Here is a 255,180-nt window from a genome sequence, read left to right on the forward strand (position 1 = left end):
TCACGAGGTCAAGAGATCAAGACCATCCTGGCCAACATGGTGAAACCCTGTCTCTACTAAAAATACAAAAATTAGCTGGGCATGGTGGCACATGCCTGTAATCCCAGCTACTCAGGAGGCTGAGGCAGGAGAATCGCTTGAACTTGAAAGGCAGATGTTGCAGTGACCCAAGATCACGTCAGTGCACTCCAGCCTGGGTGACAAAAGCAAAACTCTGTCTCAAAAAAGGAAGGGAGGGAGGGAGGGAATGTGTGGCCACAGATTGTAAATAGGATCGATAAGACAGACCTCCATTTTCAAAAGCTGAATTATGGCAGACATAAGGTTGCTGGGGGACCCACATCAAAGAAGACACTTGGAGCCTTTGGAGAACTGTGGGAGGCAAAACCCCCAAACGTGCCTGAAAGCAAGAAGGGGAACTCAATACATGTGCTGAGGGGTCCTTGTAGAGAAGACCTCTTCAGAGGCTGCAGTTCTTAGGTCTCGCCAGCCCCTCCCTGCTGCCCACCTATAAGGTCCCAGGCTCCCTGAATCCTCAGACAGTAACTACAGGGGTACCTTCTCATCCTTGTCCAGAGCAGGGTTTCTGGGGGACACGGCCATAGATATTACCGTGAGTCCTCCTGCACCTCAATTTGGGTGCTTTCAAATGGAAAGAGCAGGGCAGTTCCCCACCACCCTCCAAGCACTGTACTCTAGCCTGTGAATGCTGCTGGGGAGGAAGGCCACTTCTGGTCATGCCTTGGTGAGTTAGTCCATCTCTGCAGGTGTGGCTCTTCTGTTCGCAGTGGTCTACCAGTGTCCTAACTGCTGTTCGGGCATGTGGACCCTTTGATTGCACTGAGAATGCTGTTCCCTTATGAGACTGTGTAACTGGATTAGATGCTTTAGGGTTCTGCAGCCTAAGGCAAGGCGCTGACTTGCTGGTTTTACGTGCTTAGGGTGACCTCTGCTGGTGGCTTCTCTAAATATTGGCTGACTGCTCAGCCAGGAACTGCCTGTACCTTCTCACACCAGCAGGTAGTTGGAGCCACATTGCTTCCAAGAGAAAAAGAGAGTGCTCTTCTCCTGTAAGAATTATTAGAACAAAGTGATGCCCAATACTATTCAAGAATGAACAACCTGGTCTGGTTAGTAACAAAGGATTCTGTAACTTGGCAACTCCTTGTGATTTAGCAAGGGTTAAATAACAAAGTGGGTATTTTAGCGTCATGAGAATCCATCACAATAACTGAAAGAATTGCTGCCAGTACTGGCACCAGGTGTACAGCCCTGGGCATTGCTAATTTTTTTTGGTGGGGGGAGGGATGCAGAGTCTTGCTCTTGCCCAGGGCGGAGTGCAGTGGTGCCATCTCAGCTCACTGAAACCTCTGCTCCCTGCCTCCCCTTCTGGGTTCAAGCTATTCTCCTGTCCCAGCCTCCCAAGTAGCTGGGATTACAGGCATGCACCACCATGCCTGGCTGATTTTTGTTTCTTTTTTCTTTTTTTTTTTTTTTTTTTTTTTAGTATAGACAGGGTTTTCGCCATGTTGGCTAGGCTGGTCTCAAACTCCTGATCTCAGGTGATCCGGCTGCCTCAGCCTCCCGAAGTTCTGGGATTACAGGTGTGAGCCATCGTGCCCGGCCTGCACTGCTGATTCTTCATTCCTCAGCGTCACCAGACGAGGCATGTGGTGAGCCTCCACACCTCCCACAGGGACTTTCTGATTCTCTTGCAAATGTTGCCAGTCGATTAAACACATGCACAGCATGAACAACTGGTGGTGTCCTGACATCTCATTTCATTGATGATTTTCTGAGAATGGCTCCCACTGAGGCAACTGCCCACACTTCTCTGCATGCTTCTCAGACACAGGACAGAAGAGATGGTTGGGCCTTGAATGAAGACAAAATCCAGGGTTCTGTGGCCCCAGTCGCTTTCCTAGTGGACAACTGGGCAACTACTGAAGATAAAGCACCAGGCTGAGCACAGCAGCTCACTACTGTCATCCCAGCTATGTGGGAGGCTAAGGCAGGTGGATCACCTGAGGTCAGGAGTTCAAGACCAGCCTGTCCAACATGTTGAAATCTCGTTCCTAATAAACATACCAAAAAATTAGCCGGGTGTGGTGGCGCACGCCTATAGTCCCAGCTACTTGGGAGGCTGAGGCAGGAGAATTGCTTGAACCCAGAGGTAGAGGCTGCAGTGAGCCAAGATTGTACCACTGCACTACAGCTTGGCTGACAAGAGCAAGACTCCATCTCTAAATAAATAAATGGAAAAATAAAACCAAATAAAAAGAAAACGTGCACATGGAATTCAGACAATGGTTACCTTGAGTGGGGCAGCAGAGAATGGGACAGGAGGGCAGGATGCCAGGTGGAGTATGTTGCTTGGGTTATTGTTAAAGTCCTAGCTTTATTTTGTGGTGGTGAGTTTGAAGCTGCTCGCATTATTAAAAATAACCAACTAAATATTTAATAATTCTTGATTTAATTTTTGATTGAAACGGAGTCTCACTGTGTTGCCCAGTGTGGCCTCAGACTCCTCAAGGGCTTCCTTCAGCCTCTCAAGATGCTAGGATTACAGGCATGGGCCACCATGCCTAGCTCCAATGTTTAAATATATGCCAGACACGGTGGCTCATGCTTGTAATCCCAGCACTTTAGGAGGCCAAGGCAGGTGGATCACCTGAGGTCAGGAGTTTGAGACCAGCCTGGTCAACATGCTGAAACCCTGTCTCTACTAAAAATATAAAAACTAGCCAGGCATGATGGTGGGTGCCTGTAATCCCAGCTACTCAGGAGGCTGAGGCCAGAGCATGGCTTGAACCCGGCAGGCAGAGGTTGCAGTGAGCTGAAATCGCACCACTGCCTTCCAGCCTGGTCAACAGGAGCAAGACTCTGTCTCAAAACAAACAAATAAATAAAATTTATAGGCCAAAACAGGAACCGTAAGAGAAATTAGAAAATATTCAAAACTAAACTATAATTAAAGTACTAGATACTTCATATACATCAGAATGCCTGCTAAGAAAAGAAAACAGCAAGTGTTGGCAAGGATGGGGGAAAACTGGAACTATTGGATGGGGAGGAACCGGGACCCTCTGATGGTAAGAAACGGAAACCCTCGGATGGGGAGAAACTGGTACCCTCAGATGGGGAGAAATTGGAACCCTCGGATGGGGAGAAACCGGGACCCTTGGAGGGGGAACCGGGATTCTTGATTGGAGAAACCGGAACCCTTGATTGGAGAAACTAGAACCCTCGGATGGGGAGAAACTGGTACCCTCAGATGGGGAGAAACCGGGACCCTTGTGCAGTGTTGGTGGGAATGTAAAACGGTGCAAGTGTTATGGAAAACAGAATGGCTATTCCTTAAAAAATTAAAAATAAAATATATGAGCTGGCAATTCCACTTCTGGGTGTATACCCAAATAAACTGAAAGCAGAGGGTCACAGAGATATGTGCACACCATGTTCATGGCAACACTATTCCAAACAGCCAAAAGGTGAGGCCACCCAAACATCTATCAGTGGACAAATGGGTAAACAAAGTGTGCTATATATGTGCAATGAATTTTTTAGCCTTAAAAAGAAAGTCTGACACATAACAACATGGATGAACCTTGAGGACATTACGCTAAGTGAAATAAGCCAGTCACAAAAAGACAAATACCAAGTGATGCCACTTATCTGAGGTAACTCAGAAACAGAAACCACAAGGGAGGGGTGCCAGGGTCTGAGGAGGGGCAAATGAGTTGTTGCGGATGGCATGAAAAGGCAATTCTGGACACTGGTTGCACAACACGAATATACTTAACATCACCTAACTGTACACTTACTTACAAAAAGGCTAAAATGATACATGTTATATTATGTGTATTTTACCACAGTTTTTTAAAAAAAAATACTGGCCCAGTGCAGTGGCTCATGCCTATAATCCCAGCAATTTGGGAGACAGATGCAGGCAGGTTGTTTGAGCCCCGCAACATGGCTACAAAAACAAAACAAAACAAAAATAACCAGGTATGGAGGTGCCTGCCTGTAGTCCTAGCTGCTTGGGATGCTTAGATGGGAGGTTGAGGCTTGGGAGGCTTAGATTGAGCCTAGGGAGGTCAAGGCTGCGGTGAGCTGTGTTTGCACCACTGCACTCCAGCCTGGCCAACAGAGCAAGACCCTGTCTCAAGAAAAACACTACAAAACAACAACCAGCCAACGAAACCAGCACTTAACAGTGCTGCATCAAGGGTAATTTTAGCCTTACAAGGTAGGACTAAAATTTTTCCTTCAAAATATGACTGAAAAACAGAACACCTGAGTAATCTATTGCCACTGACAATCTACTTCAAAACCTACCCACCCAGCCACCCAAGAAAATGCCAGGCATGGTTGGTTTTACAGCAAGTTTTACCAAAAAATTTAGAAACACAAAATTCCCCACAGATTACTCAGTAATGACAAAGGGAAAACAGCACTTTATAGGCTTTATGGGGAAACATCTAGAAGCATCCTTTTTTCTTTTTTTGAGACAAAGTCTCACTCTATTGCCCAGGCTGGAGTGCAGTGGCCCAGTCTCAGCTCACTGCAACCTCCATCTCCCGGGTTCAAGCGATTCTTGTGCCTCAGTCTCCCAAGTAACTGGGATTATAGGTGAGTGCCACCATGCCCGGCTAATTTTTGTTTTTTGGTTTTTGGTTTTTGTTTGAGACGGAGTTTCACTCGTTACCCAGGCTGGAGTGCAATGGCACGATCTCGGCTCACGGCAACCTCCACCTCCTGGGTTCGGGCAATTCTCCTGCCTCAGCCTCCTGAGTAGCTGGGAGTACAGGCACGCGCCACCATGCCCAGCTAATTTTTTGTATTTTTAGTAGAGACGCTGTTTCACCATGTTGACCAGGATGGTCTCGATCTCTTCACCTAGTGATCCACCCGCCTTGGCCTCCCAAAGTGCCGGGATTACAGGCTTGAGCCACTGCGCCCGGCCTAATTTTTGTATTTTAGTACAGATGGGGTTGGCCCGGCTGGTCTCCAACTCCTGACCTCAGGTAATCTCCCCACCTCGGCCTCCGAAAGTGCTGGGATTACAGGTGTGAACTACCACGCCCAGCCTAGAAGCATCCCTTTAATCAGGTGATTGACGTTATCGGCAGTTGGACATCCCATCATCATGCCTCCTAATAATGAAAAACATACCACTGCGTTTGTGCTAAAAGTGTTTAACCCAAATGTAGACATGCAAAACAACCACACAAATCCAAGGAGTCATTTTCATAAGATGACTGTCCTGAATGCATGAAAAAGTCAGTCTTATGGGAGGAGGGGAGAGTCTGTTGTATTAATAAATTAAAAATGGCCAAGGAGATGTAAGAATTAAGTGTAAAACCTGGCTGGGTACAGTGGCTTGCATTGGTAATCCCAGCACTTTGGAAAGTCAAGGCGGGTGGATCACCTGAAGTCAGGAGTTCAAGACAGCCTAGCCAACAGGTGAAACCCTGCCTCTACTAAAAATTTTAAAAAATTGGCCAGGTACAGTGGCTCATGCCTGTAATCCCAGCACTTTGGGAGGCCGAAATGGGCAGATCATGAGGTCAGGAGTTTGAGACCAGCCTGGCCAACATAGTGAAACCCCGTCTCTACTAAAAATATAAAAAACTAGCTGAGCATGGTGGCAGCCACCTGTAATCCCCGCTACTCAGAGGGCTGAGGCAGCATTGTTTGAATCCAGGAGACGGAGGTTGCAGTGAGCCGAGATCGCACCATTGCACTCCAGCCCAGGCGACAGTGTGAGACTATTTAAAAAAAAAAAAAAATTAGCTAGGCATGGTGGTGGGTGCTTGTGATCCCAGCTACTTGGGAGGTTAAGGCAGCAGAATCCCTTGAACCAGGAGGCAGAGGTTGCAGCAAGCTGAGATTGCACCACTGCACTCCAGCCTGGGCAAGAATTGGAAAACTCCATCTCAAAAAAACAAAAAAAGTAAAAACTCTATGTGTACATGTGTACAGAAATAGAATGCGGCAAAATGTTAAACTGGTGACCTTGTTGAAGGGCAAACAAGCACTTATTTTACAATTCTTTCACCTTTTCTTTAGGTTCGAAAATTCTCTAAATAGTTTGGGGTGAGGGAGGAGGTAAAGCTAAAAAGTAACCAAAAGGGTTAGAAAGAGAACTTCAGGGAGCAGACATGGTGGCTCACGCCTGTCATCCCAGCACTTTGGGAGGCCAAGGTGGGCGATCACCTGAGGTCAGGAGTTCGAGACCAGCCTGGCCAACATGGTGAAACACCATCTCTACTAAAAATATAAAAGCCCAGCATGGTGGTGCACGCCTGTATTCTCAGATACTCAGGAGGCTGAGACATGAGAATCGCTTGAACCCGGGAGGCAGAGGTCGCAGTGAGCTGAGATGGTGCCACTGCAGTCCAGCCTGGGCGTCAGGGCAAGATCCTATCTCAAAAATAAATAAATAGAAAATATGAAAATATGTTTCCTTGAAAATGTTCTGACTGAAAAACAGAACACCTGAGTAATCTACTACCACCGACAATCTAGTTCAAAACCTCACCCACCCAGCCACAAAAACGCCAGCACAGTTGGTTTTATAGCAAGTTTAACCAGAATTTTAGAAATGCAAAATTCCAACCTCATACAAACTCTCGTAATGAAAATAAAGGGAAAACACTTTCCAACTTATTTTATAAAGCTGGTGTAACCTTGATACAAAACAAAGGGTGGGAGAAGTACAGGAAAGGAAAAGCTTAAACCATTTTACCTATAAACCTGCATGCCAAAATATTAGAGAACCAAATCTGGCAATATAGTAACAAATCCATCAGGACTGTCTTCTTCCAGGAATGCAAGGATATTTTAACGGGAGAGAATGTCATGATACTCCACCACATTCACAGATTAGAGGAAAGCCATGTGGTGAGCTCAGAGTGCCATCTGTGCTCCCTGGCACACACACAGGGGTGGCTGGGTGGCAAGGGAGGAAAGCGCGCTGGGCCGCATGGGGAAGCCCTGCTGAAAATGACATGGCTGTAGAGGCTAGTCCTGAAGTGACAGAGGTGCAGAGTCTGAAGGGCCAGAAAGTCTCAAGCGTAACTGCCAGAGAAGCCAGTAAGTACTATTAGGAGCCAGTCACATGGACTCATCATGGCATCAAGGACAAGGGGCTCTTACTTCAGATCTCACTCAGCTCACTCTGGGAGATCTATTCATACATGGTTGGATCCCACCTTTAACTTGGGAGAACAGAGGTGAAATCCAGCTGCAGAGAATGACAAAGGAAAGTAGCGTGCAGAATGCAAGGACCCTACCTCCATCAGGACCCTTAGCTACAGCCCACAGAAGCTGAATGACTGGCAAGAGATGAAGAAGTAGAAACGAAAAGGTTTTAGGGGAAAAAAAGATGTTACTAGGTAGATCACAGTATTGCTGAGAGCTGGAGAAAAACGTAAGACCAACCTTACAGATACAACGCAAAACACACACACACACACACACACACACACACACACACAGTGGGGAACAGAGGACTACTTAGAGAAAATGTATAGCCCCGACTATATTAGAAAACAAACTGAAATTAGCTAAGCATACATCTCAAGAATTCAGAATGAGCAAATAAACCCAAAGAAACAAAAGGAAAAGGCCAGTAAGGAAGACCTCTTGCAGAGCTAAGCCAAATAAAATAAAATACACAGAATATAAACATATGTTTGTTGATTTCACCTGGCCTCACCCCTTGTCCCATTTTTTCTGGTAATAGAACCTCTCTATTCCATGGGAAACACATCATAAGAATCAACTGTAGCTCATCCTGCCCCACCCTAGTCCTCCACACCCTCCCACTCCAGCCCTGGCCGTAGTGACTGCTCAAGCACAGCAAGTAACCTGAGCAAGACTGACTGTCTTCACTGAAATATAGGGATCCTCAAGAAGGGGCTCTGTCTACAAGGACTGTGTATAATCTCAAGCTTCCTATAGAAAACATCTGTAGGAGGGAAAAAGATTGATCAGCTGCGAGCTGAGATGACAGAGACAAATGAGGAGAGAGCCTGAGGAATCATGCTGGCACGGGCTCAGCCCTGTGTGAAGCGCGCAACTCAGAGACCTCAGGTCAATGAGCCTTATTTACTTCTCCTAACTTGAGTTCAATTTTGTCATTTATAAGAAAGTCCCATATGGGTCAGGTATGGTGGCTCGCACCTGTAATCCCAGCACTTTGAGAGGCCAGGGCAGGAGCCTCACTTGAGCCCAGGTATTTGACACCAGCCTGGGCAACATAGGGAGATCCTATCTCTACTTTAAAAAAAAAAAAAAAAAAAAATTAGCCGGGTGTGGTGGCAGGCACCTGTGATCTCAGCTACTCAAGAGGCTGAGGCAGGAGAGTCACTTGAACCTGGGGGGGCGGAGGCTACAGTGAGACGATACAGCACCACTGCACTCCAGCCTGGGCAACAGAGCAAGACACGGCTTCAAAAATAAAACAAAAACAAATGAACAAAAAAAGCAAGTTCCAAATAATACAAATATTATGCATGACCTTTGGCCCACAAAATTTAAATACATATGAAATATGATCCTAGAATGATACAAATTATCAAAATTGACTCAAAGATAGAAAACTTTAGACAGAACACAACTGAATAAACTAAAAGGCAGTCAAAGATCAATGCCTCAAAAAGGTACCCAGCACAGATGTTTTTGTAAACATTCTATGCCTATTTTTTTTTAATTCCTTAATTTCTTTTCCCTTGAAAGACTCAGACAAATGCCTGTTTTATAAACTATCCAAGCCTGAAGAAAAAGACATCTTCAAAGCCATTTGCAAGGCTAGCATAAAGCTAATATCAAAATAGAACAGGAAGTTTTTTTTTTTTTTTTTTTTTTTTTTTTGAGACGGAGTCTTGCTCTGTCACCCAGGCTGGAGTGCAATGGGGAATCTCAACTCACCAAAACCACTGCCTCCCAGGATCAAGTGATTCTCCTGTCTCAGCCGCCCAAGTATCTGGGATTACAAGCACACGCGACCACACCCAGCTAATTTTTGTATTTTTAGTAGAGACGGCGTTTCATCATATTGGTCAGGCTGGTCTTGAACTCCTGACCTCAGGTGATCTGCTCACCTCGGCCTCCCAAAGTGCTGGGATTACAGGCATGACCCATCATGCCCGGCCAGGAAGGTCATTAAAAAAAAAAAAAAAAAAAAACGAGGGGATTGGCCCAAGGAGAGAGATAAAACTCCTAATAAATAATATACTGTAAAACTAAGCAAGGTCTATATCAGAATGCAAGGTGTGTTCAATGTTAGGAAAGCTATTAATATAACTCAGTACAATAATAAAACAAAATCTGTTGATTTTTTCCATAGATGTCAATATTCATCACTGTTAAACAAAAGGGAAGGAAAAAAAAAAAAAACCCAGTAAGCTAGAACAGAAGGAAACATCTTCAGCCTAATGAAGATCATCTACTGTAAGCCCAGAGCAAGTGCCCTACTTCAGGATGCAACGTGAGAACCGTTCCCACTGAAAAAGGGGCAATCAAGGGTGCTATGCAGCACCACGCTGGACATCCTGGCTTCTGAGATTTACAAGAAATAGACATGAGTGTAGAGGAGACAAAGCTGCCACTAGTGGGATATGATTTGCTATCTAGAAAGCGGCGAGATCAACTAAGAACTCTGAGCATTCGACAAGGTGAGCGACACAAAGATGGACAAGCAGATGGAAGCCAGCGACCAGGGCAAGATGATTTCCACAGATCCCTTCTCTACCAGTAATGAGGACTTTCATAAACTCCTAAGACTAAACCAAACTGGAAATAAAGGCCTATTTGAAGATCACACCACCTTACCAAAGAAAATACCTCATTTCTAGATAGGAAGATTAAAACCTGTTAATTTTTCTACAATATTTATTTTAAAAAATTAAAATAGGTGGGGGGAATTGGCTCATACCTGCAATCCTAGCACTTTGGGAGGCTGAGGTGGGAGGATCACTTGAGATAAGGACTTCAAGACTAGCCTGACCAACATGGAGAAACCCCGTCTCTACTAAAAACACAAAATTAGCTGGGTGTGGTGGTGCGTGCCTGTAATCCCAGCTACTCGGGAGGCTGAGGCAGGAGAACTGCTTGAACCCGGGAGGCGGAGGTTGCAGTGAGCCAAGATCATGCCATTGCACTCCAGCCTGGCAACAAGAGCGAAAGGCCATCTCAAACATAAATAACAATTAAAAAAATAAAAAATAAACTTTTAAGATACCACTTCTTAACTAGGCATAGTGGTTCACACCTGGAATCCCAGCCCTTTGGGAGGCCAAGGTGGGAGGATGGCTTGCCCAGGAGTTTGAGATCAGCCTGAGCAACCTAAGACTGTCTCAAAAAATAAAAATAAATAAAAATAACAAAAAGTAGCTGGACGTGGTGGTGCACACCTGTGGTCCCAACTACTCAATAAGCTGAGGTAGAGGGATCACTTGACCCCAGGAAGTGGAGGCTACAATGAGCCGTGATTGCACTACTGTGCTCCAGCCTGGGCGACAGGAGTGAAACCCTGTCTCAAAAAAATAAATTAAATGTTGAAACCCTGTCTCTACTAAAATTACAAAAATTAGCCAGGAATAGTGGCAAGCACCTGTAATTTCAGCTACTTGGGAGACTGAGGCAGAAGAACTGCTTGAAACTGGGAGGCAGAGGTTGCAGTGTGCTGAGATTGCACCACTGCAATCTGGGCAACAAAACGAGACTGTCTCAAAAGAAAAAAAAAAAAAAGGCTGGACATGGTGGCTCACTCCTGTAATCCCAGCACTTTGGGAGGCTGAGGCAGGCAGATCACAAGGTCAGGAGTTCGAGACCAGCCTGACCAACATGTTGAAACACTATCTCTACCAAAAATACAAAAAAAATAGCTGGGTGTGGTGTTGCACACCTGTAATCCCAGCTACTCAGGAGGCCAAGACAGGAGAATAGCTTGAACCTGGGAGGCAGAGATAGCAGTGAGCTGAGATCACGCCACTGCACTCCAGCTTGGGCAACAAGAGCAAAACTCCGTCTCAAAAAAAAAGGCAGCACGGACACATAGATCAATAGGACAGATTAGAAATTCCCAAAAAGATCCACATATGTGCAGAAATTTATGTTTTAAAAGATTATTTCCCGTGAGCAAAGAATGAACAATTCAATAAATATTAGAGACAACTGGCTTTCCCTTTAGGAAACGTTAGCTTGCTACCTCTCAGAAAAAACAAACCTCAGATGAATTAAAGATAGATAAGCACACATACATATCTTTAACCCATCTTATTTTTTGTATATACATCTACATACACTTTGTACCTGTGCATTCATACATACATATATACAAATGTATATATGTTTAAAGCCACACTGTAAGAGGAAGTGAATGAGAAACAGATAAATGAACTGGTAGCTGGAGAAGATGTGGGTATCAGCACAAGTTTTTACAGTAATTTCAGAAATGGGAGATTCTACAGCACAACTCGACACTAACACATCACATTCATAACACATCATATCCGGTAGACAGGACAACCAAAAACAAAACAACAACAAAAAGCAAACAAATCAAACGCCCAGACAGAACAAAATCCAACAACACAAAAACACAACCAAAGTCTTTAAGAACACAAAAGAGGCCAGGTGGCTCACGCCTGTAATCCTAGCACTTTGGGAGGCCAAGGTGGGCGGATCACGAGGTCAAGAGATTGAGACCATCCTGGCCAACATGGTGAAACCCCGTCTGAACTAAAAATACAAAAATTAGCCAGGTGTGGCGGCACGCGCCTGTTGTCCCAGGTACTTGGGAGGCTAGGCAGAAGAATCACTTGAACCGAGGAGGCAGAGGTTGCAGTAAGCCAAGACTGCGCCACTGCACTCCAGCCTGGCAACAGGTCAAGACTCCGTCTCAAAAAAAAAAAAAAGCAGCAGATGGATGGACCATTCAAAACAAGGTTAAAGATAGAGAAATTTGCCAGCCAGCTTCTGGAGGTAACAGATGGTTAAGATTGGGAGAGATGAAGTTGCACATGGGGATGGACAAGGTCACTGGAGGTGAGCACTCCTGTCCACAGGGTGACTAGAAAGGCAGGGAGAGCAGCAGGAGGCACCATGGGCTTGGTCCTGAGTGTCTCTGAGAGGCAGGTGGCGGTTAGGTCCTAGGGCTGTCATCCCGAATGCTTGAGTCAATATGAACTGCAAGCAGGTAATGAAGCAGGAGTGATCCCAGTTGTTAAACACAGGCAGGGAGGCCCAGTACAGGGCCTGGCATGTTCTAACTGTCCAGTAAGAAAGAACAAACCACCCAGGAAAGACTCCAGCCATTTCCCATTTCCTTCCATTCAGCCCACCCGCCCACAAGGTCTCTGCCAGGGAACAGTTTTTCACTTCACCACCAGTTTCCCTCCTCTGAGAGAGCCACTCAGACACCAGAACAAGTCACCACCCACCAGGGGTTTAATTTTCCTAATCAGAAGATCAGTTCAAAGAGGGGCCCTGCTTTGTCTCCATCCAGGGGTGAAGATCTGCAGAGCACCCTGGGAATGTCCAAGCCCAAAAGAGCCAGGGGCCAGTCCCTGAGCAAGTGGAAAAGTGGGTCCTGGGGTCTCAGGCCTCCTCCTCCTCTTCGCTTTCCTCCTCACTCTCATGATATTGTCTGCGGTTTGTGTTAACAAACAGGTCAGAATCATCTTCTGAGCTGGACTCCTCTCCTGATAACTGTGGCTCAGCTGGGAGTTCTGGTTGAGTTTGTCTGCACCGGGGAAAGAGAGCAGTTAGCCCAGCACCTTCTGGAAAAACCTGATCTATAATCAAGGCGTTCCAAAAAAGGAGGATCATCTGGCCCAGCAATCAGGGCCCTACAGCACCCTTTAAAGACTAAAAGAAGGAACGGAGGCAGGGCAAACAGTGGAAAAACGTGGCTAAAGAAACATGCTAAAGACTGACCCCACTCCCCAAACGTGTGCTACAGCCATTTATGTTAGTTAGGAATAATGATTCTACGACCACCAACACTTAACGGACCCATACCACATACCAGATACTACACTAAACAATTTTATAAGCCACCCACTCCTTTAATCCTCACGAAGCTCCCATTTTATACATAAGGGAAATAGAGTTGGAAAGAATTAAATAACATGCTTAAAGTCACTCAGCAAAGTCAGGATTTTAAGCAAGAGCATCTGACCTTCAAGCCATATTCGTAACTGTATTATAGCACTTATCTATGAGCTCTCAACAGATACCCTACGTAAGGAGGAAAGAAGGCTCTATTTTTCCCTCAAGGCATCAAAGCATGAACCCCCTATTTTCCATGTACCCCACCCCAAGGCTTGTTCCTCACCTGTTCATGTTGTTGTGTTTCTCCGCCACTTCAGAGAAGGCCTCAGGCCTATGCCAAGAGATGAGCCAGAGTCAGAGAAGACAAAGACATTTCTCACAAAAGAGCTGTTTCCAGCTGTCTCTGCCTGGGATGCCATGACCTTTCCTCCCCTATTTCCCAAGCTAGGAAGGCAATGCCTCCAGAAGCCAGAAAACCAATGATCAAGGGGACCACCCTACCAAAGCCCCTGCTTCTGCAGTGAGCGCATGTGGTCCTTGCAGAGCACAAAGGAGATCTCAGCCTTCACCTTTTCTCCCTCTTCAATGGGGTCAACAATGAGAAAGTCCCCTGTAGGTAAGAAGAGAAAAGGGAAAGTCAGGCCTGCTTGCAATAAGGAAAGCCAAAGCTATAGGAAATGGTTTTATCGCCTAGAGAGGGCTGCCTCTCTCACCTCTCTCTCTTTTTTTTTTTTTTTTCTTTTTTGAGACAGGGTTTTGCTCTTTTGCCCAGGCTGGAATGCAATAGCATGATCATAGCTGACTGCAGCCTCCAACTCCCAGGCTCAAGTGATTCTCGGGCCTCAGCCTCCTGGGTAGCTGGGATCACAGACACGTGCCCAGCTAATTTATTTTTTTGTAGAGACAAGGTCTCATTATGCTGCCCAGGCTCAAGCGATCCTCCCACCTCAGCCTCTTAAAGTGCTTGGATTACAGGAGTGATCCTCTCACCTCTCTTGATCCAGATGTTCTTGCGGTATTTGGAGGGCATGCTCACAAGGAAGCGCTGCCCTTGGGCCGTCTCCACCTCATGCAGATTGTTCCCTGGAGTCCTGAGTACCTGGTTCAGGAAAGACCAAGAATCAGCCTCATCAGTCAGATCAAACACCCTCTCAACCACACGGCACCCTACCCCCTGCCCCAGGGGCCCTACAGGGGTTGGGGGAAGCAGAGCAGCTTGTGCCCAGAGCCACTCACCCGGACAATCTGCTGCCGGTCGGAGGGCACCATGTGCTCCCCCAGCACCTCCTTCACCACATGCTTCCTCTTGGTGGCCTGAGACATGCTGAAGTTGTCCCAGGGTGGTTAGGGACGCAGAGACTGTCAATTCCTCCTCCTGAGTTCCTTGGACGGCAGGCTCAGAACCCAGGACTGTTCTGAAGATTGGGGAGGAGCCTTTTACTGAGGAGTGACACAGTGTCTTGGTTAAGAACATGGGCTCTGAAGTCTTAACTGACTGGATTCAAATCCTACCTTGGTTTATTTCCTAACTATTCAACTTCTCTAGGTCCCAGAGAAAATAACAGCTAACTCAGCATTGTTGCAGAATGGGGCAATACAGTGCATGTTATATAAAAGTAACTCCTACAGTCATAACTACTGGTATAATATAAAACTATACACACGCTCCAGAGAAATCATCCTGGCAACCTCTCTGGAAGGCGTTTGAGATAAATCGCATCTTTCTCAACACGCTTGTAGACCCCAAGTCTAGCAGAGTCACACAACAGAGAAGTTCGGTCTGGCAACACACTACAGCCGGAGACAAATTAGGTGGCCACCGCGATGGTCCAAGCCAAGAACTAGTTAATTAAAGGTGGAGGTGAGCGGGCTTGCCTGTGACATTTACATATTTGACTTTCATACTTAGAAGACGAGGGCCAGTACCCTTGAGACTGACGGTTTTCGAAGGAAACTCCGATATGTCATATCTAGTTGCCGTCCTCTTTCCTCCTCCCCGTCTATCCCGGAGAAAAGACCCTCGGAAAAAAACCCACACTTAAGTCTCTGGCCCTCGGCTCCCAGGAACGCTGCTGGAGCAACCCCGCTGTCCAGGCCGGACGCTGAGAGAGAATCGTCCACGACTCACTTGAAGACTGAGCCAAGAAAACACAAACTTGCCGGCGGCCGCGACAGTAGCGTGAGCTTGAAATCTGGTCTCCAATGTTTTCAGTTCCCACCAGTCCTACTGCTAAGAGGGTGACGTGAGTCTGAATCGGACCGCTCCGAAAACTGTACTTCCGGCGCTGTCCCGGAAGCCTATCGGCCACCCGTCCCTTCCCTTGTCCTGTCTTCCAACTCTTCCCCACGCCAGGTCGGTCAAGCTTAAGTCCTTGAGTTCCGGATCCGGGCAGCAGAGAGAGGAAGTCTTTCTCTGGAGGCCTGTCTCCCTCGAACTGCTCAAGTAGCGAGACCTTGCAAGGCAGCAGGGCTTTCCGCGAAGGACCGGAAAGGCGGGCCTACCACGGAGGCCGTTGAGGTCCGGGGCGTCTCAACTCTATAGCCCTAACTGGCTAGAAGTGCCCAACGTGGAGGGTTTTTTTTTTTTTTTTAAAGGAGGCTCTTGAGGCGACCCGGAAGCGGAAGTGGAAGAAAGTTCTAGTGGCTTGAGGTATCGGCGGGAGCGGCCGGGTGGCGGTAAGAACCGTTACGGGAACTGAAGCTGCTGGTGAGCGCCAGCCGCAGAGCAGGGCCCTGGCTAGAGGCCAGAGGGGTTGCGGGGAGAATGGGATGAGAGGCGCCGCAGGCGCTGGGGTGGGCCCTTGGGTAGAGCTTAGCCGCGCTGCGGGGAGGGGGCGGGGCGCGGCGCGTGTGAGCCGGCCCGCGGGAGGGGGGCGGAGCTGGGGCGCGGCTTGAACTCCGTGGGCGGGGAGCGAGTGTGCGGAGCGCTTGATTTGCGCTTTGCTCTGTGGGCAGAGAGACTCTTTGGTTAGCTTTCCTTGCCAAGTGGCCGGTCCAGGCAGGGTCAGTGCCTTCTTGGCTCAGCCAAGGTCACAGAGGGAGTGACAGCTTCCGGGCAGCCCTGGTTACTGACTCTGGGAATCTTTCCACTTACCCGTTTGCGCCACCTGTTAGCCAGGATCGTTTTTCCTCTGGGGCAAGATCAAAATCCAGATCCTGCAGGGAGAAACTTCTCTTCAGAATAGTAGGGAAGTATCCTGGACCTCAGTTTTCTCCTTTTTTGATGAGGGACATCGAGCAAGCCACCATAACGCCTGGCTTAGCTTCCTCTTACTATGAGATTGCTAGTGAGCCCTTAGGAGTTCCAGGTCTTCAGCCCTAACCTTCCTTTTTTTGGGATTTCTAGATTAAGCCTGATCAAGATGACAACCTCCCAAAAGCACCGAGACTTCGTGGCAGAGCCCATGGGGGAAAAGCCAGTGGGGAGCCTGGCCGGGATTGGTGAAGTCCTGGGCAAGAAGCTGGAGGAAAGGGGCTTTGACAAGGTGTGGGGTGGCTGCGTGTACCTGGCACAGGCTGAGGGTGGGAGGGAGGTGAGTCCATCTGCTGTGGGGTGGATGGTGGAGTATAATCTGAAGAGACTGCCAGAACCCGGGCACCTGGTAGAGAGGAGATGGGGGCAAAACCCGCCCTGCTTCCTGAGCTTGTGTGCTCTGAATGGCACAGGAATGGCCGACTTGCTCTTATCCCTCACTGAACACTGAGCAGTACATCCCTTCCTTTTCTCTGTCTCTCAGGCCTATGTTGTCCTTGGCCAGTTTTTGGTGCTAAAGAAAGATGAAGACCTCTTCCGAGAATGGCTGAAGGACACTTGCGGCGCCAACGCCAAGCAGTCCCGGGACTGCTTTGGATGCCTTCGAGAGTGGTGCGACGCCTTCTTGTGATGCTCTCTGGGAAGCTCTCAGTCCCCAGCCCTCATCCAGAGTTTGCAGCCGAGTGGGGACTCCTCCCCTGTCCGCTACAAAGGAAAAGATTGCTATTGTCGTCCTCACCTCCGACGTACTCCAGGGTCTTTGGGAGTCTCCTCCGCTAACCATTTCAACTTTTTTGGATTCTCGCTCTTGCATGCCTCCCTCTTCCTTTTTCCCTTGCCGGTTCCCTGGTGACAGTTACTGGCTGTCCTGAATGGATTCCTGGCCCTGTCCCTCACCCCCACCCTCACTTTCAGTCCGTTTGATACCATTTGGCTCCTTTTTTGGCAGAACAGTCACTGTCGTTGTAAAGTTTTTTAGATCAATAAAGTCAGTGGCTTTCATGACTGGGCTTTGTGCATTGAAAAGCAAGTGGGCTGGGAGTTGCCTCTCCTCCAGGGACTGACCACGTCTCCCTCAGTCCTTATCAGTGCAGACCGAAACTGGCAGCTTCCCTTCCACTCCCAGAGGGCAGCCACCCTAGCCATGTAGGCCTCAGGCAGGTGACTTGGAGTGTCTCAATCCCCAAGTGATGTGGGAGAGAGTGTGGGTGGATCTTTTCCTGGGAGCCATCTGGACTGTGCTCCAGATGTCAGTTAAGTCAACAGCTGGGCTAGGCAGCACCTGGTGGAAAAGTCAGTGGGAGTCAGAGGTACCAGACAGAGGGTGGATTGGATGTGGATGTGAGTTCACCTACCAGTCATCGTATCTGCTCTCCTGGCCTCTGGCAAGGGTAGGCAGGGGGCTTGCCATCTTCCCTGATCTCTTAGGAAGGAGAAAGAGCACAGGCATCACAGCTGGAAGCATGTGAAGGGATTACACCTCAGTACATTTTAGTCCTTTCTATTTGTTTACTTTTAAAATTAGTAGAGACAGGACCCTGTTTTATTGCCTAGGCTGGTCTTAAGCAATCCTTAAGCCTCCCAAAGCTCTGACTGTAGATGTGAGCCAGTCTACCTGGCCAGCCTTATTATTTCTTGAGCACTTAGTATGAACCAGACTTGAAGTTAAAATCTTTGCAAATATTTTTTTCTTTTACAATAATAAATCATTATATTCTCTTTTACAGGTGAGGAAATTGAGACTCAGAGAGGCTGATTTGCCCATGGACTTGCTGTTGGGAAGTAGACAGACTGGAGCTCAAACTAGCTTGGAAACCCTTGAACCTGGCCATGTCTCCCTTGGTCATGTGGCTTATCCTCTCTGAGCCTCAGTTTCCCCACTTGGAAAATGAGGCGGTTGTAGGGAAAGGATATTTGTAGCAATATAAACAACAAAGGACGATTTCCAAAGCATATACAGAACTGTAATCCAGAAAAAGGTGGACTGGCCGGGTGCAGTGGCTCACACCTGTAATGGAGCACTTTGGGCAAGCGGATCACCTGAGGTCAGAAGTGTGAGAACAGCCTGACCAACGTGGTGAAACCCCATCTCTACTAAAAATACAAAAATTAGCCAGTATGGTGGTGGACACCTGTAATCCCAGCTACTCAGGAGGCTGAGACAGGAGGATCACTTGAACTCAGGAGGCAGGGTTTGCAGTGAGCCAAGATCACGCCATTGCACTCCAGCCTGGGCGACAAGAGTGAAACTCCGTCTCAAAAGAGACAGACACAACAGAAAAATGAGAAAGACCCAGGACAGCCTCAGAAGAAGGTTCCCTCCCAGTAAACAAGGACAGGAAAGGTGTTCCATATTGCTGGTAATCAGATGTTGCATGCCATTAGCACCCACCTGACTGGCAAACACTTAAGTTGGACAATACCAAGTATTAATGAGATAATGAAGAAACAGGAACTGATACCCAGCTGGTGGGAGTATAAATTGGTCTAAACAGTTTGGGAAGACAGTTGGGTGTTATTTAGTAAAACCGACACACCCTGTGACCAAGCAGTTCCGCTCTCAGGACTGTGCCTTGAAGAAATCCCCGAACACCTGCACCAGGACCTAGATGAGTTCACAGCTGCATTGTTGGGAGCAACACTAGTGCTGTCAATACTTGAGTAAATAGGCATTCATGCCTAAGGACACTGCACGGAGGTGAAAATGAACAAATGGTAGCTGTGTACAACACAGGAATCTCAACAGCAAATGAAGCACATCAGATTCTTAGGAATTCCTACGTAGATGGTAAAACTAGAAAGCAAAGGAAATGATTATTGTAAATAGTAAAGGAAAAAAGTCTACAGCGACTATCTTTGGGGGAGGGTATGGAGGAGCTTGAGGGTAGGCTTGGCACTTTCTGACCTGTCGGGTGGTAGTACAGGCATTGACTGAATGTGGATGTTCTGCGCCCTGTTTTGTGTGTTAGTTACATCTCAGAACAGTAGGAAGATAAAAGGAAAACCAAAAATAAAGACCTGAACCTAGAACGATTGCGTGATAGGTCAGAAACTAAGTTGTTATTTGTAGGGATGAGAGTTTCATGCAAGGCTGGGGCTGGGAAGTCAAAGTGGCCCATCCTGAAGGGGACACCAGGTGGCTGCAGTAGGGCCCAGCTTGTGCTTCAGGCTGCTTTCTGGGAGGGTGCTGGTCTGAAGCTCGGCTGAGGTGATCACAAGGGCTCTCTCTGGAGTTTCAGACTGTTTCTTTTTCTTTTTCTTTTTTTTGAGACGGAGTCTTGCTGTTGCCAGGCTGGACTGCAGTGGTGCGATCTCAGCTCACTGCAACCTCTACCCACTGCAACCTCCACCTCCCAGGTTAAAGCGATTCTCTTGTATCAGCCTCCTGAGTAGCTGGGAATACAGGTGCATGCCACCATGCCCAGCTAATTTTATTTTTTTTTATTTCTGGTAGACAGGGGTTTCACTGTGTTGGCCAGGATGGTCTCCATCTCTTGACCTCATGAGCCACCTGCCTCGGCCCCCAAAAGTGCTGGGATTACAGGTGTGAGACACTGCCCAATCCAGACTGTTTCTGATGTCTTCCCGGATAAGTCCCCTCAGCCTTGATCCTTGTGCTGTGATGCTGTCGCAGGCCTGGCGTGCTTAGGTGGGGGCTTTGCAGGGCCCTGGCCTCGCCACACTTGCCCTGATGCTGCCAGATTGTTGCTGGTGCTCTGTGAGGTCATGGAGACCCCCTCCTCCACAGCCCTTCCCCGGGCTCCTGCTCACGATGGCCTCCTGGCTTGGCCTCGCCTGGCTCTGGCATTGGGGCCCTGCTGGAAGCCTGCAGCTCATGCTGTCTGCCTTATTTCCTTGTCCTCTGCCTTCCCTGGCTCACCCACAGACTTTGCCTCAGAAGCGGGTGGAACCCGCTTTCTCATCTCTCCCTTGGGGCGCAGGCAGTGTGTGTACTAGGTGGCTGACCACGAACCCTTTATCAGGACTCCAGATTGCATCCCACACAAGTTCTTGGCTCTGCTCTGGGACAGCAGTAGACAAAGGGCACCTAGAATGTAGCTTGTGACAGCCTCTCAGATCCAGCCTGACTCAGCCAGCAGGACAAAGGGACCATGGCTTGGAATGCTGACACAGAAAGCAGACCTGAGTGGTGAGGGGTAGGAGTCAGGTTGGCTAAATGTCAGCCCATGGTGACCAACGGGACATGCCTGACCACTGTGGAAAGGATGCGAGTGGGTCCAGAAATAAGCAAATACGCAGTGGCCCCAGCCCCACACCTAGCCAGAGCTTGACCCTCCCCAGCCGGTCTAGTCATGCATGCTCAGAGCCAGCCTAGAACTTGGTGTGAACCCGGCCCATGCACTCCAGGGTCCTGAAGGGCTCCTGCTGCCCCCGGAAAAGAAGTAGGGGTAGGCTACCTGGACCGCCACAAGCCCTGCCCTGCGGCAGCCTGGTGAGCATGGAAGGCTCCCAGTAGGTGCTTGTGACTGCTGATCCCCTTCCAGGACAGTCCTTCCCTGCAGGGACCAAGGCTCTTTCCTGTCACTCTCAACCTTGACTGGTGGCAGCCTTGAAGAGCCAGCCAGGCCCGATTCGGGGCCTTTGCTCCTCATGTGATCTGGAACAAGTTGCCTTACTGCTCTGAGCTACAGCCTCCTCTGCCAGCTGGTGCAGGGTTGTGAAGATCAAACAGTGAACCAGCGGCGCTTGGGAGCGCTGCTCCCCAGAGGGGAGCTTTCATCCCTGTTGGATTACAGGTTTCCTTGCTGAAAGATCTCCTTTCCAGAACATGGGGCTGCAGAGCCCTGGGGGAGGGAAATATCCTCTGCCCAATTGAAGGTTCCAGGAAGAGGGTTCTGGGGGAAGCAACAAGGCCTTGGAGGGCCTGATCCCAGGGTGAAGGAGATGTCAAGAGCCTGCCCTGGTTATCACCACCCATCAGGCCAGGGGCAAGAGAGGGGTGTTGTGGACAACCTGGGTTGGGGTGTCTGGGCCACTGCAAAACTGGAGGCTGTGCCCTGTGGCCAGTGCATTTGGCCAACCTCAAGCTCATGCTTGGCCCAAGCCTCCTGGAAGCCAGAATGGTCGAGAAGGGATGGAGTCAATCCCTGGGAAAGTGCTCAGGGACCTCCCACCTGCAAGAAGCAACCCCCACCCATGCACAGCAGACCTCATACCCCTGTAGAGCAGCCCAGGACTTGTGCACCAGGACTCACCACTAACCTTTTGACCTCCCATTTCCTCCTTGTAGGAAGAGGTAATAATCATTGCCTCTGCAGAGCCGCTATAGGAATGAAAGAACATATATTGAATCCCTGGGACAAGGCCTGTCACATAGCAAGTGCTCTTGTAATTGTTAATGCCCTCCTCCATCTTTTCTCACCAAGATACCACTTCTAGCTGTGTGACCTTAGACAAGTGTCCCGACCTCTCTGATTAACTTTTTCATCTGCAAAATGAGAATAATATGTACTACCTCAGGGTGCTTGTGAGAATTCATCAGTGGGTGAAAAGTGCTTGGAAATTGCTAGGTTGTAGTGCAAAAGAGTCCCTGGCATCAGCACAAAGCAGCGGCAGGTGGGGTGAGTGCCCTTGGAGAGTCGCAGACAGGCCTTGGCTAGTTTTTGAGAGTGCTGTTGGAGGTACCTGTGGCCATGGCTAAGCTCCAAGTGATGAGAAAGCAGGCCTAGGGGAGCTGCCACTCTCACCTTGCACCTGTGGCGCGATCCTGGGATTCTTCCTCTACCCCTCCCAGGCTCTTAGCTCAGAGTCCCGGCCAGGCTTCATCCTCCTCATCAACTCAAGCTCGGCCAGCACTTCCACAAACTGGAATCTGTCCCTTTAAGGCAAACACCTGAGCCCTCCAGGAACTTGTGACAGTTCCTTGGAATCCCAGGAAGACGGCAGAGTTGGTTTTCCACAGCTGGGCTGAGGAAGTGAGGGAGGTAGCAGGCTGGCAGCTGCCCTGGGTAGTGAGTGACTGCTCTGGTGTAGGTAGGTCTTGGTGTGAGAAGTCACCTCCTTTTGTGGTCCTGGGATTCTGAGGCCCAGAATCAGGAAGGGAGGGTGACACACTGGATGCCTACATGTGATGTTCATCACAGTCACGGCTGCCAGCTGCTTTTCAGGTACTGTGACCTAGCGCCTCTTCTAAGCCCCAGTGAAGCCCCTGGAGGCTGTAAGCATTTCAAGATCTTAGTGTCCCGGGACAGTGAGCCCCTACTCACTCCACCCAGCAACATGGAATGACAAGTACAAACTACACTGAACTCTAAAATGCAGACGAAGAATTCCAACAAAGCCTGCCTGTAATCCTAGTGCTTTGGGAAGCTGAGGTGGGAGGATCTTGTGATCTCTTGAGGCCAGGAATTTGAGACCCACCTGGGCACTACAGTGAGACCCCATCTCTACAAAAAAATTTTAAGAATTAGCCAGGTGTGAAAAAAAAAAATAACCAGGCATGGGGGCATGCTCCTGTGGTCCCAGCTACTTGGGAGGCTGAGATGGGAGGATCACTTGAAGCCAGGAAATCAAGGTATAGTGAGCTATGATAGTGCACTCCAGCCTGAGTGACAGAGCTCTGTCTCACACACACACACACACACACACACACACACACACAAAATAATAATAATCAACAAAATCCAGACTTTTCCTATGTTGAATACTTGAACACTGCTTTTCATCTGTTCCTTTTTTTTTTTTTTGGAGACAGGGTCTTGCTCTGTCACCCAGTTGAAGTGCAGTGGTACCATCATTGCTCACTGCAGTCTTGACCTCCCAGACTCTAGCAATCCTCCCACCTCAGCCTCCTGAGTAGCTGAGACCACAGGTGTGCACCACCATGCACAGCTAATTTATTTTAGATCTTTTGGTAGAGATGTGGGCTCATTATATTGCCCAGGCTGGTCTCAAACTCCTGGCCTCAAGTGATCCTTCCAAAGTCCTGTGATTACAAGTGTGAGCCACTATGCGATTAATAGATTACCACCCTGATCTATTAATTAATGATGAATGGAGTCTTTTTTTTTTTTTTTTTTTGAGATGGAGTCTCCCTCTGTCACCCAGGCTGGAGTGCAATGGCTTGATCTCAGCTCACTGCAACCTCTGCCTCCCAGATTCAAGTGATTCTCGTGCCTAAGCCTCCTGAATAACTGGGATTACAGGCACCCACCACCATGCCCAGCTAACTTTTGGTATTTTTAGTAGAGATGGGTTTCCACCATGTTGGCCAGGCTGGTCTTGAACTCCTGACCTCAAGTGATCCACACGCCTCAGCCTCCCAAAGTGCTGGGATTACAAGCGTGAGCCACCACGCCCAACCTTCTTTTTTTGAGTCAGGGTCTAGCTTTGTGGCCCAGGCTGGAGTACAGTGGTGAGATCACAATTCACTGCAGCCTCGAACTCCTGGGCTCAAGTGGTCCTCCCATCTTGGCCTCTCAAGTGCTGGGATTACAGGCATGGCTAGGCACATGAATCACTCACGCTTCAGGCTGGTTGTCAGGCAGCGCTGAGCTGGAGCATCTCCTACTCGCCTGCTGTTTATGCAGCACTAGGCCCCTTGTAAACACTTTACCTGCATCAGCTCACTGAATCCTCACAACACCCATTGTACAGAAGAGGAAACTGAGGCAGCGAGTGGTTAAGTGACTTCTCTGAGGTCACACAGCTGGGGAATGGTGGCAACAGTAAGAGCCTGTGAAGAGTTGTGGTTGGTAGTTCATTCTGGACAGCCCTCCAGACAGTTCCCATTCGGGAACCGTCCCTGTACTGGCACTTGTTGGGGACTGTCGCAGTCTTCTCCCTCCCTGGCCGGGTGTGTTCTGGTGGACAGGGAAGCGTCTTGGCACGCGGGTGCACGCCGCCCCCTCGGCCTCCTGGGCTCCCCGAGCCTCGCAGGACCCCGGACGCCCGCGACCTCGAGCCCCGCCCCAGCTCCGGGCCGCGGGGGCGAACCGCGGGCGTCGGGCGGGGCGGCGGAGCGGGTAAAAACGGCGCCGCCCCAGGCTCGGCACTGACGACTCCGACTACGACTCCGACAGCACTGACAGCTATGGCGCGTGCGAGCCTCCCGCTGGCGCTGGGCCTGGCCCTGGTAGCGTTCTGCCTCCTGGCGCTACCTCACGACGCCCGTGCCGGGCTACAGGGGCGCATGGTCGGAGAACGCCAGGACCTGTCGCCCGATGACCCTCAGGTGCAGAAGGCGGCGCAGACGGCCGTGGCCAACTACAACATGGGCAGCAACAGCGTCTACTACTTCCGAGACACGCACATCCTCAAGGCGCAGAGCCAGGTGCGGCGGGCCACGGGCGGGGGGCACCGGGCCCAGGCGGGGGAGGCCACAGGTGCTGCCCGAGCGTGTGTGAAAGGGGCCCGAAGGCGCAATCGGGATATTTTCATGCAATATCTAAAAAATCGAATTAATGCCAAAACTCCATGATGAACAACCATCTAAATTTCAAGGAAAGACAGAATCCAACCCTGTATCACACCACCTGCCTCCCTGGCTGACCTGGCCCTAGTCTCTGCCCTGATGGGGTGGACTGGGGAGGGGAGGCAGATGGGGACAGTGGGCAGCTCTCCAGGTGGGCCATGTCTGATGACTGCCCCGGCTGCCAGTGGGGCTCAGCCTCCAGGTCTCTCCACCCCGAATCCCCACCAGAACATCCACCCCCGCACCCAGGTCTGAATCATCCCCTCTCCCCTCCCGCAACCTGAGTGCCTGGGGGCAATGGGAGAATACCCCAGGAGGTGAGAGGTTGGGATCAAGGGTCAAGACCCCTGACCTGCCCCTACCCTATGTCCCCAGCTGGTGGCCGGCATCAAGTATTTCCTGACGGTGGAGATGGGGAGCACAAACTGCCGTAAGACCAGGGTCGCTGGAGACCACCTGGACCTCACCACCTGCCCCCTGGCGGCAGGGGCGCAGCAGGAGGTAACAGCGGGGCTCCTTCAGCCCCAGCCCTCCCCAGAGCCTCAGGCCCTCCCATTGTCCAGCCTGAACTGGTTTGGCTGAACACGCAGCTATCTAGATGTCTGGCTGAACCTGTTGGCCTCCTGGATGAGTCAGCCTCCGGGCCATGATGGGGTGCAGAAAGGAGGCTGGGGCTTCCCTCAGGAATGGGGAAGTTGGCTACCAAGATCTGGAGTCTAGCCCCAGCCATGTAGCTCAACATCCCTTGGGCCAGTAACTGCCCCTCTCTGCCCCGGAGCAGCATGGCAGGCAGAGGGCTGGCTGCTGGGAGAAGGTGGATGGAGGCTGGGCTTACCCCTCCTTCTCCCCATATTCTCTCTACAGAAGCTGCGCTGTGACTTTGAGGTCCTTGTGGTTCCCTGGCAGAACTCCTCTCAGCTCCTAAAGCACAACTGTGTGCAGATGTGATAATTGCCGGAGGGTGAATGCCATTGGGTTTGGAGCCACGGTGGAGGGCACTTCAGGTCCACGGGCCACAACTGTCACAATAAATGGCCAGTGCCGCTTCTTGCATTGGTTTCTTCTAAGTGCTTCACTTCTCCCCCCAGCCCCGACTCCTACTTCTGGCAGCTCCCAGCTCCCCGGCCCGAGCTGAAAGGGCACCCTGCCACCTGCAGCAAAGCTGCTGCTGTCCCAGTCCAGACAGTGCTGAAGGTGCAGGGCCGAGCCTCCAAATGTGGAGCCCCCTAAACACCCCAGCATCACAGGCATAGAGAAGCAAACCTCAGAGCCAAACACACAGCCAGAGACTCCCAATATTCTCAGAGGTAAGGGGTGGGGGCAGACTCACAGAGAAGGGGTGATGCTCTGAACAGGGCCAGCTGCCTGGGAGCATTCTGAGGAGTCGTCTGTGCTCTGCTCCCACTCAGCCCCAGGAGGGACTCATGGGTGGCATATAGGGCTTCAGCCAGGTGGTGTCCTCACTCAGGACACTGAGCTTCCAGCCTATAAAGATTCCTCCACCTGCATGTGGCCCAATGATGGCAGAACCCCTGCAGGCCAAGAGACCATGAAGGCCAGGACAGTGCCTCTCAAGTCCACGCTGTGGGCTCCACACCACAAAGATGCCTCTCATGCCTTGCCCTGGGCGTGACGCCTGGATGGGGCTGGACTGGGAGCCCTAGAGGGGCAGAGCTCGTTACCACCCACAGGAGGGATGAGGGGACAGATTCAACCTAATGTCATTTAAAGAAAACAGCATTGCAGGCGGGGTGCGGTGGCTCACGCCTGTAATCCCAGAACTTTGGGAGGCCAAGGCAGGTGGATCACGAGGTCAGGAGTTCAAGACCAGCCTGGCCAAGATAGTGAAACCCCAACTCTAAAAAAAAAAGAAAGAAAAAGAAAACAGCATTGTGGCCAGGTGTGGTGCCTCACGCCTGTAATCCCACCACTTTGGGAGGCCGAGGCGGCGGATCACGTGAGGTTCGAGACCAGCCTGGCCAACATGGCAAAACCCCGTCTCGACTAAAAATGCAAAAATTATCTGGATGTGGTGGTGGGTGCCTGTAATCTCAGCTACTCAGGAGGCTGAGGTAGGGGAATCACTTGAAGCTGGGAGGCAGAGGTTGCGGTGAGCTGAGATCTCGCCACTGCACTCCAGCCTGGGAGACAGAGCAAGACTCCATCTCAAGAAGGAGGAGGAGGAGGAGGAGGAGGAGGAGGAGGAGGAGGGGAGAAAAGAGAAGAAAAACAAAGAAGACAGCATTGCAACATTTGCACACCTGAATTTGCAGCTACAATTCATGCCCCCAACACATAGACACATGCACACACCCAAAGCACAGCACACCAGACATACACACACAGACACCCAGAGCACACACTCATGCTGGCAGATATCACACGCACTCCCAGAGAAACACAGCCTAGCAACTCATAAGCACAGAAGCAACACGCCCTAGAGAAACAACCTGGAGATGTACACACAAAACCTAAACACAACCCAAGGCCACACCCAGAGGTGTTCCTCAGAGGCACAAGCACACACCCACACCTGGGACAGGGGCCTTGGGGACGCTAAGTGTCGGCACCATCAGGCCCAGGCAGGCAGCACTATAGTGGCTGCGGAGAGCATCCGAACGTCCCTTCCCTTCTGACAAGGCCTCACACCCTGCTTGTGCCTGCCTGGTCCCCTGTCCAAGGCTGGGGCCTAATAAGCAGCAGCCCCAGCTCCCGGGCCCTGCCCTCTGCCTTCAGAGGCCATATTGGGGTGGGGATGGGGAAGTGGAAAGTAGGCACTGGCTCCCATCTGGGAGTCGGCAGCTGAGGGGGTGGCATTTGACAGGAGCTGGGGACCCAGGAGATGACATCCTGCTCTGCTGCTGCCCAAGCCTGTCAGATGGGGCAGCTCAGACAGCCCAGGGTGTGCAGCGGGGGGGCCTGCTGTTTGGAAGGTCTCCCCTGTGCCACCAAGCAGGGGCTCCCAGCATGGGGCGGGCACAGGGTAGGTGGCAGGAAATGCCTGTTGAATGAATGTGTGAGGTGGTGGGGAGAGGCAAGGCCCAGAGACGCCTGCCAGGTGACCTCTCCGCCCTGGAATCTGTGCCCAAATCCCAGATGGCATTTCCTCTGCACAGTTTATTCCAGAACCCTGGGTTGGGCCAGACCAGGGAGGGGGCATGCTTCTTCTGTCCTGGGGCCCTGGAAGCTCCAGCACTGACTGGCCCAGAGATGGGAGGGTTGGCAAAAAACAATTGCCCTTCAGCCCCTACTCCTGACTCCCTCCGGCCTGCAACACACCCTGGCTCTGCCTCTGCTAGAGGTGAGATGGCTGCTGTAGATCATGGAAAACCCTCCACCCAGGGAGAAACCCCCAGGGCCAGGGCTAGGCTTGAACTTGACTCAGTGCTAGATCTCCAGCACCCAGCATAGGCCAGTGTCCCACTGTCACCCCCAGGCATGGGGACAGGGGCTCTGGACATCAGCCTAGGCTCAGACTCTAAGTCGGGGAGCTCATCTAAGCCCTAAAGCAGGCAGTGGAGTGCAGTCTTCAACCTCATTCCCTGCTTCCCTCTCCCAGCAGCAAGATCCTCCCCACACCCCTGCCTGCCCCCTTTCCCTGAGGCCAGAGGACTTGAGCAGCCCCCACTCTACCACCCCTCAGTGCGGCTCTAGAGTCTGACTCCAGGAAGGGCAGGATGGCAGTGACCTCTGACCTCTGGGTTCCCGTTATCCCCATCCAGAAGGCGCTCTTCTCCAGGAGCTGAGGGTCCTGGCAGAATTGAGTTTCTGCGCTCTGGGCCCCCATTCCTGGGGCCCACTGGTCCCCCAGGCCCTAGCAACCCTCGGCTGTTCCAGCCCATTCTTTATTCTCCTGACTCTGGGCCAGATGGGCCTTCCTCCCCAAAGCAGGGTTACTGTGTCCTCAGCCCTCCCGGCACCACCGGTACCTGAGCCCAGACCACGTTCTACCTCAACCTTCCGGCTGCTGCTAATGTCCTGCTGGGCTGAGCTAGGATGTGGGCCCTGGTGGGGCTGGAGGGGATCCAAAAGCAGCCACTTTCACATACAACGCTGGCACACACACAATGCTGGCACACACGCAATGCTGGCACACACACGCAATGCCGACACACACGCAACGCTGGCACACACGCAACGCTGGCACCCGCTCGGGTGTGCGTGTTCGCCAATTCCTTCCCTGTGCCTAGGTCCAGTCAGTGAGGACATGGAGCCTCCTGGGGTTTAAAAACTCTGTTGGGGCCCCAACTCTGCAGGGCTCAATCATTCCAGCAGATCTGGGGATCTGCTCCAGCGCACCCAGGCGGGCAGACTGCCAGGACTGAAGTCTGTATCTGGTGTTCTTTTCCTGGGGTCAGTTCCTGAAGTCCTCATCTCCAACCTGTGGAGGTTGGTGGGGCACAGCTGGGTGAATGAGCCAGCACAGCCTCTGCCCTCCCAGATCCCCATGGGAATGTTACTCAAGGCCACTTCTGGCTACAAGCCCCTGGGTTCCCCTCGCTGGCCCCTTCCTGTTCCTGCCTGGTTCACCTCAAATGTGGTGTCCACAATCTCATCGACTATGGCTGCCTGGGAGCGGAACTTCTGCTGATGCTGCTCCACGCTCGCCACCAGCTGCAGGTAGAGGAACAGTAACTCCTGCTGCCTGTTGGTAGGGGGATGCAGAGGCAGGGGCTGGGCTGACCTGCCAGCTGGGCTTCCTGGGCCCCAAAGCCACCCAGAGGCTCTTCTTGCCTGCCTCCTCCCTGCACAATTTATGTGACCACCTCCTTTCCAGGAGGTCTCCTTTTCCACATACAAGAAAGCCCCACGTCTGCCTGCAGCACAGAGGCTTCCGGCTTTGTTTATCCTCCTAACTGCCCATCCCTCCATCCTCCCATTCATCTGCCCCGTACCTCTCCATGCACCCACTCGACCATCCACCCATCCATCCACCCACCTCCTGATCCAGTCGCTCACCCATCTGGCTCTCCAGCCACTCACAACTCACCGCCCCCTCCATCCACCTGCTCTTCCCTGTAGCCACCCTCGCAACCCATCGACACCTTCCATACTGTGTAGTCAGTTACCCACCTGTCCTTCCACCCACTCGTCCACACACCACATTACACATCCTTGACCCATTCACACCCTTGCTCCATCTTGTCAACCCATTCATCAAATAACACTGGAAACTAGAGGCACTGCAAGGGGCTTCAAGGAGATGCAGATGAACGAGAGACTTTGCCCTCAGAGCCGATAGCTGCTGACACTCTAAGGCAGGTGTCCCCAAACTACGGCCCTCGGGCCGCATGCGGCCCCCTGAGGCCATTTATCTGGCCCCCCGCCGCACTTCAGGAAGGGGCACCTCTTTCATTGGTGGTCAGTGAGAGGAGCACAGTATGTGGCGGCCCTCCAATGGTCTGAGGGACAGTGAACTGGCCCCCTGTGTAAAAAGTTTGGGGACGCCTGCTCTAAGGCATGAACTTGGGTGCTGAGGGTCCCGGAGGAGGGAAATCTTGCCCAGTGCTGGGGATCTGGAAAGGCTTCTGGAGGCAGTATCAATGAGCTGAGTTTGAACGATAAGTGAAAGGCTGGGCGCAGTGACTCACACCTGTAATCCCAACACTTTGGGAGGTTGAGGCAAGCAGATCATTTGAGGTCAGGAATTTGAGACCAGCCTGGCCAACATGGGGAAACCCCATCTCTACTAAAAAAGTCCAAAAAAAAACCAACAACAACAAAAAAATAACCAGGGGAGGTGGTGCATGCCTGTAATTCCAGCTACTCAGGAGGGTGAGGTGGGAGAATTGCTTGAACCCGGGAGGTGGAGGTTACAGTGAGCCTAGATTGTGCTACTGCACTCCGGCCTGGGTGACAGAGTGAGGCTGCCTCAAAAAAGAAAGAAAGAGGGAAGGAGGGAGGGAGGGAAGGAAGGAAGGAAAGAAGGAAGGAAGAAAGGAGAGAGAGAAGGGAGGGAGGGAAGGAAGGAAAAGAGGGAGGGAGGGAAAGAAAGAAAGAGAGAAAGGAAGGAAGGAAGGAAGGAAGGAAGGAAGAGAGAAAGAGAGAAAAAGAAGAGAGTTTGCCAGGCTTGGGCCGGGCTCCTGGTGCTCCAAGGCCTGGCTCCCCAGAGATCCTTCTCATGAGGACAGCATGAGTCCCCAGCTGTCCTGGTCTAGCTGGTCACTCAAGTAGACAGGAATGGAGGTTGAGCATCTGGGTTCCAGGCCTTGACCTAAGCTGTTCGTCCAATCGCCTCATCATCCCTCCACCCCAGCTGAAGTCCACTCATCCTCTGTGGCCCAACACAGGTCTTTAGATGTGGGGTCCTCATGAGCGGGGGCTGAGTCTGTGTCCTCTTTGGGTCCCCGGAGCACTCACAGGGACCACCCTGACAAAGGTTGGGGATGGTTCTGGGGTGAAGGAATGGGTGGAGTCCTTGCTGCTGGGATTACCCAGGTGGCATACACCCCTCTGGATGTGCAGGAGCCACTCCGGGTCTCCATGCTACACCCACAGTCTCATCCACAAGTCTCAGCACTCCATCCCCTTCCAGAGGGCCGGCCATGCCCCTTCTCCCCAGCCCTTCCAGCCAGGCCTTGCCCTTCGACACTGGCCTCGCTCCCTTCCTGTTTCCTCACTTCTGAGTCATGGTCCCAAACTTCTTCTCGATGAGTCGCTTCAGCATGGTGCCTTCACTCAACACCTCTTTGGGCTCTGGATGTAGAAAAAGAAGGGTGAGGTCAAGAAGATGCCTAGATGTGGAGAGGAGGCAGAGGAACCCCCTGTGTCAGGAAGATAACGGCTAACGGCGTTGCTGTCCAGGCTGCTCCAGGAGGCTGCTTTTCCAGGCGTGCAGCTCTATGCAGTTCTTTTTGTTTGTCTGCCTGTCCGGCACCCACCCCACTTCTTTCTGGTAGAAGTACCCCCATTTGCCTGAGGAACCAATCACTCCTACACCTTTTCAGTCCACATCTTTTGGCTGAGGTTAGCCCCACCCTCCAGCTTCAAAGACAGGTGACTTAACGCCTGGCCAATCAGAACCTTTTTTTTTTTTTTTTTTTTTTTTTTTGAGCTGGATTCTCGCTCTGTCTCCCAGGCTGGAATGTAACGGCGCAACCTCGGCTCACCGAAACCTCTGCCTCCCAGGTTCAAGTGATTTTCCCGCCTCAGCTTCCCAAGTAGCTGTGATTACAGGCACCCACCACCATACCCAGCTAAGTTTTGTATTTTTATTAGAGATGGGGTTTCACCATGTTGGCCAAGCTGGTCTTGAATGCCTGACCTCAAGTGATCCACCCACCTTGACCTCTCACAGTGCTGGGATTACAGGCGTGAGCCACCTCGCCCAGCCTCTTTTTTTTTTTTTTTTTTTTTTTTTTTTTTTTTTTTTTTTTTTTTGAGACGGAGTTTCGCTCTTGTTACCCAGGCTGGAGTGCAATGGCGCGACCTCGGCTCACTGCAACCTCCGCCTCCTGGGCTCAGGCAATTCTCCTGTCTCAGCCTCCTGAGTAGCTGGGATTACAGGCACGCGCCACCATGCCCAGCTAGTTTTTTGTATTTTTAGTAGAGACGGGGTTTCACCATGTTGACCAGGATGGTCTCGATCTCTCGACCTCGTGATCCACCCGCCTTAGCCTCCCAAAGTGCTGGGATTACAGGCTTGAGCCACCGCGCCCGGCCCAGCCTCTTTTTTAAAACAGAATCTCAATCTGTTGCCCAGGCTGGAGTGCAGTGGCACCATCTCGGCTTATTGCAACCTCTGCCTCCCAAGTTCAAGTGATTTTCCTGCCTCGGCCTCCCCAGTAGCTAGAATCACAAGCACACACCACTAAGCTGGGCTAATTTTTGTATTTTAGTAGAAACAGGGTTTCACCATGTTGGCCAGGCTGGACTTGAAGTCCTGACCTCAATCGATCTGCCTGTCTCAGCCTCCCAAAGTGCTAGGATGAAGGCGTGAGCCACTGCACTTGGCCCCAAGTGGTTTTAAGGTTAGACAAGCAGGGCTGGGTTCAGTGCTCACACCTGTAATCTCAGCACTTTGAGAGGCCAAGATGGGAGGATCATCTGAGGTCAGGAGTTCAAGTTTGAGACCAGCCTGGCCAATATGGTGAAACCCCATCTCTACTAAAATATACAAAAATTAGGTGGGCGTGGTAGCACATGCCTGTAGTCCCAGCTACTCAGGAGCTGAGATGGAAGGTTTGCTTGAGCCTGGGAGGCAGAGGCTTCGGGTGAGCAGAGATCCACTTTAGCCTGTGCGACAGAGCAAGACTCTGGAAAAAAAAAAAAAAAAAATTTTGACAAGCAGTTTAATTGGCTTTGGGAGGATTGTCCTAGAGTCCTCTGGACTAAAGTCCTCCTGAGTCTCAAATTCTAAAACTCTAAAACTGAGCCTGGGACTCTGTGTCTGACTGTGGAAGGTGGTTGGGGGCCTGGAGAGACTGGCCCCCACCGAGGTCGGGCAGATGGGGCCAGGGTAGGCCGAGCTGGTACCTGCAGCTTTGAGCTCTGTCAATGAGTCTTCCAGCAGATTCTTTTGGATCCGGGTAGCCTTCTGGGAAGAAGAGGCCTCAGATCTGCCAGGGTCCCAGGCCTGCGTATCCCTGGAGCCCTCTGGCCTCGCTCCTCCAGCTTCCTGATTGGGTCCACCCATCCCACCCCACTTGGTACCTCCTGCTTCACTTTCTCGGGGACTTTCAGCAGTGCCATCTGGAAGTTATCCACCAGGACAGCAATCAGCAGGCTGGGAGGGGGACAGGAGGGTGCCCTCAGCGAAGAGGCCAGAGGAGAGGGGCACCCTGTACTTCCTGTGGGTTCAGCGTGGCATGATCAGAGTGAGAGGGCTGGGGTAGGGGTCTCAGGGGTGATGAAGAGTGGGGGTGGCACTGGGCAGCAGAGCAGGGCTGGGTCCTCACTTGAGGAAGATGAAGTACTGGATGATGATGTAAACCATGAGGATGGGAATGATGTACCAGGCACCTGGGGGGAGCAGGTCAGAGGGAGCAGTCAAGCTGTGCTTAGGCCCCAACCAGGATCTGCCCCCCCACACCCCGACCCACAGGCATCAGAAGCCCCACTTTGCTGATGGGGTCACTGAGCCCTCAGGGCCAGTCCATCCGGCCAATCCCCTGCCATGCCCGCAGACTGGGGCCTGCCCTACCCTGGGCACGGCTGTCCATGTAGATGAGGGACCAGTCATCCAGCGTAAGCAAGGTGAAGAGGGTGAAGATGGTGGTGAAGATGTTCTGGAAGCGCTTGGGGTCTGATTTGCGGAACAGTGCTCGGAGGACCACGGAGAAGAGGACTGGCTGGTCAGGGCCAATCTCGGCTCTTGGGTCCTATCCCTGCCCCAGCGCCCTGCCCTATCCCCAACCCCCACACCCTTTCCACTGTAGCCCCTCGGCCCCGTCCCCAGCCCCTGCAGCACCAGGATACAGAGGCAGGTAAACATGAGGATGAGGATGGCTGTGATGGATGGCAAGGACTGGCCCAGGGTCCCTGTCACTTCCTGGACACTGTTCAGGAAGCTGTGGGCAGAAGAGCAGGGACTGAGTCATCAGGGTGGGGTGTCTGTACCCAGCAGCCAGAGCTAGTGCTGAAGGCAAGAGGCCCTTGACTTGGTGATTTGGGTGAGTCCCGGCCCCTCTCTGGAAGAATGAGGGGGCTGATTCCAGTGCATGGCAGGAGGCAGAAGCACGCTGGGGTCAGCAGCCTTCTGTGCCCCCAACCCTTGAGCAGGTTACAGTGGATTTCTTGGGGGCCCCGACCTGTGACCCCTCTTCCTTTGGAGCCATGGCCACGGACCTGAGCCTCCGCAAGACCCGGATGGCCCTCAGGACCCGAAGGCTCTTGAAGACCTTGATGATCCGGAAGAGGCTTTGGTGGTAGATGGCGAAGGAGTGGGTCAGCATCAGCACGAAGTCCAGCACAGCCATGGCCATGATGAAAAAGTCTGAGGGCGCAGGGGCACCTGAGCCTGGCAGGATCCCAATGACAGCGCCCACTTCCCCACCCCTCTCTCGATCTGAGCACCCCCCACCCCAGACTAAACACCGGCAGCCATCTGGAAGTTATCCACCAGGACAGCAATCAGCAGGCTGGGAGGGGGACAGGAGGGTGCCCTCAGCAAGGAGGCCAGAGGAGAGGGGCACCCTGTACTTTCTGTGGGTTCAGCCCCACCCACCCAGATTGTTCCAGAAGTCGTAGAAGTACGAGAGGCCCAGGGCGATGATCTTGAGCAGGGCTTCCAACACATAGATGCAGAAGAAGATGGAGTCCAAGACCATGAAGTACCACTCTGCAGGGACACAGGGTGCGCACAGGGCTGTCCCAGCACCCAGAACCCTCTCTCTCCTCAGCATGAGCCTCACACAAGCCCGGATTCCTAGGCTCTCCCCGGTTCTGCTTAAGCAGCTTTGTGACTTAACCACTGCTCTGTGCCTTGGTTTTCTTGTCTTTAAAATGGGGATAACTGTGGTTGTGCACAGTGGCTCATGCCTGTAATCCCAGCACTTTGGGAGGCCGAGGCAGGCGGATCACCTGAGATCAAGAGTTCGAGATCAGCCTGGCCAACATGGTGAAACTCCGTCTCTACCAAAAATACAAAAATTAGCCCGGTGTGGTGGCTCATGCCTGTAATCCCAGCTACTCGGGAGGCTGAGGCAGGAGAATCACTTGAACCCAAGAGGCGGAGGTTGCGGTGAGCTGAAATCACGCACTGCACTCCAGCCTGGGCAAAAGAGCGAGACTACGGCCAAAATAAAATAAAATGGGGATAATTGAAGTCCACTTGATAAGAGTTGTGAGCATTAAATGCATGAACACAAGCCAAGTGCTTAGAATGGAGCCTGAGGTAGCGAGCCGTGCGGCTCCCAGCCTCCACCCTGCTCCATGGCGTCGGAGGGCCCAGCCTTCCCCGGCCTTCCATCCTCTCCCTCCTGGGCCTTCTCCGCTCCCGGCACTTCCCGCGAAGCTCGGGCCCAGGCGCCCGCCGGCTCTCAGACGCACATTTCGAACAGACGCGTCCCCTCGTGGCTGCGGCGCGAACAGCACCGCCTCCCGCCCAGCTGGTCCTCCTGTCTCTGGCCGGCCAGCCGACCTCAGCGGGGTCTTTCTGAGCCGCTACCACCAGGCAATACCATCTACTTCCCAGGGGTGAGGATCAAGTGAGCCGAGTCCTATGAACCGCCCCGCACTGGATCAGGCCCACGGAGGCCCTGGAACAGCACAGTGGCTTCTCCATGGGAACAGGACTCCTTGGCTCTTACCAAGCCGGATCTCGACTTCTGCAAAGGTCTGGGCCAGCAGCATGATGGTGTTGAGACAGACGATGAAGAAGATGAAGGTTTCAAAGGCCAAGGATTGGGTCAGCGACCGGATCATTTCCCGGAAGCCCTGAATGAGATGGTTTAACTTTTCCCACAGCCACTGTAAGAGACTAGTAGACTGTCCCTTCTTGTGGGTCCGCTGGAACTGGCCAACTGAAAAGAAAAGGGCCGGGCGTGGTGGCTCAAGCCTGTAATCCCAGCACTTTGGGAGGCCGAGGCGGGTGGATCACGAGGTCAAGAGATCGAGACCATCCTGGTCAACATGGTGAAACCCCGTCTCTACTAAAAATACCAAAAATTAGCCGGGCATGGTGGTGCGTGCCTGTAATCCCAGCTACTCAGGAGGCTGAGGCAGGAGAATTGCCTGAACCCAGGAGGCGGGGGTTGCAGTGAGCCGAGATTGCACCATTGCACTCCAGCCTGGGTAACAAGAGTGAAACTCTGTCTCAAAAAAAAAAGAAAAGAAAAGAAAAGAAAAGGGATAGAAAGTCAAGTGTGTGCAGGCGTGGGACACAAGGTCCCAAGCACCCTCCCAGCCTGCATCAGCATCCATGATCACTCCCGCCTGCTTGCTGGCCCTCCGCTGGCTAAGCGGCTTCTGTGCTCGCCCTGTGCCTTCTGTAGCAGGACCCAGCCTGTTGGGGATTTGGAGTTGACTTCTGGGGATCCTGAGGGCTCCCACTTCTACGGAAGGTCAGTGTGGGGCCCAGGTCAGGTCTGGAACCTGCACCAGGCAGCGGGAGTTGGCATGAGGGGCCCAGCAAGGACTCACTTTTGCGTTTCCGAGATTGCCCCTCTCCTTTGCCCCAGCTTTCTGAGTCTTTGGCGGAGGTAATCTGGGGATGGAGTTTTTTGGACATCTGGTTAGCATGTGAGTGGATTGCAGTGACGGATGGACTCATGCTTCGGGCCAAACCCCTTGGGTGTGCCACATGAGAGGGGAAGGCTCCTGCATGAGAAGCACCAGGGCTGAGGGCATCCTGCTGTGGTATGGAGAGCTGGGAAAGGCTCTGGACGTAGTCCCTATACTGGTAGTCGCTGCGGAGGTGACTGGGATGATGTGCGCCATGGTGATGGTCTCGGTGGTCTCTGTGGTCTTGGTGCTGGTGGGTCCGGTGGTGGTGGCGCTGTGACTGGTGGGCGTGCTCATTGCGGTGGTGCTCGCCAGGGTGGCGATCACCTTGGCGGTACTCGCCGTGATAGTCAGGTATACCCACAAAGGAAGGTTGGGAAATGGCCTCTCCGTGATGAGGAGGCCTTCCATGCTGTTGGACTTGGCGATGGTGGGGCCCGCCACGTTGGTGGGCTTGGCGATGGTGGGTCCCATCAGGTTGGATCCCGCTAATATCGAAAGCCTCATTTTGGTGGAAGGACTCACTGTAGGCAACAGCTCCATGGGGCAGGTAGGACCCATCACGGTGGGAAGGCTTGTTGCGTTCGTGGGACATGCCAGAGGAAAAGCGGGACAAATTCTCACCGAGATGGTGCTGTCTGCCATGGCGGTGGGACCCCCTGTGGTAGCGGGAGTCACTCTGCTGTTGGGACCCACTGCGTTGGGACACGTCGGAAAGCCTCCTGTCATCAAGGTAGTCCTCAGCATAGGGATGCTGGGAGGGGCCGGCGCCTTGAGGTGGAGCCAGGCTGAAGCCTGTGGGGCTGTGGGCCCTGCCACGATTCCGTGCCTCGTTGTGGCGGTAAGACTGGGGGTCCTGGGAGGAGGAGGCACGGCCGTGGAAGTCTTGGAACTCCGGAGAGTGGCGAGATTCATCACGATGATGGGGCACGCCGTGATGTGACTTGTGACGGTGGTGAGATCCACGGTGGCCTGACCTGTGGCCCTGGCCTGGGGGTGATGAGTGGGAGTGGAAGAGCACGTCTGCGTTATTGGTGTCTGCCATATTCTGAGCCTTTTCAGGCCTTAAGTTTTGATCCATGACTGTGCTGGGAACTCTGGAGGGAAGAGGGCTCAAGACCTAGGCCCAACAGGCCCCACCTGGATTTCCCTTCCTTCCTGAGCCCAGCTCAATGCAAACTGTGGCATTGGGCATTCAGAAAGGCCTGACTATTCTTGCGGAACCCTCCCCTCTATGATGTCACCAGCAGGCCAGGACCTCTTTCCCAAATGCCTCTTCCTGGGCTACAGTTCAGAATCAAGAATGATTGTGTCTAACTCCTTCATTGTAAATGAGGAAGCCGAGATCAAGAAAAGGGAAGGCCTGGACCGAGGTGACTCCACAGGTCACTGGCAAAGTTGGACAAAGAAGTCCCTGGGGCCGGGCGCGGTGGCTCATGCCTGTAATCCCAGCACTTTGGGAGTCCGAGGTGGGTGGATCGCCTGAGCTCAGGGGTTCAAGACTATCCGGGACAACATGGTGAAACCCTGTCTCTACTTAAATACAAAAAATTAACCCGATTAGCCCGACGTGTGGCATGTCCCTGAAGTCCCAGCTACTCCAGAGGCTGAGGCACAAGAATTGCTTGAGCCCAGGAGGCGGAGGTTGCAGTGAGCCAAAATTGTGCCATTGTATTCCAGCTTGGGTGACAGAGTGAGACCCTATCTCGAATAAAAAAATAAAGAAAGAAAAAAGAAAAACAGGACTGTGTTCATTCAGTTGGGTCTTTCTCATTTTTTAACATGACATTGGGGAAGTCTGTTGATAATTTATGAGCATGCGTGGCCTGGGGAGGAGGTTAAGGCTGATGATACCATCCTTGGCCTCCTGAATTCCCTCCCCAGCCTCCCTTTATGTACCAGCAACTGACTTATGGGAGCAAAGAAAACTGAACTAGTGTAATAGAAAATCAGAGGAAAATTTCCTTCTAAAGAAAGAATTTCTAAGTGCTGTGACTCAGCTGCCTCCCTGCTATTTTGCTGTTGAAGTAAACATGATAAAACATGAATTACGCAAGTTAGTATTATGGTAAATTTCGTTTTCTTTTTTTTTTTTGATACAGAGTCTTGCTCTGTTGCCCAGGCTGGAGTCCAGCGGCACGATCTCGGCTCACTGCAACCTCCACCTCCCAGGCTGAAGCGATTCTCCTGCCTCAGCCTCCTGAGTAGCTGGGATTACAGGCGCCTACTACTGTGCCCTGCTAATTTTTGCATTTTTAGTAGAGACAGGGTTTCACCATGTTGGCCAGGCTGGTCTCAAACGCCTAATCTCAGGTGATCCTCCCATGTCGGCCTCCTAAAGCGCTGGCATTACAGGTGTGAGCCATCGTGCCCAGCCCAAATAGACTTTTTTTTTTTTTTTTTTTTTTTTTTTTTTTTTTTTTTCTGAGACGGAGTTTCGCTCTTGTTATACAGGCTGGAGTGCAATGGCACGATCTCGGCTCACCGCAACCTCTGCCTCCTGGGTTCAGGCAATTCTCCTGCCTCAGCCTCCCGAGTAGCTGGGATTACAGGCATGCGCCACGATGCCCAGCTAATTTTTTGTATTTTTAGTAGAGACGGGGTTTCACCATGTTGACCAGGATGGTCTCGATCTCTTGACCTCGTGATCCACCGACCTCGGCCTCCCAAAGTGCTGGGATTACAGGTTTGAGCCACCGTGCCCGGCTCAAATAGACTTTTTTAAAATGGCACATTTACTTGGCTCCAGCAAAATGGAAAAATAACCTAACTACAATTAAGTTGTAATTCTTTATCGATAACCAAGCTTACCAGATTTGTCCATAGACCTGGACCTAGAATTCTCCCCTTTCATTTCATACCCCATTTTTAAAAAGACCCCATATTGGTCTGTTAGACTCATTTGTAAAACACAGAGGCTAATAAGGTATAAAATAGAAGGGCACACAGATGACTAAACAAGAAACTTGCAAAAAGTATGAAATCCTCACAATGAAATTTACTATAGGCTGGGTGTGCTGACTCATGCCTGTAATCCCAGCACTTTTGGAAGCCAAAGTGGGGAGGATCACTTGAGGCTAGGAGTTCAACGCCAGCCTGGACAACAGAGAAAGACCCTCTGTATAAAACTTTTAAAAATTATTTGGGTATGGTGGCATGCTGTGGTCCCAGCTACTCCAGAGGCTGAGGCAGGAGGATCACTTGAGTCTAGGAGGCTGAGGCTACAGCGAGCCGTGATAACGCCACTGCCTGGGTGACAGAGCGAAATCTTGCCTGTTAAAAAAGAAAAAAAGAAAAAAGAAAAAAGGCCAAGTGCAGTGGCTCACACCTGTAAACACAGTACTTTGGAAGGCCAAGGTGGGTGGATCTCCTGAAGCCAGGAGTTCAAGACCAGCCTGGACAACATGGTGAAACCCTGTCTCTACTAAAAATAGAAAAATTAGCGAGGCATGGTGGCGGGCACCTGTAATCCCAGCTACTTTGGAGGCTGAGGCAGGAGAATTGCTTGAACTCAGGAGGCGGAGGTTGCAGTGAGCTGAGATCATGCCACTGCACTCCAGCCTGGGCAACAAGAGCCAAACTCACTGCTTTCTTTGCAGAGATGCTGGTGTCAGAAACTCTTGGAGATAAAAAGAAATGATGCAGCAAAATGTTTGGCTTTATTCAATAAAGACTAGCTCACTTGAAAGTGTTTTAAAAACTGGCCAGACAGGTGGGGTGCAGTGGCTCATGCCTGTAACCCCAACACTTTGGGAGGCCAAGGCAGGCAGATCATCTGAGGTCAGGAGTTCGAGACCAGCCTGGTCAACATGGTGAAACCTGGTCTCTACTAAAAATACAAAAATTAGCTGGGCGTGGTGGCACATGCCTCTAACCCCAACTACTCAGGAGACCAAGGTAGGAGAATCACTTAACTTGGGAAGTGAAGGTTGCAGTGAGCCAGCCTGGGTGACAGTGCTGGGATTATAGGTGTGAGTCACTATGCCCGGCAATATATTTCTTTTTAATTTTAAAAACTGAAAGAAAAAAAAAAAGCCAGCATGGTGGCTCATGCCTGTAATCCTAGAACTTTGGGAGGCCAAAGCGAGTGAATGACTTGAGGCCAGGAGTTCAAGACCAGCCTGGCCAACATAGCAAAACCCCATCTCTACTCAAAATACAAAAACAAAAACAAATGTAGCTGGGCATGGTGGTAGGAGCCTGTAATCACAGCTACTCAGGAGGCTGAGACTCGAGAATTGCTTAAGGTGGCAGTTACAGTGAGTCAAGATTGTGCCACTGCACTTCAGCCTGGATGACAGAGCACGACTCTGTCTTGAAAAAATAAATTTAAAAAAACAAAAACTAATTAAAAGCTCTATATAAAAAACATGGACAGGCCAGGTACAGTGGCTCATGCCTGTAATCCCAGCACTTTGGGAGGCCAAGGCAGGTGGATCACGAGGTCAGGAGATCGAGACCACCCTGGCTAACATGTTGAAACCCCGTCTCTACTAAAAATACAAAAATTAACTGGATGTGGTGACGCGTGCCTGTAGTCCCAGCTACTTGGGAGGCTGAGGCAAGAAAATCGCTTGAACCAGGGAGTCAGAGGTTGCAGTGAGCCAAGATCATGCCACTACACTGCAGCCTGGCAACAGAGTGAGACCGTGTCTCAAAAAACAAACAAACATGGACAAAGACATTCCTCTTTTTTTTTTTGAGATTGCGTTTCACGCTTGTTGCCCAGGCTAGAATGCAATGGCGTGATCTCGGCTCACTGCAACCTCCGCCTCTCAGGCTCAAGTGATTCTTCTGCCTCAACCTCCTGAGTAGCTGGGATTACAGGCATGCACCACCATGCCCAGACTGAGCACAGCCATTTTCTAGCACACACAGACATTTGGTGGCGAAGCATTCTGTATGGCACCATTGAGAAAGCACGGGGCTGGCTGGGGAAAGACGCTGACACAATCTACAGCATGAGTCATCCTATTTAACCACTGACGGCTCCTCCACCGATTGCTCTCTGATGGGCATTTATTTGACTATCTTCCCACCCTGTGACTATTTTGAGAAGCTGTCCACAGTCCTGTCTCCTAAACTATCAGATGGCCAGTTGTGCTCTTTCCAAGTGTCTGCAGCTGGCAGGTCTATCAGACACTGCTCATGCGTCCATATAAATCTGTTCCTTAGGCCACCTTTCCTTCCACAGAAAGCACCCACCGATGCATTGCCCCGAAGTTCCACCCACTGGGACAATTTTCCTTCACCACTGTCTGTAACCTCTAACTCCTGGGCTCAAGTGATCCTCCCGCTTCAGTCTCCCAAGTAGCTGGTACTACAGGTATGCACCATCACACCTGGTTAAATTTTTTTTTTTTTTTGTGAAGTCCAGGTCTCACTATGTTGACCAGGCTGGTTTGAAACTCCTGGGCTCAAGTGATCCTCCCACCTCAGCCTTCCAAAGTGCTGGGATTCCAGGCATAGGTGATCATGCCTGGCGTTTTTGTCTTATCTTTTTCCTTTCTTTTCCTTTTCTTTTTTCTCTCTCTCTTTCTTTCCCTTTCTTTTCTTTCTTTCTTTTTTTCTTTCTTTCTCTTCCTTTTTTTTTTTCTTTCTCTTTCTTTACTTTTCTTTTCTTTCTTTCTTTTCTTCCTTGATGGAGTTTTACTCTTGTTGTCCAGGCTGGAGTGCAATGCACAATCTCGGCTCACTGCAACCTCTGCCTCCTGGGTTCAACCAATTCTCCTACCTCAGCTTCCCAAGTAGCTGGGATTACAGGCAGCAGCCACCATGCCCAGCTAACTTTTGTGTTTTTAGTAGAGATGAGATTTCACTATGTTGGCCAGGCTGGTCTTGAACTGACCTCAGGTGATCCACCCACCTTGGCCTCTGAAAGTGCTGGGATTACAGGTGTGAGCCACCAACCCCAACCTTTTTTCTTTTTTCTTTTTCTTTTTTTTTTTTTGAGACAGAGTTTCACTCTTGTTACCCAGGCTGGAGTGCAATGGCACGATTTTGGCTCACCGCAACTTCCGCCTCCTGGGTTCAGGCAATTCTCCTGCCTCAGCCTCCTGAGTAGCTGGGATTACAGGCACGTGCCACCATGCCCAGCTAATTTTTTGTATTTTTAGTAGAGACGGGGTTTCACTATGTTGACCGGGATGGTCTCGATCTCTTGACCTCGTGATCCACCCGCCTCGGCCTCCCAAAGTGCTGGGATTACAGGCTTGAGCCACCGCGCCCGGCTTTTCTTTCTTTTTTTAAAGACTGAGTCTCACTATGTTGCCCAGGCTGAAATGCAGTGGCACAACCTTGGCTCACTGCAACCTCTGCCTCCTGGGTTCAAGTAATTCTCCTGCCTCAGCCTCCTGAATAGCTGGAATTACAGGCACCTGCCACTACAGCCAGCACATTTTTGTATTTTTAGTAGAGACAGGATTTCACCATGTTGGCCAGGCTGGTCTCAAACTCCTGACCTCAAGTGATCCGCCTTGCGTTGGCCTTCCAAAGTGCTGGAATTACAGGCATGAGCCACCATGCCTGGCCCCTCCTGTGTTTTCTTAAGTCCAGGCTAGCGGTCAGCGAACTCATTCCATGAAGTGGTAAAGTCTTAGGCTTGGGGAGCCATATGATCTTCTTGCAGTTACTCAACCTTGCCAGTGCATAAACAGCCTTAGACAATAAGTATATGCATGAGTGTGGCTGTGCTCTAATAAAACTTTATTTACACATTAGGTGGCAGGCCAGATTTGCTTGTAGTTTGCTTACCCTGGTCTAGACAGTCAACAAATCAATAAAACCATTGATAAATGATGCTTGTTGATTTGTGGTGTAAATACTCCCACCATGGCTGATTTCAGGCTACCAATGTAACACCACCAAGAGCTGTCCTGGAAGAGATAGGCAGTAAATAACACACCACTGGCTGGGTGCGATGGCTCACACCTGTAATCCCAGCACTTTGGGAGGCCAACACCAGCAGATCTCTTGAACTCAGGAAGTTTGAGACCAGCCTGGATAACAGTAAGACCCTGTCTATTAAAAAAGAAAAAAAAGCGCCGGGCACGGTGGCTCAAGCCTGTAATCCCAGCACTTTGGGAGGCCAAGGCGGGTGGATCACGAGGTCAAGAGATTGAGACCATCCTGGTCAACATGGTGAAACCCCGTCTCTACTAAAAGTGCAAAAAATTAGCTGGGCATGGTGGCACGTGCCTGTAATCCCAGCTACTCAGGAGGCTGAGGCAGGAGAATTGCCTGACCCCAGGAGGCGGAGGTTGCGGTGAGCCGAGATCGCGCCATTGCACTCCAGCCTGGGTAACAAGGGCGAAACTCCGTTTCAAAAAAAGAAAAAAAGAAAAAAATAACCTGACACAGTGGCGCTAGGGGTGCCAGGCTGAGGTGAGAGGAGGATCACCTGAGACCAGGGAGGTGGAGTCTGGAGTGAGCTGAGATCGTGACACTACTCATCTGAGTAACAGAAGTGAAACCTGCCTCAAAAAAAAAAAAAAAAAAAAAGTAAATTGTAGTGAACTTATTAGTAAGTGATAAGTTTTGAGTATTTATTCTTTATTATTAATATAATTTATTTAATTGTAATTGCATACAATTTAGTTTTTTAGGGGGTGGGGCAAAGTCTTGCTCTGTCACCCAGCCTGTGGTACAGTGGCAGGATCTTGGCTCACTGTAACCTCCGCCTCCTGCGTTCAAGCGATTCTCCTGCCTCGGCCTCCTGAGTACCTGGGATTACAGGCACACGCCACCACACCCAGCTAAAGTTTTGTATTTCTAGTAGAGATGGGATTTCACTGTGTTGGTCAGGCTAGTCTTAGACACCTGACCTAAAGTGATCTGCCTGCCTGGGCCTCCCCAAATGCTGGGATTACAGGCGTAAGCCACTGTGCCCAACCATAATTTAATTTTTAATAATGGTTGTGTTCAACAACTGGCTTACACAGTTCAGCTTTCAAGAGCCAATAAAAGGCTCACCTGGCATACTGCTGTGTTCAGGGATTGGAATGTAATCCAGTGTGGCTGGAATATGAAGGGGCAGGGGGCAATGGGAGATGTAGCTGGAAGGTTTTGGGGGTCAGACTAGGTTGACCCTCATGGGCCTGGTAAGGAGGGTGGCATGGGGAGAGGTGGTTTCAAACAGGGGAGTGAAAGGATCAGATTGATTTAACAAGGATCACTCTGAATGCAAAGTGGGAAGGTGTTTGGTGTGGAAACCTCGAGGCAGACCCACTAGGAGGCTGTTGCAGTGGAGACGCTGCTGGACTGAGGCAGATGTTATAGGGAGAGAGGTGTGCGGAGTCACAGTTACGCAGGAGTCGGAATCTACAGACATGGTGACAGGTGGCACTCGGGGAAGGGGGAAGGAGGCATTGGGAGGTGCCAAGGTTTAGGCTTGAGCATCGGCTTGAGTAGGGGTTGCCAGTCATGGAAACTGACAGACTGGAGATGGAGCCAGTTTGGATAAAAGATCAGATGTTTGATTGTGAGACTAGTGGCTTTGATCAAGCTGGGGTACCCCCAAAGAGGGAGCCCTGGGCTGGAAACAGAGTTGGGATGCAGGAGCCAGGGTGCTGCCCCTGTGGCGCCAGCTCATGGGATGTCTTCACTCTCAGAGGTCTGCCCTGGCTCTGGGGCACCTCTGGGAGTCACATTCCCTCTCTAGGTCTCAGTCTTCCCATTTGTTTTTTGTTTGTTTGTTTGTGTTTTGTTATTGAGATGGAGTCTCGCCCTGTTGTCCAGGCTGGAATGCTGTGGTGTGATTTCACCTCACTGCAATCTCTGCCTCCTGGGTTCAAACAATTCTGCTTCAGCCTCCCTAGTAGTTGGGATTACAGGCTTGTGCCACCACGCATGGCTAATTTTTGTGTGTGTGTATATATATATAGTGAAGGAGTTTCGCTCTTGTTACCCAGGCTGGAGTGCAATGGCGCGATCTTGGCTCACCGCAACCTCCGCCTCCTGGGTTCAGACAATTCTCCTGCCTCAGCCTCCTGAGTAGCTGGGATTACAGGCACATGCCACCATGCCCAGCTAATTTTGTGTGTGTGTGTGTGTGTGTGTGTGTTTTTTTTTTTTTTTTTTTTTTTTTAGTAGAGACGGGGCTTCACCATGTTGACCAGGATGGTCTCAATCTCTTGACCTCGTGATCCACCCGCCTTGGCCTCCCAAAGTGCTGGGATTACAGGCTTGAGCCACCGTGCCCGGCCAATTTTTGTATTTTTAGTAGATACAGGGTTTCACCATGTTGGCCAGACTGATCTCAAATTCCTGACTTGAAGTGATCCACCTGCCTTGGCCTCCCAAAGTGCTAGGATTACAGGCATGAGCCACAGCACCCGGTCTGAGTTTTCCCATGTGTAATGGGGTATGAGAGCCTGACTCCTTCGCCCTCTGTTGCCTGGGTGTTGTGGCAATCCCATGAGATCAGGATGAAGGTAGAGGATGAAGGTGGCGAAGGGCAATCCTGTCCTGTCCTTTGCCCACTGGAGGGCACCAGCGGAACTCTTGCTGGAGAGAAGAGGATTGGCTGGCAGGAATCCTCAGATTTCTGTATCCCTGCTGGCTCAGAGGAGCTAATCTAGAGTCTAGGAAGTTGAGAAAGGGGCCCCCCTTCCTCTCTTCCATGCCCTCCTCTGGCTGGAACTGTCTGGTCCCTTTCTTCAGGCATCCCTGCCCCACAGCCCCTCTCCATCCCTCTGGCACATTCTGGGAGGCTGCCTGGTTGTATTGGCGGAGCACCAGCTTCTCTCTCCGTACCCCACCTCACCTTGGGTTCACAAAGCATTTGGGCTCTCTGCCCCTCCCTCCCACTCAAACCTGCTCCCAGGAGGCTTTTATAATGAGGCTGTTTAATAAGGAGGCTGCAGGGATTGCTGGGAGTGTGTATCAGGGGGTCGGGTAGTGTATTGTGGTGGCAGGACCTGGGCTTTGAAGCATGAGCACTCTGGTTTCTGTCCTAGCTCAGCTTCTCCCAGCTGTATGAGCCTGGGCACTTCAACTTTTTGTATCTCAGTTTCCTCTTCTACAAGAGGGGATATACCTGGATGTTTAGTGGTATGTGCCTATAATTCCAGTTACTCGGAAGGCTGAGGAGGGAGGATTGCTTGAGCCTGAGAGTTTGAGGCTGCAGTGAGCCACGATCACACCACTGCCCTCTGAGTAGCTGAGACTTGTCACTTGGGTACAAGTGAGACCCTGTCTCTAAAATAAAGCAGGAAGAGGAGGAGCAGCTACCTCTCAGGGTGTTGTAAAAATCGAATAAGTTGGCCGGGCATGGTGGCTCATGCCTGTAACGCCAGCACTTTGAGGGCCCAAGACAGGTGGATTGCTTGAGGTCAGGAGTTTGAGACCAGGCTGGTCAACATGGTGAAACCCTGTATCTTCTAAAAGTATAAAAACTAGGTGGGTGTGGTGGCACAGGCCTATAATCCCAGCTATTTGGGTGGCTTAAGCAGGAAAATCACTTGAACCTGAGCAGCGGAAGTTGCAGTGAGCTAAGATTCCGCCACTGCACTCTGGCCAGGGTGACAGAGCAGGAAAAAAAACCCATCTCAAATAAAATCAATTAAATTAAAATACATAAAGTGCGAAGAAGAGCACCTAGCAGAGGGGTCCCCAACCCCTGAGCCACAGACATTACTGCCTGAGCTCTGCCTCCTGTCAGATCAGCATGAGATTCTCTTAGGAGCATGAACCCTATTGTGAACTGCATGTGCGAGGGATTTAGGTTGTGCACCCCTTATGAAAATCTAATGCCTGATGATCTGAGTTGGAATAGTTTCATCCCAAAACCATCCCCTTTAGCCCCTCACACCATGGACGAATTATCTTCCACAAAGCGAGTCCCTGGCGCCAACCGACCTAGCATATAGTAAGTGATATGGTTTGGTTGTGTGTCCCCCAACCAGATCTCATGTTGAAATGTGATTGCCAGTGTTGGGGCCTGGTGGGAGATGTTTGGATCATGGGGTGGGGCCCTCATGAGTGGCTTGGTGATCAGTGAGTTCTGGCTCTGAGTTCCATCCCCTTGGTGATCAGCGAGTTCTTGCTCTGAGTTCACAGTGATCTGGTTGTTTGAAAGTGTGTGGCACCTCCCCTCAGAAGGCAGTGACCTCCACACTGCAGCCTGGTTGACAGAGTGAGACTACGTCTCAACAAAAGAAAAAAGAAAAAAATGACAAGATGTCTATCCCTTAGCTCCCTTCCCTCCCTCCTCCTGCTGCTCCTCAGTCCCCAGATTGAACCCCTGAGAGGGGCAGATCAGCCCCCCTCAGATGAGGTCAGCAGCCTTGAGCCAGCTCCTCAGTGGAGGTGATGTACAAGGTCTTCGTGTCTAGAAGAGTCCCCCTGTCTTCTGCTATCACCGTGTTAAGAGCTACACCCTTATGGCCAAAACATCCACATGACTGATTCTATGAATATCATTTTTCCTGTTGGTGGGAAGGTCACAGCTGATGATTAAAGAAACCTGGCACATCCATGCTCTGCTAGAGCCAGAATGGATCTTCTCATGATCATAACTTGTTCCTTTTGGTTCATATCTCCATGCATGGCAGAAACAGTGGTCTCTGGCATGCATCTTCTCAGGGAACCAATCAACCTTCCTTTGGGTATTGGTGAAGATGACAGCCTGGATGATGATCAGGGTTCCATACAAGTCACACAGTGGGCGCAGCTTCCACTCCTCTTGTTCTATGCTGATGTAGAATTCAACATTGTTGTTCTAATTAACGTGCCTTCTCCCAGTGGCATTTGCAGCTTTTTTTTTTCCCCCCACAGAGGGGTGGGATGGAGTCTTGCTCTGTCGCCCAGGCTGGGGTGCAGTGGCACAATCTCGACTCTCTGCAGCCTCTACCTCCTGGCTTCAAGTCACTCTCTTGCCCTAGCCTCTTGAGTAGCTGAGACTATAGGCACACCTAACAACACCCAAAATCAGTCATGTGGACTTTTTCTTCTTGACAAGGATTCTGGCAGGGTCCTTCATGAATTTCTTGGTCACCTCAAGCACATCAGAAGGCACTATAGCTGACAGCAAAAGCATCTGAGTGTTGCTGTTGAGCTTTATTTATTATTGTTATGTTTTTAAAATTTTATTTATTTATTTAGAGATGGAGTCTTGCTCTGTCTCCCAGGCTGAAGTGCAATGGTGCAATCTCAGTTCACTGCCACCTCTGCCTCCCAGGTTCAAGCAATTCTGCCACCTCAGCCCCCAGAGTGGCTGGAATTACAGGTGCCTGCCACCACTCCTGGCTAATTTTTGTATTTTCAGTAGAGACGGGGTTTCACCATGTTGGCCAGGCTGTTGTCAAACTCCTGACCCCAAGTGATCCACCTGCCTTGGCTCCCAAAGTGCTGGAATTACAGGCATGAGCCACCATGCCCAGCCTATTATTATTATTTTAAGAGATAGGATCTCAGTCTGTCACACAGACTGGAATGCAGTGGCATGATCAGAGCTCACTGCAGCCACCAACTCCTGGGTTCAAGTGATCCTCATGCCTCAGCTTCCCAAGTAGCTGAGACTACAGGTGCATGCCACTATGACCAGCTAATTCGTGTATCTTTTTGTAATGGCTGTGGTCTCACTCTGCTGCCCAGGCTGGTCTCCAACTTCCGGGCTCAAGCAATTCTCCGTCCTTTGCCTCCCAAAGTGTTGGGATGTGAGCCACTGTGCCCGGCTGAGCTTTTGGTGTATGTCATAGATCTGGTTCTTGAATCTACGGCTTAACATTTTATCAGCTTCATCCAGTTCAAACTTCTTGCTGTATTTGAGAGACAGATATCTCCAGCGAAACACATCAAGTATGTGGCCAGGAGTACCACGATGATATGGGGAGCTTCCACTTCCAGCTTCTGCACTTCAGCATGCACGTGGGTGGCCCCAGTGCAAATGTGACAGGAGGCACACAGGTAATCTCCTTATGCCATGGCCACCTTCTACATCTACTGAACCAATTCTCAAGTGGGTGCCAGGACCATGGTCTGGGTGGCCTTAAGATTCAATTCAATCTGCTGCAGAATGGATATGGCAAATGTGGCCATATTCCCCCAGATTGGCTTGAGCAATCAATCACATCATAACCTTTGATAGAAGGAATACTGGTTTGAAGCTGGAAGGCAGAGGGCTTCCCAAAACCTTAGGTACAGAAGCCATGGAGGAGGAACTCCAAGAGGTCCCTGTCTGTGTGCCAGGCAGTGTGCCAGGGGCATTATCTCAGATACTGTTCACAAAGCCCATGCAGGAAACTATTTATTTCACAGTTGAGGAAAGCGAGACTCAAAGGCTAAGCTCAAAGTATGTAACTGGTATATGGCAAAGCCCGGGTTTCAACTCCAGTGCCCCAGTGGTTAACCACTAGGCAAGATCACACTGGTCTGGAACTTGAGTCATGTTTGGCCAGGTTTGCTGCCTCCACATCTTCACTAGACCTTAAAATGAGCTCCTTAAGGCAGGGACCACGTTTAACTCACTGCCAAAGCTCTGGGAACATTCAGAGTAGACATAGAGTGGGCAGAACCAAGTGTTTGTTGGTGGAAGGAGCCTCTTTGCAGGAGTCCTAGGGGCTGGGGTTTAAGGGGCTGAGGGCTGTTCCCCTGGATTGTGGCTGAAGCTGTAGCTGTTTCTGCCAAAGAGTTCCAGAACCCCTGCTCAGCTTTAGGATTTGTCCTTGTTCCTGAGTTAAACAGAGAGCCCTCTCCTAGTGCCTGATGATTCCATTTGCCCCTGATTCTGGATTTTTCTGAGGCCAGAGTTGTGCTCTATGCTGGAAATAGGGCAAGGTTTATAAAGGAAGGTCCACCTGCCTGAGGGTCAGGGAGGCCAGGAGAGGCCTATCGCAGTGGTTTGGTTGTCTTAAACCTCATGTTGACATTTGATCCCCAATGTTGGCATTGGGCCCAGTGGCAGGTGTTTGGGTCATGGGCATGGATTCCTCATGAAAAGATTATGCCCTCCCTGGGAGATAAGTGAGTTTTCTCACTCTTAGTTCCAAAAGCTGATTGTTAAAAACAGCCTGGCACCTTCTCTGACCCCCTCGCTTCCTCTCTCACCTTGTGGTCTCTGCATATTTGGGGTCCTGAGCGGAAGTAGCATGAGACTCTGGCCAGATACATATACCAATACTGAACTTTCCAGTAATCAGGATTGAGTCAAATAAACCTTTTTCTTTACCAGCCTCAGTCGTTCCTTTATGGCGACACAAAATGAACTAGGACACCTATCAAAGTAGACTTGGCCAGGCGCGGTGGCTCATGCTGGTAAGCCCAGCACTTTGGGAGGCCGAGGCAGGGGGATCACCTGAGGTCAGGAGTTTGAGACCAGCCAGGCCAACATGGTAAAACCCTCTCTACTAAAAATACAAAAATTAGCTGGGTGTGGTAGTGGGTGCCTGTAATCCTAGCTACTCAGGAGGCTGAGGCAGGAGAATCGCTTGAACCTGGGAGGTGGACGCTGCAGTGAGCCGAGATCACAGCACTGCACTTCAGACTGGGTGACAGGGTAAGACCCTGGACCCTGTCTCACAAAAAAAAAAAAAAAAAAAAAAAAACAAAAAAAAAAAAAACAGACTTAAAGGCATGTCTGAATTTTCCAGGCTAACTGAGGGCAAGGTGAAGGATGTTTCTGGGAGAGGTATGACCAGAGAATAGGGCTGGGGGTGCAGATGTAGACAGTGGCAAGCACCTTCTTGCCTGGGGGCCAAAGGACACCTGTTTTTGGATAGATCACTTTGAGTCTAGTACAATTCTTTACTGCTCCTTAATTTTAGAAACTTAATTATGCCTTTGCATGATTCTAATTATTGCCTTTTTCAGAGCTCTGCTGGCAAAAAGTGGGGTGCCAGACAATCGCCTTTCAAGCTGAGGGTGCGTCATGTAAACTGCCAACCAATCACTGCAATGTCCATTGTCCAAACAGGTCAACCGTTGTCTCCATGAAAAATAGGATAAAGAGATGCTGATGGCAGTGTCTTGGTTCTTCACTTTACATTCTTTTGGGGGAAGGTGCCGGGAGTCAGCCTAGCCTGTGGCATGTGATCTTTTTTATTTGAATGGCACTATAGACAGCACTTAAGAGCACAGACTCTGAAGCCACACTATCTTGGTTCGGATCCTAGTGGTTAGTTTCTGGCTGTGACCCTGACTTAATGTCCCCCAAGTTTCAGTTCCCTCACCTGGCAAACAGCACCTATCTCCAAAGTCAAGCCCTTTAATGGTGGCTGGCACATCGTAGACCATAACAGCTATTGTTTTTATTACTGTTACAGATACGTTGATCTAGCTCTGAAGAAAGGAACAGGAAAAGTCCTGATTCTCTGCTAGTCTTTTTTTTTCTTCTTTTTTCGTTACCTCCAGTAATGGCGATAGTCTCAACGGAGATTTCATCTGGAAGTGCTGGCTGTCTTGCTGTGTTAAGGCAAATTGGAGAAAGGGATTGGTCTTCATCTGAGTCCGAGTTGTCTTCTTGTGAGGAAAGCAGGCCATTAGAAGCAGTGACTCACAGCGGGAGGTAAAATTCTGAGTTAGGCAGCTCCTTACCTGAAAATGATCCTCCTTCCACCCAAGGAAGGGTTGTTTTGCTCAAACCCCTCCAGTCCTTCCTCTTTGCTTACCTGCCTTCCTGCCTTGCTCCTGTTACAATGTTTCCCCATGAGCGCCAGAAAATAAGGCCCTATCTGCCTGGTTCACCGGTATCCCGGAGTTACAGAGATGATGCTCAGTAAATGTTGCAGAATTTTATGAGAAAGAACGACTCGGAAAGTGAATGGGGCTGAGGTGGCCAGTCTGTGTTGGGGGCCCAGTCAGTCAAGCAACTGAAGAGGGTTGTGGGTCTATGTCGGGTGGCGGGGGACCTCGAGTCCACACCCCCATCCTCATGGCTCCAGCCACAGCTCCTCCTGGGCATCCACTTCATCCTCAAATGTGGGGAATCCGGCTTCTATGACTGACATATAACCCGCACATTTTAAAGATGTTTTATTTAAAAAAAAAAAAAAAAGAAAAACCAATCAAACAAAAATCCCAACCCAAGAACTTTTGGTTCCGGGAGACTGGGAGCAGCTTAGGTCTGTAGGGAGGGTAGAACCTGGAAGACAGCAAAGTACAGGGAGCCCCCAGCCCTGGGAGGAAGAGCAAGAGCAGCCTTTCCCCAGGGCTCAGCTCCTCTCCGCGGGGCCTGGGCCTATCCAATAGGAAAAGACAGGTGGGGAGGGGGCTCAGCCCCCAGAAAAAGGCAGGGTATGTAGTGCTGGACAGCCATCAGGCCTCTTGTCAAAATCACCAACCAGTTGGGAAAGACAGGGTGGCCCAGCGCTAGATCCAGCCTATCAGTGCCATGCCCGAAGGCGGGGTTCAGCCCACGATAGGGAGCGAGGCTCAGGGAGCTGCATCCCAAAGTTCAGAGAGGGGCTCAAGCCCCTCGAAAAGCAAGGGCTCTCACGGGGCGGGACATGGAGGCAGCCCCTGGCTGGACTCCTGGGAGGGCAGGGCAGGACCCAGACTCCTGGAGGCCTGCGGAGCTCAGGGACCCTGAGGGACGCGAGGCAGCACTCGAATGGGCCTCGGCGGGGGATTGTCCAGGACAGGCTCGGGCCGGGCCCGCGCACCGCCCCGACGCTTCTGCTTGCGTAGCAGGTAGTTCGAGTACTGGACCTCGGGCATGGCCAGCTTGAGGCAGGCCTCGGTGGCCGGGCCGGCGCCGCCGCCGGGCAGGTCGTAGCCCATGATGTCCACCTTGCGGCTGGGCTGCCACGGCTGCAGCTGCTTGGTGCGGATCTGCGCGGCTGGCCGCAGCACAGGCTCGTCGCCGAAGCAGCGCCGCAGCAGGCGCTGGCGGGCCTCGCGCAGCTCGCGCGCCTCGCGCTCCACGCACGCGCGGCCAGCGCGCGCTACGCGGCGCCAAAAGGTGGCGTTGAAGTGGTCGTAGAGGCCAGCGTCCAGGGCGTTCCAGGCGCGCGCCGCGCGCGCCAGCGCCGCGGGGATGGCGGCCAGGCGGGAGCTGGCGGCGCGCGCGTTGAGCTTGGCGTAGAGCACGTCGTCCAGGTCCCAGGCCAGCAGGCGCCGCAGCAGCACCAGCGACTCGTCGAAGTACTCGGCGATCATGACGAGCGAGAAGACCTCCTCCACCTGGCGGATGAGACCCGCCAGGTAGGCGGCGTCATCGCGCGGGCTGCGCTCGTTGTCGCCGCCCAGGTCGTAGGCCAGCGTGTTGTGCGCGAACATGGCGAAGTGCTCGCCGGCGCGGTAGTAGGCCTCGGGCGCGCGCAGGAAGGCCTCGAGCGAGGCGTTGGGCACGCGCCGGAAGGCCGGGCAGTACTGGTTGTAGTAGCTGAAGAGCGACTCAAACATGGCGGCCGGCTCGCGCAGAATGGTGACGTAGATGGTGCCGGGAGGCATGAGGCGCTCTAGCTCCGCGCGGTCGAAGCGTAAGTGGCTGGCCAGCACGTGCGGCGGCCGCGTGGCCGGGTGCACGAAGTGCGCAGAGAAGTTGCGCGGATAGCAGAACTGGTGCTCGCAGCTCGGGTGCGGCAGGGCCACCGTCAGGTTGTGGCGCTCGGCGAAGCGGAACAGGATGTTCTGCACCGTCGTGCCGGCTGTCTTGTGCGTCTTCAGGAAGGCGACGGTCATGTGCTTGGGGCGCGGCGGCGAGTTCCGCAGAGGAGGGCAGCTCAGAGGGAACAGCTTGGGGTACCTGCCAGGCCCAGGGGGTGTGCAGAGAGGAGGGTCTGAGGGGGCTGCCGCTTAACCCCAGCCCTTTCCCCAAGGACTGTGGGATGCCCCACAGAGGGGCCCCGCCCGGGCTGCACTCATGGAAATGTCAAGGGTGGTGCTGGGTAGCCTCTATGATGCCCCCTATGATCCCTGCTGGCCTCCTGGTGTTCACACCCTTGAGTATTCCCCTGCCCTGAGTGAGGCTGGACATACTGCATCTAAAGAATAGAAGAGAGGGCCGGGTGCGGTGGCTCAAGCCTGTGATCCCAGCACTTTGGGAGGCCGAGGTGGGTGGATCACGAGGTCGAGAGATCGAGTCCATCCTGGTCAACATGGTGAAACCCCGTCTCTACTAAAAATACAAAAAATTAGCTGGGCATGGTGGCTCGTGCCTGTAATCCCAGCTACTCAGGAGGCTGAGGCAGGAGAATTGCCTGAACCCAGGAGGCGGAGGTTGCGGTGAGCCGAGATCGCGCCATTGCACTCCAGCCTGGGTACCAAGAGCGAAACTCCGTCTCAAAAAAAAAAAAAAAAAAAAAAAAAGAATAGAAGAGAGCAGAAATAATGGGATGTCACTTCTTAAATTTCATCATAGAAAGAAGGTGGCCAGTATCTTGGTGTCTTTCTTGTAATCCCGGATGAGAGGTGCTGGGGGAAGCATGCTGCCATATAGTGGGCAGCCCTATAGGGAGCTACCACTAAGTAGGAAAAGCCAGCAAGGACCTGAGGCCCTCAGTCTACCAGCCCGCTTGAAGAACTGAAGCCTGTCAAAACCATGTGGAGCTTGGAAGCCGATCCCTTCCAACCAAGCCTTCAGATGAGACTGCATCCCCAGCAAACACCTTGGTTGCAAACCCATGAAAGACCTTGGTCCAGAAGTTCCCAGTAAGCCACACCTGGCTTCCTGACTCCCAAGAACAGATGCTTTCAGCTGCTAAGCTTTAAGGTAATTTGTTTATGCAGAAATTAATAAGGGACAAAGGCCCCTTGGAGATCTTTGAGGCATCCCACTTTGTAGATGTAGAAACTGAAGGCCAAATGGAGAAAATAACTTAACACAAATTCTGGAGACAATTCACATCATCTCTAGATCCTTTTGCTCTTTTTCATTTTCACTCTTTAACTGGCTCCTCACTTTGTAGATGGTTGGCACTGGGCTCTGCAGCAACCCATTTGTTAGGTTTCTCTTAAGGGGTCTAATGCCTCATTCATTCATTCATCAGATATGTTTTGGGTATCCACTATGTGCCAGGCATTATGCTAGGTTCAAGAAATACAGCAATATACAAAAACAATAATCCCAGCCCTCGTGAAGCTTTCATTGCTGTTGCTTCATTCTTAACACATGGGTGTTTGGGACTTCAAACCAGCAAATCATCTGGCAAGGGGGGTGGGCCCATTCACACCATTCTCAGGGGCAGACATTGTAGAAAATGGGGATGTCAAGTTCCCAAGAGGTGCAGGGATTTGTTGGGTTCACATAGTGAGTCAGGAATAGGGTCGGAGTTCCCATGAATCACATGGTATCCTGTATGAGAGTGACTGGCTGCGTCACACACATCATGTGTCACTTTATAGATGAGAAAAGTGGGTCTCAGAGAAGTGAGGGGACTTGGCCTTGCCCAGCACTAAGGAAGTCGTGAGTTGTTTCCATTGAGAAGATGCTTAGCTGCATGCAATAGGAAGGAGTCGAGCTGCATTCAGATCTCAACTGACTCTGTAACTTTGAGCAAGTCACTCAAGCCTTTCCTTGAAGATCAGGCCCTGTCCAGGAAGGCTGTGTGGCCCTAAAGGGAAAGCACTTTCAGAATAGAGGGAAGGAGCAAAGCGGCAGGTGGAAGAATGGACGGGGGAGTTCTGGGCCCCCGGAGCCCCGCCCCTTCGCCAAGGCCACGCCCCCTTACCAGCTGAGCTGCGCCCCCTGGTGGATGAGAAGGCTTACGGTGCTGCACCCTAGCACCAGCAGTAGGATTTTCCTGCGGCTCATCATCTTGGTGGCCTGCTGCAGGCGCTGGAGGATGGGTGGCATGGTGGAGTACCAACCCCTGGACCAGCCAGGGCCTCGCTATCCAGGACTCCCTTCACAGGCACTCATGGGGGATCCTGCGGCTCTGGTAGCAGGGCCAGTGTTCCCAAGAAGCCTGGCAGAAGAAGAAGGCAGATGGGTTTGCAGTGGGCAGAGGAGATGGGCTCTGGGCCCCAGCAGCTCTGATGCGAAGAGCTCCAAGAGGTGAGGTGAGCAGAGAGGCCAGGGCAGATCAGATTCCTACCTCCTGTTACCAAGACCCTATCTCCTTAGTGCTCCAGATAACCTAGTATTGGGTGGAATTACAGGGTCTGGGGTGTTGCCAGCCCTTCAGGCTGTAGCCACTCCCACCCCTCAGCCCTGTTTCTGTCTCTCTGCCTGCTGCTGACTTGTCTTTGTCTTATGGTCGTTTGTACATGTCTCCCAGTGGAGTGGCTTCAGCAGCAGGGCTTGGCTCAGAACATAGGGATCTTAACTCAGTTTTCCCTCCTCCAGGACTCCTGCCCAATTGCTTTAACCCAGGGTTGGTCTTGACTCCCCAGAGAAACTGAGCTCCTCAGAAACACTAATCAGGCCTTCACTTCCTTGGAGTGATATGGCTCTGAGTCAATACTGCAGGCTTACTCTATGTGGTATACTATACATACTTAATCCCATTTAGTCCTCACCACAGCACTGACATAGGTATTATTCCCACTGCACAGATGAGGAAACTGAGACTCTTAAGAGATTAATGTCACTTGTCCATGGCTACACAGCTGGTAACAGTAGAAATGAAATTCATACCTGCTGTTTCTGGCTCCAAAGTCCATGTCCTGAGATACCATATGTGCTATTTCCATGGAGAACTGATTTCCCCAACCTTGCCCTAGACTCTGGCAATTCTGCATGCCTCTGAGTCCTGCGTGCTCCTAGCTGGGCTCCTGCGCTGCGGGCCAGAGACTGAGAAATTCATGAGGGAAAGGAAGGTCTTGAAATCCTGGAGCCCTATCTGGATTCCATCCCCAGACACCTGAAATCCAGGTGACCCCATCAGCTGATTCTGCAGGGAAAAGTACCTGACCAAAGCAATGGGATGGCAACCTGGGCAGGGGTGCAGGTCGGGTAAGAGGTGGCTCCTGCATGTTGCCCTCCTGAGAATCTCCAGAAGGTAAGCTTCCATCCCAAGTGAGCCCAGGAGTGAGAGAAGGGAGGAGGGTTTGGTCTTGCACAAGTCTCCTTTCCCCACAGGAATGCCTCAGCTTAAGGGCAGCCCAATCCTGGGCAGTTTCGGTGGAAAGTTCAGCAGTGATACCTGTCCCCAAGCTAGGGTGGGGGGCCTCAGTCTCCAGGTTCAAGTATAGCTGCAGCCCTCACACATCTTCTTCTCCATGGAGGAGGGGGAGCCTGGAACCTTATGGGCATATGCATGTGTGTGGAACTAGGACACCTGGGTCCCAGGAGGGGTGAGGTAATGTGAAAACCCTTTTGATCATCACCTTCTCCGGGGGCCTTGGGCTTGGCTTCCAATCTCTCTTCTTGACCCTGCTCCCTTAATCCTGGATTACATTTAAACCTGTTTGGGTGGAAAGATGTCCTGCTTATGCCTCCCCTTTTCTCTAGGCCTCATCGCTGCCTCCCTCCACCTGCCTGCAGACAGACTTAATCCGCTGGGAGCCAAGGGTGAAGGGTCCAGCCACAGAGGGTAACCAAGGGCACCGCAGAAGAAGCCTAAAGTCCTCCCTGTCTTTTCAAGGATTGCTGGGGCAGAGAAGGGTTGGCCTGGCCTGGCTGGGGCTGCTTGCAGGAGGAAGGGAGAGCCTTGGGCCTTCTGAGAATACATACCTTCTTCCTCTGTCACTCTTTCTGCTTAGAGAACTTGGGGATTAGACAGAAGTGTCCCAAGATGAGAAGGGAAAGCCTGTATCCAGCTTTGCTAAACTTGTAGAAACCACCCTGTTTCTCAGAGGATTCAGGGTCAGCCAAGGAAGTCGAGCCTGGCTACGGGGATCTTTCCCGGGTGCAGAGCTTCAACTGGCCTCACAGAGAGAGTGACAGGTGCCTGGTATCCCCCTCCATCTTACTCCTGGGCCTTCCCCTACTTCCCCACATAGCTGAGCTCTGGAGAGCTAGTCAGGCCCCAGTCTGAGGCCTGCTTAGGGATAGGGGACAGGGCATCCTCAGAGCAGGAATTACCTAGACACCAGCCCCTGAAGGTGGGCACCAGCTTCTGTATGGCCACTATCAATGACAGGCTGCATCACCTCCCAATACAGCGTGATCCATTTCCAAGCAACTTAGAGCTCTTCAGGTCCTTTCTGAGACAGCTAGGATTATTATCCTGCCACTGGTAGCACCCATTTTGGCCTGCTCCTTCCACCTCCCACTCTGCACTCTTGGTAGAGCTGCCCTCCTAGAGCACACAGAACATTTTTCTCCATGACAGACCTTCAGGTATTTGGAAGCAGTAACCCTGTCTCCTCTGGGTGGGCACTTGGCCAGGCTAAACATTCCAGGTCCTGAGAGAGGGTGCTGCTCGGACATTGGAGGAGGCCTGCCTTCCCTTGGCAACTTTACTCCAAGATGCCTGTTTCAGAGATGGGGCCAAGGCAGTGCCTCTCAGGGAGGGGGCCACAGGGCTGAGTTTCCCTCTGGTTTTCTGGCTGGTGTGGCATGTGTGTCAGTGCTGCTGGAGCCGAGCTTTAGAGCGGTAGCCCTGGCTCCTGCCCTCAGATGCTTCACATGACTCCCCATTCTGCCTGATGTCTTCTCCATGGAGAGAGAGAGGTCTCCCAGCTATCCCAGGCAGGTCAGGGCACCCAGGCTAGTCAGAATGTCAGTGCTAATTTTAGTCAGAACAATCTACCTCACACTGCTGCCCAGTTTTGCAAATTGCTTGCTTTTCTCCAGGGAACCAAAGAAATAGTATAGCCGACCAGAGCTTTGAAAATGGGCCTGGGTACCCACCCACTCCTAAATGAGCCCTTTCTCCTGTCTTCTCTGAGCTCTAGAGCTGAGACTGATGCACTCAGAGGAAGGGGTGCCCTGGACTGGACCACTTGGACCTGACCGCTGAATGGCCCAGAGACTCCATCCTGTCCTGACTTGAGGGATGGCACAGCCCAGTGACCCAGGGCCCTCAAGAGGAAGGGGTAAAGGGCTGAGGGGGTCCGCAAATTACTGGCCCAGGAGAGCAAATCTTTCCACCTCTCTCTTTTTCCTCGCCCCCTCTCCCTCCAGCCTGCACCAGGTCTGTCCCTGCCCCCCCCCCAGCCTCCTCTTTCTCTCATCCACCCCCACGTCATCCTTGCCTCCGAATTCCCTCCATCCTCGTCTCCATTAGTGCCCACCCCCATCACACTTCCCATTCCCTCAATTTCATCCCGACATCCCCAGGGATCCTGCCAGTAGGATCTGGTTACCATAGGGGATAGGCCAGATTGGCCCGCTCACCCCATCTTCTCCTGCTTTCCTGGGGTAGAGCGCCCCCCTCCTCATGCTCTCCAGGCAATAGGCCCCCAAGACACTGTCCCGCCCGCCTCTCTCGGCCCCCTTCCCAATCTGGTCCACTCCCACTCCTCCAGCCCCAGGCCGGCCACTGCAGTACTCACACTGCGCGCCTGGGCTCTGCCTCCCACCTGGATAGGGGGCGGCCGCCGCTGTCTTTGGCCCCTTGTCTCGAAATCCGCACGGAGTCCGAGGGTGTCCAGGGCCCTGCGCGCTGAGTGCCGGTGGCTCGCCTCGCAGAGCCTGAATGGGATCAGGTGGCGGCGTCCGCTCAGCTCGCTCCTCCCGGTCTGCCCGCCCCCCGCCCCCAGTCGCACACCGGAGGAAGGCGAGGGGCGGGGCCGGCCTCGGGCAAGTAGGGGAGAAGGGAGAGGGGGGGAAAAGAAGCGGGAAGAGGGGTGGTCCCCCGGTTGCCCGCTGGCTGCCGTGAACAGTCTCTGGGTGGCATCTTCGGATGCAGTTGTCTTCCTCTGGCAACCTTGCAGAGTTGGACACTAATGTGGCCAGCTCCTTTCTCTCAGACAGGGAAACTGACACCGGGAAGATGTCTGGATAGTCCTGCATTGCTGGGTATTCCGGGGCCCCGCGGGTCATACTTGGGCTCTGGGTGAGCGAGAGGCAGGTATACTTGCAGGTATTCACATGCTCCCTACCTCCTCTCCTCTGTTCCCCTCCAACAGAGAAGCACTGCTTCAGCCTTGTCTGGTCCCATCTGTGCCCACACACACCCCCTTCCCTTCCAGCCTGTCCCCTGCACCCTCTGAGGTGGCTCCCAGCTGCTCACTCACTCTTCCTTCCTAGGACTCCAGACCCACCCACTCCTCATCAGAGCTATAGTGAGGCTGGGACCCCTGCCCAGGCACCTGGCACCAGGCATCAGAGAATCCAAGTTCAATCCTGGTTTTGCTCTTAAATCCCAGAGTCAAGAGGCAACTTGCTGGGCATGGTGGCTCACGCCTGTAATCCTAGCACTTTGGGAGGCCGAAGTGGGCAAATTGCCTAAGTTCAGGAGTTCAAGACCAGCCTGGGCAACACGGTAAATCCCCATCTCTACTGAAATGCAAAAAATTAGCTGGGCCTAGCGCATGTGCCTATAGTCCCAGCTACTTGGGAGGTTGGGGCAGGGGAATTGCTTGAGCCTGGGAGGCACAGGTTTGCAACAAACTGAGATCACACCACTGTACTCCAGCCTGGGCTGGAGACTGTCTCCAAAAAAAAAAAAAAAAAAAAAAAAAAAAAAAAAAAGAGCCCTGCTGTTTATAGCTCTAAAATGAAAAGCTGTTCTGAGCTAGCAGAGATAATACACACCACGACGGCTCCATGTGAACTTCTTGGTCCTCAGTTTCCATCACCCAGAAGCTGGGCAGCAGCACCTCCCAAAGCCATGCCAGACACGGAGAGCCCCACATTGAGTTCTGTGGCTGGCCTGGACACCTGCTTTCTCTCTTGCTCTGGGCCTGGTAAAGCAAGGATCCTGGAGCTGGGTAGCCACCCAAAGCTGGGACTGGAAGGGGCTGGATACACCCTTCTAGGCTTACATAGGCAATAGGTAATATTGTGTCAGGGTCCTTGTTATGGTTACAGGGACTCTGAGTCAGAAGGACTGCTGGTGGCCCCTTGGGTATGTCACCTGCTCTGCCCATCAATCTTCCATGCGTACAATGTCAGGGGGAAGGGGCCCTTGATACCTTGCCTCCTTCCCAGGGCTATTGTGATAAAATGAGACTCTATTATCAGCCTTTCTTTAGTTTATCCTGCCTGAGAGACCCCACAGGCTTCCCTAGCACCTACACATGCCTTGGGGCCTTCAGCCTCAGATTACCTGCCCTGGGCTCTCCAGTTACAGGGAGCAAAAGAGTCTTCCTTTGGCCTAGAAAGTTTCTGCCTGAGTGGCCTGACAAGCTGGAGTTAAGGGTGCCCTTGTTCTGCCTTCCTTACTGTCCTTTCTGGGTTTGGCTTCCCCTCTGGGAGTGGCAGCAGGAGCCTACCACAGTGTCATTAATGGAAAGGGGAAGGGTCAGGCTTTGGGTAAGAGGAAGAAGACTTTCCACCCAGTGCTAGGATGTGAGCCAACCTTTGACCCAGTCCTTTTCCCTTTCTCCCCCAAACCTCACCTTTCCTGGACCTGGTACCCCATTTTTCCCCCTGTTCCCAGCTACTTCTCCACTGGGGGCAGATGGCAAAATGGAGCTAGAGGAAAGATCTGAAGGGTATGTGTAGGGGAAATGAGACCATTCCACTTGAGTCTCCCCCTGCCTTACTCAACACAGAGTGAGCCTGGTCAGTGAGAGTGCAGAGCTAGTGGCAGAGGTGGGGAGTGAAACTGAATTGATGGTGTGGGACTAGGAGAGGTGGATGCTAGGCAGGCAAGAATCCCTGTCAGTCTCTGCCAATATCCCTAAAGGCCAGGGGGAGTTGGGGTGGGGAGTGGGAGGCAAGGTGGCCTCCAGTGCAGGTGCGGCTGAGGGAAAAGGACCTGAGTTTATTTTCGAGACTAAAAAAGACAAATGCTGTCACCAGAAAAATTATTCCTTTTTTCTAGTAATCATTTATTGGTCGCCTCTTGAACGCCAGGCGATGCGAGACTGAAAAAGATCAAGTACCTGCTCATACTTTTGGGTTGGAGGTAGGAAGAAAGGGCAAGAACGAACGGTGGAGATTCGAATGCATTATGGGAGCTCTAAGAAAGGAAAGGAAAGCGGGAGAAAGCTTAGTGGAGGAGACGACATTTGAGCCGGCCTGGACAGTGGAAAAGGGGGCCTTAGTGTCGCCCTTCCCCCAGGTCGGCAGCTGGAGCTCAGCCCGGGCGGTCCCGCTCCTCTCCCGGCTCGGATCCCCTTTCAGCCCATTCATCCGGGCCTGGGCCGGGGGTGGGCGGGCAAACAATCGGACACTGTTTTATCCCAGGCATCGGCTCCAGCCTCCCGCTGGACGCCCGCAACGCGGGGCCACCGGGGAAATAGGTCTCTCGGGACTCCCTGGGAGCGTAAGCGTCAGGGCTTCTGATCGGCGAGCCGGGCCGGAAGGCTTGACAGCCTGCGCTCCCGCAGGTGAGGCGCAGAAAACACTCCCTCGGGGAAGGGCCGGCCTTCTCCACAGCTCCGCCCACGGGCCCGCCGCCGGCCTTCTGGCAGTAGCCAGGCGCTGGGCCCGCGGAGACCGAGACCTGTGCACTACAACTCCCAGGAGGCCTCGCGACCAGGCCGCCGAGGGGTCGTTAGAGAAAGGTGCGTCAGCGGCGAATCCCGTGGCCCAGGCAACGGCAGCGGGCGCACAGCCTCCCAACCAGAGAGGACGTGGCGCACGGCGCTGCCGGAAGTTCCGGAAAGTGGGGCCGGCGGCTGGCCCGAGCTTCCGGGTTGGTCGCGCGCCTTCCCGCGGCTAAGATGGCGACCGAGCACCCGGAGCCTCCCAAAGCGGAGTTGCAGCTGCCGCCGCCGCCGCCACCTCCAGGCCACTATGGCGCCTGGGCTGCCCAGGAGCTTCAGGCCAAGTTGGCAGAGATCGGAGCTCCGATCCAGGGTGAGGAACACAGCAAGTCGAGAGGCCTTTACCGGCCTGCGGAGAAGCGGAGCCTGGTTACCCCGGAGACCCGAGCGCGAGGGGCGGAGGCGGGCCGCTGGGACCTGACCTGGCCGGGCTGGCCTGCCTTATTGATCATGTACTTTGCCCCGCAGGTAGTCGCGAGGAGCTGGTGGAGCGGCTGCAGACCTACACCCGCCAGGTGGGTGTTGGCGGCAGGACGTCAGGATAGGCCGAGTGTCTCCAGGAGACCTATACTCCTCACGGCTCGGTCTTCATTCTTTATCTCGGCACAGCAAGGCGGAGGCTTGCTCTCTTTGCCTTCTTCTTGCCTTTGCTAGCTCTGTTGTAATCTCTTGGATCTATCTTGGTCCTCTTCAGTGCCCAGCCGGAGCGCTGACAGACAGGCGTTAGGTACATTTTGTTGAATGAACTGGGCGAGAATGTCGTTTAGGTTAACAGCTAATTTTGCACTGACTTAGAGGCCTTTCTCTTTTGCAGACTGGCATCGTGCTGAATCGGCCCGTTTTGAGAGGGGAAGATGGGGACAAAGCCGCTCCACCTCCCATGTCGGCACAGGTAGGGAGGTTCTTCCATTTTTTAATATTCTATCTGCTGATCCTTTTGTAGTTCATGAGTGTAATGATTGGGTGTTCATGCGCATATGTGAGATGTGACACTCTTGCACGTTAATTACTAGCCTAACCTGAGGAGGGGAAGAAAAAAAAGATTCCATCTGTTCAGGGTAGCCCTTCCTCTCACTTGCAGTGTTCTTGGGATGCAACTAACAGTTTGGGCAGGGAGGTACTGCCGTGGCAGAACTGTGAGCTCTTCAGTTCTCTCTGATACTGATACTTGCCTCCTTCCCACTGTCTGCGTCTCCAAATTCTACCTGTCATTCAAGACTGAGCTTGTGGCCGGGTGCAGTGGCACATGCCTGTAATCCCACCACTTTCGGATGCCTAGATGGGAGAATCACTTGAGGCCAGGAGTTCAAGACCAGCCTGGGCAATGTAGTACGACTCTGTTACTACAAAAAAGTTTTAAAAATTATTTGGGCACGGCGGCAAGCGCCTATAAAGTCCCAGCTACTTGCAAAGCTGAGGCTTAAGGATTGCTTGAGCCCTGGAGTTCGAGGCTGCAGTGAGCTATGGTTGCACCATTGTACTCCATGTACTCCATCCTGGGTGACAGAATGAGACTTTGTTTCTTTTTTTTTTTTTTGAGACGGAGTTTCGCTCTTGTTACCCAGGCTGGAGTGCAATAGCACGATCTCGGCTCACCGCAACCTCCGCCTCCTGGGTTCAAGCAATTCTCCTGCCTCAGCCTCCTGAGTAGCTGGGATTACAGGCACGCGCCACTATGCCCAGCTAATTTTTTTGTATTTTTAGTAGAGACGGGGTTTCACCACGTTGACCAGGATGGTCTCGATCTCTCGACCTTGTGATCCACCCGCCTCGGCCTCCCAAAGTGCTGGGATTACAGGCTTGAGCCACCGCGCCCGGCGAGACTTTGTTTCTTAAACAAAAAAAAAAAAAAAAAAAAAAAAAGGAGAGGGTGGGGCAGGGGCTGGGAGAGTGTTGGGAAGAATAGCTAATGCATGCCAGACTTAATACCTAGGTGATGCGTTGGTAGGTGCAGCAAACCACCCTGGTGCATATTTACCTATGTAGCAAACCTGCATATCCTGCACATGTACACCAGAACTTACAATAAAATTAAATTAAGGAATTGGGAAAAAAAAAAAATCCGAGCACTTTGGGAGGCCAAGGCTTGTGGATCACCTGAGATTGGGAGTTCGAAACCAGCCTGGCCAGCATGGTGAAACCCCATTTCTTTCTTTTTTTTTTTTTTTTTTTTTTTGAGACAGAGTTTTTTGTTCTTGTTACCCAGGCTGGAGTGCAATGGCGCGATCTCGGCTCACCGCAACCTCCGCCTCCTGGGTTCAGGCAATTCTCCTGCCTCAGCCTCCTGAGTAGCTGGGATTACAGGCACGTGCCACCATGCCCAGCTAATGTTTTGTATTTTTAGTAGAGACGGGTTTTCACCATGTTGACCAGGATGGTCTCGATCTCTTGACCTCGTGATCCACCCGCCTCGGCTTTCCAAAGTGCTGGGATTACAGGTGTGAGCCACCGCGTCCGGCCCCCGTCTCTTATAAAAATACAAACTTAGCTGGGTGTGGTGGCACATGTCTGTAATCCCAACTACTCGGGAGGCTGAGGCAGGAGAATTGTTTGAACCGGGGAGGTGGAGGTTGCAGTGAGCCGAGATCTAGCCACTGCACTCCAGCCTAGGTGATAGAGGGAGACTCTGTCTCAAAAGAAAGGCAGGGCTTGGTGACTCACTGAGCACTTTGGGAGGCCGAGGTAGATGGATCACTTGAGGTCAGGAGTTTAAGACCAGCCTGGCCAACATGGTGAAATCCCCATCTCCACTAAAAATAAAAAATTAGCCAGGTGTGGTGGCAGTGCCTACAATCCCAGCTATTTGGGAGGCTGAGACATGAGAATTGCTTGAACCTGGAAAGCAGAGGTTGCAGTGAGCCGAGATTTTGCCACTGCACTCCCACCTGGGCAACAGAGCAAGACTCTGTCTCAAAAAAAAAAAAAAAAATGCTTGAATACAAGGAAGCCTAACTTGTCCCTACCCAGGTGGAAGCAATCATCGTCTTCTTTGCCTGCCTCAGGCACAGTTCCCATGTTCTTTTGTGAGACATCGAGGGCTCCCTGATTTGATTTCATACCCTTTGCATTTAGTAGTCATTGGGGTTTGTATTGCCCTGGCACAGTGGTTCCTGTTTATTTAAGTTGTCTCAATTTCCATGTTCCTTCTGATCTAGGATTTGCCTCTTTTACTCTAAAGCAGTGGCTCTGACCTGAGATCTGTTGATCTCTGTGTGCAGGATGAGGAGTCCCTAGATGACCTCAGAGGTGTCCTTGAGTCTCCTGGAATTGTATGCAGAATCTGTGGTCAGGATAGCTTCCTTTGGTTGATGCCAAAGGAAGTTAACATTCTTATATGTTCATAGTGCTGTGGAGCATTCTCTCTGAAGAAGTGGGAACTGTGTATCATATAACTTAGAATCCCAGGTCCTGACTCAAAGTAGATTCCCCCAAATGTTTGCAGAATGAATAAATGCTTCCTAATTTTATGATCATATATTTTCCATAGCTCCCTGGAATTCCTATGCCACCACCACCTATGGGACTCCCCCCTCTGCAGCCTCCTCCGCCACCCCCACCACCTCCACCAGGCCTTGGCCTTGGCTTTCCTATGGCCCATCCACCAAATTTGGGGCCCCCGCCTCCCCTCCGTGTGGGTGAGCCGGTGGCACTGTCAGAGGAGGAGCGGCTGAAGCTGGCTCAGCAGCAGGCGGCATTGCTGATGCAGCAGGAGGAGCGTGCCAAGCAGGTACGGCAGGTGGAAGCCCTGGCCTGGTGGGAGTGGAGCCTTAGAGAAAGTTAGATCCTAGACCTAAGGTTTCTGGGAAGGTCAGGATTAAAGACTCGATCATGGGCCCTTGCCTGGAAGAGGATCTCAAGAAGCAATAGCTGTGGAAGATTGGCCTGTGGAATATTGGTGTTGGTATGAGCTTGTTTTCTTTTTTAAGCAGGGAGATCATTCGCTGAAGGAACATGAGCTCTTGGAACAGCAGAAGCGGGTAATACTCCTCCCCTTAACCTTTGACCTCATGGTCCAGTTTGTTGGTAGCCATTTATAGTGCTTAGGGTGTACCATTCAAGTTTTCCCTGGAGGCTATTTTGTCCCCAGCTAAGTACCAGTGTCTTCCAAAGCATTCAATTTTTCTTAAAGTTCAGGAATTGAACAAACTGTGATCTGGGCCTGTGTTTGTATGGCCTGTAAGCTAAAAATAACTTGTAAATTTTTTAGGAGTTTTAAGAAAACGCAAACCAAAAATATGTAACAGAATCCATACAGCAGCCCATGAAGCCTAAAGTATTTACCTTCTGACCTGTTACACAAAGCATGTGCTGATCTCTGCTTGCCTTACACAACATCATTCTAGATAGGACACTGGGCAATTGAATTATTTGTATTGGATTTAGACAAAATATGACTGTAAGTCTGGGAATGTTCTGTAAGGTGTTTGGCCCCAGAGGTGTATTGCATTAGTCGTTACCCAGTGGATTACTCAGGAATATTAAAAAGTAAGTGTTAAAAGCAACAAGTATGAGCTGCGTGCAGCGGCTCACACCTGGAATCCCAGCACTTTGGGACGTTTGTGGATTGTTTGAGCTCAGGAGTTTGAGACCAGCCTGGCCAACATGATGAAACTCTGTCTCTATCAGAAATACAAAAGTTAGCCAGATGTGACGGCGCACACCTGTAGTCCCAGCTACTTGGTAGGCTGAGGTGGGAGGATGGCTTGAGCCTGGGAGGCAGAGGTTGCAGTGAGCTGAGATCATGCCACTGCACTCCAGACCCTGTCTCAAAAAAAAAAGCAACAAATCTGGACCTGTGGATAAACTACTGTCTTTACCCAGATTGTGCTGGATCTTGAGGGGTAGATACAAGAAAAGAGTTTAAAAGTTTCTTCTGTATAATATTTTGGGGAAGAAAACTCTCTGGAAAGTAGAAAGCAGTGTTTGGCTCAATATGAAATTCTCTGCTAGGAACGAGAAGTTTCCTGGGGTTTTCCTTGGTGTTATTTCTAGGGATTTCTGTTGTGATGAGAGGGCTCCTCCATTTGGATTAGTAGCCTGGAAATGTCGGGGTGGAGGGGATGTCAGCACCCAAGTGGTTCGTGATTGTTCTCCTTCGGCCCATTACCCGGCTGAAAGAATGCATTTGCCAGGGGCTGCTTGCCAAACGCCTTTTCAGGCTGTCTCTCTACTCCCACTTCCCTCCCATAGGCAGCTGTGTTACTGGAGCAGGAACGACAGCAGGAGATTGCCAAGATGGGCACCCCAGTCCCTCGGCCCCCACAAGACATGGGCCAAATTGGCGTGCGCACTCCTCTAGGTCCTCGAGGTAAGACCCTGGAATGGAGGGGAAGGGCAAGGAAGGTGTTTAAAAAAATTTTTTAAAGACTTTTAAAGTATCTGTCACATTTAAAAAGTACATATAGAGTAAATATACAGTTTAATGATTTTTTTTACTCACGGAGCACACCCATACAAGCAGCACCTGGACCAAGATCCAAAACATTACCAGAACCCCAGAACCTACCCTGCCTTGCCATGCCCTCCACTGCAGGGTAACCATCACCCTTTTAACAAGAGAAGTGGTTTTTTACGTGAGCGTTTTGTCTCTTCTGACATTGAATTACTTTCTCCCTTCTCTCAGTAACCGCTCCAGTTGGCCCAGTGGGCCCGACTCCCACAGTTTTGCCCATGGGAGCCCCTGTTCCCCGGCCTCGTGGTCCCCCACCTCCCCCTGGAGATGAAAACAGAGAGGTGAGACTGATGGTTTCTTCCTAGGGACAGGAGAGTGGTAGTTTAGAAGGGGACTATTTTTAGATGTTTAGAGAAGGGTTCTGTGAGGAGATGGGGGGACTTAAATTCCTGGGGGTAGTGGGGAGCCCTGCTTATTTAAACTATACTTAGGGTATAGCAGAGGGATTGGGGAGACATTACTGAGGCAGAGTCTTGGGGTCCCTCTGAGGGACACTAAACCTCACTGAGCCCAGTTGGTGTTGCCCGCTCTCTGCTGCTTACATCACCTGGCCAGCAGCCTTTCTAGTCCGAAAGGTGGAAGTAGGCAGAAAAAGGCCACTGTGATTCATCTCCTCTGACTGGTTGTCTCTGGCAGATGGATGACCCCTCTGTGGGCCCCAAGATCCCCCAGGCTTTGGAGAAGATCCTGCAGCTGAAGGAGAGCCGCCAGGAAGAGATGAACTCTCAACAGGGTGAGTGCCAGGTATCCTAAGGCTGCAGCCACAGAACCTGGAGAGGCCGAGGCTGAGTCCTCATTCCTGTGTCCCTTCCCCAAGGAGAGTTTAGAGAGAGTCAGGCTCTTGGTAAAGGCGGGTTACTGTGATGTGTGCAGGGCACTGGTACCATGAAGACTCATCACCACCTTCTTCCTTACAGAGGAAGAGGAAATGGAAACAGATGCTCGCTCGTCCCTGGGCCAGTCAGCATCAGAGACTGAGGAGGACACAGTGTCCATATCTAAAAAGGAGGTAGGGTTGGAGCTGAGTCTGGAAGGAAAGGCAGGAGATGGGACGTGGGTACAAAAATAGCACAATTTGTAAGTGTTCAGTAAGTAATCGCTTCTATTTTGTGCCAATTTCTGCCTAAGCATCTTATAGATATTTTTTATTTAATTGCTTTGAGTCCCAAGTACTATGCATGCCTGCATTTTACAGCTGAAAGAGCTGAGGTTCTGAGAGGCACAGTAATTCACCCAAAGGTACACAGCTTGTGAGCGGCAGAACTTTGGAGTGTGACTCCAAGGCCCCTTCACAACCACTTCATGAAATGGCCTCCTTGAAAAAAGCCTGAGCGTTGAACTGTGGGGGACACTGGGGGAGGAGTTCATGGGTTGGGGTGCTGCCACCATGCTTGGATTCTCTGACCCAGCTGGTTTTCCTCCTCTTGACAGAAAAACCGGAAGCGTAGGAACCGAAAGAAGAAGAAAAAGCCCCAGCGGGTACGAGGGGTGTCCTCTGAGAGCTCTGGGGACCGAGAGAAAGACTCAGCCCGGTCCCGTGGCTCTGACTCCCCAGCAGCTGATGTCGAGATTGAGTATGTTACTGAAGAACCAGAAATTTATGAGCCCAACTTTATCTTCTTTAAGAGGATCTTTGAAGCTTTTAAGGTACAAGGAGAACACACTTGGAAGGGGCAGTGCCAAACAGGGAAGGGGCTCAGAGATGGGTGAGAGGCAGGGAACAGGCATCTTTTCAGTGCTGGCTTTAGGAACTGGGAAGGGTCTCAGAGGGCAGGGGTTTCACTTTGTCTGCCTCCTCAGCTAACTGATGACGTGAAGAAGGAGAAGGAGAAGGAGCCAGAGAAACTTGACAAACTGGAGAACTCTGCAGCCCCCAAGAAGAAGGGCTTTGAGGAGGAGCACAAGGACAGTGATGATGACAGCAGTGATGACGAGCAGGTCAGGTCTGGCCCTCCTGCTGGAAAGCAGGGACTCTGTGCACAGGTGGCTGAGAGGCATCCAGAGAGGAACCATAGTGAACTCTTGAAGAGCTTTGGTGGCTTAAGTTTGGGGTGGGTTGGGCAGTTTCATTCACATCTGAGTCCTGCTCAAAAGAGGTGATTGTTCTGTTCTAGGAAAAGAAGCCAGAAGCCCCGAAGCTGTCCAAGAAGAAGTTGCGCCGAATGAACCGGTTCACTGTGGCTGAACTTAAGCAGGTGAGACCTGAGAGGATCCTGCAGGCCCTGGAGCCCAGCTGGGAGACAACCTGGGAAGCCAGGGAGGTGAAAACGTTGAAGGAAGTGTTGTGGGTGATTTGGGTATGAGTCCTTTGAGGAAGAGGAATGGGAAGAAGAGCTTCAAACCTGAGAAGTTGGAGCTTTCAACACACGCATTCCTGTGTGTTTTCCAGCTGGTGGCTCGGCCCGATGTCGTGGAGATGCACGATGTGACGGCGCAGGACCCTAAGCTCTTGGTCCACCTCAAAGCCACTCGAAACTCCGTGCCTGTGCCACGCCACTGGTGTTTTAAGCGCAAGTATCTGCAGGGCAAACGGGGCATTGAGAAGCCTCCCTTCGAGCTGCCAGACTTCATCAAACGCACGGGCATCCAGGAGATGCGAGAGGCCCTGCAAGAGAAGGTGAGGTCCTGGCAGGGCTCACACCTGCCCTTGGGTGTCCCCATCATTCACAGCAGAGTGCTTCAAAATGGGAACCTGGTTTGAAACCCACCTACCACCTACTTGTTACTTGTCTAATTATCCCTTTGTCTTCCTCCTCTGCTTTTTCTCTCCTCTGCCTTCACTTTGCCAGCTCACCTGGTGACTCGTTTCCCAGATGCACTTTGTGGCTACAGATTCATGGTGGTTGTGTAACTTCTTAAATTTTTCTTTTTTTAAGACGGGGTCTTGCTCTGTCACCCAGGCTGGAGTATAGTGGTGCGATCTCCGCTCACTGCAACCTCCGCCTCCTGGGTTCAAGCGATTCTCCTGCCTCAGCCTCCCAAGTAGCTGGGACTACAGGTGTGTGCCACCACGCTTGGCTAATTTTTTTGTATTTTTAGTAGAGATGGGGTTTCACCGTGTTAGGATGGTCTTGATCTCCTGACCTCGTGATCCGCCCGCCTCAGCCTCCCAAAGTGCTGGATTTACAGGTGTGAACCACTATGCCCAGCCATAACTTCTTAATTTTAAAGCTTTTAATTAAATGCTTTGAACTCAGGAGGTACAAAAGAACACGGGGAAGTCTCTGCCTTTCAGAGAACTGATGAGATTCATCTTTGATGAGATGGTTTAATAACTAGTTATTGATATACACAGCTGAGGCTGATATGGTGTAATCTGTTTTGTTCAGTATGGATTATGATTTGAAGGGTTTGAGCAGGAAGGATCTTGGTGACTTTCAGGGTGAGATAATTGAGGCTTCTCTTGATCTCTTTTGGAGCTGGAAGCTGCATTCTCTACACGAATTTGGTGAGTACTTGTTAAAGCTTGTCTTCTGCCATTCTCCACAGGAAGAACAGAAGACCATGAAGTCAAAAATGCGAGAGAAAGTTCGGCCTAAAATGGGCAAGATTGACATTGACTACCAGAAACTACATGATGCCTTCTTCAAGTGGCAGACCAAGCCAAAGCTGACCATCCATGGGGACCTGTACTATGAGGTTTGGGAGTGGGCTGGGAGAGGCCAGTCTGGGCCTTGGGGTTGAGACTGTCTAGGGCTTTTTTTTTTTTTTTTTTTTTTTTTGAGGTGGAGTTTCACTCTTGTTACCCAGGCTGGAGTGCAATGGCGCGATCTCGGCTCACCGCAACCTCCGCCTCCTGGATTCAGGCAATTCTCCTGCCTCAGCCTCCTGAGTAGCTGGGATTACAGGCACACGCCACCATGCCCAGCTAATTTTTTGTATTTTTAGTAGAGACGGGGTTTCACCATGTTGACCAGGATGGTCTCGATCTCTTGACCTCGTGATCCACCCGCCTCGGCCTCCCAAAGTGCTGGGATTACAGGCTTGAGCCACCGCGCCCGGCTTTTTTTTTTTTTTTTTTTTTTTTTTTAAGATGGGGTCTCACCTTGTTATACAGGCTGGAGTGTAGTGAAATGATCTGGGGTCACTGTAACCTCTGCCTTCTGGGCTCAAGCAGTTCTCCCATCTCAGCCCCTCAAGTAGCTGGGACCACAGGCACACCATGCTTGGCTAATTTTTTGTATTTTTGGTAGAGACAGAGTTTTGCTATGTTGTCCAGGCTGGTCTAGAACTCCTGAGCTCAAGCGATCTGCCTACCTCAGCCTCCCAAAGTGAACCACTGCACCTGACCCAGGAGGCCATTTGAAGTGACTACAGTAGTTCCTCAGCCTTAGAATTGCCCATTGACTACCCTCGGATGAGATGGACTTTTAAAATGAGGTCCTTTTTGAAGGAGAGGTGCAGACCTGGTGACTTCTTTCTCAGACTTTTCGTATCCTGTCTTTGAAATGGTAATAGTTGGTGGTGGTTGGTTTAGGGATAGAGGGGCCAAGGGGCAGATGCTTTTAGGAAATTTTAACACTGAGGGTGGTAGAAAAGTTGATATTATTTTCTGATCCTTGAAATCATAGTCACCATGGTATCATGGAATTTATGAGGTAGAAGAATTAAATGCAGATTACCCCATTGAGTACCCTCATTTTACAGATGAGAAGGCAGGTCCTAATGTTGGCTGTGTTCTCATAGTGGATTATTGACAGCACTGGGAGTCTGGGCTTTTCCCCTCCGCCCTGGTTTTTATTCCTTCCCCTACTTTGGCCAGGGAAGGAAGTGATGAGAATCAGAGTGGGAGCCAGGTAGCCCTCAGTGGGATTTTCTATCTGATGTGGGTTAGAACTTCTTGCCTTTGTTTTCACATCCTCTTGCCGTTGTGCTCCCACTGAGTGTCTGGGTCTACAATGCAGTATGCTCTGCTTTTCTCTCAGGGGAAGGAGTTCGAGACACGACTGAAGGAGAAGAAGCCAGGAGATCTGTCTGATGAACTAAGGATTTCCTTGGGGATGCCAGTAGGACCAGTGAGTGTCAGTTAGCGGGCTGGGGAAGCAGCGAAGAGGGTGGGGATTGGGGCAGAAGGTAGAGACAGGGATCGGGTTTGGCAGATGGTATCCTGTTCTCTTTTTCCTGCAGAATGCCCACAAGGTCCCTCCCCCATGGCTGATTGCCATGCAGCGATATGGACCACCCCCGTCGTATCCCAACCTGAAAATCCCTGGGCTGAACTCGCCCATCCCTGAGGTGAGTATTGTCCTTTTGTTCAGTCTCTGCTGTCTCTGCTTTTAAACTGGAAGGTAATTTTTTTGTTTTCCTTCTCTTGACTCCACCAGGTGTCTCTTTTTTTTGACACATCATATTTGTCATATACCATGTGTCTCTGTAGAAAAACAAAGAATAGTTTTTGTTTTTTAATAAACTGACATGCTCATCATAAAATAGAATTGACAAGTGCAAAGATGAAAGCAAATCACAATTTTAATACTCAGAAATAGTCAAATTGACTGTTTGGTGAATGTGTTTCCAGCTATGTCTCTGATGACTATAAGAATGAACGGAGAAATAATTTTATCTCAGCCAGATGTGGTGTCTCACACTTGTAATCCTAGCACTTTCGGAGGCTGAGGTGGGAGGATCACTTAGGGCCAGGAGTTCAAGACTAGCTTGGGGAACATAGTTCAGCCATATCTCTAGTGTTTAAAAAAAAAAGCTTGGTCGCGGTGGCTCACACCTGTAATCCCAGCACTTTAGGAGGCCAAGGAGACTGGATCACAAGGTCAGGAGATCGAGACCATCCTGGCCAATATAGTGAAAGCTTGTCTCTACTAAAAATACAAAAAAATTAGCTGGATGTGGTGTCACATGCCTGTTATCTCAGCTACTTGGGAGGCTGAGGCACGAGAATCGCTTGAACCCAGGAGGTTGAGGTTGCAGTCAGCTGAGATTGCGTCACTTCACTCCAGGGTGGTGAGAGAGTAAGACTTTGTCTCAAAAATAATAATAATAATTTTTTTTAACTTCACTTCAATTTGTCAGAAGTAATTTTATCTCAGAAATGTCTGCAGATTTATTCTTATTTTAAAATAAGCATTAAATTAAAAAGAAAACAGACAAGAATTGTTAAAGTAAAAAAGTAGTATTGTTAAATATTAGATAGAAATCTCTGCCCCTTAAGAGAAATAGATTCTGAACAAGCCAACTTTCCAAAGTTAGAAATTGAAGTCATTAAGAAACTCAATAAGAAATTGAAGTCATTCATATTTCACACAGATGAAAGAAAAAGAAACTGAAGTAATGCTTTCAGCGTACATATTTTGGTTTCAGACAGCAAAGGCTCTGCCATGACAGAAGAGTCTATTAACATACTTTCTGCCTCCTGTCTCCTCATCCTGTTGCCTCCAGAGTTTAGTCGTTCATTAGTTTTGCTTTCTAATGCTTTATAACATTTAATTTTATTCTGCAGTCATAATTTCCACAGTTCTCAAGTGTCAGTTCTATACTTTCGAGTGTGACTTTTCTCTAGGACTTCAGAATTTCCTTGGCAGCTAAGGAGTAAACCGATTGTGCTGTCTTGCAGAGCTGTTCCTTTGGGTACCATGCTGGTGGCTGGGGCAAACCTCCAGTGGATGAGACTGGGAAACCGCTCTATGGGGATGTATTTGGAACCAATGCTGCTGAATTTCAGGTATGGGCCATGTACTGGCCATCTGGTTTTGCTTGATGTCATGAAGGTTAGAAATTGTTTGTTTATAGCTTCATTATCAGGGAGTTGTGTGTGTTCTGAAATGTCAGTCTGAAAATGGGCATACATTTTCCTGAGATGTTAATGCAAGCTCCTCACTAGAATTTGAGCTCTAGGTAGGTAGGGATTATTGTCTGTGTGTTGACTCTTTCACTCCTTCAGCTTAAAACAGCCTGGCACATGATAGGTACTTAGTAAACATTTGTTTAATGAATAAGTGATCTCTTTCAGACCAAGACTGAGGAAGAAGAGATTGATCGGACCCCTTGGGGGGAACTGGAACCATCTGATGAAGAATCCTCAGAAGAAGAGGAAGAGGAGGAAAGTGATGAAGACAAACCAGATGAAACAGGCTTTATCACCCCTGCAGACAGGTGGGGAAAGCAGAGTGCCTCTTGGAAGTGGCCTATCTTTGGTGGCCTTCTCTTTACTCCAGAGCTTGTCCCTCTCTTCACAGTGGCCTCATCACTCCTGGTGGCTTCTCATCAGTGCCTGCTGGAATGGAGACCCCTGAACTCATTGAGCTGAGGAAGAAGAAGATTGAGGAGGCGATGGATGGGTGAGGGTTCCAGACAGGGCTGAGAGGGAAGACCTTCACTTCCTTTTGGCCGGCTGGCTGTTGTTCCTTTCTCCCCCACCCCTTTTTAAACAATTACTGAACCAACTCTGCCAGGCAATGAGGAGTCAGCAGTTGAGGTAAACTGGTAATTAGAGAACAAGATACTTTCAGATGTGGATAAGGATGTTGAAGCAGAGGAAACTGGGTAATGGGATGGGGTGGCAGGGAGGCCTTTGGAAAGGCCTCATTGAGGAGGTGGTGCTTGAACTGAGACCTGAATGAACATTAGGAAAACGCCAGCTACCGGATGATCTGGGTCGGAAGTAACAGTAAGTGCAAGTAAGTGCAAAGGCCCTGAGACAGGCATGGGCTCATATTCTGACGCTCCACTTTTAGGTACTTAAGTGTGTAGTGTTGTTAAGTCTTCCTAAATTGACCCTTTTATCATGAAATGCCCCTCTCTTTATCCATTCTTCATTCCCTTATTCTTGTTTTTCTACCTTCTTTTGGATTACTTGAACATTTTTTATGATTCCATTTTATCTCCAGTGTTGGCTTATTAGCGTGAGTTTTTGCTTTGTTATTTTAGTGGTTGCTCTGGGATTTATTGTAGATCATGTCTTTATCAAGAGATAAAGACCTTCTCTTAATGTTACACTGCTTCCAGGTAGTATTAAGAGCCTTTATAATATACTTCATTTTTCTTCTTCCAATTTCTGTACTATTTTGTCATATAGTTTACTTTTACATATGTTAGCAATCTGATACTATATAATTACTATTTTTGCTTAAATGGTCAATTATCTTTTAGGGAGGTTTAAATAAGAATCATGAATGAAACCATGTAGTTATCATTTTTGTTTCTTTCATTTCTTTGTGTATATTCAGGTTTCTATCTGGTATCATTTTACCTCTGTCTGAAGGGCATCCTTTAAATGTTTCTTACGTTAAGGGGTGTGGTGTCTTACACCTGTAATCTCAACACTTTGGGAGAAGGCTGAGGCGGTAGTATTGCTAGAGTTCAGGAGTTTGAGACCAGCCTGGGAAACATAATGAGACCCCACTTCTACAAAATATTAAAAAAGCATTTCTTGTATTGTGGGTCTGCTGGTTTTTATTCAGTTTGGGTAGTCTTAAAAATTCTTTATTTGGCCTTCATTTTTTAAAAGATCTTTGCCAGGTATAGAATTCTAGGTTGACAATTATTTTTCTTTCAGTACTTTTTCTTTTCTTTTTTGAAATGGAGTCTTGCTGTGTTGCCCAGGCTGAAGTGCAGTGGTGTGATCTTTGCTCACAGCAACCTCTGCCTCCTGGGTTCAAGTGATTCTCCTGCCTCAGCCTCCCAAGTAGTAGGGATTACATGCACATGCCACCACACCCAGCTAATTTTTATATTTTTAGTAGGGATGGCATTTTGCCATGTTGGCCAGGCTGGTCTTGAGCTCCTGACCTCAAGTGATCTGCCTGCCTCGGCCTCCTTAACTGTTGGGATTATAGGTGAATCAGCCTTTTATTAGTACTTTTAAGATGTTGCTCCAGTGTCGTCTTTCTTGCATTGTTTCTGGTGAGAAATCTGCTGTCATTCTTACCTTTGTTGCTGTGTACATAGTGTGTCATTTTCGTTTTCATTTGGCTATTTTTAAGATTGTATCGCTAGTTCTAACAATTTGACTACAATGTGCCTTGGTGTCGCTTCTGAATGTTTCTTTGCTTGAGGGTTTTTAAAGTATCTTAGATCTGGGTTTTTAGTTTTTATTAATTTGGGGAAAATTTTGATTATGATTTCTCCCAATATTTTCTCCGCTCCCTTCTCTTCTTTCCTTTGGGAACTCAAATTATTCCTCTGTTAGGTCTCTTGAAGTTGTCCCACTGCTCACTGATGCTCTTAATTTTTTAAAGAAATTCTTCTCTCTTTGTATTTCATTTTAGAAAATTTCTGTTGCTATATGTTCAAGTTTACTATTTTTTCTTCTGTAATTTCTGATCCAACAGTAATCCCAAACAATATAATTCTCCTTTCTAGACGTTTGATTTAGGGTTTTTAAAATCTATTCTTTCTCTCTTATTTAACTTTTTGAATGTGTGGAATGCAGTTATGATAATATTTAATTTTACTAATTTAATGTAATTTTAATTTTATTTTGAGATGGAGTCTTGCCCTGTTGCCCAGGCTGGAGTGCAGTGGTGTGATCTCGGCTCACTGCAACCTCTGCCTCCCAGGTTCAAGCAATTCTTGTGCCTCAGCCTCCAGAGTAGCTGGGACTACAGAAATGTGCCACCACACCTGGCTAATTATTTAGTATATTTAGTAGAGACAGAGTTTGCCATGTTGACCAGGCTATTCTTGAACTCCTGACCTCAGGTGATCTGCCTGCCTCATCCTCCCAAAGTGCTGGGATTACAGGCATGAGCCACCACACCTGGCTATAACAACATTTTAATGTATTGTCTGCTAACTCTAACATCTGTGCCAGTTCTGTGTTGATTGCCATTAGCTGATTATTTTCCTCATTATGGATTGTATTTTCTGACTCTTTTGCACGTCTGGACATTTTTTCTTCTTTTTTTTTGAGACAGGTTCTCACTGTGTTGCCCATGCTGGCCTTGAACTTCTGGGCTCAAGCAGTCCTCCTGCCTCAGCCTCCCAAAGTGCTGGGATTACAGGCAGAGCCACCGGGCATGTCCAGTGCCTAGTAATTTTTTATTGAATGCTAGGCTTTGTGAAATTTACCTTGTTGGGTCCATGGTATTTTTGTATTCCTGTACATTTTCTTCAACCTCATCCAAAAATAGTTATATGGAAATAGTTTGATCTTTTCAGGTCTTGTTTTTGGGGTTCCTGAGGCAGGACTGAAGCAGTCTTCCCCACTGTGAGAAACAAGTACCTGTGTGCTCTACCCACCATCCTGTGAATCAGGAGGTTTTTCTGTCTGGCTAGTGGGCGTTGCACTATTCCCAGTTCTGAGTGAGCAGCGGGTGTTGTTACGAATCCTTCTGGGTGCTGCTTTCCCTGTCCTTGGTAGGCAGGTGCTGCTTAGTGCTCCCCTGCATACTTGAGCACTTTCTGTAGGTCTCTTAAGTTCTTTCTCTGCTCTTTTCTCCAGTACGCTTTCCTGTGAACTCTTAATGCCTTCATCTCCGTGGACTTTCACCTTCATCCTCCCAACTCATGGAGTCCTCTGGGCTGTCGATGGGTCTCCTTTCTTTGTTCTGTGGCCTGGAAACTCTCAGTGCAGCATGCTGGGGCAGTTGAAGGGCTCATCACATTTGTTTCCTGTCTCACAGGACTCACTTAACGTTTTGTTGCCCCATGCCTGGTGTCTTGAAAACCACTGTGCCAGGCACGGTGACTCACACCTATAATCCCAGCACTTTCGGCGGGCCGATCACCTGGGGTTGGGAGTTTGAGACTAGCCTGACCAACATAGAGAAACCCCGTCTCTACTAAAAATACAAAAATTAGCCGGGCATGGTGGCACAGCTACTTGGGAGGCTGAGGCAGGGGAATCACTTGAACCTGGGAGTCAGAGGTCGTGGTGAGCTAAGATTGCACCATTGCACTCCGTGGGCAACAAAAGCAAAACTCTGTCTCAAAAAAAAAAAAACAGTTTCATATATTTTGCCCAGTTTGTTTGTTTGTTTCAGGCAGGAGGGCACATCTGATTCTTGTTGCTCCTTGTCAGGCAGCGGAAGTCTCAAACTTTGCATATTCAAAGAAGAAAAAGAAGGGTACTGTGGACAGGGTATAGTGAGGAGGGCTTGGATAAGGGGGCCAGACTATTAACCCTTTAGGTCATGGTAAGGAGTTTGGATTTTATTCATATAACGGTCAGAAGCCTCAGAGGGTTTTAAGCAAAAGTCTGACGAGACCCAACTTCCATTTTAAGGCATTTACTCTGGCTCCTGTGTGGCGAATAGATTGTCACCTCTTCCAGTGGGAGAGGTAGAGATGAGGGACATGGTCTGGGGTGATAGTGGTAGATTTGCTCTTGTTCTAGGGTAATTCTTGAAATTGGTGGTGAAACTGGCTGTGGATGGCTCTTGCATCAGAAGGCCTGGAAGTGTGAACTATGTATATTAGAACTCCAGGCATGACATTCTTTGGGTGGGAACTGTTGTAGCCTGTTCTCTTGCCAGCTTCTCTGTACCAAAGTTCTCTTGGAAACTTTCAGCCTCTCTGACCTTTTGACCCTTCTATGCATGTGGGAGTCCTGGTCTGTGATCCCCTAACTTGGTTCAGGGGGCTCCTTAGCTCCGTCTGTTCCCCGGAGTCAGCACTGTGCCACCCTCCCCCCTACCCAATTGTCATGGGCCTCCGTGAACTGCAGAGCCTGCATCCCTGGGGAGCTGAGAAGCTCTCTAAGGCGCTGAGTGGTGGTGCCACCTGTTTCTTTTGTTTCTGCTTCTGGAAACCCTTTTGTCTCTTCCTTTTTGGGCCTGATCCCATTGTCCTTTGCAGAAGTGAGACACCTCAGCTGTTCACTGTGTTGCCAGAGAAGAGAACAGCCACTGTTGGGGGAGCCATGATGGGATCAACCCACATTTATGACATGTCCACGGTGAGTACTTGAAGGACACTGCTTTTGGAGGCTGAGAAAGGCAGCAGAAGCTAGGGCCTCTGTGACCGTCTTTGGAGATGATAAAGCCCTGATCCCCTTTCCAGGTTATGAGCCGGAAGGGCCCGGCTCCTGAGCTGCAAGGTGTGGAAGTGGCCCTGGCGCCTGAAGAGTTGGAGCTGGATCCTATGGCCATGACCCAGAAGTATGAGGAGCATGTACGGGAGCAGCAGGCTCAAGTGGAGAAGGAGGACTTCAGCGACATGGTGGCTGAGCATGCTGCCAAACAGAAGGTAGGTGCTTCCAGGGGGCTGGGCTGGGTGAGAGCCAGGGACCCTGGCCTGCCGTTTTCCAGTGGCATGGTGCCCCCTAGTGGTCAGAGTGAGGGTGGCCTCTGCTTGCTGCCCTGCACTTCCATAGATTTGGAAATCTTAGAAATCTCCAGTGGGCTGCCCTTCTTAAGGACGATGATGGGGAGGGGCTCAGCCCAGTCTGAGAGGGATCTGGAAGAGAATCCGGATTCAGCACCTTTCCCACAGACTTCTATGTCTATGTCAGGCTGCCCACCCTTGTTTTGGGGGCCCAGGGGTGGCTCATCCTGTTGTAATGTCTCTTTCTCCCATACAGCAAAAGAAACGGAAAGCTCAGCCCCAGGACAGCCGTGGGGGCAGCAAGAAATACAAGGAGTTCAAGTTTTAGGTCCCCTCACGCTGGCCTTCCTTGTGGTCCTCCATCTGGATCCCTGAGCTTCACAGAAGAGCCACCTCTCCCGCAATTCCCAAGGACTTGTCATTTCATGTTCTTATTTTAGACCTGTTTTGTAAATAAAGCTGTTTCCCAAGGAAAGAGATGAATATGTAACACTCCTGATCCCCTCTCATCTCCTTTTAGCCCCTTCTGCAAAAGGACTAAAATAGCCTCTTTCTACAATCACTGGGCTGCCCCAGTAACCACGAACATGAACTGGGATCAGACGGTACAGTTGACTGGTGGTGACGCCAACCCCGCGCTGAGATCTGTTTCACCACCGCCCTGCTTTGTAGGAAGGCTTGGGGGATGTACCTCTAGGTCTGATTTGACCTTACTACTTTGTCCTTGGGGAATAAAAATAGCCAGCTTAGCGCGCACGGCTGAGGAAGTAACAGTGGGCTTGGGAAGTAGGCCAGGGCAGGCCTTCCCAACTGACCTTGTGGCTAGAAGTCCAAGTCCTTACCTGTTTGAACATCGCTTAAAAGCAAAATTGTCTTGAGTCCGTGTCAGCCCTTGAGTTCGCTGAGATTTGGGGTTTGTGTGTGTGGGATGGAGGGACTTTGCTTTCTCCAGGTTCGAATCCCCTGGTCCTGGACAGCCTTTCTGACACACTGGAGCAGACTGGACCACTGGCTCCCTTGGGCTTTTGCCAGCCTGTGGGGAGGGGAGTCTGGCGCTGCTGTGGTGCTACTGTTGGTGTAAGTGCACCAGCGAGGCGCTCACTTGCTGGAGGGTTCACGATGGTTTGGGGGGTGGTGGTGGTGATCCAGATAGGATGTTGCAGCTGTGCTAGGCCTTAGGAGGAATGGAATTTCAAAAATTTGGTAAGCAACAAAGCACTGGCACTCTGTAACGAAGGATTTTGGGGGTAGGGGAGCTGCAGGGAAAGAAGAGGAAGCTTGGCTCCAGATGGGCCCCGGCATAGCTTGAGAATTCACTGGTGCGAAGAACCTTATGGACTCCAGGTTCCTGAGCCCCTGACTGCTCTCAGGGCGGAAGCTTTCCGGATCACAGGCACCCGCGGTGGCGGCGGGCCCAGGGTCTCCGCCGATCGCTCCGTTTGCTGGCGCCGCAGGGCAGGGCCAGGTCGGCAGGCGGAGAGCAAGCTCCCCGGCGTCCGCAGGCTAGAGGGGCCGAGGCGCGCTCCCGCAGCAACCCCCTCCCTACCGGGACCGAGTCCCGGAAAAGCCGTGTTTCCGCTGACGGGGCCACGGTCGGCGGGGGCGGGGAGGGGAGGAGCGGGTGCCGACGGGCAGCGGATTTGAGGGCCTGGCCCGCGGGCGCGCGCCAGCCACAGACCCTCCCTCCTTCCCCCTTCCGCGGGAGCGAGGGGCACGGGCCTCCGCACGCAGGGCGCGAGCGCGCCCGGCTCGGCCCCTGGGCGCTGGGTGGGGCCGCGCGGGCCAGGCTCCCCGCCCCCTCCCGGACACGCCCACCCGTGTCGGCCGCGCGAGCCGCAACAGGCAGCGGCGGGCGAGCGCGAGGCCCGCGCGCCCAGAGGCCCCGCGCGTGCGTGCAGCCCGCTGGCGGCTCGCGCTAGGGCAGGCGGGCTGAGGAGCCAGCCGAGCCCCTGCCGCCGCCGCCGCCGCCGCGGGGGAAGCCTGGGAGCCCACTCGGCGTCGCCTCGGTCTCCGTAACCCCCGCACCCCCACCCCTGGCCCGGCCATGGCGGAACGCGGAGGGGCAGGCGGTGGTCCCGGAGGCGCCGGGGGCGGCAGCAGCCAGCGGGGCTCCGGGGTCACCCAGTCCCCTCAGCAGCCGCCGCCGCCGCCGCAGCAGCAGCAGCAGCCGCCGCAGCAGCCGACGCCCCCCAAGCTGGCTCAGGCCACCTCGTCGTCCTCGTCCACTTCGGCGGCGGCTGCCTCCTCCTCGTCCTCGTCTACATCCACCTCCATGGCCGTGGCGGTGGCTTCGGGCTCCGCGCCTCCCGGCGGCCCCGGGCCAGGCCGCACCCCCGCTCCGGTGCAGATGAACCTGTACGCCACCTGGGAGGTGGACCGGAGCTCGTCCAGCTGCGTGCCCAGGTGAGCGCCGGCGGGTGCGGCGGGGCGCCGGGGGAGCGGGGTGGCCGCCGGGCCCCAGCCCTCCCCGCCCCAGCGCCCAAGGGGTCTCCGCCCTCCATCCCCCCGACAGTCCCGCAGGCGGGCCTGGCTCCAGTCAGGCCTCCCGGGACTCCTGCCACGGGGACCCGCCCTCTCCTGGCAGCCCCACCTTCTGCCTAGGGCCGGGACCACCCTCCCGTCCTCCCCGAGGGACCTTTTGGCCCCGGCCCTGGGCTTTCTCCCGTTGGGATGACCGAATCCGGCCTTCCTGGCCCGGAGTCTCCCCGAATAAGTTACACTCCTGCCTCGCCGGCGCCGGGGGCTGTACATACATTACATGGATGTGGTATAGATCTGTTTTGATATTATTTCCCAATAGACTCAGCATGTGCCAAACTCGATTGTCACCTCTTGCAGGTAAAGCTCATATAGTCACCCTAGGGGCTTCTCGTTAGCCTTTGGCACACATGTTGGTTTGAACTTCATGTTTACACACGTTCTGTCCCAAGCGCTATGCTGTTAGTTTTGGGGCCCTATTTAATGTGTCCTCAAGTGTATTTTTACTTCCCCTCCCCCACTAAAACTGGTCCCAGACTCTCCCAGCTCTGCAGGGCTCTGTGAAATTACTGCCTTGTTCCTAAATTCAGTCCATTCCTCTGTCTGTTGGAACCATCTGGGGACTTTCCTTCCATTGGCAAAGTAGGCCTGAGTTTGGGGGTACTTTCTGTTTCTGTATTGGAAAGGCAGTCTGTCTCCAACTTTGGGGATAGTGTGCTGTGTTTTACAGTTTACCACTTGAATAAGGCAGCGTGTGGAGCTGGTTTCACCCAGAAAGCCCAGAGAAGTGCCTGGAGGTGTTCTTTGTTGTCACCTTACAGCTGAGTTGATTCTGTTGCCTTGAAGTCTTGGGCCCTCTCCTCACTGTTAGGCAGGCAGATGTGTAAGTCAGAGTTAGGGAGTGTTGCTGGCCTCCACCCTCGACTGTTTTCCTTTCCCCACTTTTATTCTGGAAAATGTTATTTTACGTATATCCTAGATAGGAAGGATGAAAGTACATCTTACTGTTTCGTTCAGCTTAAGGAACATTAACTTAAGGAGCATTATCAATTCTGTTGAAGATCTCAGGGTAACCCTTCCTGACCACCTCCCCCCTTCTCCGTACAAAGGTAAACACTATTTTGAGTGTTTATCATTTCTCTTTCTAGAAAAAAAAAAAGTCTTACTACATATATGCATCTCTAAACAATATTTTTTGTAGTTTTGAATGTTCTTGAAGTTTGTATAAATGCTGTCATTATGTGTTCTGTTTTTCTTTTTTAAAAAATCACCATTAGGTTTGTGAGAATCATCCATGTGGTATGTTAGCTGTAGTTTAAATATTTTCATGATGGATAGTATTCTGTTGTATAATGAATATACCATAATTCTCTTGATGAATATGTAGGTTATTTCCTGTTTAACACCCACAGTAATGCATACATTTCCCCCCAGGACTCCTAGTGCTCTTGTGCAGAAGTTTCTTTAGGTTGTCTTCATATGGAGGGGTGTGATTGCTGCTCACTCTAGGGTATAGATCTGGGACTTCACTGGGCAAAGGTAGATTGTTTCCACGTGCTCCTTCCACTATGTTTCTGCGTCACTTGACAGATTTACACATTGTTTTTTTTCTCTGTCCTTCAGGGAAGTCAGGAGCCACATTAGTTTGGTTTGCTGTGGCCAGATCCATAGCACAACACCAAGCTCAAACGAGAGTTGAATGTGTGATGGTGTTCCTTTCGTGATTCTAAGCAGGCCTCTTTCTTTCTATACAGGCCCATCTGTTGCTGAAGTATTCTAACCCACCTCTTTCACACATAGAAACACCGTGTCCCTTCCTACATGGGTCCAGACTTGCCCATTCTTCCTTCACTTCCATGCCTGTGTTTGGTGATGTTTGGAGAGCTGCCTTCTCCAGCTTGTTAGGTTGAAAAGGTTCGAGCTGACTGGCAAGAAGCTGCAACAGAGGGGCACAGATGAAATCACTGACTGCCGTTGATGTTTGGTTTGCCTCTAGGTCTCTTGTTCACTGTAAAGTCCATGTAATAAATTATTAGCCCAAGACACAGCCAGGCATCTTGATCAAATGTATAATTACTTTGCTAACTTGCTGTGAAAGGCTTAGGCGGGCTTGTTTTTTGCTTTCTGGGAGCATGGGGTTATGTCACGTTTACTGACCAGCCCTTGAGCTTGTCCACTGTCCTGCTCTGACCTTGTTTTCCACCCACCACCCTTGTACCTCCTTACTCCTTGTGGAACACGTGTGCTCTTCGAGCATGCTGCAGGCTGGAATAACACACTGTAGGGAGAAAATGGCCTGCCATTGGTCTTTCCAATTATTAGAGTCATGTGGTTAATTTGAGGTCTCCTGGGTATCTCTTGTTCATGTTGTTTAGAATATATTGGCGACGTGTAGCACTCTGTGGAGGGATTAATATTCTTGTCTCATGTAACTCAAATGGGACACAAATATATGAGATACATGCCCTTTAGAAATGTAAACATGATTGTGGATTTAAGGTTAGGTGTGTATAAGAATGTCCTGGGATTTGGTGTCTTAGGGCAGAGATGAGGGGCTTGAACAGTACAGCATTAGGAAAGTCCTGCTGCTTTTCTTGATGCCTGTCAAAATATAATTTGCTTTTGAAAAAAATACCATTTCCCGGCCAGGTGTGGTGGCTCATGCCTACAATCCCAGGACTTTGGGAGGCCGAGGCAGGCAGATCACAAGGTCAGGAGTTTGAGACCAGTCTGGCCAATACTGTGAAATCCCCCCACTCTATTAAACATATAAAAATTAACCAAGTGTGGTGGTGGGTGCCTGTAGTCCCAGCTACTTGGGAGGCTGAGGCAGGAGAATTGCCTAAACCTGGGAGGCGGAGGTTGCAATTAGCTGAGATCGTGCTATGACACTCCAGCAGTGGTGACAGAGCGAGACTACATCTCAAAAAAAAAAAAAAGGAAAAAAACGTTTTCTGATTAGATATTTAAATAAAGAGCATTGTAGTTGTTCCTCAGGTAAGTGTCTGCTCTTAATATCTATTAAATTCTCCCAGAATACATAGTACTTTTGAAAAATTTTTATAGATGAATAACTTACCCCACAGCTGATTTTAAAAGAATGAAATTGGGCCAGGCTTGGTGGCTCATGCCTGTAATCCCAACACTTTGGGAGGCTGAGGCAGGTGGATCACCTAAGGTCAGGAGTTCGAGACCAGCCTGACAAACAGGGTGAAACCCTGTCTCTACTAAGTACAAAAAGTTAGCTAGGCATGGTGCTGGGCACCTGTAGTCCCAGCTACTTGGGAGGCTGAGACAAGAGAAGTGCTTGAACCTGGGAGAGGGAGGTTGCAGTGAGCTGAGATTGCACTATTGCCCTCCAGCTTGGGCAAAGAGAGCAAAACTGTCATATGATTGCAGTGAGCAATCATAGCTTACCTCAGCCTCCAACTCCAGCTCAGTGATCCTCCAGACTCAGCCTCCCAAGTAGCGGGAACTGTAGGCATGTGCCACCACACGTGGCTAATTTTTTTGTAAAGACAGGGTCTCACTGTGTTGCCCAGGCTGGTCTTGAAATCCTTGCTTCAAGCTATCCTCCTACCTCAGACTCCCAAAATGCTGAGATTACAGGTGTGAGCCACTGTCCCCAGCCTTTTACCAGCATTTTTTTTTAAAGACTAAATAATTAATACATGTCCATGATTAGAAATTTGAGCAGTATAGAAAGATGGAAAGCACAAAGGAAAAGGCCCTCAGTCTGTCCATCTTCTCACTTCCCAGAGGTAATCACTATGAAATACAGTTGGCTTTTAAGATGCTGTTATAAGAAGGTAGATCTGCTATAGTACCTTTCTCCTTTATGAAATTCAAGCTTTAGAAGTTAGCATTGTTTTCCCTCCATGCTAAGTAGTACTTCCTCTGCTGTGGTCCAGTATGGCATGGACTGTGGTGCAGGGTTATAGGGATGAGGTGGCATGCTGCTTGATGTTAAAGGAAGGATTTTAGAGCCTCATTGTTGATCCCTTCCCTTCAGTCTTTGTATGGTGAGGTTTCCCTGATGTTGTTTTCTCTTTTTGTGTTGCTGTAAGTAAGAGAGACAGAAAAAATTATTAAATTTTACAAGCATTCAAAATTTCTTCAGTGGCATAAAAGTTATTATTATTATTATTTTTGAGACAGAGTCTTGTTCTGTTGCCCAGGCTGGGGTCAGTGGCGCAATCTCGGCTCACTGCAATCTCCACCTCCTGGGTTCAAGCAGTTCTCTGCCTCAGTAGCTGGGATTATAGGTGCCTGTCACCACACCCAGGTAATTTTTGTATTTTTAGTAGAGACAGCGTTTCACCATCTTGGCCAGGCTGGTCTTGAACTCTTGACCTTGTGATCCTCCCACCTCAGCCTCCCAAAGTGCTGGGATTACAGGTGTGAACCACCGTGCCTGGCCAAAAGTGATTATTAAGAAGTGAAATGTCCTCTGCTGTATCAGTTGCAAACTGTATCCAAAGCCCCTTTGCATACCCTTATGTATATGTGAACTTAGGGAAGGAGTTTGGCAGTTATCAGTCAGGTTTGTCATTAGGCTCCTTTTTTTTTTTTTTTTTTTTTTTGAGATGGAGTTTCCCTCTGTCACCCAGGCTGGAGTACAGTGGCGTGATCTTGGTTCACTGCAACCTCCGCTTCCTGGGTTCAGGTGATTCTCCTGCCTCAGCCTTACCGAGTAGCTGGGACTACAGATGCATACCACCACGCCCAGCTAATTTTTTTTTTGTCTTTTTAGTAGAGACAAGGTTTCGTTCTGTTGGCCAGGCTGGTCTGGAACATTTGACGTCAGGTGATCTGCCCGCCTTGGCCTGTCAGAGTACTGGGATTATAGACGTGAGCCACTGCACCCGGCCAGGCCACATTTTTTTAAAAGTGGGTGCTGAGGTCAAGTCTCAATGGACAAAAGTGTTGGAGCCAGAGGAGGTGGCTATAGCTGAGTCAGCATGACTGGCCTGCAGTAGAAGTGTTACTTTCATGAAAGCACTTGGGGGCAGTTGCCCCTTTAACTACAGAAGCACTAGACAAACCAAGATATACTACTCTGTCTTCTTACTATATCCTAGGACAAACTCTTCCATGTCTCAGTTTACTTTTGTTTTGTTGTTGTTGTTGTTGTTGTTGTTGTTGTTTGAGACATGGTCTCACTCCGTTACTCAGGTTGGAGCGTAGTGGCACAATCACACCTCATTGCAGCCTAGACCTCCTGAGCTCAAGCATTCCTTCCACCTCAGCCTCCCGAGTAGCTGGGTCCATAGGCACATGCCACCATGCCAGGATGATTTTAAATTTTTTTGTAGAGATGGGATCTCACTGTGTTGCTCAGGCTGGTCTCGAACTCCTGGGCTCAAGTGATCCTCCCAAAGTACTGGGATAGTGGCATGACCCACTGTGCCCAGCCCATGCTTAGTTTTTTCATCCTTATGGGAATACTTTTACTTACCATCCATTCTTAGATGTGGATGAAATAGATATAAAACAGGATCTGTAGAAGCAAGGGAGAAAGCACTCCTTAAATTATAGGTGTAAAGTAAATGTAATTGATCAAATAAGAGAGACCTGGTGAAATTTCTGTTACTACTCTACCATTAAAAGTCTTAAAAGCATGTTTGTACCTGAGGAGATTTGAATTTCACATTGCGAGTGTTGTAATAGAATATCCTCTCTATCAGGGTAATAGTATCCATCGTCCCTGTGGAAGCTCAGATTCCTTGGGTTAGAAAGATAATGACTTTCACAGAGTACATTTTACATGTATTGATTTACAGATCTTTTGGACACATTAGCAGTTATGTGATTTCTTTCTAAACTAGTTTTTCATTTTCTTAGCCAAGCCAGTAAGTTGTCACTGTTGTTGGTGGTGCTGGCATGAGGGCGGTGCAAGTAACAAAATGTTTGGGCTGTGTCTTTTCGCTACCTCACCTCAGGAGACTTGTCCAGTGTGGACCTGGACTTTTTTTTGCTTTTTTATTTTTTGAGACTGAGTCTTGCCACCCAGGCTGGAGTGCAGTGGCATGATCTCAGCTCACTGCAACCTCCACCTGCCGGGATTCTTGTGCCTCAGCTTCCTGAGTAGCTGGGACTGCAGGCGTGTGCCACGACACCCAGCTAATTTTTGTATTTTTGGTAGAGATGGGGTTTTCACCCTGTTGGCCAGGCTTGTTTCAAACTTCTGACCTCAAGTGATCCACCCGCCTTGGCCTCCCAACGTGCTGGGATAATAGGCATGAGCTACTGCATCTGGACTGGCCTGGACTTGAAGATGTTACTGCAGACGCCAGCGCCATCTACATGGTGTATCCGCTGAAATTTGGTGTTGGCCTGGCTTGCACCCGTGTTGTCACATTCCAGAAATTCTGTGGGAATCTAGGGTAGCTGTGGGAATGATTTGCCAGTGTTGGTCTTCTTCCAGCCTGGGGTTTGGGGTGATATTCAGGGCTCTTGAGGAAAGTCAGAGTTTGGAGTTAGCCTTAGAACTTCTTTCAGAGGGCCATTGAACAAGCTGGGCAGGCTCTAGGTTGGTGAGCACTGATACGGTCTTCTCTGTGGGCAGATTGAGGAATAACCAGCTTCCAGTGGTTTTAGAGACCAAGATATGCACCAGCTATACAGTGTTACCCCTTACAGACGTTCACAGGGCCGTTGACTGGACCTGTGTTCCCCTTTGCCTCATTAGAAACCGTGGCTTTGGTCACAGCTCAGGAATCACCACTTAGGCAGACCTGTACCCTGCCTCTTGGCCTTGGGAAACTCAGTAGAACAGACAACTACCCAATGAAACACATCTGGAAAACTTACGGAAAATAGTTTGTTAAAACATTTCAAGGCTGGGCATGGTGGCTCACTCCTATCCACTCAGCACTTTGGGAGGCTGAGGCGGAAGAATCACTTGACTCCAGGAGTTCCAGACCAGCCTGGACAACATGGCAACCCTGTCTCCACAAAAAATAAACAAAATTAGCCAGGTGAGGTGGTGTGCACCTGTGTTCCCAGCTACTCAGTAGGCTAAAGTAGGAGGATCGCTTGAGCTCAGGAGGTCGAGGCTTCAGTGAGCCCTGATCTCGCCCCTGCACTGTAGCCTGGGTGACAGAGCAAGACCCTGTCTCAAACAAAAAACAGTTGAATGGAGAATGTTCTAAACCATTACTTTTCTTGTGTTGAGGTAGATGGTGAGGCATAGATGATAATGGCAGGTTTGTTTAATTTTTTTGCAGATCCTTTTAGACTGTAGGGTGTATTTTTGTTTGTTTGTTTTTTTGGAGACAGTCTTGCTCTGTTGTCCAGGCTAGAATGCGGTGGCGAGATCTTGGCTCACTGCAACCTCCACCTCCCGGGTTCAAGCAATTCTCTTGCCTTAGCCTCCTGAGTAGCTGGGACTACAGGTGCACGCCACCACACCTGGCTAATTTTTTGTATTTTTTTTTTTTTTTTTTTTTTTTTTTTGTAGAGATGGGGTTTCACTGTGTTGCCCAGGCTGGTTGTGAACTCCTGAGCTCAGGTAATTCTCCTGCCTCGGCCTCTGAAGTACTGGGATTATAGACGTGCGCCACTGCACCTGGCCAGTATATTGTTTTTGTTGTTTGTTTGTTTTGAGTCAGAGTTTCACTTTTGTCACCCAGGCTGGAGTGCAATGGCATGGTCTTGGCTCACTGCAACCTCTGCCTCCCAGGTTCAAGCAGTTCTCCTGCCTCAGCCTCCAAAGTAGCTGGGATTACAGGTGTGTACCACCACGCCTGGCTAATTTTGTGTTTTTAGTAGAGACAAGGTTTCACCATGTTGGCCAGGCTGGTATCGAACTCCTGACCTCAGGTGATTTGCCTGTCTTGGCCTCCCAAAGTGCAGGGATTACAGGTGTGAGCCACCGTGCATGGCCAACTCTAAGGTTTTTCAGATACAACAAAGGTTAGAATATTTAGAATATTTGAGTTTAGTTCTAGCTTTCAACCATTTTTCTGAATCTCAAATATTATTCTTCCTCCTTTCTCCTTGTGAGTAATGATCTGTGTCAACTCCCAGATAAACCTGGGTTGCCTTCATACTTTTAGTACTTTTCGTTTTGTAAATATAGTGGTACCCACAAGTCATTTTGGCAAAAACACTTTTAAGAACTGTATGCGTCTTAGAAATTGCACTGTGGGTAATTTGCCTTGTCTGTTTTTTAGTGACCTGATGTAAATAGGTAGATGTGAAAGGAGTGACCCCTTAAAACTTGTTCCCTACTATGCCACCTGTTCCCTTCTTTGTAGTCTGTGTAACTCCTTCAAATAACTCTCAAAACCTTATTGTGTATAGGATTTCCCCCAGCTAACAATTTGGGTATGATTGGCATGTTAATTATATCTGAGGGATTTTAGACTGGTTATTTTGTTTTTGTTTCTCGGACAGGCTCTCACTCTGTTGCCCCAACTGGAGTGCAGTGACATGAGCACAGCTTGATCTGTAGCCTAACTTCCTGGGTTCAAGTCATCTTCCCGCCTTAGCCTCCCAAGTACCTGGGACCACAGGCACATGCCAACGTGCCCTGCTAACTTATTAATTTTTTGCAGAGACAAGGTCCCACTATGCTGCCTAGGCTGGTCTCCAACCCCTGGGCTCAAGAGATCCTCCTGCCTCTGCCTCCCATAGTGCTGGGATTACAGGCATAAGCCATTGCAGCCGGGCTAGACTGGTTATTGTGCTTAGATAGCGGATGGTGCTTTTTCTTTTCAGTTGTTTTCTTTTCTTTTCTTTTCTTTTCTTTTCTTTTCTTTTCTTTTCTTTTTGAGACAGAGTCTTGTTTTGTTGCCCAGGCTGGAGTGCAGTGGCGTGATCTTGGCTCACTGCAAGCTCTGCCTCCCAGGTTCAAGCAATTCTCCTGCCTCTGCCTCCCAAGTAGCTGGTATTATAGGTGCATACCACCAAGCCTGACTAATTTTTGTACTTTTAGTAGAGAGCAGATTTCACCATGATGGCCAGGCTGGTCTCGAACTCCTGACCTCCAGCCCACGTCAGCCTCCCAAAATCCTGGGATTATTGGCACTAGCCACCACACCAGCCTCTTTTCAGTTGTTTTCTGAAACTTTGTGTTTGTGTGTTTGTATGTGCACTTCTGTAAATGTGAGTTTTCTTTTGTTCCTCTTGGTAGGTGAGACATTCTTTATGGCAGTTTGGTTTTTTTTTAATAGTTTATTGCTGGGAAAAGATCTGGATTAAAAAACAAATGTTTGGGTAAAAAAAAAGTTTAGAACACACAAAGTCTAGGGGCATCAGTCATCATTTACTGATCCCTTCTCACCAGCCTTTTCCTTCCTCTTATTTACAAATGCCTAATGGCTTCGGGGTTTAGAGAGCAGCTTTTCCCTTCTGTTTTTCTGTTTTACAGTACCTCTGAAACACACTGCATTGTAATCCCTCCCAACTTGTGCCACCCTAGTCTTTCCCAGAAAGTAACCCCTAGTGGCAGTTTAGAGTGAAATAAAATCAGAACTTGTCACACCTCCTCTATAATCTTCCAGTTCATTCATTCAGCGAAAGCTTATAAACCAGCTGATGTGTGCCACAAACAAAATTCTTGATCTCATGAAGGCCGCATTCTGGTGGGTGAAGATAAGAGACACCATCCAATAACTTTCCATCATACTTTAAAAAGATCCCCTTTTCATGCCTCAGGAGATGCTAAACATGTCAGAAGCCCCTTCCCATGTCTTCGACCTCACCTCTGCATTCTCCCCTTGCTGCCAGGTGGTGGGTCACACCCACTTTAGGGCTTTTGCTCTTATTCATTGAGCATTTATAAAGTAACTAACTAAAAGTACAAGATTATTTGTGGTAATGGCGAGCAGTTGTGAAGCAGCTTTATAAACTCCCAGAAAGGGTTGAGCAGGTGAGGACAGCCTTCCAAGGTGGCAGGTCTGCGAAGAGCTGAATGATACCCAGGAGCCAGTCTCAGTAATCCAAGTGCTTTTGCACTTGCTGTTCCCTCTACCTGTGATGCTGTTTCCCTGGATCCTTGGATTAGTGAGACTGGCTCCTGGGTATTATTCAGCTCTTCGCAAACCTGCCACCTTGGAAGGCTGTCCTCACCTACATAACCCCTTCTGGGAGTTTATAAAGCTGCTTCACAACTGCTCGCCATTACCAGAAATAATCTTGTTCCTTTAGTTAGTTACGTTATAGATGCTCAATAAGTATATTTGTCAAATCAATGACACTGATTTTCCTATACTGTGTTTATAATGTTTATTGAATGACTGTCTGTTATACACAATTCGTCTATTCACCAAATATTTACTGAGTATTTCTATGTGCCAGCACTGATCTAGGCTCTGGAGAAGCAGCAGCAGACAGGCTGACAAAGCCCATTCTCTCCAAAAGTGTACATTCTGGTGGGGTGACAGATGAGAAACAGTTATATCATTATATCTATGATAAATGGTTAGATAGCAAGTAGGGTCACAAAGAAAAGTATGGTAGGGAACTGAGCACTGGGGGAAAGGCTGTCCTAGTCGGTGAGGGCCTCTGGTAAGGTTACAGTTGAGCTGATGCTCACTGCAGTGAAGCTGATGACCTGCGTATTTCCTGTGTGCCTCAAAACCTCCAGAGGCAGGTGCTAAGATTCCTTTTCTCACAAGGGAAAATTGAGGCCCTGTGAGGTGAAGGCATTTTTTTAAGAATACACAGTTTAAAAGTGGGTAGGGCTAGTATTTGTCTCATGACTCACTGTTGCTTGACACCAGAGCTGTTTCTGTGTTTAAACCTGGTCCCCTAAACTGTGCCTGGTTCTCATAGTTGACAAATAATATTTAATGTCTTATTCTTTGCCAGTTGGAATTACAGAACGCTGCTCAATTTCCATCATAGACAGTGAGAGGCTATGTGGTGTAGTGGCTGTGAGTGTGGATTCTAGAGCCAGTCAGGTCAGATTTGACTATTTGAGTGACTCTGGACAAGTTTTTAACCTCTATCATGCTTCATTTTTTTCCCCATGTGTAAATGGGCATAATAATTGTCCCTGCTGGGTGTGGTGGCTCACATTTATAACCCCAACAATTTGGGAGGCTGAGGTGGAAGGATTGCTTGAGCCGGGAGTTTAAGATCAGCCTGGGCAACATAGGGAGACCCCGTCTGTACAAAAAAAATAGAGAAAAAATTAGCTGGGCTTGGTGGCACATGCTTATGATCCCAGCTACTTTGGTGGCTGAGTCTGGAGGATCGCTTGAGCTCAGGAAGTTGAGAATGCAGTGAGCTGTGTTACATCACTGCACTCCAGCCTGAGTGACAGAGGGAGACCTTGTCTCAAAAAAAAAAAAAAAAAAAAAAGTCTCTGTCTCACAGGATTATTGTCAGAATTAAATCAGGTTAGTTCATGTTAATTGTATGTGTGGCAACATAGAAAGCATTTAATATTAGCTATTACTGTTGCTATTTTTCTGGTCAACCTAATTTCTCTGTCTTCCCTGCCCCCTCTCAACCCAAACAAAGTAAACATGCTTTCTTTTTTTCTTTTAATATATATATTTTTTATTGCATTTTAGGTTTTGGGGTACATGTGAAGAACATGTAAGATTGTTGCATAGGTACACACATGGCAGTGTGGTTTGCTGCCTTCCTTCCCATCACCTATATCTGGCATTTCTCCCCATGTTATCCCTCCCCAACTCCCCACCCCCCGCTGTTCTTCCCTTATTTCTACCCCCACAGACCCTAGTGTGTGATGCTCCCCTCCCTGTGTCCATGTGTTCTCATTGTTCAACACCCGACTATGAGTGAGAACATGTAGTGTTTGATTTTCTGTTCTTGTGTCAGTTTGCTGAGAATGATGGTTTCCAGGTTGATCCATGTCCCTGCAAAGGACACAAACTCATTGAGTAAACATACTTTCTTTCCAGAATTAGGGTAATATTCAGATTTCCTCAGTGGGACCATCACAAGTTCTTGGGTTCACCTTAGGTACATATCCTGCCAAACTCCAGACTTATTAGACTACAAAGTCAAAGCAAAATATTTTGGTTCTCTGAAGCAGTGGCTAGGTCAGGATCCTGTTTCTACATCCTGCCAGCTTATATGAACGGAAGAGAAGGTGCAGGCTCCGCCTGCAAACCACAGCTTTGTTTTGAGCCAGCTTGACTTGACAGCTTCCCTATTTTACCTGCTGACTTCTTTAGCCCTGGTTTGGCAGCCAGAAGAGCAACTGAACCGGTTTATAGCTTGCCACTTAGCACCAATGAAAACTGAGCAACTCCTAGGAAGATGAAGGTTTAACTGAGCAACTCCTAGGTAAATGAGGGTTTAAATGTAGTTGATTTTTTTTTTCTCTTGTCGTTTTTTTTTTTTTTTTTTTTTTTTTTTTTTTTTGAGACGGAGTTTCGCTCTTGTTACCCAGGCTGGAGTGCAATGGCGCGATCTCGGCTCACTGCAACCTCCGCCTCCTGGGTTCAGGCAATTCTCCTGCCTCAGCCTCCTGAATAGCTGGGATTACAGGCACGCGCCACCATGCCCAGCTAATTTTTGGTATTTTTAGTAGAGACGGGGTTTCACCCTGTTGACCAGGTTGGTCTCGATCTCTCGACCTCGTGATCCACCCGCCTCGGCCTCCCAAAGTGCTGGGATTACAGGCTTGAGCCACCGCGCCCGGCCTTCTCTTGTCTTTTTAAGTTTGCCTTTTTACGTGTCAAACTGTAGAAGCACTACATTCCGGCCAGGCACAGTGGCTCATGCCTGTAATCTCAGCACTTTCGGAGGCTGAGGCAGGTGGATCAGGAGGTCAGAAGTTCCAAGACCAGCCTGGCCAAGATGGCGAAACCCATTTTTAGTCTATTGTTTAATAAAATTATGTCCTTAGAGTTTTTAGTCTCTACTAAAAATACAAAAATTTGCCAGGCGCGGTGGCAAGCACCTGTAATCCCAGCTACTTGGGAGGCTGAGGCAGGAGACTTGCTTGAACCCCGGAGGCAGAGGTTGCAGTGAGCCAAGATCATGCCGTTGTACTCCAGCCTGGGCAACAGAGTGAGACTTCATCAAAAAAAAAGAAAAACTACATTCTATTTTTATAGGAAGAACATGATAATACATTTGTGGTATCTTCTGAAACATATAGATCTTTGGGTGTATGTTCATTTTCAACTTTAATAAGCATCAGGACTTTATTTTTCCATTTTGATTGGAAATCTACAATTATATTTACTTGTTTCTGGTTCTTTTTAAAGAATATGAAATACAGATTAACATTTCCTTGAATCTGGATCTTAATGATGAATGGCTTCTCATGGTAAATATCAGGGCTTAATGAAGAGTGTAGACTGGTACATGGGGCACAACTGGTTTCTTTTTTTTTTTTTTTTTTTTTTTTTTTTGAGGCAGTTTTACTCTGTCCCCCAGCCTGGGGTACAGTGGTGCAGTCATAGTTCACTGTAGCCTCGAACTCCTGGACTAAAGTGATCCTCTGACCTCAGTCTTCCAAGTACAGGTGCACCATGTCCGGCTAAATTTTTAATTTTTTTGTAGAGATGGGGTTTTGCCATGTTGCCCTGGACTCAAGCAACCTTAGCTTCCCAAAGTGTTGGGATTATAGGCGTGAGCCACCATCCCTGGCTACCTTTTTTTTTTTTTTTTTTTTAACCTCATTTGTTATGATAGATAAAATGTTTGTAAAATGTTTGAGCACCAGACCGGGCACTGGGGCTCGCACCTATAATCCCAGCACTTTGGGAGGCCAAGATGAGTGGATTACCTGAGGTCAGGAGTTCGAGACCAGCCTGGCCAACATGGTGAAATCCTTCTTCTACTAAAAATACAAAAAAATGAGCCAGGTGTGGTGGCTGGTGCCTGTAATCCCAGATACTCGGGAGGCTGAGGCAGGAGAATCGCCTGAACCTGGGAGGCAGAGGTTTCAGGGAGCCAAGAATATGCCACTGCACTCCAGCCTGGGCAACAATAGCAAAACTTCATCTCAAAAAATGAAATAAAATGTTTGAGCATCTATATTCATAAAACAAAGATCCGTCATATCTTTGAGGAGTGTCAGTGAAACTCTGAATATGATGGTGTACTATTTGTACTGCAGTTGCTGTCATATTAGCCACCTTTTACGTTGTCTTCACAAGCAGGTTTTTATCTGGTGCTTTCAATCACAGGTGATGGAATGGGGCAGTGTAATACGCCTCAAGTCCATTATTTATAAAATTATGTCCTCAGAGTTAAAATATGTGGAAAGTAGTTGACAGCATTCTGTCATCTCTCCCATGTACTGTTTTGCTGTGGATGAAAATGAATAAGCAACTCTGGAAACCAAGGTCCTCTGGGAACATACAAAGTCTTGTGGCTATTAATGGATTTAATTGTATTTCCTCTCTGCCACCAAGATGTGCGATAAATTGTTTATGCCCTTACTGTTAGTGGGGAGAATTGTTCATTAAATGCATGTAATATTATTATGGTTTTGTTTTTATTACTTGTAGATAGTCTTATCTCTCCTTTTAAAAAAATATAAAAAGAATGCCTGTAATTATTAAACGTTGGCCATTAATCCCTCTGGTTGACTTTTCCCTCTGTGGAGAAAAAGGAAAGTATCATCTCACTGGGGAAGCAAGCTGGACTGGAAATGGGACATGGTCTCCTAAATCTAAGATTTGGCAGAAGGTTGGTTTGGTATGCTTTGGACTTGGGCCAAGTGATATATTTACTTAGGTTCCAGAAGGGCCTGGTTCTAAGGCAGCCACACTGATACATGAATGCCTTGTATCAAGTGTGGAGAGGCTTCATTGTATTTAAATCCACTTAAGAGGACAGTTATAGAAGAATGACTGTTTAGGACTGTGGTTCTATTTTCTTGTCATTTAGGTATTTCTGCCAATTATAATAAATGTGGAGGAAAAAAGTCAGCAAATTGCTATAAGTCTCTTTGAAACCATATGCCAGAAATGCTTTAACATTAAAGTTTGATTTCTCACTTGGCTTTACCCCACCATGTGGGTTTGGATAAGTCTTTGTAACTTCCTGCGCATACCTCTACTGTTTCTTCATTTAGTCAAAAGGTACTTATTAAGCATACATTACAGACCAGTCACTGCTTGGATACTGAGGAGAGAGCAATGAACAAAACAAACAGAAATTTCAGCTCTTGTGGAGCTTACCTTCTGTGGCCAGGGTGGGCAGCAGGTAGTAACAAGTGAGTAAGCAAATATTAGGGTGTGCTGGACAAGAAAAAATGGGGTAAGTGGGCAGAGGAATGAGGTCATGGTTTTAAACAAGGTGGTCTAGAGAGACCTCAGAAGGCGAGCCAGCCACATGGAACACACATTTAGGCAGACTGGGCAAAGTTTATGGGATGAGGCCTCCCAGTAGAGGGAACAAGAAGTATTGCAGGTTCCAGAGGATCCAGGAGGCCAGTGTGGCTGGAGCCAGGTGAATTAGAGAGAGTAATAGATAATAGATAAAGTCAAAGAGGTAAAAGGGGGAAGGTCTCACAGATCTGTAGGACTCTGGCTTTGACCTTGAGTGAAATGAGAAGTCATTAGGCTTTTGAGGCAGCGAAGAGGCATGATCACTTCCACCCTAAAAGAACCACTGACCACTGTGTGTGGTCTGTAAAGAAAGGCTGGGGTGGAAGCAGGGATTTGGGTCGGTGGGGGCTGCTGTGATCATCTAGGTGGGAGCTGATGCTGGCTTGGACCAAGGTGGTGGAGGTAGAGATGAGAAAGTGGAGGGAGTCTGAGCATATGTCAAGGCTGAAGAGTTTGCTTATGATCGGATTTGAGGTATGACAGAAGAAAAGGATTCAAGGATGACACCAATATTTCATTTAACTTCTTTGTGTCTGTTTCTGTTTGTTTTGTTTTAAAGTAATTATTGTCATCCCTTTATCTTAGCAACTTTCTTTGAGAACAAGATCTGTGTAACAGAGCTCTTGAGGGAGTTTTTTTGTGTCCACTTTTGCCATTTATAATTAATTGGAAATAAAATTTCTTGGGAATTTACTGGGTGATGGCATAATCCATAGGTTGGCACTTGATTGTTTTGAAAACCTGGATGAGTTCTTATGCTTTAGGCCACAGTGATGCTGTGGGTGTGGCTGAGTCTCAATATGCCTAATTTTCTGCTGCTGTGTTTGCTCTGTCAGATGTCCCCTATGCAATCCTTACTTATTTGACGTTGTCCAAAGAGGGAGATTGCAGAAGCCATTAATAACTGTAGCCCCATAGCTTTTGTTGCTAACTCAGCAAAATGGAAGAGTCCAAAACATCATGGTTTTTTCTTTTTTAATATTTTTTTCTTTTTCTAACGTAACTATAAGAGTTTTTTCCTTTTTTAAATGACTGGTTTGCTGTATCAGACAGCCTGTCTGTGCTTCCTAGGAGCTTCTCTGTAAGGAGGAATACTGCTGCAGAATGATCTAATTTGTGTAATCTTGAAGGTGGAGCTATTTTTGAAAGAGAACAGAAAAATAATGGAGCCCTTTGCTCGAGATTGCCAAACTGGATCTTACTGTTTTAAAAGGCAAAGGACTCAGTTAGAGCTTGCAGTTTGAACTCCTGTTTCTCTCTCACTCTGCTCATTATGTCTAGATCAAATTTATGATAGATGTACTTCGATAATTACTCTTGAAAATGACAGTTGGGTTTTTGTTTGTTTATTTTGTTCATTCTTTTACATTTTAGATAAGTGTATTATTCAACTTGTGATTTTGCTGAGGTGAGTGGTATAAAAGAACAGTTACCAAGTTTAGGAATTAGAATTCTCTTTACAGTTCTTACAATAGACTGATGGTGTGTAACTAGTTCTCAACCCTGTCAGACCCTATGACTACCTTTAATATCCTGAAATAAAATTCCCAGATAAAATCTACTGACATGTCTACAAAGTCTTAACTGTAATATGAAAGGCGGGGGGAAAGAATGTTACGGTAATAAAATATGTATTTCCGTGTGTAAATTCTCAGAAGACAAATGTAAATGCTCACAGCACGTTGGAAACCAGAGCTGTCAGGTTCTTGCGGGTACACATGGCTTTATCTTTGTGAGTATGACACCTATAAATAGAGGCCCATACAGATGTATTGTGTTGGTGACTCAGATATGTAGCAATGCCTTTAGTGATAGGATTTTCCAAGATGGTGAATAAATCTTCATAAAGTTCTACACAAAACAAAATATAATCTTGTCCTTTTTTATATAATAGTTACATTCCTGGAAATTTTAGTGTATATTTAGTGGTGAAAAGTGCTTATGATTTCTTTGTTAAATCTCTTTAGGTCTGGGCTGAAAAAGTTATAAACTGCTTTTTACTTAGATGTGTCTGGCAGGGCCAAAGGAAGATTTGTTATGAACCTCATGAAGCTTAAGTTTCAGGGCCCTGTACATGCACAGGCTACTTCCAGGGCACTATTCCTAATTAGAAAAACAGAAGTAAAAACACCTTTTTTTTTCCCCTTGAGACAGGGCCTCATTCTGTCTCCCAGGTTGGAGCACAGTGGCTCTATCTCAGCTCATGGCAACCTCCGCCTCCCAGGCTCAAGTGATTCTCGTGCCTCGGCCTCCTGAGTAGCTGGGACTATAGGTACACACCATCACACCTGGCCAATTTTAAAATTTTTTGGTAGAGATGGGGTTTCACCAAGTTGGCCAGGCTGATCTCAAACTCCTGACCTCAAGTGATCCACCTGCCTCTGCCTCCCAAAGTGCTGAGGTTACAGGCGTGGGCACAGCCAAAAACACCTTTTGAGCACGTTTTCAGGGCCTGCTGAGGCTGTGTCATGGAAAAAAAACAAAAAAACGTTCTGTTTGAAATGTCATGTACACTCAGAAAAGCACATATATAATAAGTGCAGCTTGATAAATTTTCATAAACTGAACATACATAACCAGCACTCACATCAAGAAACAACATTACCAAGTCCCCAGAGCATTATTACCATGCCCCCTTCTAATACCACCCTTCCCACTCCACCAACGGTAACTAGTTTCCTAACTTCTAACAGCATGCATTAGTTTTGCCTGCTTTTGTACTTAATATAGTGGATGAAGTACAAAAGAACACTTGTGTTTTTTTGTTTTGTTTTCTTTTGTTTTGTTTTGAGACAGAGTCTTGCTCTGTCACCCAGGCTGGAGTATAGTGGCATGATCTCGGCTCACTGCAACCTCCGCTTCCCGGGTTCAAGCATTCTCCTGCCTCAGCCTCCAGAGTGGCTGGGATTACGGGCATGCACCACCATGCCCCGCTAATTTGTTACATTTTAGTAGAGGAAGGGTTTCACCATATTGGCCAGGCTGGTCTCGAATGCCTGACCTCAGGTGATCCACCTGCCTCCGTCTCCCACACTGCTGGGGATTATAGGTGTGAGCCACCGTGCCCAGCCAAGAACACTTGTATCTAACTTCTGCTGCTCAGCATTATGTTTAGGTGATGTGGACGCAACTCCTTGTTGCATGGAGTTGTAGCGAATGCTTTCTTTTTGCTATGTATTACTGTATTTCATGGTGTGAATATATTGCAGTTTGTGTAACCAGTCTGCTTTTGATGACCATATGGGAGATTTCCAGTTTGGACTATGCTGAATAGTGCTACCGTGGGCATTCTTGCACCTGCTTGTTGTAGACTAAAGCACTCATTTCTCTGGAGTATATACCCAGGAGTCAGATTGCTGGATTGTGGGGCATATGGACAGTATATTCAGCTGAGCAACATATGAAAGTTCCTGTTACTGCACATCTCCACCAACAATTGTTTTTGTTTATTTTGCCTTTTTCTTTTCTTTTTTTTTTTTATTCTGCACCTATTGGTAAGATATTTGCACTGTTTTGCCTTTTTCAAGGCAAATAATTGGGCTGGAGTAAAATGGTTTCACCTATGGCTTTAATTTGCATTTTCCTGACAATGTTGAGCACCTTTTCATATATTTTTGGGCCATCTGGGTATCCTCTTTTATGAACTGTCTGTTCAGGTCAGTTGTGCATTTATCTATTTTGGTTGTCTCTCTGTTTCTTTTTTACCTTTAGGAGTTCTTTTTTATTTTTTTGAGATGGAGGCTCACTCTGTTGCTCAGGCTAGAGTGCAGTAGTGTGATCTTAGTTCATTGCAGCCTCTGCCTCCCAGGTTCAAGCCATTCTCCTTCCCCAGCCTCCTGAGTAGCTGGGATTATAGACATGTACCACCATGCCTGGGTAATTTTTACATTTTTAGTAGAGCTGGGGTTTCACCATGTTGGTCAGGCTTGCCTCGAACTCCTGGCCTTGTGATCCACCTGCCTGAGCCTCCTAAAGTGCTGGGATTACAGGTGTGAGCCACTGTGCCCAGCAAGGAGTTCTTTGTCTCAAAAATATCTTCTCATACTCTGTGGGTTGCTTTTTTACTCTTTATTTATTTATTTTATGGCATGATATCATCAAGCAACCCTTTCACTCTTTTAATGATGTCTTTTGATGAACAGAAATTATTAATATAGTTCAATTTATCAATTTTTGCCTTTGTTTAGTGCCGTTTATGTTCTATTTAAGAAATCTTTGCCTACTTCAAGATCATGAAGATGTCCTCTAATGTTTTCTTCTAAAAATTGTATTGTGTACCTTCCACCTTTAGAGTTCCAGTCCATCCGAAATTGGTATGTGGTATGAAATGTGGGTTAATACACATTTCCCCTGATATAAGTACTCAACCCTGAACCATTTATTTACAAGGTCATTGCACTGCATTATCACCTTGATCATAAGTGCCTTGACATTTTACATGTGGTTCTTTTTTCTTTCTTTCTTTCTTGGCCTTAAACTGAGGTAAGTTTTGTTTGTTTGTTTGTTTGTTTGTTTGTTTGTTTAAATATGGGGTTTTACCATGTTGGTCAGGCTGGTCTTGAACTCCCGATGTCAGGTGATCCGCCCACCTCGGCCTCCCAGAGTGCTGGGATTACAGGTGTGAGCCACCACACCCGGCCTTTACATGTGGTTCTAATTTTAGACTTTCTATTCTGTACCGTTGATCAGTCTATCCATCCTTGCATCAGTGTCACTGTGTCTCAGTGACTGTATCTTTATAATAGGCCTGTTATGTTGTGTGTATTCCTGCTTTGTGCTTCTTCATAATTGCCTTAAGGTAGTCTTTGCCTTTTGCATTTCCTTTACAATCAGCTTTTCAGTTTCCTTAAAAACTTCTCTTGGGGGAGAAATTTTACTCAGGATTGCTTTGGATCTATGGATTAATTTGCAGAGAATTGAAATCTTTAAAATTGAATCTTTTAATTCATGGACATATATCCCTTTATTTAGGTTGTGGTTTTGCACATTTTAGCATAGACATATTCTGCACCTTTCTTTAGATCTATTCCTATATATTTGATATTTTTAAACCCTAAAGCTAATTTTGTCTGCTTTTTCTTATAGATAACTCTAACTTTTATAAGCTTTAGGTCCTACAAAACCTCGTTCTGTCTCTGGACGGAATGTTTTCACTTACATGAATGTTGAAAATCATGTGGGAAGCTAGTCAGTTCTTGTGCAGGACAGACTTCTGTTTACAAGCTTCCTCTTAACCTCCCAAGTCACTAGAATTACAGGTTTGAACTGCCACACCTGGCTAGTTTTTGTATTTTTAGTAGAGATGGGGTTTTACCATGTTGTCCAGGCTGGTCTTGAACTCCTGAGCTCAAGCAGTCCATCCACCTCAGCCTCCCAAAGTGCTAGGGTTACAGACATGAACTACTGCACCCAGGCTGGTTTTATTTTTTGATAGTCCAAATTTTCCAGTAGTTTTTTTTCTGGTTGTTGTTCTTTTGAGACAGAGTCTTACTCTGTTACCCAGTCTGGAGTATAGTGATGTGATCTCGGCTTACTGCAAACTCCGCCTTCCAGGTTGAAGTGATTCTCCTGCCTCAGCCTCCCGAGTAGCTGGGATTACAGGCACATACCACCATGCCTGGCTAAGTTTTGCATTTTTAGTAGAGACAGGGTTTTACCATGTTGGCCAGGCTGGTCTCGAATTCCTGATCTCAAGTGATACACCTACCTCGGCCTCCCAAAATGTTGGTATTACAGGCGTGAGCCACCACACCTGGCCTCATTGTTGCGTTTATTTATTTATTTATTACTATTATTTTTTGAGACGAAGTTTCACTCTTGTTGCCCAGGCTGGAATGCAGTGGTGCGATCTCAGCTCACTGCAACCTCTGCCTCCTATGTTCAAGCGATTCTCCTGTCTCAGCCTCTTGTGTAGCCAGGATTACAGGCATGCACCACCCCTGGCTAATTTTGTATTTTTAGTAGAGACGGGGTTTCGGCATGTTGCCCAGGCTGATCTCAAACTCCTGACCTCAGATGAGCCACCATGCCTGGCTAAGATAGGCATTTTAGTTAGATCATTAGGTTTGTTTTCTTCTTTCCCTCCCTCCCTCCCTTCCTTCCTTCTTTCTTTCCTTCTTTCCTTCGTTCGTTCGTTTCGCAATGTCACCAAGGCTGGAGTGCAGTGATGCAATCATGGGTCATTACAGCCTTAACTTCCCAGGCTCAATGAGCCACCCGCCTCAGCCTCCCAAAGTGCTGGGATTGCAGGTGTGGGTCACCGTGCCCAGCTAGTAGTTTATTCTTTTTTATTCCCAAATATTTCATTGAAACAATTTGCATATCCAGTCTCCTGTTGATGATTGTATAGGTTTTTTACAGCTTTTGGCTTTTATGAATAAAGTTGCTATGAACATTTCTCTTTTTTCTTTCTTTCTTTTTTTTTTTTTTTTGAGATGGAGTTTCGCTCTTGTTACCTAGGCTGGAGTGCAATGGCGCCATCTCGGCTCACCACAACCTCCGCCTCCTGGGTTCAGGCAATTCTGCCTCAGCCTCCGGAGTAGCTGGGATTACAGGCACGCGCCACCATGCCCAGCTAATGTTTTGTATTTTTAGTGGAGATGGGGTTTCACCATGTTGACCAGGACGGTCTCGATCTCTTGACCTCGTGATCCACCCGCCTTGGCCTCTCAAAGTGCTGGGATTACAGGCTTGAGCCATCGCGCCCAGCCGAACATTTTTCTTTTTATGGACATATATATTTTTTTTCCTCTCTCTTTTCTTTTTAAATGTAGAGACCAGTCTCCCTTTGTTGCCCATGCTGTTTTCGAACTCCTGGCTTCAGGCAGTCCTGCCTCAGCCTCCCAAAGTACTGGGATTACAGGGATGAACCACCACACCCAGCCCCATTTTCATTTATTTGGGGGTACATATGTAGGAGTGGAATGGTGTGTCTTAGAGTAGGTATATTTTTAACTTTGTAAGAAACTGCCAATTTTCCAAAGCAATTCTATCAGTTTACATTCCCACTAACTGAGGCAGATAGATTCTGAAGTGGCCCTCATGATCCCTGTCTCCTGGTATTTATGGCTGAGTAGTCCTGTGCCCTTGGGTGCAGGTGAGACCTATGATTGGCTCCTCACTAATAGAATATGGCAGAGGTGACAGGACATGTGTGGTCATGTATACCTGCTTATCCCAAGTCAGATTGTAATGCTCATTTTGTGAGGAGCCTCTTTCCCTTGCTGGCTTTGGTGTTGCGTTGTGAGCTGCCTATGGAGAGGACCCTGTGGCAGGGAGCTCAGGGAAGCCTCAAACCCACAGCCAGCCAGAAACTGTGGCCCTCAGTCCAGCAGCCCACAAGGAACTCTGAGTATTGCTAGCAACCATGTGAGCTTGGAAACAGATACTATCCCACTCAGTCCTCAGATGAGACCTTAGTCCCAGCCAGCTCTTGAAGGAGCACCTTATGAAGGACTCAGCTAAGCTGTGCCTGGGCTTTTGACCCATAGAATCTGTGAGATAATAAACATGCATTATTTTAAGCTGCTAAGTTTTTGCCAGTGTTGTTATGATACAGTAGATAGCTAATACTAGCAATATAGCTCCTGTTGCCCTACATCTCCACTGACATTTAGTGTCTGTCTTTTAAATTTTAGCCACGTTAGTGGGTATGAAATGGAAACCCTGAGGCTTTTATTTGCATTTCCCTAATGACATTGAATACCTGCTAATTGGACATTTGGATATCTTCTTTTGTGAAGTATGTGTTCAAGTCTTTTTCCTATTTTAAAAATTGGTAGGTCAGGCTCGGTGGCACATATCAGTAATCTCAGCACTTGGGAGGCCAAGGTGGGCGGATCACCTGAGCTCCGGAGTTTGAGACCACCCTGGGCAACATGGTAAAACCTCATCTCTGCTAAAATACAAAATTCTAGCTGGGCATGGTGGCAGACACTTGTAGTCCCAGCTACTTGGGAGGCTGAGGCATGAGAATCACTTGAGTTCAGGAGGTGGAGGTTGCAGTGAGCCAAGATCACGCCACCACACTCCAGCTTGGGCTACAGAGTGAGACTCTGTCTCAAAAAATATAAAATAGTAATAATAATAATAGGTATGTTTGTCTTTTTATAATTTATTTGTAGACGTTCTTTATATATGACAGGTTAAATTCTTTATCAGATGTGTGTGTGTCTGCATGAATGTATGTTGTATGTCTGTGTGTGTATCTTATATAGTTTTCTTCTAGTCTGATGGGGAAGAACTTGCACATTCCTCTTACCTCATGTAAATTTCCAAACTGTTCACATTTTACTGCATTTATTATGCTGTTTCTCTCTCTAAATCAGTTTTTTTTTTTTTCTGGGTCATTTGAGACAATGTTATGCACATACTGCCCTATCACCCTTAAATATTTCAGTGTTTATTTCCCCCCAATTAAGGGCACTCCCATATAACCACTATATACCCCTTTAAGTCAGGTAATTTGCAGCGATAAAACCCTATTGTCCTATCATAGACCCCATTCATACTTTGCTGCCCCAACTATGTCTTATTTTTGTTTTGTCCCAGGATCCCAGAGAGGAGTGTGCATTGCACCCAGCTGTCATGTCTCTTCACATCCTCTAGTCTAGAATCATCCCTTTGTCATTCCTGGTCATTCTTGTCCCAATCGTTTCATATTCTATAGGATGATTGGCAGGATGCATCCTGTAGTATTTACTTAGGACCAAACTCAGGTCATGATTTCTTGACAGAAGTATCACAAAAATGATGCGGTAATAATCTCAGCACATCACATCAAGGGGCACGTTCTGTTAACCAGCCCTGTTACTGCTGTTGTTGGTCCTGATCACCTGGTCATGTTAGTGTCTGCCAGGTATTTCTGTTTTTCTTGCTGTAATGCCATTATTTTTTCCTTTCTTTCTTCCTTTCCTTTCCTTTTTCCATTCCTTTTTTTTTTTTTTTTTTTCTTCTGAGACAGAGTCTTACTGTAGCCCAAGCTGGAGTGCAGTGGCATGATCTTGACTCACTGCAGCCTCCACCTCTGGGGCTCAAGCAATTCTCCTGCCTCAGCCTCCCAAGTAGCTGAGACTACAGATGCATGCCACCATGCCTGGCTAATTTTTTTGTATCTTTAGTAGAGATAGGTTTTGCTATTTTGCCCTGGGTGGTCTTGGATTCCTAAGCTCAGGTGATCTACCCACCTCAGCCTCCCAAAGTGCTGGGATTATAGGCATGAGCCATTGCACCCAGCCTGTTTTTCTTTTCATAACTAATGAGTGTTTTGTGTGGAGATGATTTGGGATTATGCCAATATTCTGTTCCTCCTTGAACTTCAGTCACCACTTGCCAAATGATGATTTTTTGTTTGTTTTCATTAATCCTACTACATTTGTACGTTGGCCTTCTATTATAAGAATAAGCTTTCCCCTCTCCTTCCTTCCAGTGCAGATTTATGATTTATATTCTGTTGGCTGGGTTGTAATTTGTTAGCATCATTATTTATTTTTATGCTCAAGTTACTCTGGATCTGTCCAGGGGAGCCCTTTAAGCTGTTTGCCTTTTACATGTCCTTATCCTTCTTTGAACACTACCTAGTTTTCTAGAACAAGATGTTCTAGGCTCATCTTATACTTTCCCTGCCCTGGCTCTGGAATCAGCCCTTTCTCTAAGGAGTCCTGGGCTTTTTCGTGGAGGTGGTATTTAGAAACCAGAGTCTAGAAGTTTGTTGTGTTCATTGCTATGAGATCTCAGTGCATCTAGGTGCTCTCAGCAGACAGAGTCAGGAAATAAAAGTATTTACTATATAAGAATATACAGTACATACTCTCCCCCCTTTCCCTTACCACTTTCTATATCTGTTTCTTTTTTAGGGGGAGGTTGGAGACAGAGTCTGGCTTTGTCACCTAGGTTGGAGTGCAGTGGCTCTGTATCAGTTTATTGCAACCTCTACCTCCTGAGCTCAGGTCATCCTCCAACCTCAGTATCCCAAGTAGCTGGGACCACAGACATGCACCACCACACCCAGCTAATTTTTGTAGTTTTTGTAGAGATGGGATTTTGCCATGTTGCCCAGGCTAGTCTTGAACTCCTGAGCTCAAGTGGTCTACCCACCTCACCCCCCGAAAATGCTGGGATTACAGGCATGAGACATCATGCCTGGCCTGTATCTGTTTCTTTCTTTCTTTTTTTTTTTTTGAGATGGAGTTTCGGTCTTGTTGCCCAGGCTGGAGTTCAGTGGCACAGTCTTGGCTCACTGCAACCTCCGCCTCCCGGGTCCAAACGATTCTCCTGCCTCAGCCTTCCAGGTAGCTAGGATCACAGACATCCGCTACTACACCTGGCTAATTTTGTATTTTTAGTAGAGATGGGGTTTCACCATGTTGGTCAGGCTGGTCTTGAACTCTTGATCTTACGTGATCTGACCACCTCGGCCTCCCAAAGTGCTGGGATTACAGGCATGAGCGCCTGCACCTGGCCTATTTCTTTACATATTTTAAAAACCATGTATTCAGACTGATATCTTAAATTTCAGTGTAACATTTTAGAGTTCTCTCCAGCTTAAGCCCTTTGTGTGTTTGTAAGTACCTCTTCCAAGTGTGAGAAAGCTGGCGGCTTTCGTTTTCCTCAATGTATTTACTTATTTGCTCATTACAACTGGTCTTCCAACTACCCTGACCTTGTCTTCTGTCTGCCATATCTGCGTGTGTCCTCACACCCCCGCCCCAGCACCCTGTGTCCTTGAGCACTAGTAGGTAGAAGCAGGAAAACAAATGTGCAAACTTCATAACAGTGACTCATAAGACAGTAGAGGTGGAAAGCAAGAAACCGATTTACACTGCAAAATCATAAGTAGTATTTGTTCCATTATCTACTCTTGTGTAAAAAAGTCTCTCCAAAAGTTATCACTTAAAATAAGGGCAGACCTATTTTGCATTCAAACTGTACTTTGGGCAGAGCTCAGCAGTAATACTCAATTCTCTGTGCAGCACTCAAGTTAGGTGAGCTGGTTCAAAGTTGGAGGGTCCAGGGGTGGAGGCTAGAATCTTGTGCAGGCTTCCTCACCCATATGATGTCTGGTGGCTGATGCCAGCTATTAGCTGGGACCTCTGTGAGGATTGTGGCTGGAACACCTGTTGTGGCCTTTCCACGTGGCTGCTTGGCTTCCTTACAGGACAGTGGCTGGGTTCCAAAGGCAGGCATCACACAAGCAAGAGGGAGCCGGTAGAAGCCTCAGTGCTTGGCCTCCCCCAGCCTTAGGAGTCACATGGCCTCATTTCTACTGCATTCTGCTGGTTAGAAGGAAGTCACCAAAGCCAGCCATATTCAAGGGGAGGGTAATTTATTTCCACTTTTTCATGAGAAGACTGTCAAATAATTTATAGATATGCTTTAAGACTGGCACAGAATTTAAAAATATTCTGTTTTCTGGATGAATGGAAGATTCATTTTTACAGTTGCATTTGTCCAATATTTTAAATTCATTTTGTTTAAAAGTTTCAAACACTTACATCTACTAGTACATAGATATGCTTGCCCCATTTCTCTTTCTCTTCACTTTCTCTTTTTGCAGAACCCTCTGCTGCCAGCCAACTCATGTATGCATCTGTTCATGCTTTTCTTCATTCTCGTGTAATACAGAAATGTATATACACATACATACTGTGGGTTGGGAATATTGTTTTTTAAAAATAGAATCACATTAAAACTAATTGTCGCGTCTTTTCTGAACACCTTGGCGAAATCTCTATAAATCAAGATATTTTGTTCTAATTTTTTTTTTAGACGCTGCACATATTCTATTTTCTGATTTGGTTATTTGATCATGAGGGGATAGGATACTGGACTGGAGGAATAGGAATAGACCGGGACAGACTTCAAAGAAAGGGTAGTCAGGAATGAGAAAGAGGAGGAGTACTAGGTATTCCTGGGGTCCTCAACCTGATATGTCATTGAAGGAGATGGGAAGTTGGGAAAATGGTGGTGGGGAAGTGTGTTGGTTGGTTTTAGCAGGGAAATGAATATTTTTTTATATGCACTAAAATTACCTACCAGGCAGTTGAATACATAGGAGCAGGGCGTGAGTCCAAGGATAGGACTGGAGTTGATAGACAAAGCTATAAAGAGAGATGGTTGATGGAGGGAAAGCTGTGTCTAGCCTAGCATCACGTGCTGTTAGTGGTGGGTCCAGACAGTGACTGAAAGGGTTTCGTTACAGACCAGGGTCCTGTGTATTTATACTTGATACATTAAGTTCTGATCTTTAAAAAGCTGTCAGTTTTTTAAGGAGAGTTTTTATTTTCATTTTATATGGTGTAGGCCAAAGGAATCTTTTGCTAAATATAGCAGTGTGAATTTGCTAGTCTTTCTGAGACATTGAAGGCATTTAAAATTTGAAACCAGAGCTACCTGATGAGAACATCCTTGATCTCTTCTCCAAGTCAAACCAACCTAGGTCGTGTGTAATAATTAGCTCAATTGAATGGCTGAAGAAGGATTTCTTTCTCTGCCCCTTTTATATTGCAGAGGAGATCTGCAGTACAGCTAGAGAAGGCATGCAGAATGAACAGGACAGACATGTGATTCTGACCCCGATAAGTACTCTGCTCCTGTTGGGTTTATTTATTTATTTGCTTTTATTTTTATTTTTGAGACTGAGTCTCGCACTGTCACCCAGGCTGTAGTGCAGTGGCACTATCTCAGCTCACTGCAATCTCAGCCTCCTGGGTTCAAACAGTTTTCCTGGCTCAGCCTCCCAAGTAGCTGGGACTACAGATACCCATCACCACGCCTGGCTAATTTTTTAATATTTTTCCCATGTGGCTTGATTTCCCTTTTTAATCTTCAATAGATTAGAGACGAAGATTAGTAGATTTAGTAGAGACGGGGTTTTACTATGTTGGCCAGGATGATCTTGATCTCTTTGACCTCATGATCTGCCTGCCTCGGCCTCCCAAAGCGCTGGGAGTACAAGCGTGAGCCACTGCACCCAGCCCACTTTATTTATTATTGTTTTTTATTTTGAGACAGGTCTCACTCTCTCGCCCAGGACAGAGTACAGTGGCGTAATCTTGGCTCATTGCAACCTCTGCCTCCCGGGTTCAAGAGATTCTCCTGCCTCAGTCTGCCAAGTAGCTGGGACTACAGGTGCACACCACCACTTGCCTGGCTAATTTTTGCATTTTTAGTAGGGAAGGGGTTTCACCATGTTGGCTAGGCTGGTCTGGAACTCCTGACCTCAAGTGATTCATCTACCTTGGCCTCCCAAAATGCTGGGATTACAGGCCTGAGCCACTATGCCCAACCAAGTTTACTATTATTAAAAATACTGGTGGCTGGCCAGGCATAGTGGCTCATGCCTATAATCCCAGTGCTTTGGGAGGCTAAGGTGGGTGGATCACGAGGTCAGGAGTTCAAGACAAGACTGACCAATATGGTGAAACCCTGTCTCTACTAAAAATACAAAAAAATTGGGCCAGGCGCGGTGGCTCATGCCTGTAATCCCAGCACTTTGGGAGGCCGAGGCAGGTGGATCACGAGGTCAAGAGATCGAAACCATCCTGGTCAACATGGTGAAACCCCGTCTCTACTAAAAATACAAAAAATTAGCTGGGCATGGTGGTACGTGCCTGTAATCCCAGCTACTCAGGAGGCTGAGGCAGGAGAATTGCCTGAACCCAGGAGGCAGAGGTTGCGGTGAGCCGAGATCACGCCATTGCACTCCAGCCTGAGTAACAAGAGCAAAACTCCATCTCAAAAAAAAAAATTAGCCAGGTGTACTGGCACGCATCTGTAGTCCCAGCTACTCAGGAGGCCGAGGCAGGAGAATTGCTTGAACTGGGAGGTGGAGGTTGCAGTGAGCCAAGACCACGCCAGTGCACTCCAGCCTGGATGATAGAGCGAGACTCTGTCTCAAAAAAAAACAAAAAACAAAAAAAACAACTGGTGGCCTTGAAATCAGTGTAAAATAATAATGTCATCTTTTTAGAAATAAAAAAATCTTGTTCTCCCCATGCCCCACCAGCTGTAGGAAAATGGAGGGAAATGGTTGTTATTTTTTTCTTATAGGTTGGGTTATCAAAGCTTAGAGTGAGATGACCTGTAAGCTTTATTTATTTTATTTAATTAATTAATTTTTGAGACGGAGTCTCACTCTGTGTCCCAAGTTGGAGTGCAGTGGCACGATCTTGGCTCACTGCAACATCCACCAACCAGGTTCAAGCCATTCTCCTGCCTCAGCCTCCTGAGTAGCTGGGATTAAAGGCACGAGCCGCCATACCCAGTTAATTTTTGTATTTTTAGTAGAGAATGGGTTTCACCATGTTGGCCAGGCTGGTCTGGAACTCCTGACCTTAAGTGATCCATCTGCCTGGGCTTCCCAAAGTGCTGGGATATAGGCATGAGCCACCAAGCCTGGCCAACCTGAGTTTTATAAAAATGGTACAGTTGAAATGATGAAAGTCCTTAAGATTTAATTTTGATTAGGGGAAGTGAGTGAAAGGTACCGTTCTTATTGGTTTTCCCTGTAGTCTGTTTGGTCTTTTTTCAGATAATTTCAACAGAATGTGGGATGTCAATTATATGTAAAGTAAGTGGAGAAAGCTGCAAAGATGTGTGTGACTCAGGCATGTCCTTAGAGAGCTCCCCATCTTCCTGTGAATGGCTCACTGCAAGACAGAGCAGATTGTGACAAATAACAATTAGAGTTACATGGGATGTAATTCAGGAGAAAAGGGCATTAGTTGCTTTAGAATCTAGAATGTGACCTGGAATTCTTTGTTTGGATTTTTTTTTTTTTCAGGCAGAGTCTGGAGCTGGAGTGCTCTGGTATGATCTCAGCTTACTGCAGCCTTCACCTCTTGGATTCAAGCATTTCTCCTGCCTCAGCCTCCCCTGTAGCTAGGATTACAGGTGTTCACTATGATGCCTGGCTGATTTTTGTATTTTTGCTTTTTTTTTCAGTAGAGAGGGTTTCACTATGTTGGCCAGGCTGGTCTTGAACTCTTGACCTCAAGTGATCCACCCACCTCGGCTTCCCAAAGTGCTAGGATTACAGGTGTAAGCCACCACACATGGCTGGAAAATTTTTTAAAGGTACAAAAATAGAGAAAGGTGTATGATGAACCTCTTATGTACTCACCACCAAGGTTTATTATCAGCTCAGGGGCAGTGCTATTTCATCTGTGCTCCCACCCCCTGCCCCCCACCCCACCCCCAGATTATCCTGAAGCAAATCCCAGACATTATCATATTTCTTTTGTAATAATTTCAATATATATCTTCAAAAGATAGGGACACTTAAAAAATACATAACCACAATACCATTATCTCTCCTAAAATAATTAACAGTAAGTCCTTAATTTTATTTGATTTGCAGTCACTTGAGTTGGAATTTACATAGAGAAAATTTTAATAGATGGTGAATGGGAGGAAGGGAATTCAGATAGAGGGACACATGCAAAATCAGGAACTGTTTGTAAGTGAAAGGTATTAAAAGTCTGATTTAAGGCTCTGGCATTGGGTGGAAAGGAAATTACAGATATCCCCGTAGACTTAATGGAATTTTCCAGTTGAGGACAGCACGTGTATCTTCCTTCTATTTCTGGTTAACAGTAGTCATTTTGAACCCTATAGAACAGAGTTGACAAACTACGGGTTGTAGCCCAAATCCTGCTCTCAGCCTGTGTTTGTAAATAAAGTTTTACTGGAATACAACCAGACGCATTTGTTGATGTACTGTTATGTATGGCTGCTTTCACCCCACAATAGGCAGTCAAGTAGTTGCAACAGAGATTCTATGACCTGTAACGCCCAAAATACTTATTCTGGTCCTCTACAGAAAAAGTTTGCCAACCTCTGATCTAGAAGAAACTGGGCCCTAGATTTAGTGCTTGCTCTCAGAGGAGTTGCGTAGAGTGTGTTGATTAGAAACAGCCATGTCTTTGTGATATATAGGGATATATAGGAGTCAGAAGCAGTGGATTTTGTTTTGCTGTCTTTATCCTTCATTTTATAGCCTGAGAAAGTAAATCTAAGAATCTCTCTGCCTGTTTGATTATTATTTGATTTTATATTGTGAACGTAAGCTCTATGATGTCAGAGGTTTTTGTCTTTTCCACTACTCCATTGGCAGGGCCCAGATCAATGCCAGACACTTAGTAGGCATTCAGTAAATAATTGTTGAATAAGTAAGCAAATATTTTCATCTTTTTGCATCTCTTCTGTATTATATACATTTGGAGTTTCTTGAGAGAACAGGGATGATATATTTGTAGGTGGCAATTACACTGTTATGTAAATCTGTTATAATTTTTTCCCAAAGTTTAGAAAATTGTTTCATTAGTGCAATGGAGTATTAAGCAGCAGTTAAAACTAGTAATTATGAGAACTGTAGAAATGAGGAGAAATGTTTATGACAGGTCAAAATCTTATGTACACTGCCTCCCTAAAATATGAATGAATATGGACAAAGACTGGAACGTAATGTGAAAATGAAATCGTTTTAAGACAGTGGAGATTTTGGTGGTTTTTCTCTCTAAAGTTTTCTTTAATACTATTGCTTATTCATCTTTTCAGTAATGATTTTAAATATGTATCAACTTCCCATGCCCTTCCCTGCACTATATACAGAAATAGAATCCTTAGTGTGGATCACAAATAACACAATAATCAGAAATTAGAGATGGTATTAAATCTCAGCATTGGTAAGGTGAATAGGCATTATGGATAATGTTCCATTTTATCCTGAGATACATAGCTATGGTATACTTTCTGGGAGGAGTATGTCTGTAAGCATCCTTGGTGGGAACCTGAATTGGGTTTACAAGCTTACCGTTTAGATAAAAGCCTTTTTATTTGAGATGAAGCCTGTACAGGCATGGTAGCAAGGTGTGACCCGAGTGAGAATGTTTGGGTTTTCTCAAAGCAGCATTCCTCCCTTCCTATTATTCTGGCCAGTTTTTACACAGCGTCATGTAAAGGCAGCATTTTCTAGTGGATGCAAGTCATTTGAAGTAGTTATTTGGTTTTCTTCTCATTTCACTTTTAGCCTGCCTTTAAAAATGTAGCTCAGGCCTGGCACTGTGGCTCACCCCTATAATCCCAGTATTTTGGGAGGCTGAGGTGGGAGGAGTGCATGAGTCCAGGAGTTCAAGACTAACCTGGGTAACAGAGGGAGAACCTATGAAAAATAAAAAATAAAAAAACAGCCAGGCGAGGTGGCTCATGCCTGTAATTACAGCACTTTGGGAGGTTGAGGTGGGCAGATAACTTGAGGCCAGGAGTTCCAGACCAGCCTGGCCAACGTGGTAAAATAGTGAAACCCTGTCTCTACTAAATATACAAAAATTAGCCAGGCATATTGACATGTGCCTGTAATCCTAGCTACTTGGAAGACTGAGGCATGGGAATCACTTGAAGGGGGAGTGTGGGGGTGGGGTGGAGGTTGCCATGAGCTGAGATCGTGACACTACACTCCAGCCTGGGCGACAGAATGAGACTCCATCTCAAAAAATAAAAAATAAAATAATTAGGTGTAGTGGTGCCTGCCTGTAATCCCAGCTACTGGGTGGAGGTGAAGAGGTAGGCTGAGGTGGGAGGATGGCTTGAGCCCAAGAGATTGAGGCTGAGGTGAGCCAGGATCACACCACTGCACTGCAACCTGTATGACAAAATGAGCCCCTGTCTCAGGGAAAAAAAAAAAAAAAGTAGATAAATCTTTTCTTTGTACCTCAGTTTCTCCACATGCAAAATTGCGGTTCTTTATACATCTCCCAAGGTTGTGTGGTGAGTTTGCTGCTAAATAGGTTTTTGTGTTTCTACTACCAAACTACATTTCCAGGGTATCTGCAATTGGTGTTTAAGCCTTTGCCGCTGGGCTTCATGGAAGCATTCTTCCCCTGGGCAGGAATTTTGCAGCAGAAAACAAAAGATTTGACCCTTTCAGAAGCTTACTCCTTAAGGGAATACTGCCTCCCACGTTTAGCAGATAGGAAGATGAAGTACCTGTTCTCATTTCGTTCAAAGTGAAACCTGTACACTGTTCAGTGGTTTATGAGTCTACGTGAAATGATTCCCTGTGGACAGCACCCTCCACCAGTTGACCACCTACTACTTCCTTCCTGGTCACTCCCTTGCAGCCACAGAGGCTTCTTTGCTCTTTTCTGAAAATGTCAGTTATGATCTGCCTTGGTCTCTGCACTGCCTCTGCCAGATAGACTCATGGTTCGTTTTTACTCCTCTTCAAAGTGTTTGCTCATGTGTCACCATCCCAATGAGGCCTGTCTGTGCTCCTCTCCCCCACATTATTCCTACTTCCCTTTCTCCATACTACTTGTCAGCTGCTAACACACTATCCTTTTCTTGTATACTATGTTGATTGTTTACTGTCTCCCTGTTTCCAACCAGAATGAAAGCTCCATGAAAGCCGTGATTTTTATTGATTTTGTTCACTGTTCTATCTCCAGTGGTTAGATTTGGGTCAACCACATAGTATGTGCTTGGTAAGTATTTATTGAATGAATGAGATGGCTTCTGCTTGGAATTCTTTTGCTTATGTGATGGTTACTACTATACCACATTTGCCAGGGATGCTGTGTTCCCCCTTTAATGAGCAAGGACAAAAAAGCATCATCTCTTGGTTTTTCCTTCGCATAACTGAGATAGGCTGGAGAGTTCAAGAAAATGTTTTGAGTACTAAGAACAGTAGAGAGACCAGCATAGAGAATGCAACAAGTATTACAACAGTCTGGCTTAATCATGTTTCACTCTTGGATCTGCCATATCTAGCTTGCTCTCATATTTTGCAGGCCCCATGCGAATATATCCACTTAGGAGAAATCAAATTCCAGCCTCATGGGGCTAGTCCCAACCTTGCCTTGATGCCTTGCATGTGGCACCATCTCATCATCTGCTACTAAGGAGCTCCCTTTTGTACATCATGACAGCTGCCAACTAGGCCAAGAGAACCCAACAAGGCCCATTTTCTAGTTTGAGTGTTGTGTTAGTCTGCATGGGACACCATAACAAAATGCCACAGAATGAGTGACTTAACAAACATTTTCTCACAGTTCTGGAGATGGAAAGTCCAAGATCAAGATGCCAGAAGGGGTTGGTTTCTGGTGAGGCCTTTCTTCTTGGCTGCAGTCAGGCGCATTCTAGCTGTGTCTTCATGTGGCCTTTCCTGTGTGCACAGAGAACATACCTAAGCCCTCGTGTCTTCCTTTAATAAGGACACCAGCCCTGTCAGATTAGGTTCCCACTCTTCTGACCTCATTTAACCCGTATTACATCTTTAGGGCACTATCTCCAAATACAGTCACTCTGGGGATTAGGGCTTCAAAATAGGAATTTGGGACCAGGTATAGTGGCTCATACCTGCAATCCCAGAGCTTTGAGAGGCCAAGGTGGGAGGATCACTTGAGGCCTGGAGTTTGAAACCAGTGTGGACATCATAGCAAGACCTCCCCCGCCATCTCTACAAAATGTTTTTTAAAAATTATCTGGCAGCCTGGGTAGTAAGATCTCATCTCTACAAAAAAAAAAAAAAAAAAGCCAGATAGGGTAGTATGCACCTGTAGTTCAAGCTTCTTGGGAGGCTGAAGTGGGAGGATCGCTAGAGCCTGGGTAATTGAGGCTGCAATGAGCCATGATTGTGCCAGTGCACTCCAGTGTGGGTGACAGACAGAGGCCTTTTCTTAAAAAGAAAGAGAGAAGAGAGAAAGAAAGAAGAGAGAGAGAAAAAAAAAGAGAAAAAGAAAAGAAGGAAAAAAGAGAAAAGAAAGAAAGAATTAGCTGGATGTGGTGATGTATCTGTAGTCCTAGCTACTGGGGGCTGAGGCAGGAGGATTGCTTGAGCCCAAAAATTCAAGACTGCAATGAGCCATATTTGTGCCACTGTACTCCAGCCTAGATGACAGAGCAGCAAGACCCTGTCTCTAAAAACAAAACAAAACTAAGAATTTTAGGATGCTACAATTCAGTCCATAACAAGTGTTAGTTACCTCTTTGACTGGAACAAATAACCTTATGCTTCAGGTACAAAATCTGACACATGTACTATGGCCTTCATTCACTTTTTAAACTAGCATTTATTGAAGACAAAACTATGTGCCAAGTTTTCTGCCTGGGGATAGCCTGTACCCTTTACCAGTAGAGGAGACAGAGCCAATTTCAGAGAAGGGTGGTGAGTACCTGGTGATGTATGGATGTGTCAGGAAAAGTTTCATTGAGAAGGTCACATATGGCCAGGTGTGCTGGCTCACACATGTGATGCCAGCAGTTTGGGAGGTTGAAGTGGATCACTAAAGCCAAAGAGTTCCAGACCAGCATAGGCAACATAGACCCCATCTCTATTTTAACAAAAAAGAGAAGAAAAAGAGAAGGTCACATATGTTCTTTCAGGTCTGTCAAGAAATGTGTGCATAGCTTACCACACAACAGTATATGAGTCACGTCACCGTCATTATCATCATCACCCACCTTTATAGTAACAAGAAGGTAGTTCCTTCACACTCTAACCTATGCCCTTTTTCTTTGTCTTCACCTGACTTTAGTTCTGCTGCAGTTACTCCAACCTCTCTCCCCAGCCTTTATCTTCCAAATGTTCTGCTGTGTTGTTTCAACAGCCAGTGACTTTTCTGTTTACTGTTGATTATGAAGTGAAAATTGATTTTGATTTTTTTCTGATTTCTTAGTTTGAGTTGAACCTTTAGTTCTCTCTCCTCATCTCATAGCTTTCTACAAAGGCAATCCCTGGTGTTAAATGAAAGCTGTTCTGTTAGAGCCTACTGTTTGCCATTAATAAGTGATAAGAGAGGTTGTCAGCAAAATACTCTGTTTATGAAATTACAACTACTGATGCAGCATTTTGTGAAGTTCTTAAGATATAAACAGGACAAGTGATTTGATAAGTTACAGCTCCAGAGAATTCCTTACATAGTATGCCAAAATTTCTTTTTCCCTCAGCGGGATACACATAACATTAAATTAAGTTTGGCTTGGTTGCCATTTACTTTAAACAGATCTAGTGCCTGTTCTCAGATATGTTTATGAGAGTATAATTGATTTCTCTCAAAGCATTGAGATTGAGGGAGTAGCTATATCTTACCTTAGTTTCATTGATGATTCATGGAATTGAAATAATTAAAAAGTACTAATTATGTGCCTTATTGCTTAATGACCCTTTGATAAACTACCAACACTCTTACCAAATGCCTCCTGATTTTAAAAATTTTTTTATTTTTTAAAATACGTAGACAGGTTCTTACTGTGTCACCCAGGCTGGGGTATAGCGGCTTTCACAGATGCGGTTATAGCTCACTGCAGCCTTGCCCTCCTGGGTTCAAGGGATCCTCCCACCTCAGCATCTTCAGTAGCGGGGACCACAGATGCCTGCCACTGCGCCTAGCTAAGTGCCTCTTGATGTTAATGGCATGTCTTGTCTCCAAAACATACTCCACAAAACCCTCAAAGCCTGATAGATACTCTTTATGATCCTTCTCTTTTCTGTAGTTTCTTTTTTTTTTTTTTTTTTTTTTTTAATTTTTTGAGAGAGGGTCTCACTCTGGTTGCCCAGGCTGGAGTACAGTGATGTGATCTCGGCTCACTACAGCCCCTGCCTCCTGGGTTCAAGCGATCCTCCCACCTCTGTCTCTTGAGCACCTGGGACTACATGTGTGTGCCACCATGCCCAGCTAATTTTTGCATTTTAGTAGAGACGGGGTTTCGCCATGTTGACCAGGCTGGTCTAGAACTCCTGACCTCAAGTGATCCGCCCACCTTGGCCTCCCAAAGTGCTGGCATTACAGACATGAGTCTGCCTCATCTAGTCCATCAGCAGGAGCTGTTGATTCTGAACCCTCCCCATCCCTCGTGTTTCTCTTGCTCTCCTGTTGTCCACGCTGCCCTGTCTTTTTTTTTTTTTTTTTTTTTTGAGACGGAGTTTTGCTCTTGTTACCCAGGCTGGAGTGCAATGGCGCGATCTCGGCTCACCGCAACCTCCGCCTCCTGGGTTCAGGCAATTCTCCTGCCTCAGCCTCCTGAGTAGCTGGGATTATAGGCACGCGCCACCATGCCCAGCTAATTTCTGTCTTACCTGCATCACACAGTAGCCACCAGACTGATCTGTTTCACTGCCTATGCAGTTCTTCTCTACACAGCCAGAGAAGGCTGTGTAGAGAAGAGTGGTCTCTTTGAAATGCACATCTGATTGTTGCACTCACCTGCTTAATACCCTCCAATAAAACCCAGACTTCTCCTGGCCTACAAGATCCTGTTAGGCTTGGCCTCTGCTGGCTCTCCAGCCTGTCTCTTCCCTGTTTCGCCTGGTTCGCTGCATGCCTGCCACATGGCCTGCCTTCTGCTGCTTGGATAGGAGAGACTCAGTCTCCTTAGGACCTTATACACTTGCAGTTCTTTGGAATGCTTGGATCTCACAAAGTTACATGGCTGTCCCCTTGGTGTCATTCAGGTCTCACTCAACTTGGATAGGCCTTTGCTGACTTCCCAGTTAGTCACATGCCTTTAGTCACTTTCTTAATATTTTACTTTAAACTTTTTTTTCTATAACATACCTTATAACATGATTTTGTTCATGTATTTCACAGGAGAGGGGTTATATCTGTCTCTTTGTGACTGAGTTCTCAGTGCCTTAACAGTTCATGACATCCAGTAGACTCTTCATATATATTCGTTGATAAGTGACTGCTTTTCCCATTGTGCATGGGCCAGTGCTAGGGGTCGAGTTGTGGTGAACTGAGAGTACATGGGCAATGCTGAATGAAGAAATGAAAGTTATCAAAAGCCTCTGGTGCCTTGCTTATTCATAGCAGATTTGTTCATAATAACAAAAGCTGGAAAGAACCCAAATGCCCATCAACACATGAATGAAAAAGCCGTGGCTATGATTTGGCCAAAAAAGGAATGAGTACTGATACATGGTGCAATGTGGATGAATCTTGAAAGCATTATGCTGCATGAAAGGAAGCCGTACACAGAAGAGCACATACTTAGGATTCCATTTTTATGCAATTTTAGAAAAGACATTTAATCTGTAGTAAGAGAAAAGTGGCTAACCAGAGGCCAGGATGGGAGAGGATAGACTGGGATAGAACACAAAGCTTTTAGGGTTATGGAAATGTTCTGTGTTTTAAATATGGTGGTGATTACACAGGTATAAATTTGTCAGAATGTAACAAAGTGTACAATTAAATCCATCCACTTTATTGTGTATGAACAATTTCTCAAAGTTGAACTGGTTTTGGACATTTAAATATACTTTGGTTTTCTTTTGTTTACCTACCCACTTCTCAGGCAGTTACTCTTTTTCCCTTTTTTTTTTTTTTTTTTTTTTTGAGATGGAGTCTTGCTCTGTCACCAAGGCTGGAGTGCAGTGGCACACACTCTAGGCTCACTGCAACCTCCACCTCCCAAGTAGCTGGGATTTTACAGGCACATGCCACCACACCTGGGTAATTTTTGTATTTTTAGTAGAGACTACATTTCAACATGTTGGCCAGGCTGGTCTTGAACCCCTGACCTCGTGATCCCCCTGCCTCAGCCTCCTGAAGTGCTGGGATTACAGGAGTGAGCCACTGTGCCTGGCGACTTTCCTTTTAATTTCAAGGTCTCCAAGCTACCTGCTAACTCATCCTAGACATACTTGCATTCCTGTTTCTGAATCAGTTCCAACATCCTTTGGGTCTCTTGTCCTCAATCACTAGTTGGCCAAACATCATTTTTTTTTTTTTTTTTTTTTTTTTTTTGAGACGGAGTCTTGCTCTGTCACCCAGGCTGGAGTGCAGTGGTGATCTTGGCTCACTACAACCTCCAACTCCTGGGTTCAAGCAATTCTCCTGCCTCAGCCTCCTAAGTAGCTGGAATTACAGGTGCTCACCACCACGCCCAGCTAACTTTTGTATTTTTAGTAGAGACTGGGTTTCACCATGTTGGCCAGGCTGGTCTCAAACTCCTGACCTTGTGATCTGCCCACCTCAGCCTCCGAAAGCTCTGGGATTACAGGCGTGAGTCACCGAGCCCAGCTGGCAAAAATATCTTTCTAATTGCAGGGTTATTGGTTATCTTCAGATTTGCTATTGAAACTTACTTATCATCAAGTCAAGTTGGGTTTCAGCATCGAAGACTAAGTACCTCCAACAGAAATATGACACTTTTACAACATAACAAGCAAGAAAATAAAAATGTGGCCTGGTGCGGTGGCTCACACCTGTAATCGCAGCACTTTAGGAGGCTGAGGTGGGCAGATCACCTGAGGTTGGGAGTTTGAGACCAGCCCGACCAACATGGAGAAACCTCATCCCTACTGAAAATACAAAATTCGCAGGGCGTGGTGACTCACGCCTGTAGTACTAGCTACTTGGGAGGCGGAAGCAGGAGAATCCCTTGAACCTGGGAGGTGGAGGTTGCGGTGAGCCGAGATCGTGCCATTGCACTCCAGCCTGGGCAATGAGAGTGAAACTCCATCTCAAAAAAAATTTTTTGCAGCACATGTAGTTTGACAGGAAGACATGAGAAGTATATATTTTAAACTCTCAGTTCCCTTAGGTATGATGACTTGTGAACTTTGATCAGACTTCCTCTTCAGAAATCGTATTCTTTATGTTTAGGATCCCTCCTGTTCCTGTTAATACAGTAGCTGAACTGAAAGCTGTGTTGAGATGTGGTAAACAGTTTACCATCTCATGATCAAACTCTTTTCTGACATTAATACACTTTATTTAGTATCAAGCCTAATTTTCATCTCTTATTTTTCCTCCCTTTAGTTCACAGAATCACCCAGTCCTTTATTCCGTTATTAATACTTTATTTTATAAGCAATATATGACCACAGCCTCAAAAAGTACTTAAGCAATACATAGGGTATGATGTGAAAGTGCCACTGAAGCTCTCTTGCATCTCTCCACCTCCCCAGACAAAAATACTATTAAGAATTCAGCACACATTCTTCCAGACCTTTTCCTAAGCATTGACTTAGGATGTATGTACAGATACACAGACATTGTTTACGTAAGCAGAATTACTATGAATTGTTCAGCTTGTAAGAATGTATCTTGGGGATATTTCTGTTTTTGTACTTTCAGGTCTATCCCATACTTTTTAATGGCTGCTTAGTATGCCACAGAATGGAGAAAACACATTTTATTTAACTAATCCCACTAAATGGACATTTATTTCTAATTTTCTCTCTAACAGTCAAAAAATAAATTTAGAAAATACAAATATTTTGTGTTTTTAGGGTCTTTCTTAGTTATATAATTCTACCTTTTTAAAAAGCTTGTTAGAGTGGGAAGTGCCTCACTGATACTGTAATGTTAGAACTACACTGCCAGCACTTTGGGAGGCTGAAGCAGGCGGATCAGGAGGTCAAGAGATCGAGACCATCCTGGCCAACATGGTGAAACCCCATCTCTACTAAAAATACAAAAATTAGTTGGGTGTGGTGGCGCGTACCTGTAGTCCCAGGTACTCGGGAGGCTGAGGCCAGAGAATTGCTTGAACCCGGGAGGTGCAGGTTGCAGTGAGCCAAGATCGCACCACTGCACTCCAGCCTGGCACCTGGCAACAGAACGAGACTCTGTCTCAAGAAAAAAAAAAAAAAGAAATACACTGAAAACCTTGTTTCAGAAGAAAGAGTTTAAAGTGAGTTAAGTTCTCTGTGACTGTGGGCTTCATAAGCATTGTGTCTCCAGGGCTTTCTCTTTAGGTGTGATTATAAACCAAAAGCACTGTAAGTGGTTACATAATTTTCTTACGGTTTTTGTACTTCATTAGTTCAAAAGAAGCATACATCTCTAAGGATTAGAACTAGAACCCTGGGCCAGGCTTGGGGACTCACAACTGTAATCCCAACACTTTAGTAGGCTGAGGTGGGAGGATCCCTTGTACCCAGGAGTTAGAGACCAGCCTGGGCAACGTAGGGAGACCCCATCTCTCCAAAAAAACCCCAAAAATTAGCCAGGCATGGTGGCTCATGGCTGTGGCTCCAGCTACTTGGAAGGCTGTGGTAGGAAGATTGCTTGAGCCTGGGAGGTCAAGGCTACAGTGGGCTGTGATTGTGCCATTGCACTCCAGCCTGGGTAACAGAGTGAGACCCCATCTCAACAACAACAACAAAAAGAACTACAACAGTGACCTTTGGTTGTAACATGAAATCAGCAGTTGGTTATAATGGGTGCTTTAGGTTAATATTTTCCCATGGAGCTGGAGCCAAGCATTTGTCAAAAATGTTTTTTCTCTCTCCCTTTTTCAATTTGAAATCCTGCTAATACACTAATTTCTGTGGAACTTTCTACCAGCCACTACTGGTGACCAGCTGTTGATGGTTTATTAGCACTCAAAATATTTAAAACAAACAAGAAACCTCTCTTCACATCTCCTTGCCCTGTATATGAAGATGCACAAATATGGAAAAGTTTGATGTTTAAGCAGAATTAGTTATATTTTAAGTAGACGGATTTGAATCTTTCAAAAACCCACATGAGATAACTACATTTCTTCAGCTCTGCTTTTCAGCAAATAGTGAGACTGGAGAGCAGGCTGACATTTGTCTTAGCTACCCAAGAAAGGCCAAAATTGCCTTCCTGTTAGATTTTGCTTGCGTGCTTAGTTATGAAACAGCCGGAGACCCTGTTTTCTTTCGTATTAACTGACTTCGGTATTAACCTCACCTTCCCGCCTCCCTTTTTTTTTTTTTTTTGGTTTCTGGTTTTCCTTTCCAATTTGTTACAAGTATGCTTAGAGCACAAAGGCATTTCAGTTGGTAGAGATTATTATGTTCTCTGGCTGTTTCAGTTTTCTTGACTTTAAGCTTTCTTCCTCTTAGAAAAATAATATAGGCAGCTGCCATATCTGAGGGTTTTAGATTCTTGTTAACCTTTTAATGTATTGTAATTAAGATGAATTTGAAAAGAAAACCATTTCCTCTATTTAAGAATTGCCTTGGCAAGAAGTTGGAAATCCTAGAACCTTGTTGCAAAGGAATGTGTAACTATTTGTTATGAATGAGTCTGCCTAGGTCCAGTGAAACCTTCCTATTGTTAATGTGAAGTCAGATATCTTCAGTGAGGGAGAGACTGTCCTCTAAGGCAACACAGCTAAAGCTCCAGGGGCAAAGGGCAGAGCAAATAAGCAGGGGCCTGTGTCATGGATTTTGTTCACTGACCTGAAAGCATTTGACTGCTTATCTCATGTTGCTGCTTTGCCCTTGGTCATTAGATATTAGGTCTACTGTGGGTCAATGAGACTGTCTACAAAAGGGTTCCAGTGCCCACCGAAAGTTGTTTGTAAATATGAAGTATTGTATATTATCTTTCCTAAGATTATCAGAACCTAGAAGGACTGCCTTTGATTAATGTTAGAAAACAACTCTTATGAGACATGAAGTTCATTTAATAATTCCACAAATACTTACTGAGCATCTATTCTATATCAGACATTTTCTAGGTTTTTGGAAATAGAGTGGTGAACAAAATAGATGAACATCTCTGCCTTCATAGAACTTAGATTCTAGCTGGGCACAGTGGCTCATGTCTGTAATCCCAGCACTTTGGGAGGCTGAGGCAGGAAGATTACTTGAGCTCGTAAGTTGGAGACCAGCCTGGGCAATATGGTGAAATCCCATCTCTACCAAAAATACAAAATATTAGCATGGTGGTGAGTGTCTGTGGTCCCAGCTATTCATAAGACTGAGGTGAGAGGATCACTTGAGCCTGGAAGGCAGAGGTTATAGTAAGCTGAGATTGCACCACTGCACTCTAGCCTTGGTGACAGAGTGAGACTCCATCTTGGGAAGAAAAAAAAACCTAGATTCTAGTTGGGGAGACATATATTAAATAAGATAACACAAGTAAAGGGCTATACAAATATAGTGTATTTGGTAGGAACAAATGCTGGGCAGAAAAAAAAATAAACGGGGGAAGAAGACAGGAAGTGTCAGGAGTAGTACTGTGGCTTAACTATTATTATAAATTGTTTCTTTTTGAAAACTGTATGTATTATTTTTTGCATTAAAAGCATTGCTCTGAGAAGGGGTCCTCTGATTTCTCCAGACCGCCAAAGGGATCCTGGGATTGAAAAGGTTAAGGAGGCTGGGTGCGGTGGCTCACACCTTTAATCCCGGCGTTTAGGGAGGCTGAGGCGGGTGGATCACCTGAGGTCAGGAGTTTGAAGCCAGCCTGGGCAACATGGTAAAATCCTGTTTCTACTAAAAATATAAAAATTAGTCAGGCATTGGCCGGGCGCGGTGGCTCAAGCCTGTAATCCCAGCACTTTGGGAGGCCGAGGCGGGTGGATCACAAGGTCGAGAGATCGAGACCAACCTGGTCAACATGGTGAAACCCCGTCTCTACTAAAAATACAAAAAATTAGCTGGGCATGGTGGTGCGTGCCTATAATCCCAGCTACTCAGGAGGCTGAGGCAGGAGAATTGCCTGAACCCAGGAGGCGGAGGTTGCGGTGAGCCGAGATCGTGCCATTGCACTCCAGCCTGGGTAACAAGAGCGAAACTCCGTCTCAAAAAAAAAAAAAAAAAAAAAAAAAAAAAAAAAAAATTAGTCAGGCATGGTGGCAGGCGCCTGTAATCCCCGAGATTTGGGAGGCTGAGGCAGGAGAATTGCTTGAATCCCAGAGGGGCATGTTGCAGGGAGCAGAGATCATACTTCAACTGTGCAACAAGAGGGAAACCCTATCTTAAAAAAAAGAAAAAAGAAAAAGGAAAGGTTAAGGACCCTGCGTTAGAGTTAGAAGACCAGCCCTCAACGTGTGATTAAAAGAAGTTGTTTCCTCTTTGATGCTTTATGTGATAATGATGACTTTCCACATACCTCCCTATTATGTCTGGTAATTGTGGCTTTAAATCATTTGAAGCTGTCATTCACTGTTGAGACTAGTGTGTAGGATGTTTTTTCCATTTGTGTTCTATAGAACCCCAGGGTACTCTGAAGCTTTTTTGGCACTTGTGGGGTCATTTTAAACTTAAGTTTGGATTATTCTTATCTGTGTTAGCCTAAACAAGTAATCAGATGCCTGGCTTTGAAGGAGGTAGAAGTAAAGAGAATAGACTAAGGGGTTGGTGCATACTTATGGAACGTAAACAGCATAGATTGTTAACAGATGCTAGATGCAGGTGAACCACTGATTTAACCTGTTTTATGTGTATGTCATTGAGCCACTGTCAAGACCTTGAGCTTCTACCTAGTGTCTGTTTAAAGATAATGTCTAGCCAGGGGCTGGGTGCTGTGGCTCACGCCTACAATCACAGTACTTTGGGAGTCTGAGGTGATAGAATTGCTTGAGTCCCGGAGTTCAAGACCAGCCTGAGCAAAATAAGGAGACCTTGTCTCTGCAAAAAATGAAAATTCAGCCAGGTGTGGTTGTGTGCACTGGTAGTCCCAGCTCCTTGGGAGGCTGAGGTGGGAAGATCACTTGAGCCTGGAAAGTCAAGGCTGCAGTGAGCCATGACTGTACCATTGTATTCCTTCCTGAATGATGGAGTGAGATCTTGTTTCTGAAAAAATAAAAATAAAAAAGATATTTTCAGGCTAGGCACAGTAACTCACACCTGTAATCCCAGCACTTTGGGAGGCTGAGGTGGGCCAATCACCTGAGCTCAGGAGTTTGAGACCAGCCTGGGCTTGGGCCAACATGGTGAAACCCCATCTCTACGAAAAAAAAAAAAAAAACAATTAAAAAAAAAATATATATATATATACACACACATATATATATATATATACACATATATATGTGTGTATATACATATACATATATATATATATATATATATATATATATATATATATATATATATATTCTGAGCTTGTTTTCTCATTATTTCCTTCTCTCCCTTCCCAGATATTTTTCTAGAGCATCTGTGTCAGCTAGGAATACAGAAACTAAAAAACAAAAATGTTGCTTGCTCTCCTGATTGGGGAGATACAGATAATTGAATAATCAACTACAACATATTATGTATGGTAAGTGCTAAGATAGAGGTAGGCTCAAGTGTCAGGGAGGCTCAACATAGGAGTGAGAGGCCTGAGCTGAGTGGGAGTAGGGGGTGGCCCAAGAAGGCTTCCTGAACCAGTGGCACCAGAATGGATGAGGGAGAGGCCCCCTGCTCCCTGCTTGTCCTCTGCTCTCTTCTGACTGGTAGTGTTAATACTTTTTTGGTTTAATGCAGGATCACCAGACTCTGGGGCCCACCACCTGTTTTTGTGTAGCCCATAAGACATACCTTTCTAAGTACTACAGCTGAAAAACATCAGAATAATAATAATATTTCGTGACGTGTGAAAATTATATGAAATTCAAATTTCTGTCTATAAACCTCATTGGAACACAGCCATGCTCATTTGTTTGTGTATGCTCTGTGGCTGTTCTCCCTACAGTGGTAGAATTGAACAGTTGCATCAGAGACCTTATGGACTGCAGGCCTGAAATATTTAGGCCCTTTACAGAGAAAGCTTGCTGACTCCAGTTTTAATGCTTTAACTGCCCTAGTGAGAGACAGAAGGCCGAAAAAATGATGATAGTCAAAAGGAATGCATGAAATCGTGTTATCTTCTGTTAGCTGGTTGCAAGTAGTACACAGGAAATATTTGAGACATCTCTTTTCCTATCTCCCACCAGAGCATAATTCAGGCACATCTCAGTGCAGAGGCACAGGCATTTGCCTCATTCTTGTTATGTCCGTTTTGAATTGAATTAGGGGAATATTTTAATCTCTCTCAAAAAGAGGGTATCTGGTATGAGTCAGAATGTTACAGAACATGCTTTCCTGGAGAATAGGAAATATGGGATCCCCTCCTGGTATGCTGTTAGCTGAAGGACATCAGAACTGTCCTGTAACCTCCTTGCAGGTCTCTACATGGTGGGATTGTTTGGTGAGTACACTAGAACATCTCTAGACACCTTTCAGCTCAGTAGAGACATTGCTGTATGGTGGGAGGAGTGACCTGGGTGTGAATCCTTGTTCTGTCACTTTCTGCCCAGAAGACCTTGAGCAGCTTATCTAAATGCTGTGTGCCTTTGTTAGCTCATCTGAAAATGTGCCTGTAATCCCAGCACTTTGGGAGACTGAGGTGGGCAAATTACAAGGTCAGGAGTTCGAGACCAACCTGACTAACATGGTGAAACCCCATCTCTACTAAAAATACAAAAATTAGCCAGGCGTGGTGGCACATGCCTGTAATCCCAGCTACTCAGGAGGCTGAGGCAGGAGAATTGCTTGAACCTGGGAGTTGGAGGTTGCAGTGAGCCAAGATCGTGCCATTGCACTCCAGCCTGGGCAACAGAGTGAGACTCTGTCAAAAAAAAAAAAAAAAAAAAAAACCTCTTGGTACTAATAGGTATTTAATCTACTATAACTGTGAAAACTATGTCTGTGAATGCTTTTTTTTTTTTTTTCCCATTCTCCTAACTTACTTATCCTTCAGAGCTCAGTTCAGGGGACGTCTTCATGAAGTCCCCCTTGCCCCAGATCTGTGCTTCCATAGGGCCCATGCACACCTCTCTCTGCTTCCCACTGCTTGCAGGTCCTACCTCCTCATTTTATTGTGCTTTACTTTATTGTGCTTCACAGATGCTGCATTTTTTACAGATTGAAGATTTGTGGCAACCCTACATCAAGTAAGTCTGTCGGCACCACTTTTCCAACAGCGTGTGCTTGCTTTGTATCTCTGTGTCGTATTTTGGTAATTCATGCAGTATTTCAAATTTTTTTATTATAATATTGGTCACAGTGATCAGTGATCTTTGATGCTGCTATTGTGATTGCTTAGGGTGCCATGAACCATATCCATATGAGACGGTAAACTTAATTGATAATGTTGGTGTGTGCTCTGATTCCTCCACCGACCAGCCATTCCCACATCTTTCTTCCTCTCCTCAGGTCTCCTCTACTTCATGAGATATAATATTGGACCAATTAATAACCCTATCATGGCTTTTAAATGTTCAAGTGAGCCGGGCGCTGTGGCTCACACCTGTAATCCCAGCTCTTAGGGAGGCAGAGGCGGGAGGATAGCTTGAGCCCAGGAGTTCGAGACCTGCCTGGGCAATATAGCGAGACCCCGTTCTCCACAAAAAGGAAAAAAACAGAAAGACAAAAAAAAAAATGTTCAAGTGAAAGGAAGAGATACATGTGTCTTGCTTTAAATCAAAAGCTAGGAATGATTAAGCTTAGTAAGAAAGGAAGATTGAAAGCCAAGACAAGCCAAAAGCCAGCCCTCTTGCAACAGTTAACCAAGTTGTGAATGTAAAAGAGAAGTTCCTGAAGAAAATTAAAAGTGCTACTCCAGTGAATGTGGGAATGCTAAGAAAGCAAAACAGCCTTATTGCTGATGTGGAGAAAGTTTCAGTGATCTGAATAGAAGATCAAACCAGCCACAACATTCCCTTAAGCCAAAGCTTGATTCAGTGCAAGATCCTGACTCTCTTCAATTTTATGAAGGCTCAGAGAAGGCTGCAGTATTTGAAGAGAAAAAACTTTGAAAAATGCTTTTCAAAGTTTGAAGCTAGCAGAGGTTGGTTTATGAGTTTTAAGGAAAAAAGCAATGTAAAAATGCAAGGTGAAGTAGCAAGTGCTGATGCAGAAGCTGTAGCAAGTTATCCAGAAGATCTAGCTGTGGTAGCTAGATGATGGAATGAAGGTGGCTACACTAAACAACAGATTTTCAATGGAGATGAAACAGGTTCTATTGGAAGAAGGTCCCATCTAGGACTTTTATAGCTAGAGAGAAGTCAGTGTCTGGCTTCAAAACTTCAAAGGACAGGCTGACTCTCTTGTTAGTGGTGAATGCAGCTGGTGACTTTAAGTTGAAGCCAATGCTCATTGACCATTCTAAGAATCCTAGAGCCCTTAAAAATTATGCTCAATCTGCTCTGCCTGTGCCCTGTAAATGGAATAAAAAAGCTTGGATGACAGCACGTCTGTTTAGAGCATGATTTACTGAATATTCTAAGCCCGCTCTTGAGACCTGCTCAGAAGAAAAGATTCCTTTCAAAATATTACTCCTCATTGACAGGGGAAGGGATGGGAGGTGGGTGAGGGATAAAAGACCACAATTTGGGTACAGTATATACTACTCAGGTGATAGGTACACCAAAATCTTAGAAATCACCACTAAAGACCTTGTTGATGTAACCAAGCATCACCTGTTCCCCAAAAATCTATGGAAATAAAAAATTAAAATACTGTGTCATATAACTAATGCATACATCAAATCTTATTGCAATTAAATTTCTATTTTTAGCATGATTTGCTGCAATGAAGTTCTAGTGTTTGAAATATTTTGGGCCACTAGCTTGATGTTTAATGGGATTTGATCCCATAGAAAAGAAAATATAAACCAAATAAGCCAAAAGGATCTTAGAAGTAATTTTATTTCATCCTCTATTTTGAAGATGCTCTGGATGCAGAGTGATTTTCCCGGGTCAGACAGCGAAGTCACGTTACATAATTCAAAGTGTACGAAAATATACGTTACTCACAGATTGAAGCAGAGTTACCATGGGTGTCTTTTGCCTCTAGTCTTACTCTAACCAGTGTGCCTTTGTAGGTAAAACAAAGTAGAAAACTGGGATACATTAGGTATTCAAGTAACTGAAGATAATTAGTCCTGTAACTATCTAGGCAGGCCCGGCATGGTGGCTCATGCCTGTAATCCCAGCACTTTGGAAGGCCAGGGCAGGCAGATCACCTGAGGTCAGGAGTTTGAGACTAGCCTGGCCAACATGGTGAAACCTCATCTCTACAAAAAATACAAAAATTAGTCATGCATGGTGGTGCATGCCTGTAATCCTAGGTACTCGGGAGGCTGAGGCAGGAGAATTGCTTGAACCCAAGGAGCAAAGGTTGCAAATGAGATGAGATTATACCACTGCACTGCAGCCTGAGTGACAGAGCAAGACTCTGCCTCAAAAAAAAATCTGGACAACTTTCATACTTATTTTTCAGGTATTTGCTTTAGTAGTCCACTTTATGTGTTAGTAGTGTTTGACATTACTAGTGGGATTTTGCTCTCGTGCTCCATTTTCTGATTTCTGTCACCAGTGGTTTCATAGTTGTATACAGTAATCTCTGGTTAGAGATAGAGACAGTGGCCTGCTGGAGAACACACCAGATGGAAAGTCCGAGTTCCTTGTATGGGGCTTTACCTTGCCCTTGACTTCCAGTAATCAGGGTGTTTCTTTGTTCTGAAACATGCTTGTGTTAGTCACAACCAGGTTCACAACTGGCAGGTAATCCCTGAACGAGTAAATCCCAGCGGAACCAGAAAACTGGGTCTTGTTTTCCTTAATCGGAGCCTGACTTCGAATCAGCTATTGAACTGGAAAAAAAAAAGTGTTAGCCATTAGAAAAAGAATTTAAATTACTGGTCTGTCCATATTTAGAATTTCTTGCAATCATTTCCACTGTATGTAACACTGAAATCCTTTGTGGTTGTCTGCTGCAAAAATGAATCTTTGACCCAGCAACTTTAAATGCTTTTGACACCATTGGGAATTTTGAGAATTCTTAATTTAATCTGCACTTGTCCTGGGTGGGGGCAGGGATGAGGAAGAAGTGGTGTCCTTTTGCATTGGCAGTTATGCTGTCTGTAAGCAGAGACTTGTGCTTCTGGAACTTATGTTTACCAGGGAATGATTATTAGCATAATAAGTATCATATTCGAGCATTTATTTCTGGAGGTGGTAAAGAGCCAGCTAAGCAGAGAGAAGAGTGGGAGGTGACTGGCAGCAAGGGTCTTGTCACTGCTATTAGTGCAACACTGCTGCAGGTGGAGGAGCATTTCATCAAAGTGGGAAGAAGAGGAAGCCTTCTCTGTGGATGACTCTAACTTCCCTGCATGCCTTCTCTTTACAGGCCTGCAGTGAGCTTAGGATGCAAATGACTTTCTTTTCTTTCCCATCCCAAGCCTATCACGGATTCTTTCTCTTTAACTGATTCTTGTTCTCTTAGTAATTATTTAGCTCTCAAGCAGGGACTTGTCCTGACAAGGAGAACAGGAAGATCACTTGACCAGGCCCTCTGGTTCCTGTCTACACAATGTCTCTAGTCCCTTCTCTCAAAGACTCAGTGTTTAGACTCACATGTCTCCCCGAAGGGAAGGAGGAGTCATTAAAGTAGAAACACACTTAAGTCAACAGGTTTTCTGAACCCTTAGTGAATTTTGAGTTCTCAGTGCAACCTTCCCCTGCTTCACTCTTCCTGTTTCTTCTCTGTGCCTTTGTTTTCCGGCTGGGAAAGTGGGAAGGATCCTGGCTGTAGAGGAGAGTGGAGAAGAACCCATGAGCCCGACTGCATCAGGGGCCTTCCCTCAGTGGAGAGCAGAGAACCGCCTGGTCCTTCTCACTCAACACATGCTGTCTGTGTGCAAGACACTTATGGATAATGCTGAAGAGGTGTAGTAAGAAGGCTTCTCTGTGTAATCGGGGACTAGAAAGTGCACAAAAAGACGAGTGCATCAGGGTACGTTCAGTATATAACTTAAAGTAAGTGACAGGCATAGGATGGTTGGCAGAACCGTGATGTATTTCAGACAGCGACTCAAGGACTGCTTGTCTCTTTGTGGGAACACCATAGTCCAAAAATGGGGGTTGATATCCTGTGACACTTTTCTAGATTAAATGATCCTAATATTATACATTAAGTGCTTTTATTTTTAGTTAGTTGAGGAAAAAGATGGTATTTTTCAAAAAGTGAGACAGAAAAAGGAATATGGGACATTATATGTATCTTCTGGTATGTATGTGTGTGCGCTACTACCTATAAAGCAGCCTTGCTGCTGAAGTACATCCGGAGTTACATAAAACGTCTAGATCTTACTGCATATTTATAGGAAATACGAGGAGTGGAGAAACATTGTAAATGGCTTTTTGGGAATAGAATCCACAAATTCCAAACAGCATTATAGGATAAACAGACCAGTTTTTTCAACAAATAAATCATAAGGGGAAAGGTGAGAAAAAAGCCCCTATAGATAAAAAGAGATTGAAAAGATGAATGAACCAATAGTCATATATGATTGATTCAGACAAAATGAAGAAAATGTAAGGCAGTCTGGGAAATATGGACACTTATTATTTGACAGTGTTAATGGCATTAAGAAATTTATTTTATAAAACAAAAAAGACAAGAAGATATTTATTTTATATTGAATATTGACAATAAATAATTAAATTTTAAAATTTTGCTGTTAAGTTTGAAAATTGTGGATACGTTTTGAAAGAATATCCTTTAAAGAGACATATACATTAAATAGTTACATATGAAAAGAAATGCTGTCTGTGATTTGCTTCAGAATAACCCAGGCAAGGGAGTAGGTGGGAGGGTGCAAGGGTCCCTGGTGTTTTTATTGTTTTCTGTTATTGTTGTGTTGTGTCTCTTCTCCCATTCCCATCCCACTCCCATTAGCATCTTATCTGATGTGTATAATATGTATCCTTGGATATATATATATCCTTATATGGTGTTTTTAAAATGAATTTATTTAAATAGTATTACATGATAATTCTCCTTCTGATTCTTTCATCATTTAAAACTATGTTTTTAAGTTCTGTTGGTGTTGTGTTTATGTGATGCTTTTAGCCACTGCATTGTGTTTTTCTGCTTTACCTACTGCATTTTATTTATCTGTTCCCCTAGTGACGGACACCTCGTTTGTTCTCCCTGTACCACTAACAATGCTCTGCCAGTGTGGTGGCTCACACCTGTAATCCCTGTACTTTGGGAGGCTGAGGCAGAAGGATTGCTTGAGCCCAGGAGTTCAAGACCAACCTGGGCAATGTGACAAAAACCCTGTCTCTACCAGAAAGTAAAAACTTAGCTGGGCATGGTGGCATGTACCTGTTGTCCCAGCTACCAGCTACTTCAGTGACTGAGGTGGGAGGATCGCTGGAGCCCAGGAGGTTGAGGCTGTAGTGAGCCTTGATTATGCCACCACTGCACTCCAGCCTGGGCAACAGAGTGAGACTGTCTCAAAAATAAAATAAAACTGAACAAATTGGTGAGAAAATTCTCATATATGTCTTATGAACTTGTACAAGAATTTCTCTGGCTAAATACCAACCAGTATAATTGTTGGGTCACAGAGTATAATCATATTTAATTTCACTAAGTAATGCATGATTGCTTAATTTGTATTTCTACTGCTAAGTGCAGTCCTTAGTGTTTGACTTTAAAATTTTTGCGAATTTGGCAGGTTTCACATGTTAATATCGTGTTTTAACTCACATTTCTCTAATTATTAATGAGTATGCCTATATTTCTGTATATACTGAGTAGTCTTCAGATTTTCCTTTTATGAATGACCTAGTCATATCATTTTTCCATTTTTCCAGTGCAGTTTCTTTGTATTCTAGCTATTAATCCTAAGGCAGTTATAAGTGTAGCTAGGAATACAGGCATGCACCACCACACCCAGCTAATTTTGTATTTTTAGTAGAGATGGGGTTTCTCTACTAACCACCACCATGTTGGCCAAGCTGGTGTCGAACTCCTGAACTCAAGTGATCTGCCTGTTTTGGCCTCCCAAAATGCTGGGATTACAGAAGTGAGCCATGGTGCCTGGCTTTTTTCCTAAATATGTTTGATCTACGGATATGGAACCTGTGGGTACAGAGGGCTGACTGTAAATGGCACTGCCTTCCACCCTGTTGCTCAAGCCAAAAACCCAGGAGTCATCTTTGTTTTTTTTTCATGCTCTGCATGTGCAATCTATCAGCAAGTTCTATACGTTCTGACTGCAGAAAATTTCTTGAATCTGTCCCTGGCTCTTTATTGCCTCCTGCCGCTACTCTAACCCCTGTCACTTATCTTTTGTATGGCCGTTACTACTCTGCTTTTCAGGATTTATTTGTTGCATTTATTCATCTCAGCTTTATAGCTAGCTTTGTGAGATAGAGCACTAGGTCTGGCTGGCCATATGCTGCCAGATGGAAGAGTTGAGTTTCTTCCCTATGTTCTGCTCATTGGCTTCACTAGTGGCTGCTAGAGGCATCGCTGTGCACTGATGCTTGGGGCAAAGGATCTTGCCAACCTCCATGCAGGTCATTGGAACAGCTGATAGTGTCTGTGATATAAGATAATGTAGGTCAAGAGATGTCATTGAAAGATTTTTGCCTGTCAGCAGGTCTGAGTCTGAAGAACATGCCAAGGCTAGGGTGGTGCTGTCGCAGCCTCCGATTCCTGGGTTCAAGCTGTCCTCCAGAGTAGCTAGGACTATAGGCACACACCACTACACCCAGCTAACTTTTCAGTTTTTTTATAGAGATGGGGTCCACATCTGTTGTTCAGGTTGGTCTGGAACTTCTGGCCTCAAGCGATCCTCCTACCTCAGCCTCCCAAAGTGCTGGGATTACAGGTGTGAGCCACTGCACCCACGAGACCTTTTTGTTAAATGTACCTTAAAGTAATGCTTTCTTCCTTTTTTCTCTTCACAAATTTAATTATTTATAAAGCTATCTAATGGAAAGAAACTGGATTAGCAAGCCAGAAGGATACTTGTCCTGGCTAAGTGTGATACTCGGCCAGTCATTGACTTCCTTATTCAGATGCCTGTGATACACATGCCATGTTTATTCTAATTTCTTAAAGATATGAGAACCAAGCTTTTAACAGATGCGTAAAATGCCTATTCCTGAGGCATTTATCACATTGTCATTGTTCCAGTTTCCTCTCTGCCCTCCCTGAAATCCCCATTAGTGTAATTCTTCCCCATCCCCGTGTCTGAAGTCAACTGTCCCACTGTGTGTTGCTGCCATTGACTGTCCTGAGGCTGGCTGAGTTTCAAAAGCAGCAGACTCAGTGATGAAATTTATTTTTCTTCTTTCTTTCTTTCTTTTTTTTGAGATGCAATCTTGCTCTGTCGCCCAAGCTTGAGTGCGGTGGTGCGATCTTGGCTCACTACAACCTGTGCCTCCTGGGTTCAGGTGATTCTTGTCCTTTAGCCTCCCTAGTAGCTGGGACTACAGGCACGTGCCATCATGCCCAACTAAGTGATGAAATTTCTTCCGATTTCTCTGGCCCTCCCTACTTCTGAAATCCAAATGACACACTGCCTATCATTGCCATTTCTGATTTGGGTACACAAATATAGGGACAGATGGGTGTGTGTGTTTGTTTTTGATTTTTTTTTTTTCTCTGTTAATCTGGCTGTAAAAGCATTTCTAATGGCTTATAGTTTAGTATGTGTTCCCAGTTTGGGAGCAGGCTATACTACCTGGAAGTCCAGTTAGGTAGGGCTCCCTGTACCCTGGCACCAGGGAGTTGTTCTGACTGATGGTGCCCCCTGATGGCCTGTGTAGAAACTCAGTCATGGTGTCATCTTCCTCTTTTTCTCACCATCTTGGGGGATTCCCTTCACTCCCCAGCATTTGCTTACTTTTATTCTGTCTTGAATCTTAGGTAATTGTGCCTGAGATAATCCTTCTTATCTCCTCTTTGGGTTTCTTATTTCTTCTTTTATTTATTGCTCTCTTAACTCAAAGATACCTTATTTTGGCTGGGTGCAGTGGCTCACTCCTGTAATCTCAGCACTTTGGGAGACTGAGGCACGTGGATCACCTGAGGTCAGGAGTTCAAGACCAACCTGGCCATCATGGTGAAACCCCATCTCTACTCAAAAATTAGCAGGGCGTGGTGGTGCAGCTACTCAGGAGGCTGAGGCAGGAGGATAGCTTGAACCCAGGATGAGGAGGCTGCAGTGAGCTGAGATCACACCACTGCATTCCAGTCTAGATGACAGATACAGACTCCATCTCAAAAATATATATATCATTTCTTCTTACCACTCATTTTTTTAATTATATTTTGAACTAAAAGTGTTTCCCAGTCATGGCTAAAAAGTACTTAGTGGCATGTCCATATCAAAAATAAAGGAAGCCCTTGATTTTGAAGAGAAATTAGAAGCCATGCTAAAGATTCATGGTTGCCAACTTCAGGAGCTCTGAGATAGGTAAGGTGCTCCCTTCAGAATCTTTATGGGTTTTTGTTAGTTCCTCAACTTTCTCCAACTAAAATTGCTTTGGTTTAAGCTTTAGAACTCAAAGTAAATGAAAGGTCTTCATTTTAACTTAAGCGATAAATTACTAGTATTACAGAGGGAACTTCTGCATGGAAAGCATGTCAGCACTGCTGCCTAGACACACCATGCATGGGTTCAGCATGCACCATGGCTGCCTGAGACCAGCCTCCTCCCTGCTAGCCTCCTCTCCTGTGCTCTTTTTTTTTTTTTTTTTTTTTGAGACAGAGCCTTGCTCTGTCACCCAGGCTGTACTGCAGTGGTGTGATCTCAGCTCAGTGCAACCTCCAGCTCCTGAGTTCAAGCAATTCTCCTGCCTCAGCCTCCCAAGTAGCTGGGATTACAGGCACCTGCCACCACACCTGGCTAATTTTTGTATTTTTAGTAGAGGCAGGATTTCACCATATTGGCCAAGCTGATCTCGAACTCCTGACCTCAAGTGATCCACCCACCTTGACCTCCCAAAGTGCTGGGATTACAGGCGTGAGCCACTGCACTTGGCCTTCTGCGCTCCTCCTAACACGGTTTCAGATTCTGCCCAGGTGCCTTCCAGACTAGCTTCTGGAACACTGTCCGCCTGTCGGTTGAATTCTTGAACTATTGATTTGTCTGTGATTTTTAGCTCGTAATTGGACTGTTGTAAATGACATAGAGACATAAGTACATCCCACAAGTTATGTGGCTATGCTACTGAGACCTCACACTCAACCTTCCAGCCCTAATTCACTCTCTTTCAAAATTGTGCTTTTGCTTTTAGTGTCTGGGGAGCCCAGGAGAGGAATGTGAAGTAGGACTGCCCAATTCCACTACCACACACACACATGACAAAAACCAAAACAAACCAAAATACTCCTGAGTGTAGGAGTTAGGATTTAACAAAACCTTCATATCCTCTTCCATCGCCGCTCCAGAGAGCACCATACTTGGAATAAAAATCTAGGAGCGATAAGCACCTTGGCTTCCAGTCTTTACAGAGCTGTGAGAGCCCATCGTTATTTGATTTATTCTCCTTTTTCCAGAGTGGATGTAGTCTTTAAATAGAATTGCATAATTTTAGGGTTTTAAGCACCCTCAATAATCATGCAGTTTAGTTTCCCATCTCATGCTTTCCAAAAACATCGTACAAGTTGTCCCTCATCTAGCCTTGGCCTGAGTGCTCCCACTGAGCAACAATTCAGCACTTTTTAAAGCAGACTCATTCCTTTGTATGGACTGCCCAAATTATTAGTAAGTTCTGTATGTTCAGCTAAAACTTAACTCATGGGAATTTCCACCATGAGTCCTGATTCCATCATTTGTAGCAATGAATGACTCAGTTTTTTCACTCCCACAAAAGTAGCCTTCTGCTATTGGAGGACAGCACCCAGCCTCTGTAGTCCCTCCAGACTCAGCATTTCCCATGTTTCCCTTGGCTTGTTGGGCTTTTTTCTTCTTGATTTTTGGGGATTTTTTAAAATAGTCCTATGTCTTGGATATGAGTCACAAATTGCCCCCCCCACTCCCATTTTGTCATTTGTCTTCAAGCTCTGTTTATGCTGGTGTTTACTTAGCAGAATTTTTTCTTTAATGTAATAAAATGTCGCCATCTTTTTAAAAATGGCCTCTGGACTTCATTGGTTTGAATTTTATTCATACTTATAAAGGCCTTGTCCACTTGAGGCTGTTTAGAAAATACCCATATTTTCTGTTAGTACTTACATGGATTTATGTGTGTTTGTGTTTGTGTGTGTGTACTTAAATCTTTTATGCATCTAGAATTTATTTTAAGATAAGATGTGAGGTAGGGGTTCAAATTAGTTTTTTTACAGCTAGCTGCCTAGTTACTCCAACATTATGGAATTATTCATTCTTTTTCTGCTGATTTGGAATGCTATTATATTAAATTCATGGCACACTTTTGGATCTATTCCTAGAATGTTTCCATATGTTTTACTGCCAAGCAAACCACCACACACATCTTATACCTTCATTATTGAAATTTTTAACCTAAATGTAAAACTTATTATGTGCTTACCTCGTTAAGTGTCCAGCCTGGCATCCAGCTGGTCAGGATGGTTTGACTCTGCTCCTTCCTGTCTCATCAGCCTCCTCTTTTATGCTACCTGCCGGTTAATAAGCATCTCTTATGTCGTTATCCAGGCCATTGACAAGGAGTGACAATAATGTTGGCCATTGTAGGGTTGTTCTTTGTACTCCAGTGGAGAGCGATTACTCACTCTTTCCTATTTTAAAAATGCAGCATGATAGGTTAAAAAGTGTGGCGGGGGGCCGTGCCTCATGCCTGTAATCCCAACACTTTGGGAGGCCAAGGCGGGGCCGATCATGAGGTCAGGAGCTCAAGGCCAGCCTGGCCAATGTGGTGAAACCCCGTCTCTACTAAAAATATACCAGGCGTGGTGGTGCATGCCAATAGTCTCATCTATTTGGGAGGCTGAGGCAGAAGAATTCCTTGAACCCAGAAGGCAGAGGTTGCAGTGTGCCAATTGTGCCACTACACTCTAGTCTGGGTGACAAAGCAAGATTCCATGTCAAAAAAAAGAGCTTAGGGTTTTGGTTTCAGTTGCAGGACTAAATTTGAGCATCCCTTCTATATACATTGTTTCTCAGACTTTAATGTGAACAGAAATAACCTGAGAATCTTGTTACAATGTGAATTCCTTTTTGTTTTTTTAACTTGAGTCTCGCTCTTGTCTCCCAGGCTGGAGTACAGTGGCATGGTCTCGGCTCACTGCAACCTCTACCTCCCAGGTTAAAGCAATGCTCATGCCTCAGCCTCCCAAGCAGCTGGGATTACAGGCACAACCACCACGCCCAACTAATTTTCTGTATTTTTAGTAGAGATGGGGTTTCACCATGTTGGCCGGGCTGGTCTTGAACTTCTTACCTCTTGCCTATTGTGCATAGTGCTGCAGTAAACATGGGAGTGCAGAGACGTCTTTTATATACTGATTTCCTTTATTTGGGGAATATACCCAGCAGTGGGATTGCTGGATTGTAAAGTCTCTATTTTTAGTTTTTTTGAGGAACCTCCAAACTTCTCCATAGTGGTTGTAAAGTTGCAAATATTGACAGTAGTTACTTAAGTGGTGCCAAACTACAGGAGAAGACCTGCTTGTATTTCATTTAAGGTTTTTACTACATAAGAGGGAGAAGGCCTGCTTGTATTTGACAAAACCAACCTTTACCCACATACTAAATCTGATAATGTGGTTTTTGCTCAAAATGCAACTCTTATGTAGTAAAAACCTTATTTGAAAGTGCACCATAGCTCAGTGCTTCTCAAACTCTAATGTGGGTAAGAATCTCCTGGGTATCTTGTTAAAATGCAGATTATGATTTCAGAAGGCCTGGGTTGAGGCCTGAAATTCTGCATTTCTGACAAGCTCTTAGTGGGTGCTGAAGCTTGAGCTCTACAGCTATACCTTGCAAACCAAGGAGATTTTTGACTGAGCTCTAGTTCAGAACTTTTTCCTAACACGTGAGAGTTTTGGTTAAGAAATTATTGGAGAAGTGCTTCATGGATTTTATTTCAGCAGACAGGGAAAGATGCTTTATATCTGTGTGACCTGCCTTGTTCACAAAAGCCAGTGATAGATTCCCAACCATAGACCTCCCAGACTCAGGCAAGACTTGTACTCTGCTGTCACGGTGCATGGCTGAGAGAGGGATGCCCATTTGGTGGAACTCTTTGTTTTATTATTTTTTTAAATGTGTGAATAGGCAATACATTCACAAGTTCAAAATTCAAACGATATAGAGATACATGGTTAGTTGCATCCTCACCTTAATTTCCCGTCTGCTCAGTTCCCAAATCCTGCCAAATTAGTACTTTATTAGCTTCTTGTGTGTCTTTCCAACTATTTTTATGTATATACAAGCAAACATAAATATATATAATTATATATAGTGTCTTTCTCTCACCTTAAAACAAATTAATGTTAACATACTATGGACATTGTTCTGCAACTTGATTTTCTTTTTTCATGAAAAAATTAATCTTGGAGATCTTTCCACATGTGCACATGAAGAGCTTTCTTTGTTTTCTTCCAACAGCTTCATAGTATGTTATTGTATGAATCTACCATAATTTAACTAGAGACTTACTTACTGATGGACTTTAGATTGTTTCCAATTTCTTGCTATTAAAATGCAAAGAATAAATTCACATTCGTATATTTTATGTACATTACACATTGTCTTTTATTTAGCAATGATTCTGTTTAAAGAAGTCTTAAAATTTTATGTATCTTGAACTTTTCATATTTAATGAAATATTTTTATGTCTTTAAGTTATCCTTTGATGAGTTTGGAAGGCATTTTCACCTTCCTGTTATAACACAGAACAGATTTAGTAGATTTGTATGCATTTTTCCTTTTTTTTCTAGAGACATTGTCTCACCATGTGGTCCAGGCTAGAGTGCAGCAGTGCAATCAAAGTTCATTGTAGGCCAGCCACCATTGCTCATGCCTGTAATCCCAGCAGTTTCAGAGACCTGGACAGGGATGGATCAACTGAGGTCAAAAGTTCAAGGCCAGCTTGACCAACATGGTAAAACCCCAGCTCGACTAAAAATACAAAAATTAGCAGGGCATGGTGATAGGTGCTTGTAGTACCAGCCACTCAGGAGACTGAGGCAGGAGAATCACTTGAACCCCGGGAGGCAGAGCAGTGAGCCATGATCACACCACTGCACTCTAGCTGGGACAACAGAGAAAGACTCCATCTCAAAAAAAAAAAAAAAAAAGCTCATTGTAACCTCAAATTTCTGGGCTCCAGTGCTCCTCCTGCCTCAGCCTCCTAAGTAATGGGGCCTACAGGCATGAACCACCACACCTAGTTAATTTTTTTGTTTGTTTGTTTGTTTTGTAGAGATGCAGTTTTGTTTTGTTTTGTTTTTAAAACAGAGTGTTACTTTGTCACCCAGGCTGGAGTGCAGTGGCCCAATCTTGGCTCACAGCAACCTCTGCCTCCCGGGTTCAAGCAATTCTCCTGCCGCACCCTCCCTAGTAGCTGGGATTACAGACGTCCACCACCACGCCCAGCTAATTTTTCTAATTTTAGTAGAGATAGGGGTTTCACCATGGTGGCCGGGCTGGTCTTGAACTCCTGACCTCAAGCGAAGCAATCTGCCCACCTCGGCCTCCCAAAGTGCTGGGATTATAGGCATGAGTCACCACTCCAGGCCAAAGAGGCAGTTTTGATGTGTTGTCCAGGCTGCTGTCCTGGGCTCAACTGATCCTCCTGTCCCACCTCCCAGAGTGCTGGGATTATAGGTATGAGTCACTATGCCTAGCTGGGCTGCATATATTTTTTCCAAAACCCAGGTAAAATGTGTTCATCTCTTAAGAATCAGCTTTTTCAGCTTTTTTTTTTTTTTTTTTTTTTTTTTTTGTGAGATGAGGTCTCGCTCTGTCACCCAGGCTGGCCATGCAATGCCGCAATCTTGGCTCACTGCAATCTTCACCTGATTCTCACACCTGATTCTCCTGAGTAGCTGGGACCACAGACACTGCCACCACGCCCAGTTAATTTTTTGTGTTTTTAGTAGAGACAGGGTTTTGTCATGGTGCCCAGGCTGGTCTTAAACTCCTGAGCTGAGGCAGTCATCCCACCTTGACCTCCCAAAGTCCTGGTACTACAGGCATGAGGTACTGCACCTGTCTTATCAGCATTTTATTTAAAAAAAAAAAAAAAAAAAGATAATTGCTGTCAAAACTTGATAGACCTTTTCATTTAAGTTGAATGGCAGTGAGGCTCCTGAAAAAAAGAGAAGACATTTCGTCACCAGCCTGGGCAACATAGCAAGACCTTGTCCCTACTAAGACATAAAAAGGGAAGAAGGTTCAAGCTGTTGCCATTAAACACTGCTTCTCCCAGGAAAGTAGCCCCAAAAGTCTTGGGTTTTTCTGAATGATGTCTTGGGTTTTAACACCATCCCCTTACTTGTTAGCCACCTTCATGGAAAAAACCCACAATCCATGAATATTTGTCATCTGGCATACCATTACTGGGCAAACAAAATGAATCACAAGCTGGGGCTTAAATAAAAATTCCATTATTTACAGACAGGTCAGATTAATCTATCTAGGAAGGGCAATGAAAGAGGCTGTTTTTCCTGATGCTGCTTTTTAAACTGCAGTCAGGTGGTGCTGTTAATGAAAATGAAATGAAAAGAAAAAGTGATTTCCCTCCCAAGCAGTATTAGATTATAGTGTTGTCAGGAGTCTTGCAATTGAATTCCCTTCTTGTAATCAATTCCACTTTATCAGTTAACTCTACTTGTAATGGACTGCTGGCTTCAAGAGACTTAGTCTGGATTATTTAAAACTTCTTGCTGTAGAGGAGACATCACCTTTGGCATTTCCCCTTCCCAGATGGAGCATCCCCTGTTGGAGCACTTTGGAGGCTGCGGTATTGTGAGCTCTGCCCTAACTAAGAGGGGTTCTGGAGCAGGTTCGAAGCTGCAGAGCAAAGGCTCATTTGCCTGCCTGATGCCAGCATGCTGCGTGTTCTCCATAGGTGGGGCCTAAGTCCTTGTTAGTGTTGTTACTGCATTTCCCATTCACGTTTGCCTGTCATGTTCTACCACTAACCTCAGGGAAGAAATGAGTAGGAAATTTAGTTTGCCATGATGTTTGCCCTGATTTAATATATGATACTTAGTTTGGGAAGCCATTTGCTGTTGAAGACCTTTCTTTTTTTCAGATAGAGTCTCACTCTGTCACCCAGGCTGGAGTGCAGTGGCATAATCTCAGCTCACTGCAACCTCTGCCTCCTGGGTTCAGGCGCTCTTCATGTGTCAGCTTCTCAAGTAGCTGAGTTTATAGGCACACACCACCATGCCTGGCTAATTTTTATATTTTTAGTAGAAACAGAGTTTCGCTATGTTGACCAGGGTGATCTTGAACTCCTGAGCTCAAGTGATTCTCCCACCTTAGCCTCCTGAAGTGCCAAGATTACAGGTATGAGCCACTGTGCCAGCCCCTGTTGAAGACTTTTGTGAGACAAAAAAAAGCATTTTAAGAAGTTTCATAAGTAATACTGGAATTAATTTAGGGTGGACTGTTTGGAATAAATGTCACAAACAATGGTGTCAACTTAGTAACAGTATTGAAAAATGCTTTTAATTTTATGAGGTGCATATTCATAGAACTAAGAGTCAGAAGTTCTTGAACCTTGATTCCTCTTTGCCTCTTACTGATAATGGACTGTATTTAGCCTTTTCTTTTTTGGGTCCTTATCAAAGAACGAGAAGACTAATAGTAATATGTATTTGCTGAATGACAAGAGCTAGTCAGGTGATTTGCAGTTTTAGTAGGGTAAGGTACAGCAGTATGAACCATTTGTATAACGAAAAGAAAATGTATCATGTCGACAGAGTGAACAAAGTTTTTCAGAGAAAAGCCTTCTCTGTATATTTGTATACATAGAGAAGGCTATCAGGGCTGTCCTTTCTTTCATGTGAGAATGAAGGTGAGACTTGCTCCTGGTGCTTAGGTAAGACTTGAAGGAAACACAGGTGTTTGTTTGGTTTATTTTTAGACCAGATAGAGTTGTACAGCAGTCTTTTACATTTTGCATGCTCAGGACTTAGAAGTGCATTGTATAATAGCTTAGACAACTGGTGTGAAGTATGTTCATTATTTTTTGTTTGTTTGTTTTGTGGTGGATCTCTCTGTGTCACTCAGGCTGGAGTGCAGTGGTGCAATCTCAGCTCACTGCAACCTCCGCCTCCCAGGTTCAAGTGATTCTTCTGCCTCGGCCTCCCAAGTAGCTGGGATTACAGGCACATGCCATGACACCCAGCTAATTTTTTGTATTTTTAGTAGAGACAAGGTTTCACCATGTTGGCCAGGCTGATCTCAGATCACCTCAGGTGATCTGCCCACTTCAGTCTCCCAAAGTGCTGGGATTACAGATGTGAGGCATTGTGCCCAGCCTGTTCATTATTCTTGATGATCTCACATTTGACTTACAATGCACTTTCATATCATGTGATGGGGTGATACATTTGAAGATGAAAGAGGGCATTTAAAAGTAGCTGAGGACAGAATCAGGACTTTAGTAGTTAGAATGAGGAAGTCAGAAAGTCTTTCCCCCCAAAACAACAGTAATACTAGACAAAATTGTGAAAAGCAACTGTAATAGAATAAATGCAAGATATAAATGGAGAAGCATTTATCCATGAGAAACTGCCAAACTTTGGGTAAGAACAATGGGAGGCTTTGACATTCTCGCTTACAATGGTAGGGGCTACTCCCATCCCCTCATATCATTGGTGTGATAGTTCTGTCAGGGTGGAACAAGCCATGAAAACTAGCAGCTTGGCTGCCAGAGGGAACTTGCTTGATTTGGAGCAGGTGAAAAGCCCCTGTCTGGTGGCATTGACAGTGAAAGTAATGACCCTCACTAGCAAGAGAACAAGGAAAGCTAACAGTTCTGGTAGTGAGAGAGCTATCCCAAGTGGGTCAGGCAACAGACTGGCAAACTAGCCAAAAACGTAATTAACAGAGATCCTGGAAATGAGACAGTTATAGAGGGGTTTGAAGGGCTGTCCACACATTTCTGGCTGACTTAGAAGCCCCTGCACACATGCAGGTAAGACGAGAGAGATCCCATGGTACCCACTTGTCCCAGGTTGACTGGGAATCTGCATGAATGTGTAGAGGAAGTGCAGGAGGGCTAATCTGAAAGTCAAAGTGGGATAGACCTGAAAACTGCTTGAACTTTGTGCTCCTTAACCCTGCACAGGTCCATGGGCAGAGGTTGGAAGCCTAGCAGGCTCAAGAGATGTGAACACTACCTTTAACCAATCATTGCCTGATCACTAAGCTGTGTGTTAGCAAGTCAGGCTTAAAAATAAAAATAATAATTTGAAAAGAAAATAAACTGGGGGGAAAAAAAGAAAAGAACCTGAGTAGAGATATAAAATGACCACACATCACAGGGGAGACAGATATTGTAGATTTAGTCAAGGCAGATTACTAAAGAAATAAACAAAAAACACATAAAAAATTACAATTGGCCAGGCACAGTGGCTCAAGCCTGTAATCCCAGCACTTTGGGAGGCCGAGGCAGGTGGATCACAAGGTCGAGAGATCGAGACCAACCTGGTCAACATGGTGAAACCCCGTCTCTACTAAAAATACAAAAAATTAGCTGGGCATGGTGGCGCATGCCTATAATCCCAGCTACTCAGGAGGCTGAGGCAGGAGAATTGCCTGAACCCAGGAGGTGGAGGTTGCGGTGAGCCAAAATCGCGCCATTGCACTCCAGCCTGGGTAACAAGAGCGAAACTCCGTCTCAAAAAAAAAAAAAAAAAAAATTACAATTGAGAGTTGCTACAATATGTTCTCTAAAACATCTAGTTTGTTTCTTTTTTATTATGATGCAAGGTGTCTGTAAGGAATGGCTACAAATAAGTAACGGTAATGGGACAGAAAACCAAGAAAGGGTTGTTAATATTTAGGAAAGATAATCAGTCAATAGAAACTGTCTGAGTAAGCCTGGATGTTAGATTTAGTAAACAAAGACCTCAACACTGCTACTATAGATATGTTCAGGAAATAAAGGAAACTATGTTATGTTTAAATATTTAAAGAAATGTATGATGACAGTGATTCAATAAATCTCAATAAAACATAGAAACTATAAAAAAGAACCAAATGCAAATTCTGGAGATGAAAAATACAGTAAAGAAAATGCAAAATTCACTGCAGGGATTCAACAGCAGATTTGAGACACAGAAGAAAGAATCAGGCTGGGAGCGGTGGCTCATGCCTGTAATCCTAGCACTTTGGGAGGCCGAGGCAGGCGGGTCACAAGGTCAGAAGATCAAGACCCTCCTGACCAACATGGTGAAACCCCACCTCTACTAAAAATATAAAAATTAACTGGGTGTGGTGGCACGCATCTGTAATCCCAGCTACTCGGGAGGCGGAGACTGCAGTGAGCCCAGATTGCTCCACTGTACTCCAGCCTGGCAACAGAGTGAGACTTCGTCTCCAAAAAAAAAAGTCAATGAATTCAAAGATAGATCAATAGAAATTGCCAATCTGAAGAATCTGAGAGGAAAAAATGAACAGAGCCTCAGAGATCTGTGGAACATCAGGCATACCAGCACATGTGTCAGAGAATTCTACGAGGAAAGGAGAAGAAAGGGCAGAGAAAAAAGATTTTGTGAAGAATTAATAGCCAGAAACTTCATACATTTGGTGAAAAATGTGAATCTCTGAAAACTTCAAATTGTATAAATATTGAGGGATCTACATCTAGGCATATCCTGGTCAAAGTATTAACAGGCAGACATAAAGAGGCCAGGCATGGTGGCTCACACCTTTAATCCCAGCACTTTGGGAGGCCGAGGCAGGCAAATCACTTGAGGTCAGGAGTTCGAGACCAGCCTGGCCAATGCAGTGAAACCCCATCTCTACTAAAAATACAAAAATTAGCTAGGTGTGGTAGTAAATGCCTGTAGTCCCAGCCACTCGTGAGACCAAGGGAAGAGAATCACTTGAATCAGGAAGTGGAGGTTGCAATGAGCTAACATCACACCACTGCACTCCAACCTGGGCAACTAAATAAGACCCTGTCTTTAAAAAAAAAAGAAAAAAAAAAAAGGTATATCTTGAAAGCAGCAAGACAAAGGTAACTCCTCAAGTTTTTGATTATAACAGTATGAATGTTTGCTGACTTCTCAGTAGAAACAGTGTAGGGCAGAAGGCAATGGAATGACATATTTAAAGTGCTGAAAGAAGAAAACCAAATCAAAATTTTTATAATCTAGCAAAAGTATTCTTCAAAAATGAAGGCAAAATAAAGGCATTCCTAGATAAAGACTAAGAATTACTTGCTACCAGATCTACCTGAAAGAAGTTTTTGGACTGAGGAAAATTCTACTAATGGACGGTAATTCAGATCCACAAGAAGAAAGGAAGAACACCAAACTGCCAAATGTATGGATAAATGTAAGATAATGTATAAAAATAGCTGAGGCTCAAGTAGTAAAGAATGTTCTTCTGGCAAGAGGAATATAATAACAATGGAAACTTCAGTCAACTTAAAGGAATAAAGAATGCTAAAAATAGTAAACATGTAGGTAAACATAACAAATTTCTAATGTAATTTTTCTAAGTGGTAACTGACAGTAAAAAGCAAAAATCATAGCAATGTATTATGGTGTTAAAACATGTAGAATACAGAGTAGAAGGGTCCCAGAGGCTGGGAAGGGTAGAGAGGAATGGATAGGAAGTGGGGTTGGTAAATGGGTACAAAAAATAGTTAGAATTAATAAGACCTAGCATTTGCTAGCACAACAGGGTAATTATAGTCAGAAGTAATTGTAATATAAAAATAACTAAGTATAGTTATTGCCTGTAATATAAATGAATGCTTGAGGTGACGGATACCACATTTACTCGGATGTGATTATTATGCATTGCATGCCTATATCAGGGTATCTCAAATAACTCATGAATATATACACCTTCTATGTACCCACAAAATAAATAATTTTTTTAAATGTAGGAATGAAATATACGGCCATAATAACAGAAGACACGAGGAAAAAAAATACCTGATACTCTCTTGTAGTTTGTTGAGTATAATTGGCATAATCCTTTGGAAAGCTAGTTGGGCAGTAGCCATAAATATTTACTTTTAAAGAATCAATTATTATTTTGGACAGGGTCTCACTCTGTTGCCCAGCTAGAGTGCAGTGGTGTGATCACAGCTCACTGCAGCCTTGAACTCCTGGGCTCAAGTGATCCTCTCAGCTCAGCCTCCCAAGTAGCTGGGACTACAGGCACACACCAGCATGCCTGGCTAATTTTTGTATTTTTTGTAGAGATGGGTATCTCATGTTGCCCAGGCTGGACTCTTATTCCTGGCTTCAAATGATCCTCTTGCCTCGGCCTCCAAGAGTGCTGGCATTACAGGTGTGAGCGCCACACCCTGGCTTGCCATTAAAAATTTAAATGTTTAATCCTTTTGACTTAGCACTTTCTTGTAAGAACTTATATGATAGAAACACTACAATAACTTTGTAATAACTAAAAACTATAAAAAAGTCAAATATCCATTAAAAAGGGAGTGATTAAGTAAGTAGTATATTTATTTTGACTAAATATTATAACCATTAAAAAGAAGGAAGTCAGGGTGGGTTTGGGGGCTCATGCCTGTAATCCTAGCACTATGGGAGGCCAAAGCCCACACATCATTTGAGGTCAGGAGTTTGAGACCAGGCTGGCCAACATGGTGAAACCTCATCTCTACTAAAAATAAAAATATTAGCTGGGCATGTTGGCACATGCCTATAATCCCAGCTACTCATGATGCTGAGGCACAAGAATCACTTGAAACTGGCAGGTGGAGGTTTCAGTGACCCAAAATCACGTCACTGTACTCCAGTCTGGGCAACAGAGTGAGGCACCATCTCAAAACAAAAAAGAATGATGTCATTGTATATGTTTTAACATGGAAAAGTGTCCACTTAGCAGTTGCTAAATGTGATGCATTTGGTTTAGAAGTGATTGAGCAGCACAAAAGTATGTACTCAAAGGTGTGTGTGAGCATGTGCACATGCACACACTTTTTTTTTTTTTTTTTTTTTTTAATGGAGTTTTGCTCTTGTCACCCATGCTGGAGTGCAATGGCATGATCTTGGCTCACTGCAACCTTTGCCTGCTGGGTTCAAGCGATTCTCCTGCCTCAGCCTCCCAAGTAGCTGGGACTACAGGCTCAATGGTTATTTTTGGGAGAAAGAGCTAGCCACCATGCCTAACTAATTTTTGTAATTTTAGCAGAGACAAGGTTTTACTACGTTGGCCAGGATGGTCTGGATCTCTTTACCTTGTGGTCCGCCTGCCTTGGCCTCCCAAAGTGCTGGGATTATAGGCCTGAGCCACCACGCCTGGCCAAGTAAGGTGTTATTTTTAAAAACCCAAAAAGTAAATTACTTTCTGTTGGATTAGAGGAAATTTCCATTAAGGGAGATTGAGTGAAGTGGTTCATAAACCCTTTTACAGATAACAATTAAAAGATCTGAGTAAAATATAAGAAACAACTGAAAGCATCCAAAAGCCATCCCTAGAACTTGAAGGAGAGTTGACTCCTGAAACACTATAATAGAAGGAGCAAGAATTGTAAGTTTCTTACTTTTTTGCCGGAAGTTATGCATTATTACCCATGGTGGCTTCAGCAGAATGAAATGACAGTGGAAAACTGTAGTCTTAAAGATGGGAGGTGCCAGAGAAGAGAAGTCAGAGATGGAAGAGAAGCTGGAAAGTTCAGGGGGAATCCTGGAAACAGGAGAGAACTACAGAAAGGGTGAGGCCCCATATCTGAGTGAAAATGCTGCCCAAATTCCTGGTTGACGGTTAAACTCCACATGTATAGGTGAGATCCCAAGGAGCTCAGCAAAACAAAAACAAAAATCAAAAACCAGCCAACCAATGAAACAAGCAAAGCAAGCAGGCAGAGGCCAGAGAGGAATCTACCCTTAAAAGACAGAACTATACTAGATGAGATCTGTGAGTGTCATGCTTTTTAAAATAGTATATCCCTAAATTGTGAACAGTGCAGCCATGGAAAGCTAAAGCTCTACTGGCTTGGGGTTCAGAGGAAAAACCCTAATAATTGCCCAAACAGCTGAAAACTTAGGAGGAAATCACAAGAACACAAAAATCATAGAGTGTGAGCCCCTAAATCTGAATATGATCAGCCTAAATCCTTAGCTGTCTGCCAAATTATACAGGAGCATGGAAGATGCCAGGGAGCCAGGCTAGATGCTGTAAGAGCTGAGCAGATACAGCAGCTGCTGCATACAATAGGAGAGACAGTTGGTGGTTTGAATCCAGGCAAGTTAACTGCCTACTAGAATATAAAAAAAGAAAGTCCTCAGAAGAACACAGTAGAATCCAGAGTTGCTATAACATCTTATCTACAATGCCAAGTTTTCGATCTACAATTACTAGACATGTAAATAAAGTGGAAAGTGTAACTCACAGGAAGAAAAGCAATCCATAGAGCCTGACTCTGAGTTTCTAACTGGGTACAGTGTTGGATTTTGCAGGCAGACTGGAAAGCAGCTATCCTGTGATCAAAGAATTATAGGAAAATTTGATCAAAGAATTAAAGGAAAAATAAGTGAACAGATAGAGAAATTGTAACAAAGAAATGGAAACAAAGACTGGAAGTTGTAGAGGTCAAATAAGTAATAGCTGAAATAAAAATTCACTGGAAGCTGGATGCAGTGGCTTACACCTATAATCCTACAACTTCGGGAGGTCATGGCAGGAGGATCACTTGAGCTCTGGAGTTTGAGAGCAGCCCAGACAACATAGACCCCATCTCTATAAAATAGTTTTAAAATGAACCAGTCATGGTGGTATGTGCCTGTAATCCCAGCTTCTTGGGAGACTGAGGTGGGAGGATCACTTGAGCCCAAGAGATCGAGGCTGCAGTGAGCTGTGATCATGCCACTACACTCCAGCCTGGCTGACAACATGTCTCAAAAGATAAAGTTCACTAGATGTGCATAACAGTGGTTTTGAAATGACAGAGAAAAGAATCTCTACCCTTGAAGATAGATCAGTAGAAATTATCCCATTTACTGAAGAGAGGAGCAAAGATTGAAGAAAAGTGAGTAAAGCCTCAGAGACTTCTAAGACAATATCCGGTAGCCTAATATAAGTATACCTGGAGTCCTAGAAAAGGAAGGAAAAAATAGGCAAAAAACAATATTTGAAGAAATGATATCCCCAAACTTCTCAAATATGGTGGAAAACACTATAGATTCGAGAAGTTCAATGGAGTCTAAGCACAAAGAAAATGCACTCTTAGGCACATCATAGTCAAATTGCCGAAACCAAAGATAAAAAGAAAATCTTTATAGCAGATAGAAATTTTTTTGCAGCTCGTGAGTGTGATGATATTGAGTGTTCATGCACATGTGTGAGGTGTGCCACCCTCTGAACCTTGTAACAACATCAGCAATTACCCCTCTGACCTGAACTTGTGAGGGGGAGGGGAAGCAGATAGAGAAAAGTGACACATTACGTAAAAGGGATCAGTGTTACAAATATGACTGACTTTTCATCAGAAACAATGGAGGCCAGAAGACAATGGAACAGTATAGTCAAATACTGAAAGAAAAACCCTGTCAACCAAGAATCCAGTATCCAGAGAAACACATTTTCAAAAATGAGGGCTAAAGACATTTTCAGAAAAACAAAAATTGAGAGAATTTATTGCCAGCAGACTTACACTAAAATAATTTTTCACAATGAAGGGAAATTATACCAGATGGTAGCTCACCTGCAGGAAGAAATGAAGAGCACTGGAAATAGTAAATATGTAGGTAAATATAAAAGACTATGTATTTTTTTTCTCTAATTTCTTTAAGATACATATGATTTTTTTTTTGAGATGAGGATCTCACTGTGTTGCCGAGGCTTGAGTGCATTGGCTGTTCACAAGGACAGTTATGGTGCACTATAGCCTTGAACTTGTGGGCTCAAGCTGTTGTCCTGCCTCAATGTCCTAAGTAGCTAAGACTACAGGCGTGTGCCACTGTGCCTGCTGGTGACATAAGAAACAAGATTTTAAAGCACAGTTTAACACTGTAGTGCTGGGTTTATCATGTACACATAGGCTGGTTACAGAGGCTCACACCTGTAATCTCAGCACTTTGGGAGGCCAAGGTGGGAGGATTGCTTGAGCCCAGAAGTTCGAGGCCAGCCTGGGCAATATGGTAAGACCTTTTCTCACTTGATCTTAGCCAAAAGGCTGAGAAGTAATGGTGAGACCTCTTCTCTACCTAAAAACTAAACTAAAATAAAAAAACCCTTTTAAACATATAATGTATATATAGGTGTAATTGTACAACAATGGCACTAAGATGGGGCAGGGCAAATGGAAACTTACTGTTGTAAGATTTGTATATTTTGCCTGCTTAGAAGAGACATACTTTAAACACAGAGACAGGATGGAAAAAGATTATACCATGAAAAGAGTACACATAAGAAAACTGAAGTGACTGTGTTAACATCAAAAGAAAGAAATTATAAGACAAAGAATATTATCAGAGATAAAGAAGGATACTTTATAATGATGAAAAGGTCAGTATCTTACAGAGATATAAAAATCTTCAATGTGTATGTCCCTGATAACAGAGCTTCAAAATACTGAGGCAGGTGCAGTGGCTCACATCAGTAATCCCAGTGCTTTGGGAGTCCAAGGCAAGAGCACTACTTGAGTCCAAGAATTCAAGACCAGCATGGGCAACATAGTGAGATCCCATCTCTACAAAAAAGTTTTAAAAAATTAGCTGGTTGTAGTGGTGCACACCTCTAGTCCTAGCTGCTCTAGAGGCTTGAGCCTGGGAATTCAAGGCTGCAGTGAGCTATGATAGCACCACTGCACTCCAGCCTGGGCAACAGAGTGAGACCCTGTCTCTAAACTATAAAAATAAAAAGTCTACCAGGACTGGTAAGTGAGTTTAGCAAGATACAGTAGGATCTCACAGCTATAATGGGATACAAGATCATTATACCAAGAAAACCATTTGTGTTTTTGTCAGTATACCAAAAAAAGTAACTGGAAAAAAAATTAATGTAGTGTTCCACTTGCCATATCATCTAAATACATGAAGTGCTTAGGAATAAATTTAACAAAATGTATGTAAAACATACTGAAAACTACAAAATATTAGTATAAATAGGCTTGTGGGTTGAAAATCTCAGTATAATAAACATCCATTTTCTACAAATTCATCTGTAGATTTAATACATTCTTAATCAAAATTTTTCCTGTAGAAATTGAAAAGCTGGTTTGAAAATGAAAGAGTGTGAGCCCCTAAATCTGAGTATGATCAGCCTAAATCCTTGGCTGTCTGCCAAATTACACAGGCGCATGCCTACTAGAATATAAAAAAAGTCTCCAGAAGACAGAAGTCCTCTATGGAATGCAGAGTACCTAGAACTGGCAAAGCTAGCAAAGATTGAGGACTGACTTTTACAGCACCACAAGGCTGTGGTGCTGGCAAAAGAAGATATACGGTATACATAAATGAGAGGATGGAATCCAGAAAGAGACCCACACGTAAATGAACAATTGATTTGCAGCAAAGGTCCTGAGGCAATTCAATGGTGAAAGGAACATCTTTTCAACAAATGGTACAGCGGCAACGGAGTATCTTTGTGGAAGAAAACAAACATTAGCCCATATATGCTACCCAGAAAGCTCAAAATGGACTAAAGCCCTAAAAGAGTTAAAACTATAAAGCTTCTGGAAATATTATTGGGGAAAATGTTCATGCGACTTTTGGGTATGAAAAGATTTTCTAAGTAGGATACAAAAAGCACACACCATAAAATAAATGAATGCTAAATTGGACTTTATCAAAATTAAAGTGTTTGCTCTTCAGAAAGAAATGAAGAAAATGTACAATATGGGAGAAAATGTTTGTAATTTCTGAGCAGAAAGAAGGAGCTCCAGGCAACCATAGCATAGACCCAGCTCAAAAGCATGCTTTGTGAAAGAAGCCAGACCCAAAGGTGTACATGCTGTATATTTACATAAAAAAGATACAAACCAGTGGATAGTGACAAGAAAATACATGAGTAACTTATTTGGGGCTTGGGTGGAGGGAAAATTGCAGAGAAGCACAAAGGAACTTTCAGGGGTGATGGAATGTTCTGCGTCTTTATTGTGAGGGTGGTTATGCTGTTATGTTGAATGTAAATTTTATTGTCTGTAAATGATATCCTCCACAAAGTTGTTTCTTCTTTAAAGTAATTATTTATTTGTTTATTTAGAGAAAGAGTCTCACTCTGTCCGCCAGACCAGAATGCAGTGGCGTGATCTTGGCTCACTACTACAACCTCCACCCCGGTCCCTGGTTTCAAATGATTCTCCTGCCTCCTGCGTAGCTGGGATTACAGACATGCATCACCATACTTGGCTAATTTTTGTGTTTTTAGTAGTGATGGGGTTTCACCATGTTGGCCACACTTGTCTCGAACTCCTGGCCTTAAGTGATCCACCTGTTTTGGCCTCTCAAAGTGCTGGGATTACAGGCATGAGCCACTGCATCCAACCTAAAGTTGATTTTTTTAAAAATCCACGATTTAATAAAGGGAGCTATTTAGTATTCACTCACTAGACGATGATTATACTTTAGGTTGCTTATTCTCTTTTCCAGAACGACTGTCTTGTTCAGTATCAGATTCCTCTCTATGGTGATGTTCTTCTAGGAAGAGTGTTCTGCCGCCAAGTTCTGGTAATTTTGCTTTGTTTGATACTTTTGTCTCCCCTCAATTATGCAGGATGGTGTTACCAAGTTATGACCAATGACAAATGAACAGATGTCTTTGGGGTCGGGGGGGACTTTTAGAAAAGATGGAGAAATGGGATAGATTATGTTTGCTGCCTCCCCAACCCCACTAAAATGATAGTGAAGGAATTTTGTTTTAAAAAGTTACAAATCAGGCCAGGCTTAGTGGCTCATGCCTGTAATCTCAGCACGTTGTGAGGCCAAGGCAGGCAGATCACAAAGTCAGGAGAGCAAGACCATCCTGACCAACATGGTGAAACCCTGTCTCTACTAAAAACAAATAGAAAAATTAGCTGGGTGTGGTGGTGCTCACCTGTAGTCCCAGCTGCTTGGGAGGCTGAGGCAGAAGAATCACTTGAACCCGGGAGGCAGAGGTTGCAGTGAGCCGAGATTGTGCCACTGCACTCCAGCCTGGCAACAGAGCAAGACTCTGCACCACCCTCTCCCCGCCCCCCCTAAAAAAAAGAAAAGAAAAAAGTTACAAATCTGTAAGGATGGAGAGATTGGGAGCAGAGATTGCAATGGGCCAGAATTTTACCTACAAAATTTTGAAAACTGAAACATAGGTGCATATATGATGAGTAATTTAGGTTTCAACTTTATCATCTCCACCAAGTATTTGCAGTAGAGGAAGCTAACAGGAAGCAGTCCTGTTTTCAGCCACATGTGGGCCATGTTCTCTGGGATAAGTTTTAAGTACCTGTGAATATAAGATGTACGAAAGTCTGAATGTGGAAGAGTTAGCACCCCAGATCCCCATTCCCAAAGAATATGTGTGTCAAAGTCTAACTTAGGGAAACCCTGTTATAAATGAGGGTGGGAGGCAGGTTTCTTACCCAAAATAGTAGATTAAGTTGAAGTCTGTATGTTCAGCCAGATCTTTCCACCTACCTTCCTGTCTTGGCTCCTGCTGTCCTGGCTGTCGGGCTTGTTATCATAGACACCATCTGTGCCCATTGAAAGACTTACCTCAGAGAAACTGACCCATCCTTGGCTTCTAGAACACTCGTTTATAAGCCCCTCAGCCAAGACATTATAACATTTCTCTGTAGGGAAATTGACTGGCCTATGGAAAAAAACTCAAACATGATATTTAGAATTGCCCTATCCCATCACATGCTATGAGGTCCCACAATAACCAAGTGATGCTCATCCACACAGAATTTCTAGTTAGCTCTTTCGCACCTCTTTTCCCTTTTGAGATGGGGTCTGGTTCTGTTGCCCAGGCTGGAGTGCAGTGGAATGATCACAGTCTTGGCTCAGTACAGCTTTCTTCCCCTGGGCTCATGTGATCCTGTCACCTAAGCCTCCCAAGTAACTGGGACTACAGTTACATGCCATCACACCTGGCTAATTTTTTTTGTATTTTTTTAGAGACAAGATTTTGCCATTGTTGTGCGCAGACTAGTTTCAAACTCCTGAGCTCAAGTGATCCACTGGCTTTGGCCTCCCAAAGTTCTGGGACTACAGATGTAAGCCACTGTACCCGGCCTGCACTTTGAAAAACAAATTCCTCAAAGAGATAAGATGTTGCATCAAGGAAGCAAGAGCAGGATGCCAAGTAAAGGAACTATACAGGAATGTTCTTGAGAATTGAAAAACCTCACTAAATGCGGATTGCAGTAAAGAGGTTGGAAGATAGGCCAGGCATGGTGACTTAATAGCTGTAATTCCAACCCTTTGGGAGGACAGTGTAGGAGGATCACTTGAGACCAGGAGTTTAAGACCAGTCTGTGCAACACGGCGATACCCTGTCTCTACAAAAATACAAGAAATTAGCTAGGTGTGGTGGGGCACACCCCTAGTCCTAACTATTTGGGTAGCTGAGGTGGGAGCATTGCATGAGCCCAGGAGTTCTAGGCTGCAATGAGCTATGACCGCACCACCGCACTCCAACCTGGATGACAGAGAGAGTAAAGCAGTTGGTCAAAGAGACAGACAGTAAGTGGAAGAAAAAAGAAAATTAAAGAATACTTAGGAGGTCCAACATCTGACTATTGGAGTTCTAGAAAGGTTAAGGACAAGAAGTAACACAAGAGGTTTTCCCCAAATTAAGGTCTCAGATGGATAAGTGCTCACCCAAAGTCCAGAATGAAAAAGACCCCTCAAAAAAGTACATTGTCAGGAAATTTTACGACACTGATGACAGATTTTAAAGGTCATCATAAAGAGAGAAAAGTCACATAAAAATGATCTAAAACAAGTGACATTAGACCATTTAACAATAGCACTGGGATCTAAAAGATAATACATTAATGCCATCTAAAAAATGATGGAAAAATTTTCAGTGTGTAATTCTACACTCAGTCAAACTGTCAAATCAAGAGTGAAAATAAAAATGTTTTCAGAAATTTTGAAGGACCTCGGCCAGGTATGGTGGCTCACGCCTATAATCCTAGCACTTTGGGAGGCCGAGGCAGGTGGATCACCTGAGGTAAGGAGTTGGAGACTAGCCTGGGCAACATAGTGAAACCCCATCTCTACTAAAAATACAAAAATTAGCTGGGCATGGTGGTGCATGCCTAAAATTCCAGCTACTCGGGAGGCTGAGGCAGGAGAATCACTTGAACCCGGGAGGTGGAGGTTACAGTGATCCGAGACCCCACCACTGCATTCCAGCCTGGGTGACAGAGTGAGACTCTTGTCTCAAAAAAAAAAAAAAAGAAAGAAAGAAATTCAGGGTCTCAAAATATTTACCTGCTGTCTGCCTTTTCTCAGACCATCTGGAGGTTGTGATCTTCCAAGACTAGAGAGTAAACTAAGGAAGGAAGATGTGGAATCCAGGAAAAGGGATTCAGTCCAGGAACCCCTTTTCACAAGGGAATACTCAAGGTATTGGTGAGGAGAAGTCCCAGGATGCCAAGTATTTACTTGGCCCAGGCCTAGGAGAGATGGGTTGTAGGAGAGAGGTCGCCTAGGAAAAATGAGACTCAGAGACTATATAATGTAATTGTATGAAGAGAAATTTTAGAGTTCTGTTGGAAAATTTAAAAATTAAAAAGTCCAAAAGAAAAAGGTAATCTCCAAAATATTTTTAAATCTATATAAAGGAAGAAATATAGTCATAGCATGGCATGTAACTAAACAGGATAGTATTTACATAGTCATAATAATATAAATACTGAATTTAGTTTGTTTGTTTCGAGATGGAGTCTTGCTCTGTTGCCCAGGCTGGAGTGCAATGGCATGATCTTGGCTCACTGCAACCTCTGCCTCCTAGGTTCAAGTGATTCTCCTGCCTCAGCCTCCCCAGTAGCTGGGATTACAGGCACCCGCCACCATGCCTGGCTAATTTTTGTATTTTTTGGTAGAGACGGGGTTTCACCATGTTGGTGAGGCTTGTCTCGAAATCCTGACCTCTGGTGATCCACCTACCTCAGCCTCCCAAAGTGCTGGTTTTACAGGTGTGAGCCACCATACCCAGCCAATACCAAATATTGATTTAACAAAATATTACCACACAACTATTGGGAAGATGAAGGAATGGTAGCATGTGTGTCTATGGTGTCAGAGAACTAGATCTTAATTTTAAGTTGGAGGACTGCAGTAGATAATGTTTAAAATTGAAAAACTTAGATAAAAGCTTTATTTGAATGCTTAAATCTATCTTTAGATTATTCTTTATGTTATTTAGAAATACAAAGGTGAATACCAAAAGAGTTGAAAAGGGTTAGTTCCCTCTGAGAAGTGGGCAGGAATTGTAACCATAATAGGTTTGTTGCCCAGCACAGCAGCATCAATAACCCGAGGTGCTGAGTGTTATGATAGTGATGCTGAACCAGGAGACAGGGTGGAAGGAAGCCTAAAATCCGTCTTCCCAGGAGTTCAGGGATAGGGATTTTAAGGGTTTTGGAGTGAGCCAAAGTGTGGAGATTGGTGACTGGCTAAGGAGTGCAGGGTGAAGTCATGGGACAGGGAGATGAAGAAACTGTGTTCTCATCCTGATTCGTTCTTCTGTGGGGGGAGGTCTTCAAATTGGTTGGTGTCAGTTGTTCCACTGGAATTCGGGATCTGAAAAACATCTTAATTCTTGAAAGACTTAACAATTCTGACAGGAGAAATTCTATCAGGAGGAACATGGGATGCAAATGGTCAGTATATAGTGCTGTGTGACTTCCAGTTACCAGGAAGTGGGCCAAAATGCAGCCTAATTAGTGCTTATTTATTTATTTTTGTTGTTTTTGTTTTTAAGACGGAGTTTCGCTCTTGTTACCCAGGCTGGAGTGCAATGGCGCCATCTCGGCTCACCTCAACCTCTGCCTCCTGGGTTCAGGCAATTCTCCTGCCTCAGCCTCCTGAGTAGCTGGGATTACAGGCACGTGCCACCATGCCCAGCTAATTTTTTTTTTTTTTGTATTTTTAGTAGAGACGGGGTTTCACCACGTTGACCAGGATGGTCTCAATCTCTTGACCTCGTGATCCACCCGCCTCGGCCTCCCAAAGTGCTGGGATTACAGGCTTGAGCCACCGCGCCCGGCCATTAGTGCTTATTTATGACTACATCTCTGTCCAGAATTCTTGTTAACCCTGTGAGAATGTCTTCAAGATGAAGGAGGAGACTTTTCTTTGTTGATTAAGCCTTATAGTACAACTGTTTGGTTTTTTAAAAATGTCTACACACCTGATACATTGATACAAATACAAATTATGTTCTAAAAGAGACCTAAGGAAGAAAGTCCTTATTTCGTGCCTCTGGATGTTGGTGTGTGGTTGAAGATGTAATGACAGGAGTTGCAGCAGCTATTGTATAGCCATGAATAGAGTGAGTCAGCAAGCCGAAAGTAATAAAGGGCTTGACCCTTTCCCTCTATGCACCTGTTTTTAGAATGATGCGTTAGTTCTACAGCTACCTTTAAAATTGACGTATGTTGTGGACTTATATTTAATATAATTATTTATTTGCTTTATACTGCATATAGTATTTTCAAATAATACCACTATTATTACTAGCAATATGATTACTCAATGCATATGAATATTTCTTTGCAGTTCTTTTGTTCTTAGAATATATCTCATTTGGAATAAGACTGCCATGCTCAGTTTGGACCAACCAGAATCAGCCCCTGAGCTAGGGAGAGGCTCCACCCATGGGACATGACTATGCATTTGTTTTTACCTCTTTTATTGCTTTATAAAAGATCAGTTAAGTTTCTGTTAGGAAAGATGAAAATTTAGTGTACAGGTCTCTGTTTTTGTTCCTCTACTCCCTTAAATATGGAAATTATGTTTTTGTTTTCAGTGTTTTAATTGGTAACTTTTGTAACTTTAAATGTTTTCATTATACTTTTGTTTCTGGTTCCTTTAATGCCATTATATTTAGTTAGTTCTCCTCCTGGCTAAAAGTTGAAAAATAATGAATAGCATGTATTTATCATATATAAATATTGTGACTGTAACCCTACAAATTAAGTATATAGTTGTTCCTCGATGCCAGCTGGGGATTGGATCCAGGAACCCCAGGGATACCAAAATCTCAGATGCTCAAGTCCTGTATATAAAATGGCATAATATTTGCTTATAACCTATGCACATTCTCCTGTATACTTTAAATCATCTCTAGATTACGTGTAATACCTAATACACACTAAGTGCTGTGTAAATAGTTATTACACTTTACTTGTGTGTGTGTGTGTGTGTGTGTGTGTGTGTGTGTGTATTGGTTTTGTGTTTTTTTTCCCTCAAGATGGAGTCTTTCTCTGTCACCCAGGCTAGAGTGAGTGGCACGATCTTGGCTCACTGCAACCTCTGCTTCCTGGGTTTAAGCTATTCTCCTGGCTCAGCCTCCCGAGTAGCTGGGACTACAGGCGCACACCACCACACCTGGCTGAAATTTGTGTTTTTGTAGAGACAGGGTTTCCCCATGTTGGTCAGGCTGGTCTCGAACCCCTGGCCTCGTGATTCATCTGCCTCTGCCTCCCAAAGTGCTGGGATTACAGGTGTGAACCACCATGCCTGCCCTTGTGTGTAGTTTATTTCTTAAGAGACAGGGTCTTGCTCTGTCACCCAGGTTGGAGTGTGGTGGCATGGTCATAGCTTACCGCAGTCTCCAACTCCTGGGCTCAAGCAGTCCTCCCACCTTGGCCTCCCAAAGTGCTGGGATTAAAAAAATAAACATTAAAAAATAAGCTGGGTGAGCCACTGCACCCAGCTTTTTTTTTTTTTTTTTTTTAAGACAGAGTTTCGCTCTTGTTACCCAGGCTGGACAACCTCCGCCTCCTGGGTTCAAGCAATTCTCCTGCCTCAGCCTCCTGAGTAGCTGGGATTACAGGCACGTGCCACCATGCCCAGCTAATTTTTGTATTTTTAGTAGAGACGGGGCTTCACCATGTTGACCAGGATGGTCTTGATCTCTTGACCTCGTGATCCACCCGCCTCGGTCTCCCAAAGTGCTGGGATTACAGGCTTGAGCCACCGCGCCCGGCCTATTTTTTTTTTTTTTTTTTTTTTTGAGACGGAGTTTCGCTCTTGTTACCCAGGCTGGAGTGCAATGGCATGATCTCGGCTCACCGCAACCTCCGCCTCCTGGGTTCAGGCAGTTCTTCTGCCTCAGCCTCCTGAGTAGCTGGGATTACAGGCACGTGCCACCATGTCCAGCTAATTTTTTGTATTTTTTTTTAGTAGAGACAGGGTTTCACCATGTTGACCAGGATGGTCTCGATCTCTTGACCTCGTGATCCACCTGCCTCAGCCTCCCAAAGTGCTGGGATTACAGGCTTGAGCCACTGCGCCTGGCCCGCTTATTTTTTAATTTTTATTTTTTTAAGAGGCAGGGTCTCTGACTGTTACCCAGGTTGGAGTATGGTGGTATGATCATATTTTACTGCAGCCTCCAATTCATGAGCTCAAGCAGTCCTCCAGCCTCAGCCTCCTGAGTAGTTGGGATTATAGGTATGAGCCACCATGCCTGGCTCTGTTTTTTATTGTATTGTATTATACTGTTATTTATTTATTTGTGAATATTTTCAATCCACGGCTAGTTGAATATGCAGATGTGGAGCCTATGGATATAGAGGGCTGACTGTATTTCTAATAGTTATACATTTTCTTATTTTTTTTTATGAAACAGGCTCAGAAGTTAACATTTTCTTCCCTGAAATGAAAATGTTCCTAAGATAAAGATAAAATGGCATTTTTTTCATGAATTTCACTAGTTATTTAAAATCATGTCATATTTTACTTTGACTCACATTTTATTTCTTTTGGGTTTTTTACCCTAGGATTTCTTTCTTTTTTTTTTTCCCCCTTTTAAAGCCCAAACCTCACATCCTCTATGATTTCTAATTGCTACTTGCTTTTTTTTCTTTCCTGTTGGCATAAATATGCTTTATGATAGCCCCAGGTTTTCTCAAACTTATTTTTTCTACTTATTGCATGGAATTCCCCTTCCAGAAATTACTTAGAGTCCTCCTTCCTCCTAATCTGGACTGTTTGTAAGCCTACTATGCAGCTGTCATTAATGGGTTTTCTAAAATGTCCTGTTTCCATACTCTCACCTCTACCTCATTCTGGTGACCACTGTTATGTTAATCCTTCCAGTTACTTTATGCATATACCAGCAAATACAGCTATTTGGTCTCATTTCCCTCATGCTTTTACATAAACGCCAACATGCTATACACTGTTCTGTATGCTTTTCCAGTTAACATTTTATCTTAGAGATCTTTTCACATCAGTACAGAGAGAATGTCCTCATTCATCCACTACAGCCTCAACCTCCTGGGCTCAAGGGATCCTCCCACCTCAGCCTCTTGAATAGCTGGGACCACAGGTGCACCCCACCATCCCATCTCCCCATTTTCACAGCTGCATACTTGTCATTGTTGATAGATATTTTAGGTTTCCCATTCTACCACTATTACAGACAACATATGTCTGTAAAAAGAGTAGAAATACTAGGTCAAAGAATATGCCCATATGCAAGGAGACATTACCAAACTGCCCTCTGTGGGGTGCCGCAGTTAAATCCCACATGCTATGTACGAGTGCCTGCTTCCCCACAGCCTGGCCAAGAGACTGTCATAGGTTTTTCAGTTTTGGGGGTTGGGGAGCAGGTGGTATTTGCTGATCTGATAAGTGAAGGATGGCAGCTGTTGAATGTTGATCAGTCCACCCTTATGAGACTGGCATGGACGATTACTCCACTTTCACAGAAACCGTGGAAAAAGTCCAACTATCTTTACATTTAACAAGCTGTAAGGAAACATCAGCAGATTAAGAAATTAACCACAGGACCTAATTAGAAAAAGATCTGGCAACATGCCCAGCTCATCCAGTGGCAAAGGGAGAAATATTCTGCATTTGTGACACTGTTTAGAAAGGGGTAATTTAAATGCCCTTTAATCTGGGCTAGTATTGTCCAATTAAGTCTGCAGAATGAAAACACTTGGATTTTTTAATTCTTAGTGTGGTAAAGCAGATTTATTTTCTTCCCTTAGTATATTTACATTGAATGGTAAAGGTTATTGTTTAGTTAAATAAGCCACATATTTCCTGTTTTCTTTTAAACCACTGTGCTAGGAGTTGGATTCAAATAAGAGTTGGACATGGTGTTTGTCCTTCAACACATTAGTGCAGGGTGACTGTAATTCAGACTGGAGTTTGGTACTGAAGTTTTATATCTAATTTAGACAGCCTAACCTAGTTAACACAGATTGGTGCTAGATCCTGGCTGACAGGCACTGGCTGCATGACCTCAGGTAAGCTATTGTACTTTTCTGTACCTCAATTTTCTCATCTATAAAATAAAGATTATAATTGATTTGAGGATTCAATTATATACATTACACATAGCAGGATCTGGCTCATAGTGTTGTATGCTTGCCATTATGATATACCCACACAGATTGTGAAATTTTTGTTTAAAAAGTATTTTCCTGATTTTCCAGGAGTGGCCAAATTGGAAGTTAAAAAATATGTTTTTTCCTGATTAAAAAATTTATGCATGACCTTTATAGAAAATGTGGGATATATAGAAAAGCTTTATTTTATTTTATTTTATTTTATTTTATTTTATTTTATTTTATTTTATTTTATTTTTGAGATGAGGTCCCTCGGCCAGGCTGGAGTATGGTAGCTCTAACACAGCTCACTGTATCCTCAATCTCCTGGGCTAAAGTGATGCTCCCACCTCAGTCTCCCACGTAGCTAGGACTACAGGCATGTGCCACCATGCCTGGCTAATTTTTTTTTTTTTTTTTTTGGCAGGGGGAATGAGGGTCGGGATGATGTCTCACTATGTTGCCCAGGCTGGTCTCCAACTCCTAGGCTCAAGCGATCCTCCTGCCTCCGCCTCCCAAAGTGCTAGGATTACAGGTTTGAACCACTGTACCAGACCAAAAAGCATTTTTTTAAAAACTCGCCTGTCAGGTCACCACTAATAGAACAGTGTTAGCATCTGGGCACATCCCTCAGAGGCAGCCTTGCTTGCATTGTGGTTAAGAACATGGACTCTGAAGCCACCTACCTAGGTTCATATTTGGGTCCACTGTTTAATCTGTGTTCATCTCTCTAATATATGTAGAGCATTTAGAATAGGCGAGGCAGAGGTAAGCATCTGTGTGTTGTTGCTGTTATTCTTCTCTTTGTGTGTATGGCCGAAGTTTAAAGAAATTTCATCAGCCTCTGAAATAGAGAATATATATATATATGTAGCACCAGTGAGTGGTACAGGCAGGCAAGAAGTGCTACAAAGGATAAACAGACATACACAAATAGGTAATTTTCATGAACTGGTGGCATTAGGAAAACATTAACCAGGCATGGTGGCATGCACTTGTCCTTTCAGCTACTCAGGAGGCTGAAGGGGTTAGGATTGCCAGAACTCAGGAGTTCAAAGCTGCAGTGCACTGAGATCACACTACTGTACTCCAGCCTGAGGGACAGAGCGAGAATCTGTCTTTAAAACAAAAACAAAACCACCAAATAAATAAAAATAAAGAAGGCACTAGAGTGGAGAAAGGAAACTGAAGTAGAGCTAGTTACAACTTCCCCATAGGAGATTATAACTTGAGTAGATAGAATCTTAGTTCTCCCTAGCTGACTGGAAAATAATTTCTTCCTAGGCAATTGGAAAAAAAAAAGTGAATAAATCCATGGTTTAAAACTCAAGTAAAAAATAAGAATGCGTATATTGTGGGTAATAAAAAAATGATACTATTACTCTAATTTCATTGGGACAATGAATAAATTCCCACTTGAAATCTCAGCCAGAAAAGTAAGTAGAAATTCAATTGGCGACATTTTTTTTTCCCTGTGGAAAAACCCTTACTCTGATTTGCAAAACAGATAAATTAGAGAGTGAGCATTCATAGCCTTGAGAGATTCACTATTGACTTCCTATAAATAATAACTTTTCCATAGTCAAGTTGGATTCCAGGAGGAATGTGATGATTGCCATGAGAGGCAAACACACATTATTTTAGGAGCCCAGCCTGATGGATATTAATTGGTATAGTGGGTTGAATATTGATCCTCAAAGAGTACTCCTGGTACTTAGGAATGTGACCTTATTTGGATTGAGAGTCTTTGCAGATGAGATAATCTTAGATTGTGGATAGACCTGAAATCCAATGACTGATGTTCTTTCTTCTTTTTCTTTCTGTTCTTTTTTTTTTTTTTTTGCTGTTTTGAGACAGTCTCTCTATTGCCCAGGCTGGAGTGCAATGGTGAAGTCTTGGCTCACTGCAACCTCTGCCTCCTATCCTAGGTTCAAGTGATTCTCCTGCCTCAGCCTCCCCAGTAGCTGGGATGACAGGCACCTGCTACCACACCTGTCTAATTTTTGTACTTTTAGTAGAGACGGGGTTTCTCCATGTTGGCCAAGTTGGTCTCAAACTCCTGACCTTAGGTGATCCACCTGCCTTGGCCCCCCAAAGTGCTGGGATTATAGGTATGAGGCACCATACCCAGCCTGATGTTCTTGTAAGAGGAAGGAGAGGGAGTTTTAAGACATAGAAACAGAGGAGAAACACAGGGGAGAAAGGCTATATGAAGACAGAGGCCAGGGTTGGAGTGACAGAGCCAAGAATGCCCAGGATTCCCAGGAACCACTGGAGGCTGGAAGGGGCCAGTCTGGATGCTCTCCTAGAGCAGGCCACATATCCCTTCCTACACCTTGGTTTTGCTCTTCTGGCCTCCAGAGCTATGAGAGAATAAATGACTGTTGTTTTAAACCACTAAGTTTGTGGTAATTTGTTGTGGCAGCTTTAGGAGATGAAAATATGGCACCAATTTAAGTTGTCAGTGGGAAAATAAATACTTTTTATGTGCATATACAAAAATATATTTGCTAAGACTAGTACATCTATTATGTGAAACCAAGTAAGCAATGTTAAAATTTTATAGGCAATAAATGTGGGAGAAGTCAAAGACACCATTTTAGATATCACCTGATGGGTGTAATAAAATGACCCTTTTTATTTGGAAACTTTGAAGACTCTGAATGTGTATCAAGCCAATTTACAGTATTCATTAAATTTGCCATTGTTGAATAACCAGAAATCTAAAAATGATACAAGTCTTATTTCCTATTAATACAAAAAAGGGTATTGCAGTTTCTCCTTAAAAGTAGTTATTGGTAGCCAGGTATGGTGGTTCATGCTTGTAATTTCAGAACTTTGGGAGGCTGAGGTGGGTGGATCACTTGAGGTCAGGAATTTGATATCAGCCTGGCCAACATGGTGAAACACCATCTCTACCAAAAAATACAAAAATTACCTGGTTGTGGTGCATGCCTGTAGTCTCAGCTACTCCGGGAGGCTAAGGTAAGAGAACTGTTTGAACCAGGGAACAGAGGTTGCAATGAACTGAGATTGCTCCACTGCACTCCAGCCTGGACGGACAGGCTGTTTTCATATTGCTGCTAACATTTCTGATACAAAGCTAGATGATTATTCGGATCTTAGGTCTAAAATTTATACCTTTGTATTGGGATCCCAACAGTAGACTTAAAGATAGTCATTCACATCCCAGAATTATTCTTTTCAAGATAGAAGATCTTTGAGTAGGTAGCTGTGATGTGATATCTATTATTTGAATCTAAGTCTTCTGGTTTCAAACAGCAAGATAATGGTATTTTCTGTCTGTGAAGTCCTTTATCAGGAATGTCTAAGGATTATTTTTGGTTTCTGTATCTGAGTCGAGCTGTTTGTTTCTGAAGCAAAATATAGGTCTTGCCTTGAGGTGAGATAGATAGGGCAATCAGAGGAAGATGGAATCATCTCTGGTCAAAAAAACCCCAGTGGTTATACAATACTTTTAAATATGCCATTTAAAGGTAAAATGGCAAGTTGTTTCGGCCCCTGTGACCTATTTTTTAAAATGTTAATTGTCTTTGAGGATAAAGACATCTTGAATCCAAATTGCAGTTTTCTTGTTCTGTTTAAGCATTGTAAGACTGTGAGAAGTTGAACTTCGCAGGAGGGGAATAAAGGAAGGAGAGAATGCCAGTGAGAAAGAAAAGAGAGTGAAATAACAAGTTGGTGTTTCCTGTCCTGGCTCTTCTGTTCACAAAAAGTGGCAGAATCTGGGTGCAGCAATGCCTCCATAATTGGAAAAAAGAGCAAAAATCATCATATTTAGCCTCTTGGTATTACTGTGCAGCTTTCAGACTCTACCGCATTAAAGATTTCTTCCATATGCGTTTTCAGTTCATCACTCAAGTCTCATTACAGAGGAGATACGGATTAACTCCTAATCTATATGATTTCAAAAACAGCACGGTGACCCTGGCGTAATGATATGGTAGGATATAATTGAACCTTTCTGGGCACCTGTGCAGTTGTATGCTATGTCATTTTTCTTGTATGTAGTTCTAGAGTGACACCAGATCTATTTTTAAAAAAGTATTTTCATTTGTGAGTATAGTCCCAGCTACTAGGGAGGCTGAGGAAGGAGGATCCTTTGAGCCCAGGAGTTTAAATCCAGCCTGGGCAACATAGTGAGACTACTGTCTCTTAAATTTATTTTTTTTTTTTGGTAGAGACAAGATCTCGCTGTTACCAAGGCTGGTCTTGAACTCCTGAGCTCAAGTGATCCTTCTGCCTTGGCCTCACAAAGTGCAGGAATTACAGGCATGAGCCACTGCACCTGATCTACTTAAAAAAAAAAAATTATTATTTTTTTTTTGAAAGGGCGACTTGCACTTGTCACCTAGGTTGGAGTGCAGTGGCGCAATCTCAGCTCACTGCAACCTCCGCCTCCCAGGTTCAAGCAATTCTTTTGCCTCAGCCTCTGAGTAGCTGGGATTATAGGCATATGCCACCACACCCAGCTAATTTTTTGTATTTTTTTAGTAGAGATGGGGTTTCATCTTGTTGGCCAGACTGGTCTCAAACTCCTGACCTCAGGTGATCCACCCACCTCCGCCTCCCAAAATGCAGGGATTATAGGTGTGAGCCACTGTGCCTGGCCAAAATTTTATTAAATAACAGTTTTAAAACATTGTTTATAGTTTGTTGACATTACATTCAGGTCCCCCTTCACCTCTCTTCCCTGTATTCTCAAGTGAAACTTCACTTCTCTCTTAATAGGGAATTCTCAGAACCACAGGAGATCTTAGAGGAGACCATGTGGTCCCAACATCTTAACAAACTATGCTAGAAATTGAGTTGGTAGCCTCACTGCTGGTCAGTCTGGAGACCAAGCTGCAGATTCAGGTTCCTTCTGCTGTGCAGCATGTCTTTTGTTCTAGCTTGAAATCTTGTCCTCTGCCCTCACTTTCATCTGCAGATGATTTTCTTCCTAAGATGGATTCCTTAGTCAAATGCTTTTCCCACTCCATTGAAATGTCTATTATTGTAGTCACCAATATCCTTCATTCTGCCAGATGCAGTGATGAGTTTTCTGTCCTCAGCTTATTTCACTCCTCGGCAGCATCTGACACATCTTCTCAACCACTTTCTTCTCTTAAGTTGTGAAGGCACATCCTTCCAGTTTTCCTCCCTCACCAGCAGCTCCTCAGTCAAAGGCTGGTCCTTTCTCCTCTGTCAGACTTCCAACCTTGGAACAGCCAGGGTTCCATTCTTACCCTATTCTCTTTGCTACCTGAACTCTCCTCATGAAGATCTCAGCCAGTCCCAGTGCCTTAAATACCATCTCTATGCCTCAACTCCTAAATCTGTCTCTCTAGGCTGATCTTTCCCTTGAGCTCAAAACTCATATATAGGCAGCTGGCTTAATAGCATTTCAGTTTTCTACTTGGATATTTAAGATGTCTCAAATTTACATGTCCTGACTTTTCTGCCCTATTCACCCCAAAACTTCTCCCAGTCTCCTTTGAGTCATTAAACAGCACCACCCCCATCTACCCTCCACCCTGTTGCTCAAGCCAAAAGCCCAGAAATGTCTTTCAGTTTTTCTATTTGCCCCATGCCCCACATTCACTTCATCATCGACAAGACCTGTGAACTGTGTCAGTGTTCTTGAGTTCTACACTTGCATCTAGCTCACTACTACTTCAGAACAAATTTCTTCCTGTCTTTCCTGGGCCACCACGTCAAGCCTCCCAACTGGTTTTCCTGTTTCCACCCTCCCCTTTTTTGGTCCATTATTCACCTAGCAGCAGGGTGATATTGCACTAATCATTTTCTATCACCCCCTGGCTTATACTTCTTCAGTGGCTTTCCATCATAAGCAAAATAAAGTTCTCTACTGCATGGTCCAGCCTCCATTTGCCTGTGACCTCACATCTTTTTTTTTTTTTTTTTTTTGAGACAGTCTCACTCTGTCACCCAGGCTGGAGTGCAATGGCATGATCTCGGCTCATTGCAACTTCCACCTCCTGGGTTCAAGTGATTCTCCTTCCAAGTAGCTGAGACTACAGGTGCTCGTCACCATGCCGAGCTAATTTTTGTATTTTTAGTAGAGATGAGATTTCACCATGTTGGCCAAGCTGGTCTTGAACTCCTGACCTGAGGTGATCCACCTGCCTCGGCCTCCCAAAGTGCGGGGAGTCACCATGCCTGGCCTGACCTCACATCTTACAGCTGTCTTTATTTGCCATGCACTAGACATCCTTGCCTTGTTTCCTTCAAATATCCCTACCTCACTTTATTTAGGTTTCATCTTTTTCTTTTTAGTTTTACTCTACATGTAGTTCCCCGCACAATTAATCATTTATTTTTGCTTGGTTTTGAATTTGATATAGTACAGTATTATAGGTAGTCTTCTGCAGCTTAAGCTTAGTCCATTCATTCACTTCCATTGCTGGATAGCATTTGGTTGTGTGAATTTACAGATTTGTCTACTCCTCTTACAGTGTACATTTGGGTTCTGATGAGCACAGTGCAAATATTCTCTAGTATATAAGGAGCTTATAATGGGCCAGGCAGTGTTCTCAGTGCTTTTATATATATGGTCACTCACAACAACCCTGTGAGTCAGTATTATTACAATGCTGATTTTTCAGATGAGGGAGCAGAGGCATAGGAAGAGGAGTAGCTTACCCATGTAATGAGTGAAATTGCTGGATCATGGACGTCATGTATGTTTAACTTCAAAAGATGATGCCTAATAGTTTCTGAAGTGATTGTACCAGTTGATACTCCCACCAGTGGCATATGAGTGCCCATGATGCCGCATCTTCACTCATACCTAGTTTTGCCAATTTTGTGGGTGTGAAATGGTATTTTGATTTCAATTTGCATTTTCCTGATTTCTAATGATTTGAGCATATTTTTGTATGTTTATTATCCATTATTGTTTCCTCTTCTGGAAACATGGAACATCTGTTCATGTCTTTTGCCCACTTTTTAGTTGATTTGTCAGTCTTTTTCTTACTTGTAGTTCTTTCCCTTTGTCAGTATTAGGAGTTTCAGTCTTCTCCAGGTTCATGGCTTGTCTTTTTTTTTTGAGATACAGTCTTGCTCTATCATCCAGGCTGGAGTGCAGTCATAGCTCACTGCAACCTTGAACTTGAACTCCCGGCCTCAAGTGATCCTCCCACCTCTGCCTCCCAAAGTATTGGAATTAGAGGCATGAGCTACCACAGCCGTCTTTGGCCTGTCTTTTGAGTGTCTTTTTGGTGTCTCTTGATGACTAGAAATTCCCGATTTTAATATAGTTGGATTTCTCATTGTTTTCAATGTCTTATTTTTAGAAATCCACTCTTACCTCAGAGACATAAAAATATTGTCCAATATTCTAAAATTTTGCCTTTCACATATAAGAATTAAAGCTACATGATGATTATTTTTATGTATGGTGTGAGGCGTGGATCCAAATTTCATTTTTTGCGTTTCACAGTTTATTTTTTTTTCTAGTTATTGAAATAATGCCTTTTTCTTATATCGCTTCTGCATGATTGTGGGATCGTTTCTGGGCACCGTGCTCTGTTTCATTGAACTTTTTGTTGTTCCTGCACTAATAACATACTGCCTCAACTACTGTTTCTTTATAATAAATCTAAATACCTGATAGCCTAATTTCCCCACCTTGCTTCTTTTCTTCAAGAGTGTCTTGGTCAGACTTGAGTGCAGCGGTATGATCATGGCTCACTGCAACCTCAACTTCCTAGGCTCAGGCGGTCGTCCATCTTAGCATCCTGAGTAACTGGGACCACAGGCACATGCCACCACCATGCTTGGCTAATTTTTAAAAATGTTTTGTAGAGATGGAGTCTTGCCGTGTTGCCCAGGCTGATCTTGAACTTGAATTCCTGGGCTTAAGTGACCCACCCACCTTGGCCTCCCAAAGTGTTGAGATTACAGGCATGAGCCACCGTGTCTGGCCTCCTCTTCCTTATAAATTTTAGAATTAGCATCTTTGGAAAATCCTGTTGGAATTTTGATCAGTGTTGTATTAATTTTGTATATCAATTTGGAGAAAAATCAAGATGTCAGTGCTAGAGTGCCTCTTATGCATGAGCATGGCATCTCTTTTGTCTTGAAATTGACATTTGTATACATACAGTGTATCTTACAACTCCATACAGGTCTTGCACATCTTATGGAGAGAGACAGTGTAGAGTAGTGGTTTTAAGAGCAGAGGCTTCAGAACCAGGTTGCCTGTGTTTCAGTCCTCACTTCGCTGCTTATAGTGTCATCTTGGGTTTCAATCCTGTTGGTTTCAATTCTCACCTCGCTGCTTACAATGTCATCTTGGGTAAGTCAGCCTCTCTGTGCCTCATTTTTCTCATCTGTAAAATAGGGTTAATGTTTCTACTTCATAGGGACACATAGTAAATGCTGAGTAGTTGGTAGCTGTTGCTATTAATTTGTTTTATCCCTAGGTATCTTATTTTTTGTTGCTTGTTTCCTAAGTCGTACCTTTTTTAAAAATTACGATTTTTAATTCTTTGTTGCTGGTGTTTAGAAATGCATTTGAGTTTCAGAAATCTAGCAACCTGGCTAATCTCTCATTAATCCTGATAATGAGAATTTTTTTGGATTTCCCAAATGGGCTGTCATAAATCAACTTGCAAGTAATGGCTTTTGTTTCTTCCATTTTAAACTTTATATTTTTATGTCTTTTTTGTTCTCTTACTGAGCTGCTTAGAGTATTTGCTTTTAGCTGAACAGCATTCTCAAATAGCTAGAGGCTTGATAATAGTATAACCTTGAATAAAAGTGGGAATGGTGAACACCTTTTTTATTCTTAGTTTTTAAGAAAACGTTCTAATGTTTCACCATGAAAGTATTTACTATGTATTTCTGGTGTATATCTTTTATGTCACAGAATGTTTTTCTATTCCCAGTTTTCTAAGAGGACTTAACCATAAATGGATGTTGAGTTTTACCAAATGATTGATATAAATCTGTTAAAATGATCATATATTCTGTCCTTTAATCTGTTAATGATGAAGATTACATGCATAGGTTCTCTAATGTTAAAGCATCTTTACATTCCTGTGATAAATCTAACTGGTATTTTACTTATATATTTAGAGATGGAGTCTTGCCCTGTCACCCAGGGTAGAATGTAGTGGCATGATCTTGGCTTACTGCAACCTCTGCCTCCAGGTTAAGCAATTCTCCTGCCTCAGCCTCCCTAGTAGCTAGGATTACAGGTGTGCACCACCATACCTGCCTAATTTCTTTTTTTTTTTATCTTTAGTAGAAATGAGGTTTCACTGTGTTGGCCAGGCTGGTCTCGAAATCCTGACCACGTGAGCCACCGCAACCAGCTAGTTTTAAAATATATTACTAGATTTGGTTTGCTAATATTTTGTTATAAAATTTTTTATTACTTATCATGAAAGAAATTGGCTTGTAATTTTTCTTTCTGCAGTACTGAGATTATGTTAATTTTATGAAATTAATTGGAAAGTGTTTCCTCCTTTTGACCCTCTGGAAGAATGTATATAAGGTTAAGATTATATTTTATTTGAGTGTTTGATAGAATTTGCCTGTAATGATAATCTGGACTTGGTGTTTTCATTTTCAGAAGAGATTAAACTACTGATCACTGTCTTTAATAGTAACAGAACCATTGAGATTTTCTCAAGCTTTCTTTTTTTTTTTTTTTTTTTTTTTTTTCTTCAGATGGAGTTTCACTCTTGCTACCCAGGCTGGAGTGCAATGGCACTATCTCGGCTCACCGCAACCTCCGCCTCCTGGGTTCAGGCAGTTCTCCTGCCTCAGCCTCCTGAGTAGCTGGGATTACAGGCACGCGCCACCATGCCCAGCTAATGTTTTGTATTTTTAGTAGAGACGGGGTTTCACCATGTTGACCAGGATGGTCTCGATCTCTTGACCTCGTGATCCACCCGCCTCGGCCTCCCAAAGTGCTGGGATTACAGGCGTGAGCTACCGCGCCCACCCTCAAGCTTTCTTAATAATTTCTTAATGATAATAGGCCGGGCGCGGTGGCTCAAGCCTGTAATCACAGCACTTTGGGAGGCCGAGGTGGGTGGATCACGAGGTCAAGAGATGGAGACCATCCTGGTCAACATGGTGAAACACCCCGTCTCTACTAAAAATACAAAACATTAGCTGGGCATGATGGCGCGTGCCTGTAATCCCAGCTACTCAGGAGCCTGAGGCAGGAGAATTGCCTGAACCCAGGAGGCGGAGGCTGCGGTGAGCCGAGATCATGCCATTGCACTCCAGCCTGGGTAAGAAGAGTGAAAGTCTGTCTCAAAAAAATAAAAATAAAAATAACAACAATAATAATAATAATTTCTTAATAATAATAATAAACATCATATGTTTCTAGAAATCTACCATTTTTTAATTTTTTTAAGATGGGGTTTCACCATGATGGCCAGGCTGGTCTTGAACTCCTGACCTCAGGTGATCCACCCACCTTGGCCTCCCAAAGTGCTAGGATTATAGGCGTGAGCCACCACGCCCAGCGAAATCTGCTATTTTCATCTAAGTTTCCAGCTTTACTTGCATAAAGTGGTTTGTGGCACAGTCTAATCTTGTAAATCTTCGCTTAATCTGGAGTATGTTCCTTGAAAAACAATTTTAGGTTTCTAGATTTTATTAGCCTCTTAAGACTAATATGTGTATATATATATTTGCTTTTTATTTTATGAAATTTGCTTTTATCCTTTCTTTTAGATTTTTGGGCTTGACTATCCTTTTATTTTTTGCTTCTTAATGGCTGCTTAATTCATTAATTTCAGCATTTCTTCTTTTCTTGTATAACTACTGAAGGCTGTTGTTTCCTTTAAGAAATAATAAAGCTTCACCTAATATCTGCTTTAATGGCATAACGAAGTTTTGATACATCATATTTTAGTGTTTGGTTCTGAATATTTTCTGATTTATAACTTCTTTGATCCATGAGTGCTTTACAGGGATGTTTTTATACTTTCAAATGCATTCTCTTTAAAGTTATATTCTTATTACTGATTTCTAATTTAATTGTATTTTAATGAAAAAAAGTAGTTCTCATGTTACTGATTCTTTGAAATTTGTTGGTAAAGGCTGGGTGGGCCTGGTAGCTCATGCCTGTAATCCCAGCAGTTTGGGAGGCTGAGACAGGTGGATTACTTGAGTCAAGGAGTTGAAGACCAGCCTGGGCAACATGATGAAACCTCATCTCTACAAAACAAAAGAAAACAAAATCAGCCAGGTGTGGTGGCACGTGCCTTAGTCCCAGCTACTTGGCAGGCAGATATTTCAGTGAATCAAGATTGAGCTACTGCACTCCCACCTGGGTGACAAAACAAAACCCTGTCTCAAAAAACAAAGGAAATGTGTTGGTAATTTACTTTATACCTAAATACAAGATCAGATTTTTAAAGCATTCTGTGTATGTTTGAAAAGATTTTGTATTCTCCTGTTGTGGGATTCAGGATTCCTGTGTTCATTTGAATACTGGTAATCTCAGCAGTTTTTTCTGTTTATCAGTTACTAAGAGAGATATTTAAAGGTGGCTCAAGCCTGTAATCCCAGCACTATGGGAGGCCGAGGCAGGTGGATCACGAGGTCAAGAGATCAAGACCATCCTGGTCAACATAGTGAAACCCTGTCTCTACTAAAAATACAAAAAATTAGCTGGGTATGGTGGCGCGTGCCTGTAATCCCAGCTACTCAGGAGGCTGAGGCAGGAGAATTGCCTGAACCCAGGAGGCGGAGGCTGCAGTGAGCCGAGATGGCGCCATTGCACTCCAGCCTGGGTAACGAGCGAACTCCGCCTCAAAAAAAAAAATAAAAATATGCCCTTCTGATAAGTAAGCTTGTCGTTGTCTTATATTTCTGTCAATTTTTATGGCATTTATTTTTAAGCTATTTTTATTAAGTTTATATAGGTCTAGAATTATCTTCCTGATGATTCTCTAGTAATTCCATTTTGTCTAATATTAATATATATATTCCAGCTTTCTTTTGATTATTATATATCTGGTATAACTTTTCTATTATTTTAGGTGAATTCTTATGAAGAACATTTAAGTGGGTTTTGTTTTGTAAATCTAATTTATATCTTTTACCTTAGGAGTTTAATGTATTTCTACATATTATGGCTATATTAAGATGGCAGAAAAATCTCGCATAGGTGTTTTTTCTGCCATCTTAATTTATGCTTTCCATTTGTTCTTATTTTTGGGGTGGGTCTCTCTGTTTCTGGATGACTCTTTAAACCTCTTTCTTTGTACCATTTTGAATTGGTTGACACTGTTTCTCTCATTCCATTTTTCTAAACTATGTGTTTTAAAGATAGGCATTGAATTTTTATTTTCTTAGTGGTTACTCTCAAACTTTGAATGTGAATACTTAAGAGCAGGCATTACCAAACTTTTTACACAGGGGGCCAATTCACTGTCCCTCAGACTGTTGGAGGGCCGCCACATACTGTGCTCCTCTCACTGACCACCAATGAAAGAAGTGCCCCTTCCTGAATTGCAGCAGGGGGTGGGGGGTGCGGATAAATGGCCTCAAGGGGATGCCTGCTTAAGAGTATAAAGTTAGTCAATTTCCATTCTCCCCTGAATCAAAGGTCCTAAAAAATGTTTTGTTTTTTTTGAGACGGAGTTTCGGAGTTTCGCTCTTGTTACCCAAGCTGGAGTGCAATGGTGCGATCTCGGCTCACCACAACCTCCGCCTCCTGGGTTCAGGCAATTCTCCTGCCTCAGCCTCCTGAGTAGCTGGGATTACAGGCACGTGCCACCATGCCCAGCTAATTTTTTTTTTTTTTTTGTATTTTTAGTAGAGACGGGGTTTCACCATGTTGACCAGGATGGTCTCGATCTCTCGACCTCGTGATCCACCCGCCTTGGCCTCCCAAAGTGCTGGGATTACAGGCTTGAGCCACCGTGCCCGGCCTCCTAAAAAATGTTCTAATCCAATCAGTTCCTCCCACCATGCTTGCTGTACCATTTACTGTATGTAAATTGACATTGCCATTCTTGTTTTATAAAAGCAATGCTTGTTTAAATTTCCCTATATTTTTACAGTTTTCTTTCTTCATTATTTCTTTTTCTATCCTTGATCTTCTTACTGGGACCTTTTCTTATTTTTACAGTATGTCCTTATGACGTTACATGAAATGAGTGAGCCAGCCTCCAGAGTCTCCCTGATGACTGTGGCTCTCGATGATTCATACTCCCACTGTTACACCTGAGTGAGTTAGAAGGAAAGCACCACACTCTGAGTACCAATTGAGAGTCCTTTATTGCCGGCGACTGAGAGTCAGCTCATGCTCAAAATCTCTCGGCCCCGAAGAAGGGGTTTGATTCCTTTTTATATCTTGCTTAAGAGAGGGGAGTGGGAGCCTAGCTGAAGCAGAATTTACAGAAGCAGAACAAGCAAGTTAGATAAGGAGGCTGATAACTAGGAGGCAGGAGGTTCCCATGTTTGTTGATTACTAAGGAGAGTATACACAACCAGTTCCCATGATTGCTGGTTACCAAGAAGGGTATTCAGTACTTGCCATACAATCAGTCAAGGGGGTATTCGCAATAGCAAGTGGGCTTGCCAAGCAGGATATGGTTACAATGGTTATATGCCTCTATAGTTCTAAACACAGCATGACCCAGCACAGTAGTGTGACCCAGGTATGCTCTCAAGGGAGAAATGGTGGGAGGGGTGAGGCGGAGGTTAAGATGGAGTCTGTCAGGCTAACACAGGGTAGGTTAGCATACCACACTGAAGAGGGCTGACCTTTGTAACCACTGAACATTGCAGCAATATTGGAGCATGATTTCTGAGGTTGGGTCATAAAATACATTGCACCTTTTAGCCTTGCTCTTTCTTGGGCCACTCACTCTGGGATGCCGGCTGCCATGTCATGAAGTTATCAAGCAGTTCTGGGAGGATTCCACGTGAAGAGGCTTCCTATCATCTGCCAGTACAAACTTCCCAACCTTGTAAGGCAGCCACATGGGAAGCAGATCCTGCAGGCCCATCATGGCAACTATAGCTCCGGCCACCATCCAGATGGCATCCTCACAAAAGACCTAGAGCTAGGACTACCTACCCTAGCTGCTTCTGAATCTCTGACACACAGAAACTGTGAGATAAGAAATTTATGCTTAGTGGCCAGGCATGGTGGCTCATGCCTGTTAATCCCAGCACTTTGGGAGGCTGAGGCAGGTTGATTACTTGAGGTCAGGACTTTGAGTCCATCCTGGCCAACATGTTGAAACCCCATCTCTACAAAAATACAAAAATTAGCTTGGGCGTCATGGCAGATGCCTATAATCCCAGCTACTTGGGAGGCTAAGGCAGGAGAATCACTTGAACCTGGGAGGCGGAGGTTGCAGTGAGTAGAGATTGTGCCATTACACTCCAGCCTGGGAGACAGAGTGACTCTGTCTCCCAAAAAAAAAAAAAAAATTAGCTGGGCGTGGTGGCATGTACCTATAGCCCCAGCTACTCAGGAAGCTGAGGCAGGAGAATCACTTGAACCTGGGAGGCAGAGATTACAGTGAGCCAAGATCACACCACTGCACTCCAGCCTGGCGACAGAGTGAGACTTTGTCTCAAAAAAAAAAGTTTTAATTTATTAGTATTGTTACTCAGCAGTAATTAATATACACTAGTGAGAGTCTTCTGTTAGTAAACTGTTTTTATCTAAAATTTTTTTTTGTTTTTATTTTTTGTTTTTGGGGTTTTTTTTGGTAGAGACAGAGTCCTGCTTGCTATGTTGCTCAGTCTGGTCTTAAACTCCTGGGCTCAAGCAGTCCTCCCACTCAGCCTCCTAAGGTGCTTGCATTACAGGCATAAGCCACACATCCAGCCATCTGAAAATGTCTTTAATTAATGCTCATTCCTAAAATATATTTTATCTATGTGTACAATTCTGTATTGACAATTATTTTCTCTCAGCACATTGAAGATATTTTTCAATTATCTTCTGAATTCCGTTATTGCTGTTAAAAGTCCATTGTCAAATAAAAGACATGTATCTAGACTATGTAAAAAACCTAACACTAAACAAACAGCTCAGTTTAAAAATGGGCAAAAGATTTGGGGCAGACACAGTGGTTCACACCTGTAATCCCAGCACTTTGGGTGGCTGAGGTGGGCAGATCACCTGAGGTCAGGAGTTCAGGACTAGCCTGGCCAACACGGCAAAACCCTGTCTCTACTAAAAATACAAAAATTAGCCAGGTGTGGTGGTGCATGCCTGTACTCCCAGCTACTCCGGAGGCTGACTCAGGGGAATCACTTCAACTCGGGAGGCAGAGGTTGCAATGAGCTGAGATCGTGCCATTGCACTTCAGCCTGGGCAACAACAGAGCAAGACTCAGTCTCATAAAATTTTTTTTAAAAAGGCAAAAAATTTGAATAGAGATTTTAACAAAGAAGATATGCCAAATAAACACTTGAAAGGATGCTCAAAATCATTAGTCACTTGGGAAAGGCAAATTAGTCATGAGGGAAACGCAAATTAAAACTATATTAAATAAAATAACAAGAAAAAAATCCCAAAAAATCATGAGAAGATACCATTTAACACTTATTAAAATGGCCTTAATCAGAAAGGCAGACAATAATAAATGGTGGCGAGGATGTAGAGAAACAGGAACCCACCACATACATTGCTGGTAGGAATGTAAAATGCTATAGCCACTTTGGATAATACTTTGACAGTTTCACAGGAAGTTAAACATCAATTTACCATAAGACCCCACAATTCCACTGGTAAATAAACACCCAGGAGAAATGAAAGCTGGGTCCAAAGCGTTCAAAGACTTGTATGTTCATAACATCATTAGTCATTAAAACTAAAAAGTGGAAACTACTTAAGTGCCCACCAACTAGTAAATGGATAAATATTATTCACCAATAAAATGAATAAAATACTGATTTGTGCTACAAATGGGTCAGTCTCAAAACACATTAAGGGAAAGAAGCCAGACATGTTGTATCGTCCCTTTGGTATGAAATATCCAGAAAAGACAGACCCATAGAGATGGAGACTTGATGGGCTTCCTGGGATTAACTGTAAACAGGCACAAAGGATTGTATTTTGATGATAAAAATATTCTAGTACTGTATTGGGGTGATGGCTGCACCATCTAACAAATTTATTGAAGATCATTGAATTGTATATTTTAAATAGGTGAATTTTGGCAGGCACAATGGCTCACGCCTGTAATCCCATCACTGCGAAGCCAAGGCGGGTGGATCACCTGAGGTCAGGAGTTCGAGACCAGTGTGACCAACATGGTGAAACCCCATCTCTACTAAAAATACAAAAATGAGCTGGGTGTGGTGGCAGACATCTGTAATCCCAGCTACTCGGGAGGCTGAGGCAGGAGAATCTCTTGAACCCGGGAGGCTGAGGTTGTAGTGAGCCAAGATTGCATCATTGGACTCCAGCCTGGACAACAGAGCAAAATTTTGTCTCAAAAAAAAAAAAAAGAAAGAAAAAAAAGAAAACAGGTGAATGTTGTAATATATAAATTAATACAGTTTTTTTTAAAGTCGTCAGTCTCAGTGCTTCTCTTTTTCTCGGGCAGCTTTTAAAGTCTCCTTTGTCTTTGGTATTCTACAGATTCATAGTAATGTTTGGTTGTGGATTCATTTTTCTTTACCCTCCCTTCGAATATGTTAGGCTTTCTAAAATCCGAAAGTGGATGGCTTTGGTAAATCCTGGAAAATTTTTTGCCTTTGGACCTTTGAATGATGCCCCTCACCTATTCTGTCTCTTTCTCTTGGAGATTCATTGCATCTAGATTAGATTTCAGCTCTAACTTCTCTGTTTTCTAGGTCTGACTTTTCATTTACACTTTTATTGTCACTTTGCTACATTTTGTATAAGTTCTGATCTGTCTTCCACTGTACAAACTCTCTGTCAGTCCCAGTGGCCAGCAGGGGGGACATGGAGTATGCCTATGGCTTCCCGTACATAGGTCGCGGAGCCAACGTTGGTGTCACCTTCTCCAGGACCAAGTGGATTTCCACAAACTTGGTTGGGGAGGGGTGTGAATGGCCATCACATGTACTGATCATTCAAGCTGGAAACCTGAGAGTTGTCTCTGATTTTTTTCTCTCTACTCTTGGCATCCTGTAGGTTGAAATATCACAGGGTTGATTCCACTTTCTAAATGTTTCTCAAATTGAATTTTTTTCTTTTTGATCTCAGTGACCACATTCCAGGTTCAGGAATTCATCGTTTCTCACCTGGACATTTATAGTAACTTCCTAACTCTTCTTGTCTTTATACTCACCAGTACCAATCTTCTCCACACACTTTGACCAAAGTAGACTTTCCAAATTATAAACATTATTTCCTTCATTTTTAAAAATTTCAACTTTTATTTTAGATATAGTGGATACATGTGCAGAGTTGTTACATGGGAATATTGTGTGATGCGGAGGTTTGTAGTACAAAACCCGTCACCCAAGTAGTTAGCATAGTACCCACTAGGTAGTGTTTTAAACAAACCACCCCACCTAGCTCCACCTCTAGTAGTTTGCAGTGTCTGTCGTTCCCATATTTATGTACATTTGTGCTCAGTATTTAACCCTCACTTATGTGAGAACATACATTTTAGTTAAAGAGTATATCTGCATTTTAATGTTACTCCCCTGTCTAAAATCCTTTAATTTCTACGTTCCAGCGTTAAGATCCAGATTCTTTAGCATGACATTCATGTTCTTTTATGATCTGAGCCCTGGTTGTCTAACGTGTTTTCCTGCTCCTTTATCTATATACACTCTTTTTTTTTTTTTTTTTAGATGGAGTTCCACTCTTGTTGCCTAGGCTGGAGTGTAGTGGCGTGATCTCGACTCGCTGCAACCTCCACCTCCCAGGTTCAAATGATTCTCCTGCCTCAACCTCCTGAGTTGCTGGGTAGGCATGCGCTACCATGTCTGGCTAATTTTTATATTTTTCATAGAGACAGGATTTCACCACGTTGGCCAGGCTGGTCTTGAACTCCTGATCTCAATGAACTGCCTGCCTTGGCCTCCCAAAATGCTGGGATTACAGGTGTGAGCCACTGTGCTTGGCCCATATACACTCTTAATTTCCAACCTACATACCTGCTTTCTTAAGGAACCAGTTCTAGCCTGGCGTGGTGGCTCACGCCTATAATCCTAGTACTTTGGGAGTCCAAGGCAGGCGGATCACAAGGTCTGGAGTTTGAGACCAGCCTGACCAACATGGTGAAACCCTGTCTCTACTAAAAATACGAAAATTATTACCTGGGCATGGTGGCAGGTACCTGTAATCCCAGCTACTCTGGAGGCTGAGGCAGAGAATTGCTTGAACCTGGGAGGCGGAGGTTGCAGTGAGTCAAGATTGTACCACTGCACTCCAGCCTGGGCAACAGAGCGAGACTCTGTCTCAAAAATATATTAATTAATTAATTTAAAAAAAAGAACCGGGGCCAGGCACGGTGGCTCACGCCTGTAATCCCAGCACTTTGGGAGGCCAAGGCAGGTGGATCACGAGGTCAAGAGATCGAGACCATCCTGGTCAACATGGTGAAACCCCATCTCTACTAAAAATACAAAAAATTAGCTGGGCATGGTGGCGCGTGCCTGTAATCCCAGCTACTCAGGAGGCTGAGGCAGGAGAATTGCCTGAACCCAGGAGGCGGAGGTTGCAGTGAGCCGAGATTGCGCCATTGCACTCCAGCCTGGGTAAAAACTGGGCAAAACTCTGTCTCAAAAAAAAAAAAAAGAACCAGTTGTTCTCTCTGACTGGAGTGATCTTATTCCTCCCTGCGAGGTGAGTGCTGACTTATCCTTAGTTTCTGTGAAGCCTCCTCTTACTCCCCAGGAAGGACATGAGACACTCCTTCTGCATTCCATAGTAACTTGCATATGTCTCAGGTAGAGCACCTACAAGTTATGCTGTTGTTTGTATGCCTTTCCCACTAGACTGAGGGTGCTGTGAGGTCAGGGATCAGTCTTGATTTATTTAGATCCATCCCTGTTCCCTCATTGGTCTTTTTCAACAGTAGCTTTCTATCCCAGGGCTACTGGTATTTCTTCTTTGAGTCTGTTTTGACCAATACAAGGATAGCAAAAAGGGAAAGGAAGATTTCTTAGAAAGGGGAAAGGATCTGTTTCTACAAATACTTGTGGAAATTTTCTGAGAGGAGAAATTTGTATTAATTTTTGTGAGAGCATATTACTAAACGGCAGCCTCCTCTCCCTAAATTGAAAGTGGTGTATCTACTGTACAGTTTTTCTGAAGGATGTTTCTAGCCTTTTTCTCACTGGTGTCAGTTCTAATAGAATTGAAGAACCTAATACTTATCACTGATTGTGGCACCCTTAATCTAAAACTGTGAAAGGACTTGACTTACCCTCTTTTCTTGTTTTCCTGGAATTGACACTGCTTGGTGAAATGGTTCCATAATTGATCAAGTATCTATATAGAAATTCCAACCCCACTCAGACTTTCAAGGGTAAAACTAGAAAGTATGATCATCCATTTGTTCAACATTATATTCATTGAGTGCTTCCTTGTACTAGACACTCTTTTAGAGGCTTAAGTTTCTATGGTGAGCAAAACAGACATTGTCTATGTCTTCACTGAGTCTAGTTGGGAGATAGACACTAATGGAGGCCAAGGAACACTAACGATGATCAGACAGCTGCTTCAAAAAGACCGCTGTAGCTGCAACATAGAGAACAAATCAGAGGGAAGCAAGAGTATATGTAGATTGGTTAAAAGGCTGTTGCAGAAGTCCAGGCAGTAGATTGTGGTGACTTGGACTAGGTTGGTGTTGGTGATAATAAAAATAAATTTGAGAGCTCTTTAGGGAGAAAAATTAGCACTTGATAATACTTTGATATGAAAGGTAAGGGAGGGAGAGCTGTTATGGGTTACTTACAGTTACTTGTTCTTGTAATAGAATAGACTGAACAGTGGAAAATGACTAAGTTTACTGAGGAGCAATATTAAGTCTGGCTGTAGACATGTTAAATTTGAAATGCCATTGATACATCAAAACAGAACTGCCAGGTAAGCAGCTGAATATGCACAACTGGTGCTCACAGGAAATATGCAATGTATAAGTAATCTGTATATAGGACTCTGATTCTTTGGTTAAATTCTCCATCTTTTCATCTCCTTTTTAAAAAATTTTTTTTCTTTTTGTTTTTTTGTTTGTTTGTTTGTTTGTTTCAGACAGAGACTTGTTCTGTCACCCATGCTGGCCTGCAAGGGCACCATCTCGGCTCACTGCAACCTCTGCCTCCCAGGTTCAAGCAATTCTCCTGCCGCAGTTTCCCAAGTAGCTGGGATTATAGGTGCCCACCACCATGCCCAGCTAATTTTTGTATTTTTAGTGGAGGTGGGTTTTCACCATGTTGATCAAGTTGGGCTTGAACTCCTGACCTTAAGTGATCTACCTGCCTTGGCCTCCCAAAGTGCTGGAATTACAGCATGAGCCACCATGCCTGGTCCCTTTCTGTTTTTTTATTTTTTATTTTTTATTTTATTTTATTTTATTTTTTATTTTTTTTATATTTGCTTTTTTTCAATCAGTTTTATTAACATGGGGGTCTAAGTAGATTTCAAAATGAAGACCATTTATACAACGGGACCATTTTAATGTTTACAATAAATCTTGATTGCAGACATGTATGGCTGTTTGGTAGTATTGAGAAACAGTACAGCAATGGCAGTTTTTCCAATTGGTGTGTAGTCCTCTACTTATATATTAAATTGCTGTCAAACCAGTAAGACTGCATTTATGCATCCATCATTTTCAGGATTGTTCGTAACCTGGGCATACTTTCCCCAAATAACTTTGCCTCCTTGCGTCACAAGGCCCAATTCGCTCACATTTACCTCAATGACAGTACCTTTGGTAATAACACCCAAAGTTGTATACAGTGGGGATGAAGGATTTTTCTTTACACCAAGTATTGGTAGGCAAAATGTGGCTTTCAGTTCAGGATGTGTCACATGGGCTTTCTTGAAACGCAAGCCCATCGGCCTGATGAATCTTTCATATTTAGGTGGTTTTCTTGTAAAGCCATCTCCGACAAAGCAGACTTTAGTAACCATCCTCTTCCACGCCTTCTTCTTTCTCTTTCCTGTTCGAATAACTTTTAATACTTCTGTTTCTCCCTGGGCACGGACTTTAGGCAGAGGGACTTCCCATTTTCCCGCCTTCTCTTTTCATTTCTGTTCAATCATATTGGAAAGTACTTTAGCTCGAGGTTGTCCTTCTCTGTCCAGCAGATAGGCAGGTACTGCTCCCTGTGGAGTCTTCTCATCATTCTTCTGTTTGGTATTTCTCTTTTCATGCATCTTGATAGTCTTTTTCATTTGTATTTTCTCAGCGTGGCGCTGTTTATGGTAAAGCTTAGCTTTCAGACCAATCATTTTCTTTGCCGTCTTTGAACGTTCATGAGCTTCTCGGCTTTCCTTCTTTCTCTTTTTCTCATGGTAATCCAAACGGTATCCATAGCGTTTACGATGTAATTCAATGTATTCGTTCTGTGGCATGGTGATGGCTGCAGAGCTGCCAGGAGCGGCCCCAGGGACGTAAAAATGCTCTTAGTTTTCGGGTCTCTGAGACCCACCTATTTTTTTATTTTTTTAATAATCATTACTGTTATTAGTTACTTGTTGGCTAACTCTAATATTTAATCATCTTTCGTTTTCTGTTTTTCTTCCTCTTAGTTTTCAGTTATATGGTCCTGTCTTTTGCCATGTCTAGTAATGTCATACATTATATACAAAAAAATTGTTAGAGCTCCACATGATGATATCCTCCCCCAGACAGGGCTTACTTTTCCCTCTACTGGGCTGATCATAATCCGATTAGAAACTGTGCCAAATGGAGGTTGGGTTTGCAGCTGAGGTGTAAGGCTCAGTCTGCTAGACTTTTACTCTCCCTCGCTCTCCACAGTTTTCAAGTGAGACCCTCATGTGTTCTTGGTGCACCCTCTCCTGATGGATCCCAAAATCTTTGTCTAGCAAAACTGCTTTTCAGAAGATTTTTGCTTAGGTTATCTGCTGCCTCATGCACTCTCAGTATTCAGCTAATAATGTCCTCATAATGCTTGAAACTGCCCACCCCCGCCCCATTTTGCTGGTGTCTTTCCCTTAGCAGTAGCCCTCCAGGGACACAAAGCCTGGATTCTCAGCCTCTTGGCTGTACTTGGAATCTGTAATTTACTGCAAATGTCAGCTTTCTTTTCAAGATTCTCTTGTCTTGGCTTTTCCAGTTCTCATTCTTATTGCCTAGAAGCTCTCTATTACCTTAAAATAGATAATTTCTGCATTTCAGCTGGACTTCTTTGTTGTTCTTGGCAGGTGTGCTGATTTGCTGCACCTACTCTGTCCTTCTATTAAAAATCCACCTTCTCTTCCTGTAAAGTTTTTGTTTTGTTTTGTTTTGTTTTGTTTTTTGAGACAGGTCTTGCTCTGTCACCCAGGCCACACTATAATGGTACGATCATAGCTCACTGCAGCCTTGACCTCCGGGGTTCAAGCTCCCACCTCAGCCCTGCAAGTAGCTGGGACCACAGTTCTCACACCACCATGCCCAGCTTAGGCTGGTTTTGAACTCCTAAGCTCAAGCCATCCTCCTGCCTCAGCCCCCCAAAGTTCTGGTACTATAGGCATGAGGCACCACACCTGGCCTAGTTGCTTTGCTTTTTAAAAATCTGCTTTAAGGTTACTGGTTTAAAAATAATGCCTTAAGCTAGGTGTGGTGGCTCACACCTGTGATCCCAACACTTCAGAAGGCTGAGGCAAGCAGATCACTTGAGCTGGAGTTTGAGACCAGCCTGGGCAACATGGTGAAACCTCATCTCTACTAAAAATAAAATTAAGGGCCGGGTGCGGTGGCTCAAACCTGTAATCCCAGCACTTTGGGAGGCCGAGGCGGGTAGATCACAAGGTCAAGAGATCAAGACCATCCTAGTCAACATGGTGAAACCCCGTCTCTACTAAAAATACAAAACATTAGCTGGTCATGGTGGCGCGTGCCTGTAATCCCAGCTATTCAGGAGGCTGAGGCAGGAGAATTGCCTGAACCCAGGAGGCAGAGGTTGTGGTGAGCCGAGATCGTGCCATTGCACTCCAGCCTGGGTAACAAGAGTGAAACTCCGTCTCAAAAATAAAATAAAATAAAAATAAAATTAGCTGGGTGTGGTGGCATGCACCTGTGGTCCCAGCTACTTGGGAGGCTGAAATGGGAGAATCACTTGAGCCCAGGAGATGGAGGCTGCAGTGAGCTGAGATCAACCCACTGCACTCCAGCCTGGGTGATAGAGTGAGACCCTGTCTCAAAAATGAATAGATAAGGCCAGGCATAGTGGCTCATACCTGTAATCCTAGCACTTTGGGAAGCCAAGGCAGGTGGATCACAAGGTTAGGAGTTGGAGACCAACCTGGCCAATATGGTGAAACCCCATCTCTACTAAAAATACAAAAATTAGCTGGGCATGGTTGCGTGTGCTTAGGCAGAAGAATTGCTTGAACCCGGGAGGCGGAGGTTGCAGTGAGCTAAGATCGCACCACTGCATTCCAGCCTGGGTAACAGAGCGAGCCTCCATCTCATAAATAAATAGGCAAATAAATAGATAATGCATTAGTTCAGTGTTTCACAATCAAAATTATGCTATTTCATATTAAATAATAGATTCAGTATCTACATGTTTGGGTAGCTTATTCAGCAGTAAGACTGTACTGCTCAGAAATTTACTTGTTGGTGTTATTGTTGTTGAAGCTTGTTGAGACTTCTACAAGTGCCTGTAATATAGACACAATTTTAGAAATGGTTTTTTTTGTTGTTCTTGAGACAAAGGCTCACTCTGTCACCCAGGCTGTAGGGCAATGGCACAACCTCAGCTCACTGCAACCTCCACCTCTCAAGTTCAAGCAGTTCTTCTGCCTCAACCTCCCTAGTAGCTGGGACTACAGGCATGCACCACCACACCCAGCTAATTTCTTATATTTTTAGTAGAGATGAGATTTTACTGTGTTTGCCAGGCTGGTCTCAAACTCCTGTCCTCAGGTGATCTGCCTGGCTAGGCCTCCGAAAGTGCTGGGATTACAGGCATGAGCCGCTGTGCCTGGCCAGAATTTTTTTTACTCTCACAAAGGAAAACCTTTTTAATTTTTTTTTTCTATTGGTTTGCTCTTTGTGTGAATAAATGCTGTTAAGGAAAGAGGCAGAGCTTATCCTTCCCATCTTATGATGAAAGAACTCACACAGAGAGGAAAATGCCTTGCTCATACAACAGCCATTTCTTGGTAGGACAAAGGAATAATCCAGGTCACTTGTCATGTTCCTTGCGTTTATTTGCTCTGGTCACAAAGGGACCAGTGCAGTATAGGTGAGCCCTAAAATTGGGGCTTAGCCCAGGAAGGTTCTTTACTTTGCTCAGGAAAGAATTCAAGATTGAGCCAGTGGTAGAAGAAAACAGCTTTATTGAGGTGGCAGTGTTAGAGCACTGTGACTGCTCTGCAGAGCAAGGATAGACCCTATAGGCAGCCTCAAGAGCAGCCACTCAGTGTCAGTTCTGCAGACCTATTTTTATCCACTTTTAATTACATGCATATTAAGAGACAGATTATTCAGAATTTTCCGGAAAAGAGGTGGTAACCTCCAGGTTGTTGCAGTAGGAAGGGGTGGTGACATCTGGATGTTGCCATGGCAATGGTAAACTGACATACACTAGTGGGTGTGTCTTAGGGAGTAGCGGTGTTGCCTGTTCTCTGTTACAGCCAGTCTTCAGTCTGTTTCAGAGTAAAGTTCCGCCTCCTACCTCATGACCATCATTTTGATTCGGGTTCTAACTATTCAGATTTTTATTTCATCCAGATCTGTGTGTCTCTTTTCTTCCCCTTTTATCTGTTTAAAATGTGACCACTTGGCTGTTTATTGAGATCTTATTAGAAAGGTATTAGCCGGGCGGCAGTGCTGCACACCTGTAATACCAGCTACTTAGGAGGCTGAGGCAGAAAAATCCCTTTGTCCTGGGAGGCAGAGGGTGCAGTAAGCCAAGATCACGCCACTGCACTCCAGTCTGGGTGACAGAGTGAGACCCTGACTGGAAAAAAAAAAAAAAAAGGAGCTGAAGGGGGAAATGGAATATGACCATTTCTCTCTTAGTGAGCCTCTCAAGTTTACATGAGAGTAGGTTTGAAACAGCTGTTTAATGAAAATTGAGAATCATTTGTGAAAATTATTAAAGACTGTTTCTCCTTTATCTTACAGTCATGTATAAACTAGAATTATTTAGAAGATTTCAGAAGATTCTTGTTACTGTATTTTGTTCTTTACCCAGTTATCAAGTAGACAGCTTTATTCTTTCAGACTTAGTCTAATGAGATCTAAATAATTTCTTGAGAGAATTTGCTTATGCTCAAATATGTCCTCACTGAAGCCTTAGCCCAGTTACTCAGTGATTTCCTTTTATATAATTTAGAACTTAATTATGCACCATCACCTTTCTTGGTTAATTGTTTGATATTCTTAAATCCTGTCCTTTCAACTAGGTTATGAATTGCTCAAAAGCAGAGATTATGGCCATTTTTTTCTCTCTCTCAGCTCCTAGCACAGAGCTAAGTATAGAGAAGATGTACAGTAAAAGGCTGGTAGAGATCTTTCTGGGAACACTCTATCAGTGGTACTCAGTCCTTCCTGCTGGTGGCAATGAGAGTGTTCTCCGCAAGGGCTCACAAGGACTCCCATGCCTATGAAATGGAAGAGAAATGGCTCGAGGTGTAGGGAAGGAGGAACAGGCAAGGAGCTCTCTTCCTAAGTAGAATAGCTAGTGCCTCACTGCTCTTATCGGAAGGAAATTGATCCCAAAGAGAGGCAAAGACGGGCTAAACCAGTGAACTCATAAAAATGAGAGAAGTTAGGGGTGAGATCAGATCAAGGGACCAAGATTTGGTGTTTTGTTACTGTTTTATTAATGATGATCTTAACTAGGATTTCCAAATGGAGTTTTAAAGGATGAAAAAAAATGACCTGATAGTAATATATTTTCAGAATAGAATGTCTATGTAGAGAAGAAGATTATTTCTGAGCTGAGTAACCTGGGATCCTCTTTTAAAAGTCTTTTGGACTCCAATCATCTTTGTTATATTCTGTTTTATTTTAAAGGCAGACTGTCGACTTAGAGTTCCAGCACGTTGAGCTGGAACTGATCTTCCAAAGGTGGACTGACTGGAGAACCCCAGCTGTCCATTGTATTTGAAATTCCTTTGAGTAGGGACTCAGCTAGAAGTGTCCTGCCTGATCCCAAGATGAAAAAGGTAGGAGGGGAGTTACAAAGGAGTCTTCAGCCAGCTCCCATATCGCCGTGCTGGACCATGGAAACTGACTTCCAGCCCACTGTAGCACAGATAGTGAGAGAGCAGAAAGTCGAAATTTGGCTTTCCTAGGGATCTTGGGAAGAGCTTTGTTTCCTTCAGCTTTTAAGATATCTTCCCTTCCTTACATAAGGATGAGACCCAGCATTTCCTGATAGGGCACTGTCCTTTAAAATGGACTTTGGGAATTATTTGACCAACTGGTTCTCTTAAAAGTATTAATATTTGGCCGGGCGCGGTGGCTCAAGCCTGTAATCCCAGCACTTTGGGAGGCTGAGGTGGCTGGATCACGAGGTCAAGAGATCGAGACCATCCTGGTCAACATGGTGAAACCCCGTCTCTACTAAAAATACAAAAAATTAGCTGGGCATGGTGGCGCGTGCCTGTAATCCCAGCTACTCAGGAGGCTGAGGCAGGAGAATTGCCTGAACCCAGGAGGCGGAGGTTGCAGTGAGCCGAGATTGCACCATTGCACTCCAGCCTGGGTAACAAGAGCGAAACTCCGTCTCAAAAAAAAAAAAAGTATTAATATTTGTGGGGTTGTAACTAAAGTCCTAACACCTTGGGAATCTGTTCCTGGTGAACATTACTTAAAGATAGGTAGGTTCACCTGCATGAGTAACAGAAAAACCACAAAGTAAGAAGAGGTTTATTTCTTCCTCACTAAAAATGAGAACATCAGCTGGGGGCAATGGCTCATACCTGTGATTCCAGTATTTTGGGAGGCAGAAGCGGTAGGATTGCTTGATCCCTGGAGTTACAGACCAGCCTGGGCAACATAGTGAGACCCCATCACTACAAAAAAAATTTTTTTTCTAGTTAGCTGGGTGAGGTGGAATGCACCTGTAGTCTCAGCTACTTAGGAGGTTGAGATGGGAGGATTGCTTGAGCCCCAGGAGTTCAAGGCTACAGTGAGCTTTGATCATGCCATTGCACTCCAGTCTGGGTGAGAGAGCAAGACCCTGACTCTTAAAAAAAAAAAAAAAGGCCACATCTTCCTTATGATTTACAGAGACCTCCTGCAAGGCTCCCCTGGCCTTGCTGTTTCTCAGGCAGAGCAAGTGTACAGTCAGCTTAAGGCCTATGTACTTCCCTTCAACCTAGAACTTCTCAAGGAGGCCCACCCTGCCCACCTAACTTTAGACTTACAGCTCTCCCCACCCCTGCCTGCCTCATGCTCACAATACCTAGCTCTATTTTCACACAATCCGACCTACTACATGATTTACTTAATTATTACGTTTATTGCCTGTTGACTGTGTCCTTTCACTAGAATGTGAACTCAGGAACAGAACATTTTGTCTGCTTTGTTTACTGATGAATCACAGGTGACCAGAACAGCATGTGCCCCATTGTAAGGCTGACAGATGAGTGACAGAGTAACGCGACAGAGCTGCAGTTCAAATCAGAGCATATCTGACTCTACAGCCTCCATTCAGGCCTTTTTTTTTTTTTTTTTTTTTTTAATCAGTGTGCAGGTTGCATACAGTAGAGTGCATGGGTTTTGGATATAAGCTCTCTGGATTTCTGCTGGTGTGTAGGCCCATGACGTTGCCATAGGTGTTATTAGTCAGCCGGAGGGCTCCCTTATGTCCCTTCCAGTCAGTGCTTCCACCTGCCTCAGCCACTATACTGGCCCTCACCACGTGTTGGTCTTACCTGTTCTTGAACTTCACATGGATGGGAAGACAGGGCATGGTCTTTTGGGTCTGGCTCAGTGTAGTGGTTTTGAATAATTCATGTTGTCACATGTATCAGTTTGATCTTCTTTGTATACATTTTGTTTGTCCATTCTTCTGTTGGTGGGTATGTTGTTTTCAATATGGGATTATTGTGAATGGAGCTGCTTGGAACATTATTTTTTATTTAATTTTAAAATTGACCGATAATAATTGTACATATTCATAGGCACATAGAGATGTTTTGCTACAAACAATGTATGATGAACAGAGCAAGGGAATTAGCATACCTATCATCTCAAACACTGATCATTTCTTTGTGTTGGGAACATTCACTATCCTCCTCCTAGCTATCTATAATTAATATTATTGTTAACTGTAGTCATCTTACCTAACACTAGAGCTTACTCCTTATATCTAGCTGTACTTTTATACCCTTTAAGAAATCTCTCCATTTTCCTCCCTTTCCCCTGCTATTCCCAGCCTCTAGTATCCTCTGTTCTAGTTTTTACTTCTATGAGGTTAACTTTTTTAGCTTCCGCATGTGAGTGAGAACATGCGGTGTTTTACTTTCTGTTCCCAGCTTGATTCACTTAACATAATATTCTCAGTTCTATCCATGTTGTTGCAAATGACAGGATCTCACTCTTTTTTATGGCTGAATAGTACTCCATGGTATATGCACACCACATTTTCTTTATCTCTTCGTCTGTTGTTGGACCCCTAGGTTGATTCCATCTCTTGGCGATTGTGAATAGTGCTGCAGTAAACATGGAGGTGCTGATGTCTCCCTGATACAGTGATCTCCTTTCCTTTGACCAGATTCCCAGTAGTGGGATTGCTGGATCATGTGGTAGTTCTGTTTGTAGTTTTTTGAGGGAGCCTCCATGCTGTCCTCCATAGTGACTACACTATTTACTAGTTACAACAGTGTTGAAGAGTTCGCTTTTCTCTGCATCCTTTCCAGCATTGGTTATTTTTTGCTTTTTGTTAGTAGCCAGCCTAAATGGGGGATACGATACCTCATTGTGGCTTTGATTTGCATTATCCTGATGATTAGTGATGTTGAGTATTTTTTGATATGTTCATTGGTCATTTGTATGGTTTTTTTAAAAGGCAATTTTTAAAGTTTATTTGATGTATTTGACGATCAGTGATTAGTTCTCATCCACACTGACTGTCTGTAGATTTTTGAAAGTGGTAACAGGCACATAGGTAACCAAAGTATAGAGCTTATTTGGTGAATCTTCATCCTCATTACGTTTTCTGGACAACCACACACAGATTCGGTATGGGACATTCCTTATTCCTTTGGCCCAGACAGCTTTGTTGAGCCTGGTATCAATGCACACATCTGGAGTTCCCATCTCCTTCGTAGCAAATTTCCGAATCTCTTTGAGTGCCCAAGGGGCACTCTTCTTGAAGCCCACTCCATGGATGCGCTTGTGAATGTTGATGATGTATTCTCAGGTCACCACCTCGTTGATAGCAGAATGGCCCTTTTTCTTTTTTTTTTTCTTTTTTTTTTTTTTTGAGATGGAGTTTCACTCTTGCTACCCAGGCTGGAGTGCAATGGCACAATCTCGGCTCACCACAACCTCTGCCTCCTGGGTTCAGGCAGTTCTCCTGCCTCAGCCTCCTGAGTAGCTGGGATTACAGGCACGTGCCACCATGCCCAGCTAATTTTTTGTATTTTGAGTAGAGACGGGGTTTCACCATGTCAACCAGGATGGTCTTGATCTCTTGACCTCGTGATCCTCCCACCTCAGCCTCCCAAAGTGCTGGGATTACAGGCTTGAGCCACCGTGCCCGGCCCCCAAACAGCCCTTTTTTTTCTCACCACCCTTCTTTGCAGGAGCCATTCTGTCGGGTCCGAGGTGGAAAGAAAGAGCCTCATTTGTATGTTTTCTTTTGAGAAATGTCTGTTTAGATCATTTGCTAATTTTTTTCTTTTATATACCTACATATGTGTGTGTGTGTGTGTGTGTGTGTGTGTGTGTGTGTATAAAATTGTGTTTTAGGTTTTGGGGTACATGTGAAGGACATGCAAGATTGTTGCATAGGTACACACATGGGCAGTGTGGTTTGCTGCCTTCCTCCCCATCACCTATATCTGGCATTTTTCCCCATGTTACCCCTCCCCACCCCCTGCTGTCCCTCCCCTACCTCCCCACTACAGACCCCAGTGTGTGATGCTTCCCTCCCTGTATCCATGTGTTCTCATTGTTCAACACCCACCTATGAGTGAGAACATGCGGTGTTTGATTTTCTGTTCCTGTGTCAGTTTGCTGAGAATGATGGTTCCCAGGTTCATCCATGTCCCTACAAAGGACACGCACTCTTCGTTTTTTATGGCTGCATAGTATTCCATGGTGTATATGTGCCACATTTTCCCTGTTCAGTCTATCATCAATGGGCATTTGGGTTGGTTCCAAGTCTTTGCTATTATAAACAGTGCTGCAGTGAACATTCATGTGCATGTGTCCTTATAATAGAATGATTTATAATCCTTTGGATATATACCCTGTAATGGGATTGCTGGGTCAAGTGGAATTTCTATTTCTAGGTCCTTGAGGAATCACCACACTGTCTTCCACAATGGTTGAACTAATTTACCCTCCCACCAACAGTGTAAAAGTGTTCCTATTTCTCCACATCCTCTCTAGCATCTGTTGTCTCCAGATTTTTTAATGATTGCCATTCTAACCAGCATGAGATGGTATCTCAGTGTAGTTTTGATTTGCATTTCTCTAATGACCAGTGATGATTATCATGTTTTCATATATTTGTTGACCTCATATATGTCTTCTTTTGAAAAGTGTCTGTTCATATCCTTTGCCCACTTTTGAATGGGCTTGTTTGTTTTTTCTTGTAAATCTGTCTTTGTAGATTCTGGATATTAGCCCTTTGTCAGATGGGTAGATTGCAAAAAAAATTTTTCCTATTCTGTTGGTTGCCGATTCACTCTAATGACTGTTTCTTTTGCTGTGCAGAATCTCTGGAGTTTAATTAGGTCTCATTTGTCTATTTTGACTTTCGTTGCCAATGCTTTTGGTGTTTTAGTCATGAAGTCCTTGCCTACGCCTATGTCCTGAATGGTTTTGCCTAGGTTTTCTTCTAGGGTTTTTATGTGTTAGGTCTTACATTTAAGTCTTTAATCCATCTGGGGTTAATTTTAGTGTAAGGTGTCAGGAAGGGGTCCAGTTTCTGCTTTCTGCATGTGGCTAGTCAGTTTTCCCAATACTATTTATTAAACAGGGAATCCTTTCCCCATTGCTTGTTTTTGTGAGGTTTGTCAAAGATCAGATGGTTGTAGATGTGTGGCGTTGCCTCCAAGGCCTCTGTTCTGTTCCATTGGTCTATATCTCTGTTTTGGTACCAGCACCATGCTGTTTTGATTACTGTAGCCTTGTAGTATAGTTTGAAGTCAGGTAGTGTGATGCCTCCAGCTTTGTTCTTTTTGCTTAGAATGGACTTAGCTATGCAGGCTATCTTTTGGTTGCATATAAAGTTTAAGGTGGTTTTTTCCAGTTCTGTGAAGAAGGTCATTGGTAGCTTGATGGGGATAGCTTTGAATGTATAAATTTCTTTGGACAGTATGGCCATTTTCACGATATTGATTCTTCCTAACCATGAGCATGGAATGTTTGTCCATCTGTTTGTGTCCTCTATTATTTCCTTGAGCAGTGGTTTGTAGTTCTCCTTGAAGAGGTCCTTTACATTCTTTGTTAGTTGTATTCCTAGGTATTTTATTCTCTTTGTAGCAATTGTGAATGGCAGTTTGTTCTTGATTTGGCTCTCTTTAAGTCTGTTGTTGGTGTACAGGAATGCCTGTGATTTTTGCACATTGATTTTGTATCCTGAGACTTTGCTGAAGTTGCTTAACAGTTTCAGGAGATTTTGGGCTGAGATTATTTTTTTAATCAGGTTTGTTGTTGCTGTTGTTGTTGTTTTGCTGTTGAGATATTTCAGTTCTTTGTATATTCTGAATATTAATCCCCCATCAGATGAGTAGTTTGCAAATATATTCTCTTATTCTTTTCACTCTGCAGATAGTTTCCTTTGCTGTGCAGAAGCTTTGAACATTCTTGTACCTGTCTTGTCATGGTGGTGCCTTCCTTTCTCTTGGGTTCCTTTGGGAACTGGGTCTAGGAGTAGACACATATATAAACTAATCAAATACGAAGTGATTTTCTCAAGTAACTGCACCATTTTTCACTGTCACTAGCCATGTGTGTAAGTTCTGGTTACCCAGCATCATCACCGGCACTTGGAATTATCAGCCTGGGTAATTTTACTGTAAAATTATTTTCTGCTGTAGAAAAACCAATTAAAGCAGGAGTGTCATCAGGAAAGGACTCTTTCCTTCAGGCCTTGGATATTTTCACTGCAGGAGAAGTGCCTGCCAGTGAAACATAGGGTAGCAAGAAACCTAGGGTGGGCAGCTAACTCAACTTCCTAATCGCTGAGACCTTCGTTACGTATTGCCAGACAGTCAGCATGAGTCATCTTCACAACTATATCTGGGAGTCTTTCCATCAAATGTGTGCAAATACAGGTTTATGGAGAAATTTATCTTACTGCCTTAGTGTTCTCTTTTAAGATATATGTTAAAAATATTCACTTAAAATTAAAATAATTTCTTCTAATTTGCTAATAAAATGCTGTATACCAACCTAAGTTGGTCTCTGGACTATGATAGGCCTAAGTGTGCATCATGTCTTGACTACTTACTTGACCTCGGGATGTTTCATAACTCTTCTCAGCATCTGTGTCTGTAAAATAGGCATAATACCCATCTCTTAGTATTATTGTGAAACTTAAAAGAGGTAATGAAGTTGTCAAGCAACTAGTACATGATAAATGCTGAATGAGAGATAAACATTTCCTTGTACTTTGAAGAATTGGAATACATTTGAGTCCCCAAGTCCCCTTGAGTCATGCCATTAAAAACAAACAAAAAATTCTGTTGAACTGATTGCCACAGGTTTTGAAATCAGTGTGTTATGTTGCGTTTCTATGAAAATGTGGAATCCAGTCTTACTGTTGCTTTACCTAAGGTACTAAATCTTTCTTGGCCATCTTGTTAACATAAGGGAGCATAAAGCTCTGTCTTGTCTATTTATTCATCAAATATTTATTGGTCTATGATTTTTTTTCCACCTAACATCTGCCATGTTATCTTACGATGTTTTATATGTTATATAAGAGCCTTCTGGGGCATAACAGAGCAAGCAGCACAAAGCATTAACGTGATTGTTTGCCTTTCCTGCTGGACTGTGTAGCCCACATTCTTCTACAATTCCAACAACTGGTTCAGTACCAGACCTAGAGCAAATGTTCTCTAAATGTGGGCAGTGTTGAATGAGTAAAGAATCTTAAGCAGAGGAGAAGAAACACATGTCCCTGTGAGACTTTTATCTTGCAGTGAGTTAATTCAGCAGCAACAAATCAATTTGAAGGTGGAAAATGTTTGCTTTGAAAACAAGAAAACGTAACCTATCAGAAGCATTCATGATTAGCAGTCGGTGAAAGTTGATCATACACATTGAGTTATTCTTGTTATACCCAACTAAAACAGAACCGAGAAACCAGGGAAAGGCACTCGGGGCATTGTTCCAGAAATGGAATTCTCTGCAAGCCTGGCTGCTGAAACTGCCTGCTATAACCTGAAACCCGTTTTATCGGATATCTACTGAAACGACGTGCTACAGCTCTAAGCCTAGTTTTGCCCATCACTGTCACTCACCTATCAGAGCTTGCCAGTTTCCCAAAACAGTTTACTAGTGCCAATGAACTTTCTCAAAGAGCAACATGTAACATTTCTCTTTTTTATAAAACATCTAACCTTCTCTTTGTTCTTTGTACATACTGAAAACTACCCAATTGCAATTTTTTTTCTTCTCAAATAAGACATTTGAATTTCAGAGATTTATTTCTATTATTTTTGACAAACCTCAGATAAGGACAAACGTTGGGCATATTCAGTCTTTTCCATTTGCTCATCCCAGTCATGCCCAATTTCGTTTTAAGCCATCAAGGCACAAAATACAGTTTAACAGTGTACATAGTTAACTATATTTCTTTTCTTTTTTTTTTTTTTAATGGAGTCTCCCTCTGTTGCCCAGGCTGGAGAGCAATGGCATGATGTCAGCTCACTGAAACCTCCACCGCCTCTCAGGTTCAAGCAATTCTTCTGCCTCAGCCACCCACAGTTCTTTCTTTCTTTTTTTTAAGAGGCTGGGATTTTTCTATGTTGCCCAGTCTGGCCTTGAACTACTGGGCTCAAGAAGTCCTCCTACCTCAGCCTCCTAAGTAGCTGGGACTGTAGGAGTTAACTACATTTCCGAGTAGCCATTTGTGAACTGTAATAATCCCTTTGGCATCAGCAGAACCAGAGTTCCCTGTGGGACAGCACATCTCTGCCCTGAAAGGAAGGGAGAAACAGGCGATGCCGTGGGCAGTCATTGATGGGGGGATTCTGGAGAGAGCATGAACCCAGATGTCAGGAGAGTGTTTTAGGAGATCAGAGGTGAGGATGCCCAGGTCATGGGCTGAGGAGGCAGCTATGTGATGGGAAAGGGCCAGGCCCTGGGATGAGGGGTGGTTCACTTTCTACTGCTGCTGTGACGAGTGGCCACAAACAGTGACTTCAAACAGCACACATTTATTACCTTGTAGTTCTGTAGGTCAGAAGTCCAAAATAGGTTTCACTGGGCTATACGCAGGGTGTGAGCAGGGCTGTGCTCCTTCTGGAGGCTGCAGGGAAGGACTATTTTCTTGCCTTTTCCTGCTTCTTTTTTTTTTTTTTTTTGAGATGGAGTTTTGCTCTTGTTACCCAGGCTGGAGTGCAATGGCGTGATCTTGGCTGACCGCAACCTCCGCCTCCTGGGTTCAGGCAATTCTCCTGCCTCAGCCTCCTGAGTAGCTGGGATTACAGGCACGAGCCACCATGCCCAACTAATTTTTCGTATTTTTAGTAGAGACGGGGTTTCACCATGTTGACCAGGATGGTCTCGATCTCTCGACCTCGTGATCCACCTGCCTCGGCCTCCCAAAGTGCTGGGATTACAGGCTTGAGCCACCGTGCCCGGCTTTCCTGCTTCTTGAGGCTGCATAATCCTTGGTTCCTGATCCCTCCCTCCGTCTTCAAGACCAGCAGCCAGATCTCCAGCCTCTGCTTCCATAGACTCATCTCCTTCTCTGACTCTGCCCTTCTGGGCTCCCTCTTTTAAAGGCTCTTATGATTATATTGGGCCCACCCAGATAATCCAGGATAATCTCCCCATCTTGGGAACCTTAACTTAATCATATGTGCACAGTCCCTTTTGCCAGGGGACTTTGCCAAGGTAACATATTCACAGGTTCTGGGGATTAGGAGATGAACATCTGGGTAGTGGGGGTTGGGTATTCGGTCCACCACAAGGAGATTAGGGTTAGAATCCAGGTCTGTCACTTACAAGCTAAGTGAATTTGGGCAGGTCACTACTTCACTTGAAATGTTTTCTCTTGCACAGGTAGAACAATGAGCCCCCAACACACATCCACACAGACCTGTTTTTGGGGTCTAGATGAATAATATAGACGAAGAGACCTGATAAGCTTTTATAAGCTTGATTCAGACTTAAAAGAAAGCAAAGAAAGAGATTTATTTGCGTTTCTTTGTGTTAGTCAGCAGGTCTTTGAAAGTACTTGGGTGGCCACCGGGCATGGTGGCTCATGCCTATAATCCTAGCACTTTGGGAGGCCGAGGCAGGTGGATCACATCACTTGAGGTCAGGAGTTCAAGACCAGCCTGGCCAACATGGTGAAACCCCATCTCTACTAAAAATACAAAAATTAGCCGGGTGTGGTAGCGGGCACCTGTGATCCAGCTACCCGGGAGGCTGAGGCAGCAGAATCGCTGGAACCCGGGAGACAGAGGCTGGAGTGAGCCAAGATTGTACCACTGCACTCCAGCCTGGGCGACAAAGTGAGATTCCATCTCAAAAAATATATATATATATATATATATATACTTGGGGGAGGTTAATTCAAAACCAGAATTCAGTTCTATTGACCTGGATTTGTCCTCCTTTAAACAAACAAACAAAAAATCATGAATTATGTTAATTTTTTCACATACTTTCATTAATCAGGTTTTAGCTAGAAGCCATTTTAGGAAACGGAACATAGCAAATATTTGCTGAGCAACTGTACTGTGCCCAGCATTTGGGCAGACACTGTGGAGAGAGCAGTGGAGAGACAGTCCCGCTGCCTGCCCACTGGAAGTTATACTCCAGTGGCAGGACAGGAATTATGCTGGGGATACATCACAGACTTGGCAAGGCATTGGGGGAAGCCCTCCTGGCAAAAATGCATAACCCAAGGCTGAGGAGGCGTTAGTTGGCAAACTAGTGCCAACAGAAGGAACAGCAGCCTCCAAAGGTCCTGAGGTGAGAGGGTGGCATCGCCAGGGAACCAAAGGAAAGTCAGTGTGGCTGGAGCCTGAGGGAGGGCCTCAGAGACGCAAGACGGACATGAGCAGGGCCCCAAGGGCCCCAGCACCAAGGCAAAAAGAGGCATGAAATCCAGTCAGAGTCTCTGGACTTGTGACTCTGGTCCGCAACAACCCTCATGTGTCCCAGGAGAAGAATGTTTCAAGACTTTGACCACCCAGGCAGCCAGAGAAAGGCAGCATCCAGTGTCTCCCTCCCACTCCTGCTGGAAGTCCAGAGTGGCTCTACTGTGGGAAGGCCAGGGTCAAGTCAGAGCAGAGTTACTGAGACTCTACAGTGAGGGACAGTCCTATCACTTTTGAATTGCAGGGAATTTCCAGATTTGAGGCACAAAAGATTTTCTGCATACTTGGAGGAATGAAATGCAGCTGAAATAGAATTTGTGACCATTTAACCATTTCCTGCCAAATGGTATATGTTTTGTTTGTACGGATTATCTCCTCTTGCTAAAGATTTACATCTGTACATCTGTCAGCTGTGATCAGGTGGAAAGTAGAAGAGGAACTGGGTGATTCTTCTCCCCTTGGTCTCTTCTTCCCCCTCAGAAATGCCTCCAACATATTAGGCATGGAAGACGCGTTGGCTTTGGCTTGAGACAAATGACATCCATGGGAGTTCATGGAATAATGTACCTTTTGACACTTGACTTTAGAAGCTTGGCATGGTGGCATGTGCCTGTGGTCCCAGCTATTCACAAGGCCGTACGGGGAGGATCCTTGGGCCTAGGGGTCCAGTCTGGGCAACATAGTGAGACCCATCTCTTAAAACAAAAGTATAAATATTAAGTAAGAGGGGATGCTCTTGCACTGAGAGAAGGGACCCCTGGAACTGAGGACAGCGTTCTCACATTCTTACTTCAGATAAAGTAGGTTGCCCAACCAGTTGTTCATTACTTTTTTCATAAGTTCCTTGTATATGACAGCATCTTCCTTCTCTGTTTTTCTAGGCTATTCAGCTTGACCCTGAAGAAACTCGTCATGCTAAAAGAAATGGACAAAGATCTTAACTCAGTGGTCATTGCTGTGAAGCTGCAGGTGAGTGGGGCAGTACTGTTTGTTCAGGGCCCAGGGAAGCTGGATAACCATCTGCCCACTGCTGGGGCTTCAGAAATACCACTGGGACCATCTCTGTCTTCCTCCCGTCAGCACAGCAAGGTGCACAGTGGAAAGATGACAGAGCTCACGGGACCTACTGAGCTCAGCTCTGCCTCTTGGTTAAGGCACTCAGTTTCTTCTAACTTTCTTTGTCTGAAGAACATAAATGGTTTACCCTACACTTACTGTGAGGATCAAGTGATAAAGATGCTAAAGTGTTTATTGTAAACTACTCCAATTACTAGGCTGGCTAGTGTTGGTTTCAGTCTTATTCCCAGGTTTGCTAGATCCAGGTAGATGCACGGGTGTGGGAAGCACTTTGGAGGTTTTCTATAGGGTAAAAGAAACTTACAGATTGTTATTTCAGACTCAGCAATTTAGAGTTTACTGGGATATTTTATCTTCTATGTAAATCCCATGTATAACTCCGTACACCTCGTACTTTCAAGGGCCCCCAGATATTTCACGAACATTTGTACTCTTAAGTATTCCTGAATTTAAGGCAAGGAGAAGGGAAAAGCTGAATTATAGAAGGGCTCTGGATTTTATCTGTTGCCAGCTGATTACCAAGCAGCAGAACTGGGACCAGAAACTAAAGAGTGGGTAATTTTTGTGCTCATTAAATTCTATTACCAGGGTTCCCCTAACTGATCAATCCTTTCTGCTGATGACTCCCTGGAGTAGAGTGAGATTCTGCAGTGCCTCTGGAGTCACTAATGACTGGAGTCTTCAGCTTAAGGATGGTTTATTTACTGAATTGTTACTCATTGAAAAATAGCAAACTGTGTGATAACTCCCTACTAACCAGAATATTTTATTAGCTAGTTCACCTATTATGCAACAATTTATGGACTATATCACCTTCGTTAAAATTCACTTCTGTATCACTCATAGTGTGTAAATCATACATTGGGGTGCTTGGGTCTCTTTCTGGGATAAATACATTATCTTAATTTAGTTCTCAAAATTTAAAATATTGGGCCAGGTGTGGTGGCTCGCACCTGTAATCCCAGCATTTGGGAGGCCGAGGCGGGCAGATCACGAGGTCAGGAGTTCGAGACTAGCCTGACCAACATGGTGAAACCCCATCTCTACTAAAAATACAAAAATTAGTTGGGCCTGGTGGCACATGCCTTTAATCCCAGCTACTCAGGAGGCTGAGGCAGGAGAATCACTTGAACCCAAGAAGTAGAAGTTGCAGTGAGCCAAGATCGTGCCACTGCACTCCAGCCTGGGCGTGAAAGAGTGAGAGTCCATCTCAAAAAAAAAACCTTAATGTCACAGAATCAGTGTTCAGATTTCAATTGTAACGTAAATCTCATAAATGTGTGGGTCTTGTAGGAGAGAATGACTGTTGGTTTTGCTTTTTATAGTTTATTTGATGCATTCAGTCTTTAGTTGTCAGTATAGCATTCAAACTTCTGAGTGTCCCAGGTCCCTGCCCTGTGTGTGGGCTGACTGTGTGCTTCTGCTGATGTCATTTATTTTGTTTTATTTTTGTTGTTGTTTGAGACAGGGTCTCTGTTGCCCAGGCTGGAGTGCAGTGGTGGGCACAATCTTGGCTCATTGCAACCTCTACCTCCTAGGTTAAAGCAATTCTCTCACTTCAGCCTCCTGAGTAGCTGGGACTACAAGTGCACGCCACCATGCCTGGCTAATTTTTGTATTTTTTGTAGAGATGGGGTTTCCCACTGTTGCTCAGGCTGGTCTCGAACTTCTTTCCTCAGGTGATTCACCTACTTCAGCCTCCCAAAGTGCTGGGATTATAGACATGAGCCACTGCGCTGCGCCTTCTGCTGATTTTTTACGCAGCCTTCCCCCGTAGCAGTCACCCTTAGGCAGCATCACTATAGAATGACAGAACCATCAGAGCTTCACTTCCCTGGTCTCATTTTGGCCTCATGAGTGGCCAAGGCATTTTTCCATGTGTGGAATTTTCCCCTAAGGGTCAGCACAACAGCATAGTACCATTTCAACAGAAACAGCTCCCAGAGTAATCACAGCTATGCCGAGGACATGCGAGAGATGAGTAGCTCAAAAATTTTGTCATTAATTATAAACAGGGATGGGTGTAGGGCTCAAATCTGTAGTCTCAGCACTTTAGGAGGCCATGGCAGGAGGATCGCTTGAGCCCAGGAGTTCAAAACCAACTTGGGCAACATAGTGAGATCCCATCTCTACAAATAAAAAATAAAAATAGTAAAAATAATGTTTCAGTGAACACTTCTATTTACAAGTTTGTTTCTTTTTAAAAATCATTCCCAGCCCGGCGTGGTGGCTCACATCTGTAATCCTAGCACTTTGGGAGGCTGAGTTGGGAAGATCATTTGAGCTCAGATGTTAAAGACCAGCCTGGGTAATATAGTGAGACCTCATCTCTTTTTATTTAAAAAAGAAAAAGAAAAAAATCATTCCCTCCAAAGTCATGAGATCAATGGGAAAAAAAGAAAATAATATATAAAAATCATTTCCTTAGAATTTTTGGGGGGGATTACAATTTTTGAATGGAAATGTTTCTTTATTGCCAGGCTACTTTCTAAAAGGGTTACTGTAATTTACTTTGCTTCAACAATGAATTTACAAATCCTACCATATCCTTACCAACTTTGGATATTGTGTTTTTATTATTATTGATACTAATTTTAAAACTGATGATATTTTTTAGACAAATTTATTCAACAGCATTTATTCGTGTACTGGGAATCATATTGAACAAGACATACGATTGTCTCATGGATCTCGAAGTTTAGTGAGATTAAGTAACTGGCAGTAAGAGGGCTGTCTAACCCAAATATTAGATCTGGACAGGGGGAGGTTAAAGAAGTTGTTCCTGGGGGAAAAAAATTCAGCTAAGCTGAGACCTGAAAGATGAGTTGGTTTCTTGTGTTCAGAAGCCAAAAAAAGCATCCAAAAAGAGAAGAAAAGCACATGAAAAGGTCTAGAGACAAGACAGTATACCTGGAGAGTCAGAGGGGAGAAAAGGGGAGCAGTGGGCAGAGAGGGTCATATATGCCCTGGGGGCCGACACTACCAGCCTCTTCCCCAGGAGTGCTGGGAACTCACAGACATTAACAAATCATTTTGCTGTGACAACCCTTTATGAACCCTACATGCTGTATGTAAAATCATACCTGTGGTAGAGGCTTGATTCAAATAAGTGCAACAAAGACGCATGAAGTATTTGTACTGGTAAGAATGTTTTGGGCCAGGCGTGGTGGGTCACGTCTGTAATCCCCTCACTTTGGGAGGCTGAAGCAAGCAGATCACCTGAGGTCAGGAGTTCAAGACCAGCCTGGCCAACATGGTAAAACCCTGTCTGTACTAAAAATAGAAAAAAATTAGCCAGGCGTTGTGGCAGGTGCCTGTACTCAGGAGGCTGAGCTACTCAGGAGGCTGAGGCAGGAGAATCACTTGAACCCAGGAGGCAGAAGTTGCAGTGATCTGAGATCACGCTACTGCAGTCCAGCCTGGGCAATAGAATGAGACTCCATTTCAAAAAAATATAAAATTTAATATTTTTCTTTAAAGAGAATGCTTTTAGAGCTTAGAAGTTGTTTGCAACATATTATTTATTTTGGTTTGGTTTTTGGTGGCACAGCTTTGACAGGTTTTTTTTCTTTTAATTGTTAATATTGTTTGAGACAGGGTCTCACTCTGTCACCCAGGCTGGAGTGCAGTGGCATGATCATGATTCACTGCAGGCTCTAACTCCCAGGCTCAAGTGATCCTGTACCTCAGCCTCCTGAATAGCTGGGACTACAGGCACATGCACCACCACACCCAGCCAATTTTTTTATTTTTTGTAGAGATGCAAGTCTCAGTATGTTGCCCAGACTGGTCTCAAACTCCTGGGTCCCAGTAGTCCTTCTGCCTCAGCCTCTCAAAGTGCTGGGATTACATAATGGCATGAGCCACTGCACCTAGCCAAACAGACTTTTCTTCTCGGTTTCAGGGTTCAAAAAGAATTCTTCGCTCCAATGAGATTGTCCTTCCAGCTAGTGGACTGGTGGAAACAGAGCTCCAATTAACTTTCTCCCTTCAGGTGAGACTCTCCTAATCTTAGGTCTCTATAACATGTCATATCCTGGCTAGTCCCCAAACAGTCCTCTAACCCAGAGACTGTTTTATCCCAGAGCAGCCATTGCTCAACTTGGGCAGGAATGAATAAAAGTCACCTGGAGGTTTATGGCTGGCCTGGAGAGCCAAAACAACCCCTTAGCCAGCCATGGTAAGGGTGTGGAAACCTGAGTAGGCACCGTGGCTCCTCCTTCCCTTCCTCTGCCTTGGATAACACTGTTACCCACCTGCTGCACCCCATCACCTCTCCTTAGTGATCCTCACACACCCCGTGGACTGTGCCACCTTCAGCCGCCATGTCAGGATCTCCGTCCTTCCTCTCTGTGTCATATCCCTCCTAGTCTGTGTCCCTCTCATAATTCAGGGCTGCGGCATGGAAGCCAGGCACCAGGCCAGTCAGTTCCACCAGCAGCAACCTTATGGCTCTCCTTTCACCCCTGACTGCCCCATTTACAGACAGGAAGCATTGAAGCACAGAAAGATTGTGTGTCCTCTGGGAGGATAAGAACCCTTCAGGGACCCAGCTGCCCATTAACCATGCTCGACTCTGTTTTGTATTTCGTAGTACCCTCATTTCCTTAAGCGAGATGCCAACAAGCTGCAGATCATGCTGCAAAGGAGAAAACGTTACAAGAATCGGACCATCTTGGGCTATAAGACCTTGGCTGTGGGACTCATCAACATGGCAGAGGTGAGAGGAACACAGTCTCCAGACTGTTGGCCTTTGAGTCAGAGAGCCCAAGGGAGACCCCAGCCCAGCCATTTGAGCCTTCCACATGATTTTCCCAGTCTGCTGGCTAGGTGCTTAATTCTGTTTTAGAAGTTAATTATTTTGTTGGAAATTCAGAATATACTTATTTTTATCAAGTACTTTCTCCTTCATGAAAAATTTTTTTTAGCTTTTAAAAAGGTAAAACTCAAGAAATTACATAAAATTTCAAACTTTCAGAAAAGTTTACAAGAATAGTATGAAGAATTCCCATGTGTGGATTTGCCCAAGTTCTTCAATATATCACCACAGTTTTTATTCTCTCCTCATAGATATATTGATAGGCATTATTTTCTGAGCCATCTGAGAGTAATTTGCTGGCACAATGCCCCATTACATGTTAATACTGCGCCATGTTAATTTCCTTAACATGAGAATACTGTGCCTTCTAAGCTCACTACTGCCATCAAGATCAGGACACTAACATTGACATAAGATTGCCATCTATCCTCCAGTCCCTGTCCGACTGTGTTAAGTGTCTCAGTGATATCCTTTATAGGCCTGGGATCTGCTCTAGGATTACGTGATGCATGTCACTGTGTCCTTGGTTCCCTTCAGTCTGCAGCAGCCCCTGGGTTTTCCTTACCTCTCATAATCTTGACGTTTTTTAAGTGCACAGGCTGGGTACTTTATTGAATATTCCTCAGTCCAGGTTCATCTGGTGTTGCCTCAAGATTAGAGTCCACCTGTGTATTTCTGGCAGCATTGCCATAAAAGGGCTGTGTTCTCAGCACAGCTTAGGCAGCACCTGATGTCAGTTGGTTCCTTTCCTAGGGATATTAACTTTTAATTTTTTGTATTTTCAGTATTTTTTTTTAATAGAGACAAAGTCTTGCTCAGTTGTCTAGGCTGGTCTCAAACTCCTAGGCTCAAGTAATCCTCCCTCCTTGGCCTCCAAAAGTGCTGGGATTATAGGCATGAGCCTCTGTGCCTGGCCTGATATTATCACTTGGTTAAGATGGAGTCTGCAGAGTTTTTCCACCACAAAGTTAATTAATAAGCATTTTGTACTTACTGAAAAAAAATTCTACAGGGAGATATTTTGAGACTATATAACTGTCTTTTTCCTTATCACATTTTCACCTACTAGTTTTAGTATCTATTCATGATTCTTGCCTTAATTGGTCATCACCATACTTTGGTGCTTACCAGACAGTGAATTTCTAATTCCATCATTCTTTATGTATTTATTAATTGGCTTTCTTTTTTTTTTTTTTTTTTTTTTCCGAGACGGAGTCTTGCTCCGTCACCCAGGCTAGAGTGCACTGGCACAGTCTCAGCTCACCGCAACCTCCACCTCCCAGGTTCCAGCGATTCTCCTACCTCAGCCTCCAGAGTAGCTGGGATTACAGGCACCCGCCACCATGCCTGGCTAATTTTTTTTTATTTTTAGCAGAGATGGGGTTTCCCCATGTTGTCCAGGGTGGTCTTGAACTCGTGGCCTCAAGTGATCCACCTGCCTTGGCTTCCCAAAGTGCTGGGATTACAGGCATGAGCCACCATGCCTGGCCTTATTAATTGTCTTTCTGTAGTAAGATAGTGCTTTTCCTTCACTCTCATTTATTTGTGTCAGTTATAGACTGTGGATTCCTGTTTTATTTAATGGGGCTGAATCTGCTACTACCATTTCTTTATTTTGATGCACAAACTTGTCAGCTTTGGCCCATGGGAGCCCCTTCATGCCAGCTTTGAATCCTTTGTACTACTATGTCTCATCATTTTTATTTATTTATTTATTTATTTTTTATTTTTTTTGAGATGGAGTTTCGCTCTCGTTACCCAGGCTGTGAGTGCAATGGCGCAATCTTGGCTCACCGCAACCTCCGCCTCCTGGGTTCAGGCAATTCTGCCTCAGCCTCCTGAGTAGCTGGGATTATAGGCATGCGCCACCATGCCCAGCTGATATTTTGTATTTTTAGTAGAGACAGGGTTTCACCATGTTGACCAGGATGATCTCAATCTCTTGACCTTGTGATCCACCCGCCTCAGCCTCCCAAAATGCTGGGATTACAGGTGTGAGCCACTGCGCCCGGGTCTCATCATTCATTACATCCTTCCATACTTTCTGGTATAAAACATTTCAGGCTCATCTTGTACTTGACCTGACCCAGCCCCAGAATGAACAAATTCTCCTAGGAGCCCTGGTTCTTTTCAGTGGAGTATGGTGTTCAGAAACCAAGATCTGAGTACCAGGAGTGCCCATATCCCCAACTGGGTGTTATCCACTCCCTCAGCAGACAGAGCTGAGTAAGGTCTATCTGTATGCACACACGTGTTCATGTCTCCGTACGTGCCACAGCTCCTTTCAGGTCTAGGTCCAGATCTGTCCAACTCGTGACTTTTTATAGCTTTTCTTTCTCCATATTTCTAATTCCCTTTTAGAACAGTAAGAAGCCAGGCTGTGATTATTCTCAATACATATGCTCACTGGTGCAGCTCTTCGTGTGCCAGGCAGATCCTCTCAGCCCTGCCTAACAGGAAGAAGAAAACAGCCACTAATCTGTTTGTTTTTTTTATTTATTTATTTTTTTTTATTTTTTTTTTACTAATCTGTTTTTTAAATTACTTCTGTACATTGGTAAATTAAATAGGAACAATTTCATGGCCGTGAAAGAAAATTTGAGATCGTCCCAGCCCGTCTTTCTGTCCTACTCAGTCAGGGTTTGTGTCAGCATGGAGACAGGGGACAGTGAATTCCCACCAGCAGCCACTGCCCCTGCCGCACCAGGCTCTGCCATTCCCTGTGTACTGGGCTCCTTTTCCTCATTGCCAGTGACAGGTAACCACCACCTGTAGCCCTGGCCTCACCCAGACTCAAGAGCAAGTATCTCTGAGAAGGACTTACACTAAAATTAGTCCTAGAGATTAGCAGCCATTTCCTTCCTTCCTTTCCTCCTCCCACCCTTCCTTCCCTCCCTCCCTTCCTCCCTGCCTTCCTCCCTCCTTCCTGCCCCCTCCCTCCCTTCTTTCTCCCCTTCCCTTCCTTCTCTCTCCTCCCCTTCCCTCTCCTCCCCTCCTCTCCCCTTCTCTCCCCTTTCCTTCCTTCCTTCCTTCTCCTCTTTCTCTTTCTTCCTTTTTTTTTCTTTCTTTTTTTTTTTTTGAGATAATCTCACTGTGTCACCCAGGCTAGAATGCAGTGGTACAGTCACAGCTCACTGTAGCCTCAACTTCCTGGGCTCAGGTGATTCTCCCACCTCAGCCTCCCAAGTAGCTGGGACTACAGGCATGTGCCACCACACCCAGCTGATTTTTTTATTTTTAATAGAGACGGGGTTTCACCATGTTGCCCAGGCTGGTCTCAAATTCCTGGTCTCAAGCAATCTGTCCGCCTCAGCCTCCCAAAGTGCTGGGATTACAGGAACAGGCTACGGTTCCTGGCCGAGCAACCATTTTCAGTTGTGATTGTTATCTTTAAGCACGTGGCCCTGACCAGCGGCTGGCACTTCTGGGGATAGTTTTAAAGGTAAGACCTGAGGCCAAGTGCAGTGGCTCATGCCTATAATTCCAGCACTTCGGGAAGCCAAGGCAGGAGGATTGCTTAAGCCCAGTTTGAGATCAGCCTGGGCAACACAGTGAGACCCCATCTCTACATAAAATTGAAAAACTAGCCAGGCATGGTGGTATGTGCCTATGGTTCCAGCTACTGAGGCTGAGGTGGGAGGATCACTTGAGCCTGGAAGGTCAAGGCTGCAGTGAGCCGTGATCTCATCACTGCACTCCAGCCTGGGTGATAGAGTGAGACCCTGTCTTTAATAATTATAAAAAACAAAGTAAGACCTTGAAGCAGTAGGATGGTAAGCATGGATTTGAAAGTGAGGAAGAAAATGTATCAGCAGAATACATTTTTGCTTGCACATTCCTTGGCTGCGTTTCTTCAGGCACCTCTGTAGTAACCACCGCCCCACGCTCTAGGTGATGCAGCATCCTAATGAAGGCGCGTTGGTGCTTGGCCTACACAGCAATGTGAAGGATGTCTCTGTGCCTGTGGCAGAAATAAAGATCTACTCCCTGTCCAGCCAGCCCATTGACCATGAAGGAATCAAATCCAAGCTCTCTGGTAAGATGCATGCAGCCTCTGGAGACCCTCCGAACAGGGAGCCCATTCTGGGAAAGCTGAACAAGGCAGTGCCTGAAATGTTCCTGGGCAAGAGATATTTAGAGACCCCTGAAAGTAAAACATGGCTTCAGCCCTGGCCCTCCCCTCCATCCTGGCTGTGTTTCCACCCAGAGAGAACCATTGATTCCAGTCCATCAAAGTCTCTCAGTCCAGACCTTCCCATTGCAAGGTTTTCTTACTCAGGTGTCTCTTGCAGATCGTTCTCCTGATATTGACAATTACTCTGAGGAAGAGGAAGAGAGTTTCTCATCAGAACAGGAAGGCAGTGATGATCCATTGCACGGGCAGGTAACTTTCTGTGTTCCCTCACATGGAGCATCCAAGGAGCTCCTCGGGTTTCCCACCCTCATTCTGTCCCCATATCCACTTAGGACCTGTTCTACGAAGACGAAGATCTCCGGAAAGTAAAGAAGACCCGGAGGAAACTAACCTCAACCTCTGCCATCACAAGGGTGAGTGTCAAAGGTCTGGGGAGTGGTTGGCTAAGATTTTCAGTCTGGGGGTAGGTTGGCAGCGGCATATTCAGGCCTAGTGGAGGCTTTGTAAAATCTGTCAACAAAGGGTCATCCCTTCATGATTCTGACGTATGCTCTATATCTTTACCACCACCCAATTAGACTCACTGTTGCTGGGAACCGTTATTACTGATAAGATTATTATATCCTTCAGGTTATCATCAGATAGAAAAAAGGAGAACCCTTCTTTTAGAATTCAGAACAGATAGTGGTCCTTCAGGGGACAGACCCGCTCCCACCCACTCCAGTGGCTGCTTCATGTCACATGCTGTCTGCTGCAGAGAGAAGGCCAGCTCCATCTAGGAGTAGCACTAGTTTTGATCATGTGCTGAACTTATGCAGAGATGATAGGCTGGTCATGAAGTACTCCTATAAGGCTTGCTAAGCTTTAATTACATCAGATATCATTCCTGCCTTAACGGATCCATGACCTTGGAGACCAGGTACCTTTTGATGCTTTTCCTGCATAAAAGTTCCTCAAGAGTTACTGTTTTGATGACATTTGAATCCTGGACTGAGAAGCTAAAAACTCAATTCCGAGGTGGTCTTTGACAGATTCTGGAGTTCTTGCACTGAAGTATGGGAGGGCCAGAAGTGCTGGGAGCTTTTCTGAAGGGGAATACACAGCCTCATTTTCCCAGAGGCATTCTGATTCTCCCCAGTGCAGAGCTAGCCTAGCATCCAACCCTCTGAGAGCCAAGATGCCCTCCCCTTCAGGGATGAAATGGAGGCAAGATGCTGTCACCTCTCCCATCACACTGAGGTGTCACTCGGCTTCAGGTAAATCTACAAGACTGACCTAGATTTCCCATCCAGTCAGTGACTAGGGAGCGGGAGGACTGCTTCCTTGTCCTCAGGTGGCCAGCTCTTGATTGGTGCTCCACATGGTCCCCATAAGGTGTGTCACCAAGGCTCCCAATGCTTGACCTCCATTACACTCTGGAAATAGGGAGTGACTGCAGGAGCTCTCTCTAGTCAGCTGCTACTGCTGAGGCTTTCTTTTTCCTGCTCTGTAACCAGAAAGTGGCCCTATTTTCTTCGCGATAGGTTTCCCTTGAGCTTCGTAAGTCACATCTTCCTACGTGGGGGCTCCTCCTTAGCGTCACACTAGCACGCGACCAGAGTTCAGTGCTTCTACTAATGTTCACTCCCCCAGAGATTTTTTTTAAGCTGCAGGTACTTTCCGGTTCTATCCCAGAGACTTAGTGACCTCCCTTAGTGCCTGTCTCCTCTGTGCACGTGCATTCTTCTCTCCCACCAAGAACACAGATGTACTTGACCTTCTCTGAACATGTCTCATGCTGCTCTGTTACTGTGAGCTCAACATTTTTTCTCTGCTGCGAATGCCTTTTCTGCCCTTTCTTTGAAGACCTATCAGCCTTGCAAGTTCATTGTTTCCATCCCCAGATGGCGAGTCTGTCATTCAGGCAGGAAGTACATATGACCACAAGCTAAGCATCATGCCCAGAGACAGAGAGATAAGGCCCAGTCCATGCTATCAAGGAGCACACAGTGTCTAGTGACACCACACATCTCAATAAGTAATTACAGCCCAGTAGGACAGATGCCATAAGACAGAGCTTTGCAGTGACACCAGAGGACTGTGGCCACCTGTCCCAGGAGTGCCAGGACAGCTTCTCAGATGAGATGCTGAGAGATAGATTTTTTAAAATAAAATTTCACCAAGTGGATTTGGGGAAAATTTGTATTCAAGGCAGAAGATACCCTATGTAAAGGCCTAGCACAACAGCATGCAGTTTTTCCCAGGAACTCTAAGCAGTGAGTTTCCACTTGACAACGGGGTGTGAAAGAGCAAATAGAGAGATAAGGCTAGAAACAGGCAGACCCAGGCTTCAGACACTTACAGGCCTGACCGTTGAGCTCTGTTCAAGTAGTGGCAGCCAATGAAGACTTCTAACGGGAGGGTAGCATGAGCAGGTTGCACTCAGAAGGACCACTGTGGGCTGTGGTGGGAACAAGGCCAGAAATAGGCAGGCAGGGCATGAGGTGCCAGCTGAAGGCCATTGCTGTGATCCCAGAGAGGCAAGGAGAAAGGCCTAGATGGAAACAGTTGTATCACAGATGGAAAAGGGAGGGTCTGAGATAGAGAATGGGCCTGCAGGGAGAACAGGAAGGAGAGACTGCAGGTGTAGATGTGGGTTCAGGTGCGCTGGCAACATCAGTAAGAGGATGGGAGTGCAGGAAGAAGACGCTGTGTTCTGCCAAGGAGATGGTGAGGCTGGCTGCCCACACTGTGCATGCACAAGTGGGAATCAGCAGTTGGCGCTGTGGATCCAAAGGGCAAGAGAAAGAGATGAGCTGGAGATGCACATTTGGGAGGTGTTGGGGCAGAGCAGGACGAAGGACCTGGGGATAGACATTACCGCACCCTGCAGCTGCACCCAGGGCCCAGGAGCCATACTGGAATTCGGGGCTATCTTCCTAACAGGCTTCAAGTGCCAAGAGCAGAGACAAAGTTCTCCAGTCTTCATGTCCTCCCATAGCTCGTCATGAAAGTGGGCTGTAGTAGGCGTTTGTTGACTTGAATTGACCCCAAGTGGACATTGAGAACTATCATTCGATCTGTCCCTACAGCAACCTAACATCAAACAGAAGTTTGTGGCCCTCCTGAAGCGGTTTAAAGTTTCAGATGAGGTATGGCCCCTTACTCCCAAGGTTAATGGTGAGTAGAATTCCCCAGGTTTCACCCGGTGTCCCTGGGGTACACTCTGTATTGGCACTGGGAGTCAGGATTCCGGGATTAATATTCCTGCTCCCCATGGCATGCCTGGTAGAGCCCTAAGGGAGAGGGTGGCTAAGAAGGACTGAAGCAAGTGAAGGAGAGAGAAGGGCTGTACACACAGCGCAGGGCAGTGCAGCTACACCCAACCCTCAGTGACACCCAAGCCTCTGGTGTGGGATACAGGGACAGACCCGGTGGATGCCGCTGCAGTTGTCACTTAATTTCCCCTCTTACTCCACGGGAACATCAGTGAGCAGCAGCTTGGGAGGTAGAAGTGTCCTTGGTCGTCAGCCCTGGAATAACCAGGAATGGGCCACTGAGAGAGAAGCAGTCTTTTCCCTGAGCTCCGGGAAGGACCCATTTCCACAGGCTTCTCAGTGGGCTAACAGGGATGAAGATGAGAATTGCTGAGAGCAATTGCCTCGCCTTCCTGTGGGCTGTAAGGAGGGCAGGACGAGGCCACATGGACGATGGTCCTCGGGATTCCTCAGCTGTCCCTCCTGGCATAGCTTTCCAGTGTGGAGCAGTATCAGGAACCAGCTGGGGTGAGGGTTGGGGGTGGCCTCACCATGTCCTTGCCCTCAGGCTGGATCACAGAAATGACATGAAGGTTACTCCAGCCAGTGTGAAGCTCTGGCATGTCTCTTAAGTGGGACTGTAAGGGTGGCCCAAGAAAAGGGAGCTGTTCGTCAGCCAAAACTGTTGATAGGGATGACCCCAAATTCAGAGACTCTTTTCCTGCTGCAGGTGGGCTTTGGGTTGGAGCACGTGTCCCGGGAACAGATCCGGGAGGTGGAAGAGGACTTGGATGAATTGTATGACAGTCTGGAGATGTACAACCCCAGCGACAGTGGACCTGAGATGGAGGAGACAGAAAGCATCCTCAGCACTCCGAAGCCCAAGCTCAAGTGAGGCCCCCTCCTCCGTAGCTGGCCTCCCAACTCCTCTCCTTCCTGGCCACAGCAGTCTCCGGACCGCTCCCTCGCTGCCTCCTCCATTACCAGGGAATCTTGGTCTTTCATCCTTTCTGAACCTCTGGCTCTCTGGGAGAAGGTCACTGTTTTGCCTCTCACTGACAGGAGTCCTATAGGACTCTTCAGAAGTCCCCCTTTTTCCCGTCCACCCCACCTCTCCTCCCTGCACTTCCCTGCTTACCCACCCTGAATACCAGCTCCACTCAGCTCTCCCAGCTTGCTGTTCTGAAGCACTGACCTTGGCTGTGCTCTTCACTGCAGGCCTTTCTTTGAGGGAATGTCGCAGTCCAGCTCCCAGACGGAGATTGGCAGCCTCAACAGCAAGGGCAGCCTTGGAAAAGACACCACCAGCCCTGTGAGCAAAACCGTGGCTGTGGGGCGGGGTGGGACTGTGGCTTGGCAGGACTCCGTGCTCCGTCCCTCTGTATCTCTGATCAGGGCTCATGTTGTGACCTTAGAAAAGTGGCCTCGTCTTGTTTTAGCCTCAGTTTTTCTCCTCTCAGTCCACTCTGGGAGCTTAGCTCTTCAGGGTCATTGCTGTGTCAGGCTGGGTGTTCCTTTTGGTCTGTTCCTGCTGTGGCCCAAAGCCTTCCCTCTCAGAACACACCTCCCTCTCTGCTGGGCATGGTGGTTCACATCTGTGATCCTAGCACTTTGGGAGGCTAAGGCCGGTGGATCACTTGAGCCCAGGAGCTCGAGACCACCCTGAGCAACATGGTAAAAGCCCGTCTACGAAAAATGCAAAAGTTATCCAGGAATGGTGGTGCATGTCTGTAGATAAAGCTACTCAGGAGGCTGAGGTGGGAGGACCCCTTGAGCCCAGGAAGCAGAGGCCGCAGTGAGCTGTGATCACACTACTGCTCTGCAGCTTGGGTGACAGAACAAGACCTTGTCTCAAAAAACAAACAAAAACCTGTCCCTTTGTCCATTCTGTGGTAGCTGAGAATGTGGCATGGAGTGGCATTTGGCCCGTGGTGAGTGGCCCTGTACCAGATTGGGGAAGGAGCAGGTATAGAGAGGAGGGGAGCCCCTGAGATGTGCTCAGGAAGCCCTAGTAGGCTTTATTTGGGCCAAGAATCCATAGAGGGGAGCAGTGCCCTAAGAAAATTTATAATTTAGTAAGCAGTTTCCATTTTTCCTGGTGAGCAAGGGGAAAAGGAGGCATCTACTGTAGCAGCCAGAGCCCTATCCGGTGCCATGCTCCGCCCAGCGGATCACAGACGGGTATGGGTGAGCCTGAAACGACCTCAGGCCTTGGGAAGCTGCTCTCCCTTTGTTTACAATAGAAGACAAGTGCGCGTTGTCGAGATGTGAGTGCCTAGCTTAGGGTTTCCCCTCCAAAGCCCAGTGTTTTTTCTATAGATCAAAGAAACAAATCCTTTGAGTCCTCCTGTTTGCCTGCTTTACTAGCAGATGAAGCCTAGTCTTTGTTCACCAGGGGGAATACCAGACTCGCCCTGCAGATAGGTAGTAATTGTGCAGAAATGTCAGGAAGCAGGCAAGGCCTCCACTGCTGAAAAGCTTGGGTCTGAAAGGCCAGGTGCCAGTTGTGGAAACCAGTCTCTTGGAGCATCTCCTGGCTGCCCTTTTGCCTGCTGCCACCAGATGGGGCTCTCTCCCAACTCACCGCTCTTTTTGGTTAGGACAGTGCCCCATGTGGCTTTAGTGAGGAAATGGTGGGAAACTGCAGCCTAAACAGACTCCTCTCTGGGAGAAACCCAGCCCTGCCCTTGCAGACCCTGTACCCTAGACGCCGTTCCAGGCCAGGTTCATGGGGATCCAAGAACTGAAGAGACCTTCCTTTTTTTTTTAACCCCCTTTCTATACTTATTTATTTTATTTATTTTTTTGTGTCGGAGTTTTGCTCTTGTAGCCCAGGCAGGAGTGCAATGGAGAGATCTTGGCCCACTGCAACCTCTGCCTCCCGAGTTCCAGCAATTCTGCTGCCTCAACTCCCAGGTAGCTGGGACTACAAGTGTGTGCCATCCATGCCTGGCTAATTTTTGTATTTTTAGTAGAGACAGGTTTTACCATGTTGGCCAGGCTGGTCTTGAACTCCTGACCTCAGGTGATCCCCTGCCTCGGCCTTCCAAAGTGCTGGGATTACAGGTGTGAGCCATTGTGCCTGACCTAAAATTTTTTTTTTTTTTTTTTTTGAGGTAGGGTCTGGCTCTGTTGCCCAGGCTGGAGTGCAGTGTCTGCCCAGCCACCTCACTTTCTTTAGTATTAGCATTTAGGATGTGACTTGGAGATGCTTTTCCTCACATGGAACTGCTGAATGGCCCTGCTGAATTGACACCATCCACATGGGCAGACCCCTGGCCATGAGACCCAAATTCCCTCTTAACTATCTTAGCTGACTCTAGAAAGAAACCTGGGAGCCGGTTGAGGGAGGACTGTTTCTCAGTGTTGTGGGAATGTAGAGTAGGTGCTCCACTGTAACAAAATGTCACTAAATTACTAACTGTGACACTGCCCCAAAAGCAGTAAGCAGAACAACTAGCACTGTGAGTGTTAATAAATGTAAGTTACCTGATTTACAAAACTTACAGAAAAAAATCACCTAGGCACTCCGAGCCTCAGTGCCTTATCTATAGGGTACTGGTGTCAGTGTAGGAGCCCATTTGGCTCAAAAGCCAACTGAGTGTTGAGTGTTGGCCTTTATAATACGATGGCCTGAGGCCCCCTGTCTAGGCAAAAAACACATTTGGGACAGGGTAGAGCTTCTGTGTTTAAGTCTTGACTCCACCACTCCACTGACTGTGATCTTGGGCATGTTACCACGCCTTTGCTTCCTCATCTACAGTATATGTTAAAGCTTGTGCCTCCCAAGGTAGTGAGGAGACGGCATGGAATCATGCACATCAGACTCTGCGTGGCGTTTGCCTGACTGACTGATTGCTTACGGAGCACTGCTCATTGAATACTGTTCCATTTGTTAAAATTCCTTAGTGCCATTTCAGTTTTGGACTCCTAAAACTGATAGAATCTAGATGTCTTTTTAGTGAGTCCAAATTCTGGTTCCCTTGGCCAGGTTTCAGACTCACTTTGCTGGTTCTGTGCTGATATTTCTATTTTGAAGAGTCCCATATGTCTGGATGTGGGTGTGGAACTTTGGAATCCTTTGGTAGGAAAGGTGCTTTGGGAACAGCAGAACAAAGCTGTGCTCTTAAATGGAGAACTTCTGAATGGATTAGGAAAAGACACAAGATTGTGCACATGTAGGCAGGCATGTACACACCACCTCAGCTGGTGTCCTCCCTTCCCTGGTTTCCTAGCACTGTTATTTATTTTTCTTAATCTTGCTTTTTGTTCCCCACATTTTAGAGGATTTAGTTTATCACTAGAACCAGAAAGAATTTCTACTGATAAAAATTCTTTCAGTTGTTGAATTTTCCCAAGACTTGAGCACACAATGGCAACATAATTTGGTTCTCCAAGCTGATAACAATGAGCTCTGACTGCTTCAGCTAAGGCGGCCACAGATGCAGACTTCTAGCCACGACTGCCTGCTGCTAAGTCGCTATTTCCACAGCACTATAAATAATGGTGTTAGGGCCTAGTCCATGAAACAATAGCCTACATATTACTCACTCTTGCCGCTTTCTCTCTGACACGTGCCTACACGCTTAGCCTTCAGCAGCTGACACTGTCCATGGGCAGTGATGCAGACTGCTGGGACCTCTAGTGATGCCTCCTCCACATCTCATGACACTTGGTCAGACAAGCTGGAGCCCTGCTGGTATTCCAGCATCCTTGGCGGCGGGGGGAAAGCCCATTTGCGTTTATAGAAACAGGAACAGAAGCATAGACAAGTTGGGAATTTGTCCCTAGGAGGATTGTCTGGGACATCTGGAAGAGCCAGTAAATAGCAGGTGTCCTCTAAGCCCAATCCAAGTTAAAGATATTATCAGGAGATGGATACATGCTAATTACCTTGATTTAATCATTTCGCAGTGTATCCATACATCGAAACAAGTTGTATACCATAAATATATACAATTTTTATTTGTCAATTATACCTTAATAAAGCTGGGGGGAATAAAGATCATACTAAATTTTGAAACTTTGCCATGGAAGCAGTGCTGTAGCTGTCATAGGGCTTAACAACAAGGCATGCTACTTTAAAACCTCCTGGCGGACCTCTTGTTATCAACTAGTTCATTCTCTTTAAAATATGTTTAATTCAAAAAATATATATGTTTAATTCATTTGTCATATTGAGATCCAAAATGAAGTGAAATTCTCTTTAGTCTCATGCCTGACCAGAGCTTTTCCATGATTCTAGAGTCTATTAACATTGGCTGAGGCCAGGGGCAGTGGCTTATGCCTATAATCCCAGCACTTTGGGAGGCTGAGGTGGGTGATCACTTGAGGTCAGGAGTTCAAGATCAGTATGGTCAATCAACATGGTGAAAGCTTGTCTCTACTAAAAATAAAAAAATTAGCTAGGCATGGTGGCAGATGCTTGTAATCCAGCTAATTGGGAGGCTGAGGCAGGAGAATCACTAGAACCTGGGAGGCAGAGGTTGCAGTGAGCCAAGATTGCACCACTATGCACCAGCCTGGGCAATAGAGTGAGACTCTGTCTGGGAAAAAAAAAACAACAAACCATTGACTGATTATATAGACGAGGTGTAAATGAGCTAGCTCTGCAACCTAGAGGCAACCTATTCAGTGGCTGTGAGCCATTACACAAGCCAAAGCATCTAAAGATCTCGGGTCCCAGGGTCTGGCTCAGGCATGCTGAGTTAGTCCTGCAGATGCCCTGGAGCACAGGTTCTCAGCTGGGATGATTTTGCTTCCCAGGCATTTGGCAATGATTAGAGACATTTTTGTTTGTCACAAATTAGAGGGTGGGGACTTTGCACTACCAGCACATAGTGAATAGAGGCCAGGGATGCTGCCAGACATCCCACAGTACACAGGACATGCCCCCACAACAAAGAGTGACCCAGCCTCAAATGTCAGTCATGTCAAGGTGGAGGAACCCTGGTTTAGTGTGACACAGGGAGCCTGCTGTGGTGATCCTTGTTCCATAGTTTGCCAAGTGACCCTGAACTTATTAGCCTGATGCTTCTCAGTATTATATGAATGACTCAGAGAAAGGACTTTGAGTAATTGGGAGGAAGTAGAATATTATTTATATTTTCTGCCTCCTGTGGTTCCCTACAAGAAACAAAAACATTCATTAACGCCAGATCTTCCCTGCATCTAAGGCCTACAACCCACAAGTCACTGTTGGTGACTTTTAGTTGCTGTCTGCCCAGCGCGAAGCAATATTAACAAGTATGAAAATCTAGTTATTCATCTGTATTTGCAAAGGAATTTTTTTTTTTTGAGATGGAGTCTTCCTCTGTTGCCAGGCTGGTGAGATCAAGGCTCACTGCAACCTCTGCCTCCTGGGTTCAAGCAATTCTCCTTCCTCAACCTCCTGAGTAGCTGGGACTACAGGCGCACGCCACCACACCCAGCTAATTTTTGTATTTTCAGTAGAGATGGGGTTTCACCATGTTGGCTTGGATGGTCTCAATCTCTTGACCTCGTGATCTGCCCCTTAGCCTCCAGAAGTGCTGAGATTATAGGCATGAGCCACTGTTCCTGGCCAAAATTTTTTAATATTTATGAGAAATGCTAATAAGAGTTAGCAGAATTAGGAGAATTAATTTATGTCTAAATGGTTTAAAATTGGGTGTCTTTCTGCTTAGTATATCCTGTAGGAAGGTTTTCTGGATATTCCCACCAGGCAAAAAGCATTTGGCTACTATGGATGTCTTTAGTCTCAAAATCAAAGACCTGAACCTAGCATACTCCTTCCACCACCAAGCAAAGGAGGCCTCCCCTCTATATCCTTCCTGGGCAAGGGTATTCATTGGACCCAGGGTCAAAGATTTCATGGATGCAATAGCAAAGCCATTGAAATTTTGAGCTTCTCTTCCCCAGTGACATCTTATGGGAGTCAGAATTTCTGGGTTGCGAATCTCCCTGTGTTATTGACTTAGTGATGATAAGGATAACTGATCCTTCCAAAACTTAGTTTTCACAAAAAATGTACCCCCAATGGCATAAGATAAAAGCCCTAAAGATTTCATGAGGTTGAATATTACATGAAAGTATTTTAAGCTTCATAGGGACCTAGTAAAACAAATTAGAGTGGTAGTTATTTGGATCAGTGATAACTAATTCTTATAATTTTTGCAGATGGAATTGGCTGCTCTAGAAAAAGTCAAATCTACTTGGATTAAAAACCAAGATGACAGCTTGACTGAAACAGACACTCTGGTATGTATGGGTCAGTTTCCTGTTTCAGCTGTTTCAAACAGTGTTTGTCCCTTTAGAAACAAAGACAGAAGGACCCTCAGGATCACCCTAGAAATTTCACCTAAATCTACAGGCTTATGAATGTCCTGCACTGTCTTTGTCCTGAAATCTTTACCTGTGGAATGTAACCTACTCTAGACACCAGGTTGCTCCCAAAATTAGTATCGCAGAAATGTCCTCATTCTGCCCTTCAGTAAGAGCTGACCAAATGCTAGTGGGGGAAACTTTTCTCACCATCCATCACCAACGTCTTCCCTGGAAAATTGTCCCTTCATCCTTTGATGTGCTTTTTCAGCGGCCAGGAAACCCACAGTATTCAGTCTCTGAGGGGCACTGGTCCGTGTTCTAAGAGATGCTGGAGCTGCCCAGGAGCACAGGCCTAAGCCCCCATTAAGTGAAATAGAGTTGGTTGGGATGCCCAGTTTTTTTACAGGTTGAAGTGCACCCACATTTACTGTGTACCTGCTTGTGCTGGGCACTGAAGATGCAAAGATGAGTGTGCCACAGTTTACATCGCCTGTACCTCCCTGGGACTCTGCGGAGGCCCAGGGAGGTACAGGGGACACAGACTGGGGAAGCGATGTCTGAGCTGGGCTTTGCAGGTTACACCAAAGTTCATCCCATGCCCAGAGGCAGGACCCTTGAGGGGAGGGAGCAGAGAACTTTACGGAATCCCATCTAAGGATGAGCCTCACGGTGAGACCTGCAGGGGTGTTGAATAGAGTCTGTGAAATAATTATTTTAGTCTTGTTTCAAAATGAAATTCCAGTTGTGTCACTTCCCAATTAAAACTCTTCAGCGACTGGCCAAATCTCAGCAATTTAGTGTTGAGTAAAAGAAGCTGAATGCCAAAAAATGCATGCCATAGGATTCCAGTTCTGTGAAACTCACAGGCAAAACTAATCCATGAAGTAGGTGTCAGCATACCTGTTACCCAGGGACAGGTAGGGGCATAGGGAGCCCTCAGGAGTGCTGGAATGTTCTGTCTTGATCTGATTAATGGTCACCTGGGGACATATTTGCATAAAAATTCAAGTTGACTATTTTAGATTTGTACTCCTTATAGAAGTTATGCCCTGGCCTGGCACGGTGGCTCAAGCCTGTAATCCTAGCACTTTGAGAGGCCAAGGCGGGCGGATCACAAGGTCAAGAGATCAAGACCACCCTGGCCAACATGGCAAAACCCCGTCTCTACTAAAAATACAAAAAATTACCTGGGCGTGGTGGTGTGCACCTGTAGTCCCAGCTACTCAGGAGGCTGAGGCCAGAGAATTGCTTGAACCCGGGAGGCGGAGGTTGCAGGGAGCCAAGATTGTGCCACTGGGCTCCAGCCTGGTGCCTGGCAACAGAGTGAGACTCTGTCTCAAAAAAAAAAAAAAAGAAGTTATGCCCTTAGTAAGCATTTTGAAAACATAAAGACCATTCAGAGGCAGAGAAGTAGGCAGGTGTGCTGCCTGCATAGAGACCAGAATCCTTCCTGAGGGCTGGAGCGTTAGGGAGATATTGGGCCCTAGGGGAGGATACTTGGGAGATTTACTTAGAAAGGTGGCCCAGGCTGAGTCATGGCAGGCCTCAGATGCCCCACTAAAGAGTCAGAATTGGCCAGGTATGGTGGCTCATCCCTGTAATCCCAGTACTTTGGGAGGCTGAGGCAGGCAGATTGTTTGAGCCTGGGGATTCAAGACCAGCTTAGGCAACACGGAAAAACTCCCATCTCTACCAAAAAAAAAAAAAATTACAAAAAATTAGCCAGGCATGGTGGCATGCACCTGTACTTGGAAGGCTGAAGTAAGATAATTGCTTGAGGCCAGGCGCGGCTCACACTTGTAATTCCAGCACTTTGGGAGGCCAAGGCAGACAGATCATGAGGTCAGGAGTTCGAGCCCAGCCTGGCCAGCATGGTGAAACCCCATCTCTACTAAAAATAATTAGCCAGGCATGGTGGCGCACACCTGTAGTCCCAGCTACTCGGGAGGCTGAGGCAGGAGAATCACTTGAGACTACAGTGAGTCAAGATGATGCCATTGCCCTACAGCCTGGGCAACAGAGCGAGACGCTGTCTCAAAAAAAAAAAAAAAGATAATCGCTTGAGCCCACAAGTTCAAGGTTGCAGTGAGCCAAGACCATGCCACTGCACTCCAGCCTGGGCAAGAGAGCAAGACCCTATCTAAAAAAAAAGTAAAAAGGAAAGGAAAGAAAAGAGGAATCAGACTTCATTCTAAGCATTACAAAGCTACTCACGTTGTTTAGACAGTGTTGTAATATGATTCTCATTGTGCTTTAGAAAGACAGCCTTGACATGAGCAGGCATGATGATTTGAAGAAGCGGAGCTCAGGCTGGTGATGATTGTTGCAAGTGATCTGAGGAAAGGCAAAGGCCTGGGCTCAAAAGATGGGATAGAGAGGGTGGATGTGAGAGTGAAGCCAGAGCAGGGACAGACAGCAGTGGCATAGGGATGAGGAAGAAAGGGAGAATCTCAAGGGAGATGTTGGAGGCTTTGGCCAAGGTGAGAAATGGGGCTATGGCCCTCTCTGGTCTTGTAGACCAGATGAGGTCTGGTCAGGGCACCAGGGAGATGCATTTAGGGGTCCCCTGTTCTCTCCTGGAGATGACAGGTCATCAGTTCACTCTTCGTGTGCCAGCAGGTCACTGGTAACTGGATATTTACTAGACTGGAGCCTAAGGTGCCCACACAGGGTGTATTCAGTCACAGGTGAACAGTAGCAATTTTCCATCAGCGGAGGCAGGAGCTTTAGGGCCACGTGCTTTCAGAAAAAGAGAATGAATCTCCTCAGGATGGTGATGGGCCCTGGGTGGTCACTGAGTGGGAGGTAATCTTCACTGCTTCTTCTCCATGGCAGGAAATCACTGACCAGGATATGTTTGGAGATGTGAGCACAAGTCTGATTGTGCCAGAGAAAGTCAAAACTCCCATGAAGTCCAGCAAAACAGATCTCCAGGGCTCTGCCTCCCCCAGGTACTCCAGATGGGAAGGAAGCAGAGGGTACACCTGCAGCTATGCTTAGCGTGGGCTTCGGGGCCAAGGGAAAGCGGGGCTGGCAGCTTTGGGGTCGGAGGGGCTATATCACCACCCTCTTTCCACCTCCCTGACAGCAAAGTGGAGGGGGTACATACACCCCGGCAGAAGAGGAGCACGCCCCTGAAGGAGCGGCAGCTCTCCAAGCCCCTGAGTGAGAGGACCAACAGTTCCGACAGTGAGCGCTCCCCAGATCTGGGTCATAGCACACAGGTACTTCCAGGTTCCCCCAAAACACCGAGACCCTCTGAGATTTCCTGTACTTCAGGCTGTGTTTTGTCGGCTTCCTTGGACAGTTAGTTGGAGGGAAGTGGAATACTTGGAAATGCTCTGAACAAAAACTCTTGAAGAAAGACTAAATTGGAGAGGTCTCCTGTATTTCTTAATTAGTGCCATTGTGGAATTGGCTTCCATGCTGACCTCTAAGGAGCAGGCATGGGAGCCAAATACACTGTGTGGTCCTGGCCTGCCATGGCCGGTAGTGGTGATTCCACACCTCTGGTGTCTCTGCCTCCATCAGATGTCAGTCTGGAGGTTATGCAATGAATCCATTGTTCCAGAGGACAGCAGCCTCTGGATCTCATGGGACACCCTGACCCAAGCTCCCAACCTGAGTACTGCTGTGATCAGTTATCATGTTCTCAAGCCTGGAAGCCAATAATATTAAACTATTCCAGCGGAAGGACCTGAGAGTGGGCTGGAAAAGAAGTCTGAAGCAGCTGGGTCTTGGGAATTGTGTTCTCTTTTTGAAGGCCTGTCTTGTCAGAGGTCTGGGGCAGGGATTTTCCCAGCACACCTCACACAGTTCCAGTTCTGCTAGGGTTAAACAGCCAGCCTGTTCATTCCCCTGATAACTTATCAAGTGTGTTATCAATATGCCCTCCTGAGCTCCATGCTATTACATGGCTGAAAATGAACTTGAGACTAGAATAACCCAGTGCCTGGGGTGAGGTATTGTCCTTCTTGTTAATCACTGTTCCTGAAATACCTTTTGTTCCCTCAGACAGCAGGTCCCCGCATAGCACTTGATGCCACTCTCATTATTTCTCTCCCCACTGCCCTTGTTTCTGTTTCTCTGAGCACCTGCTGGCCGCCCTCTGCCCCTCCTCCCCCTCCTCTCCTGGTTCTTACACTGCTGCCCCTCCTGCCATTCGCACCATTTCCCATCCGTGAGGCTTGCTGCGCCTCCATCCTCTCCGCCTACCCTGACAGGACAACCGCTGTGGCTTTGTTCCTGATCTCCGTGTGTCCTCTAAGGACTCGCTTTGCTGCTGCTTTCTTCTCCTCTCCATCGTGGTCTGGCCAGCAGGAGACTGAGTCTCCCTCCCAAAGTCCTGGTATCTGTTCTCTCTCAACACCCCTGCTCCAGGGACTCCCCCCCTTGCACCAGTCCAGCAGCCCTGTTCTCAGGCTCCCTGGGGACTCCCTAACAAGAGACACTTTCTTTTGTTCCTGCAGATTCCAAGAAAGGTGGTGTATGACCAACTGAATCAAATCCTGGTGTCAGACGCAGCCCTCCCTGAAAATGTCATCTTGGTGAACACCACTGACTGGCAGGGCCAGGTAGGTGCTGAGACTTCGAGGCCATGTGGGGTCCTGGAGGGCAGGGTCTCGGGAATTGTGCATGGGGAGGTGGGACTCTTACCCCTCCGTCAGCCCCTGCCTTGTCTGAACTGAGCCAAGAACTCTTGAGTTCTAGTCCCACTTCTGTCATTGTCCAACTTGCGGGATCTTAAGTCACTAACTTTGTTAAACCTCAGCTTCCTCATATGTTAAAAAAAAAAAAAAAGCAACAGTAACTCCTCCAGGGTGCCACGTGCATCAAGCAGCGTAGCAGAATGGAGACCCCTTGAGAGGCACCTGTGCTGTGACCTCCAGGGCTGCCCCCATGAAGGCAGGTCACCAGGGCAGAGCATCCCTGCCGGCTCCCTCACCACTGTCCACCTGGGTTAGACATTGGTGCCAGGGACACCTGGAGTATCCTAGCATGTGAAACCCCTAAGCCTTCCCATCTCTCACACTCTGCATGTCTCATGGGTCTGGCCCCACCCTATCCTTACTGGCAATCTGGAGACCTGACTGCCTTTGCCCAGCTTCGATCTGAACTTCAGAGGACAGGGGCCCTGCAGCTTGGTCTGGGCCTCGCTTGCCTCTTGGCCCTTGTGAAGGAGTGACATGTTCTCACCTGTGTCCCTGCTGTCCTCCCTCCCTGTCCCAGTATGTGGCCGAGCTGCTCCAGGACCAGCGGAAGCCTGTAGTTTGCACCTGCTCCATCGTGGAGGTCCAGGCCGTGCTGTCCGCCCTGCTGACTCGGATCCAGCGCTAGTAAGGGCTCTGGCCTCCCCTCTCCTGCCCTTAGGAATTCCCTCTGACTTTGTCTTCCTATGCTAACTTCTAAGCAGTGATAGAACCTCCTAGCCTCATTAGACCAAGAATCAGCTGAGGGGCACATATTTTGGGGGGTAGTGGCAGCAGGCTGTGGAGCTCAAGGCCCCTGCAGACCCCAGAGGATTGGGAGTATAAATACCAACTCCTGTGCTCCCTGCCTCCCTGCCTGGACTCCCTCCAGGCCTTGACTTGCTTTATCCTCTTAAACCCATGATGAAGGAGAGGACACACAGGTTTTAAAAAGATCTTTTACTCCTTCCAACTGCAACAAGCTGTTAGACAGTCAAGAGTCAGTGCTTCCCCCACCCTCAGGGCCTTCTTAAAGGGCTCTTGCCCTTGCCCTTGCACTTATGAGAACCACAGATTTCAGGCCTGGGGGCACGCACCCTGCAGGCATCCCAGGCACACTGCTGAGTCAGCTCTTCTGTCCGCTTCATGGGCAATGCCCTCTGACCCTGGATTTTTCTCTTGGTTGTGAAAGCACCGTGGTTTATTCCCTGTATAATCCTCTCTGTATTATTTTGTGGATTGGTTTGTTTTACCCCTGTGGGTTGTTGAGATTACGGAAAGTCAGCTCAGGGCCTTCCACTGGGCAGGATCCTGACACTCCCTGAGCGTGGCTGTCATGCTCCCCTTCCTCCCCAGCTGCAACTGCAACTCTTCCATGCCAAGGCCAGTGAAGGTGGCCGCTGTGGGAGGCCAGAGCTACCTGAGCTCCATCCTCAGATTCTTTGTCAAGTCCCTGGCCAACAAGACCTCCGACTGGCTTGGCTACATGCGCTTCCTCATCATCCCACTCGGTAAAGATGGGTGGCACCAGGAGGGTGTCGGACATGTGGGTTCCCTAGACAGATGCCTTGTCTAGGGCAGGACGGTGGGGTTGGGGCCTAGGAACGGACAGTCAAGGAGACCAAGGCCATGGCTAAGGACAGCTGCTCCCATACCATCTCATCACCTGACGAATCCCACATGTCTGGTTTTCCATCTACCAGGTTCTCACCCTGTGGCCAAATACTTGGGATCAGTTGACAGTAAATACAGTAGTTCCTTCCTGGATTCTGGCTGGAGAGATCTGTTCAGTCGCTCAGAACCACCAGTGTCAGGTAAAGAGCTTCTTCCCACCCCTGGGGTCCACAGGTGCCAGACCTGGCTACAGGAGGAGGCTGGGCTCATGCTGCTTTTCTCCCTGCAGCTCTCACCTTCCCGATCCTTCTGCCCGTTCATTTTTCCGTAAGTGTTTATTAAGCAGAGCCTCACTGCATAGCCCTTCCACTCTGCCTGTTTTCAGCCTCTGCTGTTTGCTCTGCTCCTGTTCATCTGGAAGGAACCAGGGCCATGCTGGCGTGGTGGACAGGGCATCTCTCATAGAGATGAAATACAAGGAGCAGAGAATAGCTACTAAGCACTAACTGGATAAATGAATAATACCACACCAACCAGGTGCTTTCTTGAATATCAAATAAAGGTGGCAGGGGTCAAGGGTGCAGTGGCTCATGCCTGTAGGTGGGTATTTCACTTGAGCCCAGGAGTTCGAGACCAGCCTGGACAACATAGCAAGAACCCGTTTCTACAAAAATACAAAAATTAGCTGGGCATGGTGGTATGCACCCTCCTGAGTAGTTCCAGCTACTCGGGAGGCTGAGGTGGGAGAACTGCTTGAGACCGGAAGGTTGAGGCTGCAGTGTGATCATGCCACTGCACTCCAGCCTGAGCGGCAGAGTGAAACTCTGTCTCAAAAATATAATAAAAAAATAAAGGTGTCAGGGATCAGAAGGAGGTTGAGGTTTCCCAGGCTAAGAAGTAGTGAGGACCTGGCACAGCTGAGAAGGAGGTAATGGCAAAGGTCCGTGGGGCGAGGCTCCTGCCATCAGATGAGTATGTGCAAGGACAGGTAGGAGCAAGTGGACGTGGGAAGAAGGGTGTGAGTGGCCCAAGAAAGAGCAAGGCTTCGAGGAACTTCAAAGATTGGAAGGGATTATGGTTAAGACCATCCTTGGGCTTATGAATCCTTCAAAACAGAAGGACCATAGAGCCCCATCACTCAACTCCTACAGTCTGACAGGTCGCAGGAAGGAAGCCCTCTCTGAGAGGGTCTGCAGGTTTGCCGGCTGAAGTCAGTGGGCCGTTGGTGATCTCTTGGCTTTTCTGCAGAGCAACTGGACGTGGTGGGGCGGGTGATGCAGTATGTCAACGGGGCGGCCACGACTCACCAGCTTCCTGTGGCCGAAGCCATGCTGACCTGCCGGCATAAGTTGTAAGTTTGACTTTGAGGGGTTTCTTAAAAATAAGTGGGGTGGGTTAGAGTAATCTTGAATCTTCCTTGCTTTTTTACATTTTCCTTCTCCACCCGCTACGTTCCTTCACAGGAACCCGAAAGGATGTAAGTGGCTTTACCGCCACCTCCCCAGCACTCCTTCCTTGCCCCGGGCCTCCCACCCATAGGAGCCTGAGTTATTCAGTTTCCTTTCCTGCCCTTCAGTATAAAGCAGCCCATCCTCGTAGCTGGAACTCAGACATGGGAAGCAGGGAGCATAGTTTGCATAATCAGGTCATTTGCCCCCATTTTGTAAGCTCCACATGCACAGCAAGTCCCAGACCCTCCCGGTGCTGCCCCGGATGTGATGGGCGCAGGCAGCGCAGTGTCCTGGACTCTGCTGCAGCCACAGTGAAATAGGAAAGGCCCATTCCCAGCACTCCTCCCTGTCTCTCCTGCTAACTGTGAAGCTCTCCTGTGTCTCCCAACAGCCCCGATGAAGACTCCTATCAGAAGTTTATTCCCTTCATTGGCGTGAGTACTGACTCCCTCTGCTCGGCACCCCACCCGTTCTCCTGGTCTTCCTGGTCCCCTTACACAGGAAAACAAAAGATTCATCTAGAACAGTGTTCTCCAGACACTGGAGATTTTGCCTCCAGGGGCTACCTGGCAGTGTCTGGAGACGTGTTTGGTTGTCATACTGGGGGCACCCGGTGGGTAGATGCCAGGGATGCCACCTGTCATCCTCTAGTGCACAGAAGATCCCGCAGCAGAGAATGGCTCGGCCCCAAGTGTCAGTAGTGTGGAGGTGGAGAAACCCTGGGCCAGGACGTGGATTGAACTGCCCCTTTTAGTGTCTGCCTTTTCCAAATCACTGTCCCTGGGTCCATCACGCATGTCTCCTTTTATTACACCAGTCCCTGACCTTGGTCCCTTTGCCTGGGAAGTGATGTCCAGAGCATGGCTCAGGGGTAAGGAGCTGCCTCGGCAGCAGTGGAAGGAGGCATTCTGCGGCAAAGTTTGAAAACAGATACTTCTGTCTTCATGGTTGGATAGACCACTGAGAGGAAGGCTTTCTTCTTTTCTTTTCTATTTGGTTGAGGAGAAATCTCTATACTAGTAAACTTTGAAAGTCAAGGAAGAACCCTGTGGATGTCTCTGATGGCAGGTGTGCTGCCGACCATCTGTTCATTCAGCAGCAGTTGGGCCACAGGCGCTGCCTGACCTAGGGAGGGGCCCAGAAGGAGCTATGCAGTCCTGCCAGGGCCTGGAGCACGTCACCGAAACAGGACTGAAAACTTCAATTTCTTTTTTTTTTTTTTTGAGACGGAGTTTCACTCTTGTTACCCAGGCTGGAGTGCCATGGCGCGATCTCGGCTTACCGCAACTTCCGCCTCCTGGGTTCAGGCAATTCTCCTGCCTCAGCCTCCTGAGTAGCTGGGATTACAGGCACGCGCCACCATGTCCAGCTAATTTTTTGTATTTTTTTTTTTAGTAGAGACGGGGTTTCACCATGTTGACCAGGATGGTCTCAATCTCTTGACCTCGTGATCCACCCGCCTCGGCCTCCCGAAGTGCTGGGATTACAGGCTTGAGCCACCGCGCCCGGCCTGAAAACTTCAATTTCTACTTACAAGAGCTTCGCATTTCCCTTCCAAACCAGCTTGTATCATTTGGTTGGTTGGTTGGTTGGTTGGTTTTGAGACGGAATCTTGCTCTGTAGCCCAGGCTGGAGGGCAGTGGCGCAATCTCGGCTCACTGCAATCTCCACCTTTCGGGTTCAAGCAATTCTCCTGCCTCAGCCTCCCGAGTAGTTGGGATTACAGGCATACACCACCATGCCTGGCTAATTTTTGTATTTTTAGTAGATATGGGGTTTCACCATGTTAATCTGACTGGTCTCGAACTTCTGACCTCAGGCGATCTGCCCACCTCAGCCTCTCACTTGAAGTGCTGGGATTACAGGCATGAGCCACCTTGCCTTGTCCTGTTTTTTATTTTTTATGTATATATATTTTTTGAGATGGAGTCTCACTCTTGTCACCCAGGCTGGAGTGTAGTGGCATGATCTCAGGTCACTGCAACTTCTACCTCCCAGGTTCAGGTAATCCTCCTGCCTCAGCCTCCTGAATAGCTGGGACCACAGGTACACACCACCACACCTGGCTAATTTTTGTATTTTTTTGCTGAGATGGCATTTTGCCATGGTGCCCAGGCTGGTCTCAAACTCTTGGACTCAAGAGATCTGCCTGCCTCAGCCTACCAAAGTGCTGGGATTACAGGCGTGAGAGCCAATGCGCCCGGCCAGTTTGTATCTTCTGTAATTTCCTTGAGGCTCCCTGGTAGCTTCTAGAGGGGGAGGGGCTCATGCAGATGAGGAGACCTAGCTGCCTCCTCTCTCTGCTCTCTGTACATCACATCCAAGATGTGAATGTCTTGCATGATCTCGAGATACCTGAGCTGGGAAAATCCGGCAGCCCCTTCTCGTGCCATGCAGAGCCTCCTGTCCTGCAATCCAGCCAGTCCCTGGATAGCCCCTGGGCTGGTCCCATAGCCACATTATAGGCCCCAGGACCATGGCCAATAGTCATGGCTGGCTGTTTGACACATCTTCGTAGAGCTGTGAGTTACTTCTCACTCAGGCCTTGCAACTGAGAGAGAGAACAAATTTTTTAAAAATTGAAAACCAAAAGAGCTAGCAACCTCACCAAATGCCAGGGAAACAAGGAGAGAAGGGAACTTGTGTCCAGGAAACCTCAGAGTGGCAATTTGTTCCTCTTTGGGAATCAAAATAAGGGCCCATAGAGAATCGGGACAGACCTCAGTGAACACAGCCTTGCAGTCGCAGCAGCCTCAAGGCAACCAGCTGCAGGCCTGTGTGGTAGACTTCACTCCTCCAGACTCTAGCCCTCTGGACTCTAGCCCACAAGCTTCTTTGCCTGGGACTGGGCCCGGGAGATAAGGCCCGGTACTTCACCTGTCACTTCAGACCTCAGCCTGGATGCTCACCTAATCCATGGCTGTGTTCTTTTCTAGCCACTGGAGGGCCCAGGCTGTCCTTTCTAGAATTCTCTATGGAGAATTGAACATTCTTAAGGAATCCTCCCACCCCCGTTCAGTACTCCTCCAGACTCCAGGAAGACCAGAGAGGAGAGGGCTGGTCTCCACCTTAGCTCGTCCACTTGGCCTTGCAGGCACTCCCACCTGGCAGAGATGGAGCCATCTTCCTAGGCCCTCTGCCCATGGGAGCTTAGAGAAACGTGATCAGGACACTGCAGTGGTTTCTGCCTTCAGCCCTTTATCCCCAGAGAAGACTGCGAAGTCTCACATACCCCACCTCAGTGTTGCAACTATGTTTTGTTTTGTTTTCCTCCCACAGCTGGGCTGCTCCAAATTTTATTTACTTATTTATTTATTTAAAGATGGATTGTCCCTCTGTCACCTGGGCTGGAGTGCAGTGGTGTGATTTCAGCTCGCTGCAACCTTCACCTCCCGGGTTCAAGTTATTCTCCTGCCTCAGCCTCCCAAGTAGCTGGGATTACAGGCAGTGCCACCATGCCCAGCTAATGAGACAGGGTTTCACCATGTTGCCCAGGCTGGTCTTGAACTCCTGACCTCAGGTGATCTGCCTGCCTCAGCCTCCCGAAGTGCTGGGATTACAGGCATGAGCCACCATGCCTGGCCCAGATTTGCAAAGATATTAAAAGTTGACAATAAAATAATGTGTAGTGATGGCTCCTATGCCCACCATCTGTTTCTGGTTGGATCAGAACATGCCTGCTTTCACAGGAGGATCAAATGAGTGTCTCTTCTCTCCTTGCAGGTGGTGAAGGTGGGTCTGGTTGAAGACTCTCCCTCCACAGCAGGTGAGCCTGGGGCTCCCTTTCTCTGTGGAGTGAGGGTGGTGACCTACCTGTCTTCTTTCTAGTCCAGCAGGCCTGAAGTTAAGGCTCTGGATGTCCTGAGGGAAGTCAGAGCTTGAGCAGGAAGCCTGTGGGCACCCTCACTCCCCCACTGCAGTGGTGGTTGGAGGAGGTGGGGAGGAGTCTGGGGCTGAAGGAGGAAAGCAGGCTGCCGTGTTGAGGGAGGAACCCTGGCTCCTTGCCACCACCAAGTCAGGGATAGCTTCCTCTGGCCAACTGTGTTTGTCATTTTTCCCCTGACAGGTGATGTGGACGATTCTCCTGTGGTCAGCCTTACTGTGCCCTCCACATCACCACCCTCCAGCTCAGGCCTGAGCCGAGATGCCACCGCCACTCCACCCTCCTCCCCGTCCATGAGCAGCGCCCTGGCCATTGTGGGGTAAGGCTTCTGCCCGTACCTGCCTGTCCTGCCATGCCCTCCATCAGGCCCACCTGGCTGATCCAGTGAGGCACACGGGCTTAGAAGGCAGCCACAGAAAGCTTGGCATGGTGGTACACACATGTGGTCTCAGCTGCTCGAGGCTGAGGCCAGAGGATCACTTGAGCCCAGGAGTTTGAGGCTGCAGTGAGCCATAATCGCACCACTGTACTGTAGCCTGTCTGACAGTAAGACCCTGTCTCTCCAGAAAAACGCCAAAACACTAAAGTTAGAATTCAGAGACGTCACCATCCAGCCTGGCTACGGGCGGACACTTTCTGGCCTGTTTCACAGTATTGGGTTGAATGAGACCATGTTAGCAGAGAGGCCTGTACACTGTAAAGTGCTGTGCAGGTGTCTTTTTATGGGACCTCCCTGGTGGTAGAGAGAGCATGGCACTTGGGAAATAAAACACATGAGGGCTTGAATGGCTCTGTCTTCTGTCCACTGGCTTAGCTTGGACAAGTTATTGAACTTCAGTTTCATCTAATGAGGAGAGGTGGAGTGGCCGCCTTGCGGAGCTGTGAAGCAGGTTACATAAGAACATGAAAACTGGGTGTGCTGGCTCAGCCTGTAGTCCTGGTCACTCCAGAGGCCAAGGCAGGAGGATCACTTGAGCCCAGGAGTTCAAAGCTAGGCCTGGGCCACACAGTGACGTGGATTGGGCTGTCCCTTTTAGTGTCCTCCTTTTTTCTTTTTTAGAGATGTGGATTGTCTTCTTTGGTGACAGTCAGAGGGCCTCTCTAAAGGAAGCAATCCACATCTCTGAAAAAAAAGAAAAAAGGAACATGCATGTCAGCACCTGGCACAGTGAGGCTGCCCTGCTGAGGTGCTGGAGCGGGAGCGGGAGCGGGAGCGGGAGCAAGTGCCGGAGCCCGGGTTCAGGCTGAATCTCAGACCGCTGGAAATGGTGATACAGAAGGTGGCCATGTCTTTAGGATCTCAAGTATCTAAAGTTTAGATCAAAGGTCCAGGAGCAGGGGCAAAGGGAGGTTGGAGGGTGGGTTTCTGACAAGAAGAGGCTGAGGTGAGAGGAGAGCAGGCATGGTCAGCTCTGGGAGGGAGCAGCCTTCCTTCCCTTCCCCCATGTTGCCACCTTCCACCTTTACCTCTTCCCTTTCCTTGTAGCAACAGCAAGGTGGTATTGGCCGGTGGCTTCCCCCGAAGTGTCAGTGATGTGTTGTGTGGCATGAGACCTGCCCCAGAGCTAGAATCCCAGTCCCTGGTCTCACTCACCCTCTGCTTCTCGGGGTGCCTCCCCTCTTTTGGAGGGGACAGTGGACGAAAGGAGGTCAAGTTCTGCCCCAGGGACCTCAGCTTCCTGGAGGCATTTTCTATCATCTCACCCCACAGCAGAAGGGTTTTTGTCCAGCATGGATTTAGGGAGCCTTGATACTAACCCTTCCCTCCGCCTTTTTTCCCTTCCAAGTTAATCTTGTTTTTTAATGGAATCTCTGAAATGAGGCAGAAAGAGAAAAATCAGATGACTTTCCTAGCCTGTGTACCTATTGTGCCTGACGCCTCCTTTCAAGTCACATCAGCCGTTTTCCCAGGAGCTAAAATTATCACTGAGCTGAGTGCCATGAAAAGGAGAAAGCCACAGGTCGGGCCGGCACCAGCCACTGTCCTGAGGCTGCACTGGAGCCGCCTGCGAGGCTTCTGCCTGGCCCAGGTGCTCTCTCCAGCCCAAGGCTGTTTGGCCCGGGCTTTGCCTGCTGGGTAGGTGTGTGTGTGTGTTCTTGTGCATGTTGTGTGTGTATTTGTGGGTACACGCATGAACTTATGTACACACAGACTTTCTTCCTTCATAAAGCTTCCTTCCCTGCTTCCCTCTTCATCCTGTGAGGCTTTTATTTGGTTTCCTTTCCATGATTTGGGCCTTTATTCCTCCCCGGCTTTGTTCTCAAATCAGCCTGATTCACCTCTCCCACATGAGCTGCTCTGTGTGGCTGGAGGGAACAGAGCCGAGGCCTTTCTCAGCCCGTCCTCCCAGGGGCAGCCATGGCTCCCACCCGATCTGGCCCATGTAGTTGGGAGCTGACAGCAGAGCAGACCTCTCCTCTTTGTTTCCTTTCCTCAGGAGCCCTAATAGCCCATATGGGGACGTGATTGGCCTCCAAGTGGACTACTGGTTGGGCCACCCTGGGGAGCGGAGGAGGGAAGGCGACAAGAGGGACGCCAGCTCAAAGAACACCCTCAAGAGTGTCTTCCGCTCAGTGCAGGTGTCCCGCCTGCCCCATAGTGGGGAGGCCCAGCTTTCTGGCACCATGGCCATGACCGTGGTCACCAAAGAAAAGAACAAGAAAGGTAAATGCCCTCAAAGCCAGGGGCCACCAGGCCTTCCATCTCCTCTCTCAGGGCCTGGGAGAAAGTCTGTTTTGGGGAGATTTGGGATGAAGATGAAGCATCCGCTGGTGTGGCCTGGGGTACAGAAGGGTCAGTCCCACCTCACCTTGAGGGACAAGGCCATTCCTTCTATCATGCAGGAAACCAAGGCTGCAGAGAGTCACTTGGTTACTCTCTGCTGACCTCCAGCACCTTAGGGGCTGAGGGCAGCTGCCACTGTGTAATGAAGGGGGCCTTTCTGGCCACTGCTGTCCAGGATGGACTGCAGACAGGAAGGGGCCTCTCTATACCACAGCCCCGGGTCCCTGTGGCGCAGGAGCAGAGCACTTACATCCAACCCTGGAGGCCACTCCAAAGACACTTCATGAGCAAAAAGACGTGGTTGTTTTAAGGATTAAGGGGCATGCAGTCCATTCTAGATGGAAGGGGTAGCTTAAGCAGCTGGAGGGAGAGTTGGAGCTGGCCTGGCTTCTGTGTGCGGGAGTGAGGCAGGAATCCCCACAGCCGGGCCAGTGCTGAAGCAGTGCCTGCCACCATTGGTGCCAATTGGGGACCCACGACTGGCTGTGCACCTGCAGCACTGGCATGACCCACCCCTGCCTCCTTCGGGTGTTCCCAAAGCAGCTGTGCATGCCTCCCCTCTGCAGAGTTCCCCTGAGCGGTTAGGCAGGGGGCTGTGCCAGGCCCACAGCCAAAACCCACGGCCTGCAGCATGGAAACTTGCCAAGAGTGGCTGCCTGCTCAGCAGTGCCCTCCCTGTCCTTGCTTCTGTTCTGGAGTGGGGGTGGAATGGGGAGCACTCCCCGGCATCCCCAGGGCAGCGTGAGGACAAACTCATGCTGCATTGGCTCCTGCACAGAGCACACATCTGACAGGGAGGCAGGTCCCTGCCCCACAGGCTGCCTAGAACATTCCAGCTGGAAAGGACTTCAGAGACCATCTGGACCAAGGTCTTCACTGAACAGGGGATGATATCGAGCCCCAGGGAGAGGAGTGGGACCTTAGCTAAAGTCACCAGCCCAGTACTGGGACTGAGTCACCTGAAGATCCTGACCCACAGCCTGGTGCCAGGGAGGAGGCAGGGGGTTGCAGATCATCTCGCCTCACCACAGGAAGCAGGGGACAGTGGGAGCTGGGGAGGAGAGGGGTGGCGGCTTCCCCAGGAGCTGGGATAGAGGTGGCCCTGCTTGCTTTCCAGTTCCCACCATCTTCCTGAGCAAGAAACCCCGAGAAAAGGAGGTGGATTCTAAGAGCCAGGTCATCGAAGGCATCAGCCGCCTCATCTGCTCAGCCAAGCAGCAGCAGACCATGCTGAGAGGTGTGAGGGTGGGCAGGGTCGGGCAGGAGGGTGAGAAAGGGACTGGAGAGGGAGGCAGGTGATGGCTCTCCCCGAGAGGCCCTGGGGAGATGACCTGAACAGACTGGTCACCCCTCCTCTCCCTGTCACCCCCAGTGTCCATTGATGGGGTCGAGTGGAGTGACATCAAGTTCTTCCAGCTGGCAGCCCAGTGGCCCACCCACGTCAAGCACTTTCCAGTGGGACTCTTCAGTGGCAGCAAGGCCACCTGAGGCCCTATCTCCCAGCCACTCTTCCTTCTGGCACTGCCACCAGCCTCACCGCCTGCGGGCAGGGGGAGGCCAGCTGGCCCGGGCCCAGCATCCCTTCCCTGGCACCAGGGTCTGCCTCTCACTCACCCAGGTCCCGAGGGACACTGCCACAGGGATGCCTCCCCTCTCCTTCAGCCCACCCCTGTGCAGCCCCTCCTCGTTTCTACTTTTCCCCTTCTCCCGCCTGCTTCAGGCCCAGGGCATGTTGGTTTTGCCTTCCGGTGCCCATAGTCCCCGGGACTGAGTCCTCCAGGCCTTCCTTCACCCAGCTTCCAACCTCTTCCTTGTGGCATCAGTTCCCTTCCTGGAAATGGGAAAGCTGAAATCCTGGTCCCCAGCGGGAGAGCCCAGTCCTCCCCCAACCCCTCCAGCTACCAGGGTGTCCTCTAAGGCACAGCTGCCAGATCCCCTCACTCTGCCGCTTCCAGCAGGACCCAGGGCCACGTTCCACTCTTGTGGGGTTCTCTGCCTGCCCCAGAGCTTCCCAGGGGAGGGTAAGGGAGCACCCTCCTAAGCCCACGGGACCCTGGCTCCACAGCTTACAGGGGCAGAAGGCAGCTCCCTCACCTCTAGGACCCCGTTGCTATGGTGACACAGTGTTTCTGGGATGGAGGGGCCTCCCAGTCTCCCCCCACCGCCTGTGCACGACTTCTTCACCACCCCCAGCTCCCCTGAGATGTCGTGTGTGTCCTGAGCGTTTCTTTGGTTCTTTGCACGACCAGTCTCTTAGTTGTACTGTGTGATGTACCCTGTGCACCGGTCACTGTCTTTGTGGCTTCCTCCCTTGTTGATCATGCTCCTGTCTCTGCCTCCCAGCCCCTCACCCAGCACAGCTCTGCCTGGATTGGAGAGATGGGAGGCAGACCCTCACCACCATACTGTCTGTGGCCTCTCAGACATCCCATTTATCTCCTGCTCATCTCCCTCCTCCTACCATGTCAGTTTGTCTGCCTTTCCCTGCCCTGTTCTTCCCTCTCCTTAGGCCCCAGCGTGGGCCCAGACCCATCCTCCCAGCCAGGTTTCCCTCCAGCAGGCTCCTTCCCTCCCTCTCACCTCCCTCTCACCAACTCGGGGTCTGAGCCCCTCAGCCTTGACCGTCCGTGTTCTCAGGAGTGGCTTCGGGCACAGGGCCCCAGCCCAGCCCTCTGCACCCCGCCAGACCCTCTGGAGCTTTTCTCTTGTCCTCTCACCCCTTCCCAGAAGTTTTTGCACAGAACTTCATTTTGAAAGTGTTTTTCTCATCTTCCATACCTCCCCCACGCTCTCTTCCAGCCCTTCCCATGGCTCAGCCCTACTGTCCTGAGCGTCTCCTGGGCCAGAGAGAGGAGATGGGGGTGGGAGGGACTGAGTTGATGTTGGGTTTTTCATTCAATAAACTGGTGATTTCTTACCGACTGCCTTGGGCTTCTGTGCCCCTCACTGTGCTGCAGGAGCTGCCCAACCCCTTCTGCACAGTGCAGCCCAACTCTGGTGAATATCTGCCAGGAACATGGGCAGAAACAGGCGCACTCCCATGTTCTCAGTCATGGAAACGTATGAAGGTGTCTCATCTGGCATGAGGCAGGCAGAGGTCAGAAACAGGAAAGAGATGCCATTTCCACACCAAAAGCCCTTTTCCCCACAGGAACCCATCATCCCCAAATCTCACCTCCTGAGGCAGTGGTATATTGAGGGTGGCTTCCCCACTTCTGATCAAAGGTCAGAATTTAGCTTCTCTCCCCTGCTCCAGGTTGGTGAAGTCTGAGCAGAGGGGTCTTCGCCTCTGCAGGTGAAGGGGCTGGGGCTGAGGTCCATCCATGAAGTTCCCTTTCCTGCAAGCCCTTGAGAGATGGAAAGCAGTGGTAGCCACTGTTCCCTGGGCGCCTGGTTCTTTCACAGGCTTCCAAGCCAGGCTTGCACACACAGCCTCCACCATGAAGAAGTGGCCAGAGGTGGCTGGGCATGGTGGCTCACACCCGTAGTCCTAGCACTTGGGGAGGCCAAGACAGGCGGATTGCCTAGCTCAAGAGTTCAAGACCAGCCTGGGCAATGCGGTGAAACCCTGTCTCTACTAAAAACTACAAAAAAATTAGCGGGGCCTGGTGGTAAGCGCCTATAATCTCAGCTGCTCAAGAAGGTGAGGCACAAGAATCACTTGAACCTGGGAGGCAGAGGTTGCAGTGAGCCAAGATTGCACCACCGCACTCCAGCCTGGGCGACAGAATGAGACTGTCTCAAAAAAAAAAAAGTGCCCAGAGGTGAAGTCTTGCAGGAGGGGCAGCAGTTGGCATCCTTGCCCTGCAGGTAAACCCCAAAAGGAGTGGATGGCCATGCAGAGCCAGCTGTCACTGGCTTCAGTCTTCGGTTCCCCAAGCCCTGTGCCCAGATGAGCTCACGTGGAGAGAGTCTGGGACCCAGCTGTGTGGCCCTGCTCAAACTCTCTGAGCCTAGAAAATGAAAATCATGTCTGCCTTCTAAATGAGGTGATAGCAGTGTTGGTGAGAGGGAAGGCCAGGAGAAGCAAATCATACTTAGTGTGAACTAGACCGAGGTCCCAAATGTGGCTGCAGAACAGGATGAAGTGCCCATAAGGCCTTCCCAGAGCGCAGCCAGGCGAGGGCTGTAGGGCAGGGGCCATGCAGAGCTGGGGGCCAGGGAGCTCCAGTGGAGGGGGTGGGACAGGTGGACTTGGACCCCAGCTTCTGGCCCTCTTAGGTTCTGGCCCAGTCCTAGAAGAGGGTAAGGGGTGAACTCAGCTTGTTTGCGTCTGACACCATATCCTCAGTCTCCCCTTCTGTGGCAATAAATCCCCCACCCTGCTCACATCCCTGGGCCCATCCCTCTCCACTCCTTGAGGACTTTGTTCCTACAGTCACCCGCTCTCTGGTACTGTGGGTTCTCTCCTCTGCCGGGACTTTCCCACCCACTTACATGCATCCCAAGTGGATAAGCTCAATATTAAAGACCATAGACTTCCAGGTTCCTTTCAGCTGCCATGCCTTGTTTCTGTTCTCCTTACAGAAAAAATCTTTCAAAGAGCTGTGTGTGTTCCCCATCTCCACTTCTGCCCAGTCCCTTCCAGTTTTTTCCTCACAATCCCACCAAAAGTTTCCTTACCAAGGTTTCAATGGCCTAGGTTGCCCAATCCTGTCGGTAGCATTGGATGCAAATAATCGCCTGGTTGAGTCTTTCTACCTGGCCTGTGGACAGCTCTCTGCTCTCCCACCTCCCTGGTCTCTCCCTTCTTGGCCTCCCTTTCTACAGTGTCCTCGGCTTCCCAGCCTCGAACCTGGAGCACTCGGGGGTTCAGCCTCTAGCCTCCTGTCCGCACACTCAGCCCTATAGGGAGCTCACTTGGTCCCATGTCGTGAAATGTGCTCCCCTGGGACACTTCCCTCCTAGTAAATGCAAACTCCATTCTTAAGTTCCGAGACCAAAAACTGGGGAATCCTCCTCAATTCCTGTTTCTCTCGTACCCACCATCCAATCCATCAGCAAGTCCTCCAGGCTTACCCTGACAGTGCCTCTCCCCTTCCTCTGCCGCAATTATCTCGTCTGGATAGGCTTCTAATTAGCGCTGCTTCCACCCTCTTTTCCCTGTAGCCTGTTCTCCACTCTGTAGCCAGAGAGATTTTTCAGAGCTAAGCAGATTGTGTTGGATTGCTGATCCAGGCTGTGCAGAGTGTCCCACCTACCTAGGTGTGTAAGCCGAAGCCTCCCCTGTGAAGAGGCTCACATGGTCTGACCTCCCAGGAGCTGCTGGATCTTAATTCCTCTTACACTTCCCCTCCTCACTGGCCTCTTGACATTCCTCAGATACCACTCAGCCTCATGGCCTTCGCAGGGATCTTTGGTCCCGTCCATCCTGCTGATGCCCCCAGTCCCTTGTGACAGTGCTCCCTCATTCAGGTCTTGGCTGAAATATCACCTCAGGAGGCCTTTCCTTCTCCTACCCCCTTTTTTTTTCTTATTCATATTTCCCACTCCTTGGCATTAATTATTCATTTGTCTCTCCCACAAGAATGCAAGCACCAAGAAAAGAGGAAATGGTTTTCCCGGTTGTATCCTTCACACCCAGAAGACTGTTTGGCCCATCACAGGTGCACAATAAATACCTGTTTACGGAAGGAAGTTCCTCGTGCTGCTGGAATGGGGTCCCAAATCCAGATGTGCTGCTGATGCCTTAGCCCAAAAGACACCTGGGTTTTCTCATAGGCTCAGAAGTAAGAAGATAGACTCCTACCCCGAGCAAAGAAGAGGAAGTCAGTTGTGTTGAAACAGTTTGTAGCCCAAGGCAACTCAGGTGGAAGGTGCTGACCTGAAGCAGCTCTGCCCAGTCACCAGGAGTTAAGGCTGGACCAGAGCAGAGCTGCTCACAGGTCCACCAGAGACTAAAGGCAAACGGATGGCATTCTGGTGCAGAAAGTATAAGAGCCTCTAACCTGTATGCCAATTCCAGACTGGTTTTATTTTTAAGTAAATTATTTTATTTTAGAATACCTTTAGGTTTACAGGAAAGTTGCAAAGATAGTAGAAAGAGTGGCTATATATCACCCTGGCAGTTTCCCTTACATTCATGTACATTTGTCATAACTAGTGAGCCAATGGCGATGTTCGATTATTAACTAAAGTCCCTATTTTGGCCAGGCATGGTGGTTTATTCCTGTAATCCCGGCACTTCAGGAGGCTTAGGTGGGTGGATCATCTGAGGTCAGGAGTTCGAGACCAGCCTGACCAACATGATGAAACCTCATCTCTACTAAAAATACAAAAATTAGCCAGGCATGGTGGGAGGCACCTGTAATCCCAGCTACTACGTAGGCTGAAACAGGAGAATCACTTGAATACAGGAGGTGGAGGTTGCAGTGAGCCGAGATCTTGCCACTACACTCCAACCTGGGCGACAGAGTGAGACTGTCTCAAATTAAATAAATAAATAAATGCCCCTAGTTTATATATATGTCCTTAGTTTTTCCCTAATGCCCTTTCTCCATTTCAGACTCCCCCCCAGAATGCCACACTACACTTGGTCATTCTGTCTTCTTTTTTGTTGTTGATTTTAGAGACCAGGTTTTGCTCTCTTGTCCAAGCTAGGGTGCAGTGGTGCCATCTTAGCTCACTGCAGCCGCGAACTCCTGGCCTCAAGCCATCATCCCACCTCAGCCTCCTATCTGGGACTACAGGCATGTATCACCACACCTGGCTCTTTGTTTTGTTTTTTGGTAGAGGTGGGGTCTTGAACTCCTGGCCTCATTTATCAGTCCTCCTGTCTTGACCTCCCAAAGTGCTAGGATTACAGGCATGAGACAGATGCACCTGGCCCGTTCTGTCTTCTTAGGCTCCTTTGGGTTATGACATTTTCTCAGACTTTTGATCTCTATTTTGATGACCTTTACAGTTTTGAGGATTACTGGTCAGGCTTTTTGCAGAATGTCCCTCAATTGGGGATTGTCTGATGTTCTTCTCATGGCTGGATGGAGGTTCTAGGTTGTGGGGAGGAAGGCTTCAAAGGTGAATGCCCTTCTCAGCACAGCCTGTCAGGGGCAGATGCTATCAACATGACATTACTGATGATGCTGACCTGGGCCCCTCACTGTAAAGTCCCACACACCTGCTCCCATGCTGTTTGTTCTCTTTGGAAGGAAGTCACTGGTGCAGCCCACACTTGGGTGAAGGGTTCTCCTGTATAGGAGGTTTCAAACTAATCTTTAAACTGCTTTTTTTTTTTTTTTTTTTTTTGAGACGGAGTTTCGCTCTTGTTACCCAGGCTGGAGTGCAATGGCGCGATCTCGGCTCACCGCAACCTTCGCCTCCTGGGCTCAGGCAATTCTCCTGCCTCAGCCTCCTAAGTAGCTGGGATTACAGGCACGCGCCACCACGCCCAGCTAGTTTTTTGTATTTTTAGTAGAGACGGGGTTTCACCATGTTGACCAGGATGGTCTCGATCTCTCGACCTCGTGATCCACCCGCCTCGGCCTCCCAAAGTGCTGGGATTACAGGCTTGAGCCACCGCGCCCAGCCTAAACTGCTTCTTTTGCCACCCCTTTCCCCTGCTGTGTCCAAGGACTCATACATTAATAGCTGTCATCATCACATACAGGGTATTTCCTTTGAGCCAGGCTGCTGCTGAGTGCCTTACATGGTTTATTTCATCAAGTCCTTAGAGTAGCCCTCCCTGTGAAATCAATTCTGCTGATGCTTCCTTTTGCAAAGGAGGAAACCAAAGGTCAGAGCCTGCCCTCCCATCTAAAGCCTCTTATCTAACCACTTACATAGCGACTTGAACACATAGGCATCCCAGACTACACATGGCCAAAGCCAGACTCCTGATTTCCCTTGACCTTTCCCAGTCTTGGTAGTGGCACCAGCATCCATCTTGTTACTCCAGCCAGAAACCTGGAGTCATCCATGTCGCCCCCTCCCAGTCCACCAGCAACTCTTGGCGATGCTGCCTCCCAAACACCATTTCCAAATGTAAGCCAGGGCACCTTCCTCGCATAGAGTCCTTCGTCGTCCTCCCAGTGCCCTCTGAATAGAAGCCAACCATTGTCCACCAGGCCCGTGGTCTGGCTCCACCTGACTTACTACCTTCACTTCTAGTTGCTTTCCCCCTGCTGTGCTCACCACTCTTGTGCCACACCTGACCTTCAGTGCCCACATCCTTCTTCCACCCCCTTTTCCTTTAGGATGTGGCCTTCGTATCACCTTCAAGAGCTGTCTCCAACCACCCCACCCAAACCCTGGTTGTTAGCCTCTGTCTGTTGTCTCTTCAGTCATAGCGTTCACTGTTAACTGCAGCAAATGTCTCTATACCCCAATTGAATGAGAGATCCAGGAAGACAGAGACTTAGGCTGCCGGACTCATTGTTGCAGCACCCAGCACCCTGGCACGCGGCAGACCCTCAATAAAGGTTGGTTTAATGCAAGAGTGAGGGTTAAATCACTTGTCCAATGCACACAGATCGGCTGAGAAGTGGTCAGGTTTCTAAACCCCACCATCTGTCTCAGGACCCTACTCAGATCCCATCTTCCCAACCATCCATACATCATCTGGCTTTTATTAACTTCCTACTATGTGTCAGTTCCTGTCCTAGGTACAGCATGAACCTAGGTTGGGTCCCAATCTACACAGGAACTCTAAGGCTAGTAGGGGAGACAGACCATCACCACACGGCATCACAGATCTCACAGGTGCACACAGGAGGGATGTCCACCCTGCAGGAAGAGGTGTCCAAGAAGATGCCCCAAAGGAAGTGACAGCTGAGTGGCATCCTGAAGGCATCTGACAAGGATGGATGTTCTGGGCATAGGAAGTAGCATGTGTCAAAAGCAGAGATTAGAGAGAATGTGGCTAATGTTGAGAACCACACGGGACTCAGTGCGGCTGGAGGCAATGGGGATGGTGAGTGATGGGGCAGGAGCAGAGGAAGAGCCCAGGCCCTGAGTAGCCTCACTACTGTGAACTGGAGCAAGGATGGCACACTGTCCGGAGAGACGGGAGCTGGCAAAGGGACTTAGGCAGAGAAGTAAGACAAGGGATTTTAGAAAGTTCTTACTACAACATGTCAGAGGAAACAAGACCTGCTCTGCAGACTGGCAGATGAGCTTGAAGGCTGCAGCAGCCATTTAGAAAAGATGTAATGAGGGCATCATAAAGGTAGAAGTGTTGGAGGGAAATGTATTTGAGAGCGACTTCAGAGGTATCATTAACAAGTTTTAGCAGCTGGTTAAAAAACAAGAGTTGAGGCCAGGCATGATGGCTCATGCTTGTAATCCCAGCACTCTGAGAGACCAAGACAGACAGATCACTTGAGGGCAGGAGTTTGAGACCAGCTAGGCCAACATGATGAAATTCCATCCCTACTAAAAATACAAAAATTGGCTGGGCATGGTGGTGGGCACCTGTAATCCCAGCTACTTGGGAAGCTGAGGCATGAGAATCACTCAAACCTGGGAGGCAGAGGTTGCAGTGAGCCAAGATTGTGCCACTGCACTCCAGCATGGGCAGGCAACAGAGTGAGACTCCATCTCAAAAAAAAAAAAAAAGGAAAAAGAAAAGGCTTTGGTGCAGTGGCTCATGCCTGCAATCCCAGCACTTTGGGAGGCCAAGGTGGGTGGATCAGAAGGTCAGGAGATGGAGACCATCCTGGCCAACATGGTGAAACCCAGTCTCTAGTAAAAATGAAAAAATTAGCTGGGCGTGGTGGCAGACACCTGTAATCCCAGCTATTCGGGAGGCTGAGGCAAGAGAATCGCTTGAACCTGGGAGGCAGAAGTTGCAGTGAGCTGAGACTGCACCACTGCGCTCCAGCCTGGCAACAGAGCAAGACTCCATCTCAAAAAAAAAAGGGGGGGGGGGTGCTGGGCACAGTGGCACACGCCTGTAATCCTAGCACTTTGGGAGGCTGAGACAGGTGGATCACCTGAGGTGTAGAGTTCGAGAACAGCCTGACCAACATGGTGAAACCCTGTCTCTTTTTTTTTTTTTTGAGACGGAGTTGTGCTCTTGTTACCCAGGCTGGAGTGCAATGGCGCGATCTTGGCTCACCGCAACCTCTGCCTCCTGGGTTCAAGCAATTCTCCTGCCTCAGTCTCCTGAGTAGCTGGGATTACAGGCACGCGCCACCATGCCCAGCTGATTTTTTGTATTTTTAGTAGAGACAGGGTTTCACCATGTTGACCAGGATGGTCTCGATCTCTTGACCTTGTGATCCACCCGCCTTGGCCTCCCAAAGTGCTAGGATTATAGGCGTGAGCCACTGCGCCCGGCCGAAACCCCGTCTCTTAAAAAATAATAAATAAATAAGTAAAGAGGCCACGTGCAGTGGCTCACACCTGTAATCCCAGCACTTTGGAAAGCTGAGGCCGATGGATCACCTGAGGTCAGGAGTTTGAGACCAGCCTGACCAACAGAGTAAAACCCCATCTCTACTTAAAATACAAAATAGGTGGATAGTGCACTCCTGTTATCCCAGCTACTCAGGGGGCTAAGGCAGGAGAATCACTTGAACCTGGGTGGCAGGAGAATCACTTGAACCTGGGTGATGGAGGTTGCAATGAGCCATTGTACTCCAGCCTGGGCAACAAGAGCGAAACTCTGTCTCAAAAATAAAAGAAAAACAGTTGAAAGAGAGTCAAGGACAGACAGACTGACTGCCCTGTGTGAACATCCCTACAGGATATTTGGACAGGACTTAGAGCTATTCCAACTGGAAATGGAATATAGGGGTCTGGGTAGAGCTCAGGAGACTGATCTGGGCCAGAGATGGAGATGTGGGCCTCCCCACTATGTGGGAGAGCTGATGCTGGGAAGAGCTGAACTCATCCCTCGCTGGGCTCATCTCCTTCCTAATCACATGGGCACCTGCTGTCCATGCCACACAGCTCATGCTTGCTTCTGTCCAGTCTGCCACCTCATTTGTGGCTCACCTTCATTCTGACTGCATCTCTGTCCAGCAACACTGCTGGCAGAAGCTGCCCTGTATTTCTCATTCTTTTTCTACACCTTGCACTCACTAGCACAGGGTCTGTTGAATACTGAGCTTGATGGTGATGAGAACAAGCACTAGGAATAGCGTCTGTTTTGTAGAAGGTCTAATGTTAAGCGCATAAAGCCTTTTATTGCATTCTCTGGATGACTCAACAAAATAGGTAACAGGAACCCTGCTTTACAGATGAGGAAGCAGGCAAAATAGAAGACCATGCTTAAACAGCAACGCCGCTAGCAAATGGAGAAGCACGGCTTTGAACTTAGCTGAGTCTGACCCCAAGGCCCGTGTTCCTTCCACTGAGCAGGGCAGGACCCATCTAACGTGGCTGGGAGGCCACAAGGAAGAGAAGGTGCAAATTTGCCGTACGGCCACAAGACAGGAACCAGGAGCCTGTGGGGACAGCTTTGAGCAGATGTGATTCTTGGCTCAGTAGTAGAAAGAACCAACAACTAGTAGTGTCCAAGGTAGAAACAGGGCCCCTCAGGAAGCGGGGGAAACGTGGTCTTTAAGGAGCCTTCCATCTTGAGTGCTTATGGATGAATCTGCTGATGCTGTTTTGGGGTGGGGGGTTTGTTTGTTTGAGACAGAGTCTTGCTCTGTTGCCTAGGCTGGAGTGCAGTGGCACGATCTCAGCTTACTGCAACCTCCACCTCCCAGGTTGAAGCGATTCTCCTGCCTCAGCTTCCCAAGTAGCTGGGACTACAGGCAACAGCTACCACACTGGGCTAATTTTTTCCATTTTTAATTGAAACGGGGTTTCACCATGTTGGCCAGGTTAGTCTCGAACTCCTGACCTCAAGTGATCCACCTGCCTCAGCCTCCCAAAGTGCTGGGATTACAGGCGTGGACCACTGTGCCTGGCCTTATTTGCTGACATTTTAAGTGGGATGATAGCCTTGGCAAAAGTCCCCCAGCTACTTCAGAGAAAGGGAGGGAAGCTAGCCAAAAGAAAAAGAATAATTTAAGAAAGTCGATTTCAGTGGGAAGAGGGCTTCCGAGGATCTAAAGGGATGGAGTAGGAGCAGTGGGAGTGATTTTCAGGGAGGAAATGGTAATATTAAAAGCAACAAGAACAACTTCCCAGGCATGGGATGGCAGGGGACTGCTGAGCACTGTGGGAAGGGCATAGGAGCTGAATCACCGCTGAACATGGATTTCTTCCTTTATTCTCCACTTACTGACTGCCCATCAGTAGCCTGGCATGAGACCAGCAGCTGTTGGGGGAGCACAGGATGAAGTAACAGTCTCTTCCTTTCAGAGACACAGTGCAATCCTCAGAGACAAGATAAAGAGCCAAGTAGCTGAAAGGGCCAAACACATGAAAGGCTAAGTGATAAGAGCATGAGAACCAGCAGAGAAGGCCCAGCCTTCCCCCACCAGCACACCGGGAGGAGCAGCCAGCGCCTAAGGAGAATCACAAAGAAACCACTGAAGCCCAAAGGTGGTGAGCAGAACAGCCAGAGGGAGGAATCTGCACAAGTCAAAAGGGAGATTGACAAGTGTTCTCTCCATTTACTGGGGAAAAGGTGATAAAAGAAATGTGCTCCTTGGCCCGGCGTGGTGGCTCACACCTGTAATCCCAGCACTTTGGGAGGCCGAGGCAAGCACATCACCTGAGGTCAGGAGTTTGAGACCAGCCTGGCGAACATGGAGAAACCTTGTCTCTACTAAAAATACAAAAAATTAGCCAGGTGTGATGGCGGGTACCTGTAATCCCTGCTACTTGGGAGACTGAGGCAGGCGAATCACTTTAATCAAGAGGCAGAGGTTGCAGTGAGCCAAGATTGTGCCATTTGCATTCCAGCCTGTGACAGAGTGGGACTCCGTCACAAAAAATATGTATGTAAGAAAAAAAAAGAAATGTGCTCCTTTATTAAAGAGAGAGCACAGGAGAAGAAAGCAAGAGTCCTGTGCCTACCCGGTAAGCAGTGTGTGCAATACTGGGCCTGTGAACACACCCACATCCACGTGGCGGTATGCATGCAGGCACCAGGTGTCCTCTGCCTCAGGGTGAACCAGCCTCAGGCTTTCTGTTGAGGGTACATGCAACTGTGCTTTTGTGTGGGTGTCAACAAGCAACTCAGCCTGGGTTCTCTTGACCTCTACTCCATGTGGCCGGTTTCCCTCACACGCTGGACACAATCACCTGAATTTTAGATTTGAGAGGATACAGTCACTGGTCACAGGGAGCTTGGACTCCCTGAGAACAGCAGGATGAAAAGCCCAGTGACTCTGGGTGTGGTGTATCACACCTGTAATCTCAGCACTTTGGAAGGCCAAGGAAGGTGGATCACTTGAGGTCAGGAGTTCAGGACCAGCCTGACCAACATGGTGAAACCCCATTTCTACTTAAAAATTAACCAAGCAGGGTGGCAGGTGCCTGTAACCCCAGATACTCAGGAGGCTAGGACAGGAGAATTGCTTGAATCCAGGAGACAGAGGTTGCGGAAAGCCGAGACTGCACCACTGTACTCCAGCCTAGGCAGCAGAGCAAGACTTTGTCTCAAAAAAAAAAAAAAAAAAAAAAAAAAAAAAAAAAAAAAAAAAAGAGTCTAGGCTGGGCACGGTGGCTCATGCCTATAATCCCAGCACTTTGGGAGGCTGAGGCAGGTGGATCACGAGGTCAAGAGATCGAGACCATCCTGGTCAACATGGTGAAACCCCGTCTCTACTAAAAATACAAAAATTAGCTGGGCATGGTGGTGCATGCCTGTAGTTCCAGCTACTCGGGAGGTTGAGGCAGGAGAATTGCTTGACCCCAAGAGGCAGAGGTTGCGGTGAGCCGAGATCACGCCATTGCACTCCAGCCTCGGTAACAAGAATGAAACTCTGTCTCAAAAAAAAAGTCTAGTGAGGTAGGTGCAACCGTCTTCCCTTCTCTGAGCCTCAGTTTCCTCACTTGCAAAACAGAGACACTGAAACAGCGCTTTCAATCCAGGTGCACAGCATAGGCACCAATTAGGTTTTAAAGTCACAAGAGACTGCCAGACTCGTGGCTCACACCTGTAATACCAGCACTTTGTGAAGCCGAGGTGGGACAATCACTTGATCCCAGCAGTTCAAGAACAGCCTGGGTGACATAGTGACAGCCCATCTCTACAAAAACTAAAAATTAGCTGGGCATGATGAGCACCTGCCTGTAGTCGCAGCTACTCAAGAGGCTGAAGCCGGAGGATCACTTGAGTCCAGAAGTTCAAAGCTGCAGTGAACTATGATTGTGCCACAGCTATGATTGTTCCACCTTGGGTGACAGTGCAACCCTGACTCTTAAAAAAAAAGTCCACTTTGGGAGGCTGAGGTGGGCAGATCATGAGGGCAGGAGTTTGAGACCAGCCTGGCCAATATTGTATACTAAAAATACAAAAATTAGCCAGGCATGGTGGCATGTGCCTGTAATCCCAGCTGGTCAAGAGGCTGAGGCAGAAGAATCACTTGAACCTGGGAGGTGGCAGTTGCGGTGAGCCGAGGTCTCACCACTCCACTCCAGCCAGGGCAACACAGTAAGACTCTGTCTCAAAAAAAAAAAAAGTCCCAAGAGGTGCCCAGGATTCATTCTGGCACCACCAAATCTCAATCTCTAGAGGGAAAGCCTTCTAAGAAAGTTATTTCTCAAAAGATTTTGAAACCTAATGTCATGAAGAAGAACAAAAGTGCCATGTGCTCCAGATTCTGTTTCCTCCCTGTGAACAGAACATGCTGGCCAGATGGGAGTCCAGTCATGGTGGGATGGAGTCTGTGTGCACAGAGGCAGACTTACCAAAGTGCAATCAGCATGACATATATGTATGTGCATATATATTTTTTTTTCTTTTTTTTTTTTTTTTTTTTTGAGACGGAGTTTCGCTCTTGTTACCCAGGCTGGAGTGCAATGGCGCGATCTCGGCTCACCGCAACCTCTGCCTCCTGGGTTCAGGCAATTCTCCTACCTCAGCCTTCTGAGTAGCTGGGACTACAGGCACTGGCCACCATGCCCAGCTAATTTTTTGTATTTTTAGTAGAGACGGGGTTTCACCATGTTGACCAGAATGGTCTTGATCTCTTGATCTTGTGATCCACCCGCCTCAGCCTCCCAAAGTGCTGGGATTACAGGCTTGAGCCACCACGCCCGGCCCTGTATGCATATATTTTGAGACAGGGTCTGGCTCTGCCACCCAGGCTGGAGTGCAGTGGCATAATGTAATCTCTGCTCACTGCAACCTCCACTTCCTGGCTTGAGCCATCCTCCCACCTCAGCCTCCTGAGTTGCTAGGACTATAGGTGCACACCACCGTGCCCTGCTAATTTTTGTTTTTGTTTTTGTTTTTTTCAGACGGGGTCTCACTCTGTCACCCAGGCTGGAGTATAGTGGCATGATCTCAGCTCATTGCAACCTCCCCCTCCCAGGCTTTAGCAATTCTCCTGCGTCAGCCTCCTGAGTTGCTGGGACTACACAGGCAAGCATGTCTAGCTAATTTTTTTTTTTTTTTTTTGAGATGGAGTTTCACTCTTGTTACCCAGGCTGGAGTGCAATGGTGCGATCTCGGCTCACCACAACGTCTGCCTCCTGGGTTCAGGCAATTCTCCTGCCTCAACCTCCTGAGTAGCTGGGATTACAGGCACGCGCCACCATGCCCAGCTAATATTTTGTATTTTTAGTAGAGACGGGGTGTCACCATGCTGACCAGGATGGTCTTGATCTCTTGACCTTGTGATCCACCCTCCTCGGCCTCCCAAAGTACTGGGATTACAGGCTTGAGCCACCGCGCCCAGCCAATTTTTGTATTTTTAATAGAGACAGAGTTTCACCACATCGGCCAGGCTGGTCTCGAACTTCTGACTTTGTGGTCTGCCTTGGCCTTCCAAAGTGCTGAGATTACAGGCAGGAGCCACCTCACCTGGCCCCATTTTTTTTTTTTTTAATACAGGGTTTCACCATATTGGTCAGGCTGGTCTTCAACTCCCGACCTTAGGTGATCTGCCCGCCTTGGCCTCCAAAGTGCTTGGATTACAGGCATGAGCCACCACGCCCAGCCGTATTTTTTGTAGAGATGTATTTTCACCATGTTCCCCAGGCTAGTCTTGAACTTCTGGGTTCAAGCAATCTGCCTGCCTCGGCCTGACAAAGTGCTGGGATTACAGGTGTGAGCCACTGAGCCCAGCCCAACCAGTGGCAATATATCTGGAAAATAAGGCCAATGTGAGGGCTGAAGGACCACAGATCCCAAACACAAAAAACCCCAACCTCAGGGGCCCTGGAGGATGACTGACCAGCTGAAATGGACAGGGATAAACACAAGTTCAGCACTGTTACAAACAGTGTAATCAATGAACATAAGAAACAATGGACGGTGCTTCTGGAAAGGGGAGCTGGATGGCTGAGGACAACAGTCACAGATGACTACATTTCATTGTGACTTGCTTGTATGCCTTTTTTTTTCTTTTTCTTTTTCTTTTACTTTTTTTTTTTTTTTTTTTTTTTTTTGAGACAAAGTCTTTCTGTTGCCCAGGTTGGAGTGCAGTGGCGCAATCTGGACTCACTGCAACCTTCGCCTCCCGGGTTCAAGCGATTCTCCTGCCCCAGCTTTCCCAGCAGCTGGGACTACAGGCATGTGCCACCATGCACAGCTAATTTTTGTATTTTTAGTACAGACAGGGTTTCACCATGTTGACTAGGCTGGTCTCAAACTCCTGACCTCAGATGATCCACCCACTTCAGCCTCCCAAAGTGCTGGGATTACAGGTGCAAGCCACTAAGTCCAGCCTTTGTATGTCTTTTCAATGTTGCACATATGAAAGTATTAGCCGTCTAGAAAAAATCATGCCAGGCATGGTGTCTCATGCCTGTAATCCCAACACTTTGGGAGGCCGACGTGGAGGATCGCTTGAGACCAGCCTACGCAACATATGGAGACCCTGTCTCTAAGAAAATAAATTGGAAAAAAAAAAAAAAAAAAAGCCAGGTGTAGTGGCATGTACTTGTAGTCTTAGCTTTTTGGGAGGCTATGATGGGAAAATTTCATGAGCCTAGGAGTTTGAGGTTACCGGCTGGGCTGAGGCCAAGGTGGGTTGATCACACCAACATGGTGAAAAATACAAAAAATTAACCAGTTGTGGTGGCAGGCGCCCGTAATCCCAGCTACTGGGGAGGCTGAGGCGGGAGAATAGCTTGAACCTGGGAGGCAGAGGTTGCAGTGAACCAAGATGAGCCACTGCACTCCAGCCTGTGAGACAGAGACTCCATCTCAAAAAGAAAAAAAAAAAGGAGTTTGAGGTTACAGTGAGCTATGATCACACCACTGCACACCAGCTTGGGCGATAAAGTAAGAACCTGTCTCTTAAAAAAACTAATCGGCACAGCACAGGTTTGAGAAGAATCTGGTTGGATGTTACTGAGATGTGCACAATAGAGGGTCTTCACTTGTGTCAAAGGCAGCCTGATTTGCGGCTTTTCTTGTGGACAGGTGGCGTCCTCATTATGGGGGGACCGTCCCTCTGATATGTGCAGTTAGACTCCTTGTCTCTGGTCATTGGGCCCTGGGCTGAGCACCACCTTCTGAGCAGGACCCGGACTGACATGCTAGACTACACCCAGAAAGGAGAAACTGGGATGGGGAAAGGTCAGGAAACTGCCGCAGGACTGAGTGAAGGGGCAGCCCGGGGAAGAGATGACGACACGCTGGGCAGCATGAGCTGCCTTCTTCCTGAAGA

The 255,180-nt window shown here is 46.6% G+C and overlaps 7 protein-coding genes, 1 non-coding gene and 3 pseudogenes across 17 annotated transcripts; 6 read left to right on the forward strand and 5 right to left on the reverse strand.

Moving 5' to 3' along the window:
- Positions 1-6,647: 6,647 nt before the first annotated feature.
- On the reverse strand, positions 6,648-15,393 carry EIF1AD (eukaryotic translation initiation factor 1A domain containing). 5 transcript variants are annotated; one of them, XM_010348351.3, is made up of 6 exons: positions 15,194-15,393; positions 14,302-14,480; positions 14,056-14,164; positions 13,567-13,675; positions 13,349-13,396; positions 6,648-12,754 (listed from the first exon to the last, which is right to left on the reverse strand). In XM_010348351.3, exons 2-6 carry the CDS (start codon positions 14,386-14,388, stop codon positions 12,610-12,612), a joined length of 498 nt encoding a protein of 165 aa, XP_010346653.1. In that variant the 5' UTR covers positions 14,389-14,480; positions 15,194-15,393; the 3' UTR covers positions 6,648-12,609. The 5 variants fall into 5 exon arrangements, with proteins under 5 accessions (XP_010346653.1, XP_074257825.1, XP_010346651.1 ...); XM_074401724.1 differs by having other exon boundaries at positions 14,302-14,505; XM_010348349.3 differs by having other exon boundaries at positions 15,102-15,393.
- A 239-nt stretch (positions 15,394-15,632) lies between these two features.
- On the forward strand, positions 15,633-17,323 carry BANF1 (barrier to autointegration nuclear assembly factor 1). Of its 3 annotated transcripts, none has more exons than XM_003937726.4 (3): positions 15,633-15,715; positions 16,412-16,550; positions 16,803-17,323. In XM_003937726.4, exons 2-3 carry the CDS (start codon positions 16,428-16,430, stop codon positions 16,947-16,949), a joined length of 270 nt encoding a protein of 89 aa, XP_003937775.1. In that variant the 5' UTR covers positions 15,633-15,715; positions 16,412-16,427; the 3' UTR covers positions 16,950-17,323. The 3 variants fall into 3 exon arrangements, with proteins under 3 accessions (XP_003937775.1, XP_010346654.1, XP_003937774.1); XM_010348352.3 differs by having other exon boundaries at positions 15,645-15,741; positions 16,803-17,077; XM_003937725.4 differs by having other exon boundaries at positions 15,702-15,772.
- A 6,970-nt stretch (positions 17,324-24,293) lies between these two features.
- Positions 24,294-25,803, forward strand: CST6 (cystatin E/M). Its single transcript, XM_003937724.4, has 3 exons — positions 24,294-24,611; positions 25,128-25,253; positions 25,617-25,803. Exons 1-3 carry the CDS (start codon positions 24,372-24,374, stop codon positions 25,698-25,700), a joined length of 450 nt encoding a protein of 149 aa, XP_003937773.2. The 5' UTR covers positions 24,294-24,371; the 3' UTR covers positions 25,701-25,803.
- A 3,303-nt stretch (positions 25,804-29,106) lies between these two features.
- CATSPER1 (cation channel sperm associated 1) lies at positions 29,107-37,995 on the reverse strand. The gene is made up of 12 exons (XM_003937729.3): positions 36,834-37,995; positions 36,002-36,214; positions 34,918-35,031; positions 34,539-34,686; positions 34,170-34,261; positions 33,895-34,038; positions 33,650-33,713; positions 33,405-33,477; positions 33,228-33,288; positions 31,373-31,448; positions 29,283-29,397; positions 29,107-29,133 (listed from the first exon to the last, which is right to left on the reverse strand). The coding sequence occupies exons 1-12, from the start codon at positions 37,993-37,995 to the stop codon at positions 29,107-29,109; spliced, it is 2,289 nt and encodes a 762-aa protein (XP_003937778.1).
- A 10,195-nt stretch (positions 37,996-48,190) lies between these two features.
- On the reverse strand, positions 48,191-52,145 carry LOC101036033 (eukaryotic initiation factor 4A-I-like; annotated as a pseudogene).
- GAL3ST3 (galactose-3-O-sulfotransferase 3) lies at positions 51,785-60,438 on the reverse strand. 2 transcript variants are annotated; one of them, XM_039471513.2, is made up of 3 exons: positions 60,261-60,438; positions 56,522-56,758; positions 51,785-54,597 (listed from the first exon to the last, which is right to left on the reverse strand). In XM_039471513.2, the coding sequence occupies exons 2-3, from the start codon at positions 56,644-56,646 to the stop codon at positions 53,427-53,429; spliced, it is 1,296 nt and encodes a 431-aa protein (XP_039327447.1). In that variant the 5' UTR covers positions 56,647-56,758; positions 60,261-60,438; the 3' UTR covers positions 51,785-53,426. The 2 variants fall into 2 exon arrangements, with proteins under 2 accessions (XP_039327447.1, XP_039327446.1); XM_039471512.2 differs by having other exon boundaries at positions 60,234-60,438.
- Positions 60,439-63,478: 3,040 nt separating this feature from the next.
- SF3B2 (splicing factor 3b subunit 2) lies at positions 63,479-81,488 on the forward strand. 2 transcript variants are annotated; one of them, XM_039471514.2, is made up of 22 exons: positions 63,479-63,651; positions 63,807-63,853; positions 64,153-64,230; positions 66,826-67,065; positions 67,265-67,315; positions 68,529-68,646; positions 68,962-69,071; positions 69,427-69,523; positions 69,708-69,799; positions 70,222-70,437; positions 70,591-70,728; positions 70,905-70,985; positions 71,180-71,407; positions 72,280-72,429; positions 73,716-73,805; positions 73,918-74,025; positions 75,359-75,466; positions 75,755-75,897; positions 75,981-76,082; positions 80,542-80,641; positions 80,746-80,931; positions 81,266-81,488. In XM_039471514.2, exons 1-22 carry the CDS (start codon positions 63,516-63,518, stop codon positions 81,335-81,337), a joined length of 2,691 nt encoding a protein of 896 aa, XP_039327448.1. In that variant the 5' UTR covers positions 63,479-63,515; the 3' UTR covers positions 81,338-81,488. The 2 variants fall into 2 exon arrangements, with proteins under 2 accessions (XP_039327448.1, XP_039327449.1); XM_039471515.2 differs by having other exon boundaries at positions 67,268-67,315.
- LOC120364853 (small nucleolar RNA U13) lies at positions 64,270-64,363 on the forward strand (annotated as a pseudogene).
- A 1,332-nt stretch (positions 81,489-82,820) lies between the features above and the next one.
- On the forward strand, positions 82,821-240,418 carry PACS1 (phosphofurin acidic cluster sorting protein 1). 2 transcript variants are annotated; one of them, XM_039471516.2, is made up of 24 exons: positions 82,821-83,412; positions 203,385-203,472; positions 207,485-207,574; positions 208,175-208,300; positions 212,291-212,435; positions 212,692-212,783; positions 212,867-212,947; positions 215,606-215,665; positions 216,501-216,661; positions 216,989-217,082; positions 222,929-223,009; positions 225,911-226,026; positions 226,164-226,299; positions 227,545-227,649; positions 228,305-228,411; positions 229,120-229,274; positions 229,467-229,577; positions 230,626-230,728; positions 231,220-231,262; positions 234,552-234,594; positions 234,895-235,030; positions 237,150-237,376; positions 238,614-238,733; positions 238,869-240,418. In XM_039471516.2, the coding sequence occupies exons 1-24, from the start codon at positions 83,054-83,056 to the stop codon at positions 238,982-238,984; spliced, it is 2,895 nt and encodes a 964-aa protein (XP_039327450.1). In that variant the 5' UTR covers positions 82,821-83,053; the 3' UTR covers positions 238,985-240,418. The 2 variants fall into 2 exon arrangements, with proteins under 2 accessions (XP_039327450.1, XP_074257826.1); XM_074401725.1 differs by lacking the exon at positions 82,821-83,412 and adding an exon at positions 93,632-95,757 and having other exon boundaries at positions 238,869-239,944.
- On the forward strand, positions 153,688-153,793 carry LOC120364848 (small nucleolar RNA U13). Its single transcript, XR_005579984.2, has one exon. It is a non-coding gene; the product is annotated as a small nucleolar RNA U13 (small nucleolar RNA).
- LOC101036679 (ribosome biogenesis protein NSA2 homolog pseudogene) lies at positions 186,480-187,497 on the reverse strand (annotated as a pseudogene).
- Positions 240,419-255,180: the final 14,762 nt, after the last annotated feature.

Source organism: Saimiri boliviensis, chromosome 6, assembly GCF_048565385.1.
Source record: "Saimiri boliviensis isolate mSaiBol1 chromosome 6, mSaiBol1.pri, whole genome shotgun sequence".
NCBI lineage: Eukaryota > Metazoa > Chordata > Mammalia > Primates > Cebidae > Saimiri > Saimiri boliviensis.

Coding starts and splice junctions, on each gene's coding strand:
- CST6 (XM_003937724.4), top strand. CDS start 24,372: ATGGCGCGTGCGAGCCTCCCGCTGGCGCTGGGCCTGGCCCTGGTAGCG. Junction 24,612..25,127: donor TCCTCAAGGCGCAGAGCCAG/GTGCGGCGGGCC, acceptor CTATGTCCCCAG/CTGGTGGCCGGCATCAAGTA. Junction 25,254..25,616: donor CGGCAGGGGCGCAGCAGGAG/GTAACAGCGGGG, acceptor TTCTCTCTACAG/AAGCTGCGCTGTGACTTTGA.
- GAL3ST3 (XM_039471513.2), bottom strand. CDS start 56,646: ATGCCACCCATCCTCCAGCGCCTGCAGCAGGCCACCAAGATGATGAGC. Junction 54,598..56,521: donor CAGGGGGCGCAGCTCAGCTG/GTAAGGGGGCGT, acceptor TGGGCCTGGCAG/GTACCCCAAGCTGTTCCCTC.
- BANF1 (XM_003937726.4), top strand. CDS start 16,428: ATGACAACCTCCCAAAAGCACCGAGACTTCGTGGCAGAGCCCATGGGG. Junction 16,551..16,802: donor AGGAAAGGGGCTTTGACAAG/GTGTGGGGTGGC, acceptor TCTGTCTCTCAG/GCCTATGTTGTCCTTGGCCA.
- PACS1 (XM_039471516.2), top strand. CDS start 83,054: ATGGCGGAACGCGGAGGGGCAGGCGGTGGTCCCGGAGGCGCCGGGGGC. Junction 223,010..225,910: donor TGACTGAAACAGACACTCTG/GTATGTATGGGT, acceptor TCTCCATGGCAG/GAAATCACTGACCAGGATAT. Junction 234,595..234,894: donor AGACTCTCCCTCCACAGCAG/GTGAGCCTGGGG, acceptor TTCCCCTGACAG/GTGATGTGGACGATTCTCCT.
- CATSPER1 (XM_003937729.3), bottom strand. CDS start 37,995: ATGGATCAAAACTTAAGGCCTGAAAAGGCTCAGAATATGGCAGACACC. Junction 36,215..36,833: donor GCAATCTCGGAAACGCAAAA/GTGAGTCCTTGC, acceptor TTTTCTTTTCAG/TTGGCCAGTTCCAGCGGACC. Junction 33,478..33,649: donor CAGTACTTCATCTTCCTCAA/GTGAGGACCCAG, acceptor TCCCCCTCCCAG/CCTGCTGATTGCTGTCCTGG.
- EIF1AD (XM_010348351.3), bottom strand. CDS start 14,388: ATGTCTCAGGCCACCAAGAGGAAGCATGTGGTGAAGGAGGTGCTGGGG. Junction 13,397..13,566: donor CTGCAGAAGCAGGGGCTTTG/GTAGGGTGGTCC, acceptor CTCTTGGCATAG/GCCTGAGGCCTTCTCTGAAG. Junction 12,755..13,348: donor AAACACAACAACATGAACAG/GTGAGGAACAAG, acceptor TCCCCGGTGCAG/ACAAACTCAACCAGAACTCC.
- SF3B2 (XM_039471514.2), top strand. CDS start 63,516: ATGGCGACCGAGCACCCGGAGCCTCCCAAAGCGGAGTTGCAGCTGCCG. Junction 64,231..66,825: donor CACCTCCCATGTCGGCACAG/GTAGGGAGGTTC, acceptor TATTTTCCATAG/CTCCCTGGAATTCCTATGCC. Junction 80,642..80,745: donor ACATTTATGACATGTCCACG/GTGAGTACTTGA, acceptor TCCCCTTTCCAG/GTTATGAGCCGGAAGGGCCC.